Here is a 262,975-nt window from a genome sequence, read left to right as displayed (position 1 = left end):
ATATTCATGATTAAAAATGATGTTATACTAGGAACAATTCACATAATTTGTGCAAGGTGCAGGAATCTAATATCTGCTGTAAAAATATCAATGATGTCATTGATTAAATAATCTTTGAAATTGGAGTTAGATTACCTTAGCTGTATTTGGCAAAACGTTTAGGAGTGTTGGTCCCCAATGCTCCTCAACTCTTTGTGAATCATATCCCATTCAATGAATATTCAATGAAAAGGCAACAGTAGTATACTGCTGTTCAAAAGTCATAAATCGATTTAGAATAGACAAATTCGGGTTACAAACTAAACCCGAGGTAAACAACAACTATAAGAAGAAAACATCAGAACAACAAAAGCAAACACCAACAAACCTAGAATCGACTGCCATATTCCTGACTGTGCAGAGTGTATACAATCTTGAAATTTATGCAATTATTTTCACAATAAGAATCAAAACAATTATCAAGATTATGACGTTATTGAAAGGCTTTTTTGAATGAATGTTGTGACGATGTCATACTTATTTGAACTAACACTATACTTTATTCATGGATAATGAAAATTTACTCGGCTATACTGTCAAACAAGACATAATAAAATATACCGAAAATACCGAATATTCAGAATTTAAACTAAAACGATAAGGCATACACAATATCTAACTGAACTCACTAGAAACATCATAACTAAATACATTAATGTGTATGTATAAATACCGATACACGAACGTCGTATAGCAGACAGATAAAGTAACACTTGATCTTGAGAACAATAGTTGTGAAATTGATGGTACTCATGTGTTAAAACATGAAGATCTGTCATGAAGATGCCACTGCTGGTGGACGTCTCGTCAACGAGGATATCACCAGCCCAGTAGTCAACATTTTGGTGTTAAAACATGAATATCAATAATGTGGTCATTTTTATAAATTTCCTGTTTACAAAACTTTGAATTTTACGAAAAACTAAGGATTTTCTTATCCCAGGCATAGATAACCTTATCCGTATTTGGCACAACTTTTTGGAATTTTGGATCCTCAATGCTCTTCAACTTTGTACTTGTTTGGCTTTATAAATATTTAGTGATATGAGCGTCACTGATGAGTCTTATGTAGACGAAACGCGAGTTTAGCGTACTAAATTATAATCCTGGTACCTTTGATAACTATTTCTGAATGTTTCAGAGCCGTAGCCATAGGCGAGGTATACTAAGGTGATAAGCTAGGGAATCGTGACTAAAACAAACCTGAATGTTGAAACTGCAGATATTATTTTTTGCAAATTGAACTAGTGTTAATCGGACATTTTTCTTTAATCAAATAAAGGAATTTTATGGTGTTTGATCGATGATTTTCAAGATTCGCAGATCATAAATACTAAACCTGCAAATGGCCTTTGTTGGTAATTCGAGTCTCACACGTAGCAGGTGTGCTCGACTTCAATCTGAATTGACTAGGATTGTCAGTTTTCCTGCCAAAAGTCGGTTGTTCACTCCATGCACTCCAGCTAATTTCACCAACAAAAACTGACCTCCACGAAATAACAGATTAGTAATGAATGTGACGTTAAACACCAATCAATTAACCAATTCTAGTACACTCAAACCTGGGTAAACTGTAGGGTAATCTCGGATAATCTCTGACGTCCGACGTCTGTTTAGCCAGACAAGCTTGTCTGGCTAAACAGACGTCGGACGTCAGAGTAATCTCGGACTAGGTAAACTGCACCCTGAGTAAACCGGTTTCTTGTTCATTTGGGCCGATTATTTAGTCCCATTTTCTAAGGATTTTCTTAACCCAGGAAAATATTACCTAAGCAGTATTTGGCACGACTTTTTGGAATTTTGGATCCTCAATATTCTTCAACTTTGGACTTGTTTAGCTTTATAACAATTTTGATCTGAGCATCACTGATGATTCTTATGTAGACGAAACGCGCGTCTGGCGTATTAATTTATAATCCAGGTACCTTTGGTAACTAATTCCCCTTCATAGTCTTTGTAAAAAATACCCCTGCTGTAAACCACACCCTGTGTATTTCGAATTCCGGTATAATTAGTTATCAAAGGTACCAGAATTATAATTTAATACACCAGACGCGCGTTTCGTCTACATAATTATGCAGTTCAAATACTCTTAATAACATTAATTATAACCTGTCAAGACCGGTTTGTTAAAGTCATATGAAACGAAAAACTGGTGAAATACAATATTTATCCAATTCTTGAACCAATATACCATAAACTTGGTCTTTTGTGTACGATTTTTTTTTTTACGCAAACGTAAAATCGTCATTTTTTTCACTCTCTCTGTTATGATGTGAAAATACGGCAGCTATCTAGTTGTCGTACTTTGAAGCCATAGTTTACCGATTGTCACCTTATCGTAAACAATCAACAAAGAAGCATGGTTATTGAGCACGTGTATAACATGTACAATCTGATAATAGTTTATTTGAATGACAGATCCATGCGTATTGTGATCACCGGATTTTTACGTAAAGGGTCAACTAAATACGGAAAATATGTCGGCGAATTGCTTCCTGTCAGTTCGCAATTAAAAAAAGTAAACTTCTTCTTATTGTGACAAAATTAAAGAATTTTCGTCAGAAAAAAGTACATGTACATAAGTTTTATAATGCAAACTAACCACTTAGTTATAAAAAGCATATGCATATTTTTTTTTTAATTTGAGGTATCAAATGACTTTAAATCAATTCAATAGGCAGACAAGATGTGTTTTTATCCATTTGTTTGAGCTTTTGGTTAGGGACATTTTTCGTTTTAGATTTTCGTCTGATTTCGGTATTTTTGTTAATTTTACTGTTTTTCAGGATAATCAAGAATCATAGAGTTAAAGAGGGAACAACACTATATTAAGTTTTGATTAAAATAAAACAAAAGAAACGCCGAATATATCTCTTATAGAAATTCTGTTGTGTTGCTCACGTTATCATGGTTACATTGTAGTACAAACCCTGCGATAAGTCTAATTCGGTAAGATAATTGGAACATATCCGTTGTCATTCATGAGCAGCTCCAGTTGTTATTGTGCGTAAGAAGGACATACCAATGAGATTTTGTATAGATTTCAGAGAATCGAATGCATGCACAGTTAACGATAAGTATCCCTAACCACAGTACATTCGACTCCAATCTTAATTGACTTTGAATGTAAATAGTAAAATCACAAAAATACTGAACTTAGAGGAAAATCTAATCGGAAAGTCCATATAATCACATGGCAAAAAAATAATAATAAAACACATCAAAAACGAATGGACAAGAACTGTCATATTCCTGACTTGGTACATACATTTTCAAATGTAGAAAATGGTGGATTAAACCTGGTTTTATAGCGCTAACCCTCTCACTTTAAATTGTCCTACCGATGGTCAGTAGTTCTCTCCTGGCACTCTGACTTCTTCAACCAATAAAAACTGAACGTCACGAAATAGACAACATTGTTGAAAGTGACGTACGTTAAATTACAACCGTCAATAAATCAATATATGTATTCATTTGTTATTTAACATTTGATCTTGCATCTGAATGGTAGGTGTAAGCCTACAGATCACTGAAAAGTATTTTTGAAATTAGATCCGGTTTGTACGAGTACGAAGTAATGCCTTTCGGATTGACGGCTGATGAAGGTGGTTCTTATCGGTTTAAAACCAACATTTGTCTCATTTATCTGAATGATTAAATAGTTCTATAGTGCTAATTTTATAAAATTGTTATGTATTTCCCTCGATTTTGGTTTTTGACCCGGATCTGTTTTTCAATTCCTGATTGCACTTGTGCTAGTACCCATTTCACATATAATCCTGCTGGTCCCGTTATTACCGGTGACCTCAACATTGTTAATAACACTTCTCTACGAAATGTGTTATCGAAAGGTCCGAAATATCGTGAGCCTAAATCCATCAATTGAAAATACAACTTTGAAATTTTGATGGATTCAGTCGAGGATTATGCCAGGCAATGGGCTAAGATTGAGAAGGAAGACGTAAACACTCTTTCTGAATAGATTAAGACAGTGAGGTCGTTGATACAAATCAGAATTAAGAAACTGAATGAGTCCATCAATGCCTATGCTACGTCAATCTTTAAAGACCCAAATGTTGAAAAACACCTATCCGACCTCCATGACAAATATGGTGTTGTCCCCGCAGATAAAGCCCAAATAACATCATTTTTGTGTGTAAAAGTCATTAAATTAACTGCTTGATTAACGAATTAGGTATTGACAATTCACTTGGAAACTAAACATATACCCTCACGACACTTACCAAAGAAGAAATCCTTGAGAATCATAGGTCTGTTCTATGTTCCTTTGGAATTCAACCAAAGATGAAGAACTGGATCTTCCATCACTGTATTGGATATCTAAACTACATAATTGTCCTTACAAACAACTGTATATTGCTGGGTCTTCCAAGTGCTCCACAAAACCTCTTTCTAAATTATAAACATCTATTTTATCAGCAATCAAAGACGGGCTTCAAAGTTATTGTGAAACTGCCTATTCTAGAGGTGGCGTGAATCAAATGTGGATACTTAAATTCCAAAGATCTTTTAAAGTACATACAATCTAACTCTCTTTCATCTTGTGACAGTGTTAAAACATTTGACTCTTCTACTCTTTACACAAGTATTCCACATTTCAAACTAAAAGACAAATTGAAAGAGTTGGTATTGCTTTGCTTCATAAAAAAAGAATGGCCAACGTAGATACAATAATCTTGTTTTAGGGAGTTAGACTATTTACCGGATTTGTTATCACATATGCAACACGACGGGTGCCACATGTGGATCAAGATCTGCTTAGCCTTCCGGAGCACCTGAGATCACCCCTAGTTTTAGGTGGGGTTCGTGTTGTTTATTCTTTAGTTTTCTATGTTGTGTCATGTGTACTTTTGTTTGTCTGTTTGTCTTTTTTTTTCATTTTTAGCCATGGCGTTGTCAGTTTATTTTAGATTTATGAGTTTGGCTGTCCATTTGGTATCTTTCGTCGCTCTTTTGTGACTTTTGAACAACATTATACTACTGATGCTTTTATATGAACATTTGATAAAAAAAAATGTATGCGGCTAGTTAAAATACTGCAAGATAACAACAATAAAAAACAAAAACGGAAAGTCGCTCATCATTAGGCGAAATTTAAAGTTCAAACACACCAAACGAATGGAAACAACTGTTGTGTTCCTGACTTGGTACATGTGGAAAAACGATGACTTAAAACTGGTTAGATAGCTAACTAAACCTTTCAGTTGTGCCACAGTGGCATAGAATTTTATTACATTGCCAACAATGTATGGAGAAAACAGACATACTAGATAAAAATGTCACAAATTGGGGTACAGCAGTCAACATTGTGTTCTAATCCTAATCACTATTAAAAAAATATGTCAATAAGGAGAAATAAAATGGCATATAGACACACTATAGACAAAGCACATACGCAAAGTTAGACACAAGAATACAAGAAATAACAATAGAACAATAACACAATCATGATGAGATATATATATACCGAGTCACGTCAAAAGGATACTGCCACAAAAATTGCCAAAACCCTGGTTCATCAACATTTCTCAGTCACTGGTGACGTTTTAAAGTCTAATTAGCAGCTGCGAGCTCTTAAATGCCGAATGGGTTGGGGGATTGTATATAGTATTGTATATCACATATGCAGTTGAAGTTGTTATACTGCTGTTAAGGTGGGGAATTATAATTTTAGAATTAAAATCGTCTGGTTTGTCGTTGATTCTTGTACTGAGATTATCGCTTATAAATGTTAAATTCGCTATTTGTGTGTAAAAAGAAGCAAAAAGAAATATAAAAAACGATGCTTATTTAAAACTGATACACTTTTCTGAAAAAACGACAATGGGTTGACAAGCCTGTGTACTAAAAATTGAGAGCAGAATAGTTATTCTGTAGGTGATAAGGAAGGTTTTTTTGTACTGTGTTATGTGCTTTCGTTTTTCGTTTTTTCGTTTTTCGTGTTCGTTTTCATTCGGTGGTAAGTCACCACTTCGGTGTGTGGTATCTTTAATAACTATAAGCATGTCGAAATGTCCTATTGTTATGTTTATTTGCATATTTCTTTGTCCTTAATGTTCTTGCATTTATTTTTTATGTAGTCCTGCCATGTAATGTTGTCATTTTAATGTCATATTTAACATTGCAATAAAAGCGCGAGGTTTGGCTAGCCGCAAAACGGGTTCAACCCACCATTTTTTTCTTAAAATGTCATGTACCAAGTCAGGAAAATGGCCATTGTTATATTGTAGTTCGTTTCTGTGTGGATTACATTTTAGTTTTGAATTTCTGTTGTGTCGTAGTTCTCCTCTTATATTTGATATGTTTCCCTCAGTTTTAGTTTGTAACCTGGATTTGTTTTTTGTCAATCGATTAATGAATTTCGCACATTGGTATACTACTGTTGCCTATATTTTTGGACCAGTTTCACAACAATAGCACTAACAGTTACAGCTCATGTTGAGGTTAGGAAAACTACAGCAGAACTTAAAAATTGATATTACTGACCTGTAAATAAGACATATCATCGACTGTACTCAACGGTAAACACGAATCCGAAGAAACAAGCTCATGTGCTGAAATTGGCACATTCTACTTAATTCGTTTTGATCAGGGAGGATAATTGGAAATGGAACTATTTTAATGAGTTTTGTTAGCTCTGGCAAATTCATTAAACACATTCAAAATCGGACGGGATTGTTGAGAGATTTAACAAAACATTAGTAACAATGATATGTATGTTCAGATGTTTTTAAACATCAAAATAATTTGAACGAATTTTTCTGTAAGTTGTCTATAAATCGTTTGTTCTGGTAAATAGTCAAAAATAATACAGATAACATTAAGCATTCTAATTGATTGACAATTTTGTCTTGGACCAAATAATCTTTTTATAAGCTGTGATAGGCTTGGAACTAGCTTTTCCTATCATGCTTACCATCTGTGTGCACTCTTAGTTCAGTATTTAAAAAAATGTCTTCTACGTTGACATGAATTATCATTGATAAGTGGTCTTATTTATAAACATACTATTTACAAAACTTTGCATTGTTCGAAATACTAAGGATTTTCTTCCCAAGAAATTATTACCGTCGCTCTGTTTGGTAACCGTTCTCTTTTATAGGTCCTCCAAGCTCTTACACTTTTATTGAAGAAACGCGCGTCTCGAGTACAAAATTATCATAAAGCTGGTATTTTTAATTTTTCATCATTCGTCATGTCAGTGGTGTCTTTTGTTTCGGGCCAATCTAATTTGTGTCAGGCAATTTCTATGTAATATTTACAGTTTGTTCGTATAAATATTTAAGGATTTGTATAGTAAAGAACAAATCCTTGCTATATTGTGCTACATCTACATCTACATCTAACGACCACCCATCATCGCATACCATTGATGACTACGTCGGCGCATCGCAAACATACACTTATTATAATATAACAATTTATGAGTGCAATAATTAAAATTAATGTGCAAAAATAAAATTTTAAAAAACCCAACTCATTAACATATGTATAAACAAATTTATTAGATATCTACCGGTAAATATAAATACTAACTTTGGTCAGTATTTCAAACTGATCCAGGGAGTTAACATTGATAATGCTATGTGGAAATTAATTCCACAGTACAACTGTAAATGGAAAAATCTGTACTTGAAGTAATCTGTTCTAGAGGTAAAGGTTTGGATCTACTGCATTACGAGTGTGAGATTTTGTACATCCTTGTAATTCAATTGGCGTATTTTTTCCATGTTGTTTTGGGGTATAAGGTGACCAAACTGAAGAGCAGTATTCTAAATTTGATCATACCATGGATTTGTAAACCATACTTTTTTTTTCTTTCTGAAAAATTTGTAAGTTTCTTAAGAAAGCTCAAGATCTTATTTGCTTTATCAGTAATTAGAGGGGGTAGGAGGGGTCCTGATCCCGAAATCCCGGGCTAAAAAAAACCTTATCCCGAAATCCCGGGCATAAAAACATAATATTGTTGATATAGGTATCCAAGACATGTTGTTAGATATTAAAGTGATACCAAAATCAGGGGCGGATCCAGGATTTTGGAAAGGGGGCGAAGATTATAAATTTCGCCGAGCGGAGCGAGGCGAAAAATTTTTGAGACCTTTTTTGGGCTAAAAAACATAAAAATAAGTGTAATATGCACTATTTAAACGGTTCCTGGCGTGGGGCATGTATATTTCATAGTTGCTGTAAAGTGTAAGGGTTGGACATTTTTCATGCTGTTTTCTCCCTATTTTAAAATTGTCTATCATAAAATGATAGTATTGATCTAAAGCTATGTACTGATATATTTGATGTAGGACTTGTCAGTAAAAAATAGACATGGAAATTCGTTGAAATTTACAATACGACCGACACGAGTTAAAAAAGACCAACAAGCAGTTTTTATCAAAATATGTGACTTTTTATGTTTCACCCAACATAACTAAGGGAACCAAAGTGAGGGGTTCCAAATCCACCAAAGACTACGAAAGTGTCTGAAATGACAACAAAGTTATGAATGACGGTCGACAAATGGAGACATAAAGGTCACATCCAGCAGGCAGGTTACAGTCTGGTCTTGAAAAAAAGTATTCAATATATATAAGACCGGCGAAACAGACATTCCGGTCAGACATGCAAACCCCGGCCACAAAAAAATACGCCCGTCTTTATTCATCATGTTCATTAAATGCTAAATAATTATGTTTGAAATTTTCGTTTTTAATAGCAAATAAGTGGAGAAGACTATTTTTTCAATCCAGATACGGCCAGAATTTTTGTTTAAGGCAAGAATCAGAGTCATTTTTTTTCTCTCTCAAATATCTCAGACTGCCTCCTCAAATCAAATGCTTCGTACCTGAGACTTGAAATCTTTCTAATACTGACTGGGGATCCTTATTCAACTTTGTTATTTATAAAATATAAAATAGGCTGGGGCATTTGGGGTTAGACATGTTTTCGTATGTAAATAATATTGTGGAACATTTTTTTCATGAGAGTATAATAGTCTATAGAGTATTTACTATTACTTTCTTTTTGGTGGAATAGTGAAACAGAAGTCAATAGTAAACGTTCTTGCTCAATCCTGTGTCGCTTTGAAGGTGTCATGATTGTCATGACATCCTCAGCCTATAAGCAATGTGTATTACTATAATTTGAATTTCAAAGTGACGTTTTTCAACGCACTGGTCAACTCCACCATAACAAAGCACATGACTTAGACAGTCAGTAAATACCAGCGAAAAATATCTTCATAAGTAAAGAATTGTCGTATACAAATTAAATACTCGGGAAATGGCAAAGTTCACGAAGTCTAGTCTGATTAATCATTTTACAAAAAAAAAAAAAAAAAAAAAAGTCCGAGCAAAGGGGGGGCGTACGCCCTCTACGCCCCCCCACCCCTGAATCCGCCACTGTAAAAATATTTTGCAGTATTGACGGATTCTAAAATGTTGCCTTTCAATACATAGTCATGTGTGAATGGTGAATGTGATCTTTTACAGTGAGACTTGCAATTTTCTAGGTGGAATTGCATACCCCAAGTTTGTTCTGATTTTTCTAGGCAGTTGAGTTAATTTTGTAGTATATAGTACAGTCTTGGTAATCTTTTTTATATTTCTGTATAAAATACTTTTATCTGCAAAGACGACCATTTGATATTCGGGGGGGGGGGGGGAGGGGGTGCAGGAGGATTTTGAAAATAAATAACTCAGCCTTGTTAATCACAAAAATAAATTGTTTGTTCTGTGGTAGTGTGAAAACAAATTACCTGAGTGACTTGCAATGTATTGAAAATAAATAACTCGGCAGGTCTAATCGAAAGTTTGAGATGGCACCAGATTCTTAATAAATTCATTTATTTATTTTTTGAATTGCCTTCGGCAAACACTGCCCAAATTGTTTAATAATAAAAGCACAAATATTATTTCAATATACTTGAAATGCCTGTAAACTGTTTTCATTTAACTTTATGTATGTTTTCTCAGGAACACTTACCTCACTTTCATTTAACAGGACCGTAACTACGTTGAGGCAAATGCCTCATGTAGAAAATTTCAAAACCAAACGCTTGTCTCCATATCATATTGTTTTCACGGCGAGTGCCTTGCAAGAAGCCAGTTCTGTTCTCCCTAAGACATAGCCCCTGATTTTTCGGGATCAATGTTTCTTATTTATTTGTCTTTTGTTCATTGATTGCCCTTCTGTATTTTGTTAGTGTTGCATTCCTTTTGTAATTTAGTAATTTTGTTATTAACTTGATGATGAGTTTCAAAAAAACAGAAGCCACATACTTCAACTATATGAATTACATTTTTGCTTTATCATGCATATTGGTCTTTTGATGTTGTCCCTAAACACTTCAGTCTTACATTGAATGTAATCATTTTGCTTTGAGACCAAAAATAAGAAAGGGTTTGGGGAACGCTCAGAAGGCATGTTATTGCGCATGATCATTTGTTCTAAAGCTTATTTTGCCTTCAGTGGCTCAAAAACCCTTTTAAAAAATTTGCCTCGCTCCGTTCGGCGTAACATCTTTGCCAATACTTGTAAATTAGGCTAGATACAATCAAACTTTAATACAGTGTATGGAAGCAATACATGTATATATGCAGTTGGGGATATGGAAGATTCAGCCCTGCAGAGGATGATGATTAATTATGATTAAATATGGTACATGATGACTCAACTATACATATATCATTATGTGTAATTTATAAACAAATAATTTAAAAATTGTATGTTTTCGAATATTATAAATATAGTTGTGGAAATAAATAATCAGTCCATTACTTTAATGAAAAATCTTCAGTGCTTCAATAGTGCAGAAAATAGATAACATGTCCTCTTAGTTAACAAAAATAAATAACCGATCCAAAACAAATCCTCCTCCCCACCCCCAACCCCAGAATATCAAATGGTCGTCACCTTATTGTGAAAGGGGGTCGTTAATGAAAATAGGGAAAAGTACTGTAGTGGGCCCGAGACTGAGCATTGAGGCACCCCATTGACCACATGCATATGACCAGAGTTCCTCTCCGTCATGGACAATCAATTTCATTCTATAATTATAGAAGGCTGATTCCCAATTCCAGACATTTCCCCTTATGCCATAGTTATCCATCTTCCTTATTCACGTTTTTTGTGCTTGGTGCCCCCCTTCCCCCTCCCCGGTCCCCTTTTATGGTTACACCGCATACCTACGAAACTAGTCCGCGAACCCATAGTATTTAGTATATTTTAGAAAAGATCATGATATTAACTAAATTTTGGCAAGAATAGGTTATAGATATTCTCAAGTTGCCCCCCCCCCCCCCCCCCCCCTTTTTCTAAAATTTGACAAAAAAAATCAAACACAAAAAAAAAAATCTTCTTTAATATGAAATTTCGATAGTAAAAATTATTTCAGATATGTCATTATCACAAATAAATAACAAAAGGTGTTACGGTTTCCCGAGTGAGAAATTAAAGCCTTTTAAAGTGTAATTAATTATTTTTAGAGGAAAACCCATACTGCTAAGGGAGTTAATTTGGTCTAACCGGAAGTGCATTTCAGAAAAAGATGGCGACAAGCTAGCGAACAACTATTTTCGGTTTTGAAAAGTATGAGTGCAGCAGCACAGGTTTTAAGGTACTGGATACGCTGACATGAAAAAGAAATATATTTCAAATTACTAAGATGTACACTAAATGAGCTTGAATGTCTTCGGTTTGTTTTCAAGCCAACATTTATTAAAACGCATGATTAACTGTTTGGAAACTGTTTTTCATAGTGCGTAGTACTGATATTCGTTTTAAAACAAATAGAATGTATCCACTGAACATAAACACCAATAAAATGAAAATTCCTGTCCTACTGACAATTTCTGTCTACCACTGAATCCCATAATGGACTTACTTGCTCAGAATTGGGTAGTTCAGAAGTAATGTCACTAAAACTTCTAATAGAACAAGTTTTTATTTTTTAATAAATATATTATATATATATGAGTATGCGATTAGAAATTTCATTAGTACATTCCAAGATGGTGTCAATAGAAGCAATGGCTTATTTTATGACTTGTAAGACAAAGAAAAAAGGTATAAACACTCAAGAGAATACATCATACCGCTATTTGGAAATCTTTCTCGGTTGACCCGAGAATAGCCCCGCTTGAACTATTGACGTCATTCATTCAACAGTCACTTTTCCATTGTCATGATTGTTGTATCAGATTTAAATTTGTATTATGTCGACAAAAATTTATAGGAACTTTTGTGATGACTGATGTCCAGTAATGGCGGACCAATAGCTACAAGGTGTAAAATGATACAGTTCCCTATTTTATTATGTAAATTGCAGTATTTTTGGAAATCTTCATTTTTTCTGTCAAACACAGGACTGACAAAAACAAACCTTTTTTGGTCCTTCATTCATGTCATTCGTTTTGAAATAGTAACCTTATATATAAAAATCTCTTGATTGACCTAATGACCATAATGATACTTAAAATTTTAATTTCCAAGCAAATACAGGTGACTTTTTAACATTGATTAAGCAATAAAATTATATTATAATATTAATGTATGCTTTAACTCAATACTGATTTATTAGAGCAGGTAATTTTTATAAAATGTCATTATAATTTATTATTTCATGGATAAAATGGCGACCAAGGATATCTAGATTTATTTGCAAGAAACGTTTGCCTGACCGTAATTAATTTAACATGGGCTATAGCTAAAAACGACCTCTTAGTTTTGGTAATCAAAATCTCAGGAACCTAAGCGAGTTATGTTGTCAAATTTTGATAAAATGTAGATAAATATCACAGGTTGAGTGTCCATAAGCTTTTCATAGAATAATAAGTAGTTTACCTTTAAACTGTGTGTCGGGTTAATTGGGTTGGAAGATAATTTTTGGCATTGCATACTTTATATATACCACTTTGACTTGCATTTGGTAACATTTTTTAAGCAAACCCAGAACTTAAACCCTATCATGCCTATTCCAGATAATGTATCATTTATTTAAAAAAATATTTAAATAGATTAAATAAAGCAAATCAATAATATAGAATAGGAATAAAAATCAATTATGCTTCCTGAAAAAATTCCAGTGCTCTATTTTATTGCAATGAAGTCCCTCTGTCTGTCCGTGTGTCTGAAACAAATGGATTCTTGATTGTAACATGAGTTTCCAATGCTTGATTGAAATAAAACTAACACAGATCTAGTAGAAAGACAAAGGAAAGGAAGACACCTATCATTTTTGTGTTAATAAATTAAAATGTTTTTTGTTGGAAATATACTTCAGAATAGATTGAAACTTTGGTTAATAAAGCCTGATTGGCATGATTGGGCTGTAGTTTGGAAAATTGTAAGATATAGCCTAGGGGAATTCTTTTTAGATTTTGGAGTCGATAGTTCAAAGTTCAAGGTCACTGTAATGCTAGATAGAAACTTCAGAAAAAATGGTTTTCAGGTACTAGCTATTGCAATAATGTTCCACAGTTTTTTTTGCATTCAGATAGGTCATGGATAAACCAATAGAAAAGGAGTATGCAATAGATTTTTTATTGGTTCAGATATCGATACATGTATTCTTACAATAAATGTATTTTTTGTTTCAGACAAGCAGAAGCACTTAAAGCCAGTATATCAGGTATGTTAAAAAACAGTTAAGGATGTAATATCTATTTTATACAGATTTTACATTGATGACCATGATAGATATTTAATTTACAAAACGACTTTGCAAGCTAAGTGTTTAAAATTAAAAAAAATATTTCATAGATTACATTGATCAACTACTGTAAACCAGTTTGGAATTTTTATGGAACTGTCAGTAGTGGCATTCTGATGTCTAATTCAGTAAGGCAAGATGATGTTTTAGACCATTGCCCTTTTTTTTTTTTTTTTTTAACTTTTTGTGGATATTTAAGCATGGTTTTTATGAGAGGTGAAACATACAGTAATACTACTCTAAATAATAATAATTTAACCAATTTATTAATACATATTGTACATTTTGTAGATTCTGCCAAAGGTATTTCAGAAACATGGGTCGCCAGACAAAGACTAGAAGATTTATACAAGAAGCTCCTTTTGATGGATTTAGAATATGCTTTGGATAAAAAAGTAGAACAAGAATTGTAAGAAATCATTATAACATGTAGTGACTGTAATTCTCAATAAATTAGTTTACAATGATGGATTGCATTGATGACCAAAAATGATTGCCAATTGGGCTTAGTAAGGGATTCATATATCAATCATTTTAATGAATGCTCAAAACTTATTGAAGACTTTCAAGATTTTAATACAAACAGAAAATTTATTGAAATTATGAATTGAACCAATATCCAGTATTATTTTTATACGACCGCAAATTTTGAAAAAAATTTCGTCGTATATTGCTATCACGTTGGCGTCGTCGTCGTCGTCGGAATACTTTTAGTTTTCGCACTCTAACTTTAGTAAAAGTGAATAGAAATCTATGAAATTTTAACACAAGGTTTATGACCATAAAAGGAAGGCTGGTATTGATTTTGGGAGTTTTGGTCCCAATATTTTAGGAATAAGGGGCCAAAAAGGGCCCAAATAAGCATTTTCTTGGTTTTCGCACAATAACTTTAGTTTAAGTTAATAGAAATCTATGAAATTTTGACACAAGGTTTATGACCACAAAAGAAAGGTTGGGATTGATTTTGGGAGTTTTGGTTTCAACAGTTTAGGAATTAGGGGCCAAAAAAGGGCCCAAATAAGCATTATTCTTGGTTTTCGCACAATAACTTTAGTTAAAGTAAATAGAAATCAATGAAATTTAAACACAATGTTTATGACCACAAAAGGAAGGTTGGTATTGATTTTGGGAGTTTCGGTCCCAACAGTTTAGGAATTAGGGGCCAAAAAGGGACCCAAATAAGCATTTTTCTTGGTTTTCGCACCATAGCGTTAGTATAAGTAAATAGAAATCTATGAAATTTAAACACAAGGTTTATGACTATAAAAGGAAGGTTGGTATTGATTTTGGGAGTTTGGGTCCCAACAGTTAAGGAAAAAGGGCCCAAAGGGTCCAAAATTAAACTTTGTTTGATTTCATCAAATTTGAATAATTTGGGGTTCTTTAATATGCCGAATCTAACTGTGTATGTAGATTCTTAATTTTTGGTCCCGTTTTCAAATTGGTCTACATTAAGGTCCAAAGGGTCCAAAATTAAACTTAGTTTGATTTTAACAAAAATTGAAACCTTGGGGTTCTTTGATATGCTGAATCTAAAAATGTACTTAGATTTTTGATTATTGGACCAGTTTTCAAGTTGGCCCAAATCGAGGTCCAAAATTAAACATTGTTTGATTTCATCAAAAATTGAATAATTGGGGTTCTTTGTTATGCCAAATCTAACTGTGTATGTAGATTCTTAATTTTTGGTCCAGTTTTAAAATTGGTCTAAATTAAAGTGCAAAGGGTCCAAAATTAAACTAAGTTTGATTTTAACAAAAATCAAATTCTTGGGCCTCTTTGATATGCTGAATCTAAACATGTACTTAGATTTTTGATTATGGGCCCAGTTTTCAAGTTGGTCCAAATCAGGATCTAAAATTATTATATTAAGTATTGTGCAATAGCAAGTCTTTTCAATTGCACAGTATTGTGCAATGGCAAGAAATATATAATTTCACAATATTGTGAAATAGCTAATTTTTTTTTAATTAAGAGTTATCTTTCTTTGTCCAGTAAAGTAAGCAAGAAATATCTGCAAGAATTTTTTTTAATTGGAGTTATCTTTCTTTGTCCAGAATCAACTTAAATCTTTGTTATATACAATATACAATGTATATTCACTTTTTACTACCAACTGATAAATTTAAATAATCTTTACCATTCAGTGATAACAAGCAGTTTTTTTACATCTTAATATTTTATGATGTATTTAAATGAGTAGTAATTGTTGCAAACTCCATTAGAATATTTTAATTGAAATTAGTTTTGGAATAAGGGAAAGGGGGATGTGATTAAAAAATTGGGTTCAATTTTTCTCATTTGAAATTTCATAAATAAAAAGAAAATTTCTTCAAACATTTTTTTGAGAGGATTAATATTCAACAGCATAGTGAATTGCTCTAAGAGTAAGAGAGAACAAAAATTTTAAGTTCATTTGAATACATTCATTCTGTGTCAGAAACCTATGCTGTGTCAACTATTTAATCACAATCCAAATTTAGAGCGGAATCCAGCTTGAATGTTGTGTCCATACTTGCCCCAACTGTTCAGTGTTCAACCTCTGCGGTCGTATAAAGCTACGCCCTGCGGAGCATCTGGTTGCAAATGTTTACATAAATTTTATTTGCGTAGAAAATTATTTTTTACAGTAATGGTATCCATAAATCAATTTTTAATGCATTTATTTATAAGATTTTTACCCAATTTTATAGTATGTCATATTTTATAGTTAATACATCTTTTTTGAACTAAGAATTATTTATATTTTAAGCTACTTGTTTCATTTTGATATAACGTTTATGAGATTAATATTTACAAGTTTAAATAGTATATTTTTGTATATATTTTGGTCTTTTTTTGGCTGGATATTGATTGTTGTTTGTATGTATATGAATATTGTGTGAATGCCTTGTTTCAATCAATATGTGACACTAAAATAAAAAATAAAAATTGTATTCTATCAAGCAGAAACATTCTATTAAAAGAGAAACAATTATCCCGCTTATATGTTTTAATATACTCCTTTGATTGTAAACATGTTGCAGTCATGATTAGTTAAACTTATTTAGATTTCCTTCTTACTTTGATAGCTGATTAGGATAGGGGGATGAATTAAAATATAGCACACCATCATATACTGGAAATGGACAGAAAATCATTGTACATCCCCAAATCAGAACGTTTTATTGTCTTGAAGAATAAAATTATGCTTGATATTATTGTTGCCAACAAACAGAGAGTGTGTTTAGAATAAGGTTGAAATATCTCAATCTTAGTTTAGCTTTACATTCCATTATATAAGTATGTACAAAGTCCTGTCCAACTCAGAATTGTGTAATGCTAGGAGGATGTAAACTTATGGTGTACTTTTACCCATGAAATCTATGAAAAGTGATATCCAAGGTTGAGGATATAAACTTATGGTGTACTTTTACCCATGAAATCTATGAAAGAGGGACAAAAGATACCAAAGGGACCTTCAAACTCGTAAATATAAAACAAACTGACAACGCCATGGCTAAAAATGAAAAAGACAAACAGAAAAACAATAGTACACATGCCACAACATAGAAAACTAATGAAAAGTGATATCCCAGGTTGAATAATGAATTCAAAGTACTTAGTTGACAACAAAGAATTTGTAAGCTTTGCATTTAGTACCTGTTTTTACAAATGTTTGAATTGAAAATTAAAATCTGCATGGTGCATTAGTAATTTATATGAATTGTTAATAATTTTCACAGGTGGAATCATGCTTTCAAGAACCACATTAATGAGTTACAGTCACAAACTAAGGACAAACAAGTGAGTAAACTATCTAGTTGAATTAAAATAAAGTGGTAAGCATCTTGCAGCAATACAAGATATAAAAAAGTGCCAACATGACAAAACAAAATTGATGACTGCTCATCTGACTAAATGTCTTTCAATGAAGATTTTTTTTCTATTATCTTGAAAAATCAAATTCATGATGCAGGCTTGGCTTTTGAATTGTTACTAATGACAATGTTGAAAGTATTGGTTATTTTATAAGGAAATAAATATAATAAGCCATACATCAGCCCTTCCACCATTCCAATTATGGAAATTATGGAATGAAATACTTTCGATCACACCACGCTTTTATTGGTTTTGTAGTAGTGAAAGTTCCTCCATTGCTAAATTTACATCCATGCAGACCCCTGTGCTTTATATATATTATACATCATCCATGATGGGTTTTTTCTCTCTGTATAGACTTTACAGAAAATTGAGAACTTAGCTTATTGAAATGTTTTATTATTTTAGAATGTCAAAAGAGGAGAAGTTCAGGCTACATTAAATTTGTTTTTAGAAACAGCAAGTGGATTTTATTTACAAGTAAGTATGTTCTATTTCCCAAACTATAGTCTTTAAGCTTGTATTTAGAAACATATCTCTTGTAAAACTTATGTTGGATATCATATAAGTTCTACGAAGACTAGTTAAATAAAAAAAACTGAATCATCAGAGGTAAGTCTTCAATATGTGAGCATATTTGAGATTCAGTACAAAAAGTTTTCAAGGTTTCATTTATCATTTCTTGTTAAATTCCTTCTCTTATTTAAGAGAGTAATGTGTCGACCATGCATTGAATATGTTGTTCTGTACAGGAACATCATTGTATTCTATCTATTTTACAAAAGTCATTGTGTAGAGGAATTTAAAATATTATTTTATTCAACTGTACAAGTAGTTAATTTATGTATATTTTTCTATTGTTTCAGCTTTTACAGTTAATTTGTACAACATTTAAGTTAGATCTGCCATTTAGAAGGAAGTCATCATGTTTTGGTGTAATGAAAGGTAAATTAGCTGAATATTTGTGATATACAGATAATAAAATAAAAATAATTGTATAATTCATATATTTTGATAAGTCAATGCATTTGTGCAACAGATGGTCGACTGGGTAACACACATAACAAACAAGTAAAGACACAAAATGTGGTGGGGTTTAAACTTTATGTGTGTACACAAGCCTTCCCCATTGCCTATGTAAATCATGACCAGGTTTGATAGAAAAGATACATTGTTCATAACTTTATAGCAGATTATCAATTTGGGTCATATTAATCCTTTACAGATTAGCAGTTTTGGTCAGATAAAATCTCTACATCTTGATTTATAAAGAGAGAAATACAAATTATTTGATTAAACACATTTACACACTGTTTTAATGATTGTTTTGTGTTCTTATTACAGAAAAGATACCTACAAAGATAAAGATCACACCTCCAAAGAAAAGTTCCTGTCTTTATTTTTGTCAACACTGCTTAGTCCATCTTGGGGACATTGGTAATTGCAAATATTCACAAATTGTACTAACAGAAACACATTTCAAGAAACATTTTTAAAGTTTAAAAAAAAAAATTAAGTACAGTAACTCATACTTTTTCAGTACTTATTTCAAAATACACATTAAAAGCCAGCTCACAAAAAAAACAATAGAAAAATGAAAATTCAAGAACTGTTCACCACAGGTAACCAAAGTGACATTCTTGAGCAAAATTCTAATGTGTTTCATTCATTTTACTGATAATTGTGCATTGACAAAAAATCTGGTGTGATTGTTTAGGTATCTAAAAGAACTCAAGTAGTGTAAATAACTTACTAAATGGTTCAGATAGGTTTGTAATATTGTAATTGTAATTTATTTTGCAGCAAGATATAGACAACAAATTGAGCAAGCACAGACATACTACTGGCATGCCGCTAATCTAGTACCATTTAATGGTAAGTCTTCTTTTTTCCAATGTAACATATTATAGTTAATGTTAAATAGGAATAGAGAGCCGTGGTGTAGTGGTTAGTGCATCGGACTACTAACACAAAGGTTCCTGGTTCGATTCCCCTTTGGGATGAAAATTTCAGGAACTCAATTTTCGGCTCTCCCATGACACCATTTGCGAGTATGGTCTTGAGGAAACTATGATAGTCCGTCGGAAGGGGACGATAAATGGCTTGCCCGTGTTAAGAGAGAGCCACATCTCTTGCACGTTAAAGACACCCTTGTAGATTTCGAAAAAGAGTAGGCTTATGCCGCTACAAGGCAGCACTCGCACCCGCAAAGTGGAAAGGGATAAATATAAGTTGCAAAACTTGTTTCCCAATCCACTATAAATAAATATGTTTAAACTAAACTAAACTAGGAATTCTGTGAAGAAAAAAACAACTTATTAACTTATGTAAGGTCTTGCAAGGTCATTTGTTACATATTCAAATTCATTTGCATCTGTAATATAAGAAAATTAATGTACCTCATAAAAACAAGATAATAAAAACCCAGAGTTTTCAAAGATCAGGCCTGTACAAGTTATGGATGCCTTTAGGGTATAAAAGTTTGATGGGGATGTATGTATTGAAATTTGGTAATTTAAAATTTTTTTTTTTTAAATCACTTATTTGTAGAAATGAATATGTAGTTATAAAACAGGAGTGCACGGCTAAGGGGGTTAAAAAGTACATGTAATAACATTGAAACTAAAATTATCCTAGCCATGTGTGAAGGCTTTCAACCCTATTTAGTTCGGTTAGTTTTTAGCTCACCGGGCCCGAAGGGCCAAGTGAGCTTTTCTCATCACTTGGCGTCCGTCGTCTGTTGTCTGTCGTCCCGCGTTAACTTTTACAAAAATCTTCTTCTCTGAAACTACTGGGCCAAATTAAACCAAACTTGGCCACAATCATCATTGATGTATCTAGTTTAAAGTTTGTGTTTTTTGACCCGGCCAACCATCCAAGATGGCCTCCATGGCTAAAAATAGAACATAGGGGTAAAATGCAGTTTTTGGCTTATAACTCAAAAACCAGAGCATTTAGAGCAAATCTGACGGGGGTAAAATTGTTTATCAGGTGAAGATCTATCTGCCCTGAAATTTTCAGATGAATCAGACAACCCATTGTTGGGTTGCTGCCCCTAAATTGGTAATTTTAAGGAAATTTTACTGTTTTAGGTTATTATCTTGAATATTATTATAGATGGAGATAAACTGTAAACAGCAATAATGTTCAGCAAAGTAAGATTTACAAATAAGTCAACATGACCAAAATGGTCAGTTGACCATTTTAGGAGTTATTGCCCTTTATAGTCAATTTTTTTACCATTTTTCGTAAATCTCCATGATCTTTTACAAAAATCTTCTCCTCTGAAACTACCTGGCCAAATTAATCCAAACTTGGCCACAATCATCATTGATGTATCTAGTTTAAAGTTTGTGTTTTTTGACCTGGACAACCATTCAAGATGGCCACCATGGCTAAAAATAGAACATAGGGGTAAAATGCAGTTGTTGGCTTATAACTCAAAAACCAGAGCATTTAGAGCAAATCTGATAGAGTAAAATTTATTATCAGGTCAAAATCTATCTGCCCTGAAATTTTCAGATGAATCAGACAACCCATTGTTGGGTTGCTGCCCCTAAATTGGTAATTTTAAGGAAATTTTGCTGTTTTTGGTTATTATCTTGAATATTATTATAGATGGAGATAAACTTTAAACAGCAATAATGTTCAGCAAAGTAAGATTTACAAATAAGTCAACATGACCAAAATGGTCAGTTGACCCCTTTAGGAGTTATTGCCCTTTATAGTCAATTTTTAACCATTTTTCATAAATATCCATGATCTTTTACAAAAATCTTTTCCTCTGAAACTACTGGGCCAAATTAATCCAAACTTGGCCACAATCATCATTGATGTATATAGTTTAAAGTTTGTGTTTTTTGACCCGGCCAACCATCCAAGATGGCCACCATGGCTAAAAATAGAACATAGGGGTAAAATGCAGTTTTTGGCTTATAACTCAAAAACCAAAGCATTTAGAGCAAATCTGAGATAGGGTAAAAAAAATTATCTGGTCAAGATCTATCTGCCCTGAAATTTTTAGATGAATCGGACAACTTGTTGTTAGGTTGCTGCCCCTAAATTTGTAATTTTAAGGAAATTTTGCTGTTTTGGGTTATTATCTTGAATATTATTATAGATAGAGATAAACTGTAAACAGCAATAATGTACAGCAATTTAAGACTAAAAAATAAGTCAAAATGACCAAAATGGTCAATTGACCCCCTAAGAAGTTATTGTCCTTTATTATCAATTTTTAACAATTTTCATAAAATTTGTAAATTTTTACTAACATTTTCCACTGAAACTACACAGACAAGTTCATTATAGATAGAGATAATTGTAAGCAGCAAGAATGTTCAGTAAAGAAAGATGTACAAACACATCACAATCACCTAAACACAATTTTGTCATGAACTGTCTGCTTCCTTTGTTTAATTCACATATACCAAGGTGAGCGACACAGGCTCTTTAGAGCCTCTAGTTATAATACTTTTCTTATCAATATTCCTAAATTTAAAATATTTCAGATTCAAATGATTCCTTATTTAAATCTTTATGAATGTCCACCATCATGACCAGTTTAATTGTATGAATTATTTTTTATTCAGGACAACCTTATAATCAGCTTGCAATAGTTGAAGCAGCCAGAGGTAACAAACTGTCTACTGTATTTTATTATATCAGAAGTTTAGCTGTCAGGCATCCTTTCCCAGTAGCAGCAACTAATCTGGAAAAATTATATACTAAAATATCAAGAGACATGTAAGTCCTTTGAAAGTCGAAGGTGTTAAGAGGCATTCAGATAATGGATTACAATTATTGAATACAAGAAATTGTTATGTTATTTTAGATACATTTTATGTATCAAGAAAAGGATAATGTTGTAATCTTTTTGCCATATTTAAGTTGTTTGACCTTCTGAAGTCAGACTTTATTAGTATAAATAGTGATGTATGACTTTGATAAATCATGACGACTCATAAACACTAGTCATTGTAGTCCAGTCAATCTAGCATAAATTTGACCCTAACCCGAAAGTAATTGCAACAGAAGATTTTGAAGTTTTAATCTTGAGCATTATACCCCAAATATACACAGAAAAAAGTCCCATAAAATATAACTTGAGGAAGACTAAGAAAATCACCATTTAAAATTCATATGGAGATTTGCATTGAAAAGGGAGATAACTCTTGCAAAAAAGGCAGGTATTTCAATAAAAATTGATACAAAATTACAACTTTACCACTTCTATTTATCAGAATGTATAGATTCTTCATTTTTTATCAGTCTTTAGAGTATAACAAACAACTCTTAAGGTGTTAACATATATTTTATCAAGCTATAATCTAGATTTCGTAATTTGTTGACCATTTATTGAATTTTTCAACTTGTCAAGTTAAAGAATCTCAAATTTAATAAAAAAAATAATTAAGCATGTATTCTTCTTTATGTGGTTTAAAGTTTCTTTAGATAGGTAAGTTGCTGAAAAAACATAATATACAGATATAAACAATACCAAATTTTCACATTATTTTTTCAAAATGGTTACAAAACTTCAAATTTGGAATTTCTTTAATGGAAAATGCACGAAAAAAAATAAACTACCCATAATACTTCGGTTTTGTACATTTCATGAGCAGAAGATTATATGATTGAGTCAAATACAAACTTATAACCCCATCAAAGTATCATACTTTACATATATTTCAAGAAAAACAACCAAAAACTGACCAAAAAAGACACATTTTTGCAAGAGTTATCTCCCCTTCCAATGTTAATTTCCATAGGAAATTAAAAATGCTGTTTTTGAGTTTTCCTCAATTTAGATTTTATTGGACTTTTTTCTGTGTATATAAAGGGCATAATGCTATAGATTAGAACTAAAATATTTTCTGTTGCAATTAGTTTGAGGTTAGTTTGACTGGACTATTGGAGTCTATTGAATTAATGATTATCAGGCCTAATATTTCATAGTTATGTAACAAAAGTATGTGATGATAATTCACATCAGTATCAACATTATAAAAACATACAGATTTGTCAACTCTAAAGAACAGCTGATTCACCATTACATCATGGTAATGACCGGTATTTTTTATTGTAGACTAAGCAATGATAAGTGACTGCATTTACCCAAATGAAAAAAGTTCCAAATTAAATTTGATCTGAAAGAAAAACATATGTTATACATTTATTAGATTGAATGATTGGTGTTTAACACCACTTTCAAGATTAAAGTGCTATTTCATGGTAGTAAGTTAATAGTCAGTTTATGTTAAGAGTCATGTTCACCTTCCCTATGAGGGATTGGAACTCACAACCTCAGTGTTGACTGGCTAGTGATGTATTAATTTTGACTGCTCAAACCACTCTGCCACCTACGCACCTGTTATTTTCTAAATAATATATGTTAACATAAGTTTGCTATATTTTTAGGTGTGATTTTAAAGGAAAATTGTCTGTCAGTGAAATGATTACAGCTTTTCTACAGTTCCAAGCTTATGTACATCTCTGTAATGGTATGTACAGTATTTCCCCCAAAAATATTTAAACATGAGTTAATGGCTTTCAATTTTATGGGATCAATACTGGGTTAAAACACTTATAATTTTCATTATTAAGTTAAAAAAAAGTATTTATTGGAGTTCTATAATGAAGTAAAACATAATTTGATATGATTGCTATCTGTGACTACAGGAAGTATTTTTCTGTATTTAACAGTTCCATCCCTTATGTTTATCTTCGTCTCCACACTTTGTTAAGTATGTCATATAAATATATGAATATGTAAATTATAGGAAGCATAAGGGCAGCTACATACTAACTTCTTTATGACTCAGTGAAATTAGTTTTTCACTCTGATCATAAAATTGTTTATCTAAAACATGAAAGGAGTAGGTCCGGTAAGGACTCATTTTGGCCTCAAATTTCAGTTTCATCTGACGAAAGATTTTGACCACTTTTTAAACACTTAAGTGTCTATTTCACTTGATTCATTTAGTATTTGTGAAAGATTTTAACTGATTTAGTCATTAAAAACGATCCGATTCAAGCTCAAATATGAAAAATCTCTCAAATATGCCAAAAAACGTAACTTTTCAGATGGTTTTTGTCAAAAATGAAATTGGCCACATCTGTGTTCATCCACAACCTTAAGATATGTTATGTATTATCATAAAATACAACTTACATTTCAATATTAAGGATGAACACGAATGCGGCCACTTTCGTTTTACACGGAAACCGTCTAAAATTTAACTAAAATGATAGAATTTTGAAGATTTCAGTAATTTAGCATGACTTAATGGTGCTACAACCCGATATATGTGCATTGTATTGTCAAAAACAGCCCATATTAATGTAGCAGAAGCATTCAACTGTCCAATAAATAACTAAAAGTTTACATTTTAACAATTTTGTAAAGCTGTTATATTTTGGGGCCAAAAAGGGGTCTTACCGAACCTACTCCTTTACTAAATATAGCATTGTGATCATAATAAAGTTTTATACAACAATCATTGTTTGTGTTTCAGATCTTGACAAGGCATCTTTCCTGAGTGAGAAACTTTTACAAGCTTTACCAGCCCATGTAACATCACAGAGTTTCCCATCACATATACTGGTGCAGATTGTTGCTATTAATATCTTTGCCATGCAGCATGCCAGACAGATAGATGGAGAGAATGATGATTATACTGCTGAACAATTGACATCAGATGAAGAAAGAGCATTTGAACTCATGCTGCTATTTACTAGTGAGTTGTCAGTTAGTGACTGAGTTATAGTGTGAAAGTGCCATGTTATCCACTATTATGTTTGTCCAGTTAACTTCTAGCAAACTTTCTTTAACCTCAAACTTTTAAATTTTTAATTACAAGTTTTAAAGTAATTTATTTAATGCATCTGAGAACTTAAAATCTTTATTTCCTGACACTTGAGGCAAAACAAATGCCATAGAAAAGGCTTTTAAGTTATTAAGTATTAAATTGGTTGAAAGCTTTTATAATGGATTTCTGGGACCTAGAATTGCAGCGAAAATACTTTGGAATTCTTTGGTTTCGTGGGAGATATCTTTGTCTCATATGTATATTGTTTATTTATTTATTTTTTTACAGTTTCCATCTTGGATGTCTTGTTGCAGTATACACCTAAACATGACCATAAGTTGAGAGAATTTTTCACTCTTCCATCAGTCAAACTTTTACTTGATTGGTTTCGATTAAATCCAGTACATTTATCCAATCCTATTGTCAAAATATCTGGGTAAGTTTTTTCCATGGATTGAAATTCACAGGTCGGCCAAGTAGCATTGGCCCTTAAACATAAGATGGGTTTCTAATAGTATCAATATATTTCCTCGATCATATAATGCTGGGTCATCAATTATCTGTGCTAGCACTTTAATATTCATTCCCGAAAACCTGTTTCAACTGCATTAAGTGCATACACCCTTTAATGTGATAAATAAAGGCAACAGTAGTATACCGCTGTTCAAAACTCGTAAGTCCATGGACAAAAAACAAAATGGGGGTATCAAACTAAAACTGAGGAAAACGAATTAAATGTAAGAGGAGAAGAACAACACAACATAAAAATGTAACACACGCAGAAATGGACTAAGCATTAGACAAAATCTGATGAGAATAACAAATATAACATCAAAACCAAATACATGAATTTGGGATAGAAAAGTACCGTGACACGTCTTATAGTAATGTGAATTCAAACTCAAATAAAATCTTTATTTTTATCTTTAGTAATTTTGGAAAGTCAGCAAATATATACTATAAGCACTGTATTAAATTAAGGAGAAAGATATTTACACTTTATGACACATTTATACAAGATTTTTACATATCTTTTTTATTTTATTTATTACATATTTAACATAAACAAAAAACATCTCATAACTATTTAGCCATCTTTCCATTTTATGAATATTGTTTAGAATTTTGTTACAGATTTAACTATATGGTATTTTTCTAAATTTTTACTTACAGATTATGGATAAATCTTTGCAAGGTACTGAATAATATTAAACCTCCACAAACAAAGAAAGATGAACCTATAGATCTTACTAAATGTAGGTATCAGTAATAATGATTAATGATGAGGCATTAGTATTAGATTATGAATATGTAGAGTAATGGCTGTGCTAATAAGTGGAGTATCACAGGAAACCTGAGCAAAATCAAAAGCAAAGAAAACAGTGCTATATTGCTTCTCTTAACCTCAAAACCTCAGCAAGGTGTTCAACAAAAGCTAACATCAAACTCCAAAATACCAGACCACTCTTTACACCTGACTAAACAAAATTCATTGCTAGAAATTCATCAATTACTCTGTATGTTAGAACACATACCAGGGGTAATGTCAAATGATTTACTAATAAGAAAATTTCAATTACAGTTACACAGAGTAGTATTTTCAACATTGAACGAGTGTGAATAAAACCCAGATAAAGGCTTGGCATACAACATAAATTTTACAATTATAACATCTGGGGTAAAATAGAATGAATATTTTACCAACTTCCATTGGACGGTGTAACTAGCACAAGTTCTGTCTAATATAAACAGTTATATTTCAGAAATTAAAAAAATAAAAATCATACAAGATGCCAATGGCATCATGCCATAAATAATTCTTGAAAGACTTTTAAAAATAGTTTCCATAACTTTTGTTATCTGCATAAATGCAAATACAAAAACTGTTCCTATCTGACTATTACAATGATTGTGTTCAAATAATTTCAGATGAAGAACTGCCATTACCTGAAGATACAGAACTCAGATGTTTTCAGCCACTGGAAAAAGCACATAGGTATTTGTTTAGATTGTGATCTTGAATTAGCTAGAAATATTTGCCACTATGTTGAACAAACAATAGTCTAGCATGTTAGTAATTGATAAGCTTTTAGATACATTGAGCCACTCCAAAAAATATCTAAAAACCACAATTATTTTGATGAAAACAGTAATACATATATGGTAAACTTCTTTTCTAGAGGTAAGGGACATCGGTGGCCAAGTGGTCAAAGTAGTTATTACTGTAATCAATAGCCATTCAACACTAAGGTTGAGAGTTTTAACCCTGCTCGTGCAGGTGCCCTTGACCTCAATCTTAATTGACTAGGATTGTCAGTTTTCCTATCAAAGGTTGTGGTTTTCTCTGTGCACTCCTGCTTCCTCCACCAATGAAAACTGACTGCCATGAAATAGCATAAATATGGTGCATAAAGTGGCATTCTAACACCAAAAATCAAAATCAAATCTTTTCTAGAGGTAATAGAATTTGATATCCATTGTAGATTTAAGCTTTCAATCAAGTTGTTCAAAGTTGGAAAGAGCATTGACAATAGGTTATGAATTTAGGTATACTATACAAAAAAATTATAAAATTTGGAACATTACACAAAAATTGATTTATTAGTTGCTGCTTGGTTTTCTCAGTCATTGGCAACTTAGCAAGAAACTGTCATATTAATATACCTATGTATACCCGCTATAATATTTGTTTATTTACAGTTGTTATAGCTACAGTAGACTACCAAGTGATGGTCTACCCCAGGATATTGAATGCCACTTAAGATGTCAGAGAATTCTCAACCATGGTAGATGGGTTGCTGAAGAGCATAGCAAGTAAGATGATTTGAAACTTCAAGGTAGTTGTATCTCTGATGCAGCTATTTGACTTTAGTATCAGTACTCAGGGAAGATTAGCTTTATAGCTAACTGTGTAACCCTCTTTAAATAAAGAATTATTATTATTATTATTATTATTAGTATATGGACAAACATGACCTTTTCGCAAACCTAGAATCACTAGGACTCTTATTTCATCATAAGAATAGCTATTGACATGTGTCATATTTATATCTTTACTATAATTATAAACTATAGCAATAACACTGCGCATGGGAACATCTTAAGTTCATCACTATTTTCAAACATTTCATATATGTATTTGGCAAAAAAAACCAATTAGACACTGTTACAGCAACTCTACAACATAAAAAACCAAAACACATTTATACATCAACATACAATCTTCTTTAAATTGAATTGATATAGACATTGTGTTGATTGATAAGAAGTTAATTGCTTGTTGTGAATAAAAAATCTATCTTCATTAATGGTTCTTTCACCAATTACTTTTGATCATTTTTACTGGAGTTTCTAACCATCTTTATTAGAGTTTTAAACACTAGTACAGTTCCAAATTGATTAGTCAATAACTGTGTTTATTGTTTTAGTCTGAACCTATTGGTAATACAGAATATAAAGGCTCTACATCTACAGTTTTCATCACCTGTTATCCCAAACAAGTCACTTATTAGTAAGTATTATCTTATAGTTTTGTCTTTAATTTGGTCTGAATTCAGCTACAAACATTACCATAACATTAACATTTATGTAAGTCGCTGTTCTTCGTCTCAAAGTCACAGCAACACCTTGAAGTGGCTACTACCAAGCAAAAAATCCAACCACAAGCTGAAGACAGCTGCTATCAACCTGTTTTGGTGATATTCTTTGCAAAATGTCTATAACAGCTCGTATGTGTATTGAAGAACTCTGCTGCTGTGTAATCTCAACAAGTATTTCAGTGAAAGAAATAGTACCACATGTATTACTGTCATGAATTGAAAAATCTCATCTCTTAATGCAGATACAATACAAACATTTAAACAAACATTGGGCACATCAAGATTAATGTTAAATTGCTTTGTAGGAAATACTATATGATTAAGGCAACACTTGTTTGGTGTCTATATTTATTCTAGATTGTGCTAGTTTAGGTTAAGGGGAACAGCTTATGGTAAGTCTATGATATTTAAGTTTTAGTACATCTCATTTCCTGAGACATTATGTGCCCCTCCCTCATTGATAATCCAATAACTGCACAAGTTTGTAATGTTCAAGATGTCCATCCTATCATGTTGCAGAGTGTACAGAAAGTTATACAATATTGTCATCAACATCTAGCATTTGCAATAAACTAAAGTTGGTAAGTCTATGATATTTAAGTTTTAGTACATCTCATTTCCTGAGACATTATGTGCCCCTCCCTCATTGATAATCCAATAACTGCACAAGTTTGTAATGTTCAAGATGTCCATCCTATCATGTTGCAGAGTGTACAGAAAGTTATACAATATTGTCATCAACATCTAGCATTTGCAATAAACTAATAAGTTGTACATAGGGCAGATGTATATCTATGTTTTTTTTAAATAGTTCATTTTCAACTTTGATTAGACAGAATTATCTTAACACATTACAAAAAAGTAGAATACTACAGTTGAATTTTTTATTTCTTATTTTTACAGCTATAAATAGAATTATATCTTCATCCAGTCCTGAGAAGAAATCTCGCCAAAATGTTGCAATACAGGTATTAAAATAGATAATAGCATTATGAAAGGATTTCATACTTGTACAAAATACATGCAAATATTTGGAATTCCAAATCACAAAATGAGTCTAATCAAGTAATTATATCAAGACTATGGTTATAAATATGAAACTTGTTTTTTGAAATATTTATTTGGAGATTAAAATATTATATTAAGATGTTGCTCACTGTTTAGATATTGAGATTTCATTTCTTTATCGGGATCATGATATCATTACATGGTGGGATTTCATTGGCCTGCATATGACTGGGATACAAAATAAATATCAAGACATCATATAATGTCCACAAACTAACTTTTAAATTGTAGTGAGCGTCAACAATGAGTGTCACATAATAGTTTTAGCATACATTGAAATAGGGTGAACTATTAAACTATATATGTAATCATATATAAACCTTTATTTTTACAACATCATCATGAGAAATGAATTTTGTAGGCTATTATACAGAAACAGACTAAAGGCAAAGATGAAACTATAAAGCCTAGTAAATCTGAAGAAAAGGTAGGACATTAGTTAGTAAAATCATATGATTGTTTATAAGTTATATATTTATATTTATAATTTAAGTATCCTGTATTCTGATACTTTGAATAACCTGTGAGGTGCACTTTCAAACATTCTAAGGCCAGCCAGCATATCTTAAGGTTAAAACAAGGTCCAACTAAATACAGTAGTAGGTGAGTCCCAGAACTGGAAAATAGTGTCAACAGATGTTAACATTTGTCATATCACACTAATTTAGGACAAAAATAAATTCAATTGAATAATATTTTAGGCACTTCTTGCTGTATACCCAAATATAATTCCTATCTCAGTATGTTATTATAATAAGATAAGATTTGCTTTTAGTTCAGTTTGGTCTACTTCTGTTGGATTTTCAGTTTTTGAGTTTATTTGATACATTTGAGCTAAATGGTCATGCATGTAGTAATTTCATGCCTAGTTACTACAACAAGCAGTGTTTCACACCTAGACTACCCATGAGAGTCTCACACAGTTTCTACAAGTCTAGATGTGTTCAATTACACACCTGTACTCTAAACCAATATATTTTTCGCAAGCTATTTGTTATTTTGTAAATACAAAAATAATGCCAATGGATAAAACCTAGGTTATAAAATTGAATATAACACTTTTGAATTGAAATATATCAAGTTATGAACAATCTATTCTATTTAGCTAGCTGGTATTCTTCTTCCTCTAATAAAATTCTAAATTGTTGTTTTTTTTGTTTTTGTACAAAAATTGTCAGTGTTCTTTACTTTTACATGATTGTGTATCATTCATCCTAATATAGCTACTCAGTTAGTACAGAAAATTATGATACTTGGTCAGACTGACTGAAGGATTGAAAATGTGTGTTTGCTGCTTCTCCCCTCAGCGCAGATTTAAGCTGAAACACTGCATGACATTTATTAGTAAGGTTCAAGACTGGTTGGCTTGAGTCAGTGTTTTGGCCTAGTTCAAATCAGGGTTCATATACACATATTTGCTTGATGATATGCATATAATAATTATACCCCCGCTTTAAAAAAAGGGGGGGTATACTGTTTTACCTCTGTCTGTCAGTCCGTCAGTCAGTCCGTCCCATGAATATTTTTCGTGGCATTTTTCTCAGGAACTACAATACAAGGATTTCTGAAATTTGGTTTCAGGGTTTATCTAAGTCAGCTATACCGTGTGATGCGTTTTCAGATTGATCACTTGACAACTTCCTGTTTACCGATTACTTGTTTGATTTTACACATGAAAGCCAAGTTGAAAATTTTTGTCACACTTTTTTCAGGAACTACAATACAAGGATTTCTGAAATTTAGTTTCAGGATTTATATAAGTCAGCTATACCGTGTGATGCGCTTTCAGATTCATCACTCGACAACTTCCTGTTTACCGAACACTTGCATATTTTTACACTATTTATTTTTTCGTCGCATTTTTCTCAGGAACTACAATACAAAGATTTCTGAAATTTGGTTTCAGGGTTTATCTAAGTCAGCTATACCGTGTGATACGTTTTCAGATTAATCACTTGACAACTTCCTGTTTACCGAACACTTGTATGATTTTACACATGATAGCCAAGTTGAAAACTTTCGTCACACTTTTCTCAGGAACTACAATACAAGGATTTCTGAAATTTGGTTTCAGGATTTATATAAGTCAGCTATACCGTGTGATGCGTTTTCAGATTCATCACTCGACAACTTCCTGTTTACCGAACACTTGAATATTTTTACACTATTTATATTATCCACTTGCGGCGGGGGTATCATCAGTGAGCAGTAGCTCGCAGTTTCACTTGTTACCTCTGGATTTAATCACCTATCCATCATTACCATCATTATCATCATTATTATCTTTATGTATTTTCTTTTAATGAAAACATAATTTTACTGAAGAACATATACATGTACGTTAAACTCATAGGTTCTTTTTCAAAACAATGATATTGATGAATGGGCTTTTTTCAGATAAAGATAGTCACAACTACCATAGACAAGTCAGTTGAATCACATTTAGGTCCTGCTTCTCCAAAATATTTACTTGGTACTCCAACTAATCAACCAGAATTTATGAAAACAATTGCATCAACAAAACCAGCAAATCCAAATATTCCTCCAAGACTTCAGCAACAACCACCAAGACTACAAAAACAACTACTAGCACAACAACAAGCTAGGCAACTGTCCCAAGAAAAACAGTTGTGGGAACCAGATAAAGACAGTCCAAAGCCATCATCTTCCAATACATCATTTGAAGTGGTACGTCAGTCATCATCAGGTTCGTCCTTATGGGAACCAGAAAACTCTTCACAGAAATGGGAATCTGATAATGATATGACATGGAAACCACAACAGCCTAGTGTAGGGTATGCTGACCCAGACCCATCTCAAAGAAAGCATGCTTCTCAACCACCCAAATTGTGGGAACCTAAAACTGGCAAGTTCAAAATTGTTGAGACAAATGAGTCCCAGAGATCTAGTAATATGCATGCCTGGGCTAGTCCACAGCAAGAAGTCAGTCAGTCTATGTCTACACCTTCCTTTCCACCACCATCTGGACAGGCTACAGAAAGGCAGGCAGCACCCCAGCAACAAGGACAGACAGGCCAACCCTTCAATCAGTTCATGATGTTTAGACCCGATTTTAGGTAAACATAGTTCAACACTCTGATGCTAAGAATTTAATTATTAACTTTGAACTGACTATAATGAAAAATTGCTTTTCCATTTTTGGTATATTAGAAGAAATACAAAAGTTCAGTCCCTTCAAGAATATTTAAAAGGAAAATATCTCCATTGAAAATTTATAATATTTCAAAGAAATATAAAATGTGATTCAAATCAGAATTAGATATTAAGTCAATTAATGATGTATAACCAACTATGAACTGAAAGAATAGCTATTCTATTATGACCTTCTTTAAACGGTTTTAGTACACATTTGTGGTAAAATATAAATAATTTGCTTGTCAGCTGATGGGCAACATCATGGTTTACTTGGCTGTACCAATCAAACTCCCATGCTGTATGATGATTAGTTATTGTAGTCATTAAATAATGATGTAAGAATATAAGTTCAAACCCCATGAATTATTTTGAATATACTTTAAATTTGAAGTTTAGATTACATGAAAATTAATCATTTGATTTCAGGCAACCTCCTCCAAATTTACCCCCTCCCCCACCAGGCCCTCCTGGGCAACTGCAAAGGATGATGGGTTACCCACAGCCACCAACACAGACAACAGAGAGGTCCAATAAGGGGGAAGATCCACTGATGAGTTTGAGAGGTCCACCAGGGAAAGCTGCGGGCAGCAATATACCACTAGGCAGACCTCCTCCAAACATGGAAAGTTATCCTCCTCCAGGAAAGATGGGATTACAGCCTAACTTCCCCCCTCCAGGAAATATTAATCAAAATCAAGGACAAGATAATCAATTAGATGGTGGTCCTTCTTCAAAGACAGACAATAATCCTCATTCAAAATTTCTTAACTTCACAAACTTCCCTCCACCACCACCACCAATGGCAGGACAGCAATATGGAGGGAAAGAAAATCCTATGATGTATCCTAATCAACAAGGTATCAACTTCCCAAGGTTTACTGGAAATCAGCCTCCAAAGGAGGTATATGGAAATGGAACAGAACCATTAGACATGCTAAATAAACACAGCGGTGATCAGCCTAATCAGCAATTTCATAAAAATGTGTACAACTTCCCGCCAGCACCTGGTAGGGAGAGGATGAACCATCCAAGTGGACCCAACATCCATCAACCACCCCCTCATCAGCATCCTACTGGAACTCAGCAACCTCCAAATCAGCATCCTCATGGGGCTCAACCTCCACCAAACTTTAACATGCTTAATCCCAACTTTCTAAGTTCTGGACGATTTCCTGTTCCTAGACCAGGATTCACTCCACAAACTGAGACGCACAAAATGATGAATGGAGATATTCAAGGCAATGTGTCAACTCTGTCTCATCTTGCTATACAGGTATTATATTTGTACTTTTTTTAAACATGGAAAATTTTAAAGAGATTGAGTTACGTATGTGTAATTATTGCTTTAACATATTAAAAAAACTCTGATTAGTAAAATAATGTCATAGCAAAATGAAAGAGAGACAGGTATATTTATAAAAAGAAATGGTTACATTTTTTGTACTGGCATAACCAGCTAAAAAACATTTCTGCATCACAAGAAAAATAACTGTTTTTCAAATATTTGTCATTTATAATTTACATTTAGCAAGTTCAATCTTTGAAACAAAGTATACATTGGGTAATTAAATCTACAACGACAAAAAATTATATTTTTAGTGTTAAAAAGGAGTAGGTCCGGTAAGGAATCATTTTGGCCTCAAATTTCAGTTTCATTTGACGAAAGATTTTGACCACTTTTTAAACACTTAAGTGTCTATTTCTTTTGATTCAATTAGTTTTTGTGAAAGATTTTAACTAATTTAGTCATTAAAAACTATCCGATTCAAGCTCAAATATGAAAAATCTCTCAAATATGCCAAAAAACGTCACTTTTCAGATGGTTTTTGTCAAAAATGAAAGTGGCCGCATCCGTGTTCATCCACAACCTTTATGTATGTTATGTATTATCATAAAATACAATTTACTTTTCAATATTAAGGATGAACACGAATGCGGCCACTTTCATTTTACACGGAAACCGTCTAAAATTTAACTAAAATGATAGAATTTTGAAGATTTCAGCAATTTAGCATGACTAAATGGTGCTACAACCCGATATATGTGCATTGTATTGTAAAAAAACAGCCCATATTTATGTAGCAGCAGCATTCAACTGTCCAATGAATAACTAAAAGTTTACATTTTAACAATTTTGTAAAACTGTTATATTTTGGGGCCAAAAAGGGGTCTTACCGGACCTACTCCTTTCAGAGTAAAATCTATTAAAAATTTTGTGACCAACTTTAACCAGAATGGAAAGGGTATGACATAATAACTTAAAATCATATTGAACTAAAGCTCACTGCAAAGCTACATTATTTTTCAGCCTCCCAAGAGTGGAGCAGATCTCTTCCCAGTATCTCCTAGGATGAGTGCTAGTTTTCAGGGCCATGCTGAGGTTAGAAATATTTTATCTTCAATATCAAACATACTCAATTGTATATATTGAAATAGTGTTTACCTTAAAATGTATTTATATATATTTGAAATGTCACCGATTTTGACAAAATATTTACTTTGATCCATTGACAAAAATATAAAATTTCTAAGTACATGAACCACACACTTTATTGAAAAAAATCATTGTACATTATAAGAGTATGACTAACACCAATTTTAATCATTGAGAAGCTTATTATTTCTTTGATAATAGAATGTCATTAAAACCTGCAGCTGATTTTAAGAGTTATCTCCCTGTAGGGTTATGTACCACCTATAGTAAATATGTGAACTTTAGTTTATTTCAATTTACATAATCTATAAATCAACAATTTTCTACACTTAGTTTATTTCAATTTACATAATCTATAAATCAACTATTTCCAACACTGGGGGAAAATATCATATTCATATTCATCCAGTGTTTTATTTTATGAAGTATAAATATGGTTTATAATTATTACTTATTACAAAATTAGTGTAAAGGGCTCAATACCACTCTCTTTACTTTTATGTTATTTTATGATGGCTTTAGTATTAGCATATTATAATATTTCCAATTGAATTTTCAGGGAACTCCTAAGCCAGACAGTGGGAATTCTCCATCAAGAAGGTAATGACTTGTTTTTTGTAAAAAGAAAGAGCCTTTAAGGAGAGAAATTTTCATATATCTATATGATAATTTTATTTGTTAATTGTCAGGAAGATAAATTGTTCTTGTATAGATAAGAATTTATTACTAGTATTATAAAATATGTATGAAGTGTTAAATATCATTACATGTTTGACTTTCCGACCGATATCAAAGTAGACTAAAGTTTTTCTGCACTCTGTTGAAACATTAATAAAGAGTACAGTGTGTAAGCATTGAACTATGGACTTATAGCATTGTAAGATACTTTTATTGTCTTGTCTCAAAAAATTGTATAGCAAGACTTAGTGTGTTGTATTGAGTAGCTGTGTCAACAGTGTAGATATTTTGTGATATGGTCAGTTTATAGGGAACCACTGATATTTGGTACAAGCATTATTCATGTTGAACAATTTCATTTTATATTCAGCCCTCTACAGCCAGCAATAGAAGTTGATGTCCCTATTATACAGACCAAACCGATAGTAACAACAGTTTCTGCACCAGTACAACAGGGAACCTACTCTCTCTTTAGTGGTACAACATGGTCTGTTCCATTGTCATCAGCTGACACCAAAAGTAAGTTATTGTAACCTACAATTAATGCTGTTCTGTTATGTATATAATGACAATAAGGGTTCTTGGTGTCCACAATAGTGCTGGCAATTGCAAATACATGTCAAAGCTAACCTCATTTTATTTGAGTGAAAAAAAAGTTTGGGCATGTTTTCATTGTTTTGTCATATTTGTATTAGATCGAGATAAATAATGAATTTTGAATGCTTTTGTATTCTTGGGACTGTAAATTTAGTTTAACTCAACCATAAATTTCTACTCATCCAATTTCGACTCATCAGGAGTCAAAATACATACATTTATATGAAACAAAGTTTGGCACCATGAGAAAACTTTGACTCAACCAAGTTTGAGATAACGAGAGTTAACTGTACTTCATTTTAATCTGTTTAAACTGAACATTTCCCAAATGATTACTACATTACTGAAAGTAAACATTGGTGATGGTCAAGTGAACAATTTCAGTTTCATGGAGCCTGTAGTATATGATTACAAATGTGTTTTAGGCATTGGTTCTTCACCATTCTCGTCAGAGTCCTCCAGTATAAGGAATTCTCCAGATGTATCGGAATCATTCAGTGACACAAAGATTGGTCATCCAATGGACCTTGGTCTGAGATTTGGTACACAGGAGGATCACTGGAGAGAGTTAGCACAAGGACAAGGTCAAGTATTAGAGCAAATGGATAGCAATGGACAAGGTGGCAATTTTTTCCAAGGAAATATGCAGGTTTGTATAAAGATTTTATTAGTAAAATGACCAATAAAACATTTAAGGCCTTTTAATCATATTGTGATCACAGTGAGAAAAAAGGTGAATTATACCACTCCCATTAGGCAGGGTATACAGTAATGCACATGTTCCTTTTCTTGAAATTTGGAGACCGTGTCATTAACTATAAAATACAGGTTATTGATTTTGACATTTTGTCAAAAGTTGGATAGCCATGAATTTTTTATGGCACATTTCCTGTTTAAAAAAAATTGAGAATGAAAATGGGCAATATGTCAAAAAGACAACAATGGACCAAAGAGCAGACAACAGCTGAAGGCCACCAAGTTTATTTAGCCTCATCAAATTTGTCCTTCATATAATATAAGAATATGAAAATGTGGTAGGATTGCCAATAAGACAACTATCCATTTATGTATATTTTGTCATAAATTTGTTTTCATTGAATCTTGTCCTCTGAAGTTTTAGCACCAACTTGAACTAAATATAACAAAACTATCTCTAGGATGTATATTTGATAAAATTATCAGATGTTGTTGATATCATCTATGAATTGCTACTAAATAAGTTAGTAAATAAGTTAGATGGAACTAATTAAAATATATTAAAAAACCTTTAAAGTTGAGTGATATGGGCATCGTGTTTTCTTGTACATGTATATGCATCTGTTCATCTGTAAATCTCTCTGTTTAAAAACAGTATTGGATTATGCTTTCATGTAAGATTAAGTGAGTCTCAACAGCTGTATATAGAGAATAATACATGGCAAAATCCGTATCATATGTCGTATCATCCCGAGACATCAATATCAGCCCGAGGGCCTTTAGGCCCGAGGGATGATGTTGGTCGAGGGTGATAAGGCATGTGATACGGATTTTGCCATGTATTATACGCTTTATCATATATTTCAACAGAAGAGTTTTATATTATATGAACTGTTTTCTGATCCATAGCACTGGGTTACCTTCAGTTCTGCTTTTTTCTTGTTTCAAAGCTTTGAAATAACTGCTCAATTATTTATACGAAGCACCTAGGTTACCTTACAATCTGTTGTTTTGAAAATATTTTGTTTATTATTGTATTATTGAGTGTTTTGTATTTTTTATAGTTGCATTTAGTGTGCCAAAAAAATTGTTGTAAAAACTTGATGTTCGTGACGTTATATACTAAACAATGAAGTCATTCAAAAAATTGACCTATTTTTAAAAAAAAAAAAATCTTTTTTTTTTTTAATTTTTAATATAAAATAATTTCTTAAAGCAAAAAAAAACCTAAAAAACTGACTTAAGTTTAAAAAAAAAAAAAAAAAAAAAAAGGTATGCGATACGGGTTTTACCATGCGATACGGGGTATGCGATACGGGTTTAGCCATGCGATACGGGGTATGCGATACAGGGAAGGTGATACAGACTGGAAAAAAGAACCTTTATTAGATATACAAAATAGCTGTATTTTGTACTAAATATATGATAAAACTTTATATCACTCCTAGTTTTATGAGATATGTAAAGAACTCATCTCTGGTAAAAAAATCTTTTATTTTTTTCCCCACTACTTTCATTTGGCTAAGAATTTGATAGTTTTATTTTAGATTTGTTTGATAAAAAATTTGATATTGTTGTACTGCATAAATAGTTTAACAAACCTCTTGATACCATATAATATAGATTAGCATTAGTTATTAGAGAGGTCATCTGTTCAAATGGTTTCAAGGTCATAGCATGTTTACATCATTTTCTTAAAATTTCATTTTATATTTTTTTAATTTTTAGTCAATATGGTCGTCATCATCTTCTGGACCGTCACCACTTGAGCGACTCCTTGAGAAACAGAAACAACGCCAAAATGATCCTCACTGAAGGAAATGTTAATTCTTATTTGGGAAAAAATTCAGTGATTGTGTAAAAATAATCACAAATGCTAGAGTTGCTTAATTACCAAGCGAAAATCAACTTAAGCAGATGTTATATTGGTTGCCTAGCAACTTGTAGTAATGAAGAAAACAGACAAGCAAACATATTCTTCAATATATAAAAAGAGTTATGTCTCATAAAGATAAAGAAAAATGCAAAGAAAAAGAAGCGATCTCCCTGCATATAAGCAGGTTTTAAAAAATTGCTTAATGAAACATTATGCCACAATGGTGTGTTTTATATATGTGTGTGTGTATTATAGAATTGTAAAAAAACATTGGTGTGATCAATTTTAAAAGACAGATTTGTTCTATAAATATGTATCTCTTAAATAATGTTCATTTCACAGACTATGTATATTTCAATATTTTGTCTTTCAAATTTGTAGTACACAATAGATTAAATGGTCGTCTATGCATGAAATAATTTAATATTAATAATCAGAAGAAGTTGTGAGAGAGATGAACATAGTAGTTCTTGCTTTTGTGTGTTTTGTATAGATTTGACAATGATTATAGTTAATATCAAGAAGTTTGTTAAATTTCTATAGTGGTCAGTTTATTTATTTTGTGTGAAAAAAATATTTATGTAAAATGCATTGCAGATCTGATAAACTTTAACAAGTGATTCATTTTAGCGGGTTTTCCACCTTTTTCTGGTTGTTTTTTTCCTAGACTGATATATTTTTGCAGCTTTTAAATATTATTGAATGTGAAGTTTTTGTTAGATGATGGAAGTTATGAAAAAGTTACATATTTTTGTATAAGATTAACAAAATTCTATGTCCAGCTTTAAAAGAATTGGAAATGTTTGTTTTTTATCTCGTTGTGATGTCCAGCTTCTCATAATACATTGAAAATATTTAATGTCGCATTCTAATGTTACTCACAGAACATAATGTAGCAACTGAACTAAGCTAGCTTCTGAAATTGTAATTATTTCTTTACCAATTTTAGTTTGAAAATCAATAATTCTTAGTAGACACCTCTGTTTCTCCTCTTTTTCATTATCCATGACAAGATGAATTTGGCAGCATTTAATGTTTGATTGATATATCACAAATGAAATAATGTAAACAAAGTCATTTATGTGAATACTTTTTATAAGAACCAAAGGGTTCAAGGTAACTCTTGTCGTTTTATATAGGTGTCCATAGGCAGTGTTAAAATTACAACATCTTGAACTACTGAACCAAATTTACCAAACTTTACCTAAATGAATATGTGTGTTTATTTAATATGTAAGTTGTATTTATTATTCAGACCCATCAATAAGGCAGTTGTTGAAATATCTTTGAAAAATATTTAGAGATGGAGAAAGATCAACATCTCAAAAACGATAGAACTTTTTATTAAAAAAAAAAATCTATTATCTTAGTAACAATTCAGGATAGAGAGAAACTTGTACAACAGAAAAAATCAACATGACTTATTTCTCATTTACAAAAAGAAAGAAATTTCATAAATTTCGGCTTTCAAAGGTCGACTGTGGTGTGCATAATGAAAATTAAAATTTATTCCTAAATGTTTTGAAATTGGTTTGAAAATATTCTATGGTTTATCTTGTCATGGTTAATACTGAAAAATGACCTCTCTGTGAGCATGGTTAATGTGAAAAATGACATGTGTATGGTATGTGAGCAGAGTTATGTTGAAAGTGACATGTGTTTGGTCTATGAGAAGTGAGGAGCAAGGGTTCAGTTTGATGACTTTACTTGTTGATAATTTCCTTTGTAATGAAACTTTCAAAGAATTCTAACAGCTTCAATCTATATACTTGCCATCTATAAGCTATACTACCTTTAGAAATGAAAATTTGATGTTTGAGGTTGGAAAATTTATTTATTACAGATCAGGTTGTTTATTTTTTTAATAGGAATAAGGAAAAATAAAAGTATTTTGTTTTATGCAAAACTGGTAATAGAATTTTTGTCATCATAATGGGCCAAGTTAGGGCTGTTATGATATCAAGGGTGTTTTCTTATGAGTTTTGAAATATGCTAAAGGATTACTGTAAAATTTGATTAAAGGAGGAGGTATAAGACAACTTTTTTTTCGGCCCCTTCATTTGTAAAACCACAAATTATTATAAATAAGTCTAAATTAAACCTTGTCAGATCTTCATAGTTGTTAAATCTGCCAAAATTTCCTCCTTTTAAGATGCTGTGTAATAAAATTAGAATGTGAGCCACCTTATACCTAATTAGGATTTTCCACAAGATGTCTTTTTAATATTATGATATGAGTAAAGTATCTTTTTGGGTAATGCTCATGTTTAATTCTACCAAGTATTGAAAATAAAATTGCCATACTGATTAAATATGTTAATTATTGAAGCAATTTTTATATTTGCCTCAGTGACATGGCTACATCATTTTATGTAATTATTGATTTAAATTAACATTATTTAGAAAAGATTAAAGAATATTTTTTTTACAATTTCCTTGGCCAAATAATTGTTGTTTTATACTTCCTTCTAGCACTGTATTTATGGAGTTAATTCTCAGATTTATTATTATCATTGTATTTAAGGGTGATCATTTAATAGTGCCAAATACTAAATAAAATATGTTAAGAGAAGGAAAACCACTAATTCATGACCCCATTGCTTTATTGGTTAAATTCTGCAAATTTCAAGCTTTCATAGCTTACTTGTTTAAAGGTTCTTGTAAAGTAACAATCACTTCAAAACAATAAATACCTTGTTCTGGCTTGTGCTAAAAGAAAAATATTCCATTTAAGAGTGCATTAGTTCACAGAAGTTTTGAAGTACAAAAATTAGGTCTTCCTTATCTTAAAAACAAAGTTCAAATATGCACTTCTTTTTCATTTCTTTTTTTTTTGGGAGGGTGTGTGTTCAAAATAAACATTCAAACAACCTCTACAATGGCTGTTCTTAAGTTTTTAATGTAATGCCAAAATAACAAACTATTTTACACATTTTAAAAGTTAAATTATGTGTTGAAATTACATGTATTTGGATTTAGATATATGAACTACTTTTGGATATTATCTACCTTTCCTCTTAAGGGGCCGTGGATTACTGGTGCCACACCGAAAGCAAGCTTCTACTCCAGAAACCCAGGTATTCAAGAACAGTGTATACTTCAAACTGATACAATAAATAAAATCCTCTGTGATAAACAATATATGCTTCTTTTTCTTTTTAGAAATAAAAGCCAACACCAACACAACTGTGACAAATAATTTTTCTTTTTTGCAAAACATTTGATTATAGTTGCTTATTTGAAGTATATACAAATAATGTTTGTTTGTTCACTCTGTTGAAACACTAACAGACAATTGCTAATGCTTTGTTATATATGACAAATAACTAAACCACAGGAAGTAAGAATTAAATTTTCAGTAATAGGAATTGTATTATTACTCTGTATACAATACATGTGAGAGATATAAATAGTTATGTATTGACTTTAAATTTTTACAAGCCCTTTATCCCACTATTTTAGAATCCACCTACTGTCAACAATGAATCTACAGTATATTTTGTAGTTAAGCTCATTTGTTAGATCAGGTACTATAACCTATAGACTAACTATATTTTGTTGATTGAGTGATTGCATGGTAAAGATGTCTGTCTGGTATGGATTCATCAAACATGGACCTTTTTTCATGGTTCATTGTTAAACAACGATTTTTTTTTGAGCCTGTGACTTATTATAAGCTCAACATAGGAAAAGTCATCTTGCAGCATTTACTTTCTACTTTTAAAAAAGCTTAATATTTCAGAAGGTAGAAGACCTGGATGCTCTTCAAACTGTGTATACAGATTCCTTATGTTATGACGTTTTCACCTATCATATGTTCTTTGTCCTTGACCTCATTTCAATGGTTCAGTGGCTACTTGGAAAAAAAAATTAGATATTGTTATAATTATAAATTTTTAAAAATGTGGAATGATTGCCAATGAGACAACTGTTTACAAGAACTATAAAAGGCCCAGAAATGACAAATTTAACCAATTCCAACAAGAAAATTAACAGCCTTTTTTATGTTCAAAAACAAATATGTACTGTAAATTCAGAAATTATTGCGAGGTTTTTATTATTGCGAATAATGGGACTGAGTTTTAAACGCAATAATCAAAACTCGCATTTTGTAATATTTTAACTGAATTAAGCATGACTTTTCTCAAAATCGTAAAAATTAAAATCGCATTCAAGTGTAAAATGACAAAATCGCAATAATAAATGCACGCAATAATTTCTGAATTTACAGTAATACATCAACAAACGACAACCAATGAATTACAGGCTCCTGACTTGGAAAAGGCACAAACAGAATATGGTGGGGTTAAACATATAAGTGGGATTCCAACCCTCCCCTAACCTGGGACAGGGGCGGAACAGTACAACAAAAGAAGGAACTATAAAAATTTGTTGAAAAAGGCTTTACTCATCAGATGGATAAAATACATATAACAAGAACAGAGTGGATATGGTGTGTTAATTTCTCTCTTATTATGAGTAAAACATTGTAGTACAACAATATTTGGTATCTGCATACCTTGCACTGTCCTCACACTAGTCAGGCAGCAACAGGTCTACTGTATTTGGTGTATAGAATGACTGTAAGGTGAACATGTCCAACTGGCAGGTGTCATCTGATCTTTTTTTCATGGTTCAATGGTTCCAAGTTTTTGTGGTTTTTTTTTTTAATTATTGTATGCAACAGGTCAGCTAGAAACTCATTTTCACGGTTCTTTGCTTTTTGTGTTTTGGTCTATTTTTCTTAAACTATAAGCAATAAGTCAACTGTTTAGGGTATGTAATTAATTATGATTGTCTGGCAGATAGGATCTGACCTTGATCTCATTTTCATGGGTCATTGGATAAATTTTCTCGGTTAGGTTTGTTTTTTAGATAAGAAAACAAAACAACAGACATGAACCAACAACAAAACTTTCTAGTACAATTTATATTTGATCCATGTTATGATTGTAAGGTGTACATGTTTGTCTGACCTTGACCTCATACATGGTTTATTGGTCAATACAAATGGTTGGATGGTTTTCATGGTTTAATCTATTTAAAATCTTTTAGTTTTCGCACTCTAACTTTAGTAAAAGTGAATAGAAATCTATGAAATTTTAACACAAGGTTTATTACTATAAAAGGAAGGTTGGTATTGATTTTGGGAGTTTTGGTCCCAACATTTTAGGAATTAGGGGCCAAAAAGGGCCCAAATAAGCATTTTCTTGGTTTTCGCACTATAACTTTAGTTTAAGTGAATAGAAATCTATGAAATTTTGACACAAGGTTTATGACCACAAAAGAAAGGTTGGGATTGATTTTATAGCTATAAATACGTTACCATCATAAATTCTGAGTGTAACCCCAATTGCGTCATAGGTCAGATGGAAAATCCCAACTAAAAATAAACGTACTCTCACTGGTCCGGACATATACCCCTGTTTGCCCATATTCTTCCATTCAATTTCCATCTGCGACATCGGTCACACGTGCACATCAAGTTTTACAGATTCAACAGAGAAGTGTTTAGTTTTTATACGACCGCAAATTTTGAAAAAATTTTCGTCGTATATTGCTATCACGTTGGCGTCGTTGTCGTCGTCGTCGTCCGAATACTTTTAGTTTTCGCACTCTAACTTTAGTAAAAGTGAATAGAAATCTATGAAATTTTAACACAAGGTTTATGACCATAAAAGGAAGGTTGGTATTGATTTTGGGAGTTTAGGTCCCAACAGTTTAGGAATTAGGGACCAAAAAGGGCCCAAATAAGCATTTTCTTGGTTTTCGCACTATAACTTTAGTTAAAGTGAATAGAAATCTATGAAATTTTGACACAAGGTTTATGACCACTAAAGAAAGGTTGGGATTAATTTTGGGAGTTTTGGTATCAACAGTTTAGGAATTAGGGGCCAAAAAAGGGCCCAAATAAGCATTATTCTTGGTTTTTGCACAATAACTTTAGGTTAAGTAAATAGAAATCAATGACATTTAAACACAATGTTTATGACCACAAAAGGAAGATTGGTATTGATTTTGGGAGTTTAGGTCCCAACAGTTTAGGAATAAGGGGCCAAAAAGGGACCCAAATAAGCATTTTTCTTGGTTTTCACACCATAACTTTAGTATAAGTAAATAGAAATCTATGAAATTCAAACACAAGGTTTATGACCATAAAAGGAAGGTTGGTATTGATTTTGGGAGTTTTGGTCCCAACAGTTTAGGAAAAAGGGGCCCAAAGGGTCCAAAATTAAACTTTGTTTGATTTCATCAAAATTGAATAATTGGGGTTCTTTGATATGCCGAATCTAACTGTGTATGTAGATTCTTAACTTTTGGTCATGTTTTCAAATTGGTCTACATTAAGGTCCAAAGGGTCCAAAATTAAACTTAGTTTGATTTTGACAAAAAATGAATCGGTTGGGTTCTTTGATATGTTGAATCTAAAAATGTACTTAGATTCTTGATTATTGGCCCAGTTTTCAAGTTGGTCCAAATCTGGGTCCAAAATTAAACTTTATTTGATTTCATCAAAAATTGAATAAATGGGGTTCTTTGATATGCCAAATCTAACTGTGTATGTAGATTCTTCATTTTTGGTCCCGTTTTCAAATTGGCCTACATTAAGGTCCAAAGGGTCCAAAATTAAACTAAGTTTGATTTTAACAAAAATTAAATTATTGGGCCTCTTTGATATGCTGAATCAAAACATGTACTTAGATTTTTGATTATGGGCCCAGTTTTCAAGTTGGGTTCAAATCAGGATCGAAAATTATTATATTAAGTATTGTGCAATAGCAAGTCTTTTCAATTGCACAGTATTGTGCAATGGCAAGAAATATCTAATTTCACAATATCGTGAAATAGCAATTTTTTTTTTAATTAGAGTTATCTTTCTTTGTCCAGAATAGTAAGCAAGAAATATCTTATTGCAAGAATTTTTTTTAATTGGAGTTATCTTTCTTTGTCCAGAATCAAGTTAAATCTTTGTTATATACAATATATATTCACTTTTTACTACCAACTGATAAATTTAAATAATCTTTACCATTCAGTGATAACAAGCAGTTTTTTTACATCTTAATATTTTATGATGTATTTAAATGAGTAGTTATTGTTGCAAACTCCATTAGAATATTTTAATTGAGATTAGTTTTGGAATAAGGGAAAGGGGGATGTGATTAAAAAATTGGGTTCAATTTTTCTCATTTGAAATTTCATAAATAAAAAGAAAATTTCTTCAAACATTTTTTTGAGAGGATTAATATTCAACAGCAAAGTGAATTGCTCTAAGAGAAAACAAAAAAATTAAGTTCATTAGAACACATTCATTCTGTGTCAGAAACCTATGCTGTGTCAACTATTAAATCACAATCCAAATTTAGAGCTGAATCCAGCTTGAATGTTGTGTCCATACTTGCCCCAACCGTTCAGGGTTCAACCTCTGCGGTCGTATAAAGCTACGCCCTGCGGAGCATCTGGTTTTAATAGCTTAATTGCTTTTCATATATATTGTGTATTTTATTGGAAATATATTCCCTTGTTTTGTTTAAATTTCTAAACAAATTATTTGTGTTTTTTTTACTAAAGTAAAATTTATTATGGACTTTAATTTGAATAGTCCGTATGTAAGTATTCCTGGTTCGGACTATCTCTTAGATGGGTCACTACCTTTAAGTCCCCCCCAAACTACCAGTACATTGACCGGAGTTTCGACAACGGTGTCTGGTAATGCTACCTATCCGACCCTTTCACAAGGTTCGACCAGTCTCAATCACAAACTTCTAACATTTGTGTCTCCGGTTCCAGATCCAAAATCTTTTGCGGTAGACGCAATGAGCCTATCTTGGAAAGGAATGTTCGGGTACGCCTTCCCTCCTTTCAGGTTTCTCTCCCCAGTACTTCAGAAAATAGCAGGGGAAAATTGCAAGATCATAGTTATTGCTCCAGCATGGCCAAAACAGTCTTGGTTTCCAGACCTTCTGCGCCTATCATGTGCTTGTCCTCTATTTCTACCTCTGAGACCAGACCTTCTGTCTCAAATCAAGGGCAAGGTTCTTTATCAAAATCCAGAAAAACTTCATCTACACGCCTGGCTTCTCTCAGGGTTAGCCTCAGAAAGAGAGGTTTTTCTGAAGGAGCAACCAAGCATCTCACAAAGTCTGTCAGAGACTCCACTAGCATTGTCTATGATGCAAAATGGTCAATCTTCTCAGATTGGTGTAGTGAGCGGGAAATTGATCCTTTCCAAGTCACTGTACAACAATTAGCAGACTTTCTAGTTTTTCTTTTTGAATCCAAAGGATTATGTCCCTCTACTATTAAGGGATATAGATCAGCTATCTCAAGAACTATTCATATTTCTGGTGGCCCAGATTTTGGAATCAATGAGCATATTTCTCTTTTGGTTCGTAGTTTTAGTCTTGAAAGACCAAGACAAAAAACTTTAGTTCCTAAGTGGGACCTTGGACTAGTTTTATCCTTTTTAAAACTTCCTCCTTTTGAACCAGCAGAAACAATAGATTTAAGGTTTCTTTCCTATAAATGCTGTTTTCTTTTAGCTTTGGCTTCTGGACGGAGAAGGAGTGAAATCCATGCCTTCTCTATTCCTGATGCTTGCCTTCGATCGATTTAACAGGGATAAATCTTCTGTTACTCTTTTAACGGATCCTGCTTTTTTGGCAAAGAATCAGATTCCAGATAAGGGTGCAGAACCAGTTGTGATTCCTGCACTCCCTAGCGATTCTATTTCTGTACTTTTATGTCCAGTAAGAATCCTATCTATTTATCTGGAAAGAACATGTAGTTTACGTTCTGTTTCTAACTCAAGACTCTTTATTCCTATTAAAAAAGGAATCTCAGATCTTTCTGTTAAAACTATTTCTACTTGGATATGCAAATGCATATCTTTAGCTTATGGTTCTTCTAAGGCAGAACTTTTAAATAGTTTTAATGTTAAAGCTCATGATGTTAGGGGTATCTCTACATCCTGGGCTCTGTTTAACAGTGCATCTTTAGAAGAGGTACTGTCTGCAGGTTTCTGGAGAAATGAGAACTCTTTTATATCTCACTACCTCCAATCTATGGCTACTTTTGCCGAGAGTTTATACTCTCTTGGACCTATAGTTTCAGCACAAAGATTGAACTTTCCTCCTGTTTCTTCTGTTACAGGGGATTCAGCTTTACATTAGATTCTGTTACTCAGAATTTATGATGGTAACGTATTTATAGCTATAAAATATTCAAATTTTAAAGTAAATTTGGATTTTATTAGATAAATACTTACCATCATAAATTATAGGTCCCACCCACCTCCCCTTCATCCCCTTTCCTTATGTTTCTGTCTTGAGGAAATTGAATGGAAGAATATGGGCAAACAGGGGTATATGTCCGGACCAGTGAGAGTACGTTTATTTTTAGTTGGGATTTTCCATCTGACCTATGACGCAATTGGGGTTACACTCAGAATTTATGATGGTAAGTATTTATCTAATAAAATCCAAATTTACTTTAAAATTTGAATATTTTGGGAGTTTTGGTTTCAACAGTTTAGGAATTAGGGGCCAAAAAAGGGCCCAAATAAGCATTATTCTTGGTTTTCGCACAATAACTTTAGTTTAAGTAAATAGAAATCAATGAAATTTAAACACAATGTTTATGACCACAAAAGGAAGATTGGTATTGATTTTTTTATTTATTATGATACTTGCAGTACAAAAATTTTCTTCATTGCCTCTAGGTACAGGGGGATTGGGGAGATCTAAAAAAAAACGTGATAAACAGTGCCACATTTTTGCACCTGTCTCCAGTCAGGAGCCTCTGGCCATTGTTAGTCAATTTTAGTTCATATATATATTTTATAGTTTAGTAAGACGTCCATTATCACTGAACTAGTACAATTTTTATTTAGGAGCCAGCTGTGTTGAAGACCTATTGGTGGTGTTTCGTCTGTTTTCTACTCTTTGGTTGTGTTGTTGTCTCTTTGACACATTCCCAATTACCATTAACAATTTTATTGGTGTATGAAACTAATTGTTGGTAAATCAGTGGTTGTCATTGGTTCATGTCTGTTGTTTTGTTTTCGTAAAATGTTTTGTTATATTAAATAAGGCTGCTAGTTTTCTCAATTGTAACACATTTTTTATGTCAGGGCCTTTAATAGCCCACTCTATACAGTATTGGGTTTTCTCATTGTTGAAGGTCATACAGTGGCGTTTGTTAACATCCATTTTATTGAACTTTAGCGGGTAGTTGTCTCATTGGTTTTCTCATCACATCTAACTTTCACCTCATTTTAATGGGTCACAGTTTACGCAATACCTATAGTAAAACTTAAATCATCCAGCCTTTAATTTCAATTATGATTAGTAAAGCAGACAAGACGTTTTAGAGTGTACTTGCGCTGTAACGTTGTCAATAAAGCTTGCAAATTAAAATATGAATCAAGCCAACTCATTAGTCCTTTAAATTAACTCATGAAATTATAGCAAGATCTTTGATTAATGAAAGTCAAGGACAACTAACATATATATATTATGATTGCCAATGAGACAACTATCCACAAAAGACCAAAATGACACAGACATTAACAACTATAGGTAACCGAACGGCCTTATGCCTTGAAGAGTAATCAACACTAGACAACAGACAATTATGTTTATTTGCATAAACACAAATACAATAAATGGTTAAGGCATGTTCCAGCTAACAATAAACAGTTTAAATAACAATAAACAAAGACTCTTATGAGTCAAAATCATTCACCTGGTAAAACTACCCCTTCAAAACCAATGGCTTAGGAGAGTTAATCTTCAGATAAAGCTAAATTTAAGGTATTGTGATATGATTATTGATTCAAAATGATATTCCTCTTGACTTTGTATCAAATAATAAATGATTTCAATGGTTTCACTTGGTTATAAGATCTTTGTAAAAAATCATTTGCCCATTTTGTAGTAAAAAAAGTTACAACATACTTTCTACAGCACATTTTTGCAGGATTTAATGTCACTTCATTAATTTTGGATAATAAAATCAATGTATAATACAATTTCCCATGGGTATTTTTTTTTTGGTTAACTTTGACCATGAAAAAGGTGTATTTGGCAACAAGTATAATAAAGATCATCAAAGCAACATTTCTTTAAAGTTTGGTTCCAAGATATTCAACAATTCTTGAGAAGTTTTTAACAGTAAAAATCTAGGATAGGCCAAGTAGATAACACATGGAAAAATTACCTTGTAACCTTACTATGGAATATAAATGAAGGATGATGGATGTCAAGTGATCTTAACAAATCACATTGGTCTTAATCTAAGGTGAGCTAAAAAAACCAATAATAGTAGCTTGAGAACTATTCTTTTATCATTCTTCTATTACATGATACATAAATAATTATAGTACCTGAAAAAGAGGTAATTTTGAAGAAGTTCACTGTTGTGTAAACTGTACCTTACTTTCTCTCCAAGGTAATTAAGGTTTTATGTGAAGGTTATTAGAGAAAGGGAAAGTTTACAATATCAATAAAATCCGTAAAAACAACTTTTATTGTTTACAATAAAAAAAAAATGTACTCAAGTTGGGTCAAGATGAAAAGCCTATTACAGTGCTTATCCAGTGACCTTTGGGGTATCACATTTGCAAAGACCAAAACAGTTTACCAAATTGCAGTCAGATTTCTACTCCAACTAACTGATCAACTGGTAAAATATTTTAGCAGATTGCTCAGGTGAAATGTTGTTAGTATGAAGTGAGTGCTGTAAAATAAAAAGTTATACTTACCATCCAGATCCAGTCAGTTGATACCTTTGTCAATAATTTCTAACACAAATAATATCCTACTATAGTATGAGTCACTGAATAAAATGGTATAATTTTGACATGGAAACTTCTATCAAAAATAAGTATTATAAATGAATAGTTCGAAACATTGTTTTGTAGGTGTATATTTAATAGCTTTGTCTTCTAAGATGAAGTTATTGTGCAATTGAGATTCGAATAACATTTTCTATACAAATTACTGATCTGCTGTCATTAAAGGGAAATAATTTATATTGAGTTTAAATGTACACATAAAATTTAATCAATGATACGAGGCTTATGATTTTACCTACAAAAGATTCATAAAAAAAAATGAAATGCAAAATTAGTATGAAGTTGAAGGGCATGTAGAACACAAATTAGAAAGGTTTTGCAAAATACCGCTTATAAGATATCTTGTGCTCCTTGGAAGACAATCCCTTATACCTTGAACAATTCAACATTTTGCAAAACAGCTGTTAATCGTCTTTCATCATTAAATAAGTTTCATCTTTCGTTTTAGAACAGAGGATAAAAGTTAAATAATAACAGAAATAATGTTACAAACAAATTAAATGGGGAAATTTGATATTTGTCAGACAGAACAAAATTTTGCTGATTATTTGTAATGTAAATTATTTCCCTTTATTGCCAGCAGATCAGTAATTTGTAAACAAAATGTTATTCGAATCACAATTGCACAATAACTTCATCTTAGAAGACAAAGCTATAAAATATACACCTACAAAACAATGTTTTGAACTAATCATTTATAATATTTATTTATGATAGAAGTTTCCATTTTAAAGTTAGACCATTTTATTCAGTGACTCATACTATAGTATGATATTATTTGTGTTATAAATGATTGACAAAGGTATCAACTGACTGGATCTGGATGGTAAGTTTAACTTTTTATTTTACAGCACTCACTTCATACTAACAACATTTCAATGAGCAATCTGCTAAAATATTTTACCAGTTGATCAGTTAGTTGGAGTAGAAATCTGACTGCAATTTGGTAAACTGTTTTGGTCTTTGCTAATGTGATACCCCAAAGGTCACTGGATAAGCACAGTAACACTTACAGAACTATATCACCTGTGTAGGAACTCAAACTTATACATCATGAAATGATTTATACATGTTTAAAAATTTTTGGTTGAAGCTCAACAATGGAATAAGATTTACACCTGAGAATCAGGAAACCATATTTTAAAGGGAAAAAAAATGGCAGTAAAATTTTTATTGAAATTTTTAGGGGGCACCCACCCATTTTGACTGTGTGTCTGCTTCCATATATCATTTCTGCCATGTTTGCTTATTCAGTTCGACAAATAAGTTTCAGAGGAGATGAGGAAAATGTCAATTGTTCAAATTGTTTTATTTAGAACTGAAAATAGTTCACATTGGCCTAAAGGTCCAGATGAGGATAAAATTAACAATGAATTTTGCATTTTCAATTTGTTCATTGGGTTCTTATTTAATAAGAAACTAATTTAATTAAGATTTAACATGTTGTTGCTCTAAGCATCATTCCCCCATGAATACATGAAATATGAAGTCATTCTGTTCAGTCATACTTGAGAAAAGTGTTACCAATTGTATTTCATTTCATTAAAGCATAAAAAAAAATAGGAGGTAGATGAAAGTCAGATCTAAAAAGTGGCCACACTATGCCACTCCTTACTTACTATTAAGCTGGTGAACAAATGTGAAGTTATTCTGTTCAGTAGTACCTGAGAAAATTGTGACAGAAATATTTGTAGCGAGAACCAACGAACTGATGAAAGGACAAGCTGAATGCAATTAGATAAAAAATAGATTGGGGGCATAATATGGAATATTTTACTGATAAATGAAGATGAAGTCTATTAAACAATACCTGCCAACATTTGAAAATACCCATGGGTTTTTATGTGCAATATGGCTATCATAGTCCTACAAAATCTTTAAAGGGGTCTTCAAATTTATTTGAATGTTGTTTATTTGCTTCTTTATACTTTAGCAATACTAAAGCCATGGTATACTTCATTGTTTTTATTTTAAATTGTGGACAAAATGCCTCTTTTAAAATTTTGATTTGGGAGCCCACATGGGGGAGCTCCCCCCAAATAGTGACAGTTGACAGGTGTGATTAAACCTTTTTTTAAGAAATGTAAACAACAGTAAGGCACAATTACAGTCATGACGGTACTTACTTCATAAATAAGTTACAGATAACATATAAATCACAACAAGAATTCCCCTTAAACTAGCCTCTCCAACTTTCATGAACTTCCAAGTATTTACAATAACATATCCTGCCTCAACATGCCTTATGTACATTTCATGATCCATTGGTCAATTGATAGTACACCAGCTTGAATCTAATTGTAAACAATTTGCTGGATAAGACTGGTCACTTGGTTAAATATGAAAATTTTACAACATAATTATTAGGTTTTTAAAGATGTCAGAAAAAGAGATAGCTGATATTTATTTTGTCTGACATATAGAAAAACTTAAATGGTTAAAATTATGGTTTTAAAATTAATTAAATTGTTGGGGTTTTGTTTTTCCATGATACATGTATATAAATACATCAATCTAGTCTTACACAAGAGTTATTCAATATCAATTTTTAGTTGTGCAAAAAGAACCTAAGACTTTTGCAGAATTAAAAATTAATAGAGGTAAGCTTTCAAAATCTAAAATTAAATGTATTTCATACATGTAGCTAGTCATTGTTTATATGGTATATACATGAAGACAGTTTCACTGTCTGATGATGTTTACAGCTGATTGCATTAAGTGAATAGGTAAATGTAATACTTTTGGTTAGCTTGCTTGCTAGCTGAACCGTGAAGTCATGGAAGTCATTATTAGGTAAGGTGTACTAACCTCCTTTCAAAGTATTCTAGTCCTACAAACAGATAGTTTGATTATCTGTCCGACTAGTCTACTCTTAAAGGAGGGGAGTTTACCTAACCTAATAATGACTTCACGGCTCAGCTAGCAAGTAAGCTAACCAAACCTATTACCTTTCCCTACGTATACACACTCAATGCAATTGGCTGTAAGTATATATACATTAAGTTTACATTTGGTAAATTGTGGATTTAACAAATACATATTCACAAATTCAGAAAAAATGGAATATAAATCATTTTTGTTTCCACTAGAATATCTGAAGCTGTCTGTATTTCTGGGAGTTGTAATAATAACTTGTCCAAGCGCTGACCATGGTCTGCAACATCTCCATGACCACTCCCAGTAAAACCTTTCAACACCTCAACATATCGATCATGAATTCTGGCAACTATTTCATTTCTTTTCCCATCACCTGGAAAACATTGTATTTGTTTACACGAATAAAACATAATAAGCAAAAACTGCATTTGAAAATATTTTTTTATGCCATGTTGTCATAATTGTTTAAAAGCTATTCCCTTTTCAATAGAATTGTAGTTTTGCTCATTGTTGAAGCAATTCATTGACCTATGGATCTTTCTAACATCCACAATTTTTTCGTCTCTTGTTGTCTTAATAATTTGCAATCATTCCACATCACATTAATTCTTCATATTCAGGAAAATTTTAATTTCTTTGCTACAATTGACCTAAGGAAGATTGTGCAAATCAATCACTTTTGGTTTGTGATATCCAATATGAAATCGAGAATTTTTCTTAGCCTTAAATGTACTTAATTTTTGTTTCCTACCCTATAAGCTGCCATAAAATGAATTGAATATACACTGTAATTCGTATTTAAAGCTATAAATTTACCTATTAAGTTACCATCAATTTTTTTTACAACTAATTTTGAGGAAATTTAAAGGAATGTACATTACTTATGAACATAATGAACAATAGCAACAACTATTAGTGAACAGGCCCATCATAAACAGTATATTATTTGGGGTTTAAATAGTCAAACTTGAATCTGAATCACTATGTTTATACTCCTTACTAGTATTCTTTGTTTTCAGAGGATCTGACCCCCCCCCCTTTTTTCCCCTTACCCACCTTGTTACATGCATGATGAAATTCACACTTGAATTGTATTTACTTCTTTAAAGCTATTAACATAAAACATTTGTGAAAGGAAAATTGGGATATGATAAAAAAAAAATTGTTTTAGACAGACATTGATAGCATAAAAAGGAAGAGAATCTTTAAGGCTGAAATTTTGTAGAAAAGAATATAAAAAGCATTATTACCTTGTTTGAGTAATAAGATGACCTGCAAGCATGCATACTCCTCTTCTTTCAACAGCAATAAATGAAATGTAAACATGATTTTACACATATGTCTGATAAACAAATCCATATTGGAACTAATAATACCAGTCCCCAAATTCTTTTTGAACAATTTTTTCAAACAAAATTTCACATTTTCCAACTTTTGTTGATGAAATACATCAAAGGTAGCCGACATCTCAACTTTTCTTAGAATTGGTTGAGCTGATGTTAATAAGATAATTAACTTGTGCCATTTTTCTGTTAGAAGCTGAGAATATACTTCGGTAGGAACTTCACTGTAAAAGGGAAGATGTTTTGTCCACGTGACTAAATTGGTTACAAAATTGTCCCCAACATCACACATGTTTTTCATGACTTTATCAGCTGAGTCGTTAATCATGCTGATATCAAACTCAACCTTTAAGTGTTTTAGGCAACTGAGAATTTCAGATAATTTGTTATCGTTCTGTCCTATGAAACTTTGTATGTGTCCTGTACTTTGGAACCAGGGCGATAGCTTTTGAATGTTTGAATTTGGTTTGTTATTTTCGTGGCTGTCTTTAATGATTTCACTCTCTTCATCCTCATCTGTGGCAGTATGGCTCTCTGAAACTTTGATATGACTGTCATACTGAGGCAAGACACTAAAGTTATTAGTTGTATCAAAATCTAAGCTATTCTGGGCACTTATTTTGCCAGTACAATCAGAACTTCCTTCTTTTTGTAATAAACTTGAGTCTGAGTTCAAATGACTAGATAAATCTATTCCCAAGAGGGAACTACACTCAGAATCTTTCTTTTCGTCAGCACCATACTGACAATGACTCTTTTCAGACTTGTCTTTTGTAACAGTTGATGTCTTTTTGGTTGCTACTCTACATTCAACATTATGCTTTCTATAGGAACTACACTTTTTATCGGAATCATAGTCTGTTAAATCTACATCAGATTGGGAATATGTTTTGTTGGTGTTCACCCAAAGACTGGTAGGATCATATGCTATATCCCTATTTCCTGGAATTTTGGTTAAATCAAGGCCCATTTTACGATGATGTTTGGAAGACCGTCCTGCATGTTGGGAGATATGGTGATGGTGCTTAGAAGATTTTCCTCTATTGAACATGTTAAGATGGTCTTCGGAAAGTGGGAAATTGGCATTTTCCCATGAACTTCTTGATTGACCATACTGATGTAAATCGGTACTATCATTGTTTTTACTGGTTCTGATTTGGTGTGTTCTAGGTGGTGGTTGTTTAAAAATAATTTCATCATGTATGTATCCTTCACCCTCTTCTCTGCATAAGGGAAAAGAAGGTTTTGAAATATTGTGAGGTCTGTTAAAGTCTTCAAATGATAAATCATGGTCAGTCACGGGGGACTTTAAACTTGAGCTATCTTCACCCTGGTCAACACATAAATATTTAGCACTTTTAGTGCTGTGAAAAGTGCTGTGATCATAGTACACACTTGAGTCCTTCTTAACGGCATTTTCCTGATGTCTTGTGATTGGAGTGGCTCCGGGAGGATATGTTAAGTTTTTATTTAAACCAAACATTCCTGGAGTGAACGAAGTAAAAGAAGAACTATCAGAACTAATTGAACTGTTATAATCTTGTTTTGCATGGCCATAAGAAGACTTTGAGTCATAAGCTTTCTCATCTTGTGGAATACACTGAACCATGTTTTCAAGGATTCGCAACTGATTTTGTTGACTACCTGTGTTAGTTGACAACTCATGTGGAGAATTGAGTATTTTGCATATGTATTTATTTTTTGAGGCAGTCAAATGTTGTTGTTTCCTTGACCATTCGTTTCCATATTCACTTCTTATGTCTTGTTTTTTCTCAAATGATATGTCCTTCCTGTCACCATGATGTAAAACACTTGATTCATCATTATTTCCCAACATTTTTGGTCCCTGATCTTCAATTAATTTAACTTTTCCAACTTCTTCTTTGTATAAAGACATCACATCTTGTTTTTTCTTGTACTTCTTGTATTTAACCTTAAGTAAAAACAATAAATATTAAAATTTTAAATAGTATATTGAGAAATTTTAGCAGTTTTTATCTTATCTTATGTTAATTATATGAGATGATGTTTTTTTTTACATTTTTAATAATAACAAGAATGTGTCCATAGTACAGGAATGCCCCACTCACACTATAATTTTCCATGTTCAGTGGACCTAAATTGGGGTCAAAACTTTAATTTGGAATTAAAATTAGAAAGATCATATCAAAGGGAACATGTGTACTAAGTTTCGAATAGATGTGACTTTAACTTCATCAAAAACTACCTTGACCAAAAACTTTAACCTGAACTTTGCACTTCCATTTTCTATGTTCAGTGGACCATGAAATTGGATTCAAAACTATAATTTGGCATTATATATAGAATTAGAAAGATCATATCATATGGAACATGTGTACTAAGTTACAAGTGGATTGGACTTCAACTTCATCAAAAACTACCTTGACCAAAAACTTTAACCTGAAGTGGAATGAACGAACGGACGGACGAACGAACGGAGGCACAGACCAGAAAACATAATGCCCCTCTACTATCGTAGGTGGGGCATAAAAACCATATTTTGGTATGAAACGGGACAAGTAGTGGTTGACCATACCTCCTCTTTTATTAGCATTATCTTACAATAAAAAGAAAGGCTAGAATTGATGGTCTTTTTTTCTGCTTTACGAGATAAAATTGAGAAAGGAAATGGGGAATGTGTCAAAGTGACAACAACCCAACCATAGAGCAGACAACAGCCGAAAGGCCACCAATGGGTCTTCAATGTAGGGAGAAACTCCCGCACCTGTAGGCGTCCTTCAGTTGACCCCTTAAAAATATGTATACTAGTACAGTGATAATTGACGTCATACTAAACTCTGAATTATACACAAGAAACTAAAATCAAACAAGACTAACAAAGACCAGAGGCTCCTGACTTGGGACAGGCACAACATTGTGGCTAAGTTAAACATGTTTATGAGATCTCAACCCTCCCCCTATACCTCTATCCAATGTAGAAAAGTTAACGCATAACAATATGCACATTAAAATTCAGTTCAAGAGAAGTCTGAGTCTGATGTCAGAAGATGTAACAAAAGAAAATAAATAAAATGACAATAAAACATATATAACAACAGACTACTAGCAGTTAACTGACATGCCAGCTCCAGACCTCAATTAAACTGATTGAAAGATTAATAACTATAAATTCAGAGATTATTGCATGTATTTGTAAATGCTTTTTTTGAAGAATGGACAGAAGTGTGAGACTAATTTATTATATTGTGTACGCATGTCATTGTGTATCAGATACATGTACCATAATCTGAATTCTTACAAATGTATTTACTGCATTATTCACCAAGTTGATTTTTTTGCATTAAGATTATAAAAATATCACAATAATTTCTGAAATACAATGTTCTTCACTTAATTCAATGCAAACCCCAAAAGGAGGCAAAAAAAATTAAACTGCAACATTAACAGTCATATCATCATTACTAATGACTTTAATATGATAAAACAGGATATTAAAGAATACTAGAGCATAATAATTGTATACCATAGGAATATCCCATCTATTCACTTCATTGCCTGGATATGTGTAGTGAAATAGCAAATTGCAGGAGAAATTGAGCTATTAAGGATGCTAGAAATCACAATGTGCTTAAAACTTTATAGCTTTGTACCTTGTATAAGTTGTAGACAGCCCCTGAGTTTCTTCCTCCAGGCATTCTATCTTCTCTAACAGCTGAAAATAAACAAACCAAAATTTAATTCATGCAATGTACATTAACATGACAAATAAATAGTTGTGCCAAGAGCACATGTTAAGCCAGTTTTGGAATAAAATGGGACATTTTGAAGGCATTTAATCAGAAGCAAATAAAATGATTCTGTAACAAAACATGCACAAGGATATCCATAGTCATATACTTAGTGTAAAAATCATGACTATTAAAAGGACCATAACCCTATAAATAACAAACTAGAAAATTTAAAAAAAAAAAAAAAATTATGTTCACCAATTCCAACAGTTATGTAAAGTTGATAGTAACAACTTGTATATATGCATGTTCTATGGTTGTTGCTCATCATTTTTACAACACACATATTTTACCCAGCTTTTTATGTTTATTAGATAAAAAAACCCAGAAAGATTCAACATTTCAGGAGCAGTTACTCCAAAAAAGGGTTATCATTTTTTCAGGGAAGATTAATTTTGTCATGCTGATACATTTTTCCATTTACCCTTTTGACCTAGCTCCTAGTTTTCCAAATAAAAGCAAATAACTATTAAAAATAGATATTATCTTTAGCAATCTCTTAAATTAATTCACTTCTTATTCAGATACAAGACAATTAAAATATTAGTATTGCCTTATAGTTATTCTTGTCTGTAATTATAAGTTCCCCAATTTCAAGTATCTTTCTTCCACCTTTAGATAACTGTGCCAATTCCTGGAGTGTGTTTTTAAGAAAGGTGATTTTTCTAAAATCCTTGTTGAAGGAGTGCTCATAAAGATTTTTCACTTCTTGTTCTGAATTTTTCAATGATAGTATTGATTTTAACTGGTGCAAGAGTTGTGACAGATACTGTAGATTTTTTTTCAGTATGATATTTGATTGGACAATGCTATATTTTGCAGACAATATCTTAAAATGTAACAGCTGGTATCATTTTTTTAACGTGACAGAAAAAAAACCAAAGTGTGATGGATAACTCAGGTTTCTGCCCTAAATCTAAAGAATAACTTATTTCTGTAGCACATGAAAGAAGTTCTCCATGAAATCATGATTTTTACTAAAATAAACTACGGTAGCTGATCAACTGTTATTTTTTCAGCCTGATATTCAGTTGAAATACAAATAGAGAAATGGAATTCTTTATTAGAGAAAGCATAAATGGTCAAGTTAATATCTTTTATTTTTTTACATTTGTTTCTATATTGTATTTGCTTTAAAAGTTTAATATAGACCTGTGCATGATTTAGGATTTTTTATATCATATACAAGTATATATATATATATGTGTGTATGATTAAATGGTAGTATGAAAATTTCAGATATTGGTAAACTTATCAAATAAAAACAAATTTTCAACAAGTGAAAATGTTAACTGATACCAAATATTTTGGTAAACAGGAAGTTGTTGAGTGATGAATCTAAAAATGCTTCACATGGTGTAGCTGCCTTATAAAAACCCTGTAACCAAATTTTAGAAATCCTTGTATTGTAGTCCATGAGCAAAATGTAAAGACAATTTTCAACTGGGCTACTCATGTGTACAATGATGTACATTGTTAGTGTTTGCATTTGATAAACAGGATGTGTTGAGTGATGAATCTGAAAAAGCATCAAACAGCATAACTCTTATATAAACCCTGAAACCAAATTTCAGAAATCCTTCTACTGTAGTTCCTAAGAAATATCTAATGATTTTTTTTAGCTTGACTACTCGTGTGTAAAATGATTCAAGTCAATTATCTGACCATTTTTGCAGTTAACAGATCCTTTCTTTCTATTTTTTCAAGGCCTATAGCTACATGTAATATTAACACATCTGATGATCATTTATCTATTGAACATTCAACTTCAGGTTTACAAGTATCATCTTTCACAGTACATTTAATTTCACAGCTTTTAAAAAAAAAATGCATTTTAATAACCTCTTGATAATTCTTCAGCTGATGTAAGTGCCCATTCATGCCATAATGTACATATATGATAAAGACAAAGGAGGTATACAAAACTTTACCTGATAAGACCATTCCAACTTTCAGACACTTTTTAAATCTACAATATTGACATCGATTCCTAAGCAGTCTATTCATGGCACAGTCTTCTTTTCCTGAACATTTATAGATTCTCCTTCCTTGTACAGTTCTCTTAAAAAATCCTTTACATCTACAAAAACAAACAAAAAATAATTTAATTACAACAGGCTTCATATAAATGTGTTTTATTCCAAGCATTTTCACCCCAATAAAGTTTCAAAAGAATCATTCAGTAAGTTTTTTATTACATTACATTTGCTTCATACTAACAACCATTCACTAGCTACAAATGTCTGAGCTAAACTGGAACACCAGTTGATTAGTTTATTAGAGATGGTTTGGTGAAACATTTTAGCAATTGATATTGTTAAAGAGTTAAACCTTTCAGATAAGTACAGTAATAAATAATCAAATGTGAAAAATCTTATAAAATACACATGATACATGAAATATCTCCATAAAATTTTTCATGTCAAGTAAAATTTTTACAGAATTACAGAAATTTTTCACTTGTCTAGTTTAATTTTGCCACAAAATTTCAGAGATGATGCAAACATGGCAAATGAAAAAGTCAATCTATGTAATAATTCATAATCATTTGTATAAAATAATTAGGCCTGTGAATTAAAAAAAATCACAATAATGAACATTCTGTTTACAATTTAGGAAAAGTTTATATTATTTTCAGAAAGCCTAAACAGAACTCAATTTTTCTTAATTAATTTATCAGAGGATTTTACAAGAGGTTATAACTAATGTACAGCTAAATTAATAATATATTACCCTTCACATGTAACCATGCCATAATGAATCCCAGAAGCCTTGTCATTACAGATAGCACAAAGTAGTTGGTCTGAGGTATCAGAGTCTGTGTTATCTGTCGTTGTATTTGAGGAATCTGTTTCATTCTCCTTTAATACACCACTATATTCAAATTCATTGTTAATATAATGATGAATAAAAGAATAATCTTGTTTCTTTTCCTTATTACATGTCAGATCTGGGCTATTTTGTTGTTTCTGGTTCAGCTTTTTAGCCAGTAAGCTTTTGGACATATTGCTCACAACAGGTCTACAACCCTGACTAACTAGATCCAAACTCTTACTTTCTGGCACCATGGCTAAGACATATCCTTTAGGAAGGGCTGATAGAAGATGTACTTCAGGCTGCTGTGTATTGCCATCACCTTCCTGAGCTAGAGTTACTGGACAAGGTGTCAATGGATGACCTAATATATTTTTATGCCCAGGAACAATGAACAATCCAGGTACAGAAACATACTGAGATGATGGCAAAGTGCACAATTTTGACAGGTCTTCTTGTGAAAATGACTTGTCTCCTTTTGGGGATTTGACACAAATTGAAGCATGAGAATCTTTTTGGTCTAATGAGACAGATGAAATACTGCCCCTGACATGGCAGCTGGTACTATTTGGTCTTAAAGGTCTAGCCGCAGTGTTGAGTGGAGGCTTGAAGATATTTTGTCTGTCTTTAATCTTCTTAATATCTAAACTTAAACATTCACTACTAATGTATCCACTATCTGAACCATCCGTTGTTGAACCAGTGTCCGATTTGAAATATCTATCATTAGTCATTAAATGATTCAAACGCTTTCTTTTCAGTTTGAGATTTTGGAACAGACTCTCTGCATCCTCATCAGCAGATCCAGACTCCATGTTTATTAATCTGTAAAAAAGAAATATTTTGTAATTACAGTGAGTATAATGTATATTCTTGATTACAATGTATATTCTTGATTACAATGTATATTTTTGATTACAATTCTTGATTACAATGTATATTTTTGATTACAATGTATATTCTTTCCTGCAAATAACTATACATGTAACTATTTAAACTGCTAGAGCAATGATAAACATTCAATATCCTGTTGTTACTATTTTTGCTTATGATGTTATAATAAAATTAGCAAGAGGATAATATATATGTCTTTGGTTTTATTGGTCAAAAATCTGGGACAATATGTGAGAATATAGGTCAATATTATAGATAAATGAAAATGAACTAGGCCCCCCTAACCTGATGAACCAGATTTTCGAAATACTTACTCATTTTGGGGTTATAGACAGGGTATCACGAATCTTGTCAGAGTTAATATATTATTTGAATATTTTCCCCCTTATAAAGCATATGTAAATAGACTTGAACTTGACATTGTGTGTATCGTTATGTAGGTGTGCCAGCTGGTGCAGTCAGTGGTTTTGTAGATGATCGGGGACCAAAAATAATACGGGGGACTATCGTCGTTCGAGGTTTTACTGAGTCTTCGAGCATATTATTTTCGTCTTTTTTCATAGCCCCAATTTTCTGTAAAAAAAAAGACTGGAATCTCACATCCCTCTCATTTTGCCCTAATTATTAAACTTGAACTTGACCCAGAATATTGCCATTGACATTGGATAAATTCATACACAATCGGACTACTTTCACTTTACAACACGTGTCGCGAGAGTCAACAAACTTTACAAATCCAGCAGAGTTCATTTAATTGATCCATGCTTCTCCATATGGACTTGTCTATGTCTGCAGGTTTATTAATAGTTAAAAACATTGGATTTTTTTTGGGGTTTCGTATTGCTGTGTGTTTAGGCGAGGAATTACATATTTAAATATACAATTTCTTGGTTTAGGGAACGACAATTTGAATTAAAAAAAAAGGGGGTAATTTTTTTTATGAAAATATTCTGATCCCTAATATGAAGAAAAAAATATTCTGGTCAAGCAGATGACAAAATTAAAATATTATGAATCCAGATTTTCCCATGCCTCATAGTGTTATATGTTTGGGGAAATATATTTGATTGATTGACTCTTGATAGTGTTGAACTCGGGCAAACAAACTAATACCCCCCTTTTTATGTTAAAGGTCGGCTCCCTAGGTCGTTACTTTTTTAAGTATTAGTTTATGCTTGTGTTGTAAAATGTTTAAATTTTTCAGATTTCCGTGAAGAGGCTTGTGTGTCCTTTTATAAGCACCTGCCCTTGGTGACCCGATCCTGCATATGAACAACAATACTATTTGCTCATATGAATCAGCCATGAGGAAGAACTTAACTCAAAGTTGTTTTTGCTAAATGGATTTGATGCTGCTTCTGGTGCATGGTCAATAATCACTAAACATACAGGTTTTGATATGTGACAACATGTATTATTAACTCAATTTATATTTCACGTTTTTTGTCAAACGTATTTCTATTTTTATTTTTGTTTATTGCAATTGTGTGATAAAAAAATCAATGTACTGATTATGCCCGTAATGGGTCCACTATTGGAAATAAAATATATCTTATATTATCTCTTATTATAAGAGGGAAAAGGGGGGGGGCAGACTTTGAAAATAAACATTTTGATCCCCTTCAGGATTATGTACCCTGTGTTGACCTATGGAAACTTTATAGAAAATATAAGGCTACTTTCTCAGTGTACCCTTAAATTTGGCAATTCGGTGCTTGGTGGAGAGAGGATTATTGCATGCAGTGCTAGGCAAAGATATATTCTTAAGACAAGATGTTGGTTAAAACAAATATAAATATGCACCAATAAAATCGCACCTTCTAGATAAGTGTGCGCTCGACTTTTTTGAAACAATAAATGCCAGCACATCATACAACAAACGAGTAAATCTGTGTTAAAAATTTATAACCAACATCTTTTTTTAAAGTCTGTGGATATTCCACAAACATGTTGATTTTATTTGCCACAAAATCCCCTTTTTCTATTTAATGCTATGAAACAATCAATGATAATGCTTTGCACGAAGTTTCTGGGGAGCAATAATTTGCCAAATTTCTGCCTTTTTTGTTTGTTGTTTTGTGGTGTTTCGTTTGGAATTTAAAATATAATAATATTTCTCAATTTAATGTTGCACTTTCAGTTCCTCATCTTTGCTATGATTAGGTTTTTTTTAACCTTTTGTTGTCTGAGCTGGACGGTGTTTCTGTCATATTGAAATATTGCTGTCCAAGGAAATAAGACATAGGAATAATGCACTGTGGGAACATAAATCCTCAGTTAAAGTTTAACCCTTGTTAAGTAACCGTAGGTTAAATGATTTAACCCTGGTTTATCTTTTACAGACGGTTAAATTTAACCAAGTGATGAACAACCAGCTCTAGGCGTCAAACGGTCATTTTCAGCTACCGTTAGCGTCAAATTGGTTAAAATTTAACCGTGATTCGTCAAAATATCATTATCGTGATTCCGAATCAGAGGTCTCAAATATCCCCCAAAAAATTACGGTACCGATAATTATTATCTACCGAATAGATGCTCTGTATTATAAATGTTCAAATACTTTATGGACGACTAGTTGATTTTCTTATCATCTAAAAGAAAGTGCGCATTTTATCGTCATGCACCAAAAATTACCGTTAACGTCATTTGGCAAGAATTTTTACCGTTATTCGTCATGAAGGTACCACCATTACCACCCTCCTACATTTCATTGCAGTAGCACATTTCTGGTCATAAACATATATCTTGGGTATTTCAAAGCACCATTATTTTTTTGTGATTTTTATGGAATATTTTTGAAAATAAACTCATCAAAGATACCAGGATTAAAATTTTATATTCACGCCAGACGCGCGTCTCGTCTACAAAAGACTCATCAGTGACGCTCGAATCAAAAGATGTTTAAAAGGCCAAACAAAGAAACTTGAGATTACATGGTTACTAAAGCTTATACACAGATATAAAAGAGGTGAAAATAATTTGATTGGTCAACTTCCAGTGATGGTGAATTTCTTATATGCAATAAGTGTTATGGGATTTTTTTCTACAGCACTGGACAGGATAAAAATGTGCTCATGCCAAGTATTCTTTATTTGAAACAAAGATAAATTCTGCACAATTTGCTAGATTTAAAAAATCAAAAAAGACATTCTGAACAAATAGATCGGCCAATTTTGATTTGTTTTAGTTCTAGAACAAGAGGCTGTCACAACGACAGCAAACCGGATTTATTAACATTTATTTGTGTCCTGGCAATATCACAAGAACCATTACTGATGAATGGTGAAAGTGAAAATCGTCAATATCAAATTTGACCTCCATTTTGTCATCAGTGTGAACATATTAAAATTTGAAAAGCTTAGATTGAATGGTTCATGAGTCATAAGAATGCAACAACTTGAATGGAAACGCCATTTTACGATCTTTCAAGAACCAAATTACTCCTGAACGGTAAAAGTCAAAATCGTCATTATTGAACTTGACCTCTATTTTGTCATCAGTAACAACATATAAACATTTCAAAAGCTTAAGTTGAATGGTTCATGAGAAAATGCACGGACATGACTGGAAACACTATTTTTCAATCTTTCAAGAACCATAACTCCTGAACGGTAAAAGTCAAAATCGTCATCATTGAACTTGACCTCCATTTTGTCTTCAGTAACAACATATTAAAATTTGGGAAGCTTTGGTAGAACAGTTCATGCGTAAATGCACGGACATGACTGGAAACTCCATTTTTCAATCTTTCAAGAACCATAACTGATAACTCCTGAACGATAAAAGTCGAAATCACCATTATTGAACTTGACCTTCATATAGTTGTCAGTAACAACATGTTAAAATTTTAAAAGCTTTGGTTGAACGGTTCATTCCCAATTTAATAACCGACATTTTTGTTCCAAAAATCCGGTTAATAAAATCAAAGTACTTATTAGCACTGAAGGATAAAGATTGCATTACAACATATTTGCAGTTGTTCCAACTACAATCACGTGTAAAGGAAGACAACTCCCATTTAACAATGACTTCATCTATACTATTAAACGAGAAGACCTTATTTTGGGTGTCGCTTCTCTTCTTTCCACAATAAATTAATCATCATGCCTCTGTGTCCTATTGGTACAGTGCATAATCGCATTTGTCATCCATTCATATGATTATTCAGATTGAGGTATTTTGGGTGAAAAACGAGAAAAAAGACGTCCGGATATGTTTCCGTCATTGGGCGAAATTTTAAGTCAGATTAGACTTCCGGTTTGTGTTTTTTCTGTATACTTTGAACATACATTAATATACTACGAATACAGTGTATTTTCTGTCTTATATCCGTCATTGGACGAAATTTAAGTCAGATTAGATCCTCCGGTTTGCGTTTTTCTTTTTACTTTGAAACAAATACATATACTACGAATAAAGTGTATTTTCTGTCTGATATCATTTTCAAGTTCACTATCCACGGCAGTCACAGGGTTTTTTTAATAGAGAGGGTCTGAAATATATATCAATTACCGCTGTGGATTAATAATTAAACTGAAAATTGACTGTAAAAAGAAAATACACTTTCGGGACGTCTGGAACGGGTGTTTTTTTAGATCAAAATTTCAGGATTGACCATTTCGGTATCCGGGATTTCTTTTTTCGAATTTCGGGATGTCGAGATATTCAATTTGTATAATAAATTCAGAACCTCGGGATTTCATGTTTTAAAGCCCGGGATATTGGGATCAGGGCCCCTCCGCAGTGGCGGATCCAGAAATTTTCATACGCAGGGGCCCGTTGACTGCCTGAGAGGGGCCGCTCCGGTCCTGCCACAGTGCTTCCCTATATAAGCAACCAATTATTTTCCAGAAAAGGGGGAGCGGGCCCCTAAATCCGCCTCTGCCCCCGATCCCCCCTTTTATGGATATTCATAATATACAGATAAGCGCTAAAATTATTCATGTGTCAATAAAATTAAAAGAGAAAAAGGAGGAGCCGGGCTAGAAAAACAATTATCCTGTCCCAAATTACCTATGACTTTTGATACCTTTTCTGAAATTCTAAAGTCACTAACTGTTTTACAAAAAAGAAAAGATGTGGTATGAATGCCAATGAGACAGCTCTCCACAAGAGACCAAAATGACACCGAAATTAACATTTAAAAGTCACCTTACGGCCTTCAACAATAAGCAAAAGCCGATACTGCATAGTCTGATATAAAAGGCCCCGAAATGACAAAGTAAAACAATTCAAATGAGAAAACTAACAGCCTTATTTATGTACAAAAAATGAACGAAAAACAAATATCATTGAACCACTGAACTGGCTCCTGACTGGAATGTTCATAATACATGTACAATAAATGTGTGTTCATAATGAAATTAATAGAAAACAAACTAGAGGCTCTAAAGAGCCTGTGTCGCTCACCTTGGTCTATGTGAATATTAAACAAAGGAAGCAGATTGAAAATTGACTACAAAGGTCAATAACTCCTACAGGGGTCAATTGACCATTTCGTTCATGTTGACTTATTTGTAGATCTTACTTTGCTGAAAATTATTGCTGTTTATAGTTTACCTATATCTATAATAATATTCAATATAATAACCAAAAACAGCAAAATGTCCTTAAAATTACCAATTCAGGGGCCGCAACCCCAAAACAGGTTGTCCAATTCATCTGAAAATTTCAGGGCAGATAGATCTTGACCTGATTAACAATTTTACTTCATGTCAGATTTTCTCTAAATTATTTGGTTTTTGAGTTATAAGCCAAAAACTGCATTTTACCCCTATGTTCTATTTTTAGCCGTGGCGGCCATCTTGGTTTGATGGCCAGGTCACCGGACACATTTTTTAAACAAGAAACCCCAAAGATGATTGTGGCCAAGTTTGGATCAATTTGGCACAGCAGTTTCAGAGAAGAAGATTTTAGTAAAAGATATATAAAATTTACGAAAAATGGTCAAAATTGACTTTAAAGGGCAATAACTCCTAAAGAGGTCAACTGACCATTTTGGTCATGTTGACTTATTTGTAAATCTGACCTTGCTGAACATTATTGCTGTTTACAGTTTACCTATATCTATAATAATATTCAATATAATAACCAAAAACAGCAAAATTTCCTTAAAATTACCAATTCAGGGGCCGCAACCCAAAAACAGGTTGTCCAATTCATCTGAAAATTTCAGGGCAGATAGATCTTCACCTGATTTACAATTTTACCCATGTCAGATTTGCTCTAAATGCTTTGGTTTTTGAGTTATAAGCCAAAAACTGCATTTTACCCCTATGTTCTATTTATAGCCATGGCGGTCATCTTGGTTAGTTGGCGGGGTCACCGGACACAATTTTTAAACTAGATACCCCAATGATGATTGTGGCTAAGTTTCAAATAATTTGGCCCAGCAGTTTCAGAGGAGAAGATTTTTCTAAAAGATTACTAAGATTTACGAAAAATGGTTAAAAATTGACTATAAAGGGCAATAACTCCTAAAGTGGTCAACTGATCATTTTGGTCATGTTGCCTTATTTGTAGATCTTACTTTGCTGAACATTATTGCTTTTACAGTTTATCTCTATCTAAAATAATATTCAAGATAATAACCAAAAACAACAAAATTTCCTTAAAATTACCAATTCAGGGGCAGCAACCTAACAACGGAATGTCAGATTCATCTGAAAATTTCAGAGCAGATAGATCTTAACCTGATTAACAATATTTCCCCATGTCAGATTTGCCCTAAATGCTTTGGTTTTTGAGTTATAAGCCAAAAACTGCATTTTACCCCTATGTTCTATTTATAGCCATGGCGGCCATCTTGGTTAGTTGGCGGGGTCACCGGACACAATTTTTAAACTAGATACCCCAATGATGATTGTGGCCAAGTTTGGTTAAATTTGGCCTAGTAGTTTCAGAGGAGAAGATTTTTGTAAAAGTTAACGCAGGACGACGACGACGGACGACGACGACGACGGACGACGACGGACGCCGGACGCCAAGTGATGAGAAAAGCTCACTTGGCCCTTTGGGCCAGGTGAGCTAAAAATGGGAATTTTGGAAATAAAGGAGGAGGGTTAAAAAAAAACATTTGCCTGTCCCCAAGTACCTATGACTTTTGATACTTTTCCTGAAATCAAATCTTTTACAAAACTCTTCCTACAACACTTTACATCCTTTCAAATACGCTCTGAATGCCCGCGATTTCGCGGGTGTGTTCTAGTTGATATTTATAGAACAGATACTAGATTCATGCATAATGCACAATTTATGTAATTTTCTTTACAAGAATGGTTGTACACCTACACACCATTTTGTAACTTGAAATTCTGAGTACATGTATTTATTTCATTGACATATTACTTGAATTTTTCATAGGTAGGATAAATAGATTGGATTTTTCACAATGTCATCTAGCTGTACATTGCTCAAACTTTTGCCGAAAGTAACTCATATAAATGATGCCTTTTATATTTCATATTAAGAAAAACAGATACCAACTTAGTCTCGTATTTGATTTAATCGGGGATCAAACCAATTGCCTCTCAAAATCCATCCGGGAAAAGGGGAGTAGCTTCCACTAAGACAGTTAGATAAATACCTCACCTTTTTTTATAAGAACAAAAGCGAGAAAGATAAAGTGAGATGAAAATGTACAAGATTGAAGATGGCTCAAGACATTTTAATTCTATCCCCTCCTCACACATATTCCGTAAGATTAATTTAAAGGATAGTAAACTGATAAGAGGCAGACTTAAAAGTGCATCAAGTTATAATCTAGTATGCACCTCACAAAAAAAACGCTTCGGATTGGAGAGGTGAAAGATGTCAAAGGGAAATTCAAACTCAGAAGTCGAAAATTAACTAACAACACGTTGGCAAATAAAAAGAAATGATTTGAGTATCCGGAGATGATGATAATTCTACATACCTGCGGCTCTTATCACAAAAAACTTACAATCAAAATTGATCGTAAGTTTGACTAAAAATGTTCACGACTTTACGAGTAATTGAACTCGTACGATTTTTTGTGAAAAAGCTGCTGTCTACACTTTGGGGTTTCTAAATTGTATGCGGAGAATTTGAATGTTACCTACAAATATAGCAACGTTCAAATGTATTGTTGTAATGTTAATTGGAAAACACAATTGTTCCATCAAATTCATATTGCTGATGTGGTTCATACGTGTTTCTCGTTTCTTTTTCTTTTTTATATAGATTAGACCGTTGTTTTCCCGTTTGAATGACCATATTATATATTGATGTATTGTCGATTGTGCTTGTCCTGACTATATATGACATTAAACATCAACCATAGAATTAAAACTGCATAATTTAAAGTTTGCAACTAAAAGCTGAATCGCCGACTTCTTTATTGAAAAGTCAAATTCAAGTACATTGTAACAATTATTCTTTCTTATTGATCATGCTCAAACACAATTTCTATAAAAATGAAATAGTAGATAATAACTTGGACTATTAGTTCCAGATAATAAGGGGCGATATAAAATCATATGTCTAATCAAAATGGTTGCAACTTAGATTAAAATGAGAAACCTCGATTTCATTATTATTTCACTTTTCTTTTTCTTTTTAAAATCACCCTTCAGCTTACGAAATTCTTGGAAATTATTTAATTCTTCTGAGATACATCTGTCAATCAAAGTAATCACAATCATTGATGGAAAGATTGGAAGAGTTGTGTGCATAACTTTAAATCATATTCTCAAGTATTGTTGTTGGAAAAAAACTTGATACTATTTTACACAAAGTATTGAAAGATATTTTCAATAGATATTTGAGATAATACAAAAAAGTTCCCCAAATTTACTTGTAAATGAATGCTTAAATTGGTGTAATGTCGACTCATGTCAACAAGGACCCTGCATGCACATGCTTTTGTGAGGCAGTAATAAGACTGATGCATACGAAACAAATGTTTAGAGGATTTCAATTTTCATTTATTTTTACACCAGCAATGTGGGTATTTTCGTAAATGGTGGACAACCACTATTTTTTTACAACAGGAATCAGTTCGTAATAGTAAATGAATTTGTGTTCATTAATATCCTACAAAAATATGATTCTAAGAATTTGCATATTTTTTTAGAAAAAAAAAGCTTTTTACACAATTTTGAACCAAGGAAACAATTAGGAATGTTATCTTAAAATTTTTCATTTTGTGTAAGTACATCCTTTTCTCTTTTTTTATTTAATTTGTCAAGAACTCTCAAATAACTTAATACAGCTGATTGGAGGGTCCTGGGGGACCATCAATGCATTTGAACTGGGACATATGGTTGGAACCCCATTTCATCCTGGGTTGGCTTTTAAAACTGGGTTGATCCGCCCTTGCAGCCGATTATCACTGTGTTTTTGTTAAAATCTTATTATATAAAGTTTAATAATAAAGACTATAATAGAATAAAATATTTTTATTCCTCAAATTAGGGCCACAGGAGGGCATATAGCAAACAAACGATATTATTATAAACACTATACGCAACACACAGACAATTGATATGAAACATGTGTAAATAAAAAAAACTGCACAGGAAACAAACACACAACAATTTTTAAATAGCAGTATATTATATGTGATTATTTTTTATTATACAAAAACAAATTCTGTCAAATCGAATTAGGCGACTTTTTCCAAATATAAATATGAACAACAATTTTCTGTGCAAAATAATCATATGGGAGATAATATAGCCATATGATATATTTTTTTAAATGACTAAACATACACATTTACAGGTGTATTGTTGAATAATAATTAAAGATGATCTGTGTATATATATATGTAAACATACTTTAAAAAAGACGGATATTTCTTTAGAGACAATTAATTATAATCATATATATTTTCCAGTCATGATTTTTTATAATGACTGACAAACCGCTGCTCAACAGTCTATTATTACATGTATTATACACTCTGTATACGTTATGTATGTATTGTTAATATTATATTAAAGACATTCTCGCCAATTAACCGGTATCATTTTTTCAAAAACAGTTGGTAGACAAATGTTAGATGTTGATTCTCCTTAGAAAACATATCAAACTTTATCCCTAATGCTATCTTTTTATTTCATGCTTCTCTGTCTGTATATATATATACATCTTTTGGTTTAATCAATACACGTGATTGAAAGGATGCCGCTAGTTAAACACGTTTTACAAACTGTCTTCTTGTCATTTTTTGTTTTTCTTTCATTTATTTCAATTTCTTTTCCCTCTATTATTAATTGGCATCAATATTTATAATGAATTAATAGTAATGTAAATATTTCTTACCTAAGATTGGTGCTGTCAAAATATAAATAAAAGGTAGGCTAGGTGTTTTAATCACGTGTACACACAACCGTATTACAGCTGTTTCACTTATCCCTCCACATAAAAGATTCATTAATTCTTCTTACCAAGTAGTAGGTATTTTCCAAGCCAACTGTTATTTGTATATTGCAGTAACCTCGATGTTAGTATCGACGTAACTTCATTGCATTTTTTATTAAATAGTATTAGATAATAGGTGCACTATAAATATTGAATACTGTCCGTGTGAAGGTCGCCCTATTAATATCCGACAGAAAATACCGATCAATTTTAGCTCACATGGTCAAAAGGCCACGTGAGCGATCGGGCTAGTTAATACCGAGGTTTATAGAAACTATATGGACAATCGGAATGCTAGTCCAGTCATTTAAAAGATTATTTTTTTTGGAACTACGGGAAACATGAATAATCATTCTTAAGGTCAACTTTGTCATTGTATGTCATTGACTAGTCTTTTTCTGATTTTGAGCATTGGAGAAATCTGACAAAACGAATTACCAGAATACCACGTGCAAATAGAAACTGGAATATGCCTTTTGAGTAAGGCCATTTCAATTGACATTTTACAGTGTTTCTTTCAAGGTTGTGTATTTTACAGTGTTTCTTTCAAGGTTGTGATTACCCTATTTGTTCCGGTAAGGGTGAAGGTTGGTACCCATTTAAACGTTTATGTGAGCCAAAATTTGTTCCTGTGAAAAAAGTTCCAGTTATATAATGAGTATATCACAGGAAATATGCTGTGGGAGAACTTTTTTCACAGATAATTTCCATATAATTTGTTCCGGCATCTCTACAAAATAAGTTCCAAACTTGACCTGGTGACTGAATATAAAGTACTTGGTTGGTGATATTTGTTCCTTTCCTAGTGCAATATGATGGAAAGCCTTGAATGTTTTGTCGTTTCTCTTGGATGCAGAGTGTACGGTCTCATTGGTACTCATACCACATCTTCTTATATCTATATAGCAGGGTACCTCTCCACACCCCAGACTGTGTTTGCAGTGTGGCGCAGGGGGAAATTGGAATGAGATACACTCCTGTATTACATTAGAATTAACGAGAAGCGGTAATAATCATTCTTCTCTTTTCATTATAATGTTTGATCGTAAGCTTATAAAACGTTCAGCATCTAACGTGCAAAAAATGTATTTCATTTGTCAGTGTCCTCAGTGCTTGCGTCGGAAGTGTTTATCATAGTATATGGAACGACAAAAAGGTTTTGATACGATTTTTAAATCATATGGTGGGATTTTGTCATTATATGATGTGCTTTTGTAATTATATATATCATTTGCTTATGATGCTTTTGTAACTATATACTATTATTTAAAAATTTTGTCATTACATAAATGTACTCTTACATGCAACTGTATGACCTGATATAACCTTTATATGGTGTGCAAAAATCCTTATAATATGCTTTATATTATGTGTCAAAATCTCATCAAAAGGTGGGCTTTAACCATAATATGATGCGACTTTGATCTTATGGTATGTACTTTTTTGTTTTAATATGGTACGGACACAACATTATGTGATATGCATTTGAAATTATATGATGTACTCATTGACCTGTATATATATGATGCCCATTTGACAAACGTTGTGCAAACATCTTTATATGATGTGCATATGTCTTTTATATTATTCCACTGTTTATACATATTGATCAGTATTTGATTGATTGAGACTATCCGGGATTCCCACATGTCATTGAACAAATCTTAGTCATAATACCCTCCGAGTATCATATTACACTCTGAACGTCGAGATTGCCTTATGCGACGTTGTTCTCTTCTTATATTTAATGCGTTTCCCTCGGTTTTAGTTTGGTACCCCGATTTTGTTTTTTGTCCATGGATTTATGAGTTTTGAACAGCGGTATACTACTGTTGCCTTTATTTAAACAAAATATTTTAATAGAGTTTATTTTAAAAATGGTTTCAAATCTAAAAACAAACAGAAAATATATAGATTCCACAACTGCAACAAGTGTGCAACGATTTTTCTCCACTCGAGACAGTTAAATTTTGATATTGAAAGCGCGAGGCTTGCCGATATATATTTCTTGGGTGAACAAATCTTCATATATATATACTGTTACTCTGAATATCAGCACAACAATGTCAAATATTCTGTCCTTCCCTCGCCGGGATTCGAACTCATGATATTGGGATATCGTCACAACACGTACGCTTTGCTTTAAATATATGTGCAAACTGCATTTAAGATGCGCGTTTGCCCTTATATAATGGCCAAACATGATTTGTATATGTCTCTATATTATATGGACACTGTCGTATAATCTGTGAAAACTGCCTTATATGATTTGCGTTTGTCCTTATATTACGTGCAAACATCTATCAGAGATCTATATCTTAATTAGATTGACAGATCCTGCTCCACATGTAGCACCTGTCTTGTTGCACACGTTAGTGCACACCTGGTAATACATCTTTTTTGGTAGGTCACATTCAGACAAAATGGAACAGGATTGAAGTTACGACATATGGAACATATCCGCTAGCATATGTAAAACGGATATTCCATAACGACCAATCAAAAATTACTCTTGACGGTGTCTTAAAATTAACAAAGGGATGACTTCAACTTCATTACTTCAAACTCGAAGTCTTAGTTATATTAATTCCTTTTATGGTCAGCAACCATCTATCAAGATAATCATGATTGCAAATACATGTCCCGGAATATTGTAGCAACCGGGAGACATACATGTATACTCAGTATACAGGCGCTGCTTGAATGTTGCCACATAAAAGGGGAAAGTTAAAAATTTTTCAGTATCCGCACCTAATTCATCCCACCTCTGGAACAGGTAGTTTCACAATGATTTTGAAGCTCGGTTTCGATTGCTGATAAAATTGATTACACTAGCAATAATTTAGAAAGAGGTTTCGTTGAACACTTGAAAGACCCATGCTGCAATATAACGTTGTCATTCTGTGTCAGAAACCTAGGCTGTGTCAACTATTTAATCACAATCCAAATTTAGAGCTGAATCCAGCTTGAATGTTTTGTCTATACTTGCCCCAGGGTTCAACCTGTTAAGTATATCCAATAAGATCCAGTTTTCATCTTTGGTCGAAATTCCAAACAAACACAGAACAGATCTATGATTGTCCAGGATTTCCTCATTTGTAAGTGTCACGGGGTTTATGTTGCGTTATCAAGGGAATTGTCAATAAAGAATCCCTTTATCAAGCAGTTCAATTCCAGTGTATTTAGGAATCCTAATTATGATGGTATAGTTGTGAACAAAAATAGAGAAAATTGCTTGTCTCGGAGGAAACCTGTATACAAATGTTTCCTAAAGTTTCAAAGTTATTTCCAGAGTGTGTAATAAGATCTATTGCAATTATTACATTTAAGACATTGAACCAAATCGAATTAATTTGTATCATTTTAAAAATCATTGACTGTTCCATGAAAATGTGTCAACTACCTGCCACATCATTTATATTGTTATACATAAAAGCATCTCTGTATCAAGTAATTATAATAACCACTTTAAGTAACGATCAAAGCCGAATATTTTGAAAGCCAAGGATGTATAAGTAATGAAACAGTTGAATAGTTGAATGACAAAAAAGGCCCTTAAATAATACTAGTAGTCAAATCCAATTAAGTTCAACTCTGCCTGAGACAGAACTTTAGTTTCTTAATCATTTATAAATTTATAAAAATGTTATACATCTTGCAAATCATGTAGGTACCGATAATTAACGACTGAGCTGATGATATATCCGGGAGCTGATCGTCTACAAGCTGTAGTATCGACACAGTGCTATATAAAATGAAATAACACTACACGAATTGTATGTGCTTTTGTGGATTTTCCTTGCTCAGGATTTCTTAAAGCCATATATGTTTATGTCGAGAATGTATAATAACCAAAACAGTTACAGAGCTTTATGATCATTAATGGACATAAAAATGATAAAACCAATTTCATCTAAGGTCAACTTTCTTGATTCTGATCCTTTTGACACAACTTGTTTTTAGGTTCTTCTTGGTTTCCTCAAATGGTAAACTGTTGCTCAAATTAATTTCTCATGGCACCTATATGAAGTGTGCGGCCAATGCTGATATAGAACACATATTTTATATTTTCTACTTAAAAGAAGAAGATAGAATCTGTCTACGGCTCTTTTGGTTCAGGGAATATAATCCAGATAACCCGCTCACAGAACATCGATTTTACGGCAACGTTTTTGGCAAAAGCGCTTCTCCTTCTGTGGCAACATACGGATTACTTAAGACAGTTGAAAACCTTTGGTTCATTTATTAAGACTTTCGTCAATAGGGATTTTTACGGTGAGAAAGGGCTCATTTCGTAGCCCGATAGTGAACTAGTGATTCATCTTATAACAAGGACACACACAGAAGGTAACATGTGGTTACACAAGATTACATCGAATAGAAGAGGGACGAAAGATACCAGAGGGACAGTCAAACTCATAAATCGAAAATAAACTGACAACGCCATTGCTAAAAATGAAAAAGACAAACAGACCAACAATAGCTCAAACGACACAACATAGAAAACTAAAGAATAATCAACACGAACCCCACCAAAAACTAGGTGTGATCTCAGGTCCCATGGAAGGATAAGTAGATCCTGCTCAAAATGTGGCACCCGTCGTGTTGCTTATGTTATCACAAATCCGGTAAATAGTCTAATCCGGTAGTGCACATATCCGATATCATTTGTGAAACGGTTATTCCATAACGGTCAACCAACTCGTGAAGGCGTCCGTAAAAGTTACGAAGGGATGATTTCAAATTCACCATTTGGAACTCTTGGTTTATAAGCTTCCTTGTGAACAGCAACCCGGCTCCATTAAGAAAATCATGATAGGAAATGCAAGCACGGGAATATCGTATCAATTGGGAGATATATACCCCGTATGCAGGTGCTGCTGTAAGGTTGCTACTTAGAAATGGAAAAGGTTCACAATTGGAAAGCTAAAATCATCTCTTTTGTCGTAAAGTTTTGTTTTCAACCTACCCTCATTGTCAATTTCTAGATGTAAGTCAAGATACGAGGCCGACTTAACTGTATATGAAGTATCCATTATCTCTAGTTCGATGGGATAGATTCATTCCACATAGTCACCAAATTTTGATTTTTTTAGTGAAAGAACATCATCTATATAGCGGAAAGTAGAGTTAATAAACTCATCATAGATACCAGGACTAAATTTTGTATAAACGCCAGACACGCGATTCCTCTACAAAAGACTCATCAAATCCAAAAAAGTGAAAAAGGCAAAATAAAGTACGAAGTCGAAGAGCATTGAGGACAAAATTTACCAAACGTTTTGCCAAATCCAGCTAAGGTAAATTATCGCAAACTTCTTATCTTTCTTCCTAAGAAGTTCCTGTATGAAGTCAGCCCCATTAATAATTAAGAAAAAAGTCGGCAAGAAGAGGGGGACAATTTGTTCCCATTGGAATGACGACAGTCTGTCATCCGAACGTAACAAATATGATGTCAATCAAGAAATCAAGTATCTTGATAATGTCATGCAGTTTCAGAGAATTGTTAATTTGATTCAGAGTGTTCCTCTACAAAGTAGGATTTATCCCTCCCGAAGACAAGATACTTGTATCTACGTTGGCCATTCTTTTTTATGAAACAAAGCAATATCAACTCTTTCAATTTGTCTTTTAGTTTGGAATGCGTAATACTTGTGTAAACTGTAGAAAAGTCAAATGTGTTAATACTATTACAAGATGTAAGAGGGTTAGATTGTATGTACTCTAAAAGATCTTTGGATTTTTAAGTATCCGCATCTGATTCACGCCACCTCTAGAATAGACAGTTTCACATTAACTTTGAAATCCTTCTTTGATTGCTGATAAAATAGATGTTTTATAAAAATAATTAAGAAAGAGGTTTCATGGAGTACCTGGAAGACCAAGCAATATACCGTTGTTTGTTAGGACACTTATGTAGTTTAGGTATCCAATACAGTGATGGAAGATCAAGTTCTTCATCTTTGGTTGAAATTCCAAAGTAACCTAGAACAGACCTATGATTACCCAGAATTTCCTCTTTGGTAAGTGTCGTGAGGGTATATGTCGAGTTTCCAAGTGAATTGTCAATACCTAATTCGTTTATCAAGCAGTTAATGTAATGAGTTTTACACACAAACACGATGTTTTTTGGGGCTTTATCTGCGGGGACAACAACATATTTGTCATGGAGGTAGGATACGTGTTTAGCAACATTAGAGTCTTTAAAGATTGACATAGCATGGGCATTGATAGACCCACTCAGATTTGTATCAACGACCTCACTGCCTTAATCAATTCAGAAAGAATGTCTACTAGTATGTCTTCCTTCTCGCACTTAGCACATTGCCTGGCATAGTCCCCGACTGAATCCATCAACATTTTAAAGTTGTATTTCCAATTGATGGATTTAGGCTCACGATATTTCGGACCTGTTGATAACACATTTCGTAGAGAAGTGTTATTAACAATGTTGAGATCACCGGTAATAACGTGGCCAGCCGTATTATTTGTGAATTGGAAACTAGCACAAGTGCAATCAGGAGGTTTAGACATGAAGTCGTCAATATTGAGATCCCGCAAAACCTGTTTGTAATTAATTTTTTTAGTTGCAATAGATTTGGTATATGTATATGTATAAGAAATGATTGGTACAGACGTATCTTTGAAATAAGGAGGTATTTTCGATTGAACTAATTTATGATGAAGGACATTGCCTAAGTTGACGCCATCGAGACCTTTGTTGGAAAAGGACAGATAAAGGAAAGATATTTTCTCTTTTTCGTCTTTGCAATGCGGACTGGCTTGAAAAGTCTGTGACTTGCAATATCCGAAATTATAGCTGTAATTTTGTATTGGTGTAAAGGAAATGAGGGTTTGTAACAGTGGTTTCCAAACATACATTTGAACAGAGAATGAAGTTAAGAAAGGGGTAATGAATAAAGTTTCGTGCGAATGTGATGAAAACCTAACGGCTTTTGTATAAATGGTAGCAAGTCATTAGTAGAGACAAATGGCAGCAAGTCATTAATAGAGACATCATGCAGAGTAGGTGCTGTATAATGACGTAATCAAGGCCTAGGACTTGAATAATGATAGCTTTATACTCAACCCATTGCAAGACGAAAACCCTGTACCCGTAGAGTTATTCTTCTGTAATTGAAAAGTAAAAACACAAAAATACCGAACTCCGAGGAAAAATCAAAAAGGAAAGTCCAAAATCAAAAGGCAAAATCAAAAGTCCAAACACATCAAACGAATGGATACTGTGGATTTATTATTATTAGTTGTATACCAATTTTCGTGGGTTTCGTGGGTATAAGTGAAACATGAATTAAAATGTTCAACAAATGTCATATTTTCAATTGGCTTTGTATACGGAGATTGGCTAAACCACGAAATCAAATATCCACGAATATGCAAGTTTTCAGCAATCCACGAAAATTGATACCCACGAAAATAAATGAATCCACAGTAACAACTGTCATATTCCTGACTTGGTACAGGCATTTACTAATGTAGAAAATGTGGATTGAACCTGGTTTTATAGCTAGCTAAACCTCTCACTTGTATGACAGTCGCATCAAATTCCATTACATTGTCAACGATGTATGAACAAAACAAACATACTCAAAGAGTAAAAATGTCAAAAATAGGGGTACAGCAGTCAATACATTATTTTTGATACGATTAAATATCTGTCACACTTAGGATACTTAGTAAGCGAATAGATTTTTTACAAAATGCATCTCCACCAGGTATGATTTTTTTTTATCACAAAGTTGTTTTCAAGAGAAGAGAAGACGTTTTCATACTTACGAGTCAAAAAGAGTTGGACGCATTCTTTAAGTATCTCCGTCAAATCAGTCGCAGTTCGTCTCAACACATGTAAACCCCGCAGACATCAGGACAGTTATTCAATATTTGTTGATATAGAGAACAATCGATGGCTTCTTGGATCGAATGGCTGGTTAACAGCCGAGGTAGCTCAATGTGATGTCAATTGTATTCATTAGTCAGTCCTGATGATGATATAAAGGAGATTAGAACGGAGATAAGTGTGTCGAAAACTTCAATAAATGCGCTAATGCCAGTAGTGGAACGTTTTAGAAAATTATCTATTTGAAACTGCTTGTGAAAGCTATACCACTGCTTCAACATGCGTTTCATTTTTTAACAATAAGTCGTGCAAAGGTTTGCATTTTTGTCAAATTGTCAGTAGCCTGATAGTTATCAAAATGCTGCAATATTTATCTTCAACGAATGTCAAAAGGAAGGTATTTTGCAATAGATCACATGTGTGGCTGAAGCACAAGAATTTCAAAAACAATCTTCTTTAATCTCTTTTTTTGCCATTTGTAGATTCGCAATGTTTGATTTGTGTATGAGGGCGTTTGGAAAAAAGCAAAATCATGACTTCCGAAAGGAGAAATTAACCATTCTATCATTCCGAAAAATAGTTACATTAGTATGCTTCTTATAGACCATTACAACAATCTAACAAAATTTAACCGAGGACGGGCGAAGAAGCTCCAGATACTGGATTATTATTGGAGCCAAACGATTCATATCGTCATTCATACAAAAATGTGTAATATGCAGGTAACCTCGAGGAAAGTTTCTTGCCTCCTGGTAGACTCAGACCAGGGCAGCCATTTACAGGTTTGAATACCTGCGGACCTTGGCAAGTGCCAACTCGTAAGACACGTGGATGATATGCAAATGATTAAAGCTGGGCTATTGTGTTCACATGTATGAATACAAGAGCAGTTCATATAGAGGTTATAGAATCATCAAAAAGTTTCTCTTTTATCTACACACTTCGCATGTTTCAGTCAATACGCAAACAAGCCAAAGTATATCGATCCGATGGTGAGATAAATTTCATAGGTACCACAGACGATTCAAATATCGAACCAATAAAATGTTGTAAATGGGACAATTAAAAACTTGATATGTGAACCTGGTTCAGTATAGAAATTTAACCGTCCTCACATGGAGGAGTTGATGATAGTGTCTCACGAAGGATATTATATGCTGTAAATTACTAGGAAAAGTTTGACTTATGAAAGCTTTACAACATTTTTAGCTGAAGTAACCGCAATTATTAACGAAAAACCCATTGCTAAAATATCATCGGATCGGGAAATGCCTTTGATTCTAAGTCCATCAATGCTCTTAACTGGAAAACAAAACTACTTGCCTGTGATTACGGGCACTTATAATCTTAAGGATATGTATCGTGTACAGTGGACACATGTACAAGTACCACCTGATATGTACTGGAAGCATTGGAGGTAAGATTTTTGCAACAGAGACGAACATTGCATGGTGACAAAGACAATATTAAGGTTGACGATGTAATTCTTATGAGAGACAAATCTGCTTACCCAGGAGATTGACCACATGGCATTGTGGAGGATGTTATGAAGAAAAGCAACGACGAAAAACTACGCAAAGCTCGCATCCGCATATATAGGAAAAGAAGAGTTGTTAGATAGACAAAATCAATTAGTGAGATGTTTTTGTTCGTAGACTGATTGTAAATATTGAATACTGTATAAGAGCAGTGTATGAACTCGTTTAAAACTGAACTGACGTTTGTATTTTTAGGATTTTAGGACGTAAAAGAAAGGACTTCGATAGCATTATTTTTGAGTAATAGTAGTTAAAAATTTAAATTACTTTTCAATTTGGTATATTCAAATTTGTTAGTAAATTATATCAAGATTATGATACCAGACAGGGGTGTACTGTTACCAGTGTTGCAAGTTTGATTTTTTTTAGTGTTCAAAAAAATGTATATAGATTGTGCATACGTTTCCCGAAGTTTTTCTAGTGTTAGATTTGTTATACTTTGTAGTTAGTTTCTGTTCCCCTTCTTTTATTGTTTCCTAAATTGAAAGCAAACATGGTCACACGCATTCAAAAGTATCATAAACTACGACAACTTACAATCTTTTTACCAATATCACAGCACAAATACATTTGTATGTAGAACTCATTGTTTCATGGTTTATGCCAGTTTTATGTTTCTGTTGTGTCGTTGTTCTCCTCTTATATTTGATGTGTTTCCCTCAGTTTTAGTTTGTAACCCGGATTTTTTTTTTTTTTTTTTTTCTCAATCGATTTTTGAATTTCGATCAGCGGTATACTACTGTTGACTTTATTTATAGATAATGGCTATACTATGCACTGAGGCAGATCAAGTAACATCAAATTTTGATAGAAACAGTGTTTGTTTTAATGCATGAACCGCAGTTATGACTACTAGGGTAGGCTTGTGATACACTTTGGGACTAATAGTCCACTAGCGGGGTATTAGATCAGTGGTCAATTTATATGAGACGATATCGTTGCTTAAATATCTCTAGTTTATTTTAAAATAAGCAAGATAACATTTGTTATATGTTTTATTTTTTCACATTATTCTACACTTTTTGCCTCTTTTCTTCATCTCTGCTTCATAAACGTCCTCTACACAACGGAGGCCAATGATGTTCTTTAACATCTTGAAAATAAGTAAGATAACATTTGTTTTATGCATTAAATATATAGTTCCCTTTGGAAGTTTTGCAAAATGAAATTAGAACCATGTTAGAAATACTGAATATAGAGGAAAAAAGATGTCTTTATGCTTTTAAATAAAGCAATATTTTCAACGTGTGACAATACATGTATATTGTTTCCATTGTTATTTTTACAAAGTGTAAATAAATATAGATCCAAGTAAACTCTTCCCCACATCTCTACCTGATAGTCTGGATCGGAGAATTACAACGGTCCTTTTGATAAAATCACATTAATGCAAAATTTTCAACGACCCTGGAACGCTTTTATAAAATCCGTCATTGTTATAACCAGTGACCTCACATTATTCTACACTTTTCGCCTCTTTTCTTCATCTCTGCTTCAAAAACTTCCACCTCTTTAAGGTACGACACAGGAGGCCAGCGATGTTCTTCAACATGATCTTTGTTCTCTCCTTTTAACTTGGAAAAGTCTTGCCTCCTTTCAAAAGCTATGTAGTTGGAAGAAATAAAATGTAAACACCATCCGGCTAACTGATTAGCGTTGTATGCCTGAAATAAAATGAATTCTTAGTATATCATATTCAACCTGAACTGTCTAGACTAAAATGCACCTGATACCAAAAATATCCTAAATTACAATGCTTTATTTAATATCAAAATGGTCGAATATATATGAGATACTTCAAAAATATAAAAAAGGTGACACGTGATGCCACTTTTAGTCATGTCGATGGTGCCAAACAATTGTTGACTGACATATCACTATCGCATGTAGCATATACGTGAACATAATGAGTGTTATGCGAATACTTGTTATATTTTACACAATTTTACGCAGTATTTCATATTCATTTATTTTGTTAAAAACAACCTTCTCTGGAAACACTTAGCAAATTGAGACGGTATTTAATTGTGCAAAGTGTAGCATATGAATAGCATTTGCTGAATTTGACTCACCATTACTAGATCTTACTAAGCTGACATAAATGTGTGTCAATTATTAATATAATATAATATATGATATCGAGCTGACGATGTCGGTATAATAAATAAAATGCTATTATTCTTTATATTGGCAATTTGTCTGAAATGCAAGTTTTCTTTTCGTATCGGATATGAAGTAAAAGAAAATATTACGTAAAACTTTTTTAAACGTACAAAACGTTTGTAAAGTGGTTCAGCTGCACAAATGAAAATGCATGCATTTTAATGATTAATTGATAGGGTTGGACTTGAGCACGTGATGTGGCTTTACTAATACATGTCGTCATTGCCAAATATTAAAAAGCATCAAGTCATGTCCTCCATCTTTCAAAATATATTATGCAGAAAGATTAAAGGGGGAAATAAAAAAAAAATGCTGATAAAAAGTATATATGTTTCAAATCAATTACTGATATAGCATTAAAAGAGTTACCTGAGCTGTGAGCAATAGACCGATAACATCAATCTCCGCTTTTTCAATCCGTTTTGTGACACTTTTATCAACTTCTTTTGTTATATACAATTCACACAGACCAACTAATCGAGACTGTCCATACTCATCTGCCAATACCACAATGCCAACAGAATCTGTTTCTTCGATTGGAGCATGGTCTGTATACATGTATTCCAACAAGGCAAGAAAACATTCCACTGACGTGTTTGGTATGTTTACCTAAAATACCAATAAAATCAAATTAAAACCCGTAAACGAGAACGTCAACTGTTAAAATAAAAGCATGAAAAGTTAACCAGTAGCAGATCGTGTAATTTGGTATCATATAGTAAATGATGATGGAAGTTTATAACGACCTCGACTGTCTATACAGCCCTTGCACTGTCTGTCATGCACGGAGGCGATTGTTTAGCATTGAATGTTTTCTGTTGTTTATGGTCAGCAACAGGTGCTATTTTGGTAGGTGACCATCTTGATTTACGTGAGTTATTTGGTTTGTTTATTTTTGTTTTAAACTATATAAATGTTTTCGTTGCAGTCTAGACTCCACAACAGCTGCTTTTATGGCCAGGTTGGTCAGATGGACAACCCGCTAACCTCGACGATGTGTTGGAAGATGAATCATTGAATCGGTAGTAAATGACTGCACACTGCAATAAATCTACGGTACACCTATAGCTCTCGGACATCTGGACAGCATATGACACTCACCCATCCACAATGGGTTTCAGAGTGTCACTGACACGGGTTTATTTTACCTTCAAAAATTCAATATTTTATCACTTTTCGACATGGTAAAACTATGTAAGTAATATTTGCCCGTAGTGCAAATGAATTACTTTTATTGGACAATTTAATGGTCTTTCCTACTTGTTCTATATTATGATTAATTCGCGTAACTTGGTTGACTAGTATTTATGAAAATAAAGAAATTTAAATTGACAGAATTACCTCTGTTAATATTTCATTGTCACTTTCCACAAATTTCCCACTAAACATAGCTGCCATCACAGGACATCTGGCACACAGTACCACTTTACTGGCATAAATACTCTGATCTAGAATATACAATTGTTTTTTAGACGATCCAATAACTTTTATATGTTACCTCATTTAGTTATAATAAGATGAACACACGTCTGATACACTTCATATTTAAAGATATATTTTATAATAAATCGCAAAAAAAAAGGTTCCCGACTTTTCTCTCTTTCTTTTTCTTTTGCTTAAGGGTATACGATACAGTTTTGATCCTGTATTTACAAGTTCATAAAAATTTGCATATAGGCTATTTGTTACCCGATTAAATCAAATATGTAATAAAAAATATACCTTCATGTGCTACTTTTTGAGTAAAATCAGGTCGAAATTTTGTATATTTGTTCAAAATTTGTGGCCGTAATTTCTTTTTCGAAAGAACGACATAACTTTTTTGTTATAAAAGATAAACACAAATTGTTTTTTTGTTAAATAATCGGTAATTTCTGTATTTTATAAATATCCTAAAAAATTGCAATTTTATATTCAGAAATAACTCATATTTATCAAATGTTCATGAATTGAAGAAAAAACGTCATTTTTTACTGCATGTTTATCAAAATTAAAAAAAATCCTCTATTTACAGTTTTATAAAATTTGGGTCACACAATCTCCCTGCAAAATGACACAAAATGCCGTTTTGAAAAATAGGGGTCCATGAACTCGTTTTCAAATTAAATCAGTTTGAATGATGAAAATCAGTCGGAAAATGCATCTTTTCTCGATATGTCACAGTTTGACGTCGCGAAAATAACAAATTACGTTAGCAACGTCATAAGGGCATACGATACAGTTACAGGGAAGGTAATGACGTTGCTAACGTAATTTGTTATTTTCGCGACGTCAAACTGTGACATATCGGGAAAAGGTACATTTTTCGACTGATTTTTATCATTCAAACTGATTTAATTTGAAAACGAGTTCATGGACCCCTGTTTTTCAAAACGGCATTTTGTTTCATTTTGAAGGGAGATTATGTGACCCAAATTTTATAAAACTGTAAATAGAGGATTTTTTTTAATTTTGATAAACATGCAGTGAAAAATGACGTCTTTTCTACAAATCATGAATATTTGATAAATATGAGTTATTTCTGCATACGAAATTGCATATTTTTTTAGGATATTTATAAAATACAAAAATTACCGATTATTTAACAAAAAAACAATTTGTGTTTATCTTTTATAACAAAAAAGTTATGTCTTTCTTTCCAAAAAGAAATTACGGCCACAAATCTGAATTTCGAGCAAATATACAAAATTACGACCTCAGTTTACTCAAAAAGAAGCACATGAAGGTATATTTTTTATTACATATTTGATTTAATCAGGTAAGAAATAGCCTATATGCAAATTTCCATGAACTTGTAAATACAGGATCAAAACTGTATCGTATGCCCTTTTTACCTGATTAAATCAAATATGTAATAAAAAATATACCTTCATGTGCTACTTTTTGAGTAAAATGAATTCGAAATTTTGTATATTTGCTCAAAATTTAGATTTGTGGCCGTAATTTCTTTTTCGAGAGAAAGACATAACTTTTTTGTTATAAAAGATAACCACAAATTGTTTTCTGTTAAATAATCGGTAATTTCTGTATTTTATAAGTACCCTAAACAATTATGCATTTTTTATTCAGAAATAACTCATATTTATCAAATGTTCATGAATTGAGGAAAATACGCCATTTTCTTGCTGCATGTTTGTCAAAATTAAAAAAAATCCTCTGTTTACAGTTTTATAAAATTTGGGTCAGATAATCTCCCTGCAAAATGAAACAAATTGCTGTTTTGAAAAATAGGGGTCCATGAACTTGTTTTTAAATTAAATCAGTTTGAATGATAAAAATCAGTCCAAAAATGCATCTTTTCCCGATATGTCAAAGTTTGACGTCGCGAAAATAACATTTTACGTTAGCAACGTCATTACCTCCCCTGTAACTGTATCGTATTAAGATATACAATATTAAAAAAAGAAGATGTGGTATGATTGCCAATGAGACAACACTCCTCAAGAGATCCAAATGACACAGAAATTTACAACTACAGGTCACCGTACGGTCTTTAATAATGGGCAAAGCCTATACCACATAGTCAACTATTAAAGGCCACGAAATGACAATGTAAAACAATCCAAACAAGAAAACTAATGGCCTATAATTTATGTATAATAAAATGAACGAAAAACAAATATGTAATACATAAACAAACAACAACCACTGAATAACAGGATCCTGGCTTGGGACAGGCACAAACATAGAGAATTTGGCGGGGTTAAACATGTTAGCGGGATCCCAACCATCCCCTTAACCTGGAACAGCGGTGTAACAATACAACATAAACGAACTATTTAGTTGTGAAGGCTTAACTCATCAGATGGATAGAAATACAAATACTTCAAATACAAGTGACTGTGGACGGGTACTTGTACATCCCAACAACAAAAAGGACACTAAATACAAATCTGAGAGTACTCGCAGTTACTGACAGCTAGTCCAAAGCCACTAAAAAACTTATATGTCTTGTATATTGACATACACCCCTGATTTCTATCTAGAACTAATTGTTGCTAAATGCAATAGTGCAAAATTCAATATAAAATCATCATAGAAACCAGGATTGAAACTTTGTCATTGTGCCAGACGCACTGGTTAGATGGCTGATTTACTAGACTAGTGTGAATTGTCTCTTTGATATAAGACTTTGGTTAGTAAAGAAGGTTGAGTGTTACTTTAACATCGAAACCGTTCAAGAAAAAGAATACATTAGATTTACCTTCGACCTTAAAGATAACATCACAGCATGATGGTTTATTAAAAAACAAGGTTTTCATTTCCTTTCCAGTCTCATCGTTGAGATAGGTACCAATACTCGGATTTAAAAAGTCTTCTTCGTTCTCAATGTTTCTGCAAATAGTTTCCAGCATGGAAAGCTTGAATATTTTTGCCACTCGGCATAGTTCCTGTACTTCTGAAAAATCTTCATGAATTTCTGGAATCCTTGGAACACCTAAATATTAATAATAAAAACAATTCCATAAAATATACGTCTTAGAAGAAATTGATAAAACAAATCTTTGATTTAATCTATGATTTAATTAATTATAACATTTGTTTGATGTGTTTTGAGTTTTTTTGTTTTGACAATTGATTATGGAGTTTCCGTTTTGAATATTCATTGGAGTTCGGTATTTACGTTATTTTCCTTTTACATTCAGATTCTAGACGTTTTATATTGTACAGTGTCAACATTCCTCATCATCAAAAGGGAAAATACTTATAAGAATCGAAAACACGTATCATACTGAGCGGCATAAATTTTGGTTTAAAATCCAACCACGAGAAAAGCCAAAATTTAAAAAAACATCACCAATAATGTTGAACTTGACGAGAGCCAGTATCGATAGATATATTTAATTTGAATATTAAAAAGAAACTGGATTCTTGCAGTATTATAGTCGACTATCTAACTAGTGTGTTTTCGGGGTCATTATGAAGTTGTGACATTAATGTTAGCTGGTTTTCCCCAATTACACAAGAAGCTAGCCTATGGTACAACAACAAAAATGATTGTAATGTGGAAACCTAATTCTTTAAATTGTACTGTATTTACCTGTGTATATGAATTCCAGCACCCGTGCAAATGTTTTAGCAGAGATATTTGAACTGATTTCGACTGTCGTTATCGTTGTCTTGTGAGTTTCTTCGGTTAAATATACCGCTGCAATGCCTTCTATTCTACCAGAGTTTAACTCTTCAGAAGATATTTGTTTGTTGTCAACATTTTTAAGTTGATTCTGAAAAACGAAAAAAAAAGCATGCAAATATTTGTTTGTTTTTTAGCATGATAACATTTAAATCTGTCAATCCAATGCTAATATAGTATAAAATTTAGTAATGAACAGTATTAAGATTGCAATTATGCAGAAAATTTGACATTATGCATATATCAGAGAATCAAGTACCCATGAGAGATCCACACAATATTTGCTGAATCTGAACCAAGAATCGTAAGATATTTGATAATTCAAATTTCTCAGCTGGAATCATTTTTTTACATATTGCAGTATTCATTCCATGAAAATAATAAAATATATCTATATAAATTTCTTAAACCTAATATAAATAACCAAATGAAATACTACCTATCACACCCAAGTAAAGAGACAAGAAAAATGTTAACCAAATTTAGAATAAGCGATCATTGTCTCTTAATAGAAACTGGACGATATACCAAAATACCACGAAATGAAAGAAAATGTAAAATATGTAATATCTTAGACGATGAATTTCATTTTTTCTTCAACTGTAAAATAAATAAAAATAAAAGAGAAATCTTTTTCTAAAATATTATATACAAAAATATGTAAATTTTAATACACTTAATTTTACTGATAAACTCGTGATAATACTAAATCCATCAACACCAAATGATGTAAAAGCAGTTGTTTCTTTTATTAAAGAGTCATTAGAACTGAGGAAAGGAGAACAGTAACTGTTTTTATCATATTTCTTATAATATTGTCGAGTTTTCATTATGTTTCATTATGTTTGTTTGTCAATGTATTTGCCACAACCAAAATTGGTTTTTGTATGTTTTGCAAATAAAGATATTTTAATTATAAAAAAAATAAGAGTGAAATTTTATCTTCTCGTGGTGTTGAAGACCCATTGGTGGCCTTCGACTACTTGTTTACTGGTTGGGTTGTTGTCTCTTTTACACATCCCCTATTTCCGTTTTCTATTTTATTAGTAATATCTTTATACACTTACAGTTTTGCTATTTGACAATCCCAAGATTTGACAAAAGTATTTGGATGCGGAGCATAAAACCAATTTATGTGCCTGAAGTTTTTGTTGCCCATCTTCCAATAAAAAAGTAACATCTGAAAATTTAGGATCCTCTAACATTTTTTGCCAATCTTCTGAAAACGTCGAAGTTTCTATTTCTATCCTAGGAGCCTTTCCTTCAACGAAGAAATAGAATATAGAACATAAATGAAATACAAATACAAATGTAAACAAAACCTACCAGATTTTATAAGAAGAAAAGCATAAAGACCCACATATTACTCGAAGGGAACCCGATTTAAATAACGTAAATGTTTATAAATAATCGAATTACACAGTCAATAAATTTATTTCTTCTCTTTAAGCAATTAATAGATTTCTTAATTTTACTTTCATGTTGATAAAAAGATGATCCATCTGTTCCTTTCTGATTTATATATTGAATGAATTGGAAAATGAAACTTTGATTTAAAATATCAACAACATAATATAAGAAATGCTCTATAAGGAGATGATATCATCTGACTCGGAAGTGTGTGGTTGATAAACAGGACTACCTTCATAGTTAGAATCACTTGAAAAGGGGTGGGGAGGGGGTGTCATCTGACATTACTGATTACTGGCAAGGGATAACATCAATGTGAATATAAGTGAATGTGACTTAACCTAACTGTAGCATCACTGGGAATACAAGCTCATCTAACTTACATATCGATAGCATCACTGAGATTTTGAGTCCATCTGACTTGTGTAAATTGATGATATGAAATTCTCTGACTTGCATATAGATAGCATTATTGGGGATGTAAGATAATCTGACTCGACTATTAAAAGTTTCGATGAGGAAATAGGATCTTTCAACATACCTTTCGATATCATCACTTGAAATATAAGTTAGTCTGATTTACATATCGAAAGCATCAATGTGAATATAAGTGAATCTAACTTAACCTAACTATAACATCACTGGGAATGCAAGTTCATCTAACATACATATCGATAGCATCACTGGAAGTTTTGGTTCATCTGACTGACCTATAGTCAGCATAAGGTGATATAAAATTGTCTGACTTGCATATAGATACCATTACCAGGGATATAAGATCATCTTACTGGTCTTATCTACCGATAGCATCACTGGTGATATCAGATAATTTGACTTGACTGTTAAAAAAGATTCAATGAGGATATAGGATCTTTCAACATACCTATCGATAACATCACTTGGAAAATATATATTAATCTGATTTAAATATCGAAAGCATCAATGTGAATATTATTGAATCTAACTTAATCTAACGATATCACCACTGGGAATATGAGTTCATCTAACTTACATATCGATAGCATTACTGGAATTGTTGGTTCATCTGACTTACCTACAGTCAGCATAAGGTGATATAAAATTCTCTGACTTGCATATAGGTAGCATTACTAGGGATATAGGGATATTACTGGTCTTATCTACCGATAGCATTACTGGTGATATCAGATAATTTGACTTGACTATTACTAGATTCAATGAGGATTTAGGATCTTTAAATATACCTATCGATAGCATCACTAGGGATATGAAGCATCTGACCTATCTCGATAGTATCACATGGGATATAAGATCTTCCGATTTGTCTATAGGGATTTCAGATCATCTGAATCATCCACCGATATCACCAATTGAAATAAAAGATCATCTGACTTGCATATAGATAGTATAACTGGTGACTTAAGATAATCTGAATATCGATAGCCTCAATGGGAATATACTATCATTTAGCTTGTCTATCGATAGCCTCAATGGGAATATACTATCATTTAGCTTGTCTATCGATAGCGTCATTGGGGATATACTTTCATTTAGCTTGTCTATCGATAGCGTCAAAGGGGATATACTATCATTTAGCTTGTCTATCGATAGCGTCAATGGGGATATACTTTCATTTAGCTTGTCTATCGATAGCGTCAATGGGGATATGTACCGATTATCAGGTTATCTGCATGTTGATATCGTAAAATATCAGCTGCGAGACATAATATGAAGCTTTTTGTCGAGTGAGCGTAGCGAACGAGATCAAAAAGCCTTCATATAATGTCAAGAAGCTGATATTTTACAATATCAATATGCAGATAATCTGATAATCAATTTATCGGGCTATATTTTGCGTGTTTCAGAAGTGTTTTCTTTGTTTCACCAGCACACAAAAGATGACTTGATAAGTTCGGGTCAAAGTTATTAACGTCGGTTCAAACATTATGACGTCGCTGATATGTCCGGGTCAAAGTTATTAAGGCCGGGTCAACGTATTTGACGTCACAAAGACATGATACGGAATAATATTAAGCGTTGAACCAAGTGATATAGACAGTGGGACGACCGATAAACTATCATTTAGCTTGTCTATCGATAGCGTCAATGGGGATACACTATCATTTAGCTTGTCTATCGATAGCCCCTTTATAGCTTGTTGTTCGGTGTGAGCCAAGGCATCGTGTTGAAGGCCGTACTTTAACCTATAATGGTTTACTTTTTAAATTTTTACTTGGATGGAGAGTTGTCTCATTGGCACTCACACCACATCTTCCTATATCTATCATTTAACTTGTCTATCGATAGCGTCAATGGGGATATACTTTCATTTAGCTTGTCTATCGATAGCGTCAATGGGGATATACATTTTTGTACTATCATTTAGCTTGTCTATCGATAGCGTCAATGGGGATATACTATCATTTAGCTTGTCTATCGATAGCGTCAATGGGGATATACTATCATTTAGCTTGCCTATCGATAGCGTCATTGGGGATATACTTTCATTTAGCTTGTCTATCGATAGCGTCAATGGGGATATACTATCATTTAGCTTGTCTATCGATAGCGTCAATGGGGATATACTTTCATTTAGTATGCCTATCGATAGTATTAATAGGGATCATAAGATAATTTGAATCGCCTATCGATAGCATCATTGGGGGTATGAGATCATGTCTATTGATAGCATAACATGGGATATACGATCAGTTAGCTTGTCAATCGAAAGCATTAATGGTGATTATTATACTAGTATCATTAAGCTTGCCTATCGAAACCATCATTAGGGATTATTATAGTATCATTAAGCTTGTCTTTCGAAAGAATCAATGGTGATTATTATAGTATCATTAAGCTTTCCTATCGATAGCATCATTGGGGATATACGATCATTTAGCTTGCATATCGATAGCATAAATGGGAATATACGATCATTTAACTTGCCTATCTAAAGCATCAATGGGAACATACGATCATTTAACTTGCCTATCGAAAGCATCAATGGGAATATACGATCATTTAACTTGCCTATCGAAAGCATCAATGGTAACATACGATAATTTAACTTGCCTATCGAAAGCATCAATGGGAATATAAGATCATTTAACTTGCCTATTGATGGCATCAGGGAGGGGATATACGATTATTTAGCTTGCCTATATATAGCATCATTTGGGACATGCGATCATTTTGCTTGCCTATATCGGTAGCATTATTGGGGATATACGATCATTTAGCTTGCCTATCGATATCGTCAATAGGGTTATAAGATCATTTAGCTTGCCTATCGATATCGTCAATAGGGTATAAGATCATTTAGCTAATCATCGATAGCATCATTGGGGATATAAGATCATTTAGCTAATCATCGATAGCATCATTGGGGATATAAGATCATTTAGCTAATCATCGATAGCATCATTGGGGATATAAGATATTCTGACTTACCAGCTGGAGGCATCACTGGAGGGATGGGGTCATCTGGTTTCTTCTTCTTAAATATTCCAAATCCTGATTTAGATTTTGTCTTTTTTCGGTTTCCTGCTATTCCGAATTGAATCTGGTTGTGAAAAAAAAAATACTTGTATTAGTCTTTGTCAAATTTTGTGTCACAATATTTTGTTCGTTCGGTACAAGCGGTAGGTTGAGTTAATGCATCAAAAAATGTTTTTCTGCTTTTTTTAATTTGCTTTTTTTATATGATAATCATCTATTTAAAATCATAATATTAATTTAAGGTCACCTGGATATAGAAAAGAATAACAAAGATATAAAACGTATTACAAATGTCAGCTTACTGCGCTATCAAAACAACGTTTCAAGCCATCTTGCGTTAGTGCACTGGTCTCATAATATTCTAACCCAGCTTCTTTTGCAATTTTTTCTATTTCTGTGCGAGGAACACATTCATCTGGATTTGAAGCACGCAAATCTGTAGAGAAAAACATGTTAAATAAACTTATAAAATTTAGAATTTTTAAAAAACCTTCCGTTACAAGATCAAATATTCAGGGCCATAAGGTCATCTTTGATATATATTTTTTTTAAATAAAACATTATTTTATTGTTCAATCACAAATGAAAGTGAAATGATTTAATAATCTTTGCTTTAAGCAGACATTTTGGGTCAATTTTCTCAAAATAAGATAAGAAACCTCGCTGATAAATTATTCACTTGAAAGTGATTTATTCCAACTTATTGAATCCGTATTCATGTGACCTTCAATTAACCCCTTCCTTAGCTGGAGATGGGTTATGCATCGATTCAGCTCTTGAAAGGAAAAGCATGTGAACATTGAAAGTGAAATAAGGATGAAAGACTTGGTTTACTGATTTTATCCACAGCAAAACCATTCTTATACAGTAAGAATGATGTTAAACATACCTTTTAATCTACAATATGAAATAAAACAGACCCAGGAAAATACAATTGCACGTGGCCACTATTTATATTCATGTTATATGACCGTCGACAGTCTTTGTGGGTCATTTTGATGTATACTTAAATTAAGTCTAGAAAAATATACAAAAAAAATGCTGATAATTGGTATCAAGTTTATGTATTATAAATGGTTTATTTCAAACTTTTTGTAATAAAGATATACGTTTTAATATGTTATAAATCTGATCTGAAAATTTGAGTCAAATCGGTGAACATGAATTCGACAGCTAATGTCCCTTTAATTTAGATAGATGAAATAAGTCGTACATCATGGGGATACTGTAAACGAACTTATTTTCGCGGATACTTCAGTCTTTGTTTCGCGTTAAGTCCTTAATAACCCATTTCGAGGCTATTTATTTTTGCGATTCTACTTTGTTTGATGACGTTACATGAAAATAGGTTCAAGTTTTACATATTCACGACGATTTATATCCCCGATATTTTTCTACTCACAAAAAGTCGCGAAATTAAATCGACTGCGAAAATTAGTTGGTTAACCATTTCGGGAAAAACAATTTTAAAACCGTGCCCACAAACAATGTTTTAACAAAAAGACTTAACACTTGTCCACCTAACCTCATTTCCTTAGTCCAATTACTTTTATAATATGTAACATGTTTTACCAAGATCAATTTTTGATTCACTTTGGGTGTTTTCTTCTTCTTCTTTTGCTTTTCTTGAATTGTGTGCATTACATTATGTCTGAGTTGAAAGACAAACGGACAGTATTAATTTGGCTAGTTTTGAAAAGTAAAAGAGCAAAAATATTCAATGAAAATCCTTTATCAAATCAAAAACTCAAACACATCAAACAATGGAAAACAAAGGTCATATTCCTGACTTGGTAGTGGCATTTCCTTATGTAGAAAATCAATAAAACAACAATTATAATGAAAGTTTCAGGGTTTTTTAAAGTTGTCGGTTGTTTAGAATTGGTTTACTGTATTGTTAAAAATCTTGAATGAGAGAGAGATTTTAAAAACAAGGTCAAAGAAGTTATTTATTTATGACCAAATGAGGAGAAAAAAAGACTTTTCGCAGAATGAAAAAATAAGAAATATGCAAAATACACGTGATTTTATTCCTGGCTACATTCAATTTAGTGAAACATAACTTACATACGTGAAAGGACATGGTACAACGAAAATAAAAATAATCAAAATTAATGACGGTTATAAATTTGAAACTACCAGTCCTTCAAAATTGTCCAAATTTGCTTACATTTTTCATGAAAAAAACACATTTTTGTGCATGCAAAGAAATGTACGAGATAGAATTTTGAAATAAATGATGAAATAATGAGCAGATAGGTTTTATAATATGTTTTAAGAAAATAAAAAGAAAAGAATGGTGTCGCCGAACTTGTTTTTTTGTTACAAGTAAAATTTTCAAATATCCCAATCAATCCAGTATAATTTTTTTACTATACGAGTTATCTCCCCGTAAATAGCAGAGTTGAAGAAAAAAAATCTACATTATGTAAAAACACAAATATTAGTATTTGTTTAAACATTTTAAATAGTGCAATGGATCACTAAGTTTTCTTTTTTTTATAAATTAACACTCTAAACCAATAAATGGCAAATATTTCTCCAAATTTGCAGATTTTAGAAAAGAATTAGACCGATTGTGTACTGTAATTGTACAATCCAAGATGACGGTAAATCATAATCTAACAATTTGGTCCATCCGAGTTTTATACAGTAAATCCAGACACATGCATTCTTACGAACATAGTTGCTTTTTGCGCGGAAAAACTGTAAGCTAAATCCGGTGTTATAACTTTCTAAATGTATTCATTCATTTTATTTGGAGTTAGAAAATGAAAGTTTTTGGTTACCTGACTTGCATCCAACCAGAACTCTAGGACAGTCTGGTATAAAATGATCTAATTCGGGTATCCATCTTGATGTGATATTTTCTAGTGAATCTCTACTGGAAATGGAGAAACAAAGCAGAAATATGTCTGTTTGTGGATAAGACAGAGGACGAAGTCGATCATAATCTTCCTAGAAAAAAAACGAAAAAAAACACAATTGGTAATGAATCTCAATGAAACAGAGTATGCAAAATACATAGCTTCCGGTTAAATTACAGAGAATACGGTTAAAAATACAGAGCACCCGATTAAATTTAATGTATACATTGAACTACTGTTGATTTTTATCGAATAATAGAGCTAATTGCTTACCTGAACATGTATTGGTCGTTATCATAGAGCTATTTTCTATTCCCGAACAAAATTTTATTGCACGAATTGTTATTCCACTGATAGAAGTTAAAACAGAGAGGCTTGATATTGCAATTGAATAATCCAGTACTTAAATTGTGAGGAGACCGGATTTTCGTCAGTTGTTGCCTTTTGGTTTTGATACTTCAGTATTTACTGTCTTATTAATACTTTGGTGGATGATAGCGCTTGATAAATTGTATAGACACTACGTATTAAGTGGAGACTTGTGTTTAACGGCTTGAAGGTGTGAGCAGTACTTGAATATAACTTGTTAAAACTAGATTAAGAGAAACTGTTAATTAAAGGTACTAATAAGAAAATTACATGTGAAAAAAATACTGACCTGACCAGCAGTATCCCATAATGCGACGCAGACAGGTTTTCCATCGATCATAACATTTGAACAGTAGTTGTCAAAAACCGTTGGCACATAATCACTCGGGAAAGCATTAGTAGTATGTGATATCAAAAGACAACTTTTACCAACACCACCATCTCCTAGAACTAGAAGTTTTATGTTCTGCATTTCAATCTGTAAAATAAAGTAATAAGACTTAAAGATAGCAACTTCAAATGGATATGGTAAAAACATATCCAACGTTCTGTTATGAAAGAGTAAATGATGCAGCTGAGCAATGCTATTTTAAAACTCGTTTTAGTCAAGTCTACACCACGTCGCTAACGGTTCTATATGGCTTCAATTAGTTTATATTTGGTTAGATTGTTTCTTCATCAGGATTGATCCTCCAATCGTGTCGTCTAGTTTGCTTTTTGGGACTCGCTTGGACTGTGGGACCACAATAAATCTATAAAAAGGCCACCCGTTGTCGGAGTAATCCTTTTGAAACTTGCAGGGGAATAACAAAACATAGAGTCAGACCGCGTAAAATCAATTTCAGAACAAAGTCATATAGCTTTCATATAGCAGGATAATCTAAGATTTTTGTTCCATGCTTACATGCTTTCTTCCCTTCAATGTTAGGGGGACATCAAGACATATAAACTAAAAATCACAATTCAACAAAAAAATAGGAAAAGAAGTGAAAGCTATATATACTTAACACTGCAAAGGAATTTATGCTACTTTTGCCCATAAACATTGCTGCTATACATCGTCATCGATAACAAGTCATAATGCTATCCAAGATTTACAGACATTACTTCAATTTAACGGTCCAAACACTTTCTTGTAACAAGTAATGGCCTGCTATGCAATCCAACTCATTTGGATTTTGTTAGTGATTTGTTGATTGTTTGCCTAACAATTTTGTCAAATGGCAAATATTTCATGAAATTTATAAGGAGGCAAAACGAAATTTAAAAAGATTATTTTGTACATGTTGAAAACGATTGATTGTTGCCGGTTTGTCTAATGTCCTGTAGAAAAAAATAGTTTACACACATTTTAATACAATAAGTATATATATATGTTTGTTTTGTAAAATGCTCGAGATCCCTAGTACTGTTCCAATAACGAGCATGCACACATCGTGGCACTATCTTAATATTTTGCATCTGACCAATATCAGTGTGTGGGGTTCAATAACTATCTAAAATTTAAATAGTGATTCAATGATTATTTGAAATCAAATCTATATTATATATACATGTATAAATAAGTACACTGACCATTACACGTACAGGATGTTGTGTATAATATAAAGCAATTTACTGGATGTTATAATAATTAACTTATTTCTCACGTTATCATAATGATATTCTTTCTTAGTGGTCTTGATATGACTGATATGGGCTATACTTGCGAATTTCTCACATCATCTTTTCCCTTTGTAGTATTGTATTGAACTGCTATATACATCTTACTAATTATTATTCACTTGATCTTGTTTTTTTATTAAGTAGTATAAGTCATGAAGTAGAGGTGTCGATCCTTCATAACCCAAGACAATTAGTTAATACACAAAGAAAAAAGTGCTTAAATGATATTAAGAAGCCTAGCCTCATACATTTGCAAACAACTACAATTCCGGTGTACCATATAATTTTCTGAGGGAATCACTGAAGCATGACTGGCTGGGCGGGGCCGTTCTTAGACAGCCATGCAGTAAACCCCTTATTTCTGGATCCGCCACTTGGCGGCACAAAATTACGAATTGTACTGACCTGCTATTTGTCCCACCCCTGCTCCGCTTAAAGATTTGTAATTCCTTGCTCCACTCTATCGGGGGGAATTAAAGTTCACGTCATAGAGTAAGAACATTTATTATGGTTACACAACGCATCAATATTAACGGTCAGTCGAAATCGATTTTTGAAAATAATAATAGATACAATTTTATAAAGTAGTATTGGTTCTTACCTGAAGTATTTGATATTCGTCGTTAAGAAGAACAAATCAAAATTTCTGCATAAAACTGAGTTTACAAATTATATATATACCATAGGAATCTAATAATAGTTAGTCACTAACAAGATCTATTTATGACAACCAATGAAAAATACTCTATAAATAGACCATAAAATTAAAATAAACGGTATTAAGGCCAGTGAATAGATCTATAACAGATGAAATAAAATAAGAAATATTCCCATAAGTTAAAAAAAATGAAACAATTAATTCAGGAACATATATAGGACAATGCCACATATAGATGTATAAATAAAAATATTCTATTCTATAGATTGTACTGGATTTGGCAACAGGCAAAGCCTATGCAAGCCTTCTCCATAAAGACAGCAGGCGCGGATCCACGGGGGTTCCGGGGGTTGGAACCCCCTTTTTTTGGACGATCAATGCATTTGAATGGGGACATGTAATTGGAACCCCCCCTTTTTTGTCCTGGGTTAGGAACCCCCCTTTTTAAAATGGCTGGATCCGCCCCTGGACAGGTGAAGCCGAACTTAAGGTGTCCGCAAATCACAAAAGTTAATAGATGGTGAAAGTTTATGGTGCAATTAGATAATATATTTTAATACGTGTCTAACATTTATGTTTTCATACATTTGACTCAGGGATACAATTCGAGTTTACTTTTTTCAGAGCAAGAAAACAGAAAGGCAACTTTGAAACTCTAGGCGAAAACCATTTCCCGTTTTCGTTTTCGTGCTTTTTGTTGTTTTGTTTTGTCTAAAGGAAAAGTCGAGTAATCCCAAAAAAAACTAAGGATGCCCATTTAGGACCTCAAAGAAAAAAACAATTTGAATTCGAGATCCCAATATAAGATAAACTGCTTCGTAAAAAGCGCAATTACACCCATCCTTTGCACATTTTAAAATTTGTTGCAAGAATAATTAAAAGAATAATTTTAAAAAAATTGCACGAGGATATCATTATATGGTCTAATATAGGCATATTTGCCTAAAATTTAGCTGTCGATCATAGCAAAATGAGAAGGAGGAACCAAATAAACTCGTCATAGATACCGGGATTGAAATTTTGTACGCCTGATGCGCGTTTCGTCTACAAAAGACTCGTCAGTGGTCATCGAATCAAAAAAGTTAAGAAAGTCAAATGAAGTGCGAAGTTGAAGAGCATATGGATTTCTTTTTATAAGCTGAAGCGCTTATCTTGAAAATCTGTAACTGTTACATGTATTTTGGGTCTTCAGCACAGCTTCAGCTGGCCCCTGAACAATAAACGTATACTAGTTCAGCTAACGAACAACACACTAAAGTCCGAAAAATTTAAACGAACAAAAATTAGAAAAAAAACACACTGGACTTACAAAGACCAACAGTCCTGAATAAGATCAGGTGCAAACATGCTGGAAAAGGGGGTGTTAACATTAATTTGAGATATCAACCCTCCCCTCTACCACTAGCCAATGTGGAATATACAAAAACACAGCAATACACAGTAATTTGACTGACAGTATCGTAAATAAATCCATTCTGAATAATTCTGTTTAAAGTTTAGGTTAGGTTTGGGGTGAATAGCGACATTGTCATGCATTGTATAGAATATAACCATAAAAGATGGGATGTGAAAAACCAGAACATTAAAAATGTCTGCACGTTGATTTATATTTACGAACGATGTCCTTGTACCGATGATAAAATTTAGTAAATGTTTTATGGTATCGAAATCCCTGGTGTAAAATCCTGCTGATCATAAATTCAAAATAAATGGTGAAGCGGACTGTGTGGAATCTCTCTAAAAATCTGCTGTCCGAGATCCTGACCTTTATATATATAATCTTGTATTCGAAATGATTTGAGAGTCTTTAATTTGAATTTTCGACTGAACAAAGATATAAGCAATGAATCCCTTTATTGTTACCCTAATAAAAACAAATCTTCAGAAATGTGGAACATATTTGGTTTTTTTTCTACATTTGATTGGCTCTTGTATTAATCTGCATTGTTTCAGTTTATCATTTTAAGTCAGACATATGTCTCGGTTTTCCCCTTGTACTTACCAAAAAAAAAATGCACAACATTAAGGTGATTATAATGTAACTAAAATCAAAAGAGCAATCAATTGTCCTTCAATCTATTATAGTTCACATAAAACAAACGGAAAGGAACAGATTTCTTTTCCACGCATCACATATCAAAATTAAAACATGTTTTTTTTCTTTTTAAATCTCATTTTAAAATTCTCTCTTTTTATAAATATGCCGGATTAACCTCTAACAATGGCTGCTTGTTATTTGTGATTGCTTTTTTTTTTTTTTATCTTTTGGTGTTTGTGGGGTTTTTTTTCGAGATGAACTACAATCATATTTTACCTTTGCTACAAATAACAAGAGAACACATATTTTCCCCCAACACTTTTAATCATATTACAAATTAAATACAACAGTATTACTCTTCATCATTGTCGAGTAAATGAACCTTCAAGCTACTAACATCAGAAACCCTGAGAGTACGGTATTGTGATTCAATGTTATTCTTTTGCTTAATATGCCATAAAGTAATGCCTAAAAATAGTCCTATCATCAGAAGGAACGATGAACAGCCCACTATTGCTCCAATTTGGTCATGTGTGAACCTTTTCTTGGAAGAATGGGTGTTTAGGTTTATTGTAGATTTTGTTTGGTGCTGTGCAGGTAGGAACATTTTAGTGAACATATTTGATAATTTAGCTGATCTTGTTATATTATTTTGCAGTCCATGAACAGCGTTCTTTTTAAAATTATTGTATGGTTTTAAAACAGTTATTCTTTTAGAACTTTTGACTGGTTCCAATATTGTGGACTGCAATGGTTTGTCTGATTGAGACGACACGCCTGGGTTTGTAGTTTTACTAATATCTGGACCAGTAACTCGTATAACTGCTGTCTGAACTTTGTTTTCTTCATTCTTGATATCTGAGAATAAAAAAAGACACAGGTTTAATCAGTCAATAAGAAATGACATTTACATTAATTGTATATTCAATGTCCTGGGTATATAAAATTAATAACAAATAATGAGTTAAATATGCTACTCAAATCTAAATATCTGACAATAGGATATGACATGTACTGTAATATTTATTCATTGTTATGTCTATTTAAAAATAAAATAAAAGAGGACAGAATGAATTCATCATGATTTTTTTTTTTGGATGTCTTCGAATAATGGAATAAGATTTAAAAAGAATGGTATAAGATATAGATGTAAAGAATGGTACAAAATATAGATGTAAAGAATGGTACAAAATATAGATGTAAAGAATGGTACAAAATATAGATGTAGAGAATGGTACAAAATATAGACGTAAAGAATGGTACAAAATATAGATGTAAAGAATGGTACAAAATATAGACGTAAAGAATGGTACAAAATATAGATGTAAAGAATGGTACACAATATAGACGTAAAAGTCTCGTAAAGAATGGCACAAGATATAGATGTAAAGAATGGTACAAAATATAGAGGTAAAGAATGGTACAAAATATAGATGTAAAGAATGGTACAAAATATAGATGTAAAGAATGGTACAAAATATAGAGGTAAAGAATGGTACAAAATATAGAGGTAAAGAATGGTACAAAATATAGAGGTAAAGAATGGTACAAAATATAGATGTAGAGAATGGTACAAAATATAGACGTAAAGAATGGTACAAAATATAGATGTAAAGAATGGTACAAAATATAGACGTAAAGAATGGTACAAAATATAGATGTAAAGAATGGTACACAATATAGACGTAAAAGTCTCGTAAAGAATGGCACAAGATATAGATGTAAAGAATGGTACAAAATATAGAGGTAAAGAATGGTACAAAATATAGATGTAAAGAATGGTACAAAATATAGATGTAAAGAATGGTACAAAATATAGATGTAAAGAATGGTACAAAATATAGATGTAAAGAATGGTACAAAATATAGATGTAGAGAATGGTACAAAATATAGACGTAAAGAATGGTACAAAATATAGATGTAAAGAATGGTACAAAATATAGACGTAAAGAATGGTACAAAATATAGATGTAAAGAATGGTACACAATATAGACGTAAAAGTCTCGTAAAGAATGGCACAAGATATAGATGTAAAGAATGGTACAAAATATAGAGGTAAAGAATGGTACAAAATATAGATGTAAAGAATGGTACAAAATATAGATGTAAAGAATGGTACAAAATATAGATGTAAAGAATGGTACAAAATATAGATGTAAAGAATGGTACAAAATATAGATGTAAAGAATGGTACACAATATAGACGTAAAAGTCTCGTAAAGAATGGCACAAGATATAGATGTAAAGAATGGTACAAAATATAGAGGTAAAGAATGGTACAAAATATAGATGTAAAGAATGGTACAAAATATAGATGTAAAGAATGGTACAAAATATAGACGTAAAGAATGGTACAAAATATAGATGTAAAGAATGGTACAAAATATAGACGTAAAGAATGGTACAAAATATAGATGTAAAGAATGGTACAAAATATAGATGTAAAGAATGGTACAAAATATAGATGTAAAGAATGGTACAAAATATAGACGTAAAGAATGGTACAAAATATAGATGTAAAGAATGGTACAAAATATAGATGTAAAGAATGGTACAAAATATAGATGTAAAGAATGGTACACTACAAGATATAGATGTAAAGAATGGTACACAATATAGACGTAAAAGTCACGTAAAGAATAAACAGTCACAATTAATAAAATAGTCAAAATATGGGTACATCAGTCATCATCGCATAACAATTTTAAAAGGGACAATATACAAACAGTTTTAAAATTTACATAGGCAATGTAAGCATACAGAGTTAAAAAATCAAAAGTACGGTAAGAACAAATTACAGAAATAGACCGAGATTTAAACTAGTCCAAAAGTTATAGGTAGAATTTATGAGAATCCAAAAATAGTTAATTCCACAACGCGATTGAATGACTTTGACGTTTGTGGTTCAACATATATAGAGTGGGGTGCTCATTTTCGCCACATCTTTCCATGTTTTCTACAGTTTATGGGCAGGTCTAAATGTTTTTTAAGTATACTGATATTTCTATATGAAGATAACTTCAAATGCAAAATATTCTTAAGCTTGAAAACGGGTTTGTTTGAAAAAAATCATCTGAAAAGTTAGATTAAAGGGTGTATGAAATTTACGGATGTTTTGTCAATGGGGGACACATATTCGCCGTTTTTACACATCTATTTAAAAAAAAATAACCGCAGCTTTTAACAATTTTTATCAAATCAATTGCATTATAGATGAATAGCAGACATTTCAAAGGTGTAAAGAATTCAAAATTAGGGCATTCAGTCAAATGTTTACTTAGAAATACTTCGATTTTGTTCCAGTTTAAAAAAATATCATATTTGTAATAAAAATATAATTTACCGGTACATTTCTTCCATTTCAGCCATCCTTTGAAGTTTTTACACCTCAAAATCCAAAAACGGCGAAATTGTGTCCCCGGCGAAAATGAGCACCCCACTCTAGTAATCAGTCATAATAGAAATATATCATAATGACATATAATAGACCAAAATAATACTGACGGGATCTTTTAAAGAACAGGGTCAAGTAATAAGAACAAAAGAAATACAGAGTCGCATATATAAAACAAACCACCAAAAAATGAAAGCCAATACACACACATTAACGAGATGTATAAGTACCGAGCCACGTCAAACGGATATCAAATAAAACCATTCAACAGTAAAAGTAATATTAATAATAGAACAAAGACAAATGAAAGAACAGTAAAATGGATATCTTACAATACAAGTGGAGACCGTAAATCTTTGTTCTTAACGCAATGTTATCAAAGTGGTCTGTGTAGATAAAATATATATGACAGTGACACAGTCAAATAAAACATAGATCAAAATCATCTGTGGACTAGAAACTCATACCATTTCTCGAAACTTAGATGGTCTTTGATGGCAATTAATCAGACTTTAGTTTAGAAATACAAAAGCATTAAACTGTAGTGTGTACTCTACGGGCGGATGATTCATATATGGTAAAAAATTAGCTGCACATGTAAGTAGCTTAGGGTGTACGATTTGTGACGAAATGTAAACAAATCATAAAAACCTTCAGTTCCAGAAATATATCCTAAATGATTTCCATCTCTTTTGCGACGTCTTCTTCCTTTGAAATAATGAGTACACGAATCCTAAAAAAATATAATGATGTTTTTTTTTAATTTCCAATAATTGGTTCAGGAAGAGCATAACAATAACAATAACATCAGTGGTTCAAGATTTCGGCAAATGATAAATCGATTTTATTCAAAAATCAGAAAGGATCAATCTGATTAAAATTCAGCCATATATAAACTAGATGCTCGTACGTATGAGCATATATCCCACAATACCGACAAGGAAAGTCGCCATTAAACTCTATCTAGTGGTTGTCGTTTGTTCATGTGTTACATATTTGTTTTTCGTTCATTTTTTATATAAATAAGGCCGTTAGTTTTCTCGTTTGCATTGCTTTACATTGTCATTACGGGGCCTTTTATAGCTGACTTTGCTGTATGGGCAATGCTCATTGTTGAAGCCCGTACGGTGACATATAGTTGTTAATTTCTTTGTCATTTTGGTCTCTTGTGGAGATTTGTCTCATTGGCAATCATACCACTGCATCTTCTTTTTTTTTTTTTTTTTTTATAGTATGAGAATATCGCCTTGAAATCGGAGAAGATTGAGAAAGGACTATTTTATAACAAAATCCTTTAAATGTTGACAAGACATTAGACTGTCATTCATCATAATTATGCTTGTGTTTTCCCCCGACTCTATTTGACATGTTTGTATTATAGAGCTTAATGAAGATTTTTAAAATAAGTTTCATTAACTTGTGTCTTATCTATATTTAAGCAACCAAAATATGTTTAAGCTATCAAAGCTTTTAAGTTCTTGCCGGTTTTAAAAAAAAAATTGCATTTTAAACGGTCTTGCCAGCTTTATTATTTATTATTGAATTAATGTGAAAAGTCTTGAAGATAAAGGTTTAACAACAAATGTCACATAAACCGTTAACATTATCACTACATATAAATTTCTTTAATTTCTCGTTGATAGAAAATATTAATGAAAGATAATCCAATTGCTCATTTAATCACGCCATAATATATATGAACACGACATGAACGTTCCAGAAGAGTGTTGGATAGGTTATCCAGGTTCGAAAGTCACAGAATGAATCTTTTTGCCGTCAGTGAATGAAATAAAGCAAACAAGTAAACAAAAACACGCATATGTTCAAACGGCTGATTACATGAGCAAGATCACTTCGGAGTAGGATAGCCTTAGCTGAAAAACAGGCGGTGTTTAGTCATCTGATATCGCCAGGTCAGATCTATTGACGCCATAAAGCAGAAATAATATGATTTTCCAGAAAAGCTGAACAAAATCACCGGATCATGCATACAAAATAATAGCTGACACGTTTGTCCTTTGATTTCTTATTTAAAATAACTCAAGCATTACAAAAATAAATTCTTAGACTAACAACATTTTTAAAACCACGGTGTTAAACAACGCCGAGTGAACACTTGAATGATACAAATTTGTTCTCTAAATGAGTAGTGTTAACGTACTTACTCCATCACACTTTTCCTCACAGGTGTTAAAAGTACATTGGAAGGATAGAGAGGTACTACTATACAACATGAAAGACTTGAAGTATGGACTTCTTGCAACCAGACCGTCTGTCTCAAACCCTTTATCACTCTCCAGAACATATCCGTCACCACATCTATACCAAAAATTTAAGAGAATAAAAAAAAATGTAGATTGCGAATTCTTTGATAAGGTTAATACATTAAACATTATTTCCCAGGATGAAAACCAAGTTAGTATGAAAATGACTCGATGAAAATCAAATAAACAAGAAGGACGTTCTTAACTGAGAATTAAGTTTATACATAAAAAAAATAACAAAATACATAGTGTCTTCAAGGTTTATGTAAAAGGTGTCCTTACCTGCAAAATATAAAATAAAAGAAATTTAAATATGCATAATTCTAAGAAAATTGTCTTCAAATGCATGCAATTTTAGCAGTTGTAAAACACATTTATTCCACAATCACTTAAGTATGTATATAGCATTCAGCCTGATAATAATAATACTAGTAATATAAAAAATCACCATTTTTCGGACTTCAGTGAACACGTATGCGGAAGAAAAAAAAATCAGAGGTAATTGACCCTAGCTCCTTGTTGGGTTTTATAATTATGCCACTTACCCTGATCGCAAAAAAGAGTATTTATGACTTGAGCCTTCTGTAATTCCTTCGCAATTGACTACTTTAAAACCTTTCTCTGTGGCTGTACCTACAATATCAAGTAAACGACAACAATATTATCTTGCCCACTTATTCAGGTGTGCATGACATATATTCTACCGTTCTGTTTGTATCTAGATTATTACTATATGATCCTTTACCAAAGTTACATTAATTTTAAGAATTAAAATAGCACTTGTAACCATTTCATATTCATTTTTTTTTAAATCAATGCATCCTGTTATTGATTATCAAAGCATTATATTTCTGCAATTCTACTATAGAAACTACTAAAAGTCTAAATGAAAAAATCGCTTACCAGACATAGTTATCACCAGTCGTATTTTTGTTCTGAAACCTATATTTCCAGTAATTGTGCGTCCTAAGACATCCTGAACTTCCATAGTAAATGCTGAGCTTGCAGTATGTCCTATATGACTCTGTAACTGTTTCGTTGGAACCAGACTAAATAGGACATAAAGTTAAATTAAGTACTAGTAACTGATTGTTCCAATTCTACACATCCATCCTGTTATTCGTACATACATGTTCAGTAGTCGTTTGTTGGTGTGCTTCATATAAGTATTTCTAGATTTTTATATAGATTAGACCGTTGGTTTTCCGGTTTGAATGGTTTCACACTAGTCATTTTTGGGGCCCTTTATAGCTTGCTGTTCGGTGTGAGCCAAGGCTCCGTGTTGAAGACCGTACTTTGACCTATAATGGTTTACTTTTACAAATTGTGACTTGGATGTCCCGAGAGTTGTCTCATAGGCACGCATACCACATATTCTTATATATCTATATACATCCAGATTTGGAATATATCTTATACTAGTGCAAGGAAAGGTTCTGTCTTCAAATACTGAAATCGAGAAAATCATATAACACAGGAAAAAAAACACACAAACAAATTCTACCATAGACACAGCATAATTTACATATATATATATATATACATACGATCTGGATACTTCTATGACTGATGATATACTGTCGTTGTGGGTATCATATGTACACGTTACAATGTATGTGTCTACCACACGTCTAACTCCAGACTCGTCGCTGTATGATATCTCTACTGTCGCATAATAAGCATTAGAGTTGGCCTTTTTCTAACAAAACAAAAAATGAACATATTTAAGATGTGAACAATTATGGTTTAAAAGTATCTTTAAAATATTATATATGATTAAAATCATACGGTGTGAAATTGATTGTTTGAACACAATACAAGAATTGACAGGATGTAGGACCATAAGTGTTCATATTAAGATAGCAAAACATATGAAGTTATGTTATATATAAAGGCAACAGTAAAGTATACCAGTGTTCAAAAGTCATAAATCGATTGAAATAAAACAAATCCGGGTTACAAACTAACATATCAACTATAAGAGGAAAACAAAGATACAACAGGAACACTGAAGTGCAACAAAAACAATCGCCAACATACACAGCAACGAACTATAAGTCAACAAATGCAATATTCCCGACTCGGTACAAAGAAAAGATGGTGGGTTGAACCTCGTTTTAAGGTAAGATAACCTCCCGCTTAATGACATTGTTAAAAAATATCACTGAAAACAGAAATACTCGTGTATCAGCTAGTGTCGATAAACATCTCACGACCTCGTTAAAAAGAAAACATAAATAAGAGAAGTGTATATCTAAGTGATAAAAAGAGAGGCGGGTAGTCACACTCATTAGTCAAAAACTGATTGACAATGCTATAACAAAACAATAAGCTAATCAAAAGACGACCAACAGTCTACAAAAACTGATTGACAATGCTATGACAAAACCATAAGATGATCAAAAGACGACCAACAGTCTACAAAAACTGATTGACAATACTATGACAAAACCATCTGATTGACAATGCTATGACAAAACTATAAGACGATCAAAAGACGACCAACAGTCTACAAAAACTGATTGACAATGCTATGACAAAACTATAAGACGATCAAAAGTCGACCAACAGTCTACAAAACTGATTGACAATGCTATGACAAAACTATAAGATGATCAAAAGACGACCAACAGTCTACAAAACTGATTGACAATGCTATGACAAAACTATAAGACGATCAAAAGACGACCAACAGTCTACAAAACTGATTGACAATGCTATGACAAAACTATAAGATGATCAAAAGACGACCAACAGTCTACAAAACTGATTGACAATGCTATGACAAAACTATAAGACGATCAAAAGACGACCAACAGTCTACAAAACTGATTGACAATGCTATGACAAAACTATAAGATGATCAAAAGTCGACCAACAGTCTACAAAACTGATTGACAATGCTATGACAAAACTATAAGACGATCAAAAGACGACCAACAGTCTACAAAACTGATTGACAATGCTATGACAAAACCATAAGACGATCAAAAGTCGACGAACAGTCTACAAAAACTGATTGACAATGCTATGACAAAACTATAAGACGATCAAAAGACGACCAACAGTCTACAAAAACTGATTGACAATGCTATGACAAAACTATAAGATGATCAAAAGTCGACCAACAGTCTACAAAACTGATTGACAATGCTATGACAAAACCATCTGATTGACAATGCTATGACAAAACTATAAGACGATCAAAAGTCGACGAACAGTCTACAAAAACTGATTGACAATGCTATGACAAAACTATAAGATGATCAGAAGACGACCAACAGTCTACAAATACTGATTGACAATGCTATGACAAAACCATCTGATTGACAATGCTATGACAAAACTATAAGACGATCAAAAGTCGACGAACAGTCTACAAAAACTGATTGACAATGCTATGACAAAACTAGAAGACGATCAAAAGACGACCAACAGTCTACAAAACTGATTGACAATGCTATGACAAAACTATAAGATGATCAAAAGTCGACCAACAGTCTACAAAAACTGATTGGCAATGCTATGACAAAACCATAAGACGATCAAAAGACGACCAACAGTCTAAAAAACTGATTGGCAATGCTATGACAAAACCATAAGACGATCAAAAGACGACCAACAGTCTACACAAACTGATTGACAATGCTATGACAAAACCATAAGATGATCAGAAGACGACCAACAGTCTACAAAAACTGATTGACAATGCTATGACAAAACCATCTGATTGACAATGCTATGACAAAACTATAAGCTGATCAAAAGACGACCAACAGTCTACAAAAACTGATTGACAATGCTATGACAAAACCATAAGACGATCAAAAGACGACCAACAGTCTAAAAAAACTGATTGGCAATGCTATGACAAAACCATAAGACGATCAAAAGACGACCAACAGTCTACAAAAACTGATTGACAATGCTATGACAAAACCATAAGATGATCAGAAGACGACCAACAGTCTACAAAAACTGATTGACAATGCTATGACAAAACCATCTGATTGACAATGCTATGACAAAACTATAAGCTGATCAAAAGACGACCAACAGTCTACAAAAACTGATTGACAATGCTATGACAAAACCATAAGCTGATCAAAAGACGACCAACAGTCTACAAAAACATATTTTATGGGTGCATGTACATACTCACTGTAAATACACAACCTGGTTCAGTAACGTTTTCAGGGTACTGCACTGTTGTATTGTAATATTCTGGTGGTCCAGTTTGATTCACATTGTACACCTCATGATTTCTACAGTCTATCAAAACGTCGACAGCTTTATCTGACACCACTGATATGTGTGCTGTTCCGTTTACATCTGGTGCGCATGTAGTATAGACTAGAGGGGGAAAGATATACAAGGCCATAATAAATATTATTTGTGTTTGTTCTAACCCTTTCTACCTATAGCTGCCTACTCAAAATCTGTTATTGCCTCGATTAGAAAAAGTTTTGTTTTAATCAAATTTGCACGACAAAAAAAAACATCCGACACTTCCATTTCTCTTTTTCAAAATAAAAAAAAAAAATAGCCTACCAATACCTACATACGCAGTCTTTACATTTGGTAGGGTTTGGGAAAACCAAAATACTTTCAAGTGTGGCCGAACTGTGTGTCTCATTGTGAAGATAATGTTAGTTTTCTATATGCTTACTCAAGTCTAACAATACAAATTGTACGTGTGGACTAGGTCTTGGCAGATTTACGTTACTAGTATATTTCATGGGTATGATAGTTTTTTCTCATTAATGATCGAATTTAATACTAGTAATCATTGTAGTTCCTGTATGTTTGTTGTGGTTATAATATGTGTTATTAAACTATTTAATACCGTACTTCTCCCGCCACTGATAGAAATACCAAGGCGTTTTGAAATTCACGTTCATGTAATGTTTTTATAAAACTTATTTTTCTATCGTTCTGATATATATCGTTCGTATAAATTGAACTGATGTAAATGATTTATAACTTGTTATCCCTTTGAGAAATTGAGTAGTACTGGACAGTGTTAATCTTCGTCAATTAAAGTGAAACTTTTAGATTTAGTCAAAATCGGATGTTGTCTATTCAAAAATAGCATCGTGTTAATCTCAAATACGTAGTTAAAAAAATATCTTACCGTTTAGTACCATATCAGGTATACTATTGCATAAAATCTGCAAGCAAAAAAGAAAACATATTAGAGAGATATGTTGAACACATAAATGATATTAAATAAACTATTTGTAACGTTTTCAACATATAATCTGCCGCATTCCTATGGGAAACAACTGCTCCTCTTTTCTGTCCTTATGGCGGTTTCGTTTCATAGTTGACAATCAAATTACAAAAGAAGTTCACATCAAATATGAAATTTCAAGAAATTCAACTTTCAATTTATAAAAACATTCAAGCTGTATCTGCATATAGAGTATATATCGGGTAATTCGATAATTCATGACTTGCGATTCCTATCAGAATTTTTTTATAGCAGGTTACTGACTTCAATGAGATTATTGAAGCAATGGTTTAAAATGGTAGCGATAAAGTTATATCATCTAAAGTTTAACGGACGCCATAATGATTTGTTTCTCCTTTTCATGGAATATATGTGTTACAAATGACAGCAAAATCCCCCAAAATTCAGCCCCTATTCTTTTTAGCCGTTGGAACTGTTTGCTTTAATTAAAATTATTGTTTTAGCCCCCTTGTTATTGTCTGTCTCCTTTTAATTGATTTTGACCTTTGGTATGATGTTATGACCTTTGATATGTAATGACCTTTGATATGTTATGACCTTTGATATATTACAACTTTTGCCGGAGTATGATCTCAATGCAGTTCTGACAGTGCATGTGCAAGATTGATCTCGGAATATTTCTTGGATCTCTTTGTTTTGGTAGGTCTCGTAATTGTTAAATTTCGTAAGCTACAGCAATTTAACGCACTTTATACTCAAATCATAAAGCGTAGAATTTATATCTCAGTCTAGAATAGAAAACTATAAAAAAAAATTCTGAAACAATTTTTATTTCATTCACTGATGCAATTACTATTATATGTCTTACTATAATGCTATGAATTTTCAGTAGACATATTCATTCAAATATGGATGGTTATAATACTTGTCTATATAACCTATTTGCTCTCATTCAGGTGTTTTGTGCTAATAGTAGAACCGTTCACAAGGGTCTATAACCAATTGTAATGATTTACTTTGTGTGTTTGTCTCATTCTTATATTTTTTATTTTCTAATTATATATTTATTGAACATTTCTTTGTTTTGGAATCTATGGAAAATACTGTTATTCCCGCAGATTAGCTGGTTTTGTATGAGTCCTTGCCTTGAAATTTAGGAAGGGCAAGTGACTGTGTAGTAAAAGGAAAACAAAAAGACAATGATTCTATGACAACACGCAGAGTAAGTTTGGCGCCAGAGAATGTCTACATATATATGAACTCACATTCGGTACTGCATAACTTATTAGTAATACCAGGAGTACGATTGCCATTTAGCTGAAATAAAAGGTATTGTTAGCATATAAAAATATGATAATTTTGATTACGGAAAAAAATAATACTATTATGCTGAGAGAATCGACACTTTGGTCTAAAAGTAATTATCTAAAAATGATCGGATAACAGATATCAGATCCTTCTGATGTTGAATGAATCAAATCAATCTATTCTGATTTGACTATAACAATCTTTAAATTTATACAATTAAAACCGAACACAACAACACTGGTACAATTATAATAAATCAAAAATGACATAGGTTACTAGGTAATTACAACTGACGGCATATATATGCTTTTAACAAAATAGTAATGTGCGATATGAATTGGTACAATTCTAAAATTCTAAAGGTGACGAAAGTCAACAAATGAACAACATTGTCCGATTTGAACTGGTATACTATTCTAAATAAGACGACGGTAAAGCTAATACAACAAAGGCTGCATATTTTACACATCCCAAATAGATAGCAGTTTGATAAAAATTAGAAAAAAAAAGAAAAGAAAGATGAAGTAAATTGTAATTGAATGTTGCTGTGTACTTATACATCTCAAATGCATAGCACACTGGGATTTAAACTTTTTATAAATCTAGAATTTTAGATAAGACAAAGGTAATGCAATAGCAGCAGATACTGTGTAGTAATAGCTTTAATAGTATGTAATATAATCCAAATGAAAAACACTCCGCAAATTAGATCTACACTTCTCTATTGATTGCATTTGGTGCTAAAAAATTCATATTTCCTATCCAAAATCTTTCCTGGGCGATTCTATCCTACCTACACCAAACAGTTGTGATGGTCAGTCGATTGCAATCCGCCTTTGTGTAAATATCAAATGTCGACTAAGGAGAAAATCTTGCTTGCATTCGAAGACGCTATGATGGCTATTCATACGTTTGTGAAATGACTGTTCTGACTCGTCAACAAACTATAACCACATTTACACTGAAGCCGATACATGTATCATTTGAAGTCTTGCGTTTAACATTGCAAAATATGGTCTAGTCCGTACTAGTGTCAGAAGTGACTGTTTAAAGTCAGGGTATTCAGTATTTGCAAGCAAGTCAGAAAACGTTTGTTTCCGTATCCCCTGCAAGAGCTCACAGACAAAAAGCCTGATTAATAGGATAAATCAGCTCTCATCAGCAAGTCTTTTAGGCTTTTTGGCCTACAGAAAGCAAGTATACTGGAAGTCTGTTTCCCGGCCGTTATTGAAATTCTTGACTGATTCATCACTGTTAACTATTTAAACTATATTGCCGAAACGTACATAGGTGTTGTCAAAGAAAAAAGGGACAACTTTTATCATCTCGTTACTGTTCCAGTGAGTATATCATAGTAGACTTATCATAAATATTTCACTTTTTTATTACAGAAGGAGACTTTATATGAGTTGCAGCAAAGTTAAAACAAATCTGCAATTTAATGGGAAACTATATATGTCTTGTCAAGACGGTTCTCATGTATACATTCCAGACTACTTTCCCTGCCACAAGCTATAATCTCATAGAAGAATAGCAGTATGTCTAAAATGAAGCTGACCTCAGGCGATGATACAAGATTGAATGGTATAACTGACATGCTTAATATATATAGGCGTAAAAAATGCATGTGCATATATATATATATATATATATATAAGTACGTCTGAGTCAGTGACAACTCTACAACAGATATATCCATCGGATCGCCATTAATGATGGTGATACATGGCTGTGTACATAATGTATATACAACTCGTCTTAACATCAACCCAACAATGTAAGATCTGTAAATTTGCTTTCGCAAATTTTTGGTTCTTCCCTCGCCGGGATTCGAACCCATGCTACTGTGATATCGTGACACCAAAATCGCCTGTACCTTTTCTCGTCAGTTTTAATCTAGCGGCGTACATGATATAAACATCTTCATGCCTTATATATCATGTACTGTAGTACGTCGCTAGATTAAAACTGACGAGGAAAGGTAACACATGGCCAGCGAAAGCTCTATTATTGTAGAGCCCAGGTGGTCGTGTGGTCTAGCGGGACGGCTGCAGTGCAGGCGATTTGGTGTCACGATATCACAGTAGCATGGGTTCGAATCCCGGCGAGGGAAGAACCAAAAATTTGCGAAAGCAAATTTACAGATCTTACATTGTTGGGTTGATGTTTAGACGAGTTATATATATATATATATATTCATAAAATAGATAGTAAAATAACATATACATTGTTTAATTATTTTACTTTTTAATTTATCAATACATATAATTTAGACTTTTTATATATTATATATGTATACATTAATAGCTTGCTGTTCGGTGTAAGCCAATGCTCCGTGTTGAAGACCGTATGGCAACATATAATGGTTTAATTTTACAAATTGTAACTTGGATGGAGAGATGTCTCATTGGCATTCATACCACATCTTCTTATATCTATATACGTAAGATGGTAATATAGTATATGTTGATTCCTTCTAACAAAACTATGACTTGTAGTTTCCCTTGCGAATTGTGCAGAAACATACGCAGCATAAATATGCTATTAAATTAATACATGTAGTACGTTATACATAACAGTAGAATAATTGTTATAAACAGTTATTACTCAATACGTAACATAAATACGCTTATTAAATTAATACATGTAGTACGTTCTACAAAACAGAAGAATAATTGTTATAAACAGAAATTAGTAAAAACCTAGCTATTATTATTAATAAGTATAATACCAACCTTTGTGTGTCGTCATATTCATCATTTCATGGTTTCCATATGAAGACAGAATTTTAACACAATACTTAGAAAATTGATTTTAAAACCTGCGTCCTATATTAAAACGATATGTCAAATAAGGTTATCAATCTTAAGTTAAATAACCAAACAACCATAACATCTACAAAGGTATGTATAAAGGGAAGTTTGTAAATAAATCACTAATTATAGCCTTTTACGTGATAACAATGATGTACATTAATTTTGTCCCGGATTTATCTTATAAACATATCTATTATACCTGGAAAACTGTTTGTACAACAAGGTCAATGCATTTGAAACACAAGAAAGGTGGGTTTGACAAATTATAGCACGTGATATTCCCAAAGGTCACTGGAGGGTCGGGTGCATTTGATCAAATTTTGCGTGAAAATAGTTTCCATAAAAACAAACAATAGATATAAAAATAACCCCCCAAAATAGGAAGAAAAATAAACTGCTCAAATGGGATGGGTGCAGTACCAAGAATTCCCGAAAGTTGCGAAGCTAAGATAAACGGGGGGAAAGTCCAATAATCAGTATATGGAAAGTGCGAATCGAGAAACCGCTTCTCGTGTGGAGTCGCGATATTTTCTTATTTGAAATTGTAAATTTGCAAACACTCCATTAGGTAAAAGATGTTTTATTTGTGCAATAACAAAACTTTAATGTTAAAATAGTCAAATGGACCTGTTATAAATGAGCAACACGGTAAAATGTCTTTATGGATATATTTGAACTGTTAACCTATCATATAAATATAAACGAAAATCAAGCCTAAATATGCTCAATTTCGAAGTAAAAACAAAAGTTTACGTCCTTGATAAAACTGTGCTGCTACGTTTTTCTATGTAAATAAATTAAATTCTTTTTATTTTATTAAAGATACGATATTTTTTCAATGTAGTATAAAAACTATACGTTTTATGGTATATGAAGTAGCAGTCGTTGTCCATTGCCTACTGTCAACATGTCAAAATGAAGGTTTGAGACATCTTTCGAAACTCTTAATTGTTCTTCAGACATATTTGATAAACTTATAAAGCAGATGTTTTTAACTTTGTTCCGTTGATTGATAGCGTTTGGTTTCAGCTTTAATTGGACCTCTCCTTTTTGAATTTGCCTTGAAGTTTTTGTTTTATTTTTTATACTTGAGGGATTATATCAAGTCATGTTGTATAGACCAACCCGAATTTTTATAAGAGGGCGAACAAATGTTAGTATAGTTATTTTTTGTCTCGCCTCTACGAAGAGGCGTGCTGTGTCGGTTGCGTTAGCGGCGGCAAAATTTGTTTTCTAATTTGTTGATTGATTGATTGTTGGTTGCTTAACGTCCAGTGGTAAATATGTCATGCATATTCAGGACGAGAACAAGTTCACAATAAATACAATATGTAGGTCTTGTCATAATAGAGACCATAAGGGATGATAGTTGGGGGAATTTCGACTGCCACTGGCAAATGAGGGTATATTGGATAGGGACAGAAATGTTGCCTTACAACAGGTCACCTACGGGCCCTCAAAGAGTTGTTGCAAGGGTTTTTAACGTGCAAAGATCGTGGCACTCTTTTTGCACGAGACATCGGATTTAACGTCCCCATTCTGACCGGACGTGACTGCGAACTTAATACATCCCGCACAGCCAAACGGACACCCCACTTCCGCAAGCGTTTTACTGCCGGTCGGGAGAAGACCAAGTGACCATATTTCTATTCCCCAGTCACCCTTTGGGTGTTTGTGATAAGGTATGTTTTTTTTTAAAAAGAGGGACAACTAACGACTAAACGCACAGTCCCATGTAAGATGGTTCATCGACTGCACAAGTTTTGGATTTTCCTAGGGGTGCGGTATTTTGTTATTTTACTTTTTTTTGTTATTATTTGAATTTCGAGTTTATATATAATAGGGGGACTGTAAATAAATAATTAATGAAGAAAAAATCATATGAGTGAGCACTTTTTAAATGCTACGGCCATTTGAAAGTATCCATTTTAAAGGATTATCTTATTTTTCATCAATTTTAACCCATATTTGGGCTTTTATTATGAAAAATAAATACAGTTCTACAATGAAAAATTGTTCATACTTTTATTAAAGATGTAGTGGACCAAAAATGATAAAATCTTACCACGTGGCATAATAAATATTTACACACAGCTATTAAGACTGTTGCCCCTTTGTCTGGCGCTGCAACATCCGTCATGTATCATTAACTAATTGCACAATAAATGATAAATATTTTTATTTCAATTTCAACAACTAAATTTAAAAAGCTACATTAAAATTGCATGTAAACATAACAGATGATACATATATCTGTGGCAACACTTGATTATTCTAGACGGACACTAGCAAGATATTTGGTGATAACTATTGTGCAATACTAATTTGTTAATCTGATCTACTCCCTTGGATATTGTCAACTTTTTGTTCATAAGCGTATATTTGGTTCATTTTACATCATCTATCCGAAGGTTCGTTGATCTTTTGCTTGTACCACCAAACCTGTCATGAACAATCAGTGTTTTTATGTTTCTAATTTGTTTAATGTATTGTGTCATTTTTTCGTATTTTTGTTTGTATTGTTTCTTATATTTATATACTAGTAGGTGTTTTTTTGTGTGATGGAGTTGGGATCAAGTGCATTTTTTGAAGATATCGAAATAATTTTATTTATCGTATGTATTATAGAAATATTTTTGAAAAGTGTGTTTAGTCTGCTACAAACAAAAATGTATATCATGTTCAGTGTTGGTAGAATTACTAGGATTGTTTAGTACCCAAAGAAGTGTGATATCTGATAGTTTTCTATCAAATAGACCCCCAATACACACACTGTCTTTGAAATCAAAACAAAAAATATCACAATTCAAAAATGAATGTGCACTGTTAATGTCAAAGTATAAGGGAAAAGTCATGTATCTACTCCCGTTTGTTCTGTTTCCTTAAACATAAGATATCTTTTTATGGTTTTGGGTAATGGTAAGTCATTCACTTTATCTACAAGATCTCTCCCAAAGTTGTACGATATAAAGCCTCGTGTCAGACATACTAGTTGTCGCGGAGTAGCAGTAAGACACATAAGATATTCTCGTTGATGCTGATTTAAATTAGCACACTTTTTAATTGCTTCTCTGTCAATATTTCGTGTGGTAGTAAGAAGTAAATGTAATATTTCTTGCTGGCAACAATCCGACAAATGCAGAAGTATACCGAAAGGATCAGATTTACCACATGGCAAACGCGTTGTGAAATTGAGGTTTGCTCCATACTGTAATAGCAAACATATAACTGCTTTATCTAAAGAAGTCTTGTTGTTTTTCAAGTACAGCCCAATGACAGAGACAGATGAAGAGGAATGATATAAATTAGGATCTGATCCATTCTGAAGAAGAATTGTTATAATCTCCACACGATTCAACAATTTTGAAGTTTTCACGGCTAGCATCAAAGGAGAAAAATGATCATCTGACATATCGTTTACTCGCGCACCAAAAGACAATACCAGCCGACAGATGTCAGGACTGTCTAAAAGGACTGCCTCGTGAAGAGGGCTGTATTTACAACCAGTTTCTTTGGACACGTGTGCACCACTTTGCAATAATATGTTCACTACATTAGTAGCATTGTATTCTATCGCAGTATTTAGTGGAGTGTTCCACTTGTAACAGGATCTACATTGTAAATTCACATCAGCGCCAAATCCCAGAAGAAGACAAACTGCATTTACCATGTTTTCTTTGCATGCTTTCACAAGAGGCGTCATCCCATAACGACTGCACAAATTTGGATTCGCTCCGTGCTTTAATAACAACTCTAAACATGTAACATGGTTGATTGGAACCAAATTAATTTCATATCCCATGTAGTATTTTTTATTTGAAAGCGCTCCATTTTCTAATAAAAGCTTAACACATTGTACATGGTTGTTTTCGATGGTCATATTAAGAGGGTCATACGTTAAATAACCCATTTCTCGAATATAATTTGGGACATCTTTCCTATCTGAATCGCAGTAATTTATTATCGCATCATTATCTATCAGTACTTGCATTGCTTTGAAATACCCACGGCAAGCAGATAACAGTAAGGGTGTTAATCCATTTTCGTCGGTAACATTAATCTCTGCTCCTTTCAATAATAATAAACTAACACATTCCACATAGTTTTTGTCAACGGCATGGTGTAAAGGTCGAATACCGTTCGTGGCAGCCTTGTTAACACACGCACCTGCTTCAATTAAACTTGTTATTTCTGTTATAGGTGATTTCAGAGATATGGCGTTTAAAAGTAACAACTGATGTTCTGTTGATGCATCGTGCAGTCTTTCTCTCTCCTCTTCAAATTCATTCTATATAACAATGTGAAATATAAAAGTGTATCATTTTCAATGTATTATTCATATACATTTGTAGTTGGTACAATTCGCATTAAAAAAAACTGACAAGCCACAGGTTTGCAAAATTAAATTCCCTCGTCATTTTTTGCTACAATTACATTTTTGTTCATCAGAAAAAAGTAAACCATGACCCTAATACGTATTGAAATATTATATTGTTAAATTTTTTAAATTAGGACCGAGTTTTTAAACTTTAAAAAAATCAAAAATAACTGCTTTGTAAAGAATGTAATGTTAAACTTTTGGAAGGGCAAGTCGAAATAGAACCAACGCAAGTAAAAAAAGTATTATCAATATAGAGATGTCTAAGATTCATATATAGTTCTTACCTCGGATCCATCCCAGAATATCATCTTTATACTATAAGGAGATGTGGTAAGATTGCCGACAACTATATCCACCAGAGACCAACTTTGCTTTCATATGAACGAACAGATACACGTGCAGCACACATGTATTATGTATTTCGTATATAATTGTATATGTTAATAAGCTATCATCATACAACTTATTATATAACTAAGATTAGTATAGTTATTACATAGATCGAATGTTTAATCGATTGGAAAAAATAATATCTACTATACCAACTACATTACTGGTATCCATGACTATGAGAATATGACCCAAGTACCTATGTTATTAATTTCATGAGGATGCGTGTCATTGGGAGATTATGTTATACAAAATTATGTAACAAGATGTTAATAACTATTTTCGCAAAAAAAAAGGAATAGGCAGATATCTGACTACTCTTATTTTTACAATTGAGCAGATACTAAATGTTTGCCCATATACTGATATAGACAGTCAGGATCCTACTTCGTCAAAATTATCTCCCATTACGCCAGTTCATTTTCACAATCGTAGAAATGCAAGCCATGTAGGGATGATGCGCTACTAATTTTGCTCTTGGAAACCTATGAATTTTGCACCAGTACGATCCTTATATGTCAGTTGCATTTCAAAAGACAAATGTAAAAACTCGCTAATGAGCATCAGTTAATGATCTTGTCTGCATTGATTCAACTTAAAACTTTTGTCTGATCAGTTGTCAGGTGAATTTTCGAAAATTCATAAACATTTAAAAAATTTCTAATTAAATATTTCGTGGAAAGGCAGACTAGATTTTTTTAGTTAAATACTATAAACCCTAGTTATCACACACAAAAAAAATATAATTTTTCGGAGATATGCATTTTCATCATCCAACTTGAAAGACTGTCGTCAAGTACTGTTATTAAAAAAATAGCTATTCGAACACACCTGCTCTGTTTTTGTGATTCATTAGATAGGTATTTCACTTGACCCATATATTTCATCTTTTCGTACTGTTTTTAAGTAATGAAGTCAACCTGTAGCTTTGATATATACAAATGATAGAATCTGAAGCGAGACGATGTATGAAATATTCTTGCTTTGTACGATATCAAGACAAAATATTAAACTCAAACACGCCCTTACATAAAAAGGTGCACTCGATTTTCTCTTTTCGATACTAATGTTACCCATTTTTTTATTTTTTTCTTGAGTCACATAATAGAAGGGCAGATACGAAAATGACTGAACTATTAGATTGATATGTTTTCCGTCCGTGGTAATTTTTTAAAAGAAATCGGAGGATATGCATTTTCTACATCCATGTTGAAAGATACCCATGTTGTCGACCTGATATCTAATTGTTCTGCTTAACTATGCACTAGATAAATTGAAAACTTATGCAAATGGTGTTTTTGAAATAAAACACTTCGTTATTGAGAAGAAAATTGTAATTTTGTTTGTTTTTACTAACTTTTAAATTTAGTGTCACTATAGTAAACATTACAGTACACATTTATCGCCTTCTCTAACACAGAGCTTCGATTCTTTTGTTCTATTTCAACCGGGTTTCCGACTGTAGAAGGTTATCAACGAGATAATCTATACGATGATGTAGGCGCTGATCTATAATACGATGATGTTGGCGCTAATCTATAGTACGATGATGTTGGTGCTTAATCTATACGACGATGTTGGCTCTAATATATACGATGATGTTAGCGCTTAATCTATGCGATGATGTTGGCTCTAATCTATACGATGATGTTGGCGCTAATCTATACGATGATGTTGGCTCTAATATATACGATGATATTGGCGCTGGATAATGCCTGAACTCAATATGTGAATCCTTGATGAATCCGAGTAAGAGAAGGATGATTTTTTTGCCAATTTATGGGCATTATGTTTTCTGGTCTGTGCCTTCGTTCGTCCGTCGGTTCGTCCGGCTGGGTCGAGGTAGTTTTTGATGAAGTTCAATGAAGTCCAATCAATTTGAAACTTAGTAAACATGTTCCCTATGATATGATCTTTCTAATTTTTATGCCAAGTTAGAGATGTTATCCCCATTTTTTACGGTTCACTGAACATAGAAAATGATAGTGAGGATGAGGCATCCGTGTACTTGAGACACATTCTTGTTTAATACAAATTAAGCGGCGTCGAATACAGAAAATCGTGAATGTATGAAACATATGCCGTAGATGTGAAATACAAATGTGTTGGTTTATGCACTTTCTACAGATTATGGAGTACGTTAGGCAACCTGGTGTGAAGACCATGTACTGAAAACGTGATGGTAGTGGCTATATTATGGATAATAATTAAGGTATGGAAGATGGTCATAAATAAATCATTTAAAACTTTATAATATTAATTAAAAGCATCAAAAGTTAAACACATATTTATATACATTTTCTTTTCAGAAAACTTTGTAAAAAGTTTATTTTCGAATCTTTGTAAAATCTATGGTAAAAATAGCCTTTAATGTTATAATAAATAATGCTATAGTAAAACTGCATCATAAATCAGACAAACTTATAAGTTGTTTGAAACGAATTTAGAATTGACACATGATTCAACATTTGTAATTGTTACAAATCCAATTCTAGCCTATGGAAGTTGTTTTGTTCTAACACAAGACAAATGTTGCCAAACAGGAAATTCACATTACACTGGCTTCCTTTAAGTCTATTCATGCATATGTTACATATATATGTTGTGTACAAGATGTAAGTTTGTACAAATTATAAATTGTACAGGGTTTTTGTATAAGTTATATATTTTTTTATACATTCCTTCTTGCGCCAGGTAATGAAGGTTAATCTTCTAAAATGTATCAGTTTAATGTTTTTAGATTCAAATGGCTATACATCAACCTAACATTTAGTGCTATTCTCCTTGTCCTCAAACTGGAAATAAGGACACCTAAATATTGTTTAAATTCTAATTTTATTTTTCTCCTTATACCAAAATCATATCCATAAAAAGTATTTTTGTGTTCTTATAATCTTATTTATATCAATGTCCAGTATACATAAGACTGAAGTTATGTAGTTGTGAAAATATGACAGAAAAATACGAAACAAAAGACTGTGAGCTTGCATCATCCATTTATGTTGAGGGGTTCATAAAACACTGATAACTCTTACAAAAACCCTGTACAAATTATAATGTGTACAACATTTGAACAACATTACAATATAGATTCTTTTTTTTTTCTCTCTATTTTTACTTCCTGATTTGTACAACATTTGTACAACATTACAACTTATACACGACATATAGATTCTTTTTTTTTTCTCTCTCTACGTCCTGATAAGCTACCGGTCTAGTTTCAACTTGTTCCTTGATTATCAAAATGTAGTTATTTGCAGCATTTTTGCTAAATGTTTTCCGACAAACTATTCTAGTATAAGGAATCCGATTTCTTTAAAACTTTTCTCATTAAATGGTAAACATTTGCATTTGCGGGCACGATTTTTTAAACCAATGACAGTTTGGGTCTTTGAACCTCTATGGTTTTCACGTTTCTGGATATTTGGTGACAATAATACGCGAGAAACATGCGGCCCACACAATTAATGAATGGCTATAATCTATTTTGAATTTATTGAACCATAAAACTAATTTTTGACTCTTCACCCCATAAAACTAATTTTTGACTCTTCACATTGAATAATCCGCGAAGCGGATTATGTAAAATGTGAAGAGTCAAAAATTAGTTTTATGGTTCAATAAAATCAAAATATATTATTGCCATTCATTATAAATAAATTTCTATCAAAAATAAGACTCAAAGTACTTTTTATATTGTTTTTATATTAACAATAACAACGTACACACATGTTGGCGTATGAATACAAAACGTCAGAGTGGGCGTGTCGCCATCAAAATTGACAACATTGAAAATAAAACTTATAATTTTAACCAATCAGAAGACAGTAAAAACACCAATTTTATTTATTTTGTAATACAGAAGTGTCTTCTTGTTGAGCTATATCTCGTTCTCCATCTTGCGAAACTGGTTCTCAAGAATTTTATTCATAAATAATATCGAATCTCTGCTTATATTCATTACCAGTAGCTTCGGATGCAAGACTTGTGATTCATTGTAACAGTTTTTGCGTCTCTTGCAAAATCTGGTAATATGAAGTAGTGATGGAGAACAGATTTTATTTTTATTCTTTCAATCCTGTTGTTTGTGCGATTCCAAAGAGTAATACCATCTTTTAGCCCATCAACCCATTCATGTCTGATTGTGTGCCAATTTCTGTCGTAGTATGATATTACTGAGTTTGATGATTCTTCTCACAGTTCTTTGTAAGTTAAATATTCATACTCTAATTACGTGTGGACCATTTCTGTATAATTTCTATAATGCTTGCAATTTCTCACAAGCTGTTATCCACAATTTTTCGATTGAAACATTTCGTCTAAAAATCCTTAAAACATGAAACAGTCACAACTGCAGCTTTGCTGAAAGTAAAGCTTTCCCTAAAACCTTTGTTTCATACATGTCTTTTTCAGTAATTATAACTTGTATAACTTCAAGTGCCCATATACTAATTCTTTTTTTGAACTCTCTGTTTTGAGCTCGACATTCCATGGTTTTGATTGTACGTGCATCCCTTTTACACAGCTGAACAAAATGTTCCTTTTCATAATTTTATAACCATTGCAAACTCATTGTAGGGATAAAACTGTGCATTTAGCTTAACTTAATTTCAGGAGTTGTATCATCCATTATCACACTATACTATATACTTAACAACTATTTAGGTTTAAAGTACTCACCCTTTTTAAGTTCTTTTGGTTTGTTTTATTTTTCGAAATTTTAATAGAATTGCCATAAGATATACATAAACATCATGGTTTTTTTTCCTTAAGGAGTGTTATATATCAATATTTAGAACATACTCGCCTATTCTCGTCCAATGAAAAATCAGTTTTTTGCCCGAGTCCTATTTTTCATAGTACATGGCTTTCCTTGCACTATAAAATGCTACAAATGAATTTTTATTGAAGATTAATTATGAAAGTTAACTCTTTGAATAAAGTCTATATATATATTGATAAACATACACTTTTTTCAATTTGATAGGCTAAAGTTGAAGCGTTTATTAAAGTAACAATAACAAATGTTTAAATTTATAAATGTTGAGTTTTATATTTAGTAATTATCTTGCAAATAAATTCCTGTGTAATATAATTTTACTCAAAGCCGGCAAAATAGCAAATTTTTTTTTTATGCCGGCGTTGGCAAATTAGCAATTTTTTTTTTTATATACATGTATATATAATTGTCTGTGTACCCCTCTCATCAGCTAGAATAAATGAATAATGTGACTAACAACTTACATATATGTATCTTGATATATTTAGGTAGTATCCATCGCACATGCATTAACTGATTAACTTAAGTATATTACATGTTTTCAAAAAGTACCTTTTTTCCATAGTACTGTGAGATGTTAAAAAATTATTATTGTATTATTATTATAATTTTATATGCAATGCATGTACATGTTTTTATTTATAAAATGTTATTGACTCTGAATCATTTATACATTGAGTTGCACTTTTATTTACAACACTGTATAATGACGTTATATCATGTTCATATTGACTTTTTATGACGCAAGCACAAATTTGTAGTTTAGAATTAGCATATGAAAAAGAATGTTTTATAATAGGTAGTTTTCACTGAAATTGATAAACCAAATAATATATTCCACATATATCTCCACTAGATGTTTAACAGCATGTTTAAAATTAAATTTACAACATCTATGAATTTGATTAACAGGCAGTTTATACCGACAACACTAATCTGAAAACTGCACAATAATTTTATAGTAGGACTGTAGGAATATACATAATATACTAAGGACTAGCATCTAGATATGCATATCATATCAGCATCTACATGTCCTTATACAATGTACACATTTATGAAGTCGCTTTGTATTAAAAGTCTAAAAATTTCCTGTTGTTTAACTCAACCTATAAATTGTCCTTATAACTCAACCTATAAATTGTCCTTATAACTCAACCTATAAATTGTCCTTATAACTCAACCTATAAATTGTCCTTATAACTCAACCTATAAATTGTCCTTACAACTCAACCTATAAATTGTCCTTATAACTCAACCTATAAATTGTCCTCATAACTCAACCTATAAATTGTCCTTATAACTCAACCTATAAATTGTCCTTATAACTCAACCTATAAATTGTCCTTATAACTCAACCTATAAATTGTCCTTATAACTCAACCTATAAAATGTCCTTTTATCTCAACCTATAAATTGTCCTTATAACTCAACCTATAAATTGTCCTTATAACTCAACCTATAAATTGTCCTTATAACTCAACCTATAAATTGTCCTTTGAACTCAACCCATAAATTGTCCTTTTATCTCAACCTATAAATTGTCCTTTTGTCTTAACCTATAAATTGTCCTTTTATCTCAACCTATAAATTTGACCTTATAACTCAACCTATAAATTGTCCTTTTAACTCAACCTATAAATTGTCCTTTTATCTCAACCTATAAATTGTCCTTTTATCTCAACCTATAAATTTGACCTTATAACTCAACCTATAAATTGTCCTTTTAACTCAACCTATAAATTGTCCTTTTATCTCAACCTATAAATTGTCCTTTTATCTCAACCTATAAATTTGACCTTATAACTCTACCTATAAATTGTCCTTTTAACTCAACCTATAAATTGTCCTTTTATCTCAACCTATAAATTGTCCTTTTATCTCAACCTATAAATTGTCCTTTTATCTCAAACTATAAATTGTCTCTTTAACTCAACCTATAAATTGTCTCTTTAACTCAACCTATAAATTGTCTCTTTAACTCAACTTATAAGTTGTCTCTTTAACTCAGTCTAGAAGTAAAAGTAAAAGGGGTACTAGCTACGAGATATATTAAAAAATATAAAGTAAGATTTTTTTTGTTAAATCAATAATGAAAGTGAAATAGTGAAATAATTATTCGCTTTTTGCAGCAAAAATAGTTCAATTTTGTCAAATTAAGCGAAGAAACATTGATATTTTCTTATTCACTTGAAAGTGAATCAGTCGACCTCATTAAATCCGTATTCATGTGAACTTCAGTTTAACCTCTAGCTAGAGATTGACAAAGCATGCATTGTACGTGTACTGGTTATTTTTAAAGAAAAAGAATGTCAACAATGAAATTGAAACTACAGTAGACCATTTGATTACTTATTCGATCCATATAAAATCGTTCTTAGAAGGTTAAAAACAATGAGAAACATCTATGTTTAATCTATAAAATAAAATTAAACAGACCTATACAAATCCAACTGCACGTGTTGGTTTAATCTATTCATATCTTTATTTATGTCTACATCGCTTATATAGTCATCTGAGGTCAAATCAATAGCTAATTAGATGGACTAAAATTCACACGAAACGAACCTACATTTCCTCTACCCCATGCTCTGTAAACTGTTTCTTTTGGACTTTTGGTAGTTTGGATAAATGTTTTACATTGTTCTATATCAAATATGAGAATTTGAGTCAAATCGGTGACCATGAATTTTACAGCTAGTGCCCCTTTAAGTTAAAAACACAATTAAATATATACAGGTACTTGACTTTTGACTCGTTTGTCTTCTTTTTGTATGTTAGTGGTTTGTATGCCTCCTACAGATCTTTTAAGTTAAGACTATTTCTACGGATTTTTGTAGTGTGTTCATTTGATGGATTGTTACACCACTGTCCCAGGTGGGAAAGAGGGTCCAACTTAAGTTACATTACAAAAACAGAACACTTAATCTCAAAGTAACAATGTAAACAAAATACAGATTTAATGACAATTACATGAAGACAGTACATTACCACCAGAAACAACACAGAACATATATATGTAAAATTCAAGACATTTGGAGAAGACCAAAAATATCACCGTTTTAGAATATTTATTGTTTTGTTTCCATTGAAACCACATATATATTCCACCCAAAAATAAACAAAAACTTTTGTCATCAAGATCTGGAGTATTCAATGCCAATACTCATGTAAAAATTCTAATTAGAAAGGAAAATGATTATTCAGAATTTTGTTTGAATTCCATATTTTCTGCCCATATATTATGTTTGCCAATGTATGCCGATTAGAAGATGCTGTATTTACGAAACTAGTTGAGTTAAAATCATAAAATTTTGTATCCATGGCAAGCCCATCGGTAGCATTGACAAAAACCTGAAAAAATGTATAATGTTCATATGTAACCATTTTCACAACCACGGTAAAATGTATATTGTCTCGCCAAATGTTTAGTTTATCAAGTTATGCAAACTAATTAAAATATAGATCTCTTATTTCGTTATACAACATATGATAACGAACTCAGAGATATTAATTTAATATTAGATTGTTATTGTAGTACGCTATACACGTTTGGAATCCCCATATGTCATAAAAAGACAAAACTGTGAAATAAATGCGATGGTGTGTTTTGTTCTCGTGAAAATTTCGTATGTATCTTTCCACATTCACACGGTTCTAGAGGTTTTCAAAGAAATTACCATTCATTATTTTTCAGCTTCTTATTGTTTATAAATTTAACTTCCAAATTCAATAATGATTAAAACAGATGTTCATACAACAGTTGAATGACTATGTATGCTACTATAGTTACTCCTTATAGTACGGGGCGCCGAATGGGACTCTTGTGGTTTTGTACTCAAAATTCAATTTTGTACGGACAAAAGTGACTTTTGTTCAACAAAAATGAGTTCAGTTTAACAAAATTTGTATCATACTACATATTTGAAATTTTGTCATACAAAATTATCTATCACTGGACAAAAGTCACTTTTGTCATGACAAAATTCATTTTTGTTACACAGACTTGACTTTTGTTACCTAATTTGAAAATTGAGCGACAAAAGTCAATTTTGTATTTAAATTAGTTTAATTTGGTTTCTTTGAACTAATCTGCATACAAAATCGACTTTTGTTACACAAAATTGACTTTTGTTACACAAAAATTACTTTTGTTACACAAAATTGACTTTTGTTACACAAAATTGACTTTTGTTACACAAAATTGACTTTTGTTACACAAAATTGACTTTTGTTACACAAAATTGACTTTTGTTACACAAAATTGACTTTTGTTACACAAAATTGACAAAATTTACTTTTGTCTCAACAAAATTGACAAAATTGAATTTTGTCTCAACAAAATTGACAAAATTGAATTTTGTCTCAACAAAATTAACAAACTTGAATTTTGTCTCAACAAAATTGACAAAATTGAATTTTGTCTGAACAAAATTGACAAAATTGAATTTTGTCTCAACAAAATTAACAAAATTGAATTTTGTCTCAACAAAATTTATTTTTGTCTCACGAAAGTCAATTTTGTCTCACGAAAGTCAATTTTGTCATCACAAAAATGAATTTTGTCGTCACAAAATTGACTTTTGTCTCAACAAAATTGACAAAATTGACTTTTGTCTCAACAAAATTGACAAAATTGACTTTTGTCTCAACAAAATTAACAAAATTGACTTTTGTCTCAACAAAATTTACAAAATTGACTTTTGTCTCAACAAAATTAACAAAATTGACTTTTGTCTCACAAAAGTCAATTTTGTCTCACAAAGGTCAATTTTGTCTCACAAAAGCCAATTTTGTCTCACAAAAGTTAATTTTGTTTCACAAAAGTCAATTTTGTCTCACAAAATTGAATCTTACCGTACACAATTGACTTTTGTGATTTAATTTCCATATCAGGTAACAAAAGTCAATTTTGTATGCAAATATGTTTATATTTGCATACCTTTAAGACAAAATTGACTTTTGTCACGACAAATATGAATTTTGTCTACAAAAATGAATTTTGTCATGACAAAAATGAATTTTGTCTACACAAATGAATTTTGTCATCACAAAATTGAAGTTCTCACAAAACAAGTCTGTAGCACATAGTTTTGTAAGACAAAAATGATTTTGTTATGACAGAATTGAATTTTGTACAAAACCACAAGAGTCCCATTCGGCGCCCCGTATATAGAACTTGTAAATGTAACTTGGCTAATGTTCGTCGGTTTGTCCTTCAGCCTAGCCAAGGTAACCTTCTTAACCATCACAATGAACAGGTTTTGTTTCGAGATGTTAATACGATAAATGCTTCAAGTTAATACATACCTAATACTATCAACTTGAACAAGCCAAATTGGCACATGCATGTTATATTTGTATATCATTTCTGTTTATGACATCTTGATAATGTTGATTCGCATGGCACTTGATGAATGCTGTTGATGCAACCGATCTGAACTCTTTTTGAAGTTCCTCTAATGTTTCTTAGAGACATACAGATAAAAGATCATAAAATAGCAGCCGGTTCAAGTCAGGAAATTGAAGTCACGGGTATCCAAGGTTGTGTTTTGTGTACTATTGTTTGTCTGTTGGTGTTTTTCTTTTTTTTTACCATGGTGTTGTTGGTTTAATTTCAACTTATGAGCTTGAATCGTTTTTTGTATAGATTAGACTGTTTTCCCGTTTGAATGGTTCTACACTAGTTATTATTTTGGGCACTTTATATCTTGCTGTTCTGTGTGAATCAAGGCTCCGTGTTACTGTTTACTGTACCAGTTTATGGCATAGCTTCAAAAATCTACTGAACAAAACACCACTTGGTAATATATGTTTACTTCTAAAGGAAGAGAACGATTTCATTGAGCCGCAACTCCTCTGAAACCATAAAAAAATCTGTCTTTGAAATAATCTTTTTTCACAGAAAACGCAAATTTTAGAGAAAAAGTCCCACTAAACACTCCTGACACTTAATTCCAGTATTTTGTGCGTGCTTCATACTGCTCAGTCTGTAGCTTAAGCGTTATATGTACTGTTGTAAATGTTTGCACCTGACTGTTCTAAGTCAGGAATCTGATGTACAGTAGTTGTCGTTTGTTTGTTATTTATACATGTTTCTCGTTTCGCTTTTTTTATATAGTTTAGACCGTTGGTTTTCTCGTTTGAATGGTTTCACTTGTAATTTTGGGGCTCTTTATATCTTGTTGTTCGGTGTGAGCCAAGGCTCCGTATTGAAGGCCATTCCTTGACCTATAATTGTTTACTTTAATAAATTGTTATTTGGATGGAGAGTTGTCTTATTGGCACTCATACCAATGGCAAAATTTATCACATTATGTATACAACACTTGAACTTGGCAGTAGCAAACTTTTAGAGAACTGTAAATCCTGCACCCCTTAGTCATTTTAATTGACTGAAGTAAAGTTAGGTTGCTTAATTAATTGATAAATATAGCGGCTTACAGCCTTGACTATATCGCGGGGGCGGTATAGTTTGGACCTCGATAGCTGTCAAAATCCTCTTGTCTTAAAAATTATTGTATTTGTTATCAAACGAAAAACAAGCGAAACACAAATATTCTACTGATGTAGTAGTTTTGAGATCCTTCAATCATTTTTTTCTAATTTACTTCATATAGCAAATATTTCTTAATGAAACTCGGAAGCGGCAGCTGATCCACACGGTCTAGTACTTTATCGTCTAAGAGATCTCGAACTAACAATCGTATTGTATGCTTCAGAGGTCTTGGTGTGTTAGCATGTTTAAGAAGGTAACGACGCTCCACTGGACTCAGAATATCATTTTTTTGTATATGTTCTTTATGTATAACCTGAGCAGCATATACCAGTATATCCATCATTTCTTTGTCTGAACAGTTACCTAAATAGTTGAGTATTCCGAATGGATCCTGTCTGCGATACCTTAATACATCCAGACGAATATTGACTTTTGCTCCATACTTGAGCAGCAATAATAAAATGTCCTTTTCTGCGTTGTAAGGAGAACATTTTAAGTATTCGACAATGGGTGACATACAAGGATGCATGTAACTAATGTACTGAGCACTTGCGTTTACATTTGCACCATGTTCAAGCAGTATCTTGATGATTTCTTTACGTTCTTTCAGTTCTGGAGTTCCTGCAGCAAGCATAAGTGGAGTACAACCATCGTCTGTTGTTTCATCAACAACTGCATTATGTAGAAGCAGGAAATAGACGATATCCGAGCGGCCTTTTAGAATAGCCGCGTGCAGCGGGCTATATCTATAGTTTTCTGATCTGGTTAATTGTGCTCCCTCTTCGATGAGAAGTTCCGTTATAGCAATATTGCCACTTTCTATTGAAAAATGTATCGGAAATTTCTGGTCAAATCTTGACGGACATTGCGCATTTATATCCGCGCCATGTTTAATCAATATTCTTACTGCTTCAATATTATGTTCTCGACAAGCTTTCATTAATGGAGCAATGCCACATCTATTGAACGAATTCGGGTCGGCACCATTTTCTAATAAAATTTCCAAACACTCCAAATTCTCAAGATTCATGACATTTAACTGGCATCCAATGAAATACTGGTGATTTGGGCGTGCCCCGCTTTTTAACAAAAGTCTAACACAATCGACATTGTTGTTTTCAATGGCTAAGTTTAATGGTTCCATCGTCAGATAACCGATTGCTCTGACATTCTCCGCTAGTTCATTTTCATCAGCATCACAATAATTTACCAACGCACCCTTTTCGATAAGCGCCTTCATTGAACCATACACACCTTTCCGGGCACACAAATGGAGTGGTGTATATCCGATTTCATCAGAAGTATTCACATCCGCACCTTCGTCAATGAGAAAATTGACACATTCGACATAATCCACGTAAGCGGCATAATGAAGGGGACGTAATCCCTTTTTAACGGGTCCATTGATATCAGCACCGCATTTTAGAATTGATTTGATATCATCAATGGGCGATTTCATACTGATGGCATCTGCTAGTAATCTTTGTTTTTGTTCTAAGGACCATGACGTTTGCTTATCTTCTTCTAAGTCATCTTTAGTATTTAATTCTCCCTCGTCCTAAATAAAAAATATATAAGTTTATATCATAATGAAAATAATTACTTCTGAAAGTGCTAAGCAAGTTAATAGTTCATATAGGACAACCTTCTTAGTATAACATATTAAGGCAAAAAAAAAAAATTCTGAGAAAAGTGTCTGTGCTCTGCCGCTATCCTGGTCTCCTAATTTCCAAGAAGAAATACCACTTGAACAAAATAAGCTTTTCAAGAAATTCAACCGTAGGTTATACTTTATTATTGCAAACAACATATGCGTATCATATTAGAACAATTGTAACAAAAAAGGAAAGAAATTAGAATTTTAGACCTCCGGAACTTTTTCAACTCTGTACTTCGGAAAAAAAAGAGGAGAACAATGTGTTATGCAATGAACAAGAGAAGATCACTCAAAAAGCAATTCGAACTTGGTATATTTCCAAGACTCTTTGTAATATTGTAAACACGCTATTTTGGGAGAAAGTGCATAGTTTACATCGGTTAAGTGAATTCAACTATAACTAAAACATTAAATTATAATCAATATGTTTTAGAAATGGAATTTCAATTTATGTTATATTTTGGAAAACTTTATTAAAAAAAATGTCATCAATTTTGTATTTCTTTCAGAAAAAGAGCAACTGCCAAAACGTTAGAGAATAGCATTACAGTAGGTTTGGTAAACATGAATTTAAACAACAGCCACCTCACTCCATATTACAGAAACATTTTGACCCTTTTGTAGCATTTTTGCTACATTTTTGTTAATCAGTTAACACAATATTGGTCAAATGGAATCAGATGAATGTGCTGAACTAGTTTGGTATAAATGTTCCGGACCATATGCGTATCTGGACCATACTCGTATGGTCATGACTATATGGGTATATACTCATATGGTCCGACCATACGCGTATGGTCGGACCGTACGCGTATGGTCGGGGTTATCAACACGTATACTTTTAAACTCTTCATTTGGTGTGACCCTTCTGGTCACTAAAATGTCATTTTATTATATTAAAACAACTTATTAAAAAAAAACAGGTTCACACTGTTAATATTACTTACTTTTTGTAAGTATCATTATAAGAAGATGTCAAAATCAAATGAACATATTGTAAAAGGAATTTTGTTGTTTATAGTAGATTACATCACCGACAAGGATCATGATATTTATTTAAAGATCATGATATTTTTTAAGACATTTTTGATAAGTAAAATATTAAAAGTGTATGTTTCTTTATTTTTTTCTATTCTTTATTTCTATATTTCTATTTTAATCTTAATTATAAGACCGGTAAAATAGCATTTAAGAGCTATGAAATAGCCACTGCCTTTATTTAATTTGATCTGTAATATTTAATTTACGATATTTGAGATCTAGAGTTTCTTAAAAACACCGTAGACACATCGGAACTGTCCCAATCGATATTACTGCACGCAGCCAAAACAAGCAATCGCAGAAAAGCTACATGTATGGTACCGTGTGAAAGTCATTCGAAATATGCAAAAGTATACACGAATACAAATAGCGATGAAAACTAAGATCAGCTGACTGTGGCATCAATACTTATACTCATATGGTCCGGAACATAAACATGTTTGTTATCAAAATAATACTATTCATGTTATTGTCCCTGTCGTTTAAAGTACTCAGTCAGTCAAACAAGACCCGACAAGCGATAACAGAACTGTAGCGAGCCGAATATGTGTCCTTTTCTTTTTTAATGTATAAATAGAAAGGAGAAACGAATGGAAGGACATTTAGTCTTTTCTCCATTATGTATCGCCTCCTCAATTATTGAATAATATTTTGCAATCAATCAGTGAAAAAAATCGTTACACAAAGGTTGCATGAAATTATTTACCTTGTTACTTGTACTTTCATCAACTGATGCCATCTTCTTCACATAACTCAGTATCAAAACATACACGCGTATATGTAATAAGGAACTTAAGAGGTTACTATTGGGGGTACTACATGGTTTTGAGAAATACTTACTACTGTGTGTATTATTTATATATGTTGATTACAAACCACTTTATGAAGCTTGTGGTTAAGCTATATTTTTCATTTCACATCTGAATTCTCATTGCTTGTTGAAATGCCATTTTGAATAACGTTGGAAATTAAGTATTAATTTTCAGCTATTTTCTATGTTGTTATTTCTGGTGTCGATAGTCACTTACCGAAATTATATATGACTTTAATATGGCATTATTCCAAAAACAAAATGTTAGATAAAAAGGTCTTGCTGCATCCAAGTTCTGTTGAAATAGAAGACCCTACATCCAGAAACACACGTTTCTGTTAGAACAGACAAAATTTCAATAACAAAACATCTATGATTTAATGATAATACAAAATGAAATACATGTATCGTAACAAACAAAAAATGGAAAAAAACAATGAGAAAGGAGGAACTTAACTACAGTTACCTTTCGTATTCCAAATGATTACGTTATGGGTGACAAGAAAAGACCTTGAATTATTAAATCAGATTATATTATAAATGAAGTCAAAAGCTTCACAAATCTTATATAACTTGTAAACGGCAAAAAATTTAGATTAAAAAAAATAATAATTAAGAAGGTAAACATTCTGTTTTAGATAGATTTTTAAATATAGCAAATCCATTCACAATAAATATATAACCAACTGGTATGTTATTCAAAAACATGTTTCTAATGGATAATTGTTCAATATTTGAAATTTAAATAAAATTTTTGTAACGAAAAGTATCTCTCTTTGGTTAAGAACTTTGACTTTAGAAGAGCTAGTTGCAAATTACGTATACATCGATCTGCTCATGTGCTCAAGTTCATATTGATATTGGCCGGCTTTTTTTCAAATATTCCACAAAATGAAAGAATCTTAAAAAAAAAGGTATATTGTAACTATATGTAAAAAAAAATCTAATAGAGATGCTCTCTTTGACTTTCTTTGCCAAAAAACAACTATACTGGACAAACAGCAATAATCCGTTTATTTGTTAAGCTATGAGGACAATCCGGTCCTTAATGCTGTTGGAAAATTTATCAAAGTCAAAATGAGTTAGATTTTTTTTATGTAACCTTATCATATTCCAAGGGCTTTTTTACAGTCTTATTGTATTGCGATTGTGAGAGTTAAATTCATTGTGTCTATGACTAATCAATAACCCCTCCTTATACATGTATGCTCTATATTCCCTATGGGGATTTATCAGGAAAACACAAAAAAAATAGAACATACAACTTACAATCACTCAATCCATTCCAGTCCGATTAAATCTTATCTTAGATTTCATATTATGATTGATACTTTTTCGTTGTTTTGTTTTTGTTTTATTTTTGTCACACATACCAGTATATCTGTTTGCATTCTAATACTTTTAGAAAGGACGATCGGGTTTGTGGCGAATCGACCACTAATCCACAAAACAGTGAGACGGTCTAAGGGAGATAACTTGTATTATAACTTGACGAAAACGAGGTTTGCCGGGATTTTTGGAACTTCCGTAAACACTGGGCGTGGTAAGTGTTTGTAAGTTTACAGAACCTCACGGTTTTATTGGTTTTTTTCTTTACAAATAATTTCTATCAATGTGACAGTTGTGCTTCTGATTAGACAGCATTATCTTCAGTTCCGTTGAAGTCATTAGGAAGTGTCAGACAAACCGGTAAGACTAAGAATGTTTGTGCTTTAGGCAGCTTTAAATGAATACAGGACATCTCGGCACACCACAAACTCGGGACATGTTTAACTCGGCATAGTACAAACTCGGCCTATACAAACTCGGCACATTACCTTTACAAACTCGGCACACCAATGAATATATTTATGGCAATGGTTCATAAAAAGAAATTTTATATAATAATTACGATGAGAAAAAGATAACATTATTTTTTTAAATAGGTGAGAAATGGAACAAACTATAGGACAAAAAGTCACAAGTTATATATAGTTCTGTGACATAAATAAGAAAACAGTGTCACTTGATATGAACAAAAATGTGTTTTGTAATAAAAAGAAAACATTGCAAGATCTTTCTGTTATATATTCAAACAAATGTCTCCAAATTAATTGTGACTTTTTTTGTTCTTTGACTTTCTGTCCTACATTCATTTTTTCTTGGTCATTGATATATGCTATGTGTATTTAAGGTGATGCAGTTAGGTAGGCAAAAGTGTTGCCCTCGTTTTTTGCTTATCTAGATCGAATGTCTAAAAACTAATGCACACATTAATGAAAACATTCAGTTACCAGAAGGATAAAAACTTCCGGAGCAACTGAGATCACCCCTAGTTTTTGATGGGGTTCGTGTTGCTTATTCTTTAGTTTTCTATGTTATGTCATGTGTACTATTGTTTGTATGTTTGCAGTTTTCTTTTGATTTAAGAGTTTGACTGTCCCTCTGGAATATTTCGTCTCTCTTCTATAACTGATAGATAGTTATAAAAAATGACGACACATCATTATGTTAAGGAAGGAAAACGGTTGGCCGTTTCTACATGTCTTTCGGGTGATATAGTTGTTAGTTTGATATTTGTGACCAAGAAAAAAATAGCCAGAAACAACACTTCTTACAGTTTTCAATAAGTCTCATGACTGATGAATTTAAATGCAATCGACAGCATTTCTCATAGACCTGACCGGATTTTAAATCATCAGATCACTAGAAAAAAACAACAGTCTTAGCAACTTGTAAAGAAATTATGGTGCAAATGGAAAGATTTAAAAGTGTTTGAGATTTGAGGAGTTTTCCATATTCGAATGATTTCGTTTAAATGTATCATGTTCAGTGATTTATTTCTAGTATCACCATCGCAATAGATTAGTAGTTTCATCAAATATTGAAGGTACCGTATCCTGTCAGTGTGGAACGTTGCTCACTGTCTTGCTCTAATCTGGTGGATTCAACAGGAGCATTTTCTGTTGTGTTTTTGCATAGGTTGCAAGTAAATGCAATGTCAAGCTTTCCTTTCATTAGACGACGATAGTCTGTTTGAGTTATGCCTGTAAAAGTGATCATATACGTGTTTTTTATGTTGAAAATTCGAGAGCAAATACAGTAGTAATCAGTTAATAAGACTTGAAGCGAGATATGTTTATAGAGTCAGAGTAAAAAGACTTCAGTTATGTACTTATGTATAAAGTTTAATATGTGTTTGCCTACTCAGTATTTACTTTAACATATTGAACTACGGAACACTACGCTCTTCTTAGTATTAATATCAATAAAAGGAAGAACATCGGAATGAAAGTATACATGTATGTGTTAACTATATATATACTTTATATACATATGTGATACATTTTAAAAACATCTATCAGGTTTATACAAACAAAAAGTCCCAAAATTAATAGAAAATGTAACAATTTATTACTGGCTATTATTAACATATGTGATACATTTTAAAAACATCTATCAGGTTTATACAAACAAAAAGTCCCAAAATTAATAGAAAATGTAACAATTTATTACTGGCTATTATTAATTTGTTGCATGCATAGTAACAAGTTCTTTAAATATTTTTTATTATAAATAAGATAACTGTATGTAGCATTTTTTTTAAATAATAACTTTAAGATGAAGATTTTAAGATCTATCTGAATCGTATAAATGATAGGAATGTGTGTTTCATAAAACTAAATTCGTTGTAAAATTATTTTTTTTTAAATTCAATATATTAAAATATATATACATACCTGTATTACAAACTCTGTGTACCCATCTTTCACAGTTATCACAGGTCAGTGCTTGTTGTCTGGTAGTGACAACACGGGAACATTCGACACAATGGTCTGTGCCCATTATTTGACGAAAGTACAAAATTATTAATTAAAGCGGATATACATAGCGATTCGTGAAACAATTTAAAAATATTAAAAGACTATGATAATATTTTTAGTTTCTTACCAGATATATATGTACTTTTTACGCAATAAATTTAAAAAGAGGCGGTACTTGACATTTTATTTGTCACATGGAGTTCATCAGGATAAACTCAAGCTGCTTTACTAACGGGATATCATAAAAATGTTATCAGGCTGTCATTAAATACCGCTGTCATTAATTATTATGTGATTATTATACTGTCAATATATAATCATCACCTATTTCCTGAAACTTCTCTAATTGAAAGGATAAATATTAAAGGTAGCCATCCTATTTTTAGCTCACCTGGCCCGAAGGGCCAAGTGAGCTTTTCCCATCACTTTGCGTCCGGCGTCCGTCGTCCGGCGTCCGTCGTCCGTCGTCTGTCGTCCGTCGTCGTTAACTTTTACAAAAATCTTCTCCTCTGAAACTACTGGGCCAAATCAAACCAAACTTGGCCACAATCATCATTGGGGTATCTAGTTTAAAAAATGTGTGGCGTGACCCGGTCAACCAACCAAGATGGCCGCCAGGGCTAAAAATAGAAAATAGGGGTAAAATGCAGTTTTTGGCTTATAACTCAAAAACCAAAGCATTTAGAGCAAATCTGACATAGGGTAAATATGTTTATCAGGTCAAGATCTATCTGCCCTGAAATTTTCAGATGAATCGGTCAATCGGTTGTTGGGTTGCTGCCCCTGAATTGGTAATTTTAAGGAAATTTTGCTGTTTTTGGTTTTTATCTTGAATATTATTATAGATAGAGATAAACTGTAAACAGCAATAATGTTCAGCAAAGTAAGATCTACAAATAAGTCAACATGACCAAAATGGTCAGTTGACCCGTTTAGGAGTTATTGCCCTTTATAGTAAATTTTTAACCATTTTTCGTAAATTAAAGTAATCTTTTACAAAAATCTTCTCCTCTGAAACTACTGGGCCAAGTTAATCCAAACTTGGCCACAATCATCTTTGGGGTATCTAGTTTAAAAAAATGTGTGGCGTGACCTGGTCAACCAACCAAGATGGCCGCCACGGCTAAAAATAGAACATAGGGGTAAAATGCAGTTTTTGGCATATAACTCAAAAACCAAAACCTTTTGAGGAAATTTGACATGAGATAAAAATGTTTATCAGGTCAAGGTCTATCTGCCCTGAAATTTTCAGATGAATCAGTCAATTGGTTGTTGGGTTGCTGCTCCTGAATTGGTAATTTTGAGGAAATTTTGCTGTTTTTGGTTTTTATCTTGAATATTATTATAGATAGAGATAAACTGTAAACAGCAATAATGTTCAGCAAAGTAGGATCTATAAATAAGTCAACATGACCGAAATGGTCAATTGACCCCCTAAGGAGTTATTGTCCTTTATAGTCAATTTTTAACAATTTTCATAAAATTTTAAATTTTTAATTAACATTTCCACTGATACTACTGGGCCAATTTCAATATAGATAGAGATAATTGTAAGCAGCAAGACTGTTTAGTAAAGTAAGATTTAAAAACACATCACCATCAACAAAACACAATTTTGTCATGAATTCATCTGCTTCCTTTGTTTAATATTCACATATACCAAGGTGAGCGACACAGGCTCTTTAGAGCCTCTAGTTTTTATTGCAGTTAGTTGGAGATAATCATAAAATCGTCATAATACCATAAAAAAAATACATAATTTAAATTGAGGAAACAATGAAAAAAACCGTCACTTGACAATGTAACATAATTATTTACAGTTTATTAGATACGATGCAAAACGGGGATGCCATTTTTAATGTTATCAAAATTTTTAAAGAAAAAAAACTGAATTTCACCGTAAAAATATTACATACAAACACAACTATTTATTTATTCCCCTAGGGGTTTGGAGGCATATATAAACTATACAATACAAATATATACACAAATAATATATATGCAGAAATCATAACAAAATAAACAGTGTTTATGAACACTATATATATATAAAGTTGTATATAACAGTATTATTCATGTAGGTTTTTGTCTCCTCCAATAATAGTGCAACTGTTTTAATGAAAGGTACAGTAAGCTCTATACTATCAAATGAAGATAGAAGTGATTGTAATCTATCATTTTCAGACAATTCTATTATAGTTTAAATCCTGTATTTTATTTTTGTCTTAAGTATTTGTATGAGCTATATTTTCTATATTAGGTATATATGAGAAAACCATAAAAGATACCGTTTTTGCTGAGCCATGTATAAATTGTTCATATATTTTACTAAGTATTAATTTCAAATTTATTGAATATAAGTCTTTATTGGCACAATAATAAATCTGATACATTTCTACTGAGACTACTGTTATAGTAGTCTCAGATTTCTAGTATGAATGTACCGAGTTTGTAATAGCCGAGTTTGTAATGTACCGAGTTTGCAATATGCCGAGTTGACATGTCCCGAGTTTGTAATGTGCCGAGATGTCTTGCTTCGCTTTAAATAATTTGTCAACGAACCGGATTGTCCCGGATTCTGATCTCAGGCAATTTTTCCGATTGATTTACTGTAAAGGTTTAGAAACTGTCTAAGGTAGAATAGTTCGGAGCTTAGGCTGCACCTTTAAATTATGTCATTTGATCCAATGCATGCCTTCTTATATCTCAAGCTCTGAGTCGAGGCTTACATTTACTGATTTAGAAAATTTTTGTGTCTGTCCATCCCAAAGGCCTTACACAAGATAAAAGTAGAGTACTCATTGCTTCAAACAACAAAAAAATATCACACATTATTAGATTATTCACAACCATACATTGGAAACTGCCTATTCAGCAAAATATCTTGGCATCACACTCCAAATCCACCATGGTGTCATTGAACCCCAAAACCAACAAATGGATTCACCCCTTCCTTCATTACTACATAATGAAAAGCAGAGCGTAATACTTTGAGGGAGCTGTCTCCACCCAAGTACCAGAACTCTCTGGTGTACCCCAAAGCACAGTCCTTGGACCATTACTGTTCCTGGCCGACATTAACGTCATACCAGCATATTCATGTACATCAGAGACCAAATTATATGTGATGACAGCCTACTCTTTCATACCATCACCAAACAAGCAGACCGTGAACTTCACCAGATGGACTTGTCAGCTTGAGAAGACTGGGAAAACAAATGGCAGATGAGATACAATGCCAAAAAATGTCTTGTCATAAGAGTATCACCAAAAAATTGTCCAGTGATACAAACGTCATACCAGCTACACGATCATACTCTAGATACAGTCGAAGCTACCTAACCTGGGATAAACACATAGATAATATAGTAGGCCTTGATAATCTAACTTTAGCTAGAAATCTCAAAGGATGTACAAAACATGTAATGGCGGCTGCATACATGTATGTATCCATGGTGAGACCTACATGTACAGTGGAATATGCATGCACAATAACCCCAAAAAAGATCAAGGCAATTGATCATTGAACAGGTTGTGTCACATATATGGTAGTAACTCTAAAATGGGAAAGCCTTGACGAAAGGAGGAAAACATGCATGCTATTCAAGATCCAGCATGATCTTATAGACATAAACTGTCACCAATGTTTAACCGCAAATGATAACCGAACTAGAGGTAAAAACTGCTTCTCCCAAGAAAGAATATGTCTACAGAAAATCTCTCTTCCAAAGAACCATCAGGGATTTGAACAACTTACCAACATCAGTTTCATCAGCCAACACAGTTGAGGGATTCAGGGCTGCCCTAAAAGGCATACTCTGAAAGGAAGGGGTGAACACCAGTTGTACATAATTCTAATTGTATTATATTTTGAATATTTTAAATGAAAATATCCAAGAAAGAACTTCCTCTATTGCCTGACAATCCGTCAGGTTTTTGCGTGGAACCAACCACATTCAGTTTTGAATTTGGTTCATTACCTCCAGAGAAGAAGAAGACTCAACTCACAAACAAGAAAAAATGCAAATAAAAGCCTAGGTTTCCTTATAAGAAACATTAAATCATTTATCACAATTCAAACATTAAGTCACAGACATACTTTAATATCACTTTTCCTTCAAAAACTAGAGTGTTCTTGCTGTTTGGAACCCTTACACTGCTGAACTCTTAAAAAAACTTGAGATGGTTCAATGTTGGTCTGCTAGGTAACCATGTACAAATGTACCTGTCATGATTTACCACATTACCATGAAGTTATAGACATACTCAATACACTTTAATGCTGTTTCACAAATAATTCAATAGACCACTTTCGAGTTCATCTGTCACCGGAAAAAACTCATCAATTATAAGTGCCTTTATGATGTCATTTACCAGATAGAGGTACGTGTGCTCGCCTGTATCCCTGCACCGTGAACGTTCATCAAGTGTCTTTGTGATCATCATTGTGCAGGATAAACTAGAAATAAAGTATGTTCAGTAGGTACTTAATCACAATACCCTAATGACAGCGGTGCTGAATCTCAATTATGAGAATTTAATTGGCCGAATAATTTGTGCAATATAGCTTTATAGTTTTTCAATCACTCGCTCCACGACCCACCTAAACACATGAGTGGCGTTCACTAAAACCGAAGTTTTGGACCGAAATGGATTGAACTCGAAAGTTGTCTATTCACATTTACCAATTTAAAATAGTTTAATTTGCATTCAAAATGTTTTACTTCATGTTTTGGTCTGTTTTTCTTATACTGTATGCAATAGGTATACTATATTTGGTGTATGGAATGACTGTATTAAAGGTGTACATGTCCAACTAGCTGGTGTAAACTAATTTGACCTTGACCTCATTTTCATGGTACATTGGTCAAAGTAAAGTTTTTGAGTTTTAGTCTTTTTTTTCTAATACTAATACTATATGCAATAGGTCAACAAAAGTTGTTGTATAAAAATATTTTATGATGTACATGTCAGTTTCACAGTTTTTATTTGACCTTGAGCTCATTTTTACAGTTCATTACTCAGTGTTAAGTTTTTATGCTTTGGTCTTAAACTATACATCTTTAAACAAATGGTCAACTTTATTTTTTGTATACATGGTATAGAAGGATTATAAACTATATGACTGGTATCATCTGACCTTGACCTCATTTTAGTGGTTCATTGGTCAATGTTAAAGTTGCATGGTTAAAATAGTTTCTTAGATACTATAAGCAATAGGTCAACTATATGTAATCCATATATTGATTGTAAGGTGTACATGTCTGTCTGGCATGGGTCAGATGACTTTGACCTCATTTTCATGGTTTATTGGTCAATCAAGAATATCAAGTTTTCTTGGTTAAGTCTGTTTCTTAGAAACTATAATAAGCTATAAGCAAAAAGTTAACTACATGTATATTCAGTGTATTAAATGATTGTAAGGTAAGCATGTATTTCTCGTTTGGTTTATCTGACCTTGACCTCATTTTCTTGGATCATGTTTATGTGATAGTTGTAGTAAAGCTTTATATATAGGATAACCACCATAATATGATATCAATGGTAAGTAAAGAAGACAAAACATTTCAGTGTGTGCTCTTTTTTCTTCTTCGAAATTTTAAAGTTTTAGGTATTAGATTATCTTGAAAAATATAAAACAAAATAGAGAAATTTTTATAGTAAAAATGAACAAAACAATTAGGGGATCATTGCCCTTGAAAGACTAGTCTACTTTAACTTATTTTTTAAGTTTATACAGAAACTATAATCATAATAATAGATAGAAGAAATTGTAAAAGCTAAAGTGTTCAGCAAAATAAGATCTACAAGTACAAATGTAAGACCATTTGGTTTAATCTCAATTGAATGCTTACAGGAGAAAGAATGACAGGATCCTTCTGATTTTTAAGTTATAATTGTATATGTTAATGGGTACATTTTGTACATGTAGATGCTGTAAGAACATTATTTGACTCCAAAAATCAACAGTCCATTATTTCAAAACAAAACGTTTCAAGATGATGAATGAACGTATGACATGTATGAGTTAGTTAAATACAGCAACTGTTTGTAGAACTTTGCTAATGAAATGCTATCACTTACTGGTACACTAAAAATAGGCCAAATTTAGAAATGTTGGAGAAATTAGAAAAAATTTCCCAGGATTTCAAGGTTTCAACCAAATTAGGGTCTATGAAGTATAAAATGCACAGTTTAGAAAAACTAAATATTCAAGTCAGAAATGTTATTAGTTTATAAAAACACATTGTAACAAAATCTATTTTGAGGACACAATCATAGCATGCTAAATTAATGACATGTACATGTATACATAATGATAAGTTTCAGGCTATGAACATTTTTTGAAGTTTTCATTGAATACATTGGTAAATTGAAATTGATATTATACAGAGTATTGATTGCTTATTTTTCAAAAATATATATTTTTCTCATTGTTGAAGGCTGTACCGTTGCCTATTATTGCTAACATCATCTTCTTTTGAACTTCGGTTGATTACTGTCTCATTGGCAATCAAACCACATCTTTGTTTTTATATTTACCTATTGTTATTTTTTTTACTATGATTCATTGTGATAATATAGACTACTACATGTATACTAATCTTAAATTCTAGTTAGAAATGAGAGCTATGTTTGGGCCTTACCTAACCTATCTGTTACTGTCAGTGGTGGATCCAGAACTTTTTGTAAGGGGGGCCCACTATCTGACCTAGTCACACTTCAGTGATTCCCTATATAATCAACCAAATTTTTCCCACGAAAGGCCCCCCCCCCCCCCCCCCCCTTAGATCCGCCTATGACTGTATATTGTATATTATGATATTTGAACAAATTACACGTATTTACTTAGTTATACATACATTTAACTCACATTTAATATAACTGTTTTATAACTAAGTTATGTAAGGTCAAAACAGCTGACCCTTGTGAAAAGATAGACACTTTAGTTAAAGTACCATCACACTTGAGGAATGTATATAATTACAGTTGTAACAAGTCGTAGGAAGTGTCTATATAGGGAAGGAAGGGGCGTACTTCCTTCTCAGGTATAATGAGAGCATTCTTATGATATATAGGTAGGGTTTTTAAATCTTTATGCTTATATATATGTAAATGTTTAAATATAGCAAAATGCATTTCAAAATAACAGTAACATGACCAGTAGTTTAAAAATGTAAATGTTTTGTCTTATTTATAAAATATTTTATAACATTCCACTACACATATTGAAATACAAAACAGATTCACAATTATTAATATTTGAATGATACACATGTAGCATTGATATATTATCACAGATAACTAAGTGAGTTGTGAAGGTAATTTTAAAATTAGTTAGACAATGCTGAAAATTAACACAAACAAAAAACATTTTTAATTGTTTCAAACTTTTTCTTGTTGCAACTCAGTAAAATTTTAAGCATAACATAGGAATAGTAAAAATTTTAAGCATAACATAGGAATACTGATGAACCAAGACCATTTGAAAAGAAGCTCTCCTGGAAGTTATTGTTCATGTGTAGGTGGATCCAGGGCCCTCTGGAAAAATTTGGATGATTATATAGGGAATCACTGAAGCAAGACTGGAGCTTGCCCCCCTTTAAGAAATGTTCTTGATCCCTCACTGTAATGATTTTTGTTACTTATAATTTAACAATTTTCTTGATGTTTTTAACATTTGCTCTTCCCTATGCAATGCATCGAAAAAAAATACCCAGTAACTTCCAAAAATAAGATTATCAAATGGATCAAGTTCTTTATTAAAGACAAAGATGTTTTCCTACAAAATTTATCAGCAATGAAAAAAATCCTTATTTAGGTAATTTTCCTTAAATGACTTGATTTTATTCTGTCTGTGTAGATTTATATCAAACCAGGTCACAATCTTACGTAGTATGAAGGATACCTTCCACTGTTGCTAATGATTTAAATGATGCAAATCTGAATTATCATTACAAAAATAACAGATTCAGGATCCTAAGATCCTTTTATTTATACTGGATCTCCATGCATTTGAAAAATAGCAATTATATTTTCAAAATCATGTCATAATTTCAATTTAGGGATAGTAAATTCCCTTTAAGGGGAGATAATTGTTAATGTAATAATTATTTTTTAAGGTGTTTTTAATTATACTACATTTTGTAGTTTTCTAAATTTCAGTTTTGTTAAGTAAGTATCTTTCACAAACTTCAAATTGTTCAAATAAATCATTGGATTAGAATACAAGTTTTTATTTTGGTCAATAAAATTTCAGTTGTTTTTGATTTTCATTATGACTCAGGCAGAAAAAAGTTCTTTAAATCAGAGATCAAATGAAATACTTTTTTATTAGCCTTCAAAAGATATCTCAAATTTTATCTCAAACATCAAATGTAAAGATATATTTTTAGATGGACAATTATTGGAAATGTGTTTTCTTTTATTAACAGGTATAACCTAACACAATGAGTACATCAGCTGAATTTGACGATAAAGTATCATGTGATGAAGGCATCAAGTCTATCAGAGATGATAATTGTCCAGATAATTATATTGTTGTGGGCCATATAGAAAATGACCCTAATAGACTGACTGTTTTAAAAGTAGGAGAGGATGTTTCAGATATGCCCGAACTTTTTGATGACACACAGATGATGTATGCATTAGCCAGATATGAAAGCACATTTGATATGTCAACAACTGTTAAATTTGTTTATTTTCATTGGTAAGTAAAATGTATCTCTCATGAGCCTTATACTGCAAATTCAGAAATTATTGCATGCATTTTTTTTATTATAAAAATTGATTCAATTTATATATAAATATAGATTAATGATTTGTTATGTAAGTATGAAATTGTACACCTCCATTATTTTAAGATAGGCTATCACCATGTGAAGTGGAAGTTATGTTTTGCCATGACTTCTCCTGTTTGTCCTCCACTTATGAGTTTGAATATTGGTTGTCTCCCTTTTTAGCTTACCTGGCCCAAAGGCCCAAGTGAGCTTTTCCGATCACTTTGCGTCCAGCGTCGTCCAGCGTCTGTCGTCGTCCTTCGTCGTTAACTTTTACAAAAATCTTCTCCTCTGAAACTACTGGGCCAAATTGTATCAAACTTGGCCACAATCATTATTGGGGTATCTAGTTTAAAAAATATGCCTTGTGACCCAACCAACCAACCAAGATGGCCGCCATGATGAATTTTACTATCCATTGTTGGGTTGCTGCCCCTGAATTGGTAATTTTAAGGAAATTTTGCTGTTTTTCGTTATTATCTTGAATATTATTATAGATAGAGATAACTGTGAACTGCAAAAATGTTCAGCAAAGTAAGATTTACAAATAAGTCAACATGACCAAAATGATCAGTTGACCCCTTTAGCAGTTATTGCCCTTTCTATGTAATCTTTTACAAAAATCATCTCCTCTGAAACTAATGGGCCAAATAAAATTAATCTTGGCCACAATCATCATTGGGATATATATCTAGTTTAAAAAATTGTGTCCGGTGACCCATCCACTCAACCAAGATGGCCGCAATGGCTAAAAATAGAACATAGGGGTAAAATGCAGTTTTTGTCTTATAACTCAAAAACCAAAGCATTTAGAGCAAATCTGATAGGGGCTAATGTTGTTAATCAGGTCAAGATCTATCTGCTCTAAAATTTTCAGATGAATTGGACAACTGGTTTGTAGGTTGCTGCCCCTGAATTGGTAATTTTAAGGAAATTTTGCCGTTTTTTGTTATTATCTTGAATATTATTATAGATAGAGAAAAACTGTAAACAGCAATAATTTACAGCAAAGTAAGGCCTAAAAATAAGTCAACATGACCAAAATGGTCAATTGATCCCCTAAGGAGTTATTGCCCTTTATAGTAAATTTTTAACAATTTTCATAAAATTTGTAAATTTTTACTAACATTTTCCACTGAAACTACTGGGCCAATCCTTATAGATAGGGATAATTGTACACAGCAAGAATGTTCAGTAAAGTAAGATGTACAAACACATCACCATCACCAAAACACAATTTTGTCATGAATCCATCTGTGTCCTTTGTTGAATATTCACATAGACCAAGGTGAATGACACAGGCTCTTTAGAGCCTCTAGTTTGATTTTGTAAATTTTACAATATTCATGTTTTGATAGAAACATTTATTTAAAAAAGGCAAGATTAATTAAAATTGAATCTTTGTCCTGTGGATATACATGTACAGTTTTTGTACACACATACTGTATGTTATGAAGTAGGTAAGTTATACGTGTCAGTTACTATGTTGCTTACACCCTAGAACTTTCACCTGTTAATTATTGAAGCTGTCAAGGCAGTTCTAATTATCCATTTCATTATATCATGATTCTCACCTATTTTAATGTTTGTTTTTAAGTTCGATTGAGGTTACTTTAAGAGATCACTATTGAAAAAAAAATAATGACAGGTCTGAGGGAATATTCTGAAATAATTGAAATAAAAGGTTAATATAAATTGTATGTCTTCCTACATTTCAACCATTCAAATTGGAATGAAACAGTCAAATAAGTGCCAATTTATCTGTCTTGTAAAAATTTCTAGGAAATGCTGGTATGGGTAGCTGCATTTAATCAAATTTAACAGAAAAGATATGTAGAAGAAGATTTCTGGAATTATTTTGTAGGGTAGGAGATAAAGTGTCCTATGTAAAGAAAGGAAGGTTTGGTGTCGTTCATGGAAGTGTGGAAGAAAAACTGAGTCCTTACCATTTATTTATAGAGACAAGTAGTAAAGAAGACTTTGATAAAGATAAAATATTACAACAGGTAAATTGACATTTCCTTTAATAGTTATCAAAAGTACCAGGATTATAATTTTATACGCCAGACGCGCGTTTCGTCTACATAAGACTCATCAGTGACGCTCAGATCAAAATAGTTAAAAAGCCAAACAAATACAAAGTTGAAGAGCATTGAGGACCCAAAATTCCAAAAAGTTGTGCCAAATACGGCTAAGGTAATCTACTCCTGGGGTAAGAAAATCCTTAGTTTTTCGAATAATTCAAAGTTTTGTAAACAGAAAATTTATAAAAATGACCATGTAATTGATATTCATGTCAACACCGAAGTGCTGACTACTGGGCTGGTGATACCCTCGGGGACAAAACGTCCACCAGCAGTGGCATCGACCCAGTGGTGTAAATAGTTATCAAAAGTACCAGGATTATAATTTTATACGCCAGACGCGCGTTTCGTCTACATAAGACTCATCAGTGACGCTCAGATCAAAATAGTTAAAAAGCCAAACAAATACAAAGTTGAAGAGCATTGAGGACCCAAAATTCCAAAAAGTTGTGCCAAATACGGCTAAGGTAATCTACTCCTGGGGTAAGAAAATCCTTAGTTTTTCGAATAATTCAAAGTTTTGTAAACAGAAAATTTATAAAAATGACCATGTAATTGATATTCATGTCAACACCGAAGTGCTGACTACTGGGCTGGTGATACCCTCGGGGACGAAACGTCCACCAGCAGTGGCATCGACCCAGTGGTGTAAATAGTTATCAAAAGTACCAGGATTATAATTTTATACGCCAGACGCGCGTTTCGTCTACATAAGACTCATCAGTGACGCTCAGATCAAAATAGTTAAAAAGCCAAACAAATACAAAGTTGAAGAGCATTGAGGACCCAAAATTCCAAAAAGTTGTGCCAAATACGGCTAAGGTAATCTACTCCTGGGGTAAGAAAATCCTTAGTTTTTCGAATAATTCAAAGTTTTGTAAACAGAAAATTTATAAAAATGACCATGTAATTGATATTCATGTCAACACCGAAGTGCTGACTACTGGGCTGGTGATACCCTTGGGGACGAAACGTCCACCAGCAGTGGCATCGACCCAGTGGTGTAAATAGTTATCAAAAGTACCAGGATTATAATTTTATACGCCAGACGTGCGTTTCGTCTACATAAGACTCATCAGTGACGCTCAGATCAAAATAGTTAAAAAGCCAAACAAATACAAAGTTGAAGAGCATTGAGGACCCAAAATTCCAAAAAGTTGTGCCAAATACGGCTAAGGTAATCTACTCCTGGGGTAAGAAAATCCTTAGTTTTCGAATAATTCAAAGTTTTGTAAACAGAAAATTTATAAAAATGACCATGTAATTGATATTCATGTCAACACCGAAGTGCTGACTACTGGGCTGGTGATACCCTCTTTACACCTGTCCACAGATTTAAAAACAAATGTTATTTCAGACACATAAAATTACTGTAGAAATCAATTAGTCTCTCAATGTGTAAAGTAAAATAAGGTTTGATCTAACAAAATATGTGTATTATGGTTAAACTTTACTCTGTAAACTAATAGTATTTTATAGGGTAACATCCAAACCTAACTGATTTACACATCAAAAATGTGTCTGCTGACACCCTAATGTTTTATATCATGTAAATCTAAGAAAATTCTCAGCAATAACATATCATTGTGAAACATAATTCTGTGAATACATCATTGAGAAATAACAATTATAAGTACACAATGCATTTTTTTAATGCTTTTTAAGTGCAACTATAAACCTATCTCACCAATATTTATTTCTCTAGAAGAATATGTACATAGATCCTTTTTTTTTTTTATATATATATTCAATACAATTTCTAGAAAAATCAAAAATAGGACTCATTTTTGCACACTTATGAAACCACTTTTATGCGTGCACTTACCTGCAAGAACCCTTGAAGACATCTTGTACAAGTATTTACATGATTTATAAATTACATTTAGGACAGTTTAAGGGAAACTACAAATGGTAAGTTAATTATATTTGGTATGCACTTGTATTAATATCTGCACACCTTATATCCATTGATTATTATTTAGCTACATTCCCTCAGTCATTATCTTTTGACTTTGAATCATTTGCATAGTTTACTTGGTACAGTTTGCATTTACACTTAGCTTTCCATTATGATTATTTGGCCCTGTGTCTTCTTCTTTCGTGGTTCCATGTCGTGAATATTAACATGAATTGAGTATGACTGAGCCATTACTTAATTTTTAAGGAACTTTTAACATTTTTTGACTCTTTTGGTAGAACTGTTAACTCATACCCTTTAAATAAAGATACAGATGATGTTAAAGATCAATTTGGTCAGACTTTGGCTGGCTATATCCCGCATCAAGCTTCAACCGGCCACTTAAAACTTATGTATACTAGTTCAGCAAATAGAGGTTACATTTAACTCTAAAACATATAAATGAACCAATTTTAAAAAAAAACCACAAGATTAATAAATGCTAGAGGTTCCTGACTTGGAACAGATGCAAAAATGTGGTTTATGAAACTTGTTTGTGAGATCTCAACCACCCCTTATACCTCTAGCCAATGTAGAGTAAACAAACACAGACTAATATGCACAGTAAAAGTCAGTTTTAAGAAGTCTGAATCTAATGAAAGAAAAGGTAACAGAAGAAACTAAGCAAATTAACAATGATCACATGACTGCCTGGTCTGCTAACAGTTATTTTCATACTAATCCAGACCTTAATTAAACTGATCAACAGATTATGTCTTCATTAATTGAAAATCAACCCTTCCTGTCATCATGTTATAGGACAGGAACATAACCCATATCATGCCAACAACTGGTGTTAAAATATATGTTTATTATGTATGTGCCCAGGGAACATCACCATCTTAAAACAGATAATTTAAATAAAGTAAAAGAAAAATCATCTCCTCTATGGTAAATTTTAGTATCACGCTTCCTGTTAAATATACACATATATATCAAGATCCAGGAAAGGGCAGTATTCATTGTTAGTAGTACCTTTATTTGAAGTTAGTTCAACAGGATAAATCTCTTTAATGACAATGCACACACTGAAGTGGTCATTATAGATAACTTAAATATCATCCAATATGTAAAGGTGTTATTAAATCAAATCTTGTTTTGATGTGTCTTTGTCAATTTTACACAGGGCCTTTTCAGGGCCACCAAAATCACATAGTGATTTGTTATCGCATGTTTTACCTTTGGTCGAGAAAGGCTAAAAAAGGTTAATGTTTGTAGATTAAACTGGCTTAACCCCACTCTTTTTTTCCCCTGTACCATGTCAGGGAAACTAGACCCTATGGTGTTCTGATAGTTTATCTTTCTTTGTTTGAGACCATATGAGTATTTGGACTGTACTACATGTATGGTCCCGCCGTATATGTATACTGGTATGGTCTAACCATATGCGTGTTGTTGTGATCTCTTTTACTGTCTGTCATTTTTGGTATTTCCTTTTATCATTTTATATTTTTTTATGAATTAATAACAACATGACAATTTGGTGACATATATAACAATTTTTTCTGACCCATAGTTTTCAAGCCATTATTGATTCTGTAAAATGTTATCTCAACAGAAATTACTAAGTTTAAAGAAATACAAATGATTTTCAAAGAAACTGTGTCATTGAACATAAACTTGATGAAAAATTGTCTTCAAAATCGATAAATCTTTAGACATGTATAATTTCTTTTCCAGTTAGAAGAAAATACTGGTAAAAAATCAAAAGTAATAGAAACTGTCACATCTGGTATGCAACAAAGAGGCTTTACACAAACTCAGCTTCCAAATAGAGGTCCTGCAGCTAAAACTGGTCCTGGAATTGCTAAAGGTGGGGCAGAAATACAGATAGCCCCAGAAGTGCTTACTGCCGTTCATGATGTAAAGGCAGATGGCAATGACACCACCTGGATGTTAGCTCAGTATGAAGGTGGTGACCCTAAATCTCCAATAGTACTAGAGTCTACAGGGACAGGAAACATTGATGAAATGAAGTCCCACTTATGTGATGATTCAGCAATGTATGGATTATATAGGACTACAGATAAAGTAGATGATATTGTTACAGTCAAGTTTACATATATTCAGTGGTAGGTTTCACTGTTATATTCAAGTTTAAATATATTCAGTGGTAGGTTTCACTGTTATATTCAAGTTTACATATATTCAGTGGTAGTTTTCACTGTTATAGTCAAGTTTACATATATTCAGTAGAAGGTTTCACTGTTATATTCAAATTAACATATATTCAGTGGTAGGTTTCACTGTTATGGTCAAGTTTACATAATATTCAGTGGTAGGTTTCACTGTTATATTCAAGTTTACATATATTAAGTGATAGGTTTCACTGTTACAATCAAGTTTACATATATTCAGTGGTAGGTTTCACTGTAACAATCAAGTTTACATATATATCAGGGGTAGGTTTCACTGTAGGATGTTATATACATGTTGTACAGTATTGACACTACATCCATTGTAAGTTCAAAGTGAATAATGAATATATAGAATAATACATGGCAAAATCTGTATTTCATGCTGTATCACCACAAGAAACCAATATTAGACATTTAGGGGGCTCGCAGGTCTAAATCATTTTTTAGCTCACCGGGCCCGAAGTGAGCTTTTCTCATCACTTGGCGTCCGTCGTCGTCCGGCGTTAACTTTTACAAAAATCTTCTCCTCTGAAACTACATGGCCAAATTAAACCAAACTTGGCCACAATCATCATTGATGTATCTAGTTTAAAATTTGTGTTTTTTGACCCGGCCAACCAACCAAGATGGCCGCCATGGCTAAAAAAAAGAACATAGGGGTAAAGTGCAGTTTTTGGCTTATAACTCAAAAACCAAAGCAATAAATTGTGTTTTTTGACCCGGCCAATCAATCAAGATGGACATGGAGGTTAAATTCAGTTTTTGGTTATTACTCAAAAACCAAAGCATTTAGAGCAAATCTGACAATTGGTAAAATTGTTTATCTGGTCAAGATCTATCTGCCCTGAAATTTTAAGATGAATGGGACAACCCGTTGTTGGGTTGCTGCCCCTGAATTGGTAATTTTAAGGAAATTTTGCTGTTTTTGGATATTTTCTTGAATATTATTATGGATAGAGATAAACTGTAAACAGCAAAAATGTTCAGCAAAGTAAGATTTACAAATAAGTCAACAAGACCAAAATGGTCAGTTGGCCCCTTTAAGAGTTATTGCCCTTTATAGTCAATTTTTAACCATTTTTCGTAAATCTTAGTTAACTTTTACAAAAATCATCTCCTCTGAAACTACTGGGCCAAATTTTACCAAACATAGCCAGAATCATTATTAGGCTCTCTAGTGTAAAAATTGTGTTTTGTGACCGGGAAAACCAACCAAGATGGCCACTACGGCTAAAAATAGAACATAGGGGTAAAATGCAGTTTTTGGCTTTTAACTAAAAAACCACAGCATTTAGAGCAAATCTCTGCTGCCCCTAAATTGGTAATTTTGCGATTTTTTACTTATCATCTAATTATGTTCATCTTCACATAAAAAACACATTTGCAAAGTTTTAAATTTATATTCCTTCTAATAACGGAGAAAATCAAGTATCTGTAACTTTTTTGGTTAAATTCTCGAGTGGGTCAAGACGTATTAGCCCGATTTATTGAATTCTGGGGAAAATAAAATCCGTTTAACTCTTATAGCTTATCGACAAAATACGTAATTTAAAGCGCACAGCTGACGAATGGTGGTAGTTATTAACCACAATATAATAATGAACGAAAATGAATATGCATATACCGTTTTGTATTGATTGAATTAAACTCCTATAAAATTATCTCTAGTAAATGTTTTTGAATAAATTTAATTAATTATTGTTGAGATTTTATTCATAAAATATTTATTGAAAATTTTTACTGATATTGAACTGAAAATATTTCAGTTCTATTTACCGTTATTGTTTTGATAATCATTTCAATGCAACTAATGTGTGAGCAGAGTGTGTATATTATTTTGTAAAGGTCACTGTATATTTCTCGGCTTGAGGTCAATTCATTAACCTTGTAGGTATTTAGCCGCAGGTGTGAGTTCAAGCGTACACAGGTATAAATGTTGTTATTTGGAAAGGATAAACAGAAATGATTAGAAAGAGTATGATGTCACGATGTTAATACTCTAAGATTTAATACACGATGAGAATAAAGATTCAATAATTAAATTGTGTAAATTAATTGAAAATAAAATTCAGATTCGTAAATCCGAAAATGTATAAAAATAAAAGGAAACAATTTTTTTGATTACTTTCTTAGCGGAAATTGGCGTGAAGATTCATATAAAGTAAAACATAGTAGTTTTAATCTTTAATAAAAACTAAATGCAATATTACCCAATTTGATATACCATTGTACATCTGTTTGATATCATTGACTTTACCGGAATTTGTTAACTTGTATTCAAATCTGGCTGTGTTTAAATGCTAATAACTATTGCAATTTTAAAGTTTTTAATTGACAAAAAAATACAACATACATGATTTTTTTTTAGTTTCTTTCAAACATTTTATTCTAACATAATTTAATTCATTTGACAATCATTTACACGAACTTTTTGTCAAAAAATACCAATTATCTAAGCTAAGGCATTACTTTTTTTTATGGATTTTGTTTTTTAATACTATGATAATATTTGTGCAATGTTGAACATGATAGCCGTCATTAATCCAAATAAGTCATACAGTAGTTGTAATAAAATTTATTTTTAGTCATGCATAACTGATATTGACGAATTTAGAATAGTTCGTCCATACATCGTTGTTCTTGAAACAATCATTATTAGTATACATGTAAGTTTCCTGACGTATAAGAGCCATTGAGGATGAGCTCCAGAGAAAGCAGACTAGTAGCGTTTCGTTCGTTTGTTTGTTGGGAAAGGAGAGGAAATGCAACCGCTTGTACAGATAAACGACAGAATTACCATACAAGCATTTATAGTCAACACAATCAGAAACAATTCCCATCGTTAGACGGGGAATATGAAGGCTTTCAAGAAAGAACAAGTGACATGTCTAACTCGAACAGTTAGAAAATGGACTATCGACATCGACCGCTTGTTCTTGATATTTGAAATTGTATGCATAGCCGCCATATATACGTATACGTTTATGACAGTGATGAGTTCTTGTGTCTGACAAAAACTAAATTCCTTCATGGTTATATCTTGCCATACGTTTATATTGGTTTGTAAGGTGATTACTCAAAATCGTTATTTGAAAATCCTGTTTGTGAGAATGTATATTCATTTCAATACAGAAATTTCGTCTATATATTTCACAAGTGTACAACACGGAGAAGCTCTGAAGGTCCATTACTCCCATTTTATTTGGGTGTGAACCATCGATGTTGACAGCAATATCAAAGAATAAGATGATGATGGTAGAAAGAACTATGGGCGTCATGTGGCAAATATTACATGCATATCGGACAATGAGTTGTCAATCTGTATGAAAAGATTTCCAATAAAACCATATTATTGAGAAGGAATGTTTACATGCTATACTCTCGTACTAGTATTACAGGGTTCTTGTGGCGTTCACCTTAGACACACATCTTTTTAACGATGTTTAAAAAAAAGACAGAACCAATTTAATGTCATATTTCCCTATTTTTTTAAATATAACTAAAAGTCTTTCATCTGGCAAGAATATCCCTATTTAGCGGACAAGTAATTTATTCTTTTTTCTGTTATTGAATACCAAGAAAGAAAAAAAAATCCCGAAATTAATTTGAAACTTAGATACTCAAAAGTTTCCCAGCAAAATATTCACATCCCTTCGGGATAATTAGTGTTCGTCCAGTGGCATATATAACAATTGTGATGATTCCTTCCTTTGTTCGAGAACAATCTTATTGAAATATAAATCGGTGATTTTACTATGTCCACAACTTCAATGAACCAAAGCAAAAGTTATACATCGACCTGTATTTAAATCAAATTGGTTCTCTCCTTCTTCTGGTATACAATAGTCTATCGACATTCGATGATTACATACTGTTGGCATACGTGGACTAGTCTATTTACAACACTTTTACCCATATTTATTCAAAATATATGTTTTTTTCTTATGTTCAATGTATACATGTATATATTTTAAATTGCGCTATAGTTCCGTAACTTTCTATCCAGTCGTATAAACCAAGGATTTGTATAGTTAGATCTAACTATACAAATCCTTGTATAAACGAAACGTCGGCAAGTGCATATATTTTTTAAAATCAATATTTCTGGTATGTTCCAATCTGTCCTTCACTTTTGACAATGAGTATATATTACATTTTCCCAAATTCACCCTTGGAAAAAATATTTAAATAGATTTTAATTTCATCAAATTTTATTTTTGGGGCCTATTATTTATATTTTTATGAATAACATTTTTTACACCAGAAATGTTATTTATAAACAAGCGTATGAGTTTGGTAATGACAAGTAAGACAGAGTTGTATATTATACATCTGATAGTTCAAAATGGAAAGTTAAATGTTATCATCCGTGTACACTGATCAATACCAGCAGAAGTGAAACGATGTGTGAACTTGCAAGCCTGACACTGAGGAAATCGCTTGAATACCTGGACGTGTCACCTCACACCCCTCACAATACCTTTGGAAGTAATACCTTTAGCCATGCTGGTGATCAGAAGAGGGAAGATCAAAATTTATTTGAAAACAGTTTATTACTTTAAAGAATTATGAACAAATTAGATTTTGGAAAACAATTTTCACGGAACACTTATTTATGATTTCAACTTTGACTTTTCACCTAATTCCAATATCAAGTTTAAAAACAACAGACCATGGTAATTTAAAGAATATTTTCCGTATCAAGTTAGTTAGTCCAAGGAGGTTATATTAGAATATAACCTCCTTGGTTAGTCGGATAAAACAACCGTACAATTGACAAGATATCGACACGCAATTACGACTATCGGTTACTGTAGTTTTGTTTCTTTGTTGTTTATAGACATATCGTTTCATTAATCGTGAAAGAAGACAAAATGGCGGAAGAAAGAGAATTGATACTCTAAATTTAAAATCGATGGTGATCGCTTATCTAGCGGAATAAAACTTTAAAATCTATGAATTTGAGCATTTTTATACAGAATGAACATAATATCAATTTTTGATTTTTTTGCGAAGTTTCCCTTTAAGAAAATTTTGCTGTTTTGGGTTATTATCTTGAATATTATTATAGATAGAGATACACTGTAAACAGCAATATTGTACAGCAATTTAAGACTAAAAAATAAGTCAAAATGACCAAAATGGTCAATTGACCCCCTAAGAAGTTATTGTCCTTTATAATCAATTTTTAACAATTTTCATAAAATTTGTAAATTTTTACTAACATTTTCCACTGAAACTACACGGACAAGTTCATTATAGATGGAGATAATTGTAAGCAGCAAAAATGTTCAGTAAAATAAGATGTACAAACACATCACAATCACCTAAACACAATTTTGTCATGAACTGTCTGCTTCCTTTGTTTAATTCACATATACCAAGGTGAGCGACACAGGCTCTTTAGAGCCTCTAGTTTTTATATAATATAAGATTTCGCTAATTTTTTCTATAAATGAACTTAATCTTATACCTAATAGAAAAATAAAATAAAAAAGAGGGGTCACCGATCATTTACGCTAACAATCTGCCTTCGAAAGAAACATACATTTTTGTAAAAGTACTTTTATTCTGTTGAACTAATAGGAGAAAAAGAAGTAATATCGAAATAAAAAAAGAACGTAATTACAGAAATCGCTTAAATTTTACAATTATTTAGTTTATGTATGGCCTATTTGAAAACAATAATAAAAAAATATATGTCACCGATGAGTAAAAAAAGATATTTCAATCTTAATGCAAAAAATTGCATTTTTGCACCAAAGGGAGATAATTTCGAGCTTTTTTCAATGATATCTACCTTTTAAAAGTCAGCTGGTCCAACACGAATTGATTTTTTGGAATGATTTTTGTGCCATATGATAAAGTAACAACTACTTAAGGTTATTTAAAAATTAGTAATGAAAATTAAATGTTAATTTTTTTTCTGAAAATCTTATACCCGCGAGCCTCCTTAAATTGAGATAATTGTAAGAAGCAAGAATGTTCAGTAAAGAGTAAAGTAAGATCAACAAACACATCACCATCACCAAATCACAATTTTGTCATGAATCCATCCGTGTCCTATGTTTAATATGCACATAGACCAAGGTGAGCGACACAAGCTCTTAAGAGGCTCTAGTTTAGATTACAGTAAAGATGACAATAAAAAAAAAATGGTTTTGCTCATTATGGATTACAGTTTATATAATGTTGGTTTCTTTTTTTTTTACAGGATTGGTGGTAAATTAAAACCTATGAGGAAGGCTAAAGTATCAACAAACAAAGGTGTAATAGAGAAAACATTTAGTCCTTACCATGTTAGTTTGTTTGCTACAGAACAATCAGATATATCTGAAAGAATTGTAATGGAAAAGGTAAGAATCTCAAAACTTGGTGATCAGCACTCATCAAAACTCAAAACTTGGTTATCATCTCTCAACAGAACTCAAAACTTGGTTATCATCTCTCAACAAAAAGTCAAAACTTGTGATTATCAGCATAAAAAAACCCTCAAAACTTGGTCATTGGCACTCAATAAAACTCAAAACTTGGTTATCAATGCTCACCAAAACTCAAAACTTGTGATTATCAGCATAAAAAAACTCTCAAAACTGGGTTATCAGAAATCATAATACTTAAAACTTAGTTATCAGCACTCAACAAAACTCAAAACTTGTGATTATCAGCACTCAAAAACTCTCAAAACTTAGTTTTCAGCTCTCAACAAAACTCAAAACTTAGTCAGCAACACTCAACAAAACTCAAAACTTGTGATTATCAGCACTCAACTAACTCAAAACTTGGTTATCAATGCTCAACAGAACTCCAAATTGATTATCAGCACTCAACAAAACTTGTTAATCAGCACTCAGCAAAACTCAAAACTTGGTTATCAATGCTCAACAAAATTTAAAGAGGGCCATGTCAATGCATATATTTTCATATTTTGATCATCAAGAGTCTGTATTTAGTACCGTGAAACAGGACCCTCATCAAAACCTTTGCTAAAAATGACTAATTAGTTGACTTACCTTTCCAGCAAACGTGTACACATTTGGAGTTGTCACTATTATTTGATAAGTTTGCATCTTAACGATTTTAGCTATTAAAACTAAAGGTATAGGATGTCCTTAAATTTCCATTATTTTTATTTCTTTTCCTTGGTTATAATGACTGCAACAGTTACTTGTATTTTGCTTAGGTATTACAGTGAATTGGGTTTATCTCATTAAGATTGCAACTCAACTGTACTAAAACCAGAAGACATCTCAGTATATTGACGTTTCCACTAACGATGATGTATATTTATATTGTAGATAACTTCAGCATCAGGAACAAGGTCCCATGTAAAGTAACCATATACAACTAAACTAACAATGCATGTGGTCATTGGAGATGGAATAGCTTTTACATGACAGAAAAGCCACCAGTTTAACCATGACAATAATAAACCACAGATACAGTTACATTTGCTAAAGAGATGTATGCTCTACTTAAGTGTTTACCATAAATATCAGGGTGATCAAGACAGTCATATTTCTTGCCATGTTTTTGTTATAACAATAATTGTATTTACAAAGTTAACAAATGTTCCAGAATTAAACACATGTGGCTTGGGAGACTTTTTATTAAGATCAAACCCAGCCTCCCATAATATAATTTTCCTTTTTTATAAAAAATAAATAATTATATATTATATAATATACAGAGGGCTGTTTTGGAAAGTATCTTTTTTCTTTGATAGTCTTGTTGGTGGTTCAGTGACTTTGGTCATAAAACAAGTGTCCTCAAAGACCTAAATAATTAACTTTGGAATAGTCCCTACATATAGTTGACTAAGTTTATATTATGTGACACTTACAATAGAAGTTAAAAAAAATCCTTTCACTTTCTGATTTTTATGTATTTATTCAAGTTTGAATAGTCTGTTTACCAATTCTATCTTGTATTGATCTTATAATTGGAGATATACTGAACCAACTTATTTTTGCGAGCAATTTATTATTGCGACTTTTGTGATTAAAAAAATAATGCGAAATAGATAATCGCGAAAAGGTTACTTTTGAATTTTTCCCTTTTCAAATACATCTAGAAATCAGGAAATTAAATACCACAAAGTGGGCTTTAAAGAGCTAAACGCAAAATAAAGTATCAGCAAAAATAAGTTGGTTTACAGTATTTGTTTGAGAATTTCACTCAGGAGTGACAGAAGTTCTCATTGACAATGAAGAGCTAATGGAAAGAGCAAATTCATATATATGTAATGTCTGTTTTGTTTCAAGTTTTACAAATCTTTTAATTACATTTTATCTTTTGATTTTAGCAAAATATGTTTGATATTAATGTAGTTATTTTTCATTAAAATTTCTAAAACTGTCAAGATATCACTGCCAACTTATCATGCTTTGCATGGGCAATAACTAATTGGTCTGGTTAAGAACCAGTCTACAATTGTATTAAAAGTGTGTAATAACAGAATCAAATCAGTTACTGGCAAATAAATATTTAAACAGATAAAATTATATAGCTGAATGAAAAGGCATTTAGATCCTTTAGTTTTCATTTCATCCATAATTATTAGAAAAAGAACTAAGAATCTCAGATATTTATTAACATTGCTAAATTTCTTAGAAAAGGAGGTTTAGCAATAAAATAATCAATCAAAGAAAATACTGCATTATATTTTGCAGTGTGAGCATCTTCATGATAGAGTGACATAAATAGTGCAGTAAAATCATGTATGTTCAACATAGTATGTCTTATGCATCCCTAAACACAAAAATAAATCATTATTTCATACTGAGGATTTTTACAATTCACACTTCACTCAAGTTTGATAAACCTAAGGCAATTGTAAATTGTATATTTTGTGATCTTAGCATTCATGTAATATGTGATGTGGTAAAAAAGATTTCCTTATTTTCTGAAGTGCAAGATAAAATATGTTGTACATGAATTTCTACTTTTAAAGGGATATGGTCTGCCATTACAACAACATGTTTTAATTTTCCTTTTTTAGTTCAAATACAGTACAATGTAATACATGTAATAATAAAATGATGACTATATTTTGGGTAAAAATAATTTTCTTAGGGTTGAAATTAGATTTTTTAACCATAAATAGGTACAGAAATTTGCAGAAGGTTGACAAAATGTATAAAGTTATGGGTTTAAAGAAATAATCCCCATCATTTTATCTGGCTAACAAAGAAGTTGACATACAGATTCTACCATGCTTTGCGTTTGATGAAATATTTCTACAGTAAACCTGGCAAAATCAGATTTAAACAATACTTGCTAAGCATACTCAATATTAAATATTTTTAACTGTTGATAGTGTAGAAATATTTTGTCCAATGAGATGCAGGGATTGAATCTGTTTCTCTCATGATTAAAAGCAGATAGCTGAAACCACCAAAAAACCATAATGGCTGCAAGGATTAATTTTTTGTCAGCCAGAATGATTTGGCTTGCTTGATATTTCACATCCTTTAACTTTTTTAGGTATGCAATTTTCAGTTATTTTTTAAAGATATTTTTTAAGCAAGGGGACCAATTTTATTTTTTCGAACATTTTGTTGGTGTTTTATTGAAATATATTATTTTTTACAATGTTATTGTTCAAATGTTTAATTGTTTTTTCAATATATATTTTTATGTGTTTTTATACTGGATACTTGTTGCATTTTATGAAATATTTTTTATAATATGATCTGTTATATGTCTAAAAGTGTCTTGTTAAATTTAAATGTTTTTGAATTGTTTTATATAAAGATTTTTGTTTGATCAAGGTACTGGAGTACTAAATATGTGATTATGACACACCCAATCAAATTTGCAGTTGCAGTCAATCCATTCCAATATTTTATCAATATTATATTTTATTATGATTTTTATGTGTTTAACTGATATGAAAAAGATGCAAAATAAACCATTGACAACAACATTAAAGTGAAGTAATCAAAATGGATTTTTAAGAAGTGACATTTTAAAATATGTCTTTTGGAACATGAATTTTAACTGTCTCTAATGTCATGTGATATTAAGAAATATAAATTAAAATCCAATATAACTAGTCATATGTTTCATATATAGTTTCATTGACCTTTGTTAAGGCAATTTCAAAAGAAACATGAAATTAAGGAAACAAATTATAAAAATATATTTATGTGTCCTTGGGTTTTGATTTGTAAGTTAAGGACCGAGTCTATGATTGTAATTTGGCCTTTAAATGAAACAATGGTGGTTCCATTGAAGCATAATAATAATCTCTTCTGCACTAGTGCAAGATTTCTCTGACTTTTTTTTTTAAATTTGCAAGTCCCTAATCCTGAAAAAGGCCTTCAGATCTCATAAGAATCTCATACTATATTTGCATTATATTGTCATGTTTGTAAAAAGCAAAACTACAGTGCCTTTTTGCCATTTTGAAATAACTGGAGATATGTTATTATTGCCACAGAAATTACTACCCACCAAAAGACAATAATCTGACCAACTACAGGTCATCATAACAATAACAATATACTATAACACTGAAGATAAATATATGTATTATATGTCACCATAAGCAAAACATGATGAATTTTATGAACCTTTACATCAAGACAAACAGAATTAAACATTATGCATATATCTAACAATTTTTTTTAAAAGGGCCCCTAAAAAATCATGCAACACAATTTATATAAAGGCAAGAAAAGATATTTACTATTTGACGAGGGTCACAAACAACAAAGCTGGAAAAATTATACATTTGCAATTAAATAAATAAAGAATTTTCTCTTTTATATTTCCTGAAGATAACTGAGAAGCTATACTTTCTTATTTACTTGGCCATATAAATACTAGTCAATTTTAGCATGTAAATTGTTTACACTGATATTCTTCTTTAAGCATTGTTTACAATATGTACTTTAATTTATACCGTTATATATGTATGTGGTATGTATGTGATCTGAATAATAAAATTGATACAAATAAAATCCATCTGTTTTATAACTGGGATAAAAAAAAAAAATATTTCAACATCCACACAACTAAGTTGATTTCATTGTTGGAACAAAATAGATTTTGTTGGCGATATGGAATTTATAACAAATTGATAAAAGATTCAGTGAGAGTATATATTTTTTTTAAATTGGGAATTCAATATTTATTTTGTATTCTGCTTTGATATATATAGATTCTTACATTGATACCAGTGGATTATCGGATTTATCCAATCGAGATAGTTAAATTATCAATTTTAAAGTTCGAGCCACCTCGGCGAGTACTTTAAAATTCATAATTTAACTATCGAGATTGGATAAATCCGATAATCCACGAGTAACTATGTAAGAATCTGTTTCTCTAATGATTAAAAAGACATTTTCTTTTTTTGTTTACCAAAAATCCCCTTCGAGTGCCTTTCACATTGCATGAAGTTGTCAATTTCATTAACACCTGTTATCATATTTTGGTTCATCCAGTCAGCCAAAAAGGTCATGACCCTTAACTTCATCCAATTATCTTTTGAGATCACCAGCAACCACACGTTGATTAAATTTTTTTATACAATGGGTTCGAAAAGGGATAAATTTCCATAGAATTAGAGAAATATATATATATTTGGGTAAATGATGATCAATGGATTTTTAAACAAAAATATTTTACATTGGAAAGTTTAAACGTTGCATGACAAATATGTTGGAATTTGAACTTCTTGTGTCCTTTTAAATTGTTTGTATCACTAGGAGTACAGTTGTAGTGTATGTTTGAATGTTTTTTGTGTTGAAAAATATTCAAAATGCATTCTGATATCTTGGAAGACGTTGCTAAGGTAGCAGGTACCAGTTTTGGTGTACCAGAACATGTGTCCCACGCAGAAATTTTGTTATAGTAAAGCATTGAGGTATATAATTGCATCATGTGGACTAAAAAAATAATTGAATGTAAATTCTAGGCTAGTATACTACACAAGTAAGTAGTTGCATACACAGGTTGGGGATTTCCTTCACACATGGGTCCAATCAGATGTAAAAATTGTGGTCTCCTCACTTGACGGCATCCAATCAAAGTAGTGAAAATATTCATTTTTTTGTAAACAAAAATATCTTGAGATTTTGATGGTAAGGATAGGTTCGGACAATGCTCTAATTCACTAAATATCCTTTATCTCTTGAATTTTGCCTAAAATTCTTGTCGGCTTTTAGCAGGATTCTGCAGGTGAGCAATAGATTGGTATCAGAGCATCACATTTTTTGCCTTATTTACAATGCATTTATAAATTTTTAAATCTCCATGCTGGACAGACACCCACATTTAAAGGTTTTCTATATATTTACATAAGCACGCACACATCTTGGTTCCTTGAAACCATACATTTTATTTGTATATAAGCTTGAATGAATTTTCAAGAAAATAAAATCATAAATCCATGAAATTCTAAAGATTTATTGTAAAATAACTGGTTTCTGCCACCTAAGTAGTTGTTGGATGAATGTGGCCATTTTGATTTTCAACACTTGTGTCATAGATATTATTGTATTTATCTATCTCAAAGAGCAGGAAGTGAGGTTATTTAAGCAATGACTTCAATATTTTTTCTGTCTTTGAAGAAATAACATAAAAAATGTGGTGCACACTGAATAAACCATGTAGAGGATTATTTTAAAATGTGTACCACATTTGTTATGCTATTTCTAATAGGCAGAAAAAAACATTACAGTCATTGCTCATAATTTAGTTCTTAATTCCATTTTAAACCTGAGTAAATCATGAAAAAATGTTGAGGACGTCACGGTCAAATGACAAAATTATGTCTATGAGCTGATATTTAAAACCAAATGATGTCGGCTAATCAGAAGAGGCGTTACATTCAAAATAAAATTATACCACAATATAAGAATAAATACTGAAAAAAGATAACTTGTTTTGATATGATTGCCAGTGAGACAACTTTCCACCAGATACCAAATGAGATTGATGTCAATTACTAAAGGTCACCGATCCACCATGATATAACCTTCAAAAGCAACAATGAGCAAAACCCATACTGTATAGTAAACTATATAAAATGCCACACCACACAAATTATTATACATTTAAAGAGAAAAAGTTTTGCCTTATTTACACTAAAACAATACTTGAAAGCCTTATTTCAGCTAATAGATTTTGAATCAGCAAAAGGAACGACTAAATACTTGAATGTTGCTATTTGAGGCTTTTCTCCTAAGCATTCAACATTTGGGAGTGAGAGCAAGGACTGGTCGGCTCAGAGTAAAAATAAAGTGCACATTTGAAAATATAAGGTTCAGGCATATGGTCTAGTACAAAGCCGTGAGAATTCATATCAATTTCACATTGACATGTTTTTGTCCTTATGCATGTCATATCTGCCATTGAATAATTTTATCCCAGATCTAATTTATGATAGCTGAGGCTTTCCACACCAAACTACTTTACTGTAAAGTCTTCAAATAAGCAGTCTGACCCATATGACCGTACAAAATGCCAAATGCAATATTTATGCCCTTTAGAAATGTATTCATAACTAATGTTACCAATTGATCAATTGAAAATTAAATCATGCTTATACAGATGAAAAAAATATACAAGGATATTACTTCAATGATACAGACTTAAATAACTTTTAGAATATATTTATTCAATAGATCAAATTTTAATTTTTGCTCACTCTTTGAATCTTGTTTTTCCGTTTTGTCTTTTGTGAGTTTCACCTGTGTTTTTTTTGCGTGTTTAGTTTGTGTTGCTGTTGCTCTCAGACATTTACCAATCTACACTGCTAAACTGGTGCTTGCTATATCATAAACTATTTGTAGGACAATTATTAGACAAAAGTTCACTAGCACCATCATCTATAAAAAAAAATTAAAGAACATGAATTGAAATTCATTAAGACTGGTGTCATAAACAGCAATATTAATAGAAATACAAATACTTTATGATCTGTATGAATTGTCTCATTCGAACTTCCACCACATTTGTATATATAAATAGCAAATAGCAAGAAGTTTTGCAAAATAATTGATAATCAAGAATAAGGTTCAACAAACAAAAATTAGAATACAAACAAATTTATAATTTCTTTCATATGTCAGATATATTTATTTAACTATTTTAATATATTATCAAAATTTATGATTGACAGTCTTTTACCAGATTTACAAATTTAGCAGTATATAACCATTTTAAATGAAAAATCTTTCCAAATCTCTTTAAATTAAAATATCTCAGTCTCAGATACTCCTGTATGGAGCCTCATTAGTCATGAGTTAAGTCCCTTTGAGAAAATCTCCTGAAAGAATTTGCTAAAAAAATGTGACGTCGAATTTCTTTAACCAATCAGGACTGCCTCCAAGATCAACAAACGTACGGAATGAAAGTAGGTGCAGAAACATAAAATAAATGTGTTTTCTTCTCATTTAAAAGATTTAAGGAAATCAAACGTTACAAACATTTTTTTCACACCAATCAATTCAGTTAGTTGAATGTTTAGGTGCTAAATATTTGTGCAAAGTCGAATGGATTAGAAAATGTTTACAACCTACCAAACAAGTTCGGACAGATGTTTTCATGCAAAATTAATGTGTATTTTCATTGTTTATTTCTCCTAAAACTATTAATCGACCAGGTAGTATACATTTGCTATTATGATCAGTTCATTTCTGTACAATACACGTTTTTCTTCACACTAATAAATATGCAACCTGCTGCAACAAGAATATAAATTTTACCGCGGATGAGGACCAAACATGAAAATTTACTTCAACATATTCAAAGACGGCCAAGTTTGCACCTGCCTCAGATTTTATTTTCCACAATGTAACAATAATTTGGTAATGTGTGAGATATTTGTGTCTTTGTAACTGCACAGAATTTCAATTGCAAATGTCCACTGGTGGAAAACCACACAAAAATTATGTTTTTTTTCTTTCAAAATTTTATTTAGAGATTGAATATCGACTAAATACAACTTTTGAAAAAAAAAACATAATTTGTTGTGCGGTTTACACCAGTTCCTCAGAACCTGCCTGTGATTGTGTAGAAAAAGACCTGTACCTTTTAATAAAACCTGCACCTTGATATGGTGCTTCTGTACTCCATTAAGCCATTACCTTGATTACAACCATTGATAAATTTACACAAGAATTGTGATTTATATTTCCTGCAGTCTTCATGATTAACTTGAAAGTCTACAGGCCCAGATCTCAATCTTATTGAAATATTTTAGTTAAATTCTGTTGGCTTGTAGAGATTTTACAGACCCAAAAGGAATTTTACAAGCCTGGACAGCTGGGCATGTGGCTATGTGTGAAACCTTGAGTCTCCTTTATTTATATATATATTGTATAAATTCATTCTTTCAGTAATGGAGAGGGGTTTACGTGCAACATCACCAGTGCATGTACATGTTGAAGATGATGTCCCCATACATGTTCATGTGAAACAGAAAACTAAAACTAAAAAGGCAGCTGCAAAGGTTGGTTATCTTTTTTAATTTGAAAAAAAATGCCAGAATATGATCTAATGCTACTGTTCTTTATTGTCCAATTAAACCACAAAGATCATCAAGATAAGAGGAGATGTGGTATGAGTGCATATGAGACAACTCTCTGTTCAAGTCACTATTTGTAAAAGAAAAACCATTATACATGTATGTCAAAGTACATTCTTCAACATGGAGCATTGGCTCACACTAAACAACAAGCTACATGTACAAAGGGAATATTTTTGTTTATTGTCACCATACTGACACAGACCAATCCATTCTTACACTAAACTTCAATTTAAAAAAACAAGACTAAGCAACAAACATAAAATTGTCCATATACATATTGTAGCCTTGTCACGCCTAAAATATAGTGAGTTTAAACGAGTGTGTGCTCACTAACCTCCTCTTCTGCAGATCTACACCATGAAGTTTTATTCTTTTTTTTTTTTTATCCAAAATCCAAAAAGAATTTCATGAACATGAGAAAAATAAAAATTTGATGTTAAAACTTTATTTTTTGAAAATCCGTTTGAAGTTCTCGAGATAAAAGCAAAATATAACAGATACTGTACCTCAATTTTGTACTGAGCTTTAAACAATTTTATATGTACGTCGTAAATACAGATTGTATATTTGCTCTACAATTAAATTATCAATTATTTTCAGTGGAAACAAGGAAGAATGCCTCATTACATTTATACCTTCATTTAAAAAAATGTAATTTCTTTGTTTTTCAAGACCTCAAGTACAAATCTTGCTAGATCTGGACGCACCAAGAAACCATGCAGTGCCAAGGCTCGAGTGAAAAGTGCCCAATCAGGTCCATGGGTTCCTGCTCCTGCAAAGTCATCAAGTCGTCAAAAGGTCACTTGGCAGGTGTGTACAATGATTTTAACAAAAATATCATAAGGACATATAAATAAAACATGTGAAACAATTGATGCATTTGCTTTTTCATTCAACTAGAATATTTTAAGTAATTTTACAATGTACAATATATTTAGTTCAATCATTGCACATGTTTTTTGTCTGACCTAAATATTTAGCATTGACCTTTTCTGTCTTAATCTTTTTTATATTGTTCAAGGTGTCCATGTATAAATATTGTGAGTTTGTCAGACCTCTTTTCTATTAAATCAATTCACAAACTGTCTAGTGGAGAGTTGTCTCATTGACAATGATACCATATGTTCTTACTTTAAAATTGATTCATATCAAGAATAGCCTTTTGCCTGTTTAATAATTAGGGAAAAAAAGAGTCAAGCATGAGTATTGATTTTTGTCACTGAAAAAAAGTTTGATTGCTTATAAGAATTTTGACCCAACCCTTTTAAACAAAAAGACAGTAGGAGCCAGATGTGAGATGTCTGTTTAATTTTTTAGACTTCATCAGTTTTTACATTATATTTCATATCATATTTTGTTTATTCTTATTGTTGAAGCAAATTTTGTTATAATATCATTGAAGTGTCCTGTTTTTAGTTTTCTCGTTATCAATTCATTATTCTTCACAATTGTGCTGCCATTTTCAGGATCAATATTGTTCAGTTTGTAAGACATGGCCATGTCGAGTGTTGTCTCCAACACGATGTGTAAAGAAGCATAAATATTGTTCAGTTTGTCAACATAAACCTTGTCAAATTGTGACACCTGACAACAACAAACTTTTAAGATTGTTTAAAAACTACAAGGTAGTATAAGCATGGTTGTCTGTGGAAAGTTTTATATGTGTCACAGTAAAGTGTGATTAACTTTACATTTATTTGTTCGAAATAAAGTAACTAGGCTGTGCATAATATGTTGGATGTAAAAGCATGATAAATAATTAGTTTTGCATGATTGCAATGAAGGTACATGGTAGTTCAAATATTGCATTCAATGATATTGAGTGACAAACCGGTGTAGAAATTTGTTTTTGACATCCACAATTTTTTATTGTATTTTTATGTTTGCATTGTTTAGTGGTAAAGACAGTATGGAATAAACTATACAGTTTTGTAACAAGGTTGTATATTAGTATTTGGTATATCAGATGGTGTTTTATGGGCATGTGGTAAAAACTGTCAATATTATACCAACCTTTGCCATGGCCGCCACTGGTGGGGCATAATTAAGTTAAATTTACCACATCCCAAACTACCAATTGTACATGTAATAATCTGATATTCAAGATATCTGCAGAAAACATATATAATATGAATTAATGAATAAGATTCCAATTAGCACCACATATGATATACAATTTAACCTGCTTTCTGTCTGTCCAACTTTAAAAAAAAATAAAAAAAACCAGCAATTGTTTGAAACAGATTTTGTTGTTATCATGGTTGTAGTAGTTTCTATTTTCACATATGATGTTTGCACATACTCCATGAATAGCACATGTGTAAATGTTTCCAAATGACAGTAAATATGAAATTAATCTGACACTAAATTCCTCCTTGATTCACTTATACCTTTGTAAATAGATTAAACAAGCCTGTCAAAGATTGTATTCTTTTTTTCTATCTGCAGGTGTGTTCAGAGGATTTAATCACATCTTTTAAAAATCTAAATGCAAAAATGAAATGATAGAATCTAGGTTTTCGAGAAAATCTCCTGTTGTAGCATAGCCATTTTATTGTGACTGCCAGCCAGCCAGCCAGCCAGTTTTAATTTGTTGTCTATTCAATTTACTACATTGTACTAAGAATGACCTACATAGCCAAATGACAAGTTATAATAGAAATGAATCTAAATTAAATCTTTATTGCCTATTATTCATTTATCTTCTATTATTTGTTGTTAAAAGGAGTAGGGGCAATAAGGCCCTTATTTGGCCCAAAAATTACTGAAAATTTTAAAGTTATCATACATATTCTTAAATTACTGAAAACTTGTCTAAGGTATAAGGTACTAAGAAAAACAAAACAAATTTGACATCGAACAAGTTACCATGGCAACAAAGCATAACCTTATTTGCATATTTTGTTAAATTTCGTGATTTTTTTTGTTTTTATATCAAATTTTAAGTATATTTTAGACTGAAAAAGTATGTGCACACCCAAGAAACAACTTTATATTTGGTGAGATAGTGCCAATAGTTATAATTAAGCTTTTGTTAAATTATTTTGTTGTTTCTCGGCTGCGCAGGATGTTTCCTCAACGGACATAAAGTAAGAAAACTGCATAAATTCTATATTTTTCATGGTTTTTGGGAAAACAGTACATATTATGACATAATTGTGACGTCATCAGATAAAAATTGTAATGTTTTTTATTCATTTTTCATTATGTGCCAATTTGAATTAGTTATCAAACATTTCATTTTCTTGGGCCAAAACTAGGCCTTAATGCCCTTACTCCTTTAAAGGGTAAATAGCCATTTCATACTTGTTGAAAGTGATTGTCCGAAATTGTTGAAATATGGAAAAAATAAGTCAGGAGCAGTTTTCTAAAGCAAACACAGATATTTCAAATCTGCATTTGCCATTTAAACCATGAAATGGTATAATACAAAATAAAAAGTCTTTTGTCTTTAAAGGGTCCTACTCATAGACTAGAAATAAACCACCCTACCAGAGTGGAGGACCTTTCTACAGATGAAGAAGAACAGGTCCATGGTCAAATGAGAGGTTATGAAAAGAAAATAGACAGCCTCATGACTGAGGTTGGAACTCTCAAAAATGAGGTACACCATTATTCAAGAAACCATATGAGTTGTATTTTTATGTAAAAGTAATCGACTGTTGATGCTATAACATTGACATAAGGACATTAACATAATGTGGAATGATATATAATGATTTAACTTTTCATTACAGCCTGATGTACCACTTGGTTTTTCTTAACTTTATCCTACTTACCAATGTTAAATCCTGCTGTGACTACAAATATAAAAAATCTACACACACCAATCTATTATCTCTAGCATGATGTTACTGTCATATGTTTGATAAATGTTTTAATCATGTTGGCACCATGTTTAATGTTGTGATCATATCAGCACCATGTTTATCTTATTGTTAAAGTGGCATATATTATTGTTTTTCTTTCTTTCATAAATTGTTTCATTTATCAATTGGCTCTCATTTAAAATCATGTTTATATGTGCACAATGTTGAATGTTCATGGATTATTGTGTTTACTTATATAAAGAAAATATAATGAACCATTTTTATATTGCACAAGTTTTTTGAAAATAGGTTTGTAAGTTTATTCTGATGTTTGATTTTTTACATTTAGAAGAAAGAAGAGGTAAGCCAAAAAGCATTCTGGAAATTGTGGTCATGTTTCTCTTAATTCACATATATTAGTCGTCAGTTTGAACAAATTCGGATTTCAATTAGGAATTAGAATTTCTGCATCATTTGGTCTCATTGGCAATCATACCACATTTTAAAAAAGAAATATTACTGGGGTAGATTTTTGAATTTATTTAAGTAAAAATCCATGTTCCATTTATAGATTTTTTTCAGTAGAAAAATGTTTCATTATACAGGGAATGCAATGTACATAAGCAGCTTTTTCCTATACAGTTTTGAATGTTGTTTTCATATGATTGCTAATAGGGATATTAAAACTTTAAAATCAGCACCTCTAAGTTTTTCAAGAGAACAACACTGATATCATCAACCTGGTTGTAGAAATTTTGAAAGCACTGCATTTGAAGTGGCCTCAATGTTTTAAATGAAAGTCAGTGAAAATAATAATTCCATGCAAATATTCTCTGTATTGTATTCCCTTAATGAAGTAACTTGAAGTTTTGAGAAGTTGTCATTCTTTTTAAAAAAGATGTGTATTCTTTTCCATTTAAAAAATAAATGTAATAGTATCAGTAAAAGCCATTTCATATCTTATCTTGTAGAAATCTAAAGGAAAACGAAGGGTAAAGCTAGTGTTGCTATGATGTGGAATTAATTGTTTATAACTATAGAAATGTTTTTGAGCTTGAGAAAACCTTCTTTTGATTTAACAGAATGTAAAACTTTTGCTCTGGTCATAATTTTAAAACGGTTCATTAATTATTTACGAGGATGGAAGATAGTTTAAAATTAATTTGTCCATATTTGTGTTTGTTAAACTGGTATGTAATTAAGTGAGTTGACGTGTGATCATATCTTGCTGGGCTAATGAACCAGTTAAGGTAGCCCTGTATTTTAATTGTATTACATGTTCACCCAACTGTTTTGGAAATAATAAAAATTATGCCAACTGCCATGACTGGGTATGGATAATATTTAAGAGATTGGTCCAATTTATTTGTCTGTCAATCGGGGCTATCTCATCATGTTTATTGTCTATGAATTAAGTAAGTGCAACAACTTTAAATAAGCGTAAAATAAAGCTAACTAATTCAGCTCCATTATTTTTAAAGGGATATAATTAACAATTAAGATTTGTTTGGTGCATTATATTGAATTCATTTTGTTATGTTACTTCTAATTAACCTCTTAATAAGAGTCACTGAATGATAAAACTTATCTAGACTGTTGTTTACATAAAGCTAAATTATATTCATACATGTGTGTAGCTGAGAGGGGTTGGTTTGAGTGTGTGGCTTATGTTTTCTGTGGTGTTAATGTCAATATTTTGGTATACATTTTTGTTTGTGTGAAGAAAATACTATTTTGAATTGAAATGTAATCGCTCAGTATTTGACAGTATATTACAGGTTGCAGATTTTAGAAAGATGAAAAAAATAAGTCAACTTAACTTTATTGAAAATAGTGCTGTAGCATTAATGTAATTAAGTGGCAGTATATTATTAGTTTTACAAAATGATGGCATGGCTTAGTTGTAGATTAACTTGAACTTTAGTAAAGTTTCTCTTGACACCTTTGCAGGTAGAGCTACAACACACATATAAAGAACTAGAAGAAAGAGAAGATATGTTAGAGGCATCTAAACATGTGATGGCTGAACAATCCCGAGAACTAGACAAAACAATGGATGAATTGACCTATACAGAAAGAGAGAATAGACTATTGAGGAAGAGTGTAGAACTATTAGCAGATGAAAAAGATGAAGCAAGGTGAAGTATAATACATCAATCAGCAGATTTAGATAATTCCAATAGCTTTTAAAACTAGATAATCGTTGTGTTATAAGTTATTTATTTAGTTATTAGCTTGGTAAATATTAAAATGATTCAGGAGAACTAGGAATATAAGTGGTCACTGAAATATAATAGTTTGATTGGGTTGTATGCAGACTTGAAACAAAACTATTTTAAGGTTGTGTTTCAGTCTCATAGTTTGATTGTTTTGTAAAGACACAATGGGTCATTGTGATACAATCTTGTGACAGTTGGTAGTTGATTAAAAGTACACTGTTTTCAGTATTTCCTGTAATATTTTGTCATCAGAATCATAACTTTAGAACCAGTTTTAATTAACTTTGATTGCAATGTTGGCATTATATTGATAACCTTATATCTCCTATATTTGACACACAACAAAGTTTGCAAACTGTCATGTTCTTCTAAAATAGGTGAAAATTAGTAAAGCATTAATAATGAATAATCAACTTGGATGATCCTTTGAAAGTAGTCCTGTTGCATATAGTTTTACTAAAATAAAATGAGGTTGAAAGTTTTTCCAATTTGAAAGTTTTATTTTTGTAAATCAGAATTCATATTGAAATCCTGTATCTACTATAGCATTTACTGATAATTAATACATAATTTCTGAAAAGGAAAAGGGATAATAAAATTTTGTAAACAAATATTTGTATTCAACAGATATGATACAGAAATATTAGGTAGTGAGAGAGAAAGGCTGATGAAGAAATTAATTGAGACAGAAATGGATGGGCAGGCAGCAGTAAAACAGATTGGAGAGTTAAGAGATGCTCTCAGAAGACTCAGAGAGGTACACATACTTTCATGAAAATTTTAATTATATCAGTAACTATTTCAGCTAACAAATCATGAAATGATATACACAATTCTATTTTCAAACCAGAAAAGTTAGAAAAAACAATATTTTTTAGTATTTTTCAGGCTAAAATGCCACAGAAAATCCTTTTCTAAAACATCTATGATCCTTTATTGTTCTGACCAACAAAAATGCAAATCTTCGTTATAGATTTCACAGAAAGGAAAGTTTTCTCAATCATGGGGTTGCAGCCAAAGTTAACTATGCTAAAAACTTTAAGGAATAATGAATATGGGACCAAAACTGACATTACAACATAAATAATGCCAAGTTTAGGCGTCATTACTTCATAATTTATAATTTTGATATGCCAAAAAGAAGTTATTTTGTATTACTACTTTTATAAAAACTATTTCTATATAATGTTTGTAGAGTTTTTTCCAGATTTAAAAAATCAACGCTAAATCTTACAGCATATTTAAACTATTCATGAACCTACTCTTTCATAAACTAGGTGGGGAAAATTATAATATTGTTAATTTTAGGAAGCCTATTTTTAAAATAATTCATTACCATTGCACTGTATTGCATTTCATTTCACTTCATTTCAATTGTTTTATTTTTATTTTTTCCAATATCAGGAAAACCGAATTTCATCTTCTGACAGCACTAGACTATCCAGACACAAAGATCTTTTAATGGAAAAGATGGCAGACTTTGAGGCTACAAATAAAGCCTTGAGGAGAATATTAAGAGAACAACATGAATATGAGGCAGCTGCTATCAGACTTGGAGAACAAAGGGATGTTCTACTGAAGAAATTGTCTGATTCTGATAGAAGAAATGAGGTAACTTAATGTTGAATCATGCATTGGTCAATATCCCCATTGGACAAATAAAGTGAAAAATAAGATACTTATAGAATTGCCTACCTGATAAGAATTGATGTAGTTTCATTGCATACATTAACATCATTAGGCTGTTATCAATATACATGATGTAAAAGCACATAGAAAACATGATACCTGTAAGTTTTAGACTTTTTTTATACTCTGATTGTACTTTCTATTTATGGTGTAATGCTTCTATCAGAATACTGGTCTAGCTGTTAAAATTATACTTTGTTTTTACAATAGCAGAAGTAGTAAAATTATTCAATCATTTCAAAATTATGTAAGTTCTGTTGATAGATGAATATGATGATATGGACTGAACAGTTTAATGTGTATTAGAATTTGATGTATATTTATTACAGAGGATCCACATAGAGTTGGAGGACAGAGACAGACATATTAGAGAGTTAAGAGGTCAAATATCAGCTCAACGGGTAGGTTATTGATATATTTATAGATGTTATTTGCTAGTGAGTCTTTAAGTTCTATTAGTTCACATGTAGATAATGCTAGAATTAGTTAAAAGTTTCTTTAGTTAAGAATTTCTCAAAAGATTTTTAATGTTAAATTCTCCTTAGATATATGATATTGTATATATTCAGTTTCAATTCAAGTCATTTGTGCCTTATACTGAATTTTTGTAAGGATGCTTCAACTAAACATAGCATTACATTTATTAGTTTCCCTTTAGATTAAGGGGCTCAGACTAAACATAAGATTACATTTATTAGACTAAGATAAAAGATAATGATGTAAGTATGAAGCAAGAAATGCCTATTTTACAGACTCACTTTTAAAGATTGTTTCATTTAAACATACATATCAGTAGAGAAGAAATATACAAATGATTTGTAGTTATAATTCAGATGAATGCATTATTTTTTTGAGTTTTTGTTCAAGTTAAACATTTTGAAATTTTGTATGTAAAATCTTATAAAAACATGAAATAAATATATCCCATTTAATTTTACTTTACCTTTAACCAGTGGCTGTAAAACATTTCAGTGGTCCTTTCAAATAACATTTACTAAACATGTATTCCATTCAAACTTGCAGACAATGAATAAGAACTTGGCTGTAACTTTTAAAAAAAAAAAGATATTTGTTTAGTAATAATTTGGTTTATTATTGCATATTAACATGAGATTTTGTAATTTGAAACTTAAAACATTAACTAATTTGTAAATTTTAGCTTTTTTTAAAACGTTTTAAGATCGCTAATAACTGAAGAAGATGTTTGAGGGGCCTAATTTGAAAATTTGATGCAATTTGAATAGTTGAAATTGTTTTGGTCTGAAACTGTCTTAAACTAATAAGCAATTTGTTTTTACGAGTAGCTTTGCATTGCCAGCTTTGTTATAAATATTAAGTTTTCTGATATGGTCCATTTAGAAATGAATGCTCATAATTGTGTGCAATTTAGGAGGCTCTATCTTATTAATGCTTCATTGACTAAGTTCTTATCCACATTCATGCAATTGTATCAGGAAATCAACTGTTGTAAAATTTCTACCTTTTCCCACAAAATAGGAAAATTGTCACTCAAAATATTAAATTCATAGAATTATAAATATATGTATACATATTGTATTTGATAACTGTATAAGCTAGCTAGGACCCGACCCCCCCCCCCCCCCCCCCACCATTATACAATGTATTTACCTTTATTGCATAGTAAATTAAAATAATACCTAATGTATTATGTAGGAAGAGGTGACTACCCTCTCAGGACTACAGCATTCCATTGAACAAACACGAGCACACTTACAAAAACAATTACGTCAGAAAGAAGCTGATTGTAACAGAATGGCCGTACAAGTCAGGGTGAGTTGTTTTGTTATAAGTATTATGGTGCAAATTACTCAAAGTTAAAAAACTTATGGAAAGATAACTTTAGTTTGATTTTATTCCAAGTATTATAAGATCACATTGAGGAAGATAACATGTTAAACTTTCCATTTTATGATATAATTAATTTATTATGTCAATTTATGATAGCACTGTTTTTTCGCTAAGTTGCTTAGTTTGGCCTATTAGAGCTTTGGTGCAGCAAGACTTTTAACACATGTATACAATTAAATGTTGAGATTATAATTTGTTTACACTATGTCTACCAGTACTTTTTCTTTATTTTTGTTTACACATGTATCTGTGTATGATAATAACCTCAAACTTGTGTTGTGCAGATAATTTATTTTGCTCATTTTTATTTCACCTCTACTTAATTTAAGGAAAATTATTTGGATTACACTTAACATTTATGAGTGTTGCCTTCTCATAATCATGATATTAGAATTATCAAACTTTGTAGGGAACAGAATACATGCCATAAGACGACTGTTTTGAAGCCCCTGTTTTATGGTTCATCAGTTTTGATAAAAGATTAAGTTTTATACTGTTTGCACGCCGCCAATACATATAATAAATAATAGTTTATTATAAAAGCAGCCTCAACATAAGTTACTACCTCAGAAATCTATCTATGGTAGCCACAGTAATATTTGTTCAATGTAATATGCATTGAATTGGTTGAAATAACAAGTTGATATTTTGTGAAGATTAGTTAAATGTCTTTACAGTAAGTGTCCTTTTAAACTATAACAAAAGGAAACACTCACTCACTGGGAGATATATGTGAAATATATACTTTACTTATAATTTTATATTTCAGACTGTTGAAAGTTCAAGAGCACAAGATAAGATAGAAATAGAACATTTGACAGAAATGTTGGCTAAAGCTAAAGATAAAGCAGAGAGAGACAAGGAAGCATTGAAGAAGGCTACAAGGTTAATAATATATAATAAATAATGTGCATGATCCCTCCATCACTAGATACCTTCACCTGATCAGTTATTCCCAATTATCTCCCTTGCAATTCTTATTGTTTAGACAAATTTTTTAAAACTTTCATCTGTTTTTGAAAATTTGATGCAATTTTCCCATACCATGCTGATATGGGTAAAGGATTTGATTAAAATATTTGTTAATATTCAGGGCTGTCATAATCACATGATCAGTTAGCTCAAAATTAAAAAAAAAGAAATCTTTGCATGGTTTTTTTAATGGGTCCAATAGAAAGGTGAAATAACAAGTAGAATTAAGCATGGCTAGTTTAAAAGTTGCATGATTGAATTCACTAAATATTGTGTTAATTAACAGTATGATAATTAATCTTTTAAAAAGAAGGGCAATAAATGTTATTAGTCAGTCATTTTTTGAACATGACAAATATTGGTGTGAATAGCAGGAACTTGAAAGCTCTATCCTTTAACTTTGTGCAAGCAAGTCTAAAGGGTGATGTGATGTATAAAACTAAACTTGTTTAATCATATGAACTAATATTTATCATTTGGTTTTGGATATCTACATTATAATCATTTGGTGAAGTATTATATTAAACAGTAACATGGGGATTGATGTAACATGCATGGTTGGTTGCAGTTCATTAGGATGTGGTAAATTACTCACTAACAAGTTCATTAAATTCATTTAAAATATTTACACAGAATCTATTAAATTCGCATACAAACATATGGTACCAATCATTTATTGGGGAAAATAGAAAAAAAGTGTTGTATGCTTCTGGTTATTCACTAACTCTGATTTTATCATCTGATGCTCCAATGAATGGCTTGCATAAATCCTTACAATGGATTTGATCATTTTCATATTTAGAGTTCAGAAACAGAGGGCAACAAAAAGTCATGATGCTCTTGAACAGCTAAATTCTCAACTTTTGGAAAAAGATGCACATCACGAGGAGTTACGCTCTCAACTTGAACAGATCCACCCACGATATGATAAAGTCTGCAAAGAAAAATCACAAATATTGGCAGAGAATTCCGCTCTTAAGACGTAAGTGATGCACAACTTTTTTGAGACTTGTGTGAATCTGGAGTTACATCTTAACTTGGCAATATCTGCTTTAAGCTATTCAGTATTTAGATGGTCTTGCTATTGATGCTTGATAATTTAACTTATATAAATGAGATTGCAGTAGGATAGGCTCTCCTTATCTATTTATATTAAACCTTCCTTTCCCTGTACAAATAATTGTAGTAGTTATGATATTTCTGAATATATAGATTTATAGATGTTAGGTTTGAAATTTCACTCAGGAAATTAAGATGCAATGTTTTAAATAAAATTCTTCTAACATTGAAATTAAGAAAAACAATTCATATACTTTTCATTAATCATTTTTCATGTGGTAGCACAACTGTTTATTTCATAAGCACTGCACTTAATAACTTGTGGCTTTATGTATTGTATTGTGCCATAGTAACTATTGTAAGCCAAGTTATTTTTCATGTGGAATTTTTTTGCATTAAAGTGTTTTCTAGCGTACATTACCATTCCTGTCATCTTTTAATTCCTGTTATATTTGAACTGCAAAATGGTACATAAATTGCTTCTTGTGAAAATAAGTTGGCCTACAGTATTATGTATTCTGTCTTATGAAGGAATCTGCATATTAAACGTTTTTTTTTATTCGTAAAAAAAAAGCAAGTCAAAATAAGCTTGCATATTATTTAAAAATACATTTCTAATAAAATGCATTTATAGAATAAGAAAAAAACAATTTGCAGATACTTGTCATCAGCAGAAGTGGTTTAACCTCACACTTTCCTTTATATGTTTAATGCTTTTTATTGCACTGCTTTTTCACAGATCATTCAGATGATGTTGATTCACAAGATTTAATTGCATCTTTTTAAAGCAAAACAAGTGTTTGTGTAACAGCTAATGCTTAATGGTTTGTGGTATATATACAATTATAGTAAAACCTGTGTAAATTATATGCTAGATTTAAACAGCTTATTGAGAACAGGCCCCGGCGCCATAAAACTATTTGAGTAAACTTTTTTTACTCAGCCTGAGAATTTTCTCAACTTTTTTATTCTCAGCAAAATACACTGCCATAAAAAAATTCTCAGATATTTTTTTTACTCAAAGTTAAGAATATTCTTAAATATTTGAGTATAGCCAATACCATACTTAAGTAAAAAATAAAATCTTACATGTTGCTTTTGAGGGTATTTTGATATAGAATTAAATGTCAATAAGGTTTTTAAGGACTCCGAAGCGTATTAGAGACATATAGTAAACATAAATTTGGTCTTGAATTTTTTTTTTCAAAGTAGAAATTTTGACATTTCCGTTCTTAAAATTTCTACTTTAAATGAAATTGTATCCTAAAAAAAAATAATTATGTCTTATAATTCTGTGATAGCATATGAGAATCGAAAATTTAAGTTGATAACCCCATCCTTGTTAGTTGTTTGTACCATATTAATCTTACCGAATTTTAAAAGAGACCACAAAAAAAAAGCAACCAATTAAACCGCTTCTCATTGTAGATACTCCTACATTGGTAGTATTATGCATTATATATCCTGCTTGTATATCAGATCTTTATTTGGAATTACCTAAGATATCAATGATATACAAGGTGATTTTCAGAATAGAAAGAAAAAAAGAAATGTGCAAAAAAAACAGAAAAAGAAATAAGAATAATGGGGTGCTTAACTTGATGTCCATTTACCATCAAATATAAATACATGTATAAAAATCAAATATACCAGATGTCACCATATCTACTGTTCATATCTCAGATATCCAAATTATTAAGAAGAAAGTCAAATAATCCCCCCTTGTTTGTTTTTAAACAGATCGTAGTCAAAATAGATTAATGTATCATTTGTGCAGCTTCGGGGGAAGGGGAAAAGTGTGTGTGTGTGTGGGGGGGGGGAATAACTGGGTAGTGTCGTCATATATATGTCGTTGATACAGACAAAAAATATGCACGATCAGAACACAAGAATTTTACAGAAAACATTTCTAACTGAACATGCTGAATAGAGAAAAAGGGCCAATAGAAATACAGAATACGGAAAAAAAGAACCACCCCACTACCCTTTTCACCTTTTCAAGACCCCTATATATCATTGTGACTGATAGTTTTGTTTGTTAAATTAGTCTTTTTTTTCGAAAAAAATATTTTTACAAGGTGTTGTTAATAAATGAAATGACCAATTAAATATGCCATGCCTTCTCACACGATGTTGAACATCCATTTTCTCTTTCTGACAGGGCAATATGATATTTAACTCAGAGCAGTTTTACTACTTGCATAATTTTAAATTGTATGTAAGCTATTTAATTCTGTAACAATATCTCGAATATTGTTAACGAATTAAATTTTTTGTCGAAAACATTTTTTTCAGTCACTTTTAGCATTAAATATAGTGGCAGCTGAGGGTGAAACAAACATTTTATTTTCTCAGGGTAAAAAACAAATTATTTTTTTCTCCTAAAACTGAAAACAAATCCAAAAAAAATCCCCCACCCCCAGAAAATCAAATGGCTGCCTAAATACATCTGGGTTTTTTATGTATTTTTTTGTATGTTGGTAGCTCTGCTTCACTTTAATAAACAAATGACTTTAAATTGTCACATTGTGTCTTCTTATGTCGTCTGAATACATAATGAATGTTATTGATCCGTAACAAATGTTTACTTGGCATGCCATACACGATAGAAGTGCGGACGTGAAAGAAAGCACTCTTCACGTAAACATCAACAAACATTTAAACTGTATTAACAAAAATATATGAATAAATAAATAAATATTAAAAGTAATATATATTTATAAGAACGTACGGGTAAATAACTCAGAATATATCAGGAATTGTCTCTTATAATAATTTCAAACAATTGCCCACTTTTACAGTATCCTGTGACTTTTTGTCCATTAACAGGTGCTTACAAACTTTCCATTTACCGATGCTTACTACATGCTACTTGTCATTTTATCTATCATAAATTCTTTTTTATGTTTTACATTATTGCTAAAGAGATAAAACTGCGTTTTAGCGAAGTTTGGTATTCTTTTTAGTTTTCAAACATCTATTTTACCGCTTACATCACTGAGAAAAAAATCTCAGCAAAGAAAAAAAATTCTCAGCTAAGAATATTCTCAACATTGAGAATATTTTTTATGGCGGATGAAAAAGTTCGCATTCTTAGCTGAGTAAAATAATTCATTCTGAGAATATTATTTTACTCAGAAAAAAAAAAGTTTTATGGCGCCGGGGCCAGAACTTATAATTAAATAAAATAATTTTCAAAAGGTCTATTTAACAACAAGGAATTAGGGAAAAGTACTTGTGCACACCTGTGGGATGTCTGAAGGTAAAATTGTTGGCAAGTAATTACATCGAACATTGTAAAAGAGTCATCTTCAATTAGATAAATACATCTTTTGATTGGATGACATCAAGCAAACAGTACTAACTTGTCCATTGATACATGTAAGGGCAAACAAGAATAGGCTATTATGCCATTCAATATTATTTCTAGGGCCTTCCAAAGTTTTATGGAGATATATGAAGAAAAGACAGACATTTCTAGGTGATGTGATGTATCGGTTGAAACTCAAATTGTTTACTTGTTATTATTTATTCTTGAAATTTAAATGTTTAGTAAAACAAAGACATTGTTATTTATCTTGCATGCTGTTCTGTTGTTAACCTGATTATTGGCTCCACAACAATGATATGCTATTTTATAAACCATTAAAATATTTGTGTATAGTTTTCTAGTTCATACATGGATTTCTGTTTAAGTTACACAGATTTTTGGATCATTTCGAATTCCACTATATTTTCTTATTTTGGTTCTTAGAATTGAATGTTGATGCTTTTAATATTTTAGAAGACTTGGAGAAGTAGAAGCCCTTATGGACAGAGTAGAACATTCATCTAAATCTCACACAGACACCATTGTTGTAGAATTAAGAGAAAAACAACAAGAAGTTGCATACCTCAAGGCAGATAATGAGAAGTTGAAGGTATATTAAAAAGGAAATTAAAATCATATTTGTAGAGGAATACATTTTTTATTGGCAGTGTATCCAAAATTATAAACCAATAGCAGCTGGACATTGCTGAGTTTTATTGTACGCATAGAAACTGCTTCTGTGTACTAATAATTAAAAATATTTTTAATATGTCCACTGAACTTAGAAATATTTCATCTCACATTTCTCCAGTACTGCTGAATTAAATGACCTCATATGTGTTCATCAGCTTGACAATGATGATTTTGATATGTGTGCACGTTTTGAACATATGGTAACACTCCATGTTTGCCAACACTTTTGAATTTTTAACATGTTGAATGAAAATGTTTTCAGCACAATTTTCTCAAAAATAACTATACAGATTGACTTCATGTTTGATCAGCAGCTTGGGGGTGATGAGTTGTATCATGTGATCTGTCAGACACTTACTTCCTATTTTCTGATACTTCAAATGATATTTGCTTAGCATGCCATTGTGTGCATTTTTGTCCATATTCTAATTTGAAAGCCTTTATGTTGAGGAGCAAAATCATCAGGTACATATCTTATGAGATCCCACAAACCATTGTTTATTTTAATGTTCAAAATCAGGCCAAAAATATACAGTATTTAATTTCTGTTTTTGAGCAAGTCAAGTCGTTGGTATAAACAGCTTTATATTAATAAGTCCCTAGTCAATTTAAAGTTGAGTTAATCTGTTTTCAGAAAAGATTCAATAAGGTACTAGCATGTTATTTTTACTTTATTTTGTATCTTTAATATCTGTGAACCTGCATTTCTCATTCTACATTTAGATAACTAGTCCAGTTTACTGCCGATTGTATTACTTATTTATACCTTCTCTCTCTAGACCAATAAGCTTTGTTTGATGAACTATAAAATATGTATATAAAACTTCCGCTGTAGTTCTTTTTCTTTGAAAAAATGATATCCTTAATTAATAAATAGATTTGAATAAAATAACCATCAATATAATCTTTATGCTTGAAAATGACATAAAAGTTTTGGGAGTATAGTACATTTTTGATTTTGTAGTGTTAGTAAATATAGTTAACATATAGTAAGCAAAAAAACTGTTAATACATCATAATTAAACAATCTGCATCGTTGCATGCCTCTCATAGGTATCAGAATTGCTTAGCTAAAAGTCTCTCTCTAAAATATTTCTTGAAATAAATTTGTCAGTAAGAGAGTGTGTACCTAGGACAGCATTTTTAATTCTCAAGCATGCAAGTTCTTGCTGTGTATATTTATTTAAGCATTTTAATACAAGTCTTAATTGAAAACAATGTTCAAACATATCATTGTGTTGAATAAAAATTACAATTTTTGTATATATGAGCATGCAAAACAAATATGCATGTTTATTTCGAATCTTGGTGTCTATCTTCATATGTTATCCATAGTTAACCTTTTTAAAGGTTTTCTCTGTTGTAAAAGGCAATTTAAAAAGATGGACACTTGAATGCCTATTCCAAGATTTCTTACTGTTAATTACCGTCAGATTTTTTGCTTTGAGACTGTTCAGCAGTTTTCTCCCTAAACTGTAGTGTTTGTTTTAAGGTAAAACAGTAATTCAGATTAGAAATTAGTTATGTAAGTTTTGTATAAGCTTCTAGTAAAATTTAAATGCAACCAGTCAGTCTTTAATCTACATGAGGAAATATGGTGCGGGTTATAAAATGCACTAAGAAATGAACTGGAAAATATTGATATCAGAGTCAGACTTCTTTAACTTTTTTTATGAACCACAAAATATGAATACATCCATTGTGTGTTTTAATGTATTTAGACATTTTTATGCAATAAGCCATCCTGATATTCTATTTTTTGCAGTCATCTATCGCTACCATTGAAGCCAAATTTCGACAAGCAGATGAAGAGTTGGTACAACTACGAGGAAATCTGAAACAGTATGAAAATCTTGTTGAAGAGTATAAATCTCAGGTTTGTAAATGGAGGTGATAAATACTAGTTGGCTAGTGGTCCAGTACATTCACAGTCAGATGTTCAGTAATTTGTTGTCATAGTCAATGTTCTCTAATATTGCATCAACAATGAAAATAGAAACTCAGGCTTCAGACATGATTAATTCTTTATCTTATTTAAATATGGGGATCATTTTTATCGCAGCAGAATGATGATAACAATTCCCCCTTACAAGCACCATACATTTTAATATAATTATAACTATTCATTTAAGTAACAGTCTAGTCATTTCATTAAAAAATGTCTTAATTTAAGTCATTTCACCGTATTATATCATATCCACAATAACATCTTCCAAAGAATGTGCTGGTTGAAATTTCAAGAGTAAACAACCTTTTATTTGGACATTGAAATTTAAAAAAACATCATTTGATGTGGAAAAAGGTTGATTAAAATAATTTTTGACTGGTTCCTTCATGTCTTATCTACAGGGATCTTTATTGAAGGATTTTTGTTATTTATAAAGTATAAAATCAAGCCTTCATATTTAAATGCACATTGCTCAATGGTGTTGGACAGCAATACAACTTTACATATTTATGGATATATAGTATTTCTTTTTTGAATACCTACACTTCACAGTCTTTTTTAAGTGGCTACTTTATGAAGAGAGTTTATTTGTATTTGAAAGAATTAGATTTAAAAAAAAAAAAGATTATTTTACAATTCTGAATGTTTAAAAGAAGCCACTTAACAATACCTAATTGTGAACATTAGTCAAACCCACTGCTTATAAATGATTAGTTACCTGCATGTTTAGCAGTTGTAAGCATTTGTTTAATATAGTGCATTAAAAAAATCAAGATATTTTCATTTTGCTATATCATTGATGGGAAATCTTCAAATGGGGAAACTTAAGCAAATTTGTATTTTAAAATAAAGTTGTGCTTCTACCATAGGTCATTTCTATTAACTGAAAGCTAATGTTTGATAGATGCTTACAATGCTATTAGGAAATGGTAAAGAATACATGTTGTCAAGGTTTTATTTAAAGTTCATTATATTCCCATAGAAACACATAGATTAGATATAAGGAACAGTGTTTTGACCCACGGCATTCTGTGTAGTATAGGATTGTATAAAATAAGTAAATTTGGAAACCTACATACTAATGAAATTAAAACAAACGTAACGGACAAGTATGGAGATCAGAGAATCTTATGGATGAAAGTTCTGTATCAGAAAGGTGATTATATTTACAGATGAATAAATCTCGCCGTGAAGCAGATGAAACAATGGCAGAATTAGATGAGGCTAAACAAGAGTCCCACATGGCTCAAAGAGAGGGAGAAATAGAATTAGAAAAGGCAAGACCAGATGCCAGTAGACAAATAACTACCAAACTTTCCTCTCCTTTCTCTTCTTAATTTATTTGTTTATGTTACTATATTTGAGATAAAAGGAAATTTTAATTGAAAAAGTAGTAAAGAAATTCTTAGCCTTATTTCATATGTTAGCCTAACATAAACTATAATATTTATGAATATCGATAAAAAAAAAATAAAGACAGTTTTTGTCAGAATGATTTCATTTTATCTCAAGAATTTTGTTTTTAAAATGTTTATGAATATTTTGGCTGTAAAGATTGTTTGTCCTTATTCAAAAGTTTCTAATGATTGGTTCAGGGATGGAAACAAACTGTTAATCATTGGTGATGGATGTTATAAGTGAAATACTTCAAGTTGAAGTGACCACTTTATTGTTCACTAAAATAAAATCATGAATGTATTTGTATTAAGTTATTTTGGATATTGAAGTGTTTTTATTGGGGTGGGTAAGAAAATCTAGAAATGTGATGATTTGATATTTGTCTAAAAAGACAATCCATTCATGGTTTTATTAAGCATGCTTTGACTGCACTGTTTTGGAGCTTAAGGTAGCAGGTAAAATATTTGGTGACCTCATGGAATTTTATGAAATTGGCATGTAACTAGATCTTTAACATCGAAAAAAATATATATAACTTTTATACTTTCTCAGATTTTGCAAATCTCATATCCAAAGAAAATTAGTGCAAGCAATATAATGTCAAAAGTTCAAAATTTTGACTTAAAATTAAAATATTTCTCCAACGATTTTTCAGTAAAAAAGATTTGTAATTGCTTTTGAAATATCTGTTTTGTTGATACAAAGTTCATCCATTAAGTCGGAATAGTTGAATCTTCTGTACAGCTTTAAAAGAGCTCAGAAAAAGAAAAACATGCATTTCCACATGCCCTAGTTGATTGCTGAATTTCAGAAAATCTGAGATTGCCCATTTATGTACCTGTTACTTTTATATACTGTTATATTCAAACAATAATTATATACATATATAGCTTGAGTGATATAGCTTTTTTCAGTTGCATATAAATGTTCTGTTTCAGTATTAACCACTATTCTATACTGTTGCCTAAAGATTGCTTTGAATTTAAGGCATAATCACAACTATCATTGATATATACTCTTGTAACATATAAGTGAATACTTCTTCATGATAGCATTTTCTACACTGCGCATATTTGGTCTGACAGGGAAAGCATGAATATAATATACAAAATAATTAACAGATGTGCATATTTGGTCTGACAGGGAAAGCATGAATATAATATACAAAATAATTAACATCTGTTTATATCATTTCTAAAGTCAGATGGGAGATATCCCACACAACAAGCCCCAGGGGTAAGTCCTCTGTGTTCACAATACACAACAGCAAGTCACTAAGCATGATTGTTAATTTTAGGTTGTGTTCTTTTATATCACAAAAGCCATTGTAAATAAATAGAACTAACTGTTATGGTTTATGATTGATTAGATAAGTTAGTCCTGAATTGGTCGATTGGAATTATTTTTACTTATTTCTTATGTTTTTGTATCATAACATCTATATACATGAAGGGCATGTTACCTTGTTAAGAAACTTGAGTAGTCACAGCAGCACTTTAACAGGTCTTTACAAATTCTGTGTTATTTATTATCATTTGTTATTCACCTTCCTTCATTGGTTAGTTCAGTCGTTTTAAGGCTTATTATTGATTCATTGTTTTTGTGCTTTGTGTAACCATCTTTTAAGTTTTATATCCTTTAGTGAGAAGGAAATTTATTTTCTGTAACAAGTTTCAGCAAAGTTAAACACATTGAATTTCTATTCTATACTGTCACCTTAAGGTATCAGATTTCATAATACCAAAATCAAGGTCAAGGCAAGATACGATTTGTTTTTCAATCAAACAGCATGCCGTACAAACAGTACAATTTTCCAAGAGTTTCTTTTGGTTGATGTACATAGATATAATGTTTGATATTTGATTCTTTACAGGTAAAGGTTAGGTTACATCAGCGTCTTCAAGAGCTAGAGCCTTTACCAGAAATGTTGAAATCATCAGAACTTAGGCTATATGAAAGCCAAGAACGGATGAATATTTACGAGAAGAAAAATGGAGAGAGTACAAAACTTATATCAGAGTTGACAGCTAAGGTTAGTGATAGAAGACAAATTACTAATTTAATAATTTCCTTTATTTCAACCTTATAAATAATTGTACAAGTAGATAAAAGCCATTTCAACAACATTATTTTCAATCTAAAACTTCAAATTAAATGGTGGCTCTCTCATATTGATTTGAATCTCTACTTTACGAGGAAATAATAGAATGCAAGATATAGTGATGCTTATCTTAGGGCATTAAATTTTAATTGAAACAGTCTAGAAGGAAAAATTAAATAAAATTTATATTGGGAAAGAGGGGCTAAAGATACCAGAGGGACATTAAAACTGACAAATTAAAAATAAACTGACAACGCCATGGCTAAAAATGAAAAGACAAACAGACATTAGCACATAAAACACAACATAGAAATATAAGTCTAAATATCACGATCCCACCTAAATCTAGGGATGATTTCAGGTGCTCTGGAAGGGTAAGCAGATCTATGCTCCACATGTGGCACCTATCCTGTTGCTCAACTTTGTACAAACCTGATAATTAGTCTAATTCTGTAGGTATAAAGGGTGTGTGGGATCAGTGCAATTAAGTGTGCTTATATCTTAATTGAATTGAGAAGAGTATAGGTTTTCCTTTTATTACAAGACTAATCCCCATTCATTACTTTAGTGTGTTAATGTGGCATTTTAGCACCTTTTTCATGGAATAGCTCTTATATATTTGTGTAATACAGATTTATATGTAACTTTGTGACAAATCTTTTTAGGTGGAACATGTAACAGAACAAATGGACCAGATGAGAAACAAATGGCATGACTCTCAAGATGAGAACAAACTACTGGGAACCAAAGTCGATGCTTTAGAAAGGTATGCAACATATACAATATATGTATGTCAATTTATTTTGTTACAAAAAAGACAAATGAAAAATCCTACATCAAATCGGGAAATCATGAAAAGGTTGTTAATTTTTGTTTATCATTATGACCAAAACATACATAAGATTTGTACTTTCGATTTCTGTCAGGGATTTAAGGGTTTTAAATTGGTAAACAGATTTCTGTCCAGGTTTATTAATGTGTGATCACTCTTAATATCAAAACAGCAATTATCATTGAAGAATGGTATAAGGCAATTTAGTCACAATGTATAGCATGGGAAAAAGATTTATCACACTGGTTAGAGCTGGTTTAATTTGTTTGAATTTGTAAGAAAAATACTCCTACATCAGAGAATGACAGTTACACCTAAAAACAAATAGGAAATTCTTTTGGGATGATGGAATGCATCCACGAATGAATGTAAACAATAGTAATTTGCCAAATTTAATAAAATGTTATTTGTTGCCTAACAAAATCTGAACTGTGAAAGTAACTGTGGTAATAAATCTATTATTTTCTTATTAGAAAACTGCGGGATTCTGAGGACCACAATAGAGACATGTCCACAAATATTGCCAAAAGAGATGAAGCTCTACATCAAACAAATGTATGTATACCTGTTTGTTTAGACTTATTACTACTGTTAAAAAAAAAAGGAAAAAATGCAGTAAAGACCATACCTTAGTTTACATAGAAGCACAGAAATACGATCTTCTTTTATATGTTGGTGTGAATAATTTGACATGACAATGATAATGGCACAAAAATGCCTTTTTTGTTGGACTGCGTTCCCTTTCCCTCAGAGTTTAACTAGAATACTTCAAGTTCATACGAAAATTTTAATTTCTGTGACCTAAAAGGCAATAAAAGATTCCAGATGAGACATATAAAAATGTCCAATACAACTACAAGGGGATAAGATTGAAGTTATCAAGATTTTCTTTTTCTTTTTTTTTTTTTAAAGAGTATTTTGTTAATGTACATTATCAATTTCAGCTACGATTAGAAGAGAAAGTGAGAGAGAATGCAGGTCTAACAAGACAACTTGAAAATGCCTTGACAGATCTCAGAAGACAATCTGAAAATGTTAGGGATAAACAAGGACAAAAGGTAATGTATTTTAGTCTATTAAATTTGATATTTGTTTGATATATCTTGGATTGCAAAGTCTAATTTATGTTAATCAGTTACTTGAGGTGTGAAAACTAGTCATGAACATTTTCAGTACCACAGGACTAAAAAATAAATACATAAACATTACTTTATTTATAATGTGTTCTACATATTGAAAATTTTCCCCTATGTGTCACAATATACATTATTTTGGTAAAGAGTGGAAATTTTAATACATATAACTGTTGATCATTCATAGTTTATTAGTCTTCCTTTCACCTGTATCAACCTGCTCAGCTACTTGTAAGATCTCAAATCACCTACACCCTCAAGACATTTTTTCTCCTGGTAAACTTTTTCAGCTAAAATATTTGATACGGTCATGAATGCAACACAAATACAGTCTTTTCCTAATACAAATATCTCAAAATATCAACTACTTGTCACTTTGTAACACTGTTGAGCTAGTTCACTGTTTACTCACAGACCAGGAGAAAAGCTTCTTACTGAAGTAAGGACAAATAAATTGTATTTTTTCTGAAAATGTACTTATTGTATATGTATATATGTTTCCAGGATTGTAATATCAACCTTGGTATCACTGTGTGTCATCTTGTATAGTTTTGTCAGTCTTTGAGTTTTTGCTTAATAAATATATTTCAGGAAAGAACATATCAAGCCAGAATCACTGATTTGGAATCTCAGTTAAGTCAAGCCAGGGCTGAGATTGCTAAAGTTAGGAGAGAGAAAGAGGAGGTAAGGGGATTCAATCTTTTAACACTTTCCTCCCATTATAAAAACAAGGAGTGTGGCATGATTGGTAATGTGAAAACTGTACACTAGAATCTGGAATTATCTGAAGACCATTTAAAGGAGTTATTGCCCTTCAGTAACATTAGTCACTTCCCATTTGCATCGAGAGACTTTGAATACGAAAATTATAATTAATTAAAAGTCCCTAAAGAATTTTGACTTTATGGTTGAAGTTTTGAAGTCAATGAAACTAATTTATAATTATTTGATTCTTTTTTAGAGTGAAAGAAAATTTAATTCCCGATTATATGATATCAAAGACAGATTAGAACAGTCCCACAGCACAAACAGAAGCATGCAAAACTATGTACAGTTCCTGAAAAATTCCTATGCTAATGTATTTGGGGACAGTGTTACCTCATATCCACCTACACCAATAAGCTGAGACATGGACTGAAATATAGCTCAAACTATAGTATTATATCATTAAAAAGTTAGTCTCAAGAATAGAGTAATACAAGGTTGTGTATTGAATCAGAATCTTTAAGAAAGTAGACTCAACAGATTTTAAACAATTTGTCAGATGAATATTTGTTGGTAGAAATAATCACAAAAGAAATGTAATGTAAATATGAAAGGTTGTGTCTATCTTGATGTTATGTATACTGTTGTCATCTGTTTGACATTCCTACAATAAATTCTAAAGATGAATTTTGTATACTGACATGTAGTTATCCCTAGTCCATAACATAATAACAATGCTTTAAACCCATTGCAGATGTGTAGCTTTTTTATTGATAAGTTTTAAACAATAATCAAATATGTGTAATTTTATTTCTCTTTATTTATTAACATTCTGCAAGTATAATTTTATTAGAATCACAAAGTTCTTTTTAAATTTCTCTACAATACAAACACCACTTTTGATACTGTAGTTGAGATTTGACAAGAAAGTTTCTCCTGTATAAATTGTGATTCTTTTCATGACAAATCTTACTACAAAAAATAAATGAATTGTTGCCTTTCAGAATAACTTACAATCAAATTTAGTCTTAGGATTTATTTTTGAAAAGATATTTTGTTTTTCTTATATTGTTTGTAATGAAGCAACTTCATTTTCTTATTTGCAAGGTGAAAGATAGATATTTGTGTTGTTTTTATACATTTCTAAGTTCTAATAAAGTGAAGAAACGCACTTAAATCTTTATATTTAACAACTATACTTCACTAGTCTGATATCAATAAATACTGGTGTAAAAATTCAATGCTTTTGTCTAAAAATATTTTTCTAATATATCAATTTTTAACTATAAAACACTCATTAGATTAAAAACAATTGTAACACAACAGAGGCGAGGCAGCTTCATTGCATATTTTACATACTGCCAGTTTTAAAAACAGAACTGCAGGTCATTCTACATTGTATTGTCTGTGATATTTTTATTGTGTTTATTTATCTACTTTTATATGTATATTTATCCATTATTTTTATTTATAATTGCAATTATGATAACTGTGTACTAATTAGATACAAACAGGAATGATTTTGTCAATGATAATCATGCAAGATAATAAAAAAAAAAAAACAATATAAAACTGAAAATAAGTCAAAAATAATGTAAAAAATTTAAAAGAATGTCAAGTTTAACTGGTATTTTTATGGTCTCACTAATGATTATTTACGTCTCTAACTTTAAAAGGGTAGATATATTTTGCCTGCACTGTCTGTTGGTATCTTATTTACATTGCCTGCTACAACATCAAATCTCCTAGATTTAAAAAAAACATACTTTGAAACTTAACATATTATCAATTTTTATTAATTTTCATTAAGGCTTTAGGTATAATTCATATCTTACCAGTTATTTTACAGACAAAAAAATCGTAAATTTGTACAGTCAAATGTATATCTGTTTTTATTAAATGCCTAATACTTCATATAAATTTCCCAATGTGTTAAATCTGACCAAACCATTACTGCATTTATGTTTGTTTTTATCTGTATACTAAATTTTTAGAGAAGAATAAAGAAGTGACCACTTATTGTCTTTGTTTTCTTATTTTAATGCCATAAACTACTGCATACAATGTCTTGTAAAGATAAGTACCTCACATAAGTTTAATTTCTAAAGAAATAGTTTTTTCCTTCTTGTAAACAAAGTTTAACTGCAAAATTATTGTACTCTTTAGGCTCAAAATATTTGTATAATGAAACCTTTCTAAACAGATTTAGACTGGTAGATATTAGGTTACACTAATTTGATTACTTTGATATATGCATTGTGCATCTTGATTCAACCGTTTTGACAGCAATTCTATTTTACTTTACAAGTGACCAACAATTATAACTTCGGTTGACAAAAAGTACAAAATAATGAAACTAGACAGTTTAAAAATGTGTGTCTGTCAATATCAAAGATTCAAAAGAATATTCTAATTCCAGTCAAAAAGATCGCATAAAACCTTTTTATATCCAGAATAATGTTAAAATGACAATCCTGTTTATATAGATTTGAGAATGGAAAGGGATAATGTGTCAAAGAGACAACAGCCTGATTATATGTTTGCTTCAGCTGTACACAAGCTGGGCATGGATTATATTTGGTCTTGTCCGTTGTTGTCGAAAATTTTGCTTGCTGTCTTTTCCAAATTGTCTTTATCAAAGTATGTTTTAATGGGTATTCAAATATACATTGTTGGTTTAAGTAAGATCTCTCCTGATTCTGAAAGTAAAAATGCATATTTGCAAAAGGGTATGAAAAGTACCAAGAGCATCTCAATTTTTTTTGTATTTTATACTAAATATTTCCAACAGACCTTCAATGGCATTACTTATAGTATACTTAAGAAATAATTCATGGAGGCTTGAATATATTGTGGTTTTACTACAGGTTTGCCCTTTATGACAAATATTTTACCCTGAGCGACAACCTGTCGCTCAGGGTAAAATACTTGTAACCACAAGTTGTCGCTCAGGGTAAAATATTTGTCATAAAGGGCCAACCTGTGGTAAAACTGGTAAAATCATGATAAATTCAAGCCCCACAAATAATTTTGATTCTAATAGGACATATACAGCAATTCTTTGGGATCAAAGCATGCTAGGTGAAGGCAAATATTTGCCTTTCTCATAAATAAACGCACTAGTAAATTGGACGTAATGTTAGAATATAATTTTGTTCAAAAAATTGTACCTCTGAGAGCGCTTATGATATTTTGTCGAGCCTTCAACTGTTGTTGCAGAAAGCTTGACATGGGGAAAGTGATCCTGTGGTGGAGATGATAGCTTACTTCTTAAAAGCTTTATATTTTAGAAGGTGGAAGACTTTGATGCTTCTCACTTTGTATATATATGCCTCATGTTACAAACTTTCTGTCATTCACATGTCCAATGTCCTTGACCTCATTTTCATGGTTCAGTGACTGCTTGAAAACAAAGTTAAGATTTTTTGTAATGTTAAATTCTCTCTTTTTATAAGTAGTAGGATTACTATATTTAGTATGTGCTTACCTTGCAAGGTCCTCCTGCCTGTTAGACAGTTTTCATTTGACCTCGACCTCATTTCATGGATCAGTGAACAAGGTTAAGTTTTGGTGGTCAAGTCCATATCTCAGATACTATAAGCAATAGGTCTTTTATATTTGGTGTATGGAAGGAGTGTTAGGTGTACATGTCCAACTGGCAGGTGTCATCTGACCTTGACCTCATGTTCATGATCCAGTGGTTATAGTTAAGTTTTTGTTGAGACTGCAACTTTTGTTGCAGAAAGCTGGACATAGGGATAGTGATTCGATGGCAGCGGCAGCGTTAGCTAACTTCTTAAAAGGTTTATATTTTAGAAGGTGAAAAACCTGGATGCTTCATACTTTGTAGATAGATGCCTCATGTTACGACGTTTCCGTCAGTCACATGTCCAATGTCCTTAACCTCATTTTCATTATTCAGTGACCACTTGAAAAAAAAGTTCAGAATTTTTGTAATGTTGAATTCTCTCTTATAAGTAATAGGATAACTATATTTAGTATGTGCGTACCTTGCAAAGTCCTCATGCCTGTCAGACAGTTTTCACTTGACCTCGACCTCATTTCATGGATCCGTGAACAAGGTTTAGTTTTGGTGGTCAAGTCCATATCTCAGATACTATAAGCAATAGGGCTTGTATATTGGTGTATGGAAGGACTGCAAGGTGTACATGTCCAACTGGCAGGTGTCATCTGACCTTGACCTCATTTTCATGGTTCAGTGGTTATAGTTAAGTTTTTGTGTTTTGGTCTGTTTTTCTCATACTTTATGCAATAGGTCTACTATATTTGTTGTATGGAATGACTGTAAGGTGTACATATCTAGCGGGAAGATGTCATCTGACCTTGGCCTCATTTTCATGGTTCAGTGGTCAAAGTTAATTTTTTAAGTTTTGGTCTTTTTATCTAATATTATATGCCAAAGGTCAACTATATATGATGTATGGAAATATATTATGATCTTTATGTCAGTCCCGCAGGTTTAATTTGACCATGATTTCAATTTCACAGTTCATTGCACAGTGTTAAGTTTTTGCGTTTTGGTCTATTTCTCTTAAACTATAAGTAATAGGTCAACTATATTTGTTGTATGGAAGCATTGTTAGCTGTACATGTCTGTCTGGCATAGTTCATCTGACCTTGACCTCATTTTCATGGTTCATTGGTCTTAAGTTTATGTGACAGTTGTAATAAAGCTTTATACTTAGGAATATCAACATAATATCAATGATTAGTAAAGAAGGGGAGACATTTCAGTGTGTGCACTCTTGTTGTGTTTTGGTCTGTTTTTCTTATACTATATGCAATAGGTCTACTATATTTAGGGTATGGAATGATTGTACGGTGTACATGTTTAGCTGACAGGTGTCATCTGACCTTGACCTCATTTTCATGGTTCAGTGGTCAAAGTTAAGTTTTTGAGTTTTGGTCTATTTTTCTAATACTTTATGCAATATGTCAACTATATTTGGTGTATGGAAATATTTTATGATCTATATGTCAGTTTCGCAGGTTTTATTTGACCTTGACCTCAAATTCACGGTTCATTGCTTAGTGTTAAGTATTTGTGTTTTGGTCTGTTTTTCTAAATTAACAAGCAAAAGGTCAACTTTATTTATTATACTTCACGTAAAAATGCCATATTTTGATTGGCTTATACGAGGGTGTTAATTTACTCTATCACATGGCTGAGAGGGTGACAATTTTTGACAAATGGAAGAATTGTTAGCTGTACATGTCTGCCTGGCATGGTTTATCTGTCCTTACCTCATTTTTATGGTTCATTGATCAATGTTAAGTTTTCTTGGTTAATGTTGCGTTTATGTGACAGTTGTAATAAAGCTTTATATTTAGGACTATCAACATAATTTCAATGATTGGTAAAGAAGGCGAGACATTTCAGTGTGTGCACTCTTGTATTTCCAAGGGTCAATGTTAAAAATAGTTGATCATCCACCATGATATAACTTGTCTGAGATATTGCTGATATTAACTTATAGTATAAGTTTTATAAAAACCTGGGAAAGCACTAACAAAGCCATCTCCTACTAATTTGATATTTCCAAGGGTCAGAACTCTTAAAAAATGGATCATTCACCATTTATATAAATCTTCTGCCAGATATTGCTAATATTAATCTATAGTACATGTTTAGGTTTTATAAAAATTAGGCAAGAGTTGTACCAATGAGAGGGCAAACGAGGCCATTTTCGTACATTTTAATATTTCCGAGGGCATAACTCTTTTTAAAAAAGTGGATTGTCAACCATTATAAATCTAGTCAAAGATATTGCTGATTTTGACCTATTGTACAAGTTTAATAAAGTCTTACAAGAATTGTATCTGTGAGAGGGCTAACAAAACCAGATGGACAGACACATAGAGGGATGCCCAGGGTATTTCCATGTCCCCAGCAACACTTTATGTGGGGGACAAATATGAAACCATAATTTTCCTAAAATTTGCATTTTAAAGTGTTATCAATGTCTCCACAAATTGGTTTCCTTTCTCGAACTTTAGTTTGCCTCAACCATATGATATAAAACTTATGCACAATGATTTTTACCACAAAACACAGATTAAGTATAAATTTGGGTGTTGTCACTTTTACCGTTCTGGTTTTCCCGTTTGAATGGTTTTACACTAGTAATTTTGGGGCCCTTTATAGCTTGTTGTTCGGTGTGAGCCAAGGCTCCGTGTTGAAGGCCGTACTTTAACCTATAATGGTTTAATTTTTAAATTGTTATTTGGATGGAGAGTTGTCTCATTGGCACTCACACCACATCTTCCTATATCTATTGAGTATATAATTAAACATTCAAAGTGCTGAATTTTTTGTTTCCGATCTCTTACTTTACTTAGCCTCAACCAAGGATTGTCTCATTGGCATTCATACCACATCTCCTTATATCTAAATCTCATTGAATATGTCAATATTTAATTAAAAATAAGGAAAGGTCAGCTACATTGGGTTTTCAGAATCATTGTCAATTGTATATGTCAGACAGACAGAACAAATTTTACCCAGATGACCAATGTTCATTTTTTGTTGAGCCTGCGACTTTTGTTGCAGAAAGCTTGACATAGGGATAGTGATAGCTATTTTCCTAAAAGTTTTATATTTTAGAAGGTAGAAGACCTGGTTCATACTTGTATATAGATGCCTCATGATACGAAGTTTCCGTCTGAGACATGTCCATTGTCCTTGACTTTATTTTCATGGCCGGTTCAGTGAATACTTGAAAAAAAAGTTAAGATCTTTTCAATTTGTAATGTTAATTTCTCTCTTATTATGAGTAAAAGGATAACTATATTTAGTATGTGCGTACCTTGCAAGGACTTCATGCCTGTCAGACAGTTTTCATTTGACCTCAACCCCATTTCATGGATCAGTAAACAAAGTTCAGTTTTGGTGGTCAAGGCCATATCTCAGATAGTATAAACAATAGGGCTAGTATATTCGTTGTATGGAAGGACTGGTAGGTGTACATGTCCGACTGTCAGGTGTCATCTGACCTTGACCTCATTTTCATGGTTCAATGGTTAAAGTTTTGTGTTTTGGTCTATTTTTCTTATACTGTATGCAATAGGTCTACAATATTGGTGTATGGAATGATTACAAGTCGTACATATCTAGCTGGCAGGTGTCATCTGACCTTGACCTCATTTTCTTGGTTCAGTGGTCAATGTTAAGTTTTTTAATTATTTTTTATTTTAATACTATATGCAATAGGTCAACTGTATTTGATGTATGAAAATATTTTATAATGTACATGTCAGTCTCGCAGGTTTTATTTGACCTGGACCTGGACCTTACTTTCACTGTTCGTTGCTCAGTGTTAAGGTTTTTTTTTCTTTCTAAAACTATAAGCAATAGGTCAACTATATTTGTTTTATGGAAGAATGGTAAGCTGTAGATGTCTGCCTGACATGGTTTATCTGACCTTGACCTAATTTTCATGGTTAATTGGTCAATATTTAGTATTCATGTTTAAGTCTGTTTCTTGGAAACTATAAGCAATAGGTCAACTATATATAGTGTATTGAATGATTGTAAGGCGAACACATATTTCTTGTTTGGTTTATATGACCTTGACCTCATTTTTTAGCTCACCTGGCCTGAAAGGTCTTTTTTCATCACTTGACGTCAGTTGTTTGCGTCGTCGTCCGGTGTCATTAACTTTTACAAAAATCTTCTCCTTTGAAACTACTAGGTCAACTTTAACCAAACTTGGCCACAATCATCATTTGGGTATCTTGTTAAAAAAATGGGTCTGGTGTTCCGGTCAACCAACCAAAATGGCCACCCTGGCTTAAAATAAAACATAGGGGTAAAATGTAGATTTTGGCTTATATCTCTGAAACCAAAGCATTTAGAGCAAATCTGACATTGGTTAATCAGGTCAAAAATTTACCTGCCCTGAAATTTTCAGATGAATGGGACAAATCGTTATTGGGTTGCTACCAATAAATTGGTAACTTTAAGGAAATTTTGCCGTTTTTTGGTTATTATCTTTAATATTATTATAGAAAGAGATAAACTGTAAACAGCAATAATGTTTAACAAAGTAAGATCTACAAATAAGTCATCAAGACCAAAATGGTCAGTTGTCCCCTTAAGGAGTTAATGTGAATATACGAGTTAAAAGATAACGACGTTTAAACAGCAACGCGAATTTGACACGCATTGCAATTCGAATTAGAATTTACGTTTGGACGTAAAACGTTTATAATACGAATTAAACTAATTAGTTCATGCGAATCGAATTCGAATTACGCGTGAACGCAACATTATCTAAACAAACCATGTTGATTTTACCTTTGGGAATTTCCATTTTATTTTTTAAAGGGAGGTTTCAATTGCCACAGTTCTCTGTCTTCTCATATGCAGTGAAGGCATCTTGTCAATCGCATAATATTAATGGTTTGCAGACACTTAACTTTGTGTTCTTTCTTCGATTTCCTTACTTTTCTGGGTTCTTTTCTCAGTAGAGAAAAGCCATGCTTACGGTCAAAATATGAAATTGCTATCAGTAATAATAAAATTGAGAATGGAAATGGGGAATGTGTCAAAGAGACAACAACCCGACCAAATAAAAAAAGCAACAGCTGAAGGTCACCAACAGGTCTTCAATGTATAGCGAGAAATTCCCGCACCCGGAGGCGTCCTTCATGTATGGAATATTGTAAGCTGCTTAGTTACTTTGTCGGTTAAAATAAGGTGACACACGTTAAACAATGTTTTTGCTTGGGTGCCTTAATTTTCTGCATATTTTACCGATGTTGGTATGATCAAGATTTAACTGATAATCAATGCATGTCAGTTTAAAGAAGTTTTATAGTGGATTCTCGTGAGAGATCTGCATACATGGATTTTTTTATACGTCTTATTCCCAACTGCTTAAATTTGTCCGAGTTTGAGTACATTTATGTTTATTTTTCAGCATTCTATAAGTTTTGAGGATTCTGATTCTAAAATGTCATTTTTTTTAAATATTTTTTTTCGTTTATTGTTATGTACATAAATGAGTCATAAATCAGCAAAAGACGTTGTAAGTCTCTTTTGCATTTTGTCGTGTCGAGGCTATTATAACCTGCTATACATTGCTGAAGGAATATAGTTGCTTACATCTACGTCATTTGTCTTTGGGGAGAAGTTGGCAATCATACCACATATTCTCCTTTTTTATCAACCAAAATGTTTGTGCTTACATTTTTCACTTTGAGCAGGTCGGTTTTAAAGAGCTTACTTTTAGTAATTCTTTATAATTTTCCCCTACAACATAGATTCATTGAGTTAGTCTTAGTGAATAGACACCAAGTGAGCATTACAGGCTTCTTTTGGCTTATATTTGATTTTGCACTTTGATTGTTCATTACAAGAGAGGTGAAAGATACCCAAAAAGGCAAGTCGAAAATAAACTGAAAACGCCCTGACAACTGAACTAAGAAAAGGACCAAAAAGCCAAAAATAGTATACAAAACACAACACAAAAAACTAAATACGGCAACATGAACCCTACTAAAAACCGCGGTTGATCTTTGGTGCTCAAAAGTTGGGTGATCAGTAAGGAAGCTGAGACTGTTAACTACTCTGTCGTACCTTACTTCAGCTACAGTTTAAGTAGAGGGTTTTCCATTTTCTGTGTTACGTGATATTTTAGAACTACTGTACATAGGTCATGTTTCTTTACACATACAATTCAGTAGCGGATCTAGGTAAGGGGGTCTGGAGCTGGAACCCACTTTTAATAACGATCAATGCATTTGAATAGGGACCTATATTTAGCCCCCTACCCATTTCTAAAAATGCTGGAACCGCCCCTGCAACTGACATAGATCAATTATCCGACAGGCTTTATGCATACTGTAATGGTAAAATATCAGCTTCGAGTCGGAATGAAAACTCACTTAAATAAAATTGTGAACCCAAAAGGGTTTGACCTTGCCTTGAAAACTTCTACCCTTACTTACCGCAGATTCCATAGAACCGAACTTATCAAGAGATGTTCTGGTTAGTTTGGTAGAACAAATAAAATCTATATTGCTTTGAATATGAAACAAGACAAACTCTTTACAATCCGATATATAATCGAAGCATATCAGCTTAATTACAGTTCAATTAATTGCCTTATTGGAGACATTCATCATTTTCTATTCCTTTTTTTAATCAAACTTAAAATTAAAAGAAAGTCCCTTGATATTGCGATACACATGCACATGGCTACACAAAAGCATGTTCAAAGCGGCAATATCCTTTGGCACAATATTAAAACAGACGATAATGAACCAATAACCCGAAGATAGATAGGACCTATAACAATATTTAGAGAATTGTTTACCATTTTAACATATTTAGCAGCTTTTGAAACAATAGGCTAAACATTTGACCTAAAATTCTAGATGTTATCATTCTAATGATGTTTTGTTCAGTTATAATGGCCTTTCGAAGCCAATGGCTCCTCTGTAAGAACATGTATATGAGTGCCCATAGGAGTTTTGTGTCCGTCATATTTACTTTCATCCATGTTTAACTGAGCTGTCAATAAGATTGACATGAATGATTTATTGACAATTGATTTTATGCAACAATGTGTCAATTTGATGGTTTCTTTTAAAAAATAAAAAAATAAACTTTTTTGTGTGTATCCTTTTTTGTTTTGTATGTTTTTTTTCAAATAAATACCATCGTAAGCATGATGCTAGTTATAGACTTTAGAACCATGCCGGTTATTTATCTCTTTATTGATATACTAAATGCCAAAGTAAAAAAATAATCTTGAAAAATGAATGCAAGATTGTGCCTAAATGCGAAAAAAAACCTCCAAATTACTTCAGGAAATGTCAACACTTGTGAGGCTGCATATCATGTATCTATTTAACTGAATATAAAAATAAAAAAAACTGTCTACGTGAAAAAATTACAAATCAATTTGATTTTTTAACCTTTAATTTTAATTGGTTAATTAAGTATGTTGAAGATGAGATAAAGTTTATACAAAATTGTTATTGTATGAAATTTAAACTGGCACGAAATTTATTGGAAACATCTTGGACTTCAGTATAGTCTTAGACAAGGGTACCATGATTGGTCACCTAGAAAGATCATATTTCAAAAGGTAATTTTGCATAATCTCGAACGATTTATTCATGCAAGTTACATTACTAAAACTGTTTACAGGTTGCATTACATAGCACTAGCGCCTTCGCTACCTTTTCAGAGTGTCCTCATTTAAAGACTTGATGAGTTTTCGTTTTTTAAAGTATATAGTTCTTATCCTTTATCACAAAACAAATATTATCCCAGTTTCTGTTCCAAAAAAAGGATTTTCTATAAAAATTGTTTAAATGGAATGCATTGCGAAAGGTGAAAATACCCAGCGAAGCATTATTGTTCTTGATTGTGCTTATCCTTCCTGGGGCCTCTAATAGATAGTCATCTCATAATCATCTCCGAGCTGTCAATCTTCGTCAAGGGCGTGTGGTATCGGGACTAATTTTCCCTCATTTCATTGGCTGTTATTTATATCTAGTTAAAACATTCCTTACGGAAAAACACGAAGATATCGAATCTTCGTTTTCATTGGATGTTTGTGCATTAACGGAGAGAATGATGTTCTTTGCATGCATGACGAGCCGCCATTTCTGTTTAGAGGCATTTTGACTGGCAGTGACAAAAAGCCCTCCCAGATTGGCATAAGTGTGGACATTGTTTACGTTTAGGATTTGTTTATTATCCAAACAAAGGCATTGTAGGAATTAGTGCTAAGTGTTTTAATGACTTAACATAGACATAAATGGATTATTAAGGTCGAATAAAACCTACTGTGAAATAATGGACGACCAGCAAAGGATGATGCATAACCAGGGACAAATGGCGAACACTAATGTGCTTCAACAGTATGGGATTCCTCAACAGGGAGACGATCCCTCGGACCAGAGAAAGCAAGAAATTGGTGATATTCTTCAACAGATAATGACAATAACAGACCAAAGCCTTGACGAAGCACAAGCAAGGTGCCGGTACATGCCTTCCTTTATTCTATGCCTGTCGTCTCTCACATTTTCTCTTACTCTCTTATCTGTTCGATGTATTTCAGCGCGAAGTTATGAAATAATATTCCTAGTTCTTAGTAATGCTCTTGTTTTCTTTATTGCAGGAAACACACATTGAACTGTCACAGAATGAAACCTGCATTATTTAGTGTATTATGTGAAATCAAAGAAAAAACAGGTGTGTAAAAAATTTCCCTTCTTTAAGCCTCTTGTAGGGAAACCTAGATTATTTTTTCCAAATATTTTTTTTTTTTTTTTTTTATTAATTTGGTAAAAGGGAGCGAGTTTGGTAAACATTTTTTGTACATTTGTAATTTCAAAATACTAATGAACAAATACTTTGCCAAAGATTTGTGACTTCATTTACAACAATGTGTATTGTATTGTAAATACACATTTAGTGATCTAGTTACACAAAGTGATAAAGTCACAGATTTGTAACAAAGTAAGGTTAATGATATGTTGCAAATGATTTCATATTACTAATAAACAAACAAATACTTTGTCAAAGATTTGTAACTTAAATTAACAACTATGTGTAATATAGATACACATTTAGTGATCTAGTTACACAGAAAGTGATATAGTCACAGTTTTGTAACAAAGTAAGGTTTAATAATGACAATGTATATGATATGTTGCAAGTAATATCTATAAAGAAAAGACCAACTTGCCAAGCAGGGAATAATTCTCCACTATTTAATATACTGTCCCTGAAATAAGGTCATAAGCCAAATGCTAAAAAAAAACCAATATTTTATTTAGTCTTCAATTGAAAAGCATGCATGATCATGCATTTAAAAGAAAATGGAATATTTTGTTTGTTTAAATTTTTTTTCATGTTAGTTATAATTACTGTAAACAATAATAACAATTTCAATCAGTGTTTATCAGCTTGATACTTGCAAGTTGTAAACTGAATATGTGCCATTTCAACTTGAAATAAATAGTTTTTTGGGAGCTAAGGGGGTTAAGTCTGTCTATTCTAATAAACATTTGTGGGAGACTTACTTAAAAATCTAACAACAAAAACATAGGACAATGGAAAACTGTTGCTGTACTTGTGATTATAACTTGGTTCAAATTAATCAAGGTTTAAAATTAGTTAAAAAATGTATCAAACAGTTTAACTGAAGTTACATTTTGTACAAATACATTTTTACATGTATGTTTTCCTGCCAACTCATTATATTGATATGCAAATTTAATCCAGATATAATTTTAAAAGGTTTAGAATTTAGCTGAGTTGATACTGAGTCTGTTGCAGGGGACGCACTGTTGTCACTAAACTACCATTCAATATCTCATTGTTAAAATGTACTACTGGTCAGGATCATAAAAAGGCAATTTTTATGAATTTTGGTAGTGTCACTTTGAAGTATTTTTGAGTTGTACCCTATACAAATGGAAAAAAAATGTTGAATTTTCTTCTCCTTACTCTTAACTTTAGTTTGCCTCAACAAAATATTATGCAACTTATACACAATGTTCATTACCACATAATACAGATCAAGTACAAATTGGGTAGCATCACAATTACCTTTCTTTAATTATGTCCTATTAAATCTAGTTAATTTATATCATATGAACAGTGGGAACAGTATCTGTGTCCATGGAGACGCATTCCCCAATTATTTGTATTGTGGGCAAGCCTGAAAACAGAAAAAAAAATCTTTAAAACAAGATCATGATCAACAAAAAAAGATTGTTGTCATGAATTCTTGTCTAGTCTACTATTTTGATAATAAGTGAAAATGGCTCAGATGCACAATTGCACATGTACAATAACATGCATCATACATAGGTGACCAACACATGCTCTTTAGCATTTTAATGCCCCTGCCATAGCCGAGGGGCATTGAGTTTTACCATTGTCTGTATGTCCCAAATGGGCTTCTGTTTTTTAACTTTAAGTTTGCCTCGACCAAATGTTATGAAAAGCATACACAATGCTAATTACCACAAGACACAGATCAAGATTGAATTTGGGTTATGTCAATTTTACTGTTCTAAAGCTATTTCCCTTTACAAATGGAAAAATTGTGGGTGCTAGTGCTGCTTTGTAGCAGCCTTAGGCTGCTCTTTTTCCAAATCTATAAGGGTGTCTTATACGTGCAAGAGATATAGATCTCCCTAAACATGGGTCAGCCATTTATCGTTCCTTTCCCATACTCGCAAATGGTGTCAAGGGAGAGCAGAAAAATCAGTCCCTGAAATTTTCATCCTGGAACAGGAATTGAACTAGGAAAAATGTATGAAACTTATACACAATGTTTATTACAAAAATGTATCGCAAAATTCAAATCAAGGTTGAATTTTGGTGGGGTCACTTTTATCATTCTAGAGTTGTGCCCTTGACGAATGGAAAAATTGCTGGATTTTTTTTTTCTATTCTCAAACTTAAGTTTGTCTCAACCAAATATTATTAAATGTATTCACCACATCTATGACCACAAAACTTAGATCGAGTACAAATTTGGATAGCCTCACTTTTACAGATCTTGAGTTATGTCCCTTGATAGCATTTGACGTAAGCAGACACATCATCCGTGTCCCATAGACACATTCCCCATTAATTTCTTTTAATTTTGTAATACAGGAATGTTTGCAACTCATAGAATAATTGACTTTTTCAGGTCTTTTGGTCAAAAACTTAATCCAAGTATTGGAGAGAACAAAATATTAACTTGATACAGTATTTTGTTTGGTTTTTGTGTCCGGGTAATTTTCTCAAAATTTCAATGGCCTTTTCTCATGAATCTTATCAATGAACTTCCAAAAAATTTGGTTAATGTCCTTGCCAATTTAAACAATTTCAAGAATCTCTTGATAAAGTATAGAAATTATTAATCTGGTTTTATATAGATGAAAAATTGTTAATTTAGTCATTGTTTCCTATATAAAATACTATTTTCAAATGAGATATTAAAATAAAAACAAAATTAGCTTTGTCAGTGATGAAAGTATTCTCATTTACATGTACAATATTCAAGTGTAAATGTAGTTCAATTAAATCATTTTATTAAAGAAAAGTCTATATCTTGTTAAAATTTGTAATTTAATCTGTCTAAAATTTACTGATAAAATCTTTCTCACTCAGAAAAAGTATAATTTAGATAAAAAGGTTTATTTGTATTTTTAACTAGTTACACAGTTATATTGGTTTGAAATTGTATACGAAACTTGTGTTCAGTAAATGAGAAAGTCCATTATATAATTTGTGCAAAGTAAAATTCAAATTAGCAAATATAACATGATATGACAAGTATCAATAACATATGGAATAGTAAAGTAACACCGGGGAAAAGAAGATCCACTTTGTGGCACAGATAATGATTAATGCCAATATTATTGGATTAACAGTATGGGTTGTTCTCTAACACTTCCTGTCACCGATCATGATAATCTCCCTCCATTGTAATGATTTTCTCAAATCTGATTTAAGATTTGAATTGAATCAATATGTCTTGTCAAAGTGTTGTTAGCTAGGGAGGTCTGTTGGGGTCTCATGAAGCTGTGTCAATACTCTGTTAATTTAGTTTTATTGATTTCTTCTAAATGTAATAAGACCCAACACATTTAATGCATTGATCAGGCCTCTATATTCATTATTGGAATTCTAATTTAAGTGTATAACTTGTGTATTTTTAGTAGTTGAAAGAATTGGATTTGAAAAATTCTTTTGTATCTTTATACGAAAAAATATCCTTGATCAAGAGAAACTTCTAGTCATGTTCACTAAAAAAATGTATAAATTTACATAATTGTTTGAGATGAAAAAGATTTTTATTGTGATTCAATTTGATCAAGCTAGATCAGAATAATTTGTACATGTATCTACAGAAATCTTTTTGCAAGTTCAGAATTGATTTGGTTAATTTTTTTTATGTCTTGCAATATTGTTGCATCTAAAGATCGGTGGCTGGGTGGTTACTACTGTAATCACTAGCCAATCAACACTGCAGTTGAAATCCCGATCTTTTGGGTGCACTCTACTCCAATCTTAACTGATTAGGACTGTCAGTTTTCCTAGCGAAGGTCATGGTTTTTCTGAGGGCTCTCCGGCTTCCTTTACCAATAAAATCTGACCACCATGAGATAGCACAAAAGCAGTGCTTTAAAATGGCCTTAAAACACAAAATCAATCAATGTCTGGCAATATTGGTGCATCCAAAGATTTGTGTTAACATTTGGCAAGTTCATCCTTGTGGCAATCCCAGTTTTGCACCTTTGTGTATATATCCATTCTCTTAGACCAGTGAAATCAGATCCTGATTTGAAGAAAGTCCTACTACATTATTTCCAAAGCATTCAATTTTTGACAAACTTACTTAGTGAATTCAGTGACCATACATGTATTTGATGTAATATATTCAAGAGAATCATATAAATGTCGAAATGTAATCAAATTATTTAATCAACTTTTTATTGCTTCTACATGCAGACAGCTTCAAATAAAAATTGAACCCAATGAGGGGAAGGTCAGGAGATAAAATAGTTTGAAGTGTCACATTCACCTACATTCAATTGATTTACAAATTTTTGCAAGGTTGGGTCTCTCTTAAATTTTATATGGATAAATAATACATGTAGTTATGGACATGAATAAGCAAAAAGTTGTTTTGAAGGATACAAGTTAATGTCAAAATGTAAAAGTTTTTTTGGATGTGCTATGAATAAACAAAAGTACATAATTTTAATGTGTGTCAAAGTTCTAAGTTTTCATTGAAATGTGTTAATTTACAGAGCATGAAAACTACTTTTAAAATTTTTAGTTACATGAACTACATTGTAAGTTTGTGCCATGATGTTCTAAATTGAATATACATTGTCAATAGCACTAGCTATAGTTTAAAGAATTTGTAGCACTGCATACATGTCATCATAACAATACAATGTAAATAAAAAAAGCAATCGAAAAACTCAATTTTATTTGATTTCAGTTCTCAGTATTAGAAATTCACAAGAAGAAGAACCACCAGATCCACAGTTGATGAGATTAGATAACATGTTAATAGCTGAAGGAGTAGCCGGTCCAGAGAAAGGTGGTGGCTCCTCAGCAGCCGCCAATGCCACAGCAGCTGCCTCTGGTGGCCAGCCAGATAGTGCTATTGAACACTCAGACTATAGAGCCAAACTGGCACAGATCCGTCAAATTTATCATACAGAACTAGACAAATATGAACAAGTGAGTGATAATCATTTACAGCTGTTACTAGCCTCCAGTCTTCAACACTTCTCTCAGCTGTTACACGTTTTGTCTCTGTGTACATGGTGTATTTCTGCTGATACAATTTGTTTATTAATGCTAAGAATACTGAAAAAATACTTGTAGTCAAATGTCCATTTCATGATTTTTTTTAGAGACATGCATACCTTTGCAGAAATAAAATTGATATTTGACTTTAATACCCGCTTCTGTCCCAAATGTGCAGAAGCAATAGATCATAACACAGATTTTTAGAAACAATTGAATAATGAAAAAGTTTTATCTTCATTAATGGTACTTTTGGTTAAAATATTTGTACATTCATTGATTCTCCAGATCATTTACAATTTACAAAAAATGTGTCATTTTCTTTAATGTATTTTTGAATCAGGACAGTCAAAGGAAATTTAATGAGAATTTGCCTTTATTATGATGAATTACAAAGTAAAAGTTTTATAAGTGGTGAGAAAGAAAATGGGCTAAAGACAGTAAGATGAATCACTAGTTATCATGTATGGTTAAATCATAGGTTAATACCACAAAGGTGACGCTTTGTTAGAGTAATTGTCAAAGGCTGGAGGCTATAACAGTATAAAATTTGGAATGAATAATGATGTTTTGTCGACTGGTTTGGGTCATGTGGCCCGGAGCAATTTATTCTGCTTAGTAAATGCATGCTTTGTCTGTTGATAAAATTCATCATAAATTTGTCTTAATAAAGGCATACATAAGAGAATTTTGTGAAGATTTTGCTTTTATGATACATATGTATTGAAAATGATTAATAAAATGAGTTAGAAGATACATGTGCTGTAGAAGGAAGATATGAAAATGCATATGGTTTGGTGATGTCTTGTGAAAGGCATGATATTTAAAAGTTGCTTGAATGATTGCTTAATTACATACTGTTCGAAGAATTATATTAATTTACCAAGTAATAATGATTTTATAAAGAAATTTTCAACAAATCCCCAAGATTTTATGCAAATACATTAAAAATTTCACCCTGTTGAACTTCTCACAATTAAGACATCTCAGATCTGACATTTATGAAGATCTTTGACTGCTTTTTTCATTACAGTTTATGGATTTTTGGATACTTTCTTAAAAAATATTGCAGTATAATTTAATAACTTCTCCTTTACAGGTTGGCCAGTTATACAATTTGTACATCACTAATTGCCATTTTAAATTAGACGTGAATTGTGTTGATTTTGTTTTGTTAGCATATTTGTTTCCCAGTTTTTGCTGCTTTTTCCCAAGGATTTTTGTAATTTTGTTAATTGGAAATCATAAATTGCTTGATGGTTTCACTTATGTGAATGTGAAAACTAAAACCTGCATGCCTTGCAAGTCGACACAGTTAATTGAAAAAAGAACTTGTTTCGCATGCACAGATTATTATAAATTAGTAAATTTATTTGCTTTTTAATTACAATTTTAAAAAATACAATTGTGATGCTCTATCATTGATTATGTAGAATTTCAGTATATTGTTTCCTCAAAATCCTGTCTGGTTTGTCATAACTCTAAAATTTACAAATATGCAACTATAAAAAAAACATACAAGTGCAAAAACACAGATACTATTTTTAAGTCTGGAAATTGCAAATTCTATCACTTCAATTTTTTTTGTACAAATTACTTCACTTTATTTAAATTTTGACAACTAGATCTGAAATAAAACAGCCATTTGTTTATTGCTAAATAATATGAAAAGGTGTTGCTATTGGTTGCCATGACTCTAGTTTTGTTGTTCTTGGACAGGATGGATCAGAAATCAAAAATTCAGACTATGAAGCGAAACTAGCACAGATTCGGCAGGTCTACCAAACAGAATATGGAAAATATGAACAGGTACAAAAACAAAATGATTGTTTTCTTCATCACATGGCCAGCGTTTTTAGCTCTAGAATGGCTGTGGTTTCTCTTTAACCAGACAGGGAGATGGTGTTAAAATATTATTAACAATAACAAAATTAGTTCTAGATTGTTTACTTTTCCTCACTTTTTCTGTGTGCTCATATCAAATTGAAATATATTTAATTTTACACTTTAAAAAAAAAAGAAGGATACTTTGCAGTGAAAAAGCAAGATAATAATTCTTTGAACTTATGAGTTTATAAAAGATAAATAAACTAAATAGATTTGATACACAAGTATATTGTAGAAACAAGATTAATTTATAAAAAATATCATCTTTGAGCATACTATTGCACACAGAAAAAGTGGGGATTATAACAGTATATGTAAATTTTATTTCACCAGCATTGACAACTAATGATACAATTGTACCATATTGTTGTAATGTGTTACTTGTTGTTTTGTTTACCATATTTTACTTTTATTGGTATAAATGTAACCCTTCAGAATTACACATAATGTCATCATTATTATTCCAATCTTATTTGCATTGTAACTGATTTTAATTCATAATTTCATTTGTATCTTTATAACAAAGAGAGAGAAGTTTTGTTTGGTCAATTATGATGTTATCTGTTTTCCTCAGTTTTCATGTGAGCAGAAGGATAGCTATCACTTTCTTTGAATCAATCATGCATGAAAATGCTATTTTTTGGTTTCAGTGCATTTAAATATTGTTTTGCTTTAGATTATACGTTAGGTGTTGTTCTTATATATTTTATTCCATTTATTACAAGATTCAGTAGCCTGATTTAATAGTCTGTCTCTTTTCAAATTTCAATTTCAAGTTATTTATGAAAGTATGTCCCCTTTATTCCACTTAAAAATTAAAACCAGTTATGATTAAAAGAATATGATTGGAATTATAAGGATTTCCATTTTTAATGGAATTTATGAATGTGTAAGCTTAACAGTCAATCCATAAACTAAATTATTCAAGTTCATGAACCTTCTGTTTAATTAACATATCTTTATCTGAAAGTTGAGAAAAGAGATTTCGTTTGAATTTGAAACCCAAGAAAAAGTAGGATGTCAAAACTTCAGTAAGATATGGTATATATTTCGTCAATATTTATTAGTGGGAATTTTAGGTAGATGGCATACTTAAGTAATAAATAGATGTAGAATTCCATTTTTTTTGCAAATATAGATGTATGCTTCCAGAAGATAAGGTTTGAATTACAGAGCATTTTATAAAGTATTTAGATAATAGTTTCCTCATTCAGGATTTTGATTTAGCTTTATTTAGCCTCCAGGATCTACACTAAAAAGTAAACAGTTGTACTACTATTTCTGTAAAAAATGATATACATCCATTAAAATGTTTAAAATCACCCTCCAGACTAAATTTGACCTGTTTAATGACTGAATCAGACGATTCAAAGCAAAATTTTAACATTTTTATACGACCGCAAATTTTGAAAAAATTTTCGTCGTATATTGCTATCACGTTGGCGTCGTCGTCGTCGTCGTCGTCGTCGTCGTCGTCGTCGTCCGAATACTTTTAGTTTTCGCACTCTAACTTTAGTAAAAGTGAATAGAAATCTATGAAATTTTAACACAAGGTTTATGACCATAAAAGGAAGGTTGGTATTGATTTTGGGAGTTTTGGTCCCAATATTTTAGGAATTAGGGGCCAAAAAGGGCCCAAATAAGCATTTTCTTGGTTTTCGCACTATAACTTTAGTTTAAGTTAATAGAAATCTATGAAATTTTGTAACAAGGTTGATGACCACAAAAGAAAGGTTGGGATTGATTTTGGGAGTTTTGGTTTTAACAGTTTAGGAATTAGGGGCCAAAAAAGGGCCCAAATAAGCATTATTCTGGGTTTTCGCACAATAACTTTAGTTTAAGTAAATAGAAATCAATGAAACTTAAACATAATGTTTATGACCACAAAAGGAAGATTGGTATTGATTTTGGGAGTTTAGGTCCCAACAGTTTAGGAATTAGGGGCCAAAAAGGGACCCAAATAAGCATTTTTCTTGGTTTTCGCACCATAACGTTAGTATAAGTAAATAGAAATCTATGAAATTTAAACACAAGGTTAATGACCATAAAAGGAAAGTTGGTATAGATTTTGGGAGTTTTGGTCCCAACAGTTTAGGAAAAAGGGGCCCAAAGGGTCCAAAATTAAACTTTGTTTGATTTCATCAAAATTGAATAATTGGGGTTCTTTGATATGCCGATTCTAACTGTGTATGTAGATTCTTAACTTTTGGTCCCGTTTTCAAATTGGTCTACATTAAGGTCCAAAGGGTCCAAAATTAAACTTAGTTTGATTTTAACAAAAATTGAATCCTTGGGGTTCTTTGATATGCTGAATCTAAAAATGAACTTAGATTTTTTATTATTGGCCCAGTTTTCAAGTTGGCCCAAATCGGGGTCCAAAATTAAATTTTTTTGATTTCATCAAAAATTGAATAAATGGGGTTCTTTAATATGCCGAATCTAACTGTGTATGTATATTCTTAATTTTTGGTCCCGTTTTCAAATTGGTCTACATTAAGGTCCAAAGGGTCCAAAATTAAACTTAGTTTGATTTTAACAAAAATTGAAACCTTGGGGTTCTTTGATATGCTGAATCTAAAAATGTACTTAGATTTTTGATTATTGGCCCAGTTTTCAAGTTGGCCCAAATCGAGGTCCAAAATTAAACATTGTTTGATTTCATCAAAAATTGAATAATTGGGGTTCTTTGATATGCCAAATCTAACTGTGTATGTAGATTCTTAATTTTTGGTCCAGTTTTAAAATTGGTCTAAATTAAAGTGCAAAGGGTCCAAAATTAAACTAAGTTTGATTTTAACAAAAATTAAATTCTTGGGCCTCTTTGATATGCTGAATCTAAACATGTACTTAGATTTTTGATTATGGGCCCAGTTTTCAAGTTGGTCCAAATCAGGATCTAAAATTATTATATTAAGTATTGTGCAATAGCAAGTCTTTTCAATTGCACAGTATTGTGCAATGGCAAGAAATATCTAATTTCACAATATTGTGAAATAGCAAATTTTTTTTTAATTAAGAGTTATCTTTCTTTGTCCAGTATAGTAAGCAAGAAATATCTGCAAGATTTTTTTTAATTGGAGTTATCTTTCTTTGTCCAGAATCAACTTAAATCTTTGTTATATACAATATACAATGTATATTCACTTTTTACTACCAACTGATAAATTTAAATAATCTTTACCATTCATTGATAACAAGCAGTTTTTTTACATCTTAATATTTTATGATGTATTTAAATGAGTAGTAATTGTTGCAAACTCCATTAGAATATTTTAATTGAAATTAGTTTTGGAATAAGGGAAAGGGGGATGTGATTTAAAAATTGGGTTCAATTTTTCTCATTTGAAATTTCATAAATAAAAAGAAAATTTCTTCAAACATTTTTTGAGAGGATTAATATTCAACAGCATAGTGAATTGCTCTAAGAGAAAACAAAAATTTTAAGTTCATTTGAATACATTCATTCTGTGTCAGAAACCTATGCTGTGTCAACTATTTAATCACAATCCAAATTTAGAGCGGAATCCAGCCTGAATGTTGTGTCCATACTTGCCCCAAACGTTCAGGGTTCAACCTCTGCGGTCGTATAAAGCTACGCCCTGCGGAGCATCTGGTTGTATTTGACTTATTGTTTTAATTTTCTATTTAATTTGCCTGAAGTAGCTTTTTTTGAAGACAGCTGTTTAAATTGAACAAAAAAATCCAACAGCATAAAATTCAATGATCATTCAGTATTAAAAGCTGGAAGCATACACTTTTGGTTGCTTAGTTTATGTAGCTACCCTTACATGTATTAATGTTAGATATTAAACAGTCAAAAGTTAAATTATTTCCCGGGTAAGATGCTAAAATGTGTTTGGTTTAACACTTTTCATGTGTGTTTTTTTTTGTGAAGTAATACCTGACCATTCCATGTATCTGGATTTTTTTCACTTTTATATCAACCATAACAGGTAGGTAAGATAAAGGGTTTAATGTTTATATATACAATTTAATTCTATGTAGAAGATAGTTAATGCCAGCTTTTTGAATTTTTAGTTATAAAAAATTAAGTCCTTTTGTATTATGCTTGGCTTTCTTGCTTTTTGTTCCATAAATTTGCAGATAAGAAGCACTTTCAGATTGGTTGAAGATCTTTATCAGTGATATATTTCCTATTTTTGGCTTTAGATTATTTTGCATGCATCTTAGTATGATTACTCCTCTTCAAAAAGGAATTACTGCACAACGATATAATTCTGATTGATGTCAAATATACATTGATGGCTGCATAAAAGTTGATTAAAATTAAGTTAATATTTTTTGATATCACATTATGGTGATGTTGAGTGATAGAAAAGTGGATGAAAATATAGAAGATGACTAATTGAAACGCTATTTATGACATGGGTACTGCGAGACTAACTTTAAAATTCAAAAAGATTCATGTGAAGACTTAAAAAAAGGTGCAAGATTCTTCAACTATCTGAAAGTAGCCTAATTATGTTTGCATGATTTTCAATATGTAGTTTATTTTCAGGCCTGTAATGAATTTACTACGCATGTTGTCAACCTGTTAAGGGAACAAAGTCGAACAAGACCAATAGCTCCAAAAGAAATAGAGAGAATGGTTGGAATAATTCGTAAGAAATTTGCTGCTATAGAAATGCAGTTGAAACAGAGTACATGTGAAGCTGTAATGATTTTAAGGTCCAGATTTTTAGATGCCAGGTAAGGATGCATTAAAGAAATGATTTACAAGTAGTTTACGAAACAGTCATTCACGACTTACCCAATTCGTGGTGCCAACAGGAGTTTTAAAAAAAAGTTCAATACTTCCATTTGTCATATTGTATAGAATTTATTGCCTGTAATTGATTCATGCAGGCCTGAGTCTGGGCTGGATGGCCTGTGGACAGGCAATAGCACTTAATGGACATAAGTGGATCAGTTTTGTCTAAATTGTCCATGGAATTGCACAGGTTAATCACATTTTACAAATATGAAATAAACTTGTACATTATTTTAGGTATATACAATAAACATGTCGAAGAACAATTAATAAAAAGGATTAAAAAGATATCAGTATAAAAGTAACTATATATTTGGTGATGATTGCAGACATTTCTTAGATCAGGGACTTAACATAGCACATCTTGGAACAGTGTAGTAAAGTTGCTATTTTGTCAGGGATGTTATTGTTTTACCAAATGACAAAAAACATTGAAATTTGTTATCAGTATCAAACAATTGCTAGCTGTGATATGGATTTATGCATTAAGTTTTTCCCTTGTTTGTCGGTATGTCCCAAAATTTGTTTCCATTCTCTAAATATAGACTGCCATAACCAAATGTTATGAAACTCATACACAATGCTTATTACCAGAAAATACAGATCAAGTTTGAATTTTGGTTGTGTCGCTTTAACCTTTCTAGAGTTATGCCCCTTACGATTGGATTTTTTTTCGTTTCTGTTCTCTTTCTTTAGATTAACTCAATTAAACTTAAATACAATGCTTTTTACAACAAATACAGATCCAGTTTGATTTTTGGTGTTGTTGCTTTAACTGTTATAGAGGTATGCCCATTACAAATGGAAAAATTGCTAAATTTTTTATTTAACTGAAGTTTGCCTCAACCAAATGTTATGAGATTTAATCACAACTGTTATTACATGTACCACAAAACTCAGATCAAGTTCAAATTAAAATTGCTTCAATTTTAACGTATTTCAGTTATGTCCCTTTCTAACTTTATATGATATGCTTGTCGGGTCATCATCTGTGTTCATGCATCTGTGTCCCATGGACACATTCCCCATTTATTTCCCTTGTGCATTCTTCTGTTTCGAGCATTATTTTTGTGCTATGATCACTGAGCAGAGTTAAATGACTTCAACCCCTGGTCTTTCTGTTTCATCCCCTGGTCAAAACTTTTCCAAGGAATATCTTAGAGAGCCGTGGTGTAGTGGTTAGTGAATCGGACTACTAACACAAAGATTCCTGGTTCGATTCCCGTTTGGGATGAAAATTTCAGGAACTCAATTTTCGGCTCTCCCTTGACACCATTTGCGAGTATGGTCTGAAGGAAACGATGATAGTCCGTCTGAGGGGACGATAAATGGCTGACCCGTGTTAAGAGAGAGCCATATCTCTTGCACGTTGAAGACACCCTTGTAGATTTCGAAAAAGAGTAGGCTAATGCAGCTACAAAGCAGCACTCGCACCCGCAAAGTGGAAAGGGATTAATATAAGTTGTAAAACTTGTTTCCCAATCCACTATAAACAAATATGTTTAAACTAAGGAGAATCTTGAGTTTCCTTCAATTGATTAATAAAAACCTGACACCAATTGAAAATTTGCCATTGGGATTGGAAAAAAGACTTCTGTATTTGGGGTCAATAGGTCCAATTTTAGCCAGATCATTCTACTAAAATTAAAAATGCAAAAATTCTCTGATAAAATCTTAGTTGCCATTTCTTGATTAAAATGACTTATACCAATGGACATAGGAGGAAAGGAGAAGAAGCCAACTGATTCTTTTGTCAATAGGTCAAAGTTCAAAGTACATAGCTGTTATACAAACAAAATTTCTAAAACAAATGTGTTTCTGTTGATTAATTAAAACAAAACTATTAAGACCAATAGAAGTTATATATAGATGAAGAAAATAATTTAATTTATTTCGGGATATATAGGTCAAAGTTAATTTGCATTTTGAAATAAAAATATTTCTTTGAAACATAGTATATGTTTGAAACATTGCTGTTTAACTTAAGTTTTGGCTGCAGTTGGTGAACACTTTATGTCTAGCCTTTAGATCTTAAAGAAACGTGGGATGAGGATTTTTGCTATTGGTATCAAAATATTCAGTTGCGTCTTTTTTTCATATTTCAGACGAAAGAGAAGAAATTTTAGTAAACTAGCAACACAAGTGCTAAATGACTATTTTAATTCTCATTTGAGTAATCCTTACCCTAGTGAGGAGGCCAAAGAAGAATTGGCTCGCAAATGTCAGATAACAGTATCTCAGGTAACATTAGATTTATACTTTGTTTTAATTTTTCAGACGAAAGAGAAGAAATTTTAGCAAACAAGCAACAGAAGTGCTAAATGAATATTTTTATTCTCATTTGAGTAATCCTTACCCTAGTGAGGAGGCCAAAGAAGAATTGGCTCGCAAATGTCAGATAACAGTATCTCAGGTAAAAATGTCAGATTACTTTTTTCAGGCGAAATATCAACTGAATCTCCGATATCTTCGATGTACTGTAAAAACTGTTGTACAAAAATATCAAATAGCTGTAATAAAGTGATAAAATATAAGTTTTCCAGATAAATGTCAATTAACAGTATTTTTTTTAAAATTTTTTAATATTACTCAAGTCAGCTTTATCATTTAAAATGCAGTATAAAACAATTTATGAACACTAAGTGCCATCTACAACTGTGTATGAATAACACACAAATATGTTCTGCTCCTTCTGCACCATATTTGTCAGGTAAGTACTGAACTCTGTGCGCTCTCTTTTGCATTCATATTTGGCAGTAAGTTCTATAAATAGCAACCAAATATGTTATTCTAACCCTGCACCATATTTGGCAGAATGTTTATGAATAACAACCAACTATCATGAGTCTATGTAATTCTCCCTTTGATCATACCTGTCAGTAATAACTTGACACTGTAAGCTCCTTTTTGTCTTCATATTTGTCTGGTAGTTCATAAATAATTACCTAGCTCAGTATATAAGGTCCTTCTTCATTACATTTGACAGTGAAATTATGAATTTGAACATGAAATGGTATGCCTCTTCTACATTCATTATAGGCCCCCAAGTTTATGAATTTGAATCAGAAATGGTATTCACTTTCTACATTCATGTTAACTGTAGTTTTTATGCAATAAGAGTATAGGGTTGAGTAATTTAAATGAGTGTTACAAATCTTTGAGATAGTGAATTAATTGAATAAAATGTACTCTGGAAACTAATTCATTATGTGGTTGAAAAAATAGTTTTATTTCATTGGTCAATCTAATATGGTGAAATGGGACATGTTGGACATATTTTCATAGTGTTGAAAATATTTTTCAACAGAATTGCAATTAATAGCTTTAAAATTTATATCATCACATTTTGTTACCTCCTAGCTTAAAGAGAGAGAAAACCCATACTAATTGTACCTATTGGGTACAAAATGAATAAAATTTAAGTTGTTTTAATAGAGACTGTTAAACCGTCAGCAGACATTTTATTAATCAAAATAACACAGATGCGTATTTGTCCTTATATATTCCTTAGAAAAATAGAAATTTATGACCAATTTCAAAATTTAAAAAACCTTTAATTGGCCATTTCAATGTTCAGTATACCATAAAAATGACAACAAAATTAAAATTGCTGGTAGTGTTTATTTGTTTGGGTTATGATCTGTACACAAAGACTCCGTCATATAAATGACTTATAAAAGAAATATTTAATTTCCATGTGAATAGGAAAACCAACAGTTTCAGCAAATTTTATTATCACATAAACATTTTATAATCATTTGAGGCATTGGTGTGTAAATTCAGGTAACCCAATATATCAGTTGGATCATGTTTTCCAAATGCATTGATATTTATCCAACATGTGATATATTTATGTCATATTACTTCAGTTTGTACAAAAAGGACTTTCTTTCAATATTTGGGTTAAGCACTTTTACCAAACTGATACATTTAAAAGTATTGGAGCAAAAATGTCAGAGACAAGAAATTTTTAAATGAACAAATTATATCATTGCTATTGAGTCTGTTCTTTTCCAATTATGAAGTTTTTCTAGTGGAAATCTAACTTGAAAAAAATTAGATATTATTTTTTATATCACTACTCAGCCGAACCCAACCTGATTACAAGTGTAGTATAAAAAATGAAACATATATTACACGTTTATGATTTATTATGAAAAGATATACTGTATGTGAAAGTACCTTAGTTTGTGAAAAATTGTTAAAAAAGTCTCATGATATAAGTTATTTGTATAAAAGTTCCCCTTAGTAAAGGTATATGGTATATATTCTGTCTGTTCGATCTTGTTACCTGTTCATGTATTTTGCATATTTACACATGACTGAATGTGGTAAGTTGTGGAAATGCTATTACATTGCAATAAACTTTTTAATGGCTCATTTACCAATAAATAGGACAAACATAGGTTTGGTACTATCATAATTATAGACAACAATGGCAATAGTATATAATGAACTGGTTAAATAGGTTTATTTTACAGCTTTAATGATTAACAATAAAAAATGAATTATAAAAAAGACTATTGTCAATCCTAAAAAAATTCTTTTGTTTTCATATAAAAAATGATATAATAGATAAATGAATATTGAAATAATATTATATTATTAGGAAAGATAATTAAGCATGTGTACTTAAAAGAATTAAGGGAGATATGTTACAAAATATGTTGAGAATTTATAATGGAAGCAGAGAAAATTAAACAAAACATTATGTAGGTTTCATATTTCATTTATAAGTCGGAATAACATTGTGGGATATAATGGAAGTCTTTATTTACCCTGAATAAATGAAGAAGTAAATATTAAATACTGGAAAGTAATACAAAAGAAATCAAAATTTTAAAAGCAATTTAAAAAAGGTGTTTTTATACAACACCTGATTAAAATGAAACTGGAGACTTGATTTAACTGATACTGAATAGATTATATTCACTTTTCATTTCATTTATTTGAAGGGTGATAAGAAATCATATAATGGGGAAAAGGCGTAGTATTGTTGAACTTACCAATTTGTGTAAATGTGCAATGTATGCTGTTTAATTACACATCAATTATTAATCTATCCCAGGTTTAGTGGGGGGTGAATTACAATTATATTGGTTTCTAAGTACTTCTAATTACCAGTAAACAAAAAAATATCTGGAGGCGTTGAGAATGAGATATTATTTTTAATTGTAATGTCTAAATAGTGGAAAAATAGTGATTACACAATTTTCTGGGAATTTTTTTTAAATTGTACGGGAATTATTTTTAACCATATATTATTACATTTTACTTTGCTTTAGGCAATTCTGTATTCTATTGGTTTTATTTCAGGGTATATAAACATTGATTCATAGTAAAATCAAAACAAGTTGTAAGGCATGAAAATAAGATCCAAGTTGATACTATGTCCCTATAGATACCCCTCCATTGAAAAAGCATTATCCAACAACTGGATGATCTGATAAGTTTTCAGTTTCACAAGCAAATTGAAGGTTATTTTAGCAGATTTTTTTGTCTGGTTTAAATAGAGGTCATAATTACAGGTCTTAAGATGAAGATTAAGTTTCCTTGGGGCTTTCAAGGGAAGGAATTAAATGGGGTGATTCTGACAGGCAAATCAGTCATTGCTGACATCTAGTCATGTGACTTCTGTATCAGTTTTCTAAGTTGCAGGGCATCCTTGGGGTTCCTTGTGGAGGATTTTTTTTTGTATGTATGTAAAGATATGTAAAAATGAAAACTTAATCCATAAATGTTGATACAAATGGGTCTATCTTCTCAACGGCAATTGCATTTTTCCATTCTATTGACATTAAGTAGCTTGGTTCAAATAGAGGTTTTAAACATTTTTTTTAATCAATGAATGTGAACATCATTGATATCAATGCAGAATAAGAGACATTTGGATTAAAAAGGACAATAAGTTTGTTTAAATGCAAGATAAATTTTACAGTTTGTATGCAGTTGGGTTCCAAATGCTAGAAAATTCTTACACTTTATTGATTTTCAAAATCTTAACAACCCTGTATGAGGCCTCTACATAATTTATGTCATTTTGAAGGTAGAAATAGACAATTCTACATTCACTGATAACAGTTAAAATGTTTTAAATAGTTTGACTCATAGAAACTGTACTTGGTGTGAAACCAGACACTTACCTAAAAAAATACAAAGTAATATCTAAATAAAATGTAAAGAAAGAAAAAAGTTGTATCTCAGTAAGATGAAAAGAAAGACAAAGAAATATCTAAATAAGATGAAAAGAAGCAGTAGGTTAAAATTGAAATTCTTGTTTAATATTTAAGTATTTCTAGAAATCTATTATGGAAGTGTTTTTGTAAATTTTATGAGGTCAGTGAACTGAGTTTTTTTTCAAGATTTCTGGATGCTAGCAACTGTCATTTTTCATACACAAACCTTCAAGTCCTTCCTACAAATCTTCTATATTCATGATTTTCTGTATTTTGTGAGAAGAGGAGGATTTGAAGAATGCACTGTAATATACATATAGCCTCTTGCTTTATACCTATACAATGTATATCATATTCTTCTGGTTTTGTTTCTGTATGCCAGAAAAAAAGGTGGAAAAATAATGACAAAAAATTCAACTGGATGATTTTGGTTTTTCCAAGTGGTTCACTTGTTTCAGTTTTCAATGTTGACATTCTTTTCTTTGTAAATAACTTAGTGTTGCAGTCATGTAACACATCTTTGCACATTTCCAGTTTAGGGTTAAACTGAAGTCAAAGAGGTTGATTTTTTACAAGTCAATACCAAATCAGTGATGTTATCGGAATCATTTTGACCTAATTGGACCTAACTGATGTAATTGAAATTATTATTTCAATATTCTGCACTTACAAATGATAGAAGAAAAAAATTATACATGCCCCTTTAAGCTAATTTGATTAACTACAATGGACTAAGGGAAATAACTCAAAGTAAATTATTGGTTAAAATGTCTCATTGCTTACTACTATTAAGGGTATTTTTTTATGTGAAAAAAAACCTCAACGCAAATTCTTAGTGCTAAATCTGTAGATACTTTGATTATTTCTGTTGGAGTTGAAAATATTATATTATTTAATTTTGTATTAACAACTTCATTACATCTTTCAGGTCTCAAATTGGTTTGGTAATAAAAGAATTAGATACAAGAAAAATATAGGAAAAGCCCAAGAAGAGGCAAATATGTATGCTGCAAAGACAGCTGCTGCTGCTGCAGCTAATGTGGGTGGCCATGATGGTCAAGGTAAGACTAGGAAAACATCCATTAAGATTTCAATGGTCTTAAACTTCTAGAAGTAATAGCATAAAACTGTACCAATTTTTCTGCACCAGATGCTTATTTCGACAATCATTGTCTCTTCAGTGATGCTTGAGGCCAAAATATTTGAAAATTAAAAGCTTATTAAAATTGATGTAGAGCTATAAACCAAAATGGAAAAAATTTGCATGGGGGAGACTGCATTTATCCATTGTATGCAGAGTTGGGGTTATTGTAATTGTAATCGTTACAATTTGTATGTTACTTGGAAATATTTAGAAAAAAAAACTCGAGTGAAAAAAATAGATGATCTTTTTCAACTAAATTTTTAAGTCAATTTTTGCCACATGACCATACATCTACATATTTTTTGGTTGTAATGCAACACTGGCATTTCTAGTATCAAACAGGAACTGTATCATGTTTTTTGCCTAGATTGTGTAGTCTTCCTGGAAAAAAATATGGATACCCTATCGAAAATGCATTATAAATAATTGTGCTCTTGTAATCTATAGTAACAAATACACTAAAGATTCTTTTACAATTTGTTATCTAAGGGAGATAATTTAATTTTTTATTTGAAAAAGTTTACCTCCGAATTTGGTCATATTATTATTGGGACACTAATTTACATGAACTGATAAATATGAGACGTGAACAACCAGATTTATTAACCTGTTGCCATGGAAATTGTTAGAGTTTGATAAATATGGTTTATATGAAGCTGGATATGTTAAAGGACTTGGAAATCATATCTAATTTACTTTCAAATGGTATATTTTATTGCTTATGACTATTTGCTTTATACGTGTATAAAGCTGGCACAATAAAATAGGATGCTTAAAATTACAATTAAAATGATTATCTTTTTTTGAAAATCTAACAAGGAAATGTGGTCATCTTCAAATTGAAATTATAAGATGATTATAAAAATGCTTTTGAAAAAGTATACATAAGTTAATAAAATTATTTGCCAGTATTCACAGTCTTTTAGTTCTCTTCATACTTGTGTAAGATATTAAAATAGAAGATGCATGTTTTTCAGTTAAATGTTTGTCTGTTTTAGGTGCAGCAGGTTACAACCTTGGTTCATCCCAGTCTGGTATGGGTGGGGGAGGAGGAATGTATATGAATCTTAATGGCGATAATTACCAAAGTAGTGACAACTCGGTAAGTACACTCCGATAGACCTAAGTACACTCTGATAGACCGTAAATATTAGGGAGAAAGGAGTTACAAAAATCAATATAAATTGCAGCCTGATGGTTATCATTCTTAGATATTTTTGAAAGGCAGGCAATCCATTTAGAAAGCAGATAACACTCAAGATAGACAACTCTTAAAGTATACATTACAAATCTAAAAAGAACTCAACAAAGGAAATATTAACACACAACCAAAAATAACTTTAAAGAAAGATACATCATTAATTCAGAAACAACCGAAAAACCATACAACTGTACAAATAAAAAATATGACAATCTGGTGCAGGGATGATTGTTTTCTGTAATTTGAAAAAAATGTCTTAATTTTTTTCCGAGTTTTTTTCTTCTTTAAAAGTTATTGGACTTATAATTGAGAGCATAAACACTTTTTGAAAGGGGATGGAGATGTATTCATAAATATTTTGAGATGTTAGATAACTTTAAATTGAAAGCAAAATCATCCCTGCCCATGGCAATCTGAGAAATTTGTGACTTTTCTGTTGTTTTAAATATATGCTTGCTAAATATTTAGTGTATTGTCTATAATCTGTAATACTGTGCATGTCTTTGGCATGTATCATTAATTCCAGTAGCTTTCAAAATGATCAGATAAAGAAGCAAATGTGTTGTCTTCATTACAAAGTGAATGTTGATAATTAACATTTTGACAGTTACTGCATTATTGATGATGTGTAAACTAATTTGGTACACCATGTAATTTGATCATTTAGATTTGTAAGTTGCATGGAAGTATTGATTTGATTATATTATCATGAGAAGACTTGTACTTCAGCTAATAATAACAGAATTTGTTTGTTTTCTTTGTTATGAAATGTTTAATAGGAATATAATTGCTCATGTTAAATTATTGTTCTCCGGAGGAATTTATAATTGTTTGAAGCAACTGGAAGACAATTTTCTAAATTATAGCCTCAGGGTTAACTTTTTTTTGTAATAAAACCCCAGAAAATACTTTGTTGATTAGAAGATCGGAAAACTAAAAAATACTGATAAAAAAAATATTTAAAACATTTCCAAGGGAGAACAATTGCTTAATACAAGTCTTTTTATGTGTATTGTTATCTTTGGTTTTGTGGCATGCTGTGATTTTTCTGGCTTTATTGGGAGATAACCTTTTTTCTGACTTTAGAAATAACCCTGAAAACCTGACCTAACCAGTTGCTTTTGAATTCCTTGTAGGTTGAAGATGCTGGTTTTATGTGAAAACGTCTTGGCCTTTGGACTTGTATGAATAAATTGAGATAGACTTTCTTGCCTGGAATTTACAAGCACATTTTGTGAAAATAATTTTAAAAACTTTAGATTTTTGTTGTAAAACATTTATCTTGTTATGTCAAATCAAATTTTTATGTTATTAAATGGATTTTTAATATTCATTTTTGTTAGTTTTTATTTGTTTCAACATTTGAAGGGACTACACATGCATGTTGTATAAATAAGTTTTATGTCGGAATAAAAGAATTTTGTTGTTTAATTTTTTGGTGATTTAAAAGTTTTTCAGTTTTTTGTCTGAAATTTTTTGACCCATAAAATATCCTGTAAAAGTGAACAAAAGTCTTGTATGCCACAAAACTAGTATATATATGTTATAAATGTTGTATCTATGTATATATAGGAATGCCTTGTATTTTACAAACATATCTCAATTTAATTTACTCGTAAGAGAAAAATTAAGTTTTGGAGGGGGAAAAAAGCAAAAAAAACAACCCATTATTTTTAGACTTTACTGACGAAAAAAATCTATGCTAATTGAGATATATTTTCTGCATGTCTGATTACCTGTATTCTATATTTAGGTGAATACGTTACGGCATGTCATGCCTCAGTCGGCAGGCTACAGTAACGACAGCATGCATAATTCCTACGACCAGCCACAGGTTTCACAGGTACTGCATTCACCGCGTAGCTGAGTCATAAGAAACATTATACAATAAAAGAGAAATAGGGAGGGATATATAAAGTTGTGTGTGTTAAAATACACAATGAATTTTTTTAGAGAAATGTAGTCACAATATACTTAAATTTCTTTTCCATTTGTGATGTTTAACTGTTAAAAAAATGTACATGTAAATATATTGTCATGATTAAAGATGTAAAGATGTGTTTGAGTAACAAACAAAAAAGTTGAATTAATTTAAACATATTAATGAAAAAGATATGAAATAGATAATGCATTCAAACAAGGATATAGATTATTTAAGACTACATATTTTAATTATTGTAAAGTGTAGGGTCTAGATACTCTTAAACCAACGAGGATATCCTCTTAGTTTTGGTAACCAGGAATGTAGTATAATGTGGCTCATTTCATCTGTATCCAACTGTGACACCGAGTGCTATGTTGTTGAATGGTTGTTGTTTATTGCATGAACATTTACCCTTCTCTTTATCTTGGATGCAAATCTGACTGCCTTTGATTCTAATGAATATTTAACATTCAATATGATTGGAGACATAAAATTAAAGTTACTTCAACTTCTACACTTGAGTTTATTTTTGGCATAAGTTATATGGAAGTATTATTTAAGCCATTGTAAGCATTACATGCCTGTTGCTGTTCTGTATTTGTTGTTCATTGGTGCATGTTCGTGTGTAGTCTATTTCCCATGTTGTAATAGGAATCCAAACACAAAAAGAATGGGACTATAAGTCAACGTATCATTTCCTTGTCAATTTCAGCTACAGTAAACAAGACTATTCTGACTACCAGGAGAAGATTTAAGCATGTCATTCATATTTTGATATAAAGATAACATATTTTGTTGTTTGCTGAGAGGGTGCTGTAATTGCTATTAAAAGGACGTTGTGTGCCAATGTGATTTCGTAATTTAGAGGGACCATTCATTGGATTATTTCTCCTAAATCTAATACAGCTGTTATGTAAAACATTCGTTTATAAATGGAATTTAACTGAATTAAATCTTTATGAGGCATTAGGTAATATCACACTTGTCTGCTAAATAATAAAAGACAAGAATTTTCATTCTCTAACCATATGAAAGTAACTGATGTTTTAAGTTTTGGAAGAATAACAGAAAGTTTGACTATGACTTTTGTGTTGTGTTATAAGAGTTGTCTGGTTTTCTTTTTGGAAAGAGAGGATCTATTATTCTAATTCTTTCTTAAGTCATCTCCCGGGATCCCTCACCTCCTATGTTAGGCTCTAGGATTTCAGGGCTAACACCCACTTTTTGATAGCAGTATAAATTGCCATTCAAATTAAATAGAAATGAGTTGTAAAGTTGTAATCAGTTTATTTTTTCCCCATTTGAAGGGGGGAAAATAATAAATTTGCAGTGGTGTAATGCTGTGAAGGCAGATTGGTTATTTGATTGACATTTCAATGTATAGGATGTAGTTCATGAGTGAAAACATCTCAATATTTTTAGTGCTTAAGAGAAATTTTTAACCAATCAATTTGTTTTTTGTCTTCTAAGGTGTCTAATGGATTAAAATGAACATTTAGATTTTATGATATAGTGATTATTGTTTATTCTTCTGTTTGTTTGTCAAGTTGTCTCCCAAGTCAACAATTTATATTCTACTTAACCAATGAATGGATTTAACTTCCAGAGAATCTTAAATATCAATGGAACTGAGCTATGGAGCCGGGTATAAATTTTACGCTCTGCCCATATGTTCTGTTGTTTCATTTCAACATATTTTTGTGCCATATCATATATAGACAACTTTTCATGTTACATTGTCATTCATATTACATAGATTTTTACATCAAAACATCAACATAAATAATGTATTATGATTTTAATTTTTACAAATTTTAATCCTGTATATTTATAAGACAGAACAGATAAAGTATTTTTATTGGATAAATATTCTGTCAGTTTAAACCAAACTTTTACACTGGTTTTAATAATTTAACTTCAAATTTTAAGACTCGAAAAGTAATTCTAATGATCAAATTGATCTTTTAACATTCAAATTACATCTATTTTGTCATAGTTGAAAAAATAAATGTGGTATTGTCTAATTAAAATTTTTACATAAAAATATTTGAACATATTGGTAGTCAAATTCCTGGTAAAAAATATATAGGTGTCTTGGATATTTTTTGTCAATACTTTAAATGGTGTTCAATTATAGGTAGTAGTCTATTAATATAACATGGTTAAACCATTATATTTATCATCATCATTTGTTAATAGAGCACTTAAATGTGGATATATCATTGTCATGTAAATATCAAATAAAAGAAAAAAATCTGGAATTTGTGTTTATTAGTTGTGCCTTTATCCTACAGCAGAAAATATTGTGTTGTCAACTTGTACACATTAAATTAGAGACAAAAGATATGATCATACCTTATTGCTTTTGTTATATTTTTGGCGGAAAGTTGGCGATTATTTCTTGTTCTTGTATTAGGAATGGTTTAAAAACAGTTAATGTAACAGGGGAATAATTTTTCCTTTTTGCTCTTACCAGTAACCAGAATGAGTGTTAATTTGCTGAACATGCTCAAGGCAAGCATTTATCGCACAAACACACAAACACTTTATACAATTACATTAATGAAAAAGATTATGTAGTATGATTTCCAATGAGTCAATTATTTATAGAAATAGAAATAAGAACATGTATGAGTGCCAATGAGACAACTCTATATCCAAGTCACAATTTTTAAAAGTAGACAAAATAGGTCAAAGTATGGTCTTCAACACAGAGTCTTAGCTCACACGGAACAGCAAGCAATAAAGGGCCCTAAAAATTACTAGTGTAAAAAAACCATGAAACGTGAAAACCTGACATGCAAAAAGGTAAATTTCTTCAAATTTACAGGTCACCTTACAGCCTTAAGCATTAATGCTTAGATCATATGATGAGAACAGTTTAAGGTGAACACAAGGTCAATCATTCATAAAAAGTTGCAAGACTGTTTTTTTTTTAGCAGACTTCTTTACTTAAATCTGAAAATTTACCTGGAAGCCACTGAAACCATCCTTTCAGTATGTAACATAATTAGTAATGAACACCTAGGAAAAATAAAATGACTTTCACTGCTTCTATTCATGGTATATAATATATAATATCTATAAAACATTAACACTAATATTGTTCTATTTATAATTATTAAAACATTTCTGCTTGCTTTATTCTCAGTTAGCTAACTTAAATCTCAGCTCTTACAATCTGGTTTTAGTCAGTGGAGAGTTTATCATATTTACTTTCATTTATATTTGTTAATTTTTTATCCCTACTAATATTATTAATAAAATCCTGAATTTTTGAGTTTTCTCCACATCTTTTGACATCTCACAACGCATACATTAATGACACACATAACTTGCTTCATTTGGCATACTGCTTGGATATATTTTTAAATGTACTTTAAGTTCTTTGATTAAGTTTTGAATTATTAATTAACGATAATATTCAGAATTGTACTTCTGTATTTAGAATGTAATGATTTGCAGATTCTAATATATTTGTATTTCTTGCAAAGTTACTTATTGACTTCAAATTCATCAGATGAAGGAAGAATTAAATCAACCAGTTGTCACTTTCAATAATGAGTACTGAAAATCGAAATACTCACGAATCTGAAAATCATGAAGTAAAATATCCAGTGACTTCTATTTTAAGGTGCAATGAATAACAGAGGTGATGTGATTGGTTCTTTATCTTGCATGAATTACAAATGCATGCTTTACATTTTACTTGCATGTTCCTTCCCAAAATTAATGTTCCTTCCCAAAATTATTCAAAATTTGGCTTAATTGCTATGATTAGCTTTCCACGAAACATTGAAAAATAAACTCTCCACTGGAAACGTTCTAACTGTGACATTGTTTCTTGGGATCAATCACATCACTTTTTGTTTCAGGCCTCCCACAGAAGTCACGCTGGTTCCCCTATTGACCGTAAACCAGATGACAGCAGTGATAGCTTACAGGGAACATTTATGCAAAGTCTGGATCCTGCAGATCCTGGTTACTATGATCAGGTTGATAAAAATCCAAAAGTTTAGTCTACCAGACATTGGATCATTCTGTGAATTTATAACATCGTCATTAAACCTTGGCTTTAAGCGTGAATAATGTAAATGTACATTATGGTATTGCAGAATACTGTATCAGTAATAGTTGTACTTTAATTACTGGCAAAAACAAACAAACCGAAAGACGGACTTCATCACAATTAACATGTAATACATGCACTTTATCAAAAGAGTATATTAGTCCTAAGAACAGAACCAATGAGATCTTTAATTTCAACTTGACATCTGATAATGGAATCATGTACATGTTTTGAATAGTTCTTAGCATTGAATGATTCGTTAATTGTGAACAAAGTCTTACATTGTGTGGCATTTTTTAGTATACGACAGCATTTTTATTTATCATTTGTATACAATTTGCGCATTTTCAATTTTAATATAGGATTCATAGAAAATCTTGTTTAAAGACTAAATTATTTTTTTACTGCAATCATGAATAATCTTTTAAAATGTTTAATGTTTTGTAAAAGGCTTTTATGACAAAAGTGAAGTGTTAAATTTCATGGTTTGGTTCATATATATGGGTCAATATAATACTTCCATTGATCAACTGAATGAAGAATTGCATTAATTACTTATTCCGCTGTAGTGTGATAAAATAGAACATTTGCAAAAATTATATTTGCTGAGTACATTTTCATATTGAGTTCATGATTATGGTGGGTTTATGTTGGGAAGATAAAAGGTAAATTGTAATAGGTATTTACCAAAGAATTAATTGAATTCAATAATTTGACAAACTCAAATAAGTTCCTTGAATGAATAAAAAACACTTTTGCCAGCTATTTATTCCATGTTAAAAAATTGTGATTGAACCCATGTTGTTAAGTATGCTTTAAATAAATATAAGGTTTATCAGATCAGCCAAAGATCTTTAAAATTGCACTAACTTAAAGAATATTTAAGAAAAGTTTCAATATATATATATAGTGAACATTCCTTTAAGTGTGGTTTATCAGCACATTTTTTTTGTTGCTTAATGCGAAATAATTTATTTAATTTTAAGACATTATTATCATAATTCTGTATAATAATGCCTTCTTAAATTGTTTGAAAATTCTGAATGGAGAAATTTTATCTTTTTCTTGATTTCCTTGAATTTCATATGCAATTTCTTTTTAATGTTATATTATTTATTTTATGCTTTATGTGTTTCTAGTCTTGTTTAGAATCAGTTTTTATCTAGTCATTGTGAATCACTGCTGCTTATAGAGTTATTCCGTTAAAAATCTAGGAAAAGTGTCAGTGACATAATTGAGGTTTTTTTTTCTCACTTTCCTGATTAATTCCCTTCATCATTGGTGTTCCATAACTATCTGAATTTTGACGACTTAATAAAACATTTGAACCGAAAGTAACTGTTCAAAATTTAAAATCAATTCTAAGGATAGTTATCCTGAATATATCTACTAGAAATAAATATAAGTTGGAGCCATCTGATTTTAAATTTTAGGATTATATTTGTGATGACATTTTAACAAAACAGGCTTCCCGTGAATCTCTTATATTCATGTGTATCAAATTGTAAAATTTCATTTGGTAAATGGAATAAAATTATTGTTAATCAAATATGTAAAATTATATACTGATGCAATATTATATTATTCTTGCCAGTGAATGTTGTTTTTTTTTAAAAGAGGGACATTATTTTTTTCATTTGAATGGGGATGAAATATAGATAGTGAATTAGATGTCATTACCTATAGTCCAATGAGGAACTCAATGTATTAAAAATAGGAACATATTCAAAAGTAGTAATGTGTTATAGGAGTCAACGACCAAGAAAATGGTTGCTGACATTTGTTTCTTGAAAATTTAAAAAGAGTAATAAAAAGAGACGAAAAGAAGACCTGTGTCACCAATAGCAACGTTGTCAGCAAGTGTTGTATCAGTAAAAAAAAATAAGATTCATGGTGAATGAGAATTCAAAGGCAAAGACATATTTGCTGGATTTAAGCCTCCAACATAGACTTATATGTGCTATCCCTTTTACTTCTCACGAACATCCATATTTTAGAAAAGAAAATTGAAGGTTTTGAGAATCATCAATGATATTGCTTATCTTATGTTTCGATTGCTTCATAGGTTAACCGTTATTAAACAATATTGTTTAGTAGCAATGAAACCTAATATTAACCTTTAACCATACCTAGCTGTGTGGTTGAATTTATATTAAGATGGAGCATCATAAGTACAACAAGTGAAAATTTGGAAGTCATCATATCAGAACAAAACACATTCAAAACATTAAAATTTTCCCTTTCTACAAAAAAAGTTAATCTCTTGGACTTATTCCAATAAACGGCATTATTTGTGTATTGAACTGTAGAAATAAACATCCCATCTAAGATGTTTCATAAAACTATAAAATTAACATGAGAATATTGCAGACATTTTATTAATAATTTAATAATAATAAAAAACAGTTTAAGCGAAACACCGGAAAAAATATCCACTGAAATATATTGGAAATTCAATACAAATACAAGTACCAAAGGCGGCATACTGAAAATACAGCTGGAATGTAATATGTAGCCTACCAGTAAAGAAAGAGCACTTCCTCATATTGTCGATCAAAACCATAGACAATCAGGTAAATGAAAAAAATTGAATAGATAAATAAAAAAAATTTGCAGTACTGTATAAAAAGCTTATATCCTAAATGGAACAGTTGCAGTCCGTTTTTACATCAGAAACTAGTTACCCAATACAACAAATAGAGGTTCGCCCACATCCATAAAAGAGTATGGAATCAGGGAAGTTATCTGAGAGAAAACAACCCGATCAAAGAGCAAAACTTAGGCCACCTATGGGTCTTTAACGCAGCAACAAAATTTCTTGCTTCTGGAGGCGGGCTTCAGCTGGCCATTAAACAATAATGATCAATAATGTATACCAAGTTCAGTGAATGGACGACACAGTGATACCAAAACACAAAGTAACAAAAATAACAACAACAAAAAACACGCACACAAGATATGTGTAGATACAAGTACATTGTCTTCGGGAGGAGATTAATCCTCGGAGTTCAGTATTTTTGTTTTTACTTTTTATCCTACTTTGTAAAAAATCACTGATTTAAACACAAAATTCTTTGAAACTGACATTATCAAGATGCTTGACAGACAAAATGTTTGTTACGTTTGGACATGGATTTGTATATTATACAAATCCTTGATTTGGAGGATGTGCTTATTCCCCCGCTGTAGCGGAGGGGGCATTAAGTTTTACCCTTGTCCATATGTCGCGAAGTTGTTTTCCGTTCTCTAACTTAAATTTGCCTCAACCAAATATTATGAAACTTATACATAATGCTTGTTACCACTAAATACAGATCAGGTTTGAATTTTGGTGGCTTCACTTTTACCCTTTTCGAGGTATATATAAAAAAGAAGATGTGGTATTATTGCCAATGAGACAACTATCCACAAATTACCAAAATGACACAGACATTAACAACTATAGGTCACTGTACGGCCTTCAACAGTGAACAAAGCCCATACCGCATAATCAGCTATAAAAGGCCCCGATAAGACAATGTAAAACAATTCAAACGAGAAAACTAACGGCCCTATTCATGTAAAAAAAATGAACGAAATATGCCCCTTTACAAATGGAAAAAATGGTAAATGTTTCATTTCCATTCTATGACTCAAGTTTGCCTAATGTTATGAAACTATACACAATGCTTATTACTACAATATACAGATCAAGTTTGAATTTTTGCGCTGTCACTTTTACTGTTCTGGAGTTGAGCCCTTTTCAGATGGACAAATTGCTGAAAAAAAATCAAAATTGTCAATCAAGTAATTTGTTTAAAATTGGAGTTATCTTCCTTTGTCGATGATTATAATAAACTACAATCAATGCTTTTTAAAATCGTCCTTCAAATTTTGAATTATCTTTCTTTGTCCCTAATAGTAGTTGAATCAACTACAACCAATGCTTTAAACAATGCAATATTCAATTTTACTACCAACTGATAAATTAAAGCAATCTTTACCAGTCAGTGCTTACAAGCACTTGGATTACCATTCTGGGTCATATTGCAATTTTTTTTCGTTTCTGTTCTCTTAGATTAAGTTTGTATCAATTAAATGTAATGATATGAATATATAATGCTTATTACCACTAAACTCAGTTTAACTTCAAATTTTGGCAGCTTCACTTTTAAAGTTGTGTCCCTTTATAATGTTAAATGCTAGCGGGGCATCATCTGTATCCTTATGGACACATTTCCCATTTATTTTTCAACAAACTATCGACATCCAAAAGGAAACCAACTGTGCCCCACTTCTTGCCGACTTGTTTCTTTGTTATTTCAATAAGACAGACTTCATACAGAAACTTCTTAGGAAGGACGAAAAGAGGTTAACAGTATCCTCTAACTTTTACTGTCCGCTATATATGTGATGTACTCTTACTTAATAATTTAAAAGGTGACTGTTGAACGCATCTTTCCCATCGAACTTGAGATGAAGAATACAACAGATACAGTCAATCCTGTCCATTTTTTAACTTTCCATTTCCAACAGTAGCAACATTCCAGCAGCGCCTGTATAAGTAGTATATAAGTTGCTCTGGATATTGTTCCTTGATCATAAACAAGCTTCTGTCCAAAGTTTTTAAAATTCCATTAAGGTTATATAAAAGTAATTGATGTTTAAAATAAAAAAAAAAAAAAAATAACCAAACAGTCTGAACCTACATGCTGACGCCAAAAAAGGAATCTGTAAAAGATAAGTCTCGCTTTTGCGTCATAATATGTCGCAAGTTTGACAAAAATCATTTGCAAAATGCTTCACTCATCAGATCGAAAAAAGCATTAAAGCAACTATTACAAAAACGACAAAGATACGGAGTAGAGATATGAGAGTACTCTCAAACTAGTTAAAAGTCTATAACTGATAATCAAAAATCATGTATCATGGACAAAAATATCAATCATGCAGTACACACCCCAACACCTAATGGATTTTGAGTAAAGACGTCATTAGAAGATAGAGACCTGACATAGTGCAATGCCAAAATATAGGTATCGACAAAATGTAGGACCCTGAATTTACATATGTGTATAAAAAAAGTATTTAGTTTAGTGGGTATTTAATAGTTTTATTGAAACTGAATAAGATCAATATTTTTTCCAATAAAAACACTTTAAAAAAATGTAATTATTAATACAGCGTTGATTCGGTAACTTTTTGAATAAGTTTACTTAAAAGATCGATAAGTTTATCCAGATCGTGTCTAAAATATTTTTGTCTGTCAAATTCGGAAGCCTCTTCAACATGTTCAATACATATTTTCTTTTAAAAAGTCAACAGCCATCTTTGATTATCTTACCATGGCAAAATGAAATTTAAACAACATAGAAATTGAATAGGTTTATTATATAAATATAAATGTATACAGTCGGTATGATCACCCCAGTAACGAAATACAAGCCTATAGATACATTTCCACGAACCTTTAGCAGTTCTGAATTTGGCACTTAATGTAATTGTAGAGTGGGCATAAAACCAGTATTCTTACCAGGTTGGGTGCTAGACTTGCTGTTTTCTTTTTCTCAAGCGTACTTACTTGTTAAATTATAAATGTCCGAATTCGGAAATGCAAATAAAATAAAATCTCTTTTATACATTTTTCGGATGGCTGCTAAATATTTTGGTGGTATATGGGAAAAATATTTCTTTGTAACCTTTGTTGTTGTCTTGCCTTTTTTTTTTTTAAAGAACAACGCTCGTCTTGGATATTTAACTTCTTTGGCGCCGATATGAGAAAATCAGCGTACTCCGTTTTTAAGTTTTCGAACATCCCCATATAATTGTAATTGATCGTTGCCCAGTGAAAATTGTGATTTTTAGTCAAAGTTATATATTTTAGAAATTCCAAAAAAGTAACACTGTCTCCTCTTTTCTTCTCACTCTCTGTGGCATTGGGTCTAAATTTTGATATAATTTGGGTACCATAAGTTTTATGTAATTGAATATTGTTCACGAATTTACTTCTGTATGCTGATAATATTCGTTCAAACGGGTTGTGAACATAAACTACTTTTGTATAATTTTTTAATCGAAAATCGATTTTATTCTTGTTGTAATGTTGCAATGTTTTATAATGTTTATTCATTCTATGATACATGGCACGTTGTTTATTTTTTGTAATCTTTTTTCTGTAAATGTTCCCGATAATTGTAAAAATATCCTTCTACATGATGTAGAAGATACTGCTGGAATCAAGCACATCAAAAAACGATACTTATCGCTCACAATGATACGATGTAAGACGTGCTTAGGCAAAGCATGTACCGATCTTCGTTTTTACTCGAATTTGACACATTTTCTTCGCACGTGGTCAAATGTTTTCTGATTTCTACTTTAAACTTATCGAAGTCCAATGTTGAATTATAACAGTGCTGAAATGAAAGAGACTTGTCAGTTGGGCTAAGATTCCTAAAGATATTTTTAAACCTATCAAATCTTCTAAAACAATTATTATCTTTTAGGGTCGCATAAAATATTGCTCACATTAAAGACGACACTACACAACTAAGATCTTATGGAAATTTTGTGTTTGAAGTCCAAAAGTAGCGTTTAAAAAAAACCCACCCATGATTCTGTAGAGATTTTTGATTTATACAATAATAATCTAATAAATGACACATTCAAAATTACAAGAACAAATAAAATGTAACTATTACAACAATAACAACACTCATCTATACCAATCATAAAACCAACGACAATATAAATAATGATATTTTCTTTCAAATTCTCTTCTTATTTATCTCCAAAGGTGTATACTTGGCTGTTTAATATTATTTATCAATATCTTGTCAGTTTGTATTGCGATCTGCTATAGAGCTCGAATGAGATTTGTATTTTAGGATGTCAACAATACATTAAAACAATATTTGTATTTCGGGATGTCAATGTGACCTCAAGACAAGATTTATATTTGGGGATGGCAATGATACACCAAGACAAGGTTTGTATTTCGGGATGTCAATGTGACCTCAAGACAAGATTTATATTTGGGGTTGCCAATGAGACATTGAGACAAGATTTATATTTGGAGATATCAAGAAAATATTTGTATTTGGGGATGCCAATGAGATATCAAGTCAATATTTATATTTCGGGATGTCAATGTGACTTCAGTCAAGACAAGATTTATATTTGGGGATGTCAATGTGACCTCGAAACAAGATTTATATTTGGGGATGCCAATGTGACCTCGAGGCAAGGTTTATATTTAGGGATGTCAATTTGACCTCAAGACATGATTTATATTTCGGGATGTCAATTTGACCTCAAGACAGGATTTATATTTCGGGTGGTCAATGTGACCTCAAGACAAGATTTATATTTCGGGATGTCAATGTGACCTCAAGACAGGATTTATATTTCGGGATGTCAATGTGACCTCAAGACAAGATTTATATTTCGGGATGTCAATATGACCTCAAGACAGGATTTGTATTTTAGATGTCAATGTGACCTCAAAACAAGATTTATATTTCGGGATGTCAATGTGACCTCACGACAAGATTTATGTTTCGGGATGTCAATGTGACCTCAAGACAAGATTTATATTTCGGGATGTCAATTTGACCTCAAGACAGGATTTATATTTCGGGATGTCAATGTGACCTCAAGACAAGATTTATATTTCGGGATGTCAATGTGACCTCAAGACAGGATTTATATTTCGGGATGTCAATGTGACCTCAAAACAAAATTTGTATTTTGGATGTCAATGTGACCTCACGACAAGATTTATATTTCGGGATGTCAATGTGACCTCAAGACAAGATTTATATTTCGGGATGTCAATGTGACCTCAAGACAGGATTTATATTTCGGGATGTCAATGTGACCTCAAGACAAGATTTATATTTCGTGATGTCAATATGACCTCAAGACAGGATTTGTATTTTGGATGTCAATGTGACCTCAAGACAAGATTTATACTTCGGGATGTCAATGTGACCTCACGACAAGATTTATATTTGGGGATCAAGACAAACCAAGATAAGATTTGTATTTTGGATGTCAATGTGACCTCAAGACAATATTTTATATTTTGGATGTCAATGTGACCTCAAGTCAAGATTTGTATTTTGGGATGCCAATGAGACATCAAGACAAGATTTGTATTTTGGGATGCCAATGAGACACCAAGACAAGATTTGTATTTTGGATGTCAATGTGACCTCAAGAAAAAAATTGTATTTGGGGATGTCAATGTGACCTCAAGACAAGATTTGTATTTGGGGATGTCAATGTGACCTCAAGACAAGATTTGTATTTGGGGATGTCAATGTGACCTCAAGACAAGATTTGTATTTTGGATGTCAATGTGACCTCAGGACAAGATTTGTATTTTGGATGTCAATGTGACCTCAAAACAAGATTTCTTTTTGGGGATGTCAATTTGACCTCAAGACAAGATTTGTATTTTGGATGCCAATGAGACACCAAGACAAGATTTGTAGTTTGGATGCCAAAGAGACATCAAGACAAGATTTATATTTGGAGATGTCAATGTGACCTCAAGACAAGATTTGTATTTTGGATGCCAATGAGACACCAAGACAAGATTTGTAGTTTGGATGCCAACGAGACAACAAGACAATATTTGTATTTGGAGATGCCAATGAGGCATCAATTCATCGATTAATAACGCACAATCACCAAATAAAATTGAGAATGGAATTGGGGAATGGGTCAATGAGACAATAACCGTACAGAAAAAAGCAAACGGCTATCATATTGCATACTATTCAAAATAGTCCTAAACCAAGACAGGTTGTCAATATGTTTTTTAAAGATCACAATCAATATCAAGGATTTTAATGTATAAAACATTCAAATATGTCTTATCAAATGTTTAAAGTAAAATTTAGAACAAACAGTTATCCCAATTCAGTCAACAGTTCGAATGATGATTTACCTTTTCAATTGTTGTTCCATGTTTTTTTATTATTTCATTTTATATTTTAACTGACTATTATGTATTTAATAATATTTTGCTCACTATTTTTATGTATAGATAACATTTTAGTACTTTTCAAGACAAACTATTCTTTAGGTTTTCATTTACTTCTTGTCAGACAATATATACGAAGGGGATGGGTTTTGTGTGTTGTTAGATCGCTGCTTCGCTGACATTACCCATTCTTCAATATACTAGTAATGCCATGCTACAATGATACACACCTGATACTTTCTTGTTATTTTAAATACTTCTTTTTCCTCCGATCTGCTGGAAAGTGACGAATTCTCTTCAACTGGAAAAATATTTTTTAGCAATTTATCTGAATTTCGGCGACTTTGCCATACAAAACTTTGATTAAACAACTGTAGCGAAAAAAAACATTAAAGGCAAATCTATTTACCAAAGGATATCCAAAAATTTATTCAATTTATTCAATAACTACATGTATTTGTTTGTCTCGATAATTGTTAATTAAGAACGAAATTATTCGGAGATTAGTAATTTTGTCATTCGTATATAATGAACAAAACCATGTGTGTTTGCATTTTTTTCATGTCATTCAAATGTTGAAGAGCAATGTGTCTACCATATCTACTGTAGTTGTGTAAAAACGGAGATATTTTATACTCAGATTTTCTATATACCAATAATGTTGAACCATTTTGATAGACAAAATATGTTTTCTGTTTAATTTGTCTTTATGACTCAATGCATGACATTGTGTGTGTATTCTCGGTACGATTTCCTTCACTGTCCGAGACTCCCATAACAGATCTTTCACGACCATATATCGCAATACTTGATCACCGTAGCATATATCTTGTCACAATATTTTTTTCTCGATAGACCCAATGACTGTTTATATACATGAACACTATATTAGATGAAGAATGTCTGAACGTTATCGACACTGCTGAGGGCACATAACGTGCAGAGTAGCGGTGTGAAAATAAAATTAGAATTAAATAAGCAGTTATATATGAGTAAGTTTAAAATTACCTGCCTTTCTCATTTCTCTAAACGTCCTTTTTGTCAAATGCGCGCGAAAGTAAAACATATTAATACCAAACTTCCCAGTAATAAAAACAACTTCTTTTTGGTGCCCATTTCTGAAATATAAAAAGTAAATTAACTGAACTCGGAGGAAAATTCAAAACGAAAAGTCCAGAATCTAATGGCAAAATCAAAAGCTCAAAGACATCAAATAAATGAACAACAACTGTCATATTACTGACGTGGTAATTTATCTTTTCAAATGAAACAGAATTCTTCTCTTTACATTTGTTTCACAGTTAAAATGGCAACATGTGTATCAAATTTCCTCAAATATACACGACAGCATGATCCCAATATTTCAGTCTACAAAATGAAGAAGTGCCTACGGCCGATTACATTTTGTACTTTGATGAATACTCTAATATCATGCTATTTTGTTTTGTGAGGTGTAAGAGTGCATTACTTTATAACCTTAATTTTGTAAACATTGTGTGGCGTTTTGTTATCGTTTGCCAAACGCTACAAATGTAGAAACAAATACATCGTTTAAACAGTGTTTACTGACCTTGTTTTAAACTTTCAACAATATATGCACAAGTTGTTGGTCAGTAAACAGACTTATTACACGGTTATATTTAAATGTGATCCCTCAACCAACATAGTAATACATATCAAGAATTTACACCGTTTTTTTTCTATTTCATATGTATGAAAGTGTTGCCTATTTTTAAGATTATTACTAACAGTGTTTTGAGATTTTTTGCTGATACTGTTAAAGCATGTACGTCCCTTTCCAGAAGTCTCCCATCTATTGCCTTGATTTAGCAAGTTATTCGTTTATATTTTTGTTGCGTTTATTCGATATTATAGGCACTAAGGCGAAGATTTCACTGTATTGTTTGTCTTTTGCCGATTGTTCCAATGTAGTCTTATAATTTTACTAAAATTTAAGGTTGAAGTTATAAACAAATTTGTACTAACAAACGACGTACGACAAACTGTAGACGTATTTTTAGCGAGTGCAAAGTCTGTTATAGTTTATTCAAACTTTGCTTGAAAACGTATGTTAGAAAAAAATGATCAAAACATGTGCGCGCTTAGTCGTTTGCATCGCTTGTGTTAGAAAGAAATGGCATCATCATTGAAAACATTGTGAGGTTTACTATTCGGCTTTACATGTTATATACAAGTAAGTAAACACAAATTCTTGACATTAGAAAAAGGTTTACTGTATAGTTTTGTTTTTGATTATACAAACCAGAGGCTTAATTATCATACAAGGTTTATTATGTGCAACAACTGAATTCATATAAATATTTTTTAGCCATGGCGTTGTCAGTTTATTTTCGATTTATGAGTTTGACTGTCCCTCTGGTATCTTTCGTCCCTCTTAACTAACGATGCATTATGAATGACAGAAATTGCATCTATTCTCACAATAACGCGTTCGCCCCTACTCGAATATCCTCTGTCATGGTTCTGCTGAGGAAAGGAGGATGTTGGGGTGGGATGGTGGTTAAGAATATAGTACTAGCTTAAAGGGGTGTTGGAATAGGTAAATACTGGTGATTCTTTTATTCGGGAAAATTGTGGAAAATTTGTGTTTTCATTAAGAATTTTGCGTGGTTTGTTAAAGTCTGAATTTAATTCTTCAGGAAATGGATACTTCGTCGAAATTCGTGTCCTCGCTAACACGTTGCCAGTAGACTTAATTTGCGACCATCAAATCCCCAATTGATGCCGTCTTAGCTTAAAATACAATACAGTTATCTCCTAATTGAAATTCACGAGCAAATCGTTTTCTAATGTTATAGTAAGTAAACCCATCATATATACCAGGACTAAAATTTTAAACTTACGCTATACGCACGTTTCGTCATCAAAAGTCTCATCAGTGACGCTCGAATATAAGATTTTTGTTATTATACCAAGTGTATGCAGATCTTCCTAACTTGAACTTATGTTTGTAGTAGGTGAATAGTGGGTAATAATGTAAATTAACGTCGGTTCAAGAATACAGAATTGTAATTACAAATGTCATGCAGAAAGAGCTGTTCTTAAAATGAATTTTCCTTTTTTGTATAGTTTAAAAATCAGAGATTTATATCAGTTCTATACTAGATTATTTAATAAAGGGATTAAACAGGTACCATGCACAGATTATGGAATGCCTTTTTTACCGGAGCACATCATGTGAATCCTGAACTCTTTGATATGGTATATAATACTACTTCTACTATATTAGGAAATTTCATGGTTGCCATCACGATTTGATTGACCATTAAGAAATATTTATTCCACAGATGTTTCTAGACATGCTCCTTTTATCTTACGTTTCCTATAGTTTAGAATAAAATGTGCATCTTTTGAGAGTAGTTTTTTCCAACTTTGCCAAGAAAGGGGAGATTACTTATATGGTAAAGGAGATAACTCAGATAATAGAAACGTCGGTTCAAGAATACAGAATTGTAATTACAAATTTTATAATAGAAAGTGATGTGAATTTACCTATTTTAATATGTAGCAAGATAACAAATTTGGTGATCCCATTTTTTCTTTTTCTTATCTGAAAGCATGTCATATGAGCTATCTTCTCCCATTTTATCTTAAAACTCTATGTTGTAGTTTTGTTTTTATAAAAAAAAAAAAATTGTCCATGCATAATCTATACAAAATCTACCAATTTTGCACAACATGTATAGAGAAAAAAAAAGTCAGATGACCCAATCTTTTATTATATTTTTGAAAAAAAGCATAATAAAAACCTCATTTTGACAGTGATTAAAAACTTCTATGGATTTTAATTAAAACGCCTGAGCCACTTTAATTAACGAAAATCATTGACCGCATATGTTCTGCCTTGTTCTCCAATTAAAAAAATCAGTCATAGATTTTGAAACAATACAAGTCCGCCATAGATTAGGAAATTACAAAACTTGAAATAGAACTTGACAGCTAGACATGTACACCTCATAATAATTCCCTACACCAAATATAGTAGACCTATTGCATACAGTATAAGAAAAAGAGACCAAAGCACAAAAACTTCACTATAACCAAGGTCTGATGACAACTGCCAGATGGCCATGTTCACCTTACAGTCCTTCCATACACCGAATATACTAGACCTATTACTTATAGAATCTGAAATATGGACTTGACCACCAAAACTAAACTTTGTTCACTGATCCATGGAATGAGGTCAAGGTCAGGTGAACAATTTCTGACGAGCATGAGGACCTTGCAAGATACACACATACACAATATAGTAATATGTACTCATAATAAGAGAGAAATTAACATGAAGCAATCAGGTCTTCCATCTTCTAAAATATAAAGCTTTTAAGTAGTTAGCCAACGCCGCCGCCATAGCCGCCGCCGGATCACGATCCCTATGTCGAGTTTTCTGCAACAAAAGTCACAGTCTCGACAAAAAAATCCTAGACGTCAAATAAAAGTCATTTGTATAGTCCAGCCACTTTTTTCATAAAACATATCTTACGATTAAAATTGATCGTAAGTTAGACTGAAATGTTAATAATGACTTTTGAGAAAGTTTTTGTTTGTAAAAAGAGTCTCAGAACCTCAATCTTAATTAACGTGACGAACTAGATCAGAATATGCTATGCATATTGAAAATAGACACCAAAGTGATCGAACTCACTTGTGGAAAGTGTGATAGAATTGTATGCATAAATTTATAGTTACCCATAATAAATCTTCTATCAAGGCATGCTTGTGCACAAATGATATCAAGATACAACAAATTGCATATAGTAGCATTTCTACAATTATGAAGACATTCTTCAAGCGATAAAATGAGCGGAATGTAATTACTGTCACGATACTGGGTCAATTAAACTTAGATGTAACTCTTACTTGACATAGAAAAAATACAGGTATTTGTTTCTAAAAATATGTTTCCATTTATATGTACTTAAAAAATATAACTCATAAGGTATAAAATTGTTTTTCAGAGACAAGTGCTTGTGGAAAAAAGTGTACTCTGACATTTTCATTAGAGTGCTACCGGATTTACATAATACTGGGACTATTGTTATAGTCCTAGCATAAAAAGTAAGGATCTAAAAGGTCTGTCGACTGGGATGAACGGCCAAAAAAATGATGGTTTGTTTTAAAGAGGTCGAAATTTTGACGATGTTTTTTTGAATGGGTTCTTTTAATGTATAGATGGTATGGAACTCACATTACATCGAGCCTTTGGATTTATCATCCCAATTCATTTTTATAAGTTTCCTATTTCTAAAACTTTGAATTTTTTCTTGTCCCAGGAATAGATTAACTAAGCCGTATTTGGCACAACCTTTTGGAAGTTTGGATCCTCAATGCTCTTCAACTTTGTACTTCTTTGGCTTTATAACTAGTTTGAGATGAGCGTCACTGATGAGTCTTATGTAGACGAAACGCGCGTCCGCCGTACTAAATAAACTCATCATGCTAAAGAATTCAAAAAAGTTTAAAATGCCAAATAAAGTACGAAGTTGAAGAGCTTTCAAAACCAAAATTCATAAAAGTTATGCCAAATACAGCTAAGTAGATCTGTGCCTAAGGTAGAAAAGACTTAGTATTTCAAACAATTAAAAAAATTTGTGAACAGTAAATTTATAAATATAAACATATCAATGACAATTCATGTCAGCACAAAAAGTGTTGACTACTGGGCTTGTGATACCCTCGGCAGTGGCATCGACCCAGTGATTGTAAATAAACTCATTATAGATACCAGGACTAAATTATATTCCTGGTACTTTTGATAACTAATTCCGCCGGTCTTTGCTGCATATTCATACATATCGCACAGTTAAACAAATGCACGACAAGCAAAGGTTTTACTGGTGGACGTGAAGAGTCTATAGGTATGACCATAGTTTTATCAAAGACATTCCACTCAATTAACATGAAAGTGAAAGAGTTTCAATTAATAACTGCACCCTTCAATTTTGTGTTGGTCATTACAGATATCAATCTAAAATTTATTGTCACAGTGCACTTACTAATATCACCAAACTAGCTATCACATTTTCAAAACTAATGCATACTGGAGAATAACCCTTATTATCAGTTCATTTGTGAATATTGACATATACATTGGAAGGTTTTTTTTAATAGATAAACTCATCATAGATACCAGGACTAATTTAAGTATATACGCCAGACGCGCAATTCGTCTACAAAAGTATAAGATGGACGAAAAATACCAGAGGGATAGTCAAACTCATAAATCGAAAACTGATAACGCCATGGATAAAAATAAAAAGACAAACAGACAAATAATACTTTAGAAGGCCAAACATAGAAAACTATAAACTCAGCAACACGAACCCCATCACAAACTTGGGGTGATGTAAGGTGAATAAAGCTTCAGTGAACACAGTTACATCCTGATTTGTGCATTGATGCTAGAGGATGAATTGTTACTCATGTTCCAAAGTTTAAAAAAACAACAGGAACTTTATAAATTGTTTTAAATTTTTTCTTTTCATTAAGATATTTTAGTACAGGAAGTAATAATATTCTTGTGTATGTAGTTATTATTCTCATACCTTGTTTAATTTTTCAGCAAGGTAAAGGGTATTTATCCAAAATATCAGTTAAAGCTGGAATTGAATTACAAAGATCTATACCATCTGGCAATACGTTATACAAATACTCAAATTTGTTTATTGGCATGACCCACTATAACGTTTCACAGTATTGTTTGTGATTTCCTGAAATTTATTGGGCAGCATGTTTTCATATAAGCTGATTGGGTACTTTGAATCTGTATTCATTTAGTGGGAACATTTTTGTTACAGTATATTTCTTTTTATTTATGAAACTGTTCCTTTCAAGGATTTGGCTATATTTTTTGGACCTTTTGGATTATAGCTCTTCATCTTTTATATAAGCTTTGGATTTCAAATATTTTGGTCACGAGCATCACTGAAGAGACATATATTGTCGAAATGCGCATCTGGTGCAAGAAAATTGGTACCGTTAATTTTATTAATAAATAGTTCTGTACTTTTGCTGCACTGGTTGTTGTTGTAATACATGTTCTTTACCATTTGTTACTCACTGATAATTATTTTAAAAGAGGAGGATTGAGACAAAAAAAAAAAAAAAAGGTAATCCACACACTACCAATGTCAAACAGTTTATATGACTGCCTGATTGTCTTATGTCACATCTTAATAGTTTTTATTATTCCTAGAAATTTGTGTTGATGATTTATAAAAAGTAGTCTATGTTACAGGTGTAATAATATCATTGTGTTGCAATTTAGGGATAACGTAATGCTTAGGACAATGCAGACATACTTTCACTGTGTACATCATTTTCTACCCTGATTTCCTTGATAGAGGTTTACTGATCACAACGAAGCTATTAGACCAAGAGTCCCAACTATTAAAATTAAAACCATCCCTTCTTAAATTTTACGGACGCCTTCAGGTGTCAGACCACCAATTATAAATCCCTATCTGTTCAACCAAATCTTGCAATTTTCACAGCTTTCTAAAATTTTTACCTTAAGTTTAACTTCATAGAAACCAGGTATATCCTGAATTGCACATGTTTCAGCTTTCTACATGCCAATTTTCAGCATACCTTTAAAGCCTTCTAACAAAATAACTGACCTTTAAATAGAAGTACTCCAAAACAAAAACCTGGTTTTCTGGAAATCTAAAATTAGCATACTACGGAGCGCATTAATCCTCAATTTTTAATGCAAACTCATAGACAAGTAAATTTTGGCTCAAAATGATCTAGATATATTTATCTTTCAACAAATGTTTCATTTCTGCAAATTTGTTTGTTAGTTTAAGTAAACAAGGACATCAAAAGCACTATTTTGTGTCAGAGTAGGTCTACTTTTACATACGTTCTAAATTGGACGGAGTAATTGGTGGTCTGACACCTAAAGAGCAAAAAAAGTTGATCAGAAATCTTTTGTTTTGTTTTTTCTTAATCCTTAGTCAATTTGTAGTAAAAAAATCCTTTCTGAGCATAATGCGACTCATATTACAAATTTCACAGCTCAATTTAAACTGACTGTAATGTAAGCCTTTGATAGAAAATACTTGAAAATCTCATTTTGGACTAGAGGTACATAAACTTTCAATGTCAAGATCAGTTTTTGTTGATTGTTCCTTGTTTGTTCTACTGCTTTAAAGACTTTCCACAATTTTTACAATGAGTTTAGTAAAAAATCAAAGGTATTGAAGAATCAAGGAATATTGACCCCCCTTTTTTACACCTGGTGTCAGTAATGTGAATATAAACTGATCAAAAGTGCAGTTTTGGCCATCTAACTGTTTTATTTACTATCAGTCAATAAAATTTAAGGTATAAAACTTTCATTTGAGATAATAAATGAGATTTTTGTTAGTTTATGCAGTGTTTATATCAGGCTATGTTATCTGCCATATACATGGTATGCTGCAATGATATAAGGGGTAAAAATCAAATAATTTCATTAAATCTTCATGACAACAATTTTTTTTGGGGTAGTAATCAACCTATGTTTTAATGTTTAACACCACAGAAACAACTTACTGTGCATTTATAACAATTTATAACATTTTTTATATGAAAGCATATTGTCAGGGTGGAAAAGCTAAAAATAGCACAAATTCAGGTTTACGGCTCCAAATTTGCAATATGTGACTTTTTACCCCCAAGAAGATTAAAATGTGGCTACTACTATTTCAAATAATCAGTTAAGACCAAAAAATCAATTGTTTTCTGAATTTTGGGTTTCACCGCATTTCTCTTAAAGGTGTCAGACCACCAATTATAAATCCCTATCTGTTCAACCAAATTTTGCAATTTTCACAGCTTTCTAAAATTTTTACCTTAAGTTTAACTTCATAGAAACCAGGTATATCCTGAATTGTACATGTTTCAGCTTTCTACATGCCAATTTTCAGCATACCTTTAAAGCCTTCTAACAAAATAACTGACCTTTAAATAGAAGTACTCCAAAACAAAAACCTGGTTTTCTGGAAATCTAAAATTAGCATACTATGGAGCGCATTAATCCTCAATTTTTAATGCAAACTCATAGACAAGTAAATTTTGGCTCAAAATGATCTAGATATATTTATCTTTCAACAAAAGTTTCATTTCTGCAAATTTGTTTGTTAGTTTAAGTAAACAAGGACATCAAAAGCACTATTTTGTGTCAGAGTAGGTCTACTTTTACATACGTTCTAAATTGGACGGAGTAATTGGTGGTCTGACACCTTCACGAGTTGGTTGACCGTTATGAAATATCTGTTGCACAGAAGATAGCGGACATGTCCCTAATGATGTTTATACAATCCCGTCCTCTTTTCTCGATTGTGACCTACCGAATGAGACCTATAACAAAGTGTACACTAACATGTTTTGGTGGGAATCATGTTGCATAATCTTTAGTTTTCTATGTTGTGTTTTGTGTTCTTTGTTTGTCTATTCCGTTTTTAGTCATGGCTATGTCGGTTTATTTTCGACTTTTTGAACTGATTAAAAGATTATGTCTTCGTCATATGACATCTGCTTGAAAAATCTAACCTCAGACTGAATCTGAATGATAACTATTAAAACCTAGGTCTATGTATTAAGTAAAATACCGGAAAATTAAATACGCGGGTTATTCGGTGAGCACCACTTTTTTTGGTGTTAGTTATTCAGAGACAGAAAATATTACTAGTTGTTTCTAAAAGCATGTTAAGTGAAATACGAAAAATCTTAAAATTTTTCTCTGGATATTGTATCTTATCTTGATCATAATCATGCTTCTGTCCAAAGTTCATAAATTCCATAAAGGTTTGATAAATTTTATTGGTGTATAGAAAACTTTTAAAAAAAAAAACAAGACTGAACGTACATGTAGACGCCGACGAAGGAATATATAACAGACAAAAATCATTTGAAAAGGGCTTCACTCATCTGATCGAAAAAAGGACTAAAGTAACTAACAAAAACAAAGACACGAAGAACATACATAAGAGTTTTCTCAAACTAGTTACAAGCTCATAACAACTGATAAAACAAAAAAATCATGTATCTTGGACTAAAATATCAATCAGTTCACACCTAATAGATTTTGTGTCAAGATGTTATTAGATGTTGAAGACTTGACATAGTGCAATGCTAAAATATAGGTATCGACAGATTGTAGGACCGCAAATTTACATTATTATCTGTATAAAATACATATGTAGTATTTAGTTGAGTGGGTATTATTTAAATTGATAATCAAATTAATATTTTTCTACCGATAAACACTTTTTTTCAAAGATGTAATTGATTTGGAAGCCTCTAGAATAAGTTTCTTTAAAGGATCGATGAGTTTATGCGGATCGTTTGTAAAATATTTTTGTCTGTCAAATTCGAAAGTCCTCAATACAATATTTTCTTTAAAAGTTGACAACCATCTACGAGTAAATATAACCATTGCAAAATGAAGTTTTAACAATATAAACTTGAATGGGTTTATTACATAAATATAAATGTATACAATCAGTATGATCTCCCTAGTAACGAAATACAGGCTTGTAGATACATTTCCACCAACCTTCAGCAGTTTTGAATTTGGCACTTAATGGAAGCGTGCTCGTGCGCATAGAATAGTATTCTCATTAGATTGAGTTCTAGACTTGCTTGTATGTTCTTTCTTAAGTGTTTTTACTTGTTAAATTATCAATGGCCGAATTCGGAAAGGCAAATAAAGTAAAATCTTTTTTGTAAATTCTTCGTATAGCTGCTAAATATTTTGTTGGTATATGGGAGTAATATTTCTTTGTAACCTTTGTTGTTGTCTTGCCTTTTTTATAGAACAAAGCTCGTCTTGGAAATTTAACTCCTTTGGCGCCAATATATTGGAGAAAATCAGCAGACTCCGTTTTTAAGTTATCGAACATCCCTATATAATCGTAGTTGATCGTACACGGAGCGCATACATTCCAGAATGTTGCCCAGTGGAAATTGTGATTCTTAGTCATAGTTATATATTTTAGAAATTCTAAGAAAGTAACATTGTCTCCTCTTTTCTTCTCACGCTTTGTAGCATTGTGTCTAAATTTTGATATAATTTGGGTACCATAAGTTTTATGGAATTGATTACTGTTCACGAATTTACTTCTGTATGCTGATAATATTCGTTCAAACGGGTTGCGAACAAAAACTACTTTTGTATAGTTTTTTAATCGAAAATCGATTTCATTCTTGTTGTAATGTTGCAATGTTTTATAATGTTTGTACATTCTATAAAACACGGCACGATTGGTTAGTGTTTGTAATCTTTTGTCTGTAAATTTTCCCGATAATTGTAAAAATATCCTTCTCCATGATGTAGAAGATACTTTTGGAATCAAGCACATCATGAAACGATACTTATCGCTCACAATGATACGACCTAAGACGTGCTTAGGTAAAGCATGTACCGATCTTCGTTTTTTCTCGAATTTGTTACATTTTCTTTGCATGTGGTCAAATCTTTTTCTGATTTCCACTTTAAACTTATTAAAGTCCAATGTTGAATTATAGCAGTGCTGAAATGAAAGTTTAATAAAGATATTTTAAAGCAATCAAAGTCTTCCAAATTGGGTATCATCTTAAAGGGTAGCATGAATATGTTCAAATTAAAGACGAAACTTTATGTATACTCATCCAAGCTCTTACGGATATGTTGTGTTTGAAATCCAAAAGAAGCGTTTAGAATTATATAATCATAATAGTTTAATTGATGACACATTTAATATGACAAATACAATTAAAATGTCGCTATTAAAACAATAACAACATCATATATAACGATCTTAAAAACAACGGCAATCTTAGAAATGATCTTCTAAGTTGTTTCGATCTACAAAAATATATACTTTGCAGGTATACAACCACTTGTTCATAGCCCATTGTTTCTATAATAAATTCTGCAACTTCAAGCAGTAATGGCTACTTTGCCTTAAGTTCAAATAAAGTGGCGTATCAAGTTAACTTACCTTTAATTGCATATTAGAGTGTACTGGTTCCCATAAGAATGATAGTACAAAAACAGGTACTACTGATCTGAACAATGGGACAATTGTGCCCTCCAATTAAAATTTCATATACATGTACTTCTTTATCATTCAAAAGAAGCTTTCATCATGGGTTCTAAAGTGATCCGAAGTCCCCAAGCTTTCATTTGATTTATATATGTTCAAAATATGTACTACCTGTCTATGTTCTTTTCGACCGGGCCTGAATAAGTGGTTCTATACCTTGTAGTGTATTATATTAATCTTATCAGTCTGTATCAAGATGCTTTATAGATCAAAGAAGATTTGTATTTGGGGATGCTAATGAGACATCAAAACAAGATTTGTATTTGGGGATGCCATTGAGACAACAAGACAAGATTTGTATTTGGGGATGCCAATGAGACTTCAAGACAAGGTTTGTATTATGGGATGCCAATGAGACATCAAGACAAGCTTTGTATTTGTGGGTGCCAATGAGACTTCAAGACAATATTGGTATTTGGGGATGTCAATGAGACATCAAGACAATATTTGTATTTGGTTTGTCAATGCGACATGAAGAAAAGATTTGTATTTGGGATTGTCAATAAGACATCAAGACAATATTTGTATTTGAGGATGTCAATAAGACATCAAGACAATATTTGTATTTGTGGGTGCCAATGAGACTTCAAGACAATATTTGTATTTGGGGTGTCAATGAGACATCAAGACAATATTTGTATTTGGTTTGTCAATGCGACATGAAGAAAAGATTTGTATTTGGGATTGTCAATAAGACATCAAGACAATATTTGTATTTGAGGATGTCAATAAGACATCAAGACAATATTTGTATTTGTGGGTGCCAATGAGACTTCAAGACAATATTTGTATTTGGGGATGTCAATGAGACATCAAGACAATATTTGTATTTGAGGATGCCAATGAGACTTCAAGACAATATTTGTATTTGGGGATGTCAATAAGACATCAAGACAATATTTGTATTTGAGGATGCTAATGAGACATCAAGACAATATTTGTATTTGTGGGTGCCAATGAGACTTCAAGACAATATTTGTATTTGGGGATGCCAATGAGACATCAAGACAATATTTGTATTTGGGGTTGTCAATAAGACATCAAGACAATATTTGTATTTGGGGTTATCAATAAGACATGAAGACAATATTTGTATTTGTGGGTGCCAATAGGACATCAAGACAATATTGGTATTTGGGGTTGTCAATAAGACATCAAGACAATATTTGTATTTGGGGTTGTCAATAAGACATCAAGACAATATTTGTATTTGGGGATGCCAATGAGACATCAAGACAATATTTGTATTTGGGATGCCATTGAGACATTAAGACAAGATTTGTATTTGGAGATGCCAATGAGACATTCAGACAAGATTTGAATTTTGGGGTGCCAATGAGACAACAAGACAAGATTTGAATTTGGGGGTGCCAATGAGACAACAATACAAGATTTGTATTTGGGGATGTCAATGAGACATCAAGACAAGATTTGTATTTTGGGATGCCATTGAGACATTAAGACAAGATTTGTATTTGGAGATGCCAATGAGACATTCAGACAAGATTTGAATTTGGGGGTGCCAATCAGACAACAAGACAAGATTTGAATTTGGGGGTGCCAATGAGACAACAAGACAAGATTTGTATTTGGGGATGTCAATGAGACATCAAGACAAGGTTTGTATTTGAGGATGCCAATGTGACCTCAAGACAAGATTTGTATTTGGAGATTCCAATGAGACTTCAAGACAAGATTTGTATTTGGGGATGTCAATGTGACCTCAAGACAAGGTTTGTATTTGGAGATGCCAATGAGACTTCAAGACAAGATTTGTATTTGGAGATTCCAATGAGACATCAAGACAAGATTTGTATTTGGGGATGTCAATGTGACCTCAAGACAAGGTTTGTATTTGGGGATGTCAATGAGACTTCAAGACAAGGTTTGTATTTGGAGATTCCAATGAGACATCAAGACAAGATTTGTATTTGGGGATGTCAATGAGACTTCAGGACAAGGTTTGTATTTGGAGATTCCAATGAGACAACAAGACAAGATTTTTATTTGGGGATGTCAATGAGACATCAATGCAATAATTGACAACGCACAGTTAATAATTAAAAATAAGACTGGAAATTGGGTCAAGAGACAACAAACAACAGGCAAAATAACAGAAAACAGCAAAAGGCCAACAAGTCTATATCATATTACATGCTATTTTAAATAATCCTTAACCAAGACAGGTTGGCAATCAATATAACATTTTTGGATAAAACATTTAAATATGACTATGTCTGATCAAACGTCCATAGTAAAATTAAGGGCAAATACTTATCTCTATACAGTGAACAATTCGAAATAATGATTCCCCTTTTCAACTTATGTTCAATGTCTTTTTATTATTTCATTTTATGTTTTAACTGATTTTTGTATTTAATCATTTTTTGTTGACTATGGTTAAGTAAATATAGCATTTTAGGTCTTTGCAAAACAAACTATACTTTTCATTTACTCCTTGTCAAACTTTCTCTAAGAAGGTGATGGTTTTCTGTGTTGTTAGATCGTTGCTTTGCTGACATTACCCATATCTCCATTCATTTATAAATTTCATGCCACAATGCTTTTGAATTACTTTTTTTATCAATAAAATTGAGAAAGGAAATGGTGAATATGTCAAAGCGACAACCACCCGACCATAGAGCAGACAAAAGCCGAAGGCAACCAATGGGTCTTCAATCTAGCGAGAATTCCCGCACCCGTAGGTGTCCTTCAGCTGGCCCCTCATATGCAACTATTCCAGTCATAATTAGGTTCGATAACTCTGTATGTGACTGGTTTAATTATGGTTATGTAAAATGTACTGGTTACCCAAGTAATAATTTCAAAATATATATATATAGATATTGCATCTTTGTTTCAACCCATCCGTGGTTTCCTTTCGTTGATATAAAATATTATCATAAAATGATTTCATAAACAATCGTATAATACTAATATATATATTAAGTCTTGTCAAAATTTACATCGTGATTAGGTCACGTTGCCATGTTTGTTTTGTTTGATCACGTTGATGACTTAATTAATATCTCCACAATCTTGCTTTATCCTTAATTATCATACGAGTTACAATAACGTGTCATATTTAATTGCAATACAAACAGTTAAATCTTTTTGAATTATTTGCATGTGTAAACTTAGTGTCGAACATCCTCTACGTTTGAAATTATTTGGTCGCCATTTTGTTATATGTAACTTCGAAATTTTATCAAAACAAATAGCATGTATCCACTTTCACAGAGGGAAATAGTGTTTAAATATATGCTGCATTAAGGTAAGACAATTATTGAAAAGACATGCATCTAACAATTTTACGATTTTCATCGTACAAATCTTCAAAAATATATAGGTCCATGTCGCCCCACGCTATCAATGTTCTAAACTGCATGGTCGGTGCATGTAAATCTTTATTTTTAGTGTGAGAGACTGTTTCTAATAAATATATTGAAGAACATGTGAAAAAAGAAATTTCTTAAGTACAAAAAGACACACTTTGATAAATATTTGAAATATCACTTTTTGATTTATAACTAAATGAATACCGGCATGTCGTGTCGTCATGAACCTTCAACAGTGTCCGCCATTTTGAAAATATTGCTGAAGACTGCCAAAATATGAACTTTTCAAACAAATTTCGAAGCAAAAAGTTTAATACCTGAACTGATATGGTTTGCCATTTACTTTTAATAAATATGTTGTCGATCTCTTTAGAGGTTGGAAGGATATAAGTAACAATAAATTAATTGAGAAAATTGATTTTACAAAAAGGTCCCATTGCAATTTTGTCGAGTTTTAACGAAGATGTCAATGGAGGCTGTGTGGCTATGTCACCTCAATTTTCAAACTTATTTCGAAGCACGAAATCATATTTTCTGAACTGAAACTTAAAACATATTTAATTGTAAAAGTTTATAAACAGTAAAACGCGGGGTTGGAAGGAAAAATATACTTTATAACAAAAAAGTTATGACTGTTTTATCTATGTACCCCGCTCACTTTCATTGATAATCTATCGGCCATTAATGATATACAACAGAAGTGTAAAAGTCACGTGATGACGGAGATAGTTGGATATGTAAAAATATGTATAACAGTACAGTGATAATGGATGTCATACTAAACTCCGAATTATACACAAGAAACTAAAATTTAAAATCATACAAGACTAACAAAGGCCAGAGGCTCCTGACTTGGGACAGGCGCAAAATTGCGGCGGGGTTAAACGTGTTTATGAGATCTCAACCCTCCCCCTATACCTCTAGCCAATGTAGAAAAGTAAAAGAATAACAATACGCACATTAAAATTCAGTTCAAGAGAAGTCCGAGTCCGATGTCAAAAGATGTAACAAAAGAAAATAAATAAAATGACAATAATACATAAATAACAACAGACTACTAGCAGTTAACTGACAGGCCAGCTCCAGACCTCAATTAAACTGATTGAAAGAGTATGTCTTCATCATATGAATATCAGACACAATCCCTCCCGTTAGGGGTTTAGTATCATACTATCATAAAATATACGAGAAGAACATAACCCGTGTCATACCAACAACTGTTTTTTAGAAATACATGTGTTTAGTTCCGATGCAAAGACCCTATCAGTGAACCAATATTAAAGCCAAAATATGCAATCAATGCTTATAAGTTTTTCAAACCTGATACTTTCTTGGTGTTATAAATACTTCTACTCCCGGTCTGATGGAAAGTGACGAATTCTCTGCAACTAGAAAACAAATTCTGGAAATTTATCTAAATTTGGGTGATTCTTTCATTCATTGCTTCGACTAAATCACTTTTGAAAATAATAAAAAGAAAATCTATTTAGAAAAAAACATTATCCGGAAATTAATCTATTTTATTCAATAACTATATTCCTTACTTGATATCGTCGATATCCACATGACTTTTGTGTAGATAAACTATGTCAACGGACGAAAAAGAAGAATTTGGTAAACCGATGCGATATCGACGATATCGTATCAACACCGTGTCTTGTACATACCCGATATCAACTTAATAATTGTATACCCAATTCATATTCCTCTCAGATGAAGGAGAGCAATTTGTCTTCAATAGTTTTGTCAAAACAGAGATATTTTATACTCAGATTTCCTAATATACCAATTATGTTGAACCATTTTGACAAACAGTGTTGTTTTTTTTTTAATTTTGTCTTTATAACTCAATGCATGACAGTCTGTGTATTCTTGGTACGATTTTCTTCACGATCCCATACCAGATCGTTTACGACCCTATCGCAAATACTGGACCACCGTTACATATATCATTTCCGAATATTTTTTTCTAGATGACAGAATGACCGCTGACATGCAGAGTAATTATTTGAAAACCAATTAGAATGGAGAATGCATGAACGATAGCGATACTGCTGAGGTCACATAACGTGCAGAGGAGCAGTGGGACAATTAAACTTATAAGCAATTATATACGGCTGATTTTAAAAGTACCTGACTTTCTCATTTCTCTAAATGTCCTCGTTGTTAAATGTGTGAAAGTAAAACATATCAATACCAAACTTCCTAGGAATACAAACAACTTCTTTTCGGTATCCATTTCTGAAATATGAATTATCTTTTCAAATGAAACCAAATTCTTCTGTTTACATTGATTCACAGTTAGAGTGGTAACATGTGTATCAATTCTCACCCAATTTACACAATAACATGATCCCAATATGATTTTCTGACTACAAAATGAAGTAGTGTGTACGGCCGATTAAATGTTGTACTTTGATGAATACGGAAATATCATGCTATTTTATTTTGTGGAGTGTAAGTATTGCAAGTTATTGAAAACATTGTAAGGTTAACTACTCGGCTGTACAAATTATATACGAGTTAGTAGACACACATTCTTTACTTTAGAAAAAGGTTTACCGTTTAATTTTGTTTTTAATTATCCAAATCAGAGGCTAAGGATCATACAAGTCAATGGCGGATCCAGAAAGGGGTTGGAGTCCATTCTTGTTTGGACGATCAATGCATTTGAATGGCGACATATAGTTGAAAACCCCTCACCCTTATCCTGGATTGGATACGCCCCTGCAATGACATATTACATTGAAACCGAATCGACCATTGTCCTGCATCGACTAAAAGTTAAAAATCCTCGAATAATAAACTTAAAGTGGTGTTGGAATAATAGGGATTCCTTTATTTTCGTAGATTGAGGAATAGTTATGTTTTCAGGAAGAACTTTTCGTGGATTTGTCAGTTAATGTCTGTATTCACTTTTTTAGAAAATTAATACTTCGTCGAACGTCTAAATTCGTGGTTTGCATACTTCCAGAAAATTTATAACAACATTGATATCCAGCGAATAATTCTGAATACACCGTATTTTAAGTTATAGATATCTACACTTCTATTGTTTAATTTCAAGGGATACAAATCTGGATCTTCCATTTCTATTAAGCTCCAAAATACTGCCTTTTTAAGAGCAATATACCATACGCGTATGTTAACTTAATTGATAAACATATGATTCGCATTCCATACATGATTACGTTTATAACAATGCAAACATAAATCTTATGCTAATATTATCAAATGTATATTGAAATTCGTGAGAAAATCGTTTTTTAATGTTATATTAAGATTTATGTTATTATACCAAGTGTATGCAGCGTCTCCTAACTTCAACTTATTTTTGTAGTAAGTGAATGGTAGGTGAATAATGTACAAGTTATCGTCAGTACAAACATACAGAATTGTAATACAAATGTCAATGTAGACGAAACTGTTCTTAAAAATAGTTATATACTTTTTTGATTGTTAAAATCAGAGATTTATATCAGATTTATACCAGTTGATTTAATAAAGGGATTAAACAGGTATCATACACATATTTAGGGAATGCCTATTATTCCAGAGCACATAATTTTAATCCTAAACATTGTTATATGGTATACTACTTCTTCAATTATGCAATTTCATGGTTACCATCACGATTTGGTTGACCATTACGATCTTGACTGGCTATACAGCCCTTGCACGATCAGTCATCCATTAACACAGATGTGTCTAGACCCGCTTTCTTTTTCTTACAATTCCACTTGTTTAAAATGAAATGTGCCAATTTTGAGAGTAGTATGTAATTCATGTGTGAGACTTTTAATGTAAATATAGAAAATTATGTGTTTTATCATATTTACGGCTGTAAATTCAAAAAAAAACCCAAAACAACATCACTATAATTGTGTTTATTCGTTTTTTTTCCAACTTTGCCAAATATAAGCGGAGATAATCATAATATTACAGAGGATATATCTAAGATAATGTAATTTTATAATAGAAAGTGTTGTGAATTTCCTTATTTTAATATGTAACAAGAAAACAAGTTCTGTGACCCATTTTTCTTTTTCTTATCAGATAGCATTTTATAAGTGCTATCTTCTCCTAATTTATCTTAAAATTCTATGGTTTAGGTGATTTTAATCAAACAAACTCAAATTTTCTTTCAATGCATAATCTATACAAAATGTAACAATTTTGCACAACCTGTAGCGTGAAAAAAGTCCGGTGACCCATACTTTTTATTATATTTTTAAGAGAAAATAAGAATAATAAAAACTTCGTTTTGACAAATTATCAAAAAATACTATGGATTTTAATTAAGACGCCCAAATCACCTTAAGATAAACAATTGACCGTATATATCCTGCCTTGTTCTACATTTTAACAAAATCTGACATAGGTTTTGAAACAATACAAGTCAGCCATAGATTCGGAAATTACAAAACTTGACATAGTTCAGGATTTAAAAAAAAAATGCGACAGATTTGGAATATTTCCCATATAAAGGAATATGCCATAGATCTGGAACCCACCAAAGATTTGAGTCCTACATATTTACAAGCAAACATATTCAAAAATATAACCACTTACTCGTAAAGAAACTGACAAAGCCTTTTCACATCTCAATAAGAAATAAAAAACTTGCAAATAATAAATGAGTGTAAAAGGTAATACCGATGAGATTTGCATGTCTAACCAAAAAGATTTAATGATTGTAGTGCGATAGCTCCTCATTATTCATTCAGAATTGATATACAAGTTAATATTGATTACGTATGTGTCAAATCCCATTTCCTTTTGCTTAGCTGCACACATCAAAATGGGAACTCGATCAAATGGTTTATTTTAAGACAAATAAACGTAA

The 262,975-nt window shown here is 31.8% G+C and overlaps 10 protein-coding genes across 28 annotated transcripts; 4 read left to right on the top strand and 6 right to left on the bottom strand.

Moving 5' to 3' along the window:
• The first annotated feature begins 11,564 nt into the window (after positions 1 to 11,564).
• Positions 11,565 to 42,966, top strand: LOC134706799 (nonsense-mediated mRNA decay factor SMG7-like). Its single transcript, XM_063566090.1, has 25 exons — positions 11,565 to 11,671; positions 13,653 to 13,684; positions 14,057 to 14,174; positions 17,491 to 17,551; positions 18,035 to 18,106; positions 18,493 to 18,571; positions 18,971 to 19,063; positions 19,430 to 19,501; positions 22,219 to 22,372; positions 24,047 to 24,129; positions 25,144 to 25,365; positions 25,726 to 25,873; positions 26,611 to 26,693; positions 27,367 to 27,433; positions 28,138 to 28,251; positions 28,866 to 28,948; positions 29,940 to 30,004; positions 30,466 to 30,531; positions 32,502 to 33,181; positions 33,687 to 34,533; positions 35,569 to 35,640; positions 36,254 to 36,294; positions 36,743 to 36,891; positions 37,395 to 37,618; positions 39,394 to 42,966. Exons 1-25 carry the CDS (start codon positions 11,646 to 11,648, stop codon positions 39,478 to 39,480), a joined length of 3,738 nt encoding a protein of 1,245 aa, XP_063422160.1. The 5' UTR covers positions 11,565 to 11,645; the 3' UTR covers positions 39,481 to 42,966.
• Positions 42,967 to 52,296: 9,330 nt separating this feature from the next.
• Positions 52,297 to 73,472, bottom strand: LOC134706798 (uncharacterized). Of its 2 annotated transcripts, none has more exons than XM_063566088.1 (6): positions 73,384 to 73,472; positions 62,122 to 63,027; positions 61,320 to 61,468; positions 59,251 to 59,312; positions 55,526 to 57,551; positions 52,297 to 54,648 (listed from the first exon to the last, which is right to left on the bottom strand). In XM_063566088.1, exons 2-6 carry the CDS (start codon positions 63,015 to 63,017, stop codon positions 54,440 to 54,442), a joined length of 3,342 nt encoding a protein of 1,113 aa, XP_063422158.1. In that variant the 5' UTR covers positions 63,018 to 63,027; positions 73,384 to 73,472; the 3' UTR covers positions 52,297 to 54,439. The 2 variants fall into 2 exon arrangements, with proteins under 2 accessions (XP_063422158.1, XP_063422159.1); XM_063566089.1 differs by lacking the exon at positions 73,384 to 73,472 and adding an exon at positions 63,411 to 63,753.
• A 10,385-nt stretch (positions 73,473 to 83,857) lies between these two features.
• On the bottom strand, positions 83,858 to 100,667 carry LOC134706797 (rho-related protein racA-like). Of its 2 annotated transcripts, none has more exons than XM_063566086.1 (11): positions 100,565 to 100,667; positions 98,588 to 98,776; positions 97,852 to 98,020; positions 95,365 to 95,498; positions 95,015 to 95,126; positions 91,243 to 91,436; positions 90,083 to 90,266; positions 89,246 to 89,479; positions 86,383 to 86,489; positions 85,411 to 85,650; positions 83,858 to 84,542 (listed from the first exon to the last, which is right to left on the bottom strand). In XM_063566086.1, the coding sequence occupies exons 2-11, from the start codon at positions 98,768 to 98,770 to the stop codon at positions 84,330 to 84,332; spliced, it is 1,770 nt and encodes a 589-aa protein (XP_063422156.1). In that variant the 5' UTR covers positions 98,771 to 98,776; positions 100,565 to 100,667; the 3' UTR covers positions 83,858 to 84,329. The 2 variants fall into 2 exon arrangements, with proteins under 2 accessions (XP_063422156.1, XP_063422155.1); XM_063566085.1 differs by lacking the exon at positions 100,565 to 100,667 and adding an exon at positions 100,369 to 100,462.
• A 2,297-nt stretch (positions 100,668 to 102,964) lies between these two features.
• LOC134706795 (vitelline envelope sperm lysin receptor-like) lies at positions 102,965 to 124,923 on the bottom strand. Of its 3 annotated transcripts, none has more exons than XM_063566084.1 (10): positions 124,834 to 124,923; positions 114,779 to 114,830; positions 113,454 to 113,490; positions 112,482 to 112,672; positions 109,867 to 110,018; positions 109,223 to 109,368; positions 108,865 to 108,952; positions 108,221 to 108,374; positions 106,707 to 106,788; positions 102,965 to 103,517 (listed from the first exon to the last, which is right to left on the bottom strand). In XM_063566084.1, the coding sequence occupies exons 2-10, from the start codon at positions 114,824 to 114,826 to the stop codon at positions 103,012 to 103,014; spliced, it is 1,404 nt and encodes a 467-aa protein (XP_063422154.1). In that variant the 5' UTR covers positions 114,827 to 114,830; positions 124,834 to 124,923; the 3' UTR covers positions 102,965 to 103,011. The 3 variants fall into 3 exon arrangements, with proteins under 3 accessions (XP_063422154.1, XP_063422152.1, XP_063422153.1); XM_063566082.1 differs by lacking the exon at positions 124,834 to 124,923 and adding an exon at positions 117,837 to 117,920; XM_063566083.1 differs by lacking the exon at positions 124,834 to 124,923 and adding an exon at positions 117,557 to 117,823.
• Positions 119,756 to 122,911, bottom strand: LOC134704980 (ankyrin-1-like). Its single transcript, XM_063563760.1, has 2 exons — positions 122,303 to 122,911; positions 119,756 to 121,925 (listed from the first exon to the last, which is right to left on the bottom strand). The coding sequence occupies exons 1-2, from the start codon at positions 122,324 to 122,326 to the stop codon at positions 120,489 to 120,491; spliced, it is 1,461 nt and encodes a 486-aa protein (XP_063419830.1). The 5' UTR covers positions 122,327 to 122,911; the 3' UTR covers positions 119,756 to 120,488.
• An 8,560-nt stretch (positions 124,924 to 133,483) lies between the features above and the next one.
• Positions 133,484 to 137,191, bottom strand: LOC134706794 (putative ankyrin repeat protein RF_0381). The gene is made up of 2 exons (XM_063566081.1): positions 137,092 to 137,191; positions 133,484 to 135,245 (listed from the first exon to the last, which is right to left on the bottom strand). The coding sequence occupies exons 1-2, from the start codon at positions 137,122 to 137,124 to the stop codon at positions 133,791 to 133,793; spliced, it is 1,488 nt and encodes a 495-aa protein (XP_063422151.1). The 5' UTR covers positions 137,125 to 137,191; the 3' UTR covers positions 133,484 to 133,790.
• Positions 137,192 to 138,638: 1,447 nt separating this feature from the next.
• LOC134706793 (uncharacterized) lies at positions 138,639 to 166,929 on the top strand. Of its 4 annotated transcripts, none has more exons than XM_063566077.1 (6): positions 138,639 to 138,739; positions 149,435 to 149,709; positions 151,644 to 151,785; positions 155,501 to 155,892; positions 162,173 to 162,314; positions 163,257 to 166,929. In XM_063566077.1, the coding sequence occupies exons 2-6, from the start codon at positions 149,450 to 149,452 to the stop codon at positions 163,293 to 163,295; spliced, it is 975 nt and encodes a 324-aa protein (XP_063422147.1). In that variant the 5' UTR covers positions 138,639 to 138,739; positions 149,435 to 149,449; the 3' UTR covers positions 163,296 to 166,929. The 4 variants fall into 4 exon arrangements, with proteins under 4 accessions (XP_063422147.1, XP_063422148.1, XP_063422149.1 ...); XM_063566078.1 differs by having other exon boundaries at positions 138,682 to 138,749; XM_063566079.1 differs by having other exon boundaries at positions 138,729 to 138,885.
• Positions 166,930 to 170,230: 3,301 nt separating this feature from the next.
• Positions 170,231 to 197,259, top strand: LOC134706791 (outer dense fiber protein 2-like). Of its 5 annotated transcripts, none has more exons than XM_063566072.1 (21): positions 170,231 to 170,326; positions 171,312 to 171,424; positions 172,175 to 172,312; positions 174,960 to 175,106; positions 177,262 to 177,449; positions 178,158 to 178,287; positions 178,935 to 179,141; positions 179,549 to 179,620; positions 180,894 to 181,010; positions 181,858 to 181,973; positions 182,863 to 183,042; positions 186,550 to 186,600; positions 186,904 to 187,039; positions 188,888 to 188,998; positions 190,243 to 190,347; positions 192,342 to 192,500; positions 193,235 to 193,335; positions 193,875 to 193,956; positions 194,346 to 194,459; positions 195,126 to 195,218; positions 195,496 to 197,259. In XM_063566072.1, exons 2-21 carry the CDS (start codon positions 171,314 to 171,316, stop codon positions 195,658 to 195,660), a joined length of 2,523 nt encoding a protein of 840 aa, XP_063422142.1. In that variant the 5' UTR covers positions 170,231 to 170,326; positions 171,312 to 171,313; the 3' UTR covers positions 195,661 to 197,259. The 5 variants fall into 5 exon arrangements, with proteins under 5 accessions (XP_063422142.1, XP_063422144.1, XP_063422145.1 ...); XM_063566073.1 differs by lacking the exon at positions 170,231 to 170,326 and adding an exon at positions 170,356 to 170,575; XM_063566074.1 differs by lacking the exon at positions 186,550 to 186,600.
• Positions 197,260 to 206,824: 9,565 nt separating this feature from the next.
• LOC134706789 (pre-B-cell leukemia transcription factor 1-like) lies at positions 206,825 to 235,320 on the top strand. 8 transcript variants are annotated; one of them, XM_063566065.1, is made up of 10 exons: positions 206,828 to 207,254; positions 207,398 to 207,471; positions 212,237 to 212,481; positions 214,270 to 214,359; positions 218,957 to 219,147; positions 221,486 to 221,621; positions 226,313 to 226,445; positions 227,527 to 227,630; positions 229,483 to 229,572; positions 233,529 to 235,320. In XM_063566065.1, exons 1-10 carry the CDS (start codon positions 207,073 to 207,075, stop codon positions 233,670 to 233,672), a joined length of 1,389 nt encoding a protein of 462 aa, XP_063422135.1. In that variant the 5' UTR covers positions 206,828 to 207,072; the 3' UTR covers positions 233,673 to 235,320. The 8 variants fall into 8 exon arrangements, with proteins under 8 accessions (XP_063422138.1, XP_063422137.1, XP_063422135.1 ...); XM_063566064.1 differs by having other exon boundaries at positions 206,829 to 207,260; XM_063566069.1 differs by lacking the exon at positions 233,529 to 235,320 and adding an exon at positions 230,366 to 231,914 and having other exon boundaries at positions 206,831 to 207,260.
• Positions 235,321 to 253,360: 18,040 nt separating this feature from the next.
• LOC134705669 (carbohydrate sulfotransferase 11-like) lies at positions 253,361 to 254,698 on the bottom strand. Its single transcript, XM_063564389.1, has 2 exons — positions 254,687 to 254,698; positions 253,361 to 254,236 (listed from the first exon to the last, which is right to left on the bottom strand). Exons 1-2 carry the CDS (start codon positions 254,696 to 254,698, stop codon positions 253,361 to 253,363), a joined length of 888 nt encoding a protein of 295 aa, XP_063420459.1.
• Between the last annotated feature and the right edge of the window lie 8,277 nt (positions 254,699 to 262,975).

This window comes from Mytilus trossulus, chromosome 2 (genome assembly GCF_036588685.1).
Source record: "Mytilus trossulus isolate FHL-02 chromosome 2, PNRI_Mtr1.1.1.hap1, whole genome shotgun sequence".
NCBI lineage: Eukaryota > Metazoa > Mollusca > Bivalvia > Mytilida > Mytilidae > Mytilus > Mytilus trossulus.
The sequence above is the reverse complement of the archived record's forward strand: the minus strand, read 5'-3'. Positions and strand labels throughout refer to the sequence as shown.

Bases quoted from the DNA above. Each gene is read 5' to 3' on its own strand.
- LOC134706791 (XM_063566072.1), top strand. From the start codon at position 171,314: ATGGAGAGGGGTTTACGTGCAACATCACCAGTGCATGTACATGTTGAA. The intron at 177,450-178,157 runs GTGAAGTATAAT...TGTATTCAACAG, and splicing joins GATGAAAAAGATGAAGCAAG to ATATGATACAGAAATATTAG. The intron at 193,336-193,874 runs GTATGCAACATA...TTTTCTTATTAG, and splicing joins AAAGTCGATGCTTTAGAAAG to AAAACTGCGGGATTCTGAGG.
- LOC134706795 (XM_063566084.1), bottom strand. From the start codon at position 114,826: ATGGCAATCGTACTCCTGGTATTACTAATAAGTTATGCAGTACCGAAT. The intron at 110,019-112,481 runs GTGAGTATGTAC...TTGTTTTGTTAG, and splicing joins AACCAGGTTGTGTATTTACA to AAAAAGGCCAACTCTAATGC. The intron at 109,369-109,866 runs GTATGTATATAT...TGTCCTATTTAG, and splicing joins GTCATAGAAGTATCCAGATC to TCTGGTTCCAACGAAACAGT.
- LOC134706794 (XM_063566081.1), bottom strand. From the start codon at position 137,124: ATGGCATCAGTTGATGAAAGTACAAGTAACAAG. The intron at 135,246-137,091 runs GTAAATAATTTC...TTTTTTATTTAG, and splicing joins ATGAAAGTACAAGTAACAAG to GACGAGGGAGAATTAAATAC.
- LOC134706793 (XM_063566077.1), top strand. From the start codon at position 149,450: ATGAGTACATCAGCTGAATTTGACGATAAAGTATCATGTGATGAAGGC. The intron at 149,710-151,643 runs GTAAGTAAAATG...ATTATTTTGTAG, and splicing joins AAATTTGTTTATTTTCATTG to GGTAGGAGATAAAGTGTCCT. The intron at 151,786-155,500 runs GTAAATTGACAT...TTTCTTTTCCAG, and splicing joins AAGATAAAATATTACAACAG to TTAGAAGAAAATACTGGTAA.
- LOC134706798 (XM_063566088.1), bottom strand. From the start codon at position 63,017: ATGGAGTCTGGATCTGCTGATGAGGATGCAGAGAGTCTGTTCCAAAAT. The intron at 61,469-62,121 runs GTAATATATTAT...TTGTTTTTGTAG, and splicing joins GGCATGGTTACATGTGAAGG to ATGTAAAGGATTTTTTAAGA. The intron at 57,552-59,250 runs GTACAAAGCTAT...TTTTTACTTAAG, and splicing joins CTGTCTACAACTTATACAAG to GTTAAATACAAGAAGTACAA.
- LOC134706799 (XM_063566090.1), top strand. From the start codon at position 11,646: ATGAGTGCAGCAGCACAGGTTTTAAG. The intron at 11,672-13,652 runs GTACTGGATACG...TTTTTGTTTCAG, and splicing joins GCAGCAGCACAGGTTTTAAG to ACAAGCAGAAGCACTTAAAG. The intron at 18,572-18,970 runs GTAAATTAGCTG...TTCTTATTACAG, and splicing joins ATGTTTTGGTGTAATGAAAG to AAAAGATACCTACAAAGATA.
- LOC134706797 (XM_063566086.1), bottom strand. From the start codon at position 98,770: ATGCAGAACATAAAACTTCTAGTTCTAGGAGATGGTGGTGTTGGTAAA. The intron at 95,127-95,364 runs GTAAGCTGACAT...TTTCACAACCAG, and splicing joins AACGTTGTTTTGATAGCGCA to ATTCAATTCGGAATAGCAGG. The intron at 89,480-90,082 runs GTAAATACAGTA...ATTAATATTTAG, and splicing joins GCTGGAATTCATATACACAG to GTGTTCCAAGGATTCCAGAA.
- LOC134704980 (XM_063563760.1), bottom strand. From the start codon at position 122,326: ATGATATTCTGGGATGGATCCGAG. The intron at 121,926-122,302 runs GTAAGAACTATA...ATTGTTATATAG, and splicing joins TATTCTGGGATGGATCCGAG to AATGAATTTGAAGAGGAGAG.
- LOC134706789 (XM_063566064.1), top strand. From the start codon at position 207,073: ATGGACGACCAGCAAAGGATGATGCATAACCAGGGACAAATGGCGAAC. The intron at 214,360-218,956 runs GTACAAAAACAA...GTTTATTTTCAG, and splicing joins AATATGGAAAATATGAACAG to GCCTGTAATGAATTTACTAC. The intron at 227,631-229,482 runs GTAAGTACACTC...TTCTATATTTAG, and splicing joins ACCAAAGTAGTGACAACTCG to GTGAATACGTTACGGCATGT.